Source organism: Carcharodon carcharias, chromosome 23 (assembly GCF_017639515.1).
Source record: "Carcharodon carcharias isolate sCarCar2 chromosome 23, sCarCar2.pri, whole genome shotgun sequence".
Taxonomy (NCBI): domain Eukaryota; kingdom Metazoa; phylum Chordata; class Chondrichthyes; order Lamniformes; family Lamnidae; genus Carcharodon; species Carcharodon carcharias.
In genome coordinates this window covers 10913391-11165197 of record NC_054489.1, presented here as the reverse complement: position 1 = coordinate 11165197, position 251807 = coordinate 10913391, and the positions used below count along the sequence as shown (strand labels likewise).

Sequence of the window (251807 nt, the reverse complement as noted above, 5' to 3'; positions counted from 1 at the left end):
CCTTCTTGAACCGCTGCAGTCCATGTGGTGTAGGTACACCCACAGTGCTGTTAGGAAGGGAGTTCCAGGATTTTGACCCAGCCACAGTGAAGGAACAGCGATATATTTCCAAGTCAGGGTGGTGAGTAACTTGGAGGGGAACTTCCAGGTGGTGGTGTTCCTATCCATCTGCTGCCCTTGTCCTTCTAGATGGTAGTGGTCATGGGTTTGGAAGGTGCTGTCTGAGGGAATTTGTGAATTCCTGCAGTGCAACTTGTAGATAGTACACACTGCTGCTACTCTGCATCGGTGTTGGAGGGAGTGAATGTTTGTGGATGTGGTGCCAATGGAGTGGCCTGCTTTGTCCTGGATGGTTTCAAGCTTCTTGAGTGTTGTGGTAATTGCACTCATCCAGGCAATTAGGGAGTATTCCATCACACTCCTGACCTGTGCCTTGTAGATGGTGGATAGGCTTTGGAGAGTCAGGAGGTGGGTTACTTGTTGCAGGATTCCTAGCCTCTGACCTGCTTGTGTACCACAATAGTTATATGGCTAGTTCAGTTCAGTTTCTGATCAATGGTAATCCCCAGGATGTTGAAAGTGGGGGATTCAGTGATGGCAATGCCAATGAACATCAAGAGGCAAAGGCTGTATTCTCTCTTGCTGGAGATGGTCATTGCCTGGCACTTGTGTGGTGTGAATGTTACTTGCCACTTGTCAGTCCAAGCCTAGATATTGTCCAGGTCTTGCTGCATTTGGAGATGGACTGCTTCAGTATCTGAGGAGTTGCGAATGGTGCTGAACATTGTGCAATCATCAGCGAACATCCTCGCTTCTGACCTTATGATGGAAGAGAGGTCACTGATGATGGACCTGAAGATGGTTGGGCCGAAAACACCAACCTGAGGAACTCATGCAATGTTGTCCTGGAGCAGAGGTGACTGACCTCCATCAACCACAACCATCTTCCTTTGTGCTAGGTATGACTCCAACCAGTGGAGAGTTTTCCCCCTGATTCCTATTGATTCCAGCTTTGCTAGGGCTCCTTGATGCGACACTTGATCAAATGCTGCCTTGATGTCAAGGGCAGTCACTCTCACCTCACCTCGGGAGTTCAGCTCTTTTGTCCATGTTTGAACCAAGGCTGTAATGAGGCAAGGAGCTGAGTGGCCCTGGCAGAACCCAAACTGGGCGTCAGTGATAAGCAAGCACCACTTGATAGCACTGTTGATGACTCCTTCCATTACTTTACTGATGGTGGAGAGTAGGCTGATGGGGTGGTAATTGGCCAGGTTGGATTTGTCTTGCTTTTTGTGTACAGGACATACTTGGACAATGTTCCACATAGTTGGGTAGATGCCAGTGTTGTAGCTGTACTCGAACAGCTTGGCTAGGGGTGTGGCAAGTTCTGGAGCACAGGTCTTCAGTACAATTGCAGGAATATTGTCAGGGCCCATAGCCTTTGCAGTATCCAGTGCTTCAGCCATTTCTTGATATCACGTGGAGTGAATCAAATTGGCTGAAGACTGGCAACTGCGGTACTGGAGACCTCCAGAGGAGGCCGAGATGGATCATCCACTTGGCACTTCTGGTTGAAGGTGCAAATGCTTCAGCCTTATCTTTTGCACTGATGTCCTGGGCTACTCCATCCATGAGGATGGGGGTTTTTGTGGAGCCTCCTCCTCCAGTGAGATGTTTAATTGTCCACCACCATTCATGACTGGATGTGGCAGGACTGTAGAGCTTAAATCTGATCCGTTGGTTGCTTAGCTCTGTCCATCACTTGCTGCTTATGCTGTTTGGCATGCAAGTAATCCTGTGTTAAAGCTTCACCAGATTGACACCTCATTTTTAGGTATGCCTGGTGCTGCTCCTGGCATGCCCTCCTGCACTCTTCATTGAACCAGGGTTGATCCCCTGGCTTGATGGTAATGGTAAAGTGGGGGATATACTGGGCCATGAGGTTACAGATTATGTTTGAGTGCAATTCTGCTGCTGCTGATGGCCCACAGCACCTCATGGATGCCTAGTCTTGAGCTGCTAGGTCTGCTTGAAATCTATCCCATTTAGCACAGTGATAGTGCCACACCACACGATGGAGGGTATCCTCAATGTGAAGGCCAGGCTTCGTCTTCACAACGACTGTGCAGTGGTTACTCCTACCGATACTGCCATGGTCAGATGCACCTGCTGCAGCCAGGTTGGTGAGTAAGTATCTTTTGACCTCCTATTGGCACCACCTGCTGCAGACCCTGACCATTTAGCACAGCCAGCTCGGTCAGTAGTGGTGCTATCAATCCACTCTTGGTGATGGATATTGAAGTTCCCCATCCAGAGTACATTCTGCATCCTTGCCATCCTCAGTGCTTCCTCCAAGTGGCGTTCAACCTGGAGGAGCACCAATTCATCAGCTGAGGCCAAAGCAAGTAAGAGCAACAGATTCCCTTCCTAAAGGGCATTAGTGAACCAGATGGGTTTTTACAACAATTGACAATGGTTTCATGGTCATCATTAAACTTTTAATTCCAGATTTTTATTGATTTCAAATTCCGTCACCTGCCATGGTGGGTTTCAAACCCCGGTCCCTAGAGCATTACCCTGGGTCTCTCGATTACTAGTCCAGATAATACCACTTCACCATCGCTTCCTCCCTTAGTTGCCCATAATTTGCTGGATTTACGCATTAGCTGGTCACTAAACTCACCACAGAAAGCTCGGGCTGGTAATTAGGGATCTCAGTACCCTTTTAACAATTGTTAATGTAATGTTAGTAACCCTCTCTGGTCCAGAAAAGGAACAATTTAAACTGTTCAATCTCATCTCTGCATGTAGTAAATTCTTCCTTGGAGATTTAAAAAATTTTACATTTTTTTTAACCTTGTTTCTTCCTTTTCCATTCTCTTTCCTCTCCCTCAAACTCCAATCTTTCTTTCCCTCACTTTGGCTGGGCCACACCCACCGACGGGATCTTCCGGTCCCGCCTAAAAGTCAATGGAGTTTTGGCTGGCCCACCCCATCCCCCACAGTAGGCCCCAACACAGTGGGGCTGGAAAATCCCTCACTTTATTTCTCTTTCTCTACCTGATTTAACTGGAATCATTCTATTTCCATCTCTGTCATTCCTCTGTTTCTTTCTCTGTCCTTAAAACTCATTGGTTTAGGAGATAGATGTTGACCCTGTCTATCACTAAGTTTCCAGGTGCCCCAATGCCATAATTCCGTTGGTTTATGGCTCTCACTTTCAGTAAGTTAGGGTGTGAAAATTTTTCAAGTTGAAGGATGTCGAATAAAGTCTAACAAATGGTGCATGTTGAGTGAGATGCATGCTTGCTTGAGAGTGGAACTTGCATTTATAAAGTGAGTGATCACATTGTCAGGTCCAGCAAAATTTGCCCCCATATTTTACCCATTTTCTGGAGATGATACTTGTGATGAAGATCCAGGAAGATTTATTTTCTAAGCCAGCCTAATTCTCTTATGCAAATTAGATCTACTTAACATAAATAATTAACCTGTCACTCTGATAATATAATAATATTACACTTAAAAGATCATAAAGACAAGGCTGTTTTGTATTCCAACAAGTGGTAGGAATTCACACTGTGGTTGTCAAAATGATGATTTCCTTATCTCACTCATTCCAGGGAGACATCTGAAACATAGGCTGGAATTTTCCGGCCTCACTGGTGTTGGGTGTCATGGTGGGTGGACGGTGGGGGGATGAGCGGATCAGGAGGACAATATGGCAAGAAGGTCAAAAATCGGTTTTATGCTGTTGTGAAACCAGATTACGATTGTCTGCTCCACCCATCAATGGCAGTGGTGAGTGGTGCCATGGACAGGATGAGGACACAATCTGCAGGGCAGATGAAGGTGTGTGTGAGAGAGTGAGTGGTGATGTCTCTTGAACTGGCAGTGACTGAGATCCCTGTGGATGTGTAATGGGATGGTGAGTGTGTCAGTTAAGAGTGATGAGGAGAGTGGCTTACCCTGGCGGAACAGAGAAGATCATTCATCCTCTTTCAGCACTGGGTGGGTGGCCGTCTCCTTTTGCAGAGCATTGGCGCTGACCATCGTTGCCACTGCCTGTTGTTGCCACCACCTCCCATACTGGATTTGTCACCTTGCTTGCTTGTCTTCGCCCAGAGCCGGGGGTACAGCATTTCACGACGGGCGTCTACTGCATCCAGTAGGCGCTCAAAGGAAGTGTCGCTAATTTTGGGGGCAGCATGTTTGCTCCCTTTGGCAGCCATGACTTTGCAGCATCCTCTGATCCCTTACAGAGTGCTAGCTCTGTGCAGGAGCACCCTTTAAATATGGCGCCCAGACTACTGACAGCGGGGCAGGCAAATCAGAGGTGATCCAGCCTGTTTCCCGGGAATGCATTATTAATGAGGTAGGGTGCACCGGGGATGGAGCGATACATCACAAAAACCCCCCATTGCAGCCAGCAGTTTGCGCAAATCTGGGACGATTCCGCCCATAATCACAGGGCACTATAAAAAGGCAACTTTGTCATTATCATGTACCCTTGCTCAGGGCTATGATTTGCATAGCACAATTATTCATAAAATATACTTGAACATTGCCACAAGGGAATTCACATCCCTAACACATGTTAAAGAGGTTGATAGTTGTGATATCTCTTTTAAAGCCTGTTCTGGATGCTCTCCCACATCTTTCAGCAAGTCCCAATCACCCATTGCCCCTGTGCTCCCAGTTAGGCCATATCTTGATTTTACAATTCTCAAACTTGTTTTCAAATCCTCCATGGCCTCGCCCTAACTCAGTGCTCTCCTCGAGCCCCACAACCCTCCGAGATCTCTGTGCTCCTCTAATTCTAGCCTCTTGAGCCACCATCAGTGGCTGTGCCTTCAGCTGCCAAGGCCCTCAGCTCTGGATATGTCTCCCTAAATCTCTCCTTCTCTCTTTCCTCCATTAAGATGCTCCTTAGAACTTACCACTTTGACTAAACCTTTGGACGTCTACCCTACTATCCCTCGTGCGACCTGGTGTTGAGTCTTGCTTTATGATGCTCCTGTGAAGCGCCTTGAGAAGATTTACTACATGAGAGGCATCAAATAAATATAAGTTGTTGTTGTTGTTGCTAGCTTTGCTCTATTACCTCACACTAGGGTGAGGGTGGGTGGAAACTGAGCATGGGGAAGATTAATATTTTTGATTATGTTCTATTTTGAGCTATTTGTGGGAAACCTCTTTAATTCACCTTTGTTTCTAAATTAGCACTTTATAAAATCTTCCTAAGGTATATTATCATTCATGGAGGACAGAAGATTGCAGAAACACACACCCAAATATATGATAAATATATGATTGCTGCCAAACAAATGCGATGTGGGGACTGTTTAAGACAAACTTTCAATATCTCTCAATAGGTACATGGCAAAAAATAAATTTAAACATTTTTTAAACGCACGAAGTGACCTACAAAGTGTGCTTGGCTCTCCATGTGCTCATCAACACGATGTACGTTCAGCACGCAGACACTGATTTTCAGCTCTAGTGCTGTTTCTTGGTAATCGACTTTGGATTAGCACACAATAAACCTGCAGTGATTACACCATAATCAATAATCCTTCAGTGTGGTCCTTTTCAGGCATCAACCTCACAGAGTTCTCAACAGCTCTTAGGAACTCCCATTGCACTGGCTCCTTGCAAAAATAAAAGGTCCAATGTGAGGTATAACCAGTTTAATTAATTGCACAGCGTATACCAGTCCTCCCCACTTATACTAGGCTTATTGTACGCAACTGGCTCTATCAGACAAATCACACTAACTGTTTGGCTTTACCATTGGAATCAATTACAAAAGTACCAGTTTTTAACATATTAAGTGTGATAACTATTTCCAGTCATTCAATAAGCTCTTCACACCTTTTAATCACCTGTACTTACTGATATAATAATACATTTCCTGTATTTCTTTGCACAACAGAGGGGGCTGTATAAAATGTTGAACTGCCCGGCTTGTGCAAATGGGTTCCTGCTAATGAACATACATAGCACATTGGGACTAACAGGGATGACTTTTGAACATCAATAACAGCACTGTAATCATCTATATTGGCAATGTTTCTGAATTATCACTTGGAAAGTAGCAACAGTGAATGTCCCCAGCTCAAAATCGACAGTTCAGCTCATGTTTCGCAACATGAAAGCGTTCGAGACATAAACTGCAACAAATGAAAAACAACAATTGCATTGTTCAAAGAAGGCAGGAACTGAGCCTACAAACTACTCTCATCAAAGGTGTGGATATTTCATTGCAGTAATCTATCATTGTTATACTGTCTATCCCATATAGCAGGCAAATCGTATTAATGCCAACATGCCTGCTATTTGCAATGGGAATTGTCCATGAAAGACGATAGGTACATTTTAAAAAAAGTATTTGTTCATGGATGTGAGTGTTGCTGGCAAGGCCAGCTTTTGTTGCACATCCCTAATTGCCCTTGAGAAGCTGGTGGTGAGCTACCTACTTGAACCGTTGCAGTCCACGTGGAGTAGGTACACCCACAGTGCTGTTAGGGAGGAAGTTCCAGGATTTTGACCCAGACACAATGAAGGAACTGATAGGTTTCCAAGACAGGATGGTTTGTGGCTTGGAGGGGAACTTCCAGGTGGTGCTGCTCCCATGCGTCTGCTGCCCTTATCACTCTAGGTGATAGAGGTCCAGGTTTAGAATGTACTGTTGAAGGAGCCTTGGTGAATTGCTGAAGCGCATCTTGTAGATGGTACCCACTGCTGCCACTGTGTGCTATTGGTTGAGGAGGTGAATGTTTAAGGCGGTGGATGGTACATGAGAATGAATAAGCAAGAAAGAACTTGCACTTATATCACAGCTTTCACAACCTCAGAACATTCCAAAGCACTTCACAGTCAGCAAGTTATTTTGAGGTATAGCCACTTTTGCAATGTAGGTAGCATAGCAGCCCTTTTGCGCATAGTCAAGTCCCACGAACAGCAATGGGATAGATGACTGAATAAACCGTTTAAGTGATGTTGATTGTGGGACAAATGTTGACAAATGTTCTTATTCGAATAGTGCAGCAGAGTCTTTTTCGTCCATCTGAGAGGGCTAACGGGACCTGGATTAAATACCTCACCTAGAAAACAGCACTTCCAACAGTATAGCAACTCCTCAACATTGTGCAGCGGCTGTTGAGAATGTGTGTTCAAGTCGTGGTGTTGGCCTTGAACCTACAACTTTTTGACTCAGGGGCAAGAGCACTACCAACTGAGCTAAAACAGTGAATTTACAAACAAAAATCTTTATCTTTTCCTCAGTTGACTCTCCTTGTACTATGACCACCATAGTTTAAAAGAACTTGGGTTAATCCTATTCCTTTGCTAATGCTGAATTTGGCTGTCAAGAGCTAACCCAAGCAGCTCAAGATTACTCTCACCTCTGATTTTTACTCCGCTCTGTGGGAAGCTGTACCTTCTATCTCTCCCTCAGCTCTGCAGCCAGAATATGGAGGAAAACATATGAAATCTTGTGTTCTCTGGCTCCCCAAGTCAATAATCTCCTCTGAGTTTTGGATAATGATTAATGAAGGCATTTGAGGTACCTGTTGAGGTTATTCTCTTGTATACTCTTCCCATTTTTAAAATTCTTTATGAAATGTTATGTAATTCTCTTGACAGTTGTGCAAACAAAAAGTTACTTTTATATATTTGGACTAGACAATCACACTAGGTCTAAAGATGGGGAAAGAAGTGTTTATGTTACAATATAATTCATGTATGGATGCACACTCCTACAACATGCTGCAAACTATTTTAAGTCTTTCAGGAGATCACCACATCATTGAATTTATATAGAAATTGATGTCAGACATATCAACATTGACAGAAATATAAATATATGTTGAATTTTATCACTTTAATTTACTCTAATTTCTGACATCTTTATCAAACACTGGGGGGGCTACAGTTTGCGTCTGAAATATCAGTCAGTTAGTACAGAAAAAGAGGCAAATCTGAAATAAACAACAGAAAATGCTGACATTTATTCAGCATGCCCACCAGCATTTATAAAAAGGAAAATACAAACTAATCTTTTGATAATAGCAAAATACTGCGGATGCTGGAAACCTGAAACAAAAACAAAAATTGCTGGAAAAACTCAGCAGGTCCGACAGCATCTGTGGAGAGAAAGAGTCCAGATGACTCTTCATCAGAATCTTTTGAGTCTAGCTCCCTATAACAGAATTTAGTCCTTCTCTATTTTCAGACACTGGGAGACATGTAGTGTGTTTCAAGCATTTGGGTTTTTGCACTGAGCAACAATTGTTTTCCTCTTTTCTCCATCTCCCACTGAAGGCACTGGTTCTTGTTGAGTTCCAGGATTACACCTCCCCCTCCTGTATCCCTCGGCCATATCCCACCCAAGTCATCATTCTTTTATGGTCGGTTTGGTCAGTGTTAGCAGCCTGGATCAGCGTGGAGTCAACTGATGCTTTCCTCAACCTATGTGCACCCGCAAACATCTTTCCTCTCTGAATAGAACAGGAGCAGGGCCCCTGATTTAGAAAGTCAGGAGACAATCAAACTATTCTGATCAAGGATTGCCCTGAAATATTAAGCTATCATCTGTGGAATTGCCTCTCACCAGCAGGCAGTGCTTGCAGGAAGAGGCAGTAGAAAGAAACAGCCAGGTTCAAATGGTGCACAAGTACTTCAATGCAATTTTGGCGACTCTGGACTGGGGTGGACAGGAGGAATGAATTCTTGCCCCCATGCCCTCCCCTGGGAGACCGAAGGTAAAACCCGCTCAGGGGACACCTGAGCGGACAGTGACTAAGGATTTCAATGTCAGTTTAGTGCATAAGACATGGCTTCAAGGCCAAAAAATGTTTAATGACTTTCATTAGAGTTATCAAAATAAAACTTAATTCCTCAATTCCCCCTGCTCACACCAACACCGCAGCCAAATCGTGATCATATTTCAAGGCAAAATAATAAATTACCTCGGAAGGCCATTAAAACAAAAGATAGAAGGAGGGTGTCAATGGTATAAAAGGCAATGAGCGATGTTTATAGAGATAAAGGGGGTGTTTATAAAGGATAATCAAGAATTAAGGCTTAACCATGGAGTTGGGATCAACCAGAAATGGGCAGTCTTGTTAAACTAAATCCACAGATTTTATGATTCTTTGAAGTTTAATTTAAAGGTGTGGTAAGCTTTGTCCCTGATTTGAAGATGCTGCATCGTGCTGGCATACCGTTCCATGTGGTCTGTTTGATGCGAAATTCCCTAATCCATCACAGCTAGTTTATTCAGTGCAGTGCTCACACAAGGCATCTTCCAGCGGGGGGCGGGGGTCAGTGATGGAAAACAGGAATGCACGGCCATTTCCTCCCTCCACATGGTGGTTCAGGGGGGCACCGAGCCTGTACTGACACTGACCCCGACTGCTGCTCTCCCCTCCGGAAAAAGCGCCAGTTAGCAAGACAGAAGCGGCCCCGGGAGCACAGAACACAACCAAGGGAACAGGACCAGGACAGCTGCCCCCAATCCCCCCGATTGGACCCGCCCATAGCCCGGCGTGGCCCCGCCTTTTCCCTGCCGCAGCCAATCACGGGCGCCTCTCCGGATGTCGCGTGGGGCCGAGGCGTATGCTAAATAGGCGGCAGGGGCCAATCAGCGTCGATGGGGCGTGGCCGGGAGGCTGGTTTGTTACATTGGGAAATGTAGCAAAGTTGGAGAGTGGGACGCGAGTTGATCGGAGCGAGAATACGCTCACCAGCCGCCTGTAGAAAACCCACTTGAGAGTAAACGGGGGATTTAAAGCCCACGCTCACCGGACCATGACAGAAAACAACGAGACAGAAAGCGACCCACAGAACACAGAACTCCAGAGGTCACCTGGTTCTGTGTGCAGCCACCAAGAAACGAAGGTGAGACAGCTGCAGGTTTATGGGGATCAAAAAGCTGAGACTTGAGTCTCAAATTGGACAGCTCTTTCAGAGAACTGACACTGGCACGACGGGCTGAATGGCCTCCTGCTGTGCAGTGTGATGCTAAGCCCTATACTGGATTTAAAGTGATTGTCACAGTGGCCCCGTGTGTTTAAAAAGCGGCGTCCTTATCTATAATTAAGACCTTTTAATTTTTGAACTTAAAACTGCCTCGTATTTTTTTTAAGCGATGACTTTGAATCACATGCAGCAGCAAATTGCAGAGCCAGTGTGTGGGAGATGTGTTGTTTTAAGTGACAAATTATCCAGCTGTAAGGGTAAGTGTTCTATTGACTTTTGCAGCGTTGGTGATCTGAAGCCGCAAGGTTAGGTGGAGAGACCATCCAAATAAGGTGTCCTCATCTTTTTCTCCCTCTCCTTGAATATTGCAATTTATAAAAGGAACCTAAAGAGAGTGTAGACATGAGAGGCAGCTTGCATGCCTCTCCCTCACCCCCCCCCCCCAACTCCTCATTTAGTTTGCAATATCTAGCACCGAAGCCAGCTACAGAAATTCGCACATGAGGTGTGTGATAAACTAAGGTACGTATTTTGCAAACGATGGATGACGACGATTGCATGACATAGACACTGCAGTTTCTTTTGCTAGTGGCTAACAGAGTGATTGAAAATGGGGACCGACTGTGGCACACTCGCCCTGCAGCCACTCACCCCAGCTTGTAAGCAATGTGTACGCTGGACCGTGTCAGACTGGGCATTTAAACCAGATTACCGACCCAGTCGGTCAGCACTGGTGTGCCCTTGCTCTTGACATCTTTCTCCGATTGCTGTGTTCAGTCACTGCACTCAGCTGGAAGTGTACTGAATTTCTCTCAATTCTTACACACTTACTGGAGGTGCACACTTCCAAGTAGTTGGTGGCAGAGACACATTTGCTTGGCAGAATTAACCTACTTCCGTGTATATCCATGGTTTTGGGATGTTTTAAGAGGGTCACATATTCAGGCTGATGCAAAGACCTATTTGCAATGTTGAGATAAAAACAGGAAATGCTGGAAAAACTCAGCAGGTCCGGCAGCATCTGTTGAGAGAGAAACAGTTAACGTCTCGAGTTGGTACGACTCTTACTCAGAGCATTTCCAGCATTTTCTGTTTTTATTTCAGATTTCCAACATCCGCGGTATTTTGCTTTTATTTGCAATGTTGAGCTTGGATATAATCCTGGTGCTGGAATGGCGGGCAAGACGTACAAGAAATGATTTTAGTTAAAAGTTATGTTTATGTAGGACACGAGCTGATCATGTGACATAAATTTCATTAAGTCATTATCATGTGCAATAAACCATTGATGCCCATTTTTAAAATCTGCATTGAACTTTCTAATATGCTTTTTAAAACGTGATTTTTTTTAATGTATGGTTTTACCCTACATCATCTCCGTTGAAACCCTACATTTGAAATAAATAAACAATTGTCTATTTTAACATGCCAGTGTTTATTTTTACGATCAGTTCTATTAAAAATGTGCAAGTGTTGAACTGTTGAGGACACTAGTGACTGAGTGTTATGTATTAAATTACTTGCAGAGCTAAATTAAGTTAAAGGTGATGTTACACTTTTTAAAGAGGTTCATAATCTTTGTGCTCAAATGCTGCTGTATTAGGGTCGCAAGTCTCCAGGATTGGCCTTGAGTTAGGGTCCTGCTGTGAGCAACCCATGAGAAGAATCATAAGGCCATTCAATTTCTGGTTTTCATAATTTTCTTTGACACTTTTGTTTATAATAACGGGGGCGGGGTAAAAAGGAGAGTGTGTAACTGGCAGTGTGTGGAAATGGGAGGTATGAAGTATTATGATGGGACCTCCAAATCCATGTCCAGCTGGAGCTGACAATCTGATGCAGTGTACTCTCCATTCTAATCTGCAAAGTTTAATGTGTTCACAATGAAACAGAAGGTCTCGCAATGCAAACACTTCAATATGGTGGTGGAACATTGAGACCAATAAACAAGATAAGAATAATTGCAAACTTACAAAGTGCTGATCATTATGCCTGATAAAATATTCATTATCATTTAAAATAGAATATATTTGTACATGCCACATGTTCAGTTGTGAGGATGTACATCTGTGTATCTGTAAATGTGTGTGTGATATATGTTATATATATTTTATATATATATATATATATAGTGTGTGTGTATGTATATACTTGTGTGTGGCAAATATCCTTCCTCCTCCTATAGGTGCTAACTCTTGTCAGATCACCTTTAACAGGACCAGAACCTCTCCAGTGACATTTTTCAAGTGAGCCTGGATGTGCAGGTCAGCAGATTGTCTATCAGCTATGGGGGGGGGGGGGGGGGGATCCTAGAACTGAGCTCAGCCCTGTTCTAATCTGATGCTCACACATCCACCTTCCAGTTGTAATGAGTGTAGCAGATCAGAAGTGAGAACCCTGATTTTGTTTTTCTTTCTTAACCCTGGAGCATTGAGACCAATTGTAGAAGCTTAACTAAGATGAGTTAATTCGGATGTTACCAGAAATGTGACCTGGAAGTGGTTTTATGCTCAGCTGTACCCACTCGAAGGAGCTACATTTGTCATTCTTAACTCATTGAAACATATGTTTACTTTTTCAATACAATCTTCAACTGTTACTCTGAGCCGTGCTCACCCAATTCACCAGGTTATAGTTTTTGGGTGCTGTAACTGGCCTGAGCAAGCATGGCGCAAAATCACTCAGTATTGCTGCTTTTGATCTCTATCGAATGATTCTGTTGGGAAACTGTATGCAAAGGTGTCACTGAGAACAGGTAATGTTGCTATCAGCATTGTTACCTCTGCACCATCACCTCTTTCCCCCCCCCTCACTCCCTCATATTTTCTTCAAGCTGACATATCTGCTTTACCTTCCACTTTTAAAAGATTCATGTTTTAACATGCTTCCTCCCCAGTCAGGGCACCATGAGAATACACAAATTCAAACATTCAGGATATGCTCACCCCCCCCCCCCCCCAAGCGGTTTGTGTTTTTCAATGCATAGGCCCATTGCACGAGAGACACTTGTGGCAAATGAGTTGCGCAGTGCGCATCAGATGGAACAACCATTTTTCTATAGCAAATGACCAGGACAAGTGCACTTTTTGTAATAGTTTTCCTGATTGTGATCACATGGGAAACATTAGAGAGAAGCCGTTCTGGGCCGATTGCTTGATGGAATATAACGTTTTCTGAGTTGCTGGGATTGTGAAATTGTCATTCCAAGGAAGATAGCTGCCCCATGAATGAAAGATATACCTTAATAAAATCATAAGAAATAGGAGCAGGAGTAGACCATTCAGCCCATTGTGCCTGCTCTGCCATTCAATAAAATCATAGTTGATCCGATTGTGTTTAATGCCACTTCCTTGGCTATCCCCCATAACTCTTGACTCCCATGTCATTCAAAAATCTGTTTAACTCAACCTTGAATACACTCAATGACTCGGCCTTCACTGCTCTCTTAAGAAGAGAATTACAAAGCCTAAGGACCCTTTGAAAGAAGGAAACCCTCCTTATCTCCATCTTAAGTGGGAGACCCCTTATTTTTAAACTGTGCCCCCTAGTTCTAGAATTCCTCACTAGAGCCCCTGTCAGTCTCCCTTAGAATCTTATGTTTCAGTAAGATCACCCTTCATTCTTCTAAACTCCAGTGAAACTAGGCCCAACTTGCTCAATCTTTCCTCATAAGCCAGTACTTATATAAATATTCTGGGGTTCACAATTTTTCTTCTGAGGGTTGGGGAACAAGGTCGTGGAAACTATCCAGGTTCTTTCCTCAGAAGATATAGGAATAGGAGTAGGCCATTCAGCCCCTTGAGCCCACTCGCTATGTCTGGTCTGGATTTCAATTCTAATTATCTGCCTTAGTTCCATGTCCCCTTTATACCCTTACCTAACAAAAAAAAAATCTATCAGTCTTGGCCTTGAAAGCTTCAATTGCCCCCACGTCCACAAACCTTTGGGGCCGATAATTCCAGGTTCCTACAACCCCTGTGTGGAAAAAGTCCATTCTGATTTTGCTGCTAAATGTCCTGGCCCCAAATTCAAGATGATGACCCCTAATTTATATAGATTGGGTGAATGATTGGTGGAAAGAACAGCATTGCTGGATTGAATGGTCTTAATTTATTTACAGAAAGGTGGAAGGTGATTTGGGCCTGGTTACTGACAATGAAGGATTGCTTTCAGAATCTGGCACATGTTCTACAGGAATTAATTGGGAATTAGAAAAACATTTCAAAACGAAAAATATCAGGAGCAAGAAAATAGGATTAAAGTAGAATGTTCCAAACAGGAGCATTGGCAGGAGTGTACTTTCCTCCTATGCTAAAATTTATATGATCCTGTAATAAGAAATGCAATCCTATCCATTTGTATTTTTTATACAGTGGCAATGCGATAACCAAACCTGAAAAAATATCATGTGCAAATGATATCATCATGGTGTAAAATCATTAGGCAAAGTAAAATTGAAGGGATTGAGTATGTTTGAGCAAAACTAGCTTTAAAAACACACAGAATTATAATTGTAGGTGATTTTATTCCACAGTAAGAATTAAACGCCACTCAGCTTAAAGGGGAGGTTTAGCCAGATTAACATAAGAACACAAGAAATAGGAGCCAATTGACCCCTCAAACCTGCTCTGCCATTCAATAAGATCATGGCTGATCTAATTGTGGCTTTAACTCCACTTTCCTGCCTGTCCCCCCCATAACCCTTGACTCCCTTGTAGATCAAAAATCTGCCTAACTCAGGAATGAATATATTCGATGACCCAGCCTCCACTGCTCTCTGGGGTACAGAATTCCAAAAATTAATGACCCTCCGAGAGAAGAAATTCCTCCTCATCTCCATCTTAAATGGGAGACACCTTGTTATAAAACTGTGCCCCCAGTTTCAAATTCCCCCAAGAGGAAAAAACATCCTCTGAACTAAAAACAAGGAGGTAGAAATGGGATGGGTGTTCTACTGTGGAAGAGCTGGGTCACCTGTCCCTGATCTTCTGTTTTTCTCCATCTCTTCCACAGTGTAAAATCACATTTCTACCTCTCTTCAGCTCGGAAGAAGAGTCATACGGACTCGAAACCTTAACTCTGTTTCTCTCTCCACAGATGCTGCCAGACTTGCTGAGTTTTTCCAGCATTTTCTGTTTTTATTCTCCTCAGAATCTTATATGTTTCAATAAGATCACTTCCCATTCTCCAATGAGCATAGGCCCAGACTGCTGAACCTTTCCCCATACGACAACTCCTTCATCCCAAGAATCAACCTAGTGCTGCCATGCTAGGCAGTTTCAAGCAGGAGTTTGTGCCTTTAAACTTATCGTAAAAGTTTCCAAAATTTCACTGTGGTTTTTGTGTTGGTCAATGTAACGCAGTAAAAAATATATCTGGTGAAATTTGTACCTTTCATATTTTCATCTTTTTAATGAGTGCATTTGCAATGACAGGCAGGATTGGTGATTTGATAGTACTGTTATGTCAATTGTGATTTCCACTGTGGCACAGTATATCTTGAGGTTAGGATGGTGAGACTGCCTTCAGTAGATCAGCTGTCCAACAAAATAGAACCATAGAACACTACAGCACAGAAAACAGGCCATTCGGCCCTTCTGGTCTGTACCGAAATATTCCGCTAATATCATTGACCACCCGGTCCATAACCCTCCAGATCTGTCCCATCCATGCATCTATCCAATTTATTCTTAAAACTTAAAAGTGATCCCGCATTTACTACCTCAGATGGCAGCTCATTCCACACTCTCACCACTCCCTGAGTGAAGAAGTTCCCCCTAATGTTCCCCCTAAACCTTTCCCTTTTCACCCTAAAGCCATGTCCTCTCGTGTTTATTTCTCCTAATCTAAGTGGAAAGAGCCTACTCGCATTTACTCTGTCTACACCCCTTATAATTTTGTAAACGTCTATCAAATCTCCCCTCATCCTTCTACGCTCCAAGGAATAAAGTCCTAACCTGTTTAATCTTTCCCTGTAACTCAACTCCTTAAGACCCGGCAACATCCTAGTAAATCTTCTCTGCACTCTCTCAATGTTACTGATATCCTTCCTGTAGTTAGGTGACCAGAACTGCACACAATACTCCAAAGTTGGCCTCACCAATGTCTTATACAACCTCACCATAACATCCCAACTCCTATACTCAATACTTTGATTTGTGAAGGTTGAAATTGGTTGAAACTTTGGTGTTTGAAGATCTGTCTTTAAAACTGAAAAATTAAAACTAGACTTTGCATGTGATTAACATTAGGATTTTATTAGCTCCAACAGTTTATTTCTTTTTTTGTTGTGATTTTTGTGCTCATTAAAGTAAGAGAGTGCAGGGGAATAGAGCGTTTTCCATTTCAGGCATCCAGTGTCAGCATCAAATGATGTCTGGTTGCATTTGGAAGACTAAATGCCGAGTATTGCTCCCTTCCCTCTGCTTCACCACTGTACTTCACCCCAGAGGAGCACCCCTATCTCCCATTCTTGCCACTGTGTGGCTGCTGAGTGAAATTGTCAATCAAAAGCAACCCTGTGTTCTGGGCTTGGGTTATGCACGCAACTGAACAGAGACAACCCAAACTAAAAGAATCTTGTAGCTAACAGGAGACTTTCACTCTTATCTGTCTTAAAAACCTGATTCTGAGCCAAAAAGTTAGTCTCTTCACCATTGGCTAATCTCTTTATCCATAAGTTATTTAAGATAGGAGATGGTCAGTGGTCCTGTGTGTTGATAGCTCATTGCCACTGTCAATATTGCCCAGTAACATGGGCTTTTGGAACACTGGGGGAAAGCAAGCAAATATCATTTTTACACCCCCTCAACCAGGACACTTTTTTATGTTGTAGAACCCCAAAGATTTGAGTGAAAAGGTTCTCAGATTTTGCTTCCCCTCCTTTAAAGTATATTTCTACCCTGCAATAACTTTTTGAGTTTGTGGCTAGGAACAAGGGCTGGCTTGAAATAAACTTTGAGTGGAGAAAGAAAAGAAATGATTGTCTCTCAGAAGTGGCCAGATTGGTGACATGTAGTTTATATATTAATTTATATATTGGGAGACTAAGACATTGGGTTAAATATAAGTCTGCACTATGTGGAGTGGACCAGATCCTGCTTAATAAAATAAGGGGATTGAGGGATCGGGCAATCTCAGCACCACTTGTAAATTTACACCGGTCACCTTTTTACAATCCAAGTAATGACTTTGAAAATTCAATTTAACAAAAAAATCTCACTCAAGGCACAATGACATGTGCAGTTAGCACGTGCCAGATTAGAATATAATCTTGGCTTGTTTTTGGCTTTTTAGGCTTGTTTGGCCCTACAACCACACCAACCCCCTCCACTTCTATCTCTCTCTCTCTCTCTCTCCCTCCCTCTCCACGCCCCCCCCCCCCGCCCCCGCCACCCACACACCTTAAACCAGCTTATATTTCAACTCTTTCTTGGACTCGAACTCAAGTTCTGTCGAAGGATCATGAGGACTCGAAACGTCAACTCTTTTCTTCTCCGCCGATGCTGCCAGACCTGCTGAGTTTTTCCAGGTAATTCTGTTTTTGTTTTGGACTTCCAGCATCCGCAGTTTTATTGTTTTTATTTTTTTATTTTTTTAGAATATAATCTTTTTTATTTCCACAAAGTTTTATGTGAGATTCACCGTCTGATGCTAAATGGGAACATATCTGTTCTGTAATTAAGGGGTGGTCAGTAAGATTGAATTCTTGGATATTGCCTGTTTCAAAACTGCACACTAAATCAGAAAGACATTAATAATGGAGATAAACAAGTATTTTCCTATTTTCCTTGTGAATTTTGATTCCTTAACTCCAATTCCAACTGGAATTCCCAGTGAATACAAATCAGAGCAGCATAGCTAATCAGGGTTAAACACAAATTAGATAATCTGACCCAAAGAAACTCTAAATTTGTTTGTGGCAAGGAAATAGAAATGTCCAAGTGATATGGTGAAAATGTTCTGAATTTAAAGCCACACTAAATTATTGGGGTGTGTTGAGCAGACTTTACATCACACATAACCCACAACCATACAGTATTTGATCAAAGTTTGAAGGATAGTGTAAAACAGATGTGTCATCCCATTAGAAAAGTAAAAAGAGAAAAAGCCCATTAAGCTCTCTTATTTGCAGTTGTTGGACTGAGAGAAACATAAATCCGAGAATCAAATTATAACACGTGAGGCAGGCTTTTGGATTGAGTAGGGATAAGGTGTTAATGGTATTCTGCGAGTCACTGTTTAATTTGCTTAACATCCAATGCATTTGAATACACAAGGAAGGAAGACTGGAGCTCGGGTCAAGATGAACGAAAATGACAATGATAGTGATTAAGGACTTGAGGGCTCACCTCAGGAAATGAGATTTTGGATCTTGCATTGCAGTTGCCCATTTGCAATCTGGCCAAATTCCTAAAGCAATTAACTCCTTAATTTTTAAAACCTGACATTGTGAAACCCTGCGTCAATCCGATCCCAGAGGAAATCCTTCCACTGAAATATTGACTGAAGTGCATTAAAAAATTCTCCACTCTTGTGCGTGCGCATTTGTCAAGAATCATCAGCTACTTCCAATGAGCCTTGGTAAAAGAAAGGAAAACTCGCATTTATATAACACCTTCCACAACATCAGGATGTCCCAAAGCACTTTACAGTCAGTGAAATGCTTTTGAAGGTTTTAACATGGGAAACATAGTAGCCAATATATGCGCAGCAAGGTTTCACAAACAGCAATGTGATGATAACCAGATTTTTTTAAGTGCTGTTGATTGAGGGATAAGTATTGGCCAGGACACTAAGGAGAATTCCCCTGCCCTTTAAAATAGTGCCATGAGATTTTTAACATCCATCTGGGCGAGCAGATGGTTTAATGTTTTATCCACTCCGGACAGTGCAGCAGTCCCTCAGTATTACGCTGGTGTGTTGGCTAGACTTATGCGCTCTAGTCTTCTGGAATGGAATTTGAGCCAACAACCTTTGGACTCTGAAGCAAGAATACTACCCATTGAGCTATGGCTGACAATAGGTAGCTGGAGTCAGAACTGGAATATGTTGAATGTGAACTGCCAGTGTGAATCTGCAAGCTAAATCATGACATGTGATGGGTCACAAGTAGTCCAGTTAAGGGAAGCTCCTATAGTCAGATCAATTCTTCTCTACATGAAGATTTTTTGTTCATGATTTCAAATTTTGCTCATTGGGATTCCAGAGGCAAGATTTACAGGCTTAATAATCCAAATGTAGAAACCCAAATAACTTGTTTCTATTAAATTACATTACATGTTACTAAACTGATAATCTGGATAATGTGTTCAATATCTTAGCATGGCAGTTTGATTATTTTAATTCCATTTATTAGTTGAAAACAGGAAAGAAAAATACTTGCCAGTCAGATTGTCGTAAAATCCCAACAGCTTCACTCACCTCATTTTGAGAGAAAGATCTGCTGTCCAGACCTGGATAAAAGCAAAATGCTGCGGATGCTGGAATTCTGAAATAAAAACAGAAAATGCTGGAAAAACTCAGCAGGTCTGACAGAATCTGTGGAGAGAGAAACAGAGTAAAACGGGCATCGGGTGTGATCGGTGGGGTGACCGGGCAATATGACGCAATCGGTTTTATGACGGGAAACCAGTTTGCAGTTTCCAGGCCGCATTTCCAGCCATCGATTGTTGGGAACCTCATTGTAATATATCAGCGTATTATTATCAGGCCAGCCCGCTGGAACCCCCCCCCCCCGGCAACAACCCCCCAACCCCCCAACTCCCACCCCCCTCCCCCGCCCCCTCCCCCCTCCCCGGCTGGATCGTCAACGCGTTTCACAACAGCACATTAAAGGCGTGCACTTGCCGGCCTGCACTTTGCGGACAACTCGGAGGTGAGTCCACGTTGTGCAATGCTAGCCAGGGTCACCTGTTGGACATCAAGCTTCAGAGGCGTTGCGGGGTTGGGCTTAAGGGTAGCCATGCCGCTGAGGTGACTGGTAGTGAGGGGGCGGGGTTAAGGGCAATCCTGCCATTGAGGGGACTGGTGGCGAGGGGGCGGGGTTAAGGGCAGCCCTGCCATTGAGGTGACTGGTGGCGAGGGGGCGGGGGGGTTAAGGGCAATCCTGCTGTTGAGGCGACCCGTGGCGGTCGGCGTGGGGGGTGGCAGCACAAGGGCGGCCCTCCCTTGAATACAGCACACAAGCATTTGGGGTTGGGGGGGGGGGGGTGGGTGGTGGTGGCAGGGGTGGTGGTGGGGGGGCGTAGGTGGGCGAGGGAAGTGGCCATGCTGTATAAAGTGACCATTCCTCTGCAGCTGAGACAGTTCAGGCGCAGCCACATTGATTTGTTTGGGGTCGGGCTCCTAGCCTATCTGCCCACTCAGGCAACGCAGAGGCATCAAACTGCCACCAAGTTTGGCAGAGCTCCTCTCCCCCCCCCACCCCCGGGCACAGGCTGCAAATTCATAAGCATTTTAATGGACAGCCGGACAGTTGGAGTTCCGCACACGTTGTACAACTTTCTCACTAAAGCTGGCCATGGAACAGTCCCTGCTGGAGGTGCTCACAGCCCCTTTGCAATGTCAGCATCCCAGTTGGGACCAGTCTCCCCCATGGCTCAAGCTAACAGGGCAGCCATACAGTGCACTAATCTCTGGCCATTCAAGTGGTGGCCAGCACTCTCTAGTCCTTAACCAGGACAGGTTCTTAGTACACCCATTGCTAACCACGTGTCTCCCACTTTCAGCCTGCAGGAGCAGTACATCAGGATCATGGAGCCTGGTGAACTAGCTGTATGCCTAATGGCCTAAATGGCACAAAGATGACAGAGGAGAGAGTGACTGAGGTTCCTGGCTCACAGAGGCAGGAGCAGCAACCTCAGGAGCAAGGGGCAGCTGGGGCTCCTGCACACGCCACACAAGAGCCACAGCGAGTCATTGCTGGTTGGCACCTAGCAACACCCAGGGTCTGTAGTATTGACCAAAGAGAGGGCATTGTATTAGTTAAAAGAAGTTTCAGCCCTGAGATGAATGCCTTGGTGGCAGAGTCCTTCAACTGTGCGGTGCTAGGTAGCAGATGTACGTCTACAGTCTGTAGAGAGTTTTGTGACAAGGAATAAAACTCTGTCTGAAGGAATCTGTCTTGGTTTCAGTCTTCATTCCTAAATGACTATTGGAACTTGACATATGGACGCTGCCTTTCATTCCTACAGATGACCAAGAACCAGTGTTGCCGAAGATTGTGCATGCCCAGGGAACTGGTTGGTCACATCTGCCAGTTACTGCAGGATTTGGTGCCATGGGGACATGGAGGGCATCCACTGCCAGTGGCTGTGAAAGTGGCCATGGCGCTCAATTTCTATTCCAGTGGCTCCTTTCAGGGCTCCACAGGTAACCTTTATGGGATCTCACAAGCCTCCACCCACATCCATGAGGTCACGGATGCCATCTTTGGGAAGGCACACAACTTTGTGCATTTTACCATTTTACCCGGGTCCAGGACAATCAGGATGCAAGAGTGATTGGATTCGCCCTGATCTCGGGATTCCCACAGGCTCAGGGTGCGATCGACTGCACTCATGTGGCGCTCAGATCTGTGTCGGAACACACGGTGAACTACATCAACCGCATGGGGTCCCATTCGCTGAATGTGCAACTGGTGTGCGACCACCAGAAACATGGTTTCCAGGGAGTGTGCACAACTCCTACATCCCCAGTCAGTCACAGATCCCTGGAGTCTTCCAGGCTCCACAGAGGCTGCAGGGTTGGCTCCTCGGGGTCAAGGGCTACCCCCAGGGGCCATGGCTGATGACACCCGTGTGGCAGCCTCAGACTGCAGCAGAGTGATGGTATAATGAGGCTCATGCAGCAGCTCACAACTTGGTGGAGCAGACCATTGGGAGGCTGAAGGTGAGGGTCCAGTGCCTGGACTGGCCTGGTGGAGCCCTGCAATACAGATCGCATCGTCATCGTCTGCTGTGCCCTTTACAACCTGGAACTCCAACAGGGAGTCGAGTTGGTTGAGGAGGAGATGGAGGAACTGTACGTCTTCTCTGATGAGGAAGATGCCAACAGGGATGAGGGTGAGGAGGTCCTCGGAAGTAATGGTGACAGAGATGAGGCCCTCGCACTGGCTAGACAAGGCAGGCGGGCTTGGGAGGCCCTCATAGCTGCTGATTTGTGGAGGAAGATGATGACATGCAGTGAGGTGACCCCATAGATCCTCATATCACATCTGTGAACATTTGACTTCAGTCTGGCTTATGGCTGTGCCAATGCCTTCTGTGATAATGCTCCTGTCATAGAGACATAATAGAGACCCTAATAATCGTTCGATTGCAGAAGGATGATGATGACATCCAGTGAGGACACTCCATAAATCTTCACACAGCCTCTGACAATCTCTGACTCCTGTCTGGCCTACGGCAGCTCTTTCATGCTCCATGATCAGGGTCATAATATATAAGCCATGATACTTTAGAAGCCTCTGATTCTTTGTCTGCCTTCAGCACCAGAGCCCTTCAGGAGCTGGTGTAGTGTCACAGGTCAGAGATGCTGAAGAGATTGGGGCCAGACCCTCCTTAAACGTGCTGAGAACACCCAGACAGAATGAGGGAGCTCTGTGACCCTGCCCACTACATTCTGACAGCAATGACCAACATTACTGAGGTGCAGGCATCAGTAATATTTCCAGGGAGTGAGAGGCTGGACCATCACTTTGGTCTGAAGGCTGCACAAAGCACAGGGAAGAGGCCCTGGATTGTGACACCTGCCTTTTTTGTGCAGAAAAGGTTTCCCATCTGAGTGACAAGAACACTGCTCATCAGAACAAGGAGCCACAGGCAGGGAGACATACCTGGGAGTTTATTGACAATAGTGAACAGTATGTATAAGTGATTAACACTCATGCCCAGGCTGTGCAACTAATTCTCCTTAACTTTCCTAACCCTGCCACTACATCTTGGTGCTCCCTGGGCATCCACAGCAGAGGTGGAGGCAGCCTGCTGACTGCGACGCCCTGTCTGTAATGACCTTGGCAGGCGTCCTCTGGAGGGCCGAGACTTGGTGGGCCCTGGCCTGCTTTCGGGGTCCTGCTGTGTGGCAGTGACACCCTCCTTGGCCTGTGAAGCTGGAGCTGTTGAGGTCACAGGTAGAGGGGGGTTGGATGGGCCGGACACTCCCGGAGTCACCTGGATGGATGGGCCTGGGGTGTGTATCTGCTGATTCTCCTCCCTATGGGTGGCCAGGGGCCCCAGGCTGACTCCTTGAGGAGCAGGAGTAGCTGGAGTGAGATTGAAGCGCACGGCACCCCTCTCACGTAAACTGTTGGAGACCGAATATGGCATCAGCGATGGAGTTGAGCCTGTGCAGCAGTACAGGAGCAAAGTCCTGGACCAAGGTCTCCATGGCAGCCGCCATCCTACCAGTGCTGATCTTGGTGCGTTGGCACTGCCGGCGCTATCACCTCAGCCTGAAGGGTGACAGACTCCGCCATCCTGCCTTGCAACCTGAGGAGTGCAGCGACCATCCCTTTCTGATGTTCCTGAGTTGGCCTTTGCAGCTCCAGCAACTGTGACATGACCGAGTCCAGAGGCTCCTCATCTGACTCGGACTCAGCAAATTTCTGGCCTCCAGCTGCCCTCCAAGAGCCAGAAACCTAGGAAGTGCCTGTCGTCATCTGCTGCAGATCAGATGGTGCAATATGCTCACCAGATTATGATCCCAGGACTACTCTAAAGCTAGGTCATATCGAGGTGTGTGTCTCTGCGCTGGTGGAGGGTGTGGGTGAGTGCTGTGATGGGACTTCAGGGAGGGTGCCTCCAGGTTCCTCTTCAGAGGTTTCTTCGGGACTTGATTGGAGGCCCTGGGTCCTGGACTCTGTCGGCTGTTTGGCAGATCTGCCTGCGGAAGCAAGGGGAGATAATTAGTGCAGTGGCCTGTGAAACAGGACACATCACTCACAGCATGGTTGTCTGATGGATGTTGCACTGCTGGATCCTCACTTGGTAGAGCAGCAACGACCTCACCGTCAGCCCAGGACTGGTCCTGGTCATCGCCGGCCAGCTGGACGGCTCTGTTTTCAAAGTCCATGAGGACCTTGATTTCGGGCATTCCCCCACCAGTCTGCGACCTCTCCCTCTTGTGTACCAGCTTGTCCTGCATGGATAGAGATGGAGAAAGTGTAAGCAGGACACCTGTCAGGCCAGATGATGAGTACGCCTGGCCTGTGTGGGTGGTGAGTGATCCCATGGATGGGATGAGGACAATGAAGGTGTGTGTGAGAGAGTGAATGGGGATGCCCCTTGAACCGGTAGTGAGTGAGATCACTGTGGATGTGTGATGGGTTTGTGAGTGTGCGAGTTGAGAGTGACGAGAAGAGTGATGATCCTGGTGGAACAGAGGAGTATCATTCATTCTCTTGTGGCACTGGATGGCTATGCTCCTTTGAAGGCCGAGGGCACTGACGTCTGCTGCCACCACCTCCCAAGTCGGGTTAGTGCTGTTGCTGCCCATCCTGTGGCCAGTGTGGGGGTAGAGGACATCCCGGTGGGCCTCCATAGCCTGCAAAAGTCGCTCGAGAGATGCGTCGCTGAACCTGGGGGCTGCAATCCTCTTCAGTTTCAGGGCCATGTCTTCCGTGCAGCAGCGGTGGCTTGGAAGCACTGGGACGTGTGCTTTGCAGCTGGACTTCAAATATGGCGCCTGGTGTGATGCAGCGGCAGGGAGATGGTGTGGCAGGCGAATGAGAGCCTGTCCGCCATGGGTATCCTGTGTTTCCCAGGAGGGCACTATTCAAGTGGCAGGTTTGGGACGACGATACAGCGTGAAAACCTGCTATCACGGCCAGCAGCAACCAAAACAAAATTAAAAATGCCAGAATCCTACAGTTAAAACTAACGTTTGACTGACTTCTCCTGAAATGAATCGTTTTAACGAAAAAAATAAACATTTGTATTACAGGAATGCACCAATACCACCTTTCTTGCCACCGGGTGATTTGAGACAATATTACAAATCGTCAGTGTGATTACATAATTGTAGCAGTTTTCCCAACCACCTGACAGGGGCCCCTTTAATTTTAGTTGCTTGAATTTTATTCTGAATATTTATTTGATTCTTGCAGCCAAATGATGAGTAAACAAGCAGCACAAACCGCAGGGGAGGTCCTGCCCCTGTTTCCCACATGTTCAACACAGAAGTTGCATGAATTCGCGGTCTGGTTATTTTTAATTGAGCCTGATTGATATCGAAGCCAACCCCCCTTCACATGAAGTCATGGTGGGGGAAGCTTTCCTCTGTGCAGCGTGCAAAGCAAAATCCTAAACCAATGTACAAGGAATGGGTTTACAATATTGTTCCACCTGCCAACATCGAACACCTGTAGCTTGTCCATGTCGGCATGACATAAGCTGAACAAGTAACCAGAGCTCTCCAGCAATCACTGGCAAAGAGTGTGATAAACTATTTAATTAGAGATGAAACCTAATCAGGGGGCAACTATAAAAATAGGAACATTTGCTTATGTTTCCTGTTTGTCTTGCCACATTTTTCAGACACGTTTAATTATAGGTCATTTTTTTTGCAACTGGTTGATGAAATGTGCATATGAATCAATTTTTTTTCAAAAAAGAAACAGCCAGTTGTTTGGGCTACTCGGGGGTACTCCCCTCCTCAACCAGCAGAAAATACCTCGGTATATCTCCAGTCTGCGATTTTAAACCTATTTTTAAGCATCACACTCTAGGGCAAGGAAGCTAATAGTTTCATCCTAGTTTCAGACTGGCAGCCAGAAAAGAGATTAAGCGCTGATTATCCCAATCCGCATAGTCCTCATACCAAATAATTAAACTTTTTGACATGGGGTTGTGCTTATTTCCAGCAGTTAGACTTTATGGTCTTGCTAAGACAAACCACCTTAACCAAAATTCCACCATAACAGCAGAATTGTGCATAAAATGATAATGCGTCACATGGCATTGTGCTACATAGCCCTGCCATTACAAAATGGCATATCATCCAGTTTGTAATAAACAATGCAGTAGATCCACTAGTAGCATATTAGAGAGATTGTACACACAGCGTGGAAGCCCTCATATTATTTTACAGATGGAAAACAATCTTACTGTGCTCAATGGGTCTGGATTGCAGCCTGAATCTGATGAGTATATTCCAGTCTGCAAATATCCCTCCGTGATTGCAAGCTGTTCTCATGTACTATAATTCAACTTTGTGGCCTTAGTAAGAGGCTAGTTTGAAAAGGCACACCACCTGAGTGACAGTGTAGCACATTTTGCACTACATTTTTTTTTTCAATGCTCCTGTCATTATACAGTCATGTATAATCAGATCGACTTTTTAAAAAATTTGTTCATGGGATGTGGGTATCACTGGCTAGGCCAGCATTTATTGCCCTTGTTCATGGGATGGCATTTAGAGTCAACCACATTGCTGTGGGTTTAGAGTCACATGTAGGCCAGACCAGACAGTTTTCCTTCCCTAAAGGTTATTAATGAACAGATGACAATTAAATCCAGATTTTTATTGAATTCAAATTTCACTATCTGATGTAGGATTTGAACCTGCGTTCCCAGAGCATTACCTTGGGTTTCTGGAATACTAGTCCACTGACAACACCACTACACCACTCCCCCTAAAACTGATTAAAGTTGGACTATAAGCAACCCAAGATGGTAGTATATTAAGAAGGGTACATTAAGCACATGTAAGTATTGTAGTCCAGGTATCAGTTTGTTCCAGATGGAGAACGATCTTAAAACACATACCTACTTGCAAATTTCCTAATCAATCAACAGTTAAATTGGGACTAATTTATGCTTGAGTTTAATTAGTGATATTTTGACTTTAGGGCTTCACCCAGGGTTGGAATAAGACATTACCTTATGTGGCATGACACACATGTCCAAGATGCTTCATAAAGCTGTAGACACTGAGCTAAAGAAGGCAGTGTAGGGTGGTGTTGACCAAGGGCTTGGCAAACTGCTGGGTTTTGAGGTGAAGAGTTGTAGGAAGGGAATTCAGGACCTTATGGCATGTAAGCTGAAGGCATGGTCACCAATTGTGGGGTGAAATGAGTGGGGGGGTGGTGATACTCAAGGACAGAGTTTTCTGGACCTTGTAGTGTCAGAAGAGGTTAAGGAAGGAAGGGGCAAGACCACAAAATGATTTCTAAACAGTGGATGAAGAATTTCAATTCGAAGGACCAAGGGACCGGAAGTGAATGTAAGTCAGCAAGAACATGAATATAATGGGTGAGTGGAACTTGATGCAGGGTAGAACATTGACACGGTTTCAGACGAGCTGAAGTTCATGGAGGATGGAAGGCTGACTGGGAAAGCATTGGAATAGCTGAGTCATGACAGAAACGTGGATGAGGGATTTAGCAGGAGATCAACAGATGCAGGGGCAGAAGTGGGTGATGCCACAGAGATGTAAGTGGAGGTGTGAGAAGGCATCTCACCACCACCTCTCAAGGGCAATTTGGAGTGGGCAACAAATGCTGGCCCAGCCAGTGACGCCCACATCCCATGAATGAATCAAAATAGTAAAACAGCCTTAGTGACGGAGAAGATATGGGGCAGGATTTTCCCCTCTCCGGGAGGAATGGCCGTGAGATGGACCGCCACCCGTGATCGGGCTCTGACCGCCGCTTCACGCCAGCCGGCCATTGAACAGCTGGACAGCATGAAATGCATGCTAAGAGCCTTAGCGCTGCCTGAGTGGGGGGGGGGGGCGGGGTGGGAGGAGTGTGAGTGCTGAAGTCTGCACATGAACTGAAAACTCCCTGCAGGCACAGAGCTGCTTCAGTGAGCTGAAGAGTTTTAAATACAGAAATAAACATTTTACAAATGATATAAACATGTCCCCCACATGTGACTCAGTCACATGAAGAGAGACATGTAAAAAATAACGTTCAAAAATTTTCATTTTTTTTTTTAGCAACCGTTGGAGATCTCATCCCACCTGTGGATGAGGTTTCGTAAAAAAATGCAGAGACCGCCTGGCCTGTTCACCCGTCAAACAGGCAGCAAAAAGTACAAATTCATTAATTGCTTAAGGGCCTTAATAGGCCTCTTAATTGTTGAGGAGCGTGCTGCTGCCTCTTGTGCGCGCCTGCTGATGTCATCGCTCACTATTTCACTCGCGTTCGGGTCGAGCACATGCCTGCCCGTGGGACAAAATGTTCTGCCCATGGGGTTGGAAACTCAGCTAGGGTCAGAAAGGCCAAGGTTGTGAACAATCTTATTCAGAGGCCAATGTACAAAAAAAAAATCACTTTACTGTAATTATAGTTTTCAGCCTTAAAGAGACGGCTCTGGGTAAATAGGCACCTTTTAGGAGCCAAATAATATTGTATATTACTAAATATACTATTCATGACGGTGTTACACTGTATCAACCACTGAGCAGCACAATGGGGGATTGACTTTATACGCTTTGGCTTGATCTGTTTGGGTAGACATTAATTTAATGTTCGCAGTTGTTGAATGTGATCGATTTAGACAACCAAGCGCAGTTACCTAATTATTTCCTGCATCCAATTGGAAATGGCTGCTTTGATATCCAGTTATTTGCTGTTATTATGGTTGTATCCCTGATGCCAATTAAAGGTCCTTTCTTTGAAAACAAAAATTTGGACAGTCAATCCTGACTCCAGTGGACACCAGCTCACGGTGTGGAACTCCCCTAATGATTAGCACTAATTGGCATTTAAGCACACATCTCTGTACAATTGCATCCCTCTGTTAACTGGGAAGATCTACCATTTATAAATGGTTAATCTGAATTACAATTAATCCTACTCTTTAATTTTGCAAAATATGCTGAATAATACTGAAAAGGCCATAGCTCTCCTCCAGAAATACTTTAGAAAAAAAATAACGTTATTTATGTTGTCATAGGTCCAGCATTGACAGTGTGAGAATGACATGCAATTCAGCCAGAAATGAGGACTTCCAAAGGCTTCAAATGACCTTCAAGACCACCTTCTCTAGTCCCAGTCACATTTCAGAAAAGATGCAATGTTGACGGTGAAAACCAGACAACATGAATCTCCCCTGTTAATTAATAGTAATTCTGGTGAAATCACCCCAAACATTGGTGGATCAACCATAATAGAAATGAGATGATGCTGCAGGCTCCAGACCTCACGATAGATTGAAAGACTCAAATTTATAGGGTCCCTCTCACAGCCTCGGGACTCCCCAAAGCACATCACAGCCAACAAGGAACCTTTGAAATTCAGCCAATGGTGTAATGAAGGAAACCTGACAGCTAAATTTGGGCACAGCAAAGTCCTAAAAACAGTAATGAACACAGAATCAGCTGTTAGCGATGTTGATTGAGAAATAAATTTTGGAATGTAGGAGTAGGAGTAGGCCATTCAGCCCATTGCCTGTTCTGCCATTCAATCAGATGGTGGATTTGTATCTTAGCACCACCTACCCATTTCAGTTCTGTAGCCAGCAATGCCCTTGCCTAATCAGATTCTTATCAATCTCAGTTTTGGCATTTTTAATTGTTCTAACTTCAACAGGTTTGACCAAGATACAGGAAGATTCCTCTGCTCTCTAAAATAGTGCCATAGGATAATTCCCATCCACCTATGAGGTCAAATGGGGCCTTGGTTTAACCTTTCATATGAAAGGTGGCCCTTCTGACAGTGTAGCTTTCCCATCATGTCAACCTACACTTACATCCTTAGAGTGGCATTTGAATCCACAACCTCTTAACTCAGATGAAATTGCTACCAAAAAGCCAAGGTAGATTTTTTCCCCCCCTCAGGCTTTCCCAGCTCCAGCAGTGCCATGGCAACAGACAGGAACAATTACTGGGGTGAGCAGAGCTCATAGACCAGCACTGCAATTTCCACATTCTCACCAGTGTTCAATTCTCCCCTCATCATCAGGGTAGATTCAACAGAATTCCAGTCAATTTTAGGGGGAGGTGGTGGTGTAGAGGTATTGTCACTGGACTAGTAATCCAGAGACCCAGGGTAATGCTGGGCTCAAATCCCACCACATCAAATTTCAGTTAATTAAAAGACTGATGATGACCATTACAGTCATAAAAACCCATCTGGTTCATTAATGCCCTTTAGGGAAGGAAATCTGTCACCCTTACTTGGTCTAGCCTACATGTTGTTTAATTGGTTGCATCTTAAATGCCCTCAAAACAAGGGCAATTAGGGATAGGCAATAAATGTTGGTATGGGATGCCCACATCCCATGAATGAATTTAAAAAGAACTGATGCTTAAACAAGCATGCATGCCAATTACTACTCCCCAGCTCTGATTCAGAAGGTAATAGGTTCAAATTGTACTCCAGAGACATGAACACAAAATCTCAGTTGACTAACTGAGGCCCTTCCTGACCTCCCCTCAGGTGGATGTAAAGGATCCCTTGGTGCATTTCATAAAAGAGAAGGGAGTTTTTGGCATGATAGAGAAAAAAAACAGCTTCTTGGAGGATGGATGGATAATGGGGTCAGCACTCAAGAAGATAGAATGGTGTAAGTGGCTCCTGAGAATTGATATGAAGGACTGGGCTGAACATAGTGGGCCAAGTGGCCTTTTCCTATTTCTAGGGGCTGGATTTTGCCGTCAGCGAGCAGGGGGCGGGGCCCGCTCGCCGACGGGTAAAATGGCGCAGGATGACGGGCGGAACCCCCAACATCATCCCTCCCCATTTAAATTTTCAGGAAGGCGGGGGCACAGCGAAATCAGCTGTCCACCTGCCGACCTGTCAATGGCCAATTGAGGCCATTGACAGGATCATTAAAACAATTAAAGGACCTGCCCGTCCAACATTAAGGTTGTCGGGCAGGCCAGGAGCCCCGGCGGGCTTCTGAAAAAAATATGAATCCTCATCCACCGGCGGGATAAGGTTTCATGTAGGGTTTATAAAAGTTTATTTAAGTGTTTGTGAAATTTATTAACATGTCCCATCTCGTGTGACGTTGTCACATGAGGGGGACATGTTAAGGATTTTATCATTTTTCTATTTTTAAAGTTTACACAGCTGTCAGCGATCTCCCTGAGGCTGCACTTAGCCTCAGGTGGATGTGCGCACTTCCGTGCGCATGCGTGAAAGTGCACACTCTCGCATTTGGGGAATCCCCCCACCCGCACAGGGAGTGCATAGTGCTTCTGGCCGGACGTCACACTGGCTGGGCCTTAATTGGCCCGCCCACTTAAACTGGTGGCAGGGCCTGCTTCTCCGGCAGGGATCGGCTCCTCGCCCACCGGAGATTGGGTCAGGCCCACCCGCCCGACAGACAGAGAATTCTGCCCCAGATGTTTATGGTTGCACTTTATTTCAGATCCTTCATAAACCTGCCTGGCTTATTAACTCTTCCAACCGCAGTTTAAAGGTGAATATGTAAAAATGAACGGTGTATTTTCTGTGAAAATGTGATAAAGTCTGAAGTTACGCCTCTGTTAATTATGTTAAAGGAACTGACTGTTACTCTGAACTCACACCCTGGGGCTGGGATTTGACTTTTGTCCGCTTTCCACATATTCCTGTCCTGTCTGCGCTGATGGCTCCCGTTGGCGGGAATGGAAAATCTTGGTTACTTCCACAGAACGTTAAAGTGTGCAACAAACCAGCCTTGACATTGATGTAGAAATTCACGTACATCCAAAAATTGGAAAACTGGGATTTTATTTCAATGACCCATTAACGGGCTTGTTAGTCAAAGTGACTTTTCCACTTTCTGGTGCAAATCTACTACTATCAGTTCTCATTGTATAAACAAAAATGCAAAAGGCAGAAAGAAAGGAATGTTAACTTCAAAACACGCCAACTCGCCTCATTTATACGGTCCGCCTCAGTGATTTTTCCTAGTAATGTATTCCACAACCTCTCTTTGCGTAAGAGTTCCAACTGGCTTCTCTTCACAGTCTTGCTCACTAATTTTTAACATGTGTCTCTGACATTTGATACCTTTGCTAAGGTCAACAATTTAGCCCAGCTAATTCTTTTCACCCTCCGTACTCATTCCTCATATGCAGAATTACATAAAATCCGTAAGACAGAAACTGTTCGTTTTTGGACATGAAGTGAATCTAGGGACATGGGGAGGTGATGGCAAAATGAAGTTTATTTTATCCTTTCACGGGATGTGGGCATCTAGGCCAGCGTTTGTTGCCCATCCCTAATTACCCTTGTGAAGGTTTGCGGTGAGCTGCCTTCTTGAACCTCTGCAGTCCATGTGGCGTAGGTACACCCACAGCGCTGTTAGGGAGGGAGTTCCAGGATATTGGCCCAGCGACAGTGAAGGAACAGAGATATATTCCCAAGTCAGGATGGTGTGTGGCTTAGAGGGGAACTTGCCGCTGGTGGTGTTCTCATGTGTCTGCTGCCCTTGTCCTTCTAGGTGGCAGAGGCCACAGGTTTGGAAGTTGAGGGGAAGTGATCAGCCATGATCTTATTGAATGGTGGAGAAGATTCCGGGGGCCTTGTGACCTATCACACTGCTATTTATTGTGTTCTTATAATTTTTTAATCCCCTTCATGACCTGGAAGTCTTCTCAAAGCCTCCTCACTTGGGAAAAAGAAGCACGCTCAGCTTCCTTAAATGTTCCTCATGCATTAATCCTGGACCCGTCACCTCCAGCACAATAAGCTCCATCCTTATATTGAAACAACTCAGGTGTACCTTTGAAAACTGGCATATTCTGTATCAAACCCACTTGAAAATTGGGACCACTGGCATAAACTGGCCTTGCTGGAAGGCCTCACCCCCCCCATGCATGCTCATCCCATATAAATATAACACAGAAATTTGGCCCAACTGGTTTATGCTCCATAGAAACCCCCCACCTTCCACCCTCATTTCCTCTCACCTTATCTGTGATTCCCTTCTCCCTTCATGTACTTTTCTAGCTGCCCCTGAATGCCATTTGTTGCAACTACTCCACATGGCAGCAAATTCCACTCTCATACATAGTTCACTGACCAAAATGCACTACATTGAGGCACATGCTTATGTTTAATGACCTCGTTGCTGCCTGAATGCAGTCTTACTGGGAGGAATTGAAAGTGAAAGCCTTGCCAATCCCAGCTGGACTGGAAGAAGTCGTGAGCTGTCTGCCTGAGTGCAGACAGGGTCTATAGATGTTGAACTGGGGTTCTTGAGCAACGGTGCTACATTTCACAAACATTGCCCTGTCACAAACAGTAACATTTGTTGAAAGCCAACCAGTGCCAGGCAGTGACCATCTCCAACAAGAAGCAATCTAACCATCTCCCCATGACATTCAATGGCATTACCATCATTGAATTCCGCGCCCCCCCCCCCCACCATCAACATCCTGGGTTACCATTGACCAGAAGCTGGTGAACCAGCCATATAAATACTGTGGCTACAAGCAAAGGTCGGAGGTTGGGGATTCTGCGGTGAGTAACTCACCTCCTGACTCCCCATAGCCTGTCCACCATCTACAGGGCACAAGTCAGGAATGTGATGGAGTTTTCTCCACTTGCCTGGCTGAGTACAGCTTCAACAACACTCAGGAAGCTCAACACCATCCAGAAACAAATCAGCTCACTTGATCAGCACCCCATCCTCCATCATAAACATTCTCTCCCTCCATCCGTACAGTGGCAGCGGTGTGCACTATATACAAGATGCACTGCAACAACTCACCAAGCTTGCTTCGACGGCAGTTTCCAAACCTGTGACCTCTACCACCTACAAGGACAAGGGCAACAGATGGATGGGAACACCACCGCCGGCTGTAAGTTTCCCCTCCAAGTCACTCACCGTCCTGACCTGGAAATTTATTGCCGTTCCTTCACGGTCGCCGAGTCAAAAACCTGGGGTGGAGTTTTCGTGTGTGCAGTTGCCCGCCATCGACCCCCAGCTACGATTTCATGCTGACCGGCCAATTAACGGCCAGCCCGTGTGAGAAGGCGCGCTGAAAGGCTCGGCGCTGCCGGGATGGGGGGGCGGGAGGAGGGCGAGCGCTGAAGTCAGCGCGGGAGGGAGCGCGGGAGGAGGGTTCCCTGAAGGCAGGGAGCGGCCTCAGGGAACTGACGAATTTAAAATCAATACAGACAGAATTTTAAAATCCGGAAAAAGATGTCCACACATCGGAACGAGTCACCTGAGTGTGGACTTTGGTTGCTTTGGTTGGTTTTTTTTTCATTTAATTATGGAAACCTCATCCCGCCCTTGGGTGAGGCTTCCTGAAAGATGCAAAGGCCCCTTGGCCGATTTACCCGCCCGCCAACCGCTAGGTTGTGTTAATTGACACTTCGATGGCCTTAACAGGCCTCTCGGTTGTCGGTGGACCCGCTGCCGATCCTCACGCGTGCCCACCGACTGAAAAGTTGTGCCGTTGTGCATCAGGACCCCCACTTGACATCATCGCGTGCTATTTCACGCTCGAGCGGGTTGTCCGCACGCCCACAGGCTGAGTGTAAAATTCTACCCCTGAACTCCCTCCCTAACAGCACGGTGGCTGTACCTACACCATGAGGACTGCAGCAGATCAAGAAGGCGGCTCAGCCCCACCTTCTCAAGGGCAGTTGGGGACGGGCGAGATAGACGTTGGCTTTGTCAGCAATGCTCTCAGACCAGGAGCAAGTTTAAAATAGAAATTTACTGGGCAGCTTTGCTATTGCTTGTTAAAGTTTGCAGCGATTTCTCCCAGATCCCTCAAAGTAGCACTGAGCTGTAACAGTCAGGGTGGATTGAACACCCACTTATGTTGAGATAGCTGATCAAAGGAAGGAGGCTATAACTGGCTTTAGCAAAAATCAAAATCAACCAGTATCACTGCTTCTCATTGCTTCCTGGTGTCACCTGCTAGAGTTTTGTGTGTGGATATTGGGTAAGGATTTACTGGGTTCGATTCTGAAGCAAATTTAGCAAATAGCTGATTGGCCCTCTCATCTCCACATGCATTGAAGATTAGTTTAGGACCTGAATGTGTATGCGGAACTGTACCCCAGTATGACCAGTGTCTAATTTGGCTCAGTTCATAGCTGGATTTTTGCCATGTTGGGATGTCTTGGGAGCCCTTTATAAGTGGCACCTGGGTCTCAATTCCAGGATTCCCAACCCTTTTCCTGGGGTTTCCGGTTTTCAGGAGTGCCTTTTAAGGATGTGGGTTGCTTCAGGTCGGCGGTCCCGTCCCCTGCACTCCCGAACCGGCTGGTCTCGTTGCAAAAATAGGCAAGTCCCAGTCTGCCGCTGTTTGAGTCAGGCTAGCTTTTCAAAGGGTAGTGGTTCATTGCACCTCAGAGGTGGGTAGGGGGTATGGATGGGCATGGGGAGTGTGTGGGGTGTGATGGATGAGGACTAGAGGGCCTTCCTGTTTTTATTTTAACTGGGACAAAGTCCCACAGCATCGAGGTGGGCCTTTGAAACAGCCTGAGTCATTGCGTATGGCTGCCTTTGAACTGTTCCCCAGGAGGCTGGGCTGAATCCAGCTTGCAACCCCTTCATCCCCTCCCCTAATAATGAAACCCCCTTTGCTTGTGGGCACCTTCTCCTGAGGCAGTTGGGTCAAGCCAGGAATTTTGCCAACTCCTGCTGCCTTCCTTGAGGAGGAGAATCCAGCCTAATGGGTTCAAGTCAAATGCACCCCAGAGACTTGAGCGCATAATCTATGCTGTCACTCCCAGTGCAGTACAGAGGAAGCACTGCACTGTTGGTGGTGCTGTTTATCGAATGAGCTAGTAAAACTTGTCCAGTCCCTTCCCACCTACATCCATGATTCCTCTGACACCTTACGTCACATCAACAATTTCCAGTTCCCTGGCCCCAACCGCTTCCTCTTCACCACGGACGTCCAATCCCTCTACACCTCCATCCCCCACCAGGATGGTCTGAGAGCCCTTAGCTTCTTCCTCGAACAGAGGCCCGAACAATCCCCATCCACCACTACTCTCCTCCGTCTGGCTGAACTTGTTCTCACACTGAACAATTTCTCCTTCAACTCCTCTCACTTCCTCCAAATAAAAGGTGTGGCTATGGGTACCCACATGGGTCCCAGCTGTGCTTGTCTCTTTATGGGATATGTGGAACATTCCTTGTTCCAGTCCTACTCCAGCCCCCTTCCACAACTCTTTCTCCGGTACATTGATGATTACTTCGGTGCCGCTTCATGCTCTCGTCGGGACTTGGAAAAATTTATTAATTTTGCTTCCAATCTCCACTCCTCCATCATTTTCACGTGGTCCATCTCTGACACTTCCCTTCCCTTCCTTGACCTCTCTGTCTCAATCTCTGGTGATAGACTGTCCACCAATATCCATTACAAACCCACCGACTCCCACAGCTACCTTGACTACAGCTCCTCACACCCCGCTTCCTGTAAGGACTCCATCCCATTCTCTCAGTTCCTTCGCCTCCGTCGCATCTGTTCCGATGATGCTACCTTCAAAAACAGTTCCTCTGACATGTCCTCCTTCTTCCTTAACTGAGGTTTTCCACCCACGGTCGTTGACAGGGCCCTCAACCGTGTCCGGCCCATCTCCCGCGCATCCGCCCTCACGCCTTCTCCTCCCTCCCAGAAACATGATAGGGTCCCCCTTGTCCTCACTTATCACCCCACCAGCCTCCGCATTCAAAGGATCATCCTCCGCCATTTCCGCCAACTCCAGTATGATGCCACCACCAAACACATCTTCCCTTCACCCCCCCTATCGGCATTCCGTAGGGATCGCTCCCTCCGGGACACCCTGGTCCACTCCTCCATCACCCCCTACTCCTCAACCCCCTCCTATGGCACCACCCCATGCCCACGCAAAAGATGCAACACCTGCCCCTTCACTTCCTCTCTCCTCACCGTCCAAGGGCCCAAACACTCCTTTCAAGTGAAGCAGCATTTCACTTGCATTTCCCCCAACTTAGTCTACTGCATTCGTTGCTCCCAATGTGGTCTCCTCTACATTGGAGAGACCAAACGTAAACTGGGCGACCGCTTTGCAGAACACCTGCGGTCTGTCCGCAAGAATGACCCAAACATCCCTGTCGCTTGCCATTTTAACACTCCACTCTGCTCTCTTGCCCACATGTCTGTCCTTGGCTTGTTGCATTGTTCCAGTGAAGCCCAACGCAAACTGGAGGAACAACACCTCATCTTCCGACTAGGCACTTTACAGCCTTCCGGACTGAATATTGAATTCAACAACTTTAGGTCATGAGCTCCCTCCCCCATCCCCACCCCCTTTCTGTTTCCCCCTCCCTTTTTTTTTCCAATAAATTATATAGATTTTTCTTTTCCCACCTATTTCCATTATTTTTAATATTTTAAAATCTTTTATGCTCTCCCCACCCCCACTAGAGCTATACCTTGAGTGCCCTACCATCCATTCTTAATTAGCACATTCGTTTAGATAATATCACCAACTTTAACACCTATGTGTTCTTTTGTTCTATTGTTGTTGACATCTTTTGATGATCTGCTTCTATCACTGCTTGTTTGTCCCTACAACCACAAACCCCCTCCACTTCTCTCTCTCTCTCTCTCTGCGCCCCCCCCCTCCACCCACACACCTTAAACCAGCTTATATTTCAACTCTTTCTTGGACTCGAACTCAAGTTCTGTCGAAGGGTCATGAGGACTCGAAACGTCAACTCTTTTCTTCTCCGCCGATGCTGCCAGACCTGCTGAGTTTTTCCAGGTAATTCTGTTTTTGTTTTGGATTTCCAGCATCCGCAGTTTTTTTGTTTTTATATTAGTAAAACAGAGGCCCAGTCTACCCCTTCAGGTGGATGTAAAAGACCTTGCGCTATTTTGAAGAAGAGCAGGGGAGTTCTCCCTGGTGTCCAGATGAATATTCATCCATCAGCCAACATCATTGGGACAGATTACCTGGTCATTATTATATTGCTGTCCCGGCCACATATTGGCTGCTGCATTCCCTGTATTCCAGCTGTGACTTCACTTCAAATATATTTCATGGGCTCCTTGGGACATCCTGAGATTGTGAGAGGTGCTATGTAAGTTCCTTTGTTTAAAACTCCAGAGGCAAGAGGAAAAAATTGAGTGTTTATTCATTTTACCACTATCAGGGCAGTAGCTTAGTGACTGTGAGATGGATGCTCGCTAAGCGTTTATTCATCAGGCTCCCAGAGCACTCCTGGGTGTGGTTTTCTATGTAAAATGCTCAGTATCATGGTAATCCAGCTGCTGACCAACCAGCTGTGTCTTTCCAGCATTCACTCTTTTTACTGCAGGAGGAGGAGCTGTTTCCTTTTTGTTTTTTTTTGGCAACTTTGGGCGTTCCTGGAGCATGGTGTGGTGCAGATAAGCTCTCTTCACAAGGCCTCAAGAGTGCAACTTCAAGCTAATCTCAGGAAATTTCTGCCACAAATTTGGATGAAAATGGTCGACCCCCAAGTGACAAATTGCAGTGTCAAGTATTGAACCTCCTATCGCTGGCGCTTCTCCCCAGTCTGTGAGTCGCAGGCTCCTTTTTCCTGGAAATAGAGAGGAAGACACGATGGCTCTGGGTTTCTGCTAATACACTCCACGGCACCTGATCTTCCGGCTGTTCATTTTAATGAGCAGAGAAATCACAGGCCATCGAATGCAATGGTTTAAATCTTACAGGCAGCGCCCCCTTTGAATCGCTAACTCCGTTTCTTAGAAACACCCTACTTATCAGAGAAAACCTGCTTCCATTAAATCCATTCTCTGGGTGTGGGAGCTGTTGGCAAGGCAGGCAACTTTTGTCCATCCCCTGCTGCCCTTGAGAAGGTGATTATGAACCTTTTTCTCTTGAACTGTGCGCAGGCATTTGACAAAATCGAGAAACACCTGCTGGCTTTTTTTTTTAGTGGAAACAACCCACATCGTAAACCCTGACAATATGGTGGGCGTGGCTCTAGCAGGATCGTTTTGTAGGTGGGTTGTTCTCCATGGAATAGAAAAGGATAAGAGGAGATTTAATCGAGGTGTTCAAAAGCCATGATCAGCTTTGATAGAGTTGATAGGGGGAAACTGTTTCTGGCGGCAGGAAATTCTAGAAGCAGAGGACACAGATTTAAGATGACTTGCAGAAGATCCAGAGGTTACATGAGGAAACTTTCGTTTTTCAACACAATGAGTTGCTTTGGTTTGGAATATGCTGCCCGAGAGGGTGGGGGAACAGATTCAATCATCATTTTGAGGAGGAAAAAATTTGCAGGGCTCCGAGGAAAGAGCAGGTAGGTGGAACGAATTGGATAGCTCTGCCAAAGGGCCAGCACCGGCACTGGGGCGGAGGTGGTGTAATGCTGTTGTCACTGGGCTGATATTCCACTGTAATGCTCTGGGGAGCTGGGTTTGCAATCCCACCATGGCAGGTGGTGAAATTTGAATTTAATAAAAGTCTGGAATTAAAAGACTGACGGTGGTTGTTTACTGATGTCCTTTAGGGAAGGAAATCTGCTGTCCTTACCTGGTCTGGCCTCCATGTGACTCCAGGCCCACAGCGATGTGGTTAACTTTAACTGCCCTCTGACCAAGGGCAGTTAGGGATGAGCAATAAATGCAGGCCTAGCCAGCGACACCCACATCCCATGAACAAATTTTTTTAAAAATGTTGGGAATGAGCTCCTTCCGTGCTGTATCATATTATGAACATGTTTAATGACATGGCGATGCATGATGAAGTATGTTGTTTAGAAACACCAGTTATTCAGAAATGTTTTGAGCAGATCCAAGCATTATTTATATAGTACTTTGGGAGCGGTAACATCGAAGGTACAAAAATAACTTTTATTGTTGCATTTTAATGCTTTATCACTTTTATGTTTCAGGTACATATTTATACCTTTGGTGTGTTCCGGTTCACACACTTGTGATTAGGAATTCTAGCATCATTCTATAATCCAGAAAATTCTGAAAACCAGAAATGACCTAGTTTCAAGAGCTTCAGACTAGAGAGGTTACCGTGTATTCTTAAACAGTCCAGTAAGGATCAGAAAGTATCAGAAATCCACATAAATTGGGAACAATAACTCATTATAAGTGATGCTTTGTTTATTGTATTCAAGCATTCTTCATATTCAAAGGTAAATTGGAACAGATTTATAGACACCAAAAATAGGAAATGGTGAAGTCCACTGTAGTTAAAGGGGTTATCTCGCCAAAGGAGAGTGAGTTGTGGAGAACAAGTAAGTTGGCCCTTTTAAAGCCAAATTTGAATGCAGCCCAGAGTGATGGGAGGCCTTGTCACTCTGGTGACCCTAAGGCCGGAATTTCCCCTCCCGGAGGCTGTGTGTGTGGTGAGGGGTGTGTTTTGAGGCGCGTATCCTGCTGGTCGGTGTAGCGGGAAATCGCACCCAATTTTGCACTCGTTGGCTCATTAATTATGCAAAGGAGAGTTCCTCTCCGAAATCAATCACGTGGCAGGTTGGGAACTGAGTCATCCGCCCCATCGTCACCTCATGGGCGCCACATTTGAACCCCACCCTCACTCTCTCCAGCCCAGTTTGGAGAAGAACACGTCTGGAAATGCCTTCGGCAAAGAAGAGGGTGGCTCCAAATTTCAGCAGCGACTGATGAGCGGTGCTCATTAATGGGGTGCAGCAACACAGGGATGCCCTCTACCCCAGGGATGGCTCCAGGAAGCCCAGCAACCTTACCTCACTGGGCTAGGAGGCCATTGCAAGGGCAGCCGGCGCATCGCACAACTGCCCTAGGAACACAATCCAGCGTAGGAACGGAATGAATGATCTCATCCTCTCTCCCAGGATAGGTCAACCTCCTCCTCACTCCCTCAATCTCACACTCTCATCACGGCATCATGCAGTCAAAGGGTTACAATGCTCAGGGGTGTCCTACACGTCACCACCGATTGTCTCGCGGGCACTTCCTAAGCTCTCCTCCATCTCCTCTCATCACGTTCCCTCCACTTGTCTTCATTCAGGCCAAGCCCGCGGTACAACAAGAGGGAGAGATCCCAGACCGTGGGAGGGGCGTAGGGGGGCAGATATAGTGGAGCTCGTTAAATTCAAGGAGGATGCCGCCAAGTTGGCAGGGGAGACAGAGATTGCGCCTGTGACGAAGGTGAGATTGGCATCTCCCAGCGCCTCTCCCAGCAACTCTCCAAGCACCTCTCCCAGCGCCTCTCCCAGCAACTCTCCCAGGAACTCTCCCAGGACCTCTCCCAGCGCCTCTCCCAGCAACTCTCGCAGCAACTCTCCCAGGAACTCTCCCAGCACCTCTCCCAGCGCCTCTCCCAGCGCCTCTCCCAGCGCCTGTCCCAGCACCTCTCCCAGCAACTCTCCCAGCAACTCTCCCAGCGCCTCTCCCAGCAACTCTCCCAGCACCTCTCCCAGCAACTCTCCCAGCAACTCTCCCAGCAACTCTCCCAGCGCCTCTCCCAGCACCTCTCCCAGCACCTCTCCCAACAACTCTCCCAGCGCCGCTCCCAGCGACTCTCCCAGCACCTCTCCCAGCAACTCTCCCAGCACCTCTCCCAGCAACTCTCCCAGCAACTCTCCCAGCACCTCTCCCAGCACCTCTCCCAGCACCTCTCCCAACAACTCTCCCAGCGCCTCTCCCAGCGACTCTCCCAGCACCTCTCCCAGGAACTCTCCCAGCACCTCTCCCAGCAACTCTCCCAGCGCCTCTCCCAGCGCCTCTCCCAGCGCCTCTCCCAGCGCCTCTCCCAGCGCCTCTCCCAGCAACTCTCCCAGCAACTCTCCCAGCACCTCTCCCAGCAACTCTCCCAGCACCTCTCCCAGCGCCTCTCCCAGCAACTCTCCCAGCAACTCTCCCAGTGCCTCTCCCATCATGCCGGTGCGGATGAGCCCTACCTAAGCTGATCGCATCCTGACATTCTCAGTGAGTGACTTGCAATATTATATTCATTCTGTTCATGAATTAAAATTATCTGCTCTCCCTTACGGTCACCTGCGAGTCCGGACAGGCGTTGAGACCCAGAATAAGCCCCGGCGCCCCCCAGGCCACCTCAGATGAGGGAGCTGAGGGTCCACTCCAAGAAGACCCTTCAATACATTCACCCTCGGCCAGCTCTGAGAGGCTCATTCACCCTCGGCCAGCTCCGAGAGGCACATTCACCCTCGGCCAGCTCAGAGAGGCTCATTCACCCTCGGCCAGCTCCGAGAGGCACATTCACCCTCGGCCAGCTCAGAGAGGCACATTCACCCTCGGCCAGCTCAGAGAGGCTCATTCACCCTCGGCCAGCTCAGAGAGGCTCAGCTCAGAGAGGCACATTCACCCTCGGCCAGCTAAGAGAGGCTCATTTACCCTCGGCCAGCTCCGAGAGGCACATTCACCCTCGGCCAGCTCAGAGAGGCTCATTCACCCTCGGCCAGCTCAGAGAGGCTCATTCACCCTCGGCCAGCTCAGAGAGGCTCATTCACCCTCGGCCAGCTCCGAGAGGCACATTCACCCTCGGCCAGCTCAGAGAGGCTCATTCACCCTCGGCCAGCTCAGAGAGGCTCATTCACCCTCAGCCAGCTCAGAGAGGCTCAGAGAGGCTCAGAGAGGCTCAGCTGAGAGAGGCTCAGCTCAGAGAGGCTCAGCTCAGAGAGGCACACTGCAGTGGGTCATGGATCTAGATTAGGCTCAAGGTCACATTCTGTGTACAGAATGCCAGAGCGTGTGTGTACAGAGTGCCAGAGCGTGTGTGTACAGAGTGCCAGACCGTGTGTGTAGAGAGTGCAAGTCCCTGTGTGTACAGAGTGCCAGACTGTGTGTGTACAAATTGCCAGACCGTGTGTGTACAGAGTGCCAGACCGTGTGTGTACAGAGTGCCAGGCCGTGTGTGTACAGAGTGCCAGACCGTGTGTGTAGAGAGTGCCAGACCGTGTGTGTAGAGAGTGCCAGACCGTGTGTGTAGAGAATGCCAGGCCGTGTGTGTACAGAGTGCCAGGCCATGTGTGTACAGAGTGCCAGGCCGTGTGTGTACAGAGTGCCAGACCGTGTGTGTACAAAGCGCCAGGCCGTGTGTGTACAAAGTGCCAGACCGTGTGTGTACAGAGTGCCAGGCCGTGTGTGTACAGAGTTCCAGGCCATGTGTGTAGAGAGTGCCAGAGCGTGTGCGTACAGAATGCCAGACCGCGTGTGTACAGAGTGCCAGGCCGTGTGTATAGAGAGCGCCAGACCATGTGTGTAGAGAATGCCAGACCGTGTGTGTAGAGAGTGCCAGACCGTGTGTGTAGAGAGTGCCAGACCATGTGTGTGGAGAATGCCAGACCGTGTGTGCAGAGAATGCCAGACCGTGTGTGTACAGAGTGCCTGACCGTGTGTGTAGAGAGTGCCAGACCGTGTGTGTACAGAGTGCCTGACCGTGTGTGTAGAGAGTGCCAGACCGTGTGTGTAGAGAGTGCCAGACCGTGTGTGTACAGAATGCCAGACCGTGTGTGTAGAGAGTGCCAGACCGTGTGTGTAGAGAGTGCCAGACCGTGTGTGTAGAGAGTGCCAGACCGTGTGTGTACAGAGTGCCAGACCGTGTGTGTACAGAGTGCCAGACCGTGTGTGTAGAGAGTGCCAGACCGTGTGTGTACAGAGTGCCAGACCGTGTGTGTACAGAGTGCCAGACGGTGTGTGTAGAGAGTGCCAGACCGTGTGCGTACAGAATGCCAGACCGCGTGCGTAGAGAGTGCCAGACTGCGTGGGTAGAGAGTGCCAGGCCGTGTGTGTAGAGAGTGCCAGACCGTGTGTGTAGAGAATGCCAGACCGTGTGTGTAGAGAGTGCCAGACCGTGTGTGTGGAGAATGCCAGACCGTGTGTGTAGAGAATGCCAGACCATGTGTGTCCAGAGGGCCAGACCGTGTGTGTAGAGAGTGCCAGACCGTGTGTGTAGAGAGTGCCAGACCGTGTGTGTAGAGAGTGCCAGACCGTGTGTGTAGAGAGTGCCAGACCTTGTGTGTAGAGAGTGCCAGACCGTGTGCGTACAGAATGCCAGAACATGTGTGTACAGAGTGCCAGACCGTGTGTGTACAGAGTGCCAGACCGTGTGTGTACAGTGTGCCAGACCGTGTGTGTACAGAGTGCCAGACCATGTGTGTACAGAGTGCCAGACCGTGTGTGTACAGAGTGCCAGACCGTGTGTGTAGAGAGCGCCAGACCGTGTGTGTACACAGTGCCAGACCGTGTGTGTACAGAGTGCCAGACTGTGTGTGTAGAGAGTGCCAGACTGTGTGTGTAGAGAGTGCCAGGCCGTGTGTGTACAGAGTGCCAGGCTGTGTGTGTACAGAGTGCCAGACCGTGTGTGTACAGAGTGCCAGACCGTGTGTGCACAGAGTGCCAGACCGTGTGTGTACAGAGTGCCAGACCGTGTGTGTACAGAGTGCCAGACCGTGTGTGTACAGAGTGCCAGACCGTGTGTGTACAGAGTGCCAGACCGTGTCTGTACAGAGTTCCAAGGCCGAGTGTGTACAGAATGCCAGACCGTGTGTTTAGAGAGTGCCAGACTGTGTGTGTAGAGAATGCCAGACTGTGTGTGTACAGAGTGCCAGACCCTGTGTGTGTAGAGAGTGCCAGACTGTGTGTGTAGAGATTGCCAGACCGTGTGTGTAGAGAGTGCCAGACCGTGTGTGTACAGAGAACCAGACCGTGTGTGTACAGAGTGCCAGACCGTGTGTGTACAAAGTGCCAGACCGTGTATGTACAAAGTGCCAGACCTTGTGTGTAGAGAGTGCCAGACCGTGTGTGTAGAGATTGCCAGACCGTGTGTGTAGAGCGTGCCAGACCGTGTGTGTACAGAGTGCCAGACCGTGTGCGTAGAGAATGCGAGGCCGTGTGTCTAGAGAGTGCCAGACCCTGTGTGTAAAGAGTGCCAGACCATGTGTGTACAGAGTGCCAGACCGTGTGCGTACAGAATGCCAGACCGTGTGTGTACAGAGTGCCAGACCCTGTGTGTAAAGAGTGCCAGGCCGGGTGTGTACAGAGTGCCAGACCGTGTGCGTACAGAATGCCAGACCGTGTGTGTAGAGAGTGCCAGGCCGTGTGTGTAGAGAGTGCCAGACCGTGTGTGTAGAGAGTGCCAGACCGTGTGTGTACAGAGTGCCAGACCGTGTGTGTACAGTGTGCCAGACCGTGTGTGTACAGAGTGCCAGACCGTGTGTGTACAGTTTGCCAGACCGTGTGTGTACAGAGTTCAAGGCCGTGTGTGTACAGAGTGCCAGACTGTGTGTGTAGAGAGTGCCAGACCGTGTGTGTAGAGAGTGCCAGACTGTGTGTGTAGAGAGTGCCAGACTGTGTGTGTAGAGAGTGCCAGACCGTGTGTGTAGAGAGTGCCAGACGGTGTGTGTACAGAGTGCCAGACGGTGTGTGTACAGAGTGCCAGACCGTGTGTGTAGAGAGTGCCAGGCCGTGTGTGTAGAGAGTGCCAGACCGTGTGTGTACAGAGTGCCAGACCTTGTGTGTACAGAGTGCCAGACCGTGTGTGTACAGAGTGCCAGACCGTGTGTGTACAGAGTGCCAGGCCGTGTGTGTACAGAGTGCCAGGCCGTGTGTGTAGAGAGTGCCAGGCCGTGTGTGTAGAGAGTGCCAGACCGTGTGTGTAGAGAATGCCAGACCGTGTGTGTAGAGAGTGCCAGACCGTGTGTGTGGAGAATGCCAGACCGTGTGTGTAGGGAATGCCAGACCGTGTGTGTAGTGAATTCCAGACCGTGTGTGTAGAGAATGCCAGACCGTGTGTGTAGAGAATGCCAGACCGTGTGTGTCGAGAGTGCCAGACCGTGTGTGTAGAGAATGCCAGACCGTGTGTGTAGAGAGTGCCAGACCGTGTGTGTAGAGAGTGCCAGACCATGTGTGTGGAGAATGCCAGACCATGTGTGTAGAGAATGCCAGACCGTGTGTGTAGAGAATGCCAGACCATGTGTGTCCAGAGCGCCAGACCGTGTGTGTACAGAGTGCCAGACCGTGTGTCTAGAGAGTGCCAGGCCGTGTGTGTAGAGAGTGCCAGACCGTGTGTGTAGACAGTGCCAGGCCGTGTGTGTACAGAGTGCCAGACCGTGTGTGTACAGAGTGCCAGGCCGTGTGTGTACAAAGCGCCAGGCCGTGTGTGTACAAAGTGCCAGACCGTGTGTGTAGAGAGTGCCAGACCTTGTGTGTAGAGAGTGCCAGACCGTGTGCGTACAGAGTGCCAGACCGTGTGTGTTGAGTGTGCCAGAGCGTGTGTGTAGCGAGTGTCAGACCGTGTGTGTACAGAGTGCCAGACCGTGTGTGTACAGAGTGCAAGACCGTGTTTGTAGAGCGTGCCAGACCGTGTGTGTACAGAGTGCCAGACCGTGTGCGTACAGAATGCCAGACCGTGTGTGTACAGAGTGCCAGACCCTGTGTGTAAAGAGTGCCAGGCCGGGTGTGTACAGAGTGCCAGACCGTGTGCGTACAGAATGCCAGACCGTGTGTGTAGAGAGTGCCAGGCCGTGTGTGTAGAGAGTGCCAGACCGTGTGTGTAGAGAGTGCCAGACCGTGTGTGTACAGAGTGCCAGACCGTGTGTGTACAGTGTGCCAGACCGTGTGTGTACAGAGTGCCAGACCGTGTGTGTACAGTTTGCCAGACCGTGTGTGTACAGAGTTCAAGGCCGTGTGTGTACAGAGTGCCAGACTGTGTGTGTAGAGAGTGCCAGACCGTGTGTGTAGAGAGTGCCAGACTGTGTGTGTACAGAGTGCCAGACTGTGTGTGTAGAGAGTGCCAGACCGTGTGTGTAGAGAGTGCCAGACGGTGTGTGTACAGAGTGCCAGACGGTGTGTGTACAGAGTGCCATACCGTGTGTGTAGAGAGTGCCAGGCCGTGTGTGTAGAGAGTGCCAGACCGTGTGTGTACAGAGTGTCAGACCTTGGGTGTACAGAGTGCCAGACCGTGTGTGTACAGAGTGCCAGACCGTGTGTGTACAGAGTGCCAGGCCGTGTGTGTAGAGAGTGCCAGGCCGTGTGTGTAGAGAGTGCCAGACCGTGTGTGTACAGAGTTCCAGGCCTTGTGTGTAGAGAGTGCCAGACCGTGTGTGTAGAGAATGCCAGACCGTGTGTGTAGAGAGTGCCAGACCGTGTGTGTTGAGAATGCCAGACCGTGTGTGTAGAGAGTGCCAGACCATGTGTGTGGAGAATGCCAGACCATGTGTGTAGAAAATGCCAGACCGTGTGTGTAGAGAATTCCAGACCGTGTGTGTAGAGAATGCCAGACCGTGTGTGTAGAGAATGCCAGACCGTGTGTGTCGAGAGTGCCAGACCGTGTGTGTAGAGAATGCCAGACCGTGTGTGTAGAGAGTGCCAGACCGTGTGTGTAGAGAGTGCCAGACCATGTGTGTGGAGAATGCCAGACCATGTGTGTAGAGAATGCCAGACCGTGTGTGTAGAGAATGCCAGACCATGTGTGTCCAGAGTGCCAGACCGTGTGTGTACAGAGTGCCAGACCGTGTGTGTAGAGAGTGCCAGGCCGTGTGTGTAGAGAGTGCCAGACCGTGTGTGTTGAGAATGCCAGGCCGTGTGTGTACAGAGTGCCAGACCGTGTGTGTACAGAGTGCCAGGCCGTGTGTGTACAAAGCGCCAGGCCGTGTGTGTACAAAGTGCCAGACCATGTGTGTAGAGAGTGCCAGACCTTGTGTGTAGAGAGTGCCAGACCGTGTGCGTACAGAGTGCCAGACCGTGTGTGTTGAGTGTGCCAGAGCGTGTGTGTAGCGAGTGTCAGACCGTGTGTGTACAGAGTGCCAGACCGTGTGTGTACAGAGTGCAAGACCGTGTTTGTAGAGCGTGCCAGACCGTGTGTGTACAGAGTGCCAGACCGTGTGTGTACAGAGTTCCAGGCCGTGTGTGTGCAGAGTGCCAGACCGTGTGTGTACAGAGTGCCAGACCGTGTGTGTACAGAGTGCCAGACCGTGTGTGTACAGAGTGCCAGACCGTGTGTGTACAGAGTGCCAGACCATGTGTGTAGAGAGTGCCAGACCGTGTGCGTACAGAGTGCCAGACCGTGTGTGTATATTGTGCCAGAGCGTGTGTGTACAGAGTGTCAGACCGTTTGTGTACAGAGTGCCAGACCGTGTGTGTACAGAGTGCAAGACCGTGTTTGTAGAGCATGCCAGACCGTGTGTGTACAGAGTGTCAGACCGTGTGTATACAGAGGGCCAGATCGTGTATGTACAGAGTGCGAGACTGTGTGTGTACAAAGTGCCAGACCGTGTGTGTAGAGAGTGCCAGACCGTGTGTGTAGAGAGTGCCAGACCGTGTGTGTTTTGAGTGCCAGACCGTGTGCGTACAGAGTGCCAGACCGTGTGCATACAGAGTGCCAGACCGTGTGCGTACAGAATGCCAGGCCGTGTGCGTACAGAGTGCCAGGCCGTGTGTGTACAGAGTGCCAGACCGTGTGTCTACAGAGTGCCAGACCGTTTGTGGACAGAGTGCCAGACCGTGTGTGTACAGAGTGCCAGACCGTGTGTGTACAGAGTGCAAGACCGTGTGTGTAGAGCGTGCCAGACCGTATGTGTACAGACTGCCAGACCGTGTGTGTACAGAGTGCCAGACCGTGTGTGTTCAGAATGCCAGACCGTGCGTGTAGAGAATGCCAGACCGTGTGTGCAGAGAGTGCCAGACCGTGTGTGTAGAGAGTGCCAGACCATGTGTGTGGAGAATGCCAGACCATGTGTGTAGAGAATGCCACACCGTGTGTGTAGAGAATCCCAGACCATGTGTGTCCAGAGCGCCAGACCGTGTGTGTACAGAGTGCCAGACCGTGTGTGTAGAGAGTGCCAGGCCGTGTGTGTAGAGAGTGCCAGACCGTGTGTGTACAGAGTGCCAGGCGGTGTGTGTACGGAGTGCCAGACCGTGTGTGTACAGAGTGCCAGACCGTGTGTGTACAAAGCGCCAGGCCGTGTGTGTACAAAGTGCCAGACCGTGTGTGTAGAGAGTGCCAGACCGTGTGTGTAGAGAGTGCCAGACCGTGTGCGTACAGAGTGCCAGACCGTGTGTGTAGAGTGTGCCAGAGCGTGTGTGTAGCGAGTGTCCGACCGTGTGTGTACAGAGTGCCAGACCGTGTGTGTACAGAGTGCAAGAACGTGTGAGTGGAGCGTGCCAGACCGTGTGTGAACAGAGTGCCTGACCGTGTGTGTGCAGATTGCCAGACCGTGTGTGTACAGAGTGCCAAGCCGTGTGTGTACAGAGTGCCAGACCGTGTGTGTACAGAGTGCCAGACCGTGTGTGTATAGAGTGCCAGACCTTGTGTGTAGAGAGTGCCAGACCTTGTGTGTACAGAGTGCCAGATCTTGTGTGTACAGAGTGCCAGAGCGTGTGTGTACAGAGTGCCAGACCGTGTGTGTAGAGAGGGCCAGACTGTGTGCTTACAGAGTGCCAGACCGTGTGTGTAGAGTGTGCCAGAGCGTGTGTGTAGCGAGTGTCAGACCGTGTGTGTACAGAGTTCCAGACCGTGTGTGTACAGAGTGCAAGACTGTGTGTGTAGAGCGTGCCAGACCGTGTGTGTACAGAGTGTCAGACCGTGTGTGTACAGAGGGCCTGACCGTGTATGTACAGAGTGCCAGAATGTGTGTGTACAAAGTGCCAGACCGTGTGTGTAGAGAGTGCCAGACCGTGTGTGTAGAGAGTGCCAGACCGTGTGTGTAGAGAGTGCCAGACGGTGTGTGTACAGAGTGCCAGACCGTGTGTGTACAGAGTGCCAGACCGTGTGTGTACAGAGTGCCAGACCGTGTGTGTACAGAGTGCCAGACCGTGTGTGTACAGAGTGCCAGGCCGTGTGTGTACAGAGTGCAAGACCGTGTGTGTAGAGCGTGCCTGATCGTATGTGTACAGAGTGCCAGACCGTGTGTGTTCAGAATGCCAGGCCGTGTGTGTAGAGAGTGCCAGGCCGTGTGTGTACAGAGTGCCAGGCCGTGTGTGTACAGAGTGCCAGACCGTGTGTGTACAGAGTGCCAGACCGTGTGTGTACAGAGTGCCAGACCGTGTGTGTACTGAGTGCCAGACCGTGTCTGTACAGAGTTCCAAGGCCGAGTGTGTACAGAATGCCAGACCGTGTGTGTAAAGAGTGCCAGACCGTGTGTGTACAGAGTGCCAGACCGTGTGTGTACAGAGTGCCAGGGCGTGTGCGTAGAGAGTGCCACACCGTGTGCGTACAGAGTGCCAGACCGTGCGAGTACAGAGTGCCTGACCGTGTGTGTACAGAGTGCCAGACCTTGTGTGTACAGAGTGTCAGACCCTGTGTGTAGAGAGTGCCAGACCCTGTGTGTAGAGTGCCAGACCCTGTGTGTGTAGAGAGTGCCAGACTGTGTGTGTAGAGAATGCCAGACCGTGTGTGTAGAGAGTGCCAGACCGTGTGTGTACAGAGAACCAGACCGTGTGTGTACAGAGAACCAGACTGTGTGTGTACAGAGAACCAGACTGTGTGTGTACAGAGTGCCAGACCGTGTGTGTACAAAGTGCCATGCCGTGTGTGTACAAACTGCCAGACCGTTTGTGTAGAGAGTTCCAGACCCTGTGTGTACAGAGTGCCAGGCCGTGTGTGTACAAAGTGCCAGACCGTGTGTGTAGAGTGCCAGACCGTGTGTGTTCAAAGTGCCAGACCGTGTGTGTAGAGAGTGCCAGACCGTGTGTGTACAGAGAACCGGACCGTGTGTGTACAGAGTGCCAGACCGTGTGTTTAGAGAAGGCCAGGCCGTGTGTGTACAGAGTGCCAGGCCGTGTGTGTACAGAGTGCCGGACAGTGTGTGTACAGAGTGCAAGACCGTGTGTGTAGAGCGTGCCAGACTGTGTGTGTACAGAGTGCCAGACCGTGTATGTACAGAGTGTCAGACCATGTCTGTACAGAGTGCCAGGCCGTGTGTGTACAGAGTGCCAGACCGTGTGTGTACAGAGTGCCAGACCGTGTGTGTACAGAGTGCCAGACCGTGTGTGTACAGAGTGCCAGACCATGTGCGTAGAGAGGGCCAGCCCGTGTGCGTACAGAGTGCCAGACCGTGTGCGTACAGAGTGCCAGACCGTGTGCGTACAGAGTGCAAGACCGTGTGTGTACAGAGTGCCAGGCCGTGTGTGTACAGAGTGCCAGGCCGTGTGTGTACAGAGTGCAAGACCGTGTGTGTAGAGCGTGCCAGACCGTAAGTGTACTGACTGCCAGACCGTGTGTGTACAGAGTGCCAGACCGTGTGTGTTCAGAATGCCAGACCGTGTGTGTAGAGAATGCCAGACTGTGTGTGTAGAGAATGCCAGACCGTGTGTGTACAGAGTGCCTGACCTTGTGTGTAGAGAATGCCAGACCGTGTTTGCAGAGAGTGCCAGACCGTGTGTTTAGAGAGTGCCAGACCATGTGTGTGGAGAATGCCAGACCATGTGTGTAGAGAATGCCAGACCGTGTCTGTAGAGAATGCCAGACCATGTGTGTCCAGAGCGCCAGACCGTGTGTGTACAGAGTGCCAGACCGTGTGTGTAGAGAGTGCCAGGCCGTGTGTGTAGAGAGAGCCAGACCGTGTGTGTAGACAGTGCCAGGCCGTGTGTGTACAGAGTGCCAGACCGTGTGTGTACAGAGTGCCAGGCCGTGTGTGTACAAAGCGCCAGGCCGTGTGTGTACAAAGTGCCAGACCGTGTGCGTACAGAGTGCCAGACCGTGTGTGTAGAGTGTGCCAGAGCGTGTGTGTAGCTAGTGTCCGACCGTGTGTGTACAGAGTGCCAGACCGTGTGTGTATAGAGTGCAAGACCGTGTGAGTGGAGCGTGCCAGACCGTTTGTGAACAGAGTGCCAGACCGTGTGTGTACCGAGTGCCAGACCGTGTGCTTACAGAGTGCCAGACCGTGTGTGTAGAGTGTGCCAGAGCGTGTGTGTAGCGAGTGCCAGACCGTGTGTGTACAGAGTGCCAGACCGTGTGTGTACAGAGTGCCAGACCGTGTGTGTACAGAGTGCCAGACCGTGTGTGTACAGAGTGCCAGACCGTGTGTGTACAGAGTGCCAGACCGTGTGTGTACAGAGTGCCAGACCGTGTGTGTAGAGAGTGCCAGACCGTGTGTGTACAGAGTGCCAGACCGTGTGTGTAGAGAGTGCCAGACCGTGTGTGTACAGAGTGCCAGACCGTGTGTGTACAGAGTGCCAGACCGTGTGTGTACAGAGTGCCAGACCGTGTGTGTAGAGAGTGCCAGACCGTGTGTGTACAGAGTGCCAGGCCGTGTGTGTACAGAGTGCCAGACCGTGTGTGTACAGAGTGCCAGGCCGTGTGTGTACAGAGTGCCAGGCCGTGTGTGTACAGAGTGCCAGACCGTGTGTGTACAGAGTGCCAGACCGTGTGTGTAGAGAGTGCCAGACCGTGTGTGTAGAGAGTGCCAGAGCGTGTGTGTAGCGAGTGTCAGACCGTGTGTGTACAGAGTGCAAGACCGTGTGTGTACAGAGTGCAAGACCGTGTGTGTAGAGCGTGCCAGACCATGTGTGTACAGAGTGCCAGACCGTGTGTGTTCAGAGTTCCAGGCCGTGTGTGTACAGAGTGCCAGACCGTGTGTGTACAGAGTGCCAGACCATGTGTGTACAGAGTACCAGACCGTGTGTGTACAGAGTGCCAGACCGTGTGTTTACAGAGTGCCAGACCGTGTGTGTACAGAGTGCCAGACCGTGTGTGTACAGAGTGCCAGACCGTGTGTGTACAGAGTGCCAGACCATGTGTGTAGAGAGGGCCAGACCGTGTGAGTACAGAGTGCCAGACCGTGTGTGTAGAGTGTGCCAGAGCGTGTGTGTACAGAGTGTCAGACCGTGTGTGTACAGAGTGTCAGACCGTGTGTGTACAGAGTGCCAGACCGTGTGTGTACAGAGAGCAAGACCGTGTGTGTAGAGCATGCCAGACCGTGTGTGTACAGAGTGTCAGACCGTGTATGTACAGAGGGCCAGATCGTGTATGTACAGAGTGCGAGACCGTGTGTGTACAATGTGCCAGACCGTGTGTGTAGAGAGTGCCAGACCGAGTGTGTAGAGAGTGCCAGACCGTGTGTGTAGAGAGTGCCAGATGGTGTGTGTACAGAGTGCCAGACCGTGTGCGTACAGAGTGCCAGACCGTGTGCGTACAGAGTGCCAGGCCGTGTGCGTACAGAGTGCCAGACCGTGTGTCTACAGATTGCCAGACCGTGTGTGTACAGAGTGCCAGACAGTGTGTGTACAGAGTGCCAGACCGTGTGTGTACAGAGTGCAAGACCGTGTGTGTAGAGCGTGCCAGACCGTGTGTGTACAGAGTGCCAGACAGTGTGTGTACAGAGTGCCAGACCGTGTGTGTACAGAGTGCAAGACCGTGTGTGTAGAGCGTGCCAGACCGTGTGCTTACAGAGTGCCAGACCGTGTGTGTAGAGTGTGCCAGAGCGTGTGTGTAGCGACTGTCAGACCGAGTGTGTACAGACTTCCAGACCGTGTGTGTACAGAGTGCAAGACCGTGTGTGTAGAGCGTGCCAGACCGTGTGTGTACAGAGTGCCAGGCTGTGTGTGTAGAGAGTGCCAGACCGTGTGTGTACAGAGTGCCAGACCGTGTGTGTAGAGCGCTAGACCGTGTGTGTACAGAGTGCCAGACCGTGTGTGTAGAGAGTGCCTGACCGTGTGTGTACAGAATGCCAGGCCGTGTGTGTAGAGAGTGCCAGACCGTGTGCGTACAGAATGCCAGACCGTGTGCGTACAGAGTGCCAGGCCGTGTGTGTAGAGAGTGCCAGACCGTGTGTGTAGAGAGTGCCAGAGAGTGTGTGTACAGAGTGCCAGATCGTGTGTGGAGAGAGCCAGACCGTGTGTGTACAGAGTTCCAGGCCGTGTGTGTAGAGAGTGCCAGACCGTGTGTGTTGAGAATGCCAGACCGTGTGTGTAGAGAGTGCCAGACCATGTGTGTGGAGAATGCCAGACCATGTGTGTAGAGAATGCCAGACCGTGTGTGTAGAGAATTCCAGACCGTGTGTGTACAGAGTGCCAGACTGTGTGCGTACGAGAGTGCCAGACCGTGTGTGTAGAGAGTGCCAGACCGTGTGTGTAGAGAGTGCCAGACCGTGTGTGTAGCAGAGTGCAGACCGTGTGTGTAGCAGAGTGCCAGACGTGTGTGTACAGAGTGCCAGACGGTGTGTGTAAGAGTGCCAGACCGGTGTGTGTACAGAGTGCCAGACCGTGTGTGTACAAGAGTGCAGACCGAGTGTGTAGAGAGTGCCAGACCGTGTGTGTAAAGAGTGCCAGACCGTGTGTGTACGAGAGTGCCCAGACCGTGTGTGTACAGAGTGCCAGACCATGTGTGTAGAGAGTGCCAGACCGTGTGTGTAGAGAGGGCCAGACCGTGTGTGTACAGAGTGCCAGACCGTGTGTGTACAGAGTGCCAGACCATGTGTGTAGAGAATGCCAGACCGTGTGTGTACAGAGTGCCAGACCATGTGTGTACAGAGTGCCAGACCGTGTGTGTACAGAGTGCCAGACCGTGTGTGTAGAGAGTGCCAGGCCGTGTGTGTAGAGAGTGCCATACCGTGTGTGTAGAGAGTGCCAGGCCGTGTGTGTACAGAGTGCCAGACCGTGTGTGTACAGAGTGCCAGGCCGTGTGTGTACAAAGCGCCAGGCCGTGTGTCTACAAAGTGCCAGACCATGTGTCTATAGAGTGCCAGACCTTGTGTGTAGAGAGTGCCAGACCGTGTGTGTAGAGTGTGCCAGAGCGTGTGTGTAGCGAGTGTCAGACCGTGTGTGTACAGAGTGCAAGACCGTGTGTGTACAGAGTGCAAGACCGTGTGTGTAGAGCGTGCCAGACCATGTGTGTACAGAGTGCCAGACCGTGTGTGTTCAGAGTTCCAGGCCGTGTGTGTACAGAGTGCCAGACCGTGTGTGTACAGAGTGCCAGACCATGTGTGTACAGAGTACCAGACCGTGTGTGTACAGAGTGCCAGACCGTGTGTTTACAGAGTGCCAGACCGTGTGTGTACAGAGTGCCAGACCGTGTGTGTACAGAGTGCCAGACCGTGTGTGTACAGAGTGCCAGACCATGTGTGTAGAGAGGGCCAGACCGTGTGAGTACAGAGTGCCAGACCGTGTGTGTAGAGTGTGCCAGAGCGTGTGTGTACAGAGTGTCAGACCGTGTGTGTACAGAGTGTCAGACCGTGTGTGTACAGAGTGCCAGACCGTGTGTGTACAGAGAGCAAGACCGTGTGTGTAGAGCATGCCAGACCGTGTGTGTACAGAGTGTCAGACCGTGTATGTACAGAGGGCCAGATCGTGTATGTACAGAGTGCGAGACCGTGTGTGTACAATGTGCCAGACCGTGTGTGTAGAGAGTGCCAGACCGAGTGTGTAGAGAGTGCCAGACCGTGTGTGTAGAGAGTGCCAGATGGTGTGTGTACAGAGTGCCAGACCGTGTGCGTACAGAGTGCCAGACCGTGTGCGTACAGAGTGCCAGGCCGTGTGCGTACAGAGTGCCAGACCGTGTGTCTACAGATTGCCAGACCGTGTGTGTACAGAGTGCCAGACAGTGTGTGTACAGGGTGCCAGACCGTGTGTGTACAGAGTGCAAGACCGTGTGTGTAGAGCGTGCCAGACCGTGTGAGTACAGAGTGCCAGGCCGTGTGTGTACAAAGCGCCAGGCCGTGTGTGTACAAAGTGCCAGACCGTGTGTTTAGAGAGTGCCAGACCGTGTGTGTAGAGAATGCCAGACCGTTTGCGTACAGAGTGCCAGACCGTGTGTGTAGAGTGTGCTAGAGCGTGTGTGTAGCGAGTGCCAGACCTTGTGTGTACAGAGTGCCAGACCTTGTGTGTACAGAGTGCCAGACCGTGTGTGTACAGAGTGCCTGACCGTGTGTGTAGAGAGGGCCAGACCGTGTGCTTACAGAGTGCCAGACCGTGTGTGTAGAGTGTGTCAGAGCGTGTGTGTAGCGACTGTCAGACCGAGTGTGTACAGACTTCCAGACCGTGTGTGTACAGAGTGCAAGACCGTGTGAGTAGAGCGTGCCAGACCGTGTGTGTAGAGAGTGCCAGACCGTGTGTGTACAGAGTGCCAGACCGTGTGTGTAGAGTGCTAGACCGTGTGTGTACAGAGTGCCAGACCGTGTGTGTACAGAGTGCCAGACCGTGTGTGTAGAGAGTGCCAGACCGTGTGTGTACAGAGTTCAAGGCCGTGTGTGTACAGAGTGCCAGACTGTGTGTGTAGAGAGTGCCAGACTGTGTGTGTAGAGAGTGCCAGACCGTGTGTGTAGAGAATGCCAGACCGTGTGTGTACAGAGTGCCAGAAGGTGTGTGTACAGAGTGCCAGACGGTGTGTGTACAGAGTGCCAGACTGTGTGTGTACAGAGTGCCAGACCGTGTGTGCAGAGAGTGCCAGGCCGTGTGTGTAGAGAGTGCCAGACCGTGTGTGTACAGAGTGCCAGACCGCGTGTGTACAGAGTGCCTGGCTGTGTGTGTACAGAGTGCCAGACCATGTGTGTAGAGAGTGCCAGGCCGTGTGTGTAGAGAGTGCCAGGCCGTGTGTGTAGAGAGTGCCAGGCCGTGTGTGTAGAGAGTGCCAGACCGTGTGTGTACAGAGTGCCAGGCCTTGTGTGTAGAGAGTGCCAGACCGTGTGTGTAGAGAATGCCAGACCGTGTGTGTAGAGAGTGCCAGACCGTGTGTGTTGAGAATGCCAGACCGTGTGTGTAGAGAGTGCCAGACCATGTGTGCAGAGAGTGCCAGGCCGTGTGTGTACAGAGTGCCAGACCGTGTGTGTACAGAGTGCCAGACCGTGTCGGCACAGAGTTCCAAGGCCGAGTGTGTACAGAATGCCAGACCGTGTGTTTAGAGAGTGCCAGACTGTGTGTGTACAGAGTGCCAGACCCTGTGTGTGTAGAGAGTGCCAGACTGTGTGTGTAAGAGATGCCAGACCAGTTGTGTAGAGAGTGCCAGACCGTGTGTGTACAGAGAGCCAGACCGTGTGTGTACAGAGTGCCAGACCGTGTGTGTAGAGAGTGCCAGACCGTGTGTGTAGAGATTGCCAGACCGTGTGTGTAGAACGTGCCAGGCCGTGTGTGTCCAGAGTGCCAGACCGTGTGTGTTGAGAATGCGAGTCCGTGTGTCCAGAGAGTGCCAGACCCTGTGTGTAAAGAGTGCCAGACCGTGTGTGTACAGAGTGCCAGACCGTGTGCGTACAGAATGCCAGACCGTGTGTGTACGGAGTGGCAGGCCGTGTGTGTACAGAGTGCCAGACCGTGTGTGTACAGAGTGCCAGACCTTGTGTGTACAGAGTGCCAGACCATGTGTGTACAGAGTGCCAGACCGTGTGTGTACTGAGTGCCAGACCGTGTCTGTACAGAGTTCCAAGGCCGAGTGTGTACAGAATGCCAGACCGTGTGTGTAAAGAGTGCCAGACCGTGTGTGTACAGAGTGCCAGACCGTGTGTCTACCGAGTGCCAGGGCGTGTGCGTAGAGACTGCCACACCGTGTGCGTACAGAGTGCCAGACCGTGCGAGTACAGAGTGCCTGACCGTGTGTGTACAGAGTGCCAGACCTTGTGTGTACAGAGTGCCAGACCCTGTGTGTACAGAGTGCCAGACCCTGTGTGTGTAGAGAGTGCCAGACTGTGTGTGTAGAGAATGCCAGACCGTGTGTGTAGAGAGTGCCAGACCGTGTGTGTACAGAGAACCAGACCGTGTGTGTACAGAGTGCCAGACCGTGTGTGTACAAAGTGCCATGCCGTGTGTGTACAAACTGCCAGACCGTTTGTGTAGAGAGTGCCAGACCCTGTGTGTACAGAGTGCCAGGCCGTGTGTGTACAAAGTGCCAGACCGTGTGTGTAGAGAGTGCCAGACCGTGTGTGTACAAAGTGCCAGACCGTGTGTGTAGAGAGTGACAGACAGTGTGTGTAGAGAGTGCTAGATCGTGTGTGTACAGAGTGCCAGACCATGTGTGTAGAGAATGTCAGACCATGTGTGTAGAGAATGTCAGACCGTGTGTGTAGAGAATGCCAGACCGTGTGTGTAGAGAATGCTAGATCGTGTGTGTCCAGAGTGCCAGACCGTGTGTGTACAGAGTGACAGACCGTGTGTGTACAGCGTGCCAGACGCTGTGTGTACTGATTGCCAGACTGTGTGCGTACAGAGTGCCAGGCCGTGTGTGTAGAGAGTGCCAGACCGTGTGAGTACAGAGTGCCAGACCGTGTGAGTACAGAGTGACAGACAGTGTGTTTACAGTGTGCCTGGCTGTGTGTGTACAGAGTGCCAGACCGTGTGTGTAGAGAGTGCCAAACCGTGTGTGTAGAGAATGCCAGACCGTGTGTGCAGAGAGTGCTAGACCGTGTGTGTACAGAGAACCAGACCGTGTGTGTACAGAGTGCCAGGCCGTGTGTGTACAAAATGCCAGACCGTGTGTGTAGAGAGTGCCAGACCCTGTGTGTACAGAGTGCCAGACCGTGTGTGTACAAAGTGCCAGGCCGAGTGTGTAGAGAGTGCCAGACCGTGTGTGTACAAAGTGCCAGGCCGTGTGTGTAGAGAGTGCCAGACCGTGTGTGTAGAGAGTGCCAGACCGTGTGTGTACAGAGTGCCAGACCGTGTGTGTATAGATTGCCAGGCCGTGTGTGTACAGAGTGCCAGGCCGTGTGTGTACAGAGTGCCAGACTGAGTGTGTAGAGCTTGCCAGACCGTGTGTGTACAGAGTGCCAGACCGTGTGTGTAGAGATTGCCGGACCGTGTGTGTACAGAGTGCCAGGCTGTGTGTGTACAGAGTGCCAGGCTGTGTGTGTACAGAGTGCCAGACCGTGTGTGTACAGAGTGCCAGGCCGTTTGTGTACAGAGTGCCAGACCGTGTGTGTACAGAGTTCCAGACCCTGTGTGTACAGAGTGCCAGGCCATGTGTGTACAGAGTGCCAAACCGTGTGTGCAGAGAATGCCAGACCGTGTGTGTACAGAGTGCCAGACCGTGTGAGTACAGAGGGCCAGACCGTGTGTTTACAGTGTGCCTGGCTCTGTGTGTACAGAGTGCCAGACCGTGTGTGTAGAGAGTGCCAAACCGTGTGTGTAGAGAATGCCAGACCGTGTTTGCAGAGAGTGCTTGACCGTGTGTGTACAGAGAACCACACCGTGTGTGTACAGAGTGCCAGGCCGTGTGTGTACAAAATGCCAGACCGTGTGTGTAGAGAGTGCCAGACCCTGTGTGTACAGAGTGCCAGACCGTGTGTGTACAAAGTGCCAGACCGAGTGTGTAGAGAGTGCCAGACCGTGTGTGTACAAAGTGCCAGGCCGTGTGTGTAGAGAGTGCCAGACCGTGTGTGTAGAGAGTGCCAGACCGTGTGTGTAGAGAGTGCCAGACCGTGTGTGTACGGACTGCCAGACCGTGTGTGCAGAGAGTGCCAGACCGTGTGTGTATAGAGTGCAAGGCCGTGTGTGTACAGCGTGCCAGACCGTGTGTGTACAGAGTGCCAGACCCTGTGTGTACAGAGTGCCAGGCCGTGTGTGTACAAAGTGCCAGACCGTGTGTGTAGAGAGTGCCAGACCGTGTGTGTACAAAGTGCCAGACCGTGTGTGTAGAGAGTGACAGACAGTGTGTGTAGAGAGTGCTAGATCGTGTGTGTACAGAGTGCCAGACCATGTGTGTAGAGAATGTCAGACCATGTGTGTAGAGAATGTCAGACCGTGTGTGTAGAGAATGCCAGACAGTGTGTGTAGAGAATGCTAGATCGTGTGTGTCCAGAGTGCCAGACCGTGTGTGTACAGAGTGACAGACCGTGTGTGTACAGCGTGCCAGACGCTGTGTGTAATGATTGCCAGACCGTGTGTGTACAGAGTGCCAGACCATGTGTGTAGAGAGTGCCAGACCGTGTGCGTACATAATGCCAGACCGTGTGTGTACAGAGTGACAGACCGTGTGTGTACAGTGTGCCTGGCTGTGTGTGTACAGAGTGCCAGACCGTGTGTGTAGAGAGTGCCAAACCGTGTGTGTAGAGAATGCCAGACCGTGTGTGCAGAGAGTGCTAGACCGTGTGTGTACAGAGAACCAGACCGTGTGTGTACAGAGTGCCAGGCCGTGTGTGTACAAATGCCAGACCGTGTGTGTAGAGAGTGCCAGACCCTGTGTGTACAGAGTGCCAGACCGTGTGTGTACAGAAGTGCCAGGCCGAGTGTGTAGAGAGTGCCAGACCGTGTGTGTACAGAGTGCCAGACCGTGTGTGTACAGAGTGCCAGACCGTGTGTGTAGAGAGTGCCTGACCGTGTGTGTAGAGAGTGCCAGACCGTGTGTGTAGAGAGTGCCAGGCCGTGTGTGTACAGAGTGCCAGACCGTGTGTGTACAGAGTGCCAGGCCGTGTGTGTACAAAGCGCCAGACTGTGTGTCTATAGAGTGCCAGACCGTGTGTCTATAGAGTGCCAGACCTTGTGTGTAGAGAGTGCCAGACCGTGTGTGTAGAGTGTGCCAGAGCGTGTGTGTAGCGAGTGTCAGACCGTGTGTGTACAGAGTGCAAGACCGTGTGTGTACAGAGTGCAAGACCGTGTGTGTAGAGCGTGCCAGACCGTGTGTGTACAGAGTGCCAGACCGTGTGTGTTCAGAGTTCCAGGCCGTGTGTGTACAGAGTGCCAGACCGTGTGTGTACAGAGTGCCAGACCGTGTGTGTACAGAGTACCAGACCGTGTGTGTACAGAGTGCCAGACCGTGTGTGTACAGAGTGCCAGACCGTGTGTGTACAGAGTGCCAGACCGTGTGTGTACAGAGTGCCAGACCGTGTGTGTACAGAGTGCCAGACCATGTGTGTAGAGAGGGCCAGACCGTGTGTGTACAGAGTGCCAGACCGTGTGTGTAGAGTGTGCCAGAGCGTGTGTGTACAGAGTGTCAGACCGTGTGTGTACAGAGTGTCAGACCGTGTGTGTACAGAGTGCCAGACCGTGTGTGTACAGAGAGCAAGACCGTGTGTATAGAGCATGCCAGACCGTGTGTGTACAGAGTGTCAGACCGTGTATGTACAGAGGGCCAGATCGTGTATGTACAGAGTGCGAGACCGTGTGTGTACAATGTGCCAGACCGTGTGTGTAGAGAGTGCCAGACCGAGTGTGTAGAGAGTGCCAGACCGTGTGTGTAGAGAGTGCCAGATGGTGTGTGTACAGAGTGCCAGACCGTGTGCGTACAGAGTGCCAGACCGTGTGCGTACAGAGTGCCAGGCCGTGTGCGTACAGAGTGCCAGACCGTGTGTCTACAGATTGCCAGACCGTGTGTGTACAGAGTGCCAGACAGTGTGTGTACAGGGTGCCAGACCGTGTGTGTACAGAGTGCAAGACCGTGTGTGTAGAGCGTGCCAGACCGTGTGAGTACAGAGTGCCAGGCCGTGTGTGTACAAAGCGCCAGGCCGTGTGTGTACAAAGTGCCAGACCGTGTGTTTAGAGAGTGCCAGACCGTGTGTGTAGAGAGTGCCAGACCGTGTGTGTAGAGAGTGCCAGACCGTGTGTGTAGAGAGTGCCAGACCGTGTGTGTACAGAGTGCCAGACCGTGTGTGTACAGAGTGCCAGACCGTGTGTGTACAGAGTGCCAGACCGTGTGTGTACAGAGTGCCAGACCGTGTGTGTAGAGAGTGCCAGACCGTGTGTGTACAGAGTGCCAGACCGTGTGTGTAGAGAGTGCCAGACCGTGTGTGTACAGAGTGCCAGACCGTGTGTGTACAGAGTGCCAGACCGTGTGTGTACAGAGTGCCAGACCGTGTGTGTAGAGAGTGCCAGACCGTGTGTGTAGAGAGTGCCAGACCGTGTGTGTACAGAGTGCCAGACCGTGTGTGTACAGAGTGCCAGACCGTGTGTGTACAGAGTGCCAGACCGTGTGTGTACAGAGTGCCAGACCGTGTGTGTACAGAGTGCCAGACCGTGTGTGTACAGAGTGCCAGACCGTGTGTGTACAGAGTGCCAGACTGTGTGTGTAGAGAGTGCCAGACTGTGTGTGTAGAGAGTGCCAGACCGTGTGTGTAGAGAATGCCAGACCGTGTGTGTACAGAGTGCCAGAAGGTGTGTGTACAGAGTGCCAGACGGTGTGTGTACAGAGTGCCAGACTGTGTGTGTACAGAGTGCCAGACCGTGTGTGCAGAGAGTGCCAGGCCGTGTGTGTAGAGAGTGCCAGACCGTGTGTGTACAGAGTGCCAGACCGCGTGTGTACAGAGTGCCTGGCTGTGTGTGTACAGAGTGCCAGACCATGTGTGTAGAGAGTGCCAGGCCGTGTGTGTAGAGAGTGCCAGGCCGTGTGTGTAGAGAGTGCCAGGCCGTGTGTGTAGAGAGTGCCAGACCGTGTGTGTACAGAGTGCCAGGCCTTGTGTGTAGAGAGTGCCAGACCATGTGTGTAGAGAATGCCAGACCGTGTGTGTAGAGAGTGCCAGACCGTGTGTGTTGAGAATGCCAGACCGTGTGTGTAGAGAGTGCCAGACCATGTGTGCAGAGAGTGCCAGGCCGTGTGTGTACAGAGTGCCAGACCGTGTGTGTACAGAGTGCCAGACCGTGTCGGCACAGAGTTCCAAGGCCGAGTGTGTACAGAATGCCAGACCGTGTGTTTAGAGAGTGCCAGACTGTGTGTGTACAGAGTGCCAGACCCTGTGTGTGTAGAGAGTGCCAGACTGTGTGTGTAGAGATTGCCAGACCATGTGTGTAGAGAGTGCCAGACCGTGTGTGTACAGAGAACCAGACCGTATGTGTACAGAGTGCCAGACCGTGTGTGTACAAAGTGCCAGACCGTGTGTGTAGAGAGTGCCAGACCGTGTGTGTAGAGAGTGCCAGGCCGTGTGTGTCCAGAGTGCCAGACCGTGTGTGTTGAGAATGCGAGTCCGTGTGTCCAGAGAGTGCCAGACCCTGTGTGTAAAGAGTGCCAGACCGTGTGTGTACAGAGTGCCAGACCGTGTGCGTACAGAATGCCAGACCGTGTGTGTACGGAGTGGCAGGCCGTGTGTGTACAGAGTGCCAGACCGTGTGTGTACAGAGTGCCAGACCTTGTGTGTACAGAGTGCCAGACCATGTGTGTACAGAGTGCCAGACCGTGTGTGTACTGAGTGCCAGACCGTGTCTGTACAGAGTTCCAAGGCCGAGTGTGTACAGAATGCCAGACCGTGTGTGTAAAGAGTGCCAGACCGTGTGTGTACAGAGTGCCAGACCGTGTGTCTACCGAGTGCCAGGGCGTGTGCGTAGAGACTGCCACACCGTGTGCGTACAGAGTGCCAGACCGTGCGAGTACAGAGTGCCTGACCGTGTGTGTACAGAGTGCCAGACCTTGTGTGTACAGAGTGCCAGACCCTGTGTGTACAGAGTGCCAGACCCTGTGTGTGTAGAGAGTGCCAGACTGTGTGTGTAGAGAATGCCAGACCGTGTGTGTAGAGAGTGCCAGACCGTGTGTGTACAGAGAACCAGACCGTGTGTGTACAGAGTGCCAGACCGTGTGTGTACAAAGTGCCATGCCGTGTGTGTACAAACTGCCAGACCGTTTGTGTAGAGAGTGCCAGACCCTGTGTGTACAGAGTGCCAGGCCGTGTGTGTACAAAGTGCCAGACCGTGTGTGTAGAGAGTGCCAGACCGTGTGTGTACAAAGTGCCAGACCGTGTGTGTAGAGAGTGACAGACAGTGTGTGTAGAGAGTGCTAGATCGTGTGTGTACAGAGTGCCAGACCATGTGTGTAGAGAATGTCAGACCATGTGTGTAGAGAATGTCAGACCGTGTGTGTAGAGAATGCCAGACCGTGTGTGTAGAGAATGCTAGATCGTGTGTGTCCAGAGTGCCAGACCGTGTGTGTACAGAGTGACAGACCGTGTGTGTACAGCGTGCCAGACGCTGTGTGTACTGATTGCCAGACTGTGTGCGTACAGAGTGCCAGGCCGTGTGTGTAGAGAGTGCCAGACCGTGTGAGTACAGAGTGCCAGACCGTGTGAGTACAGAGTGACAGACAGTGTGTTTACAGTGTGCCTGGCTGTGTGTGTACAGAGTGCCAGACCGTGTGTGTAGAGAGTGCCAAACCGTGTGTGTAGAGAATGCCAGACCGTGTGTGCAGAGAGTGCTAGACCGTGTGTGTACAGAGAACCAGACCGTGTGTGTACAGAGTGCCAGGCCGTGTGTGTACAAAATGCCAGACCGTGTGTGTAGAGAGTGCCAGACCCTGTGTGTACAGAGTGCCAGACCGTGTGTGTACAAAGTGCCAGGCCGAGTGTGTAGAGAGTGCCAGACCGTGTGTGTACAAAGTGCCAGGCCGTGTGTGTAGAGAGTGCCAGACCGTGTGTGTAGAGAGTGCCAGACCGTGTGTGTACAGAGTGCCAGACCGTGTGTGTATAGATTGCCAGGCCGTGTGTGTACAGAGTGCCAGGCCGTGTGTGTACAGAGTGCCAGACTGAGTGTGTAGAGCTTGCCAGACCGTGTGTGTACAGAGTGCCAGACCGTGTGTGTAGAGATTGCCGGACCGTGTGTGTACAGAGTGCCAGGCTGTGTGTGTACAGAGTGCCAGGCTGTGTGTGTACAGAGTGCCAGACCGTGTGTGTACAGAGTGCCAGGCCGTTTGTGTACAGAGTGCCAGACCGTGTGTGTACAGAGTTCCAGACCCTGTGTGTACAGAGTGCCAGGCCATGTGTGTACAGAGTGCCAAACCGTGTGTGCAGAGAATGCCAGACCGTGTGTGTACAGAGTGCCAGACCGTGTGAGTACAGAGGGCCAGACCGTGTGTTTACAGTGTGCCTGGCTCTGTGTGTACAGAGTGCCAGACCGTGTGTGTAGAGAGTGCCAAACCGTGTGTGTAGAGAATGCCAGACCGTGTTTGCAGAGAGTGCTTGACCGTGTGTGTACAGAGAACCACACCGTGTGTGTACAGAGTGCCAGGCCGTGTGTGTACAAAATGCCAGACCGTGTGTGTAGAGAGTGCCAGACCCTGTGTGTACAGAGTGCCAGACCGTGTGTGTACAAAGTGCCAGACCGAGTGTGTAGAGAGTGCCAGACCGTGTGTGTACAAAGTGCCAGGCCGTGTGTGTAGAGAGTGCCAGACCGTGTGTGTAGAGAGTGCCAGACCGTGTGTGTAGAGAGTGCCAGACCGTGTGTGTACGGACTGCCAGACCGTGTGTGCAGAGAGTGCCAGACCGTGTGTGTATAGAGTGCAAGGCCGTGTGTGTACAGCGTGCCAGACCGTGTGTGTACAGAGTGCCAGACCCTGTGTGTACAGAGTGCCAGGCCGTGTGTGTACAAAGTGCCAGACCGTGTGTGTAGAGAGTGCCAGACCGTGTGTGTACAAAGTGCCAGACCGTGTGTGTAGAGAGTGACAGACAGTGTGTGTAGAGAGTGCTAGATCGTGTGTGTACAGAGTGCCAGACCATGTGTGTAGAGAATGTCAGACCATGTGTGTAGAGAATGTCAGACCGTGTGTGTAGAGAATGCCAGACCGTGTGTGTAGAGAATGCTAGATCGTGTGTGTCCAGAGTGCCAGACCGTGTGTGTACAGAGTGACAGACCGTGTGTGTACAGCGTGCCAGACGCTGTGTGTACTGATTGCCAGACTGTGTGCGTACAGAGTGCCAGGCCGTGTGTGTAGAGAGTGCCAGACCGTGTGAGTACAGAGTGCCAGACCGTGTGAGTACAGAGTGACAGACAGTGTGTTTACAGTGTGCCTGGCTGTGTGTGTACAGAGTGCCAGACCGTGTGTGTAGAGAGTGCCAGACCGTGTGTGTAGAGAATGCCAGACCGTGTGTGCAGAGAGTGCAAGACCGTGTGTGTACAGAGAACCAGACTGTGTGTGTACAGAGTGCCAGGCCGTGTGTGTACAAAATGCCAGACCGTGTGTGTGGAGAGTGCCAGACCCTGTGTGCACAGAGTGCCAGACCGTGTGTGTACAAAGTGCCAGGCCGAGTGTGTAGAGAGTGCCAGACCGTGTGTGTACAAAGTGCCAGGCCGTGTGTGTAGAGAGTGCCAGACCGTGTGTGTAGAGAGTGCCAGACCGTGTGTGTACAGAGTGCCAGACCGTGTGTGTATAGATTGCCAGGCCGTGTGTGTACAGAGTGCCAGGCCGTGTGTGTACAGAGTGCCAGACTGAGTGTGTAGAGCTTGCCAGACCGTGTGTGTACAGAGTGCCAGACCGTGTGTGTAGAGATTGCCGGACCGTGTGTGTACAGAGTGCCAGGCTGTGTGTGTACAGAGTGCCAGGCTGTGTGTGTACAGAGTGCCAGACCGTGTGTGTACAGAGTGCCAGACCGTGTGTGTACAGAGTGCCAGGCCGTTTGTGTACAGAGTGCCAGACCGTGTGTGTACAGAGTTCCAGACCCTGTGTGTACAGAGTGCCAGGCCATGTGTGTACAGAGTGCCAAACCGTGTGTGCAGAGAATGCCAGACCGTGTGTGTACAGAGTGCCAGACCGTGTGAGTACAGAGGGCCAGACCGTGTGTTTACAGTGTGCCTGGCTCTGTGTGTACAGAGTGCCAGACCGTGTGTGTAGAGAGTGCCAAACCGTGTGTGTAGAGAATGCCAGACCGTGTTTGCAGAGAGTGCTTGACCGTGTGTGTACAGAGACCACACCGTGTGTGTACAGAGTGCCAGGCCGTGTGTGTACAAAATGCCAGACCGTGTGTGTAGAGAGTGCCAGACCCTGTGTGTACAGAGTGCCAGACCGTGTGTGTACAAAGTGCCAGACCGAGTGTGTAGAGAGTGCCAGACCGTGTGTGTACAAAGTGCCAGGCCGTGTGTGTAGAGAGTGCCAGACCGTGTGTGTAGAGAGTGCCAGACCGTGTGTGTAGAGAGTGCCAGACCGTGTGTGTATAGAGTGCCAGGCCCTGTGTGTACAGAGTGCCAGGCCGTGTGTGTACAGAGTGCCAGACTGAGTGTGTAGAGCGTGCCAGACCGTGTGTGTACAGAGTGCCAGACCGTGTGTGTAGAGAGTGCCAGACCGTGTGTGTACAGAGTGCCAGGCCGTGTGTGTACAGAGTGCCTGACCGTGTGTGTACAGAGTGCTAGACCCTGTGTGTACAGAGTGCCAGACCGTGTGTGTACAGAGTGCCTGAACGTGTGTGTTCAAAGTGCCAGACCGTGTGTGTACAGTGTGCCAGACCGTGTGTGTACAGAGTGCCAGACCGTGTGTGTACAGTGCCAGACCGTGTGTGTACAGAGTGCCAGAACTTGTGTGTTCAAAGTGCCAGACCGTGTGTGTACAGAGTGCCAGACCGTGTGTGTACAGAGTGCCAGACCGTGTGTGTACAGAGTTCCAGGCCGTGTGTGTAGAGAGTGCCAGACCGTGTGTGTACAGAGTGCCAGACCGTGTGTGTACAGAGTGCCAGACCGTGTGTGTACAGAGTGCCAGACCGTGTGTGTACAGAGTGCCATGCCGTGTGCGTAGAGAGTGCCAGACCGTGTGCGTACAGAATGCCAGACCGTGTGTGTACAGAGTGCCAGACCGTGTGTGTAGAGAGTGCCAGACCTTGTGTGTACAGAGTGCCAGGCCCTGTGTGCACAGAGTGCCAGACCGTGTGTGTACAGAGTGCTAGACCCTGTGTGTACAGAGTGCCAGACCGTGTGTGTACAGCGTGCCTGAACGTGTGTGTTCAAAGTGCCAGACCGTGTGTGTTCAGAGTGCCAGACCGTGTGTGTACAGAGTGCCAGACCGTGTGTGTACAGAGTGCCAGACCGTGTGTGTACACAGTGCCAGACCGTGTGTGTACAGAGTGCCAAAACTTGTGTGTTCAAAGTGCCGGACCGTGTGTGTACAGAGTGCCAGACCGTGTGTGTACAGAGTGCCAGACCGTGTGTGTACAGAGTTCCAGGCCGTGTGTGTAGAGAATGCCAGACCGTGTGTGTAGAGAGTGCTAGACCGTGTGTGTACAGAGTGCCAGACCGTGTGTGTACAGAGTGCCAGACCGTGTGTGTACAGAGTGCCATGCCGTGTGCGTAGAGAGTGCCAGACCGTGTGCGTACAGAATGCCAGACCGTGTGCATACAGAGTGCCAGGCCGTGTGTGTAGAGAGTGCCAGACCGTGTCTGTAGATATTGCCAGACTGTGTGTGTACAGAGTGCCAGACCATGTGTGTAGAGAATGCCAGACCATGTGTGTAGAGAATGCCAGATTGTGTGTGTCCAGAGTGCCAGACCATGTGTGTAGAGAATGCCAGACCATGTGTGTAGAGAATGCCAGATTGTGTGTGTCCAGAGTGCCAGGCCGTGTGTGTAGAGGGTTCCAGACCGTGTGTGTAGAGAGTGCCAGACCGTGTGTGTAGAGAGTGCCAGACCGTGTGTGTAGAGAGTGCCAGACCGTGTGTGTACAGAGTGCCAGACCGTGTGCGTACCGAATTCCAGACCGTGTGTGTACAGAGTGCCAGACCGTGTGTGTACAGAGTGCCAGGCCGTGTGTGCAGAGAGTGCCAGACCGTGTGTGTACAGAGTGCCAGACCGTGTGTGTACAGAGTGCCAGACCGTGTGTGTACAGAATGCCAGACCGTGTGCGTACAGAATGCCAGACCCTGTGTGTACAGAGTGCCAGGCCATGTGTGTAGAGAGTGCCATACCGTGTCTGTAGATATTGCCAGACTGTGTGTGTAGAGAATGCCAGATTGTGTGTGTCCAGAGTGCCAGACCGTGTGTGTAGAGAGTGCCACACCGTGTGTGTATAGAGTGCCAGACCGTGTGTGTAGAGAATGCCAGGCCGTGTGTGTAGAGAGTGCCAGACCGTGTGTGTTGAGAATGCCAGGCCATGTGTGCAGAGTGTGCCAGACCGTGTGTGTACAGAGTGACAGACCGTGTGTGTAGAGAGTGACAGACCGTGTGTGTAGAGAGTGCCAGACCGTGTGTGTAGAGAGTGCCAGACCGTGTGAGTACAGAGTGCCAGACCATGTTTGTAAAGAGTGCCAGACCGTGTTTGTACAGAGTGCCAGACCCTGTGTGTACAGAGTTCCAGAACGTGTGTGTACAGAGTGCCAGACCGTGTGTGTACAGAGTGCCAGACCGTGTGTGTACAGAGTGCCAGACCGTGTGTGTACAGAGTGCCAGACCGTGTGTGTACAGAGTGCCAGACCGTGTGTGTAGAGAGTGCCAGACCGTGTGTGTACAGAGTGCCAGACCGTGTGTGTACAGAGTGCCAGACCGTGTGTGTACAGAGTGCCAGACCGTGTGGGTACAGAGTGCCAGACCGTGTGTGTAGAGAGTGCCAGACCGTGTGTGTAGAGAGTGCAAGACCGTGTGTATAAAGAGTGCCAGACCGTGTGTGTACAGAGTGCCAGACCGTATGTGCAGAGAGTGTCCGACCGTGTGTGTACAGAGTGCTAGATCGTGTGTGTACAGAGATGCCCGACCGTGTGTGTACAGAGTTCCAGACCGTGTGTGTAGAGAGTGCAAGACCGTGTGTGTAGAGAGTGCCAGACCGTGTGTGTACAGAGTTCCAGACGGTGTGTGCAGAGAGTGCCAGACCGTGTGTGTAGAGAGTGCCAGACCGTGTGTGTAGAGAGTGCCAGACCGTGTGTGTACAGAGTGCCAGACCGTGTGTGTACAGAGTGCCAGACCGTGTGTGTACAGAGTGCCAGACCGTGTGTGCAGAGAGTGCCAGACCGTGTGTGCAGAGAGTGTCCGACCGTGTGTGTAGAGAGTGCCAGACCGTGTGTGTAGATAGTGCCAGACCGTGTGTGTACAGAGTGCCAGACCGTGTGTGTACAGAGTGCCAGACCGTGTGTGTACAGAGTGCCAGACCGTGTGTGTACAGAGTGCCAGACCGTGTGTGTAGAGAGTGCCAGACCGTGTGTGTACAGAGTGCCAGACCGTGTGTGTAGAGAGTGCCAGACCGTGTGTGTATAGAGTGCCAGACCGTGTGTGTAGAGAGTGCCAGACCGTGTGTGTACAGAGTGCCAGGACCGTGTGTGTACAGAGGTGCCAGACCGTGTGTGTACAGAGTGCCAGACCGTGTGTGTACAGAGTGACAGACCGTGTGTGTAGAGAGTGCCAGACCGTGTGTGTAGAGAGTGCCAGACCGTGTGAGTACAGAGTGCCAGACCATGTTTGTAAAGAGTGCCAGACCGTGTTTGTACAGAGTGCCAGACCCTGTGTTTACAGAGTTCCAGAACGTGTGTGTACAGAGTGCCAGACTGTGTGTGTACAGAGTGCCAGGCCGTGTGCGTAGAGAGTGCCAGACCGTGTGCGTACAGAATGCCAGACCGTGTGCGTACAGAGTGCCAGGCCGTGTGTGTAGAGAGTGTCTGAACAGTTGTGTAGAGAATGCCAGACCATGTGTGTAGAGAATGCCTCATTGTGTGTGTACAGAGTGCCAGACCGTGTGTGTAGAGAATTCCAGGCCGTGTGTGTAGAGAGTGCCAGACCGTGTGTGTTGAGAGTGCCAGACCGTGTGTGTACAGAGTGCCAGACCGTGTGTGTACAGAGTGCCAGGCCGTGTGTGTAGAGAGTGCCAGACCGTGTGCGTACAGAATGCCAGACCGTGTGCGTACAGAGTGCCAGGCCGTGTGTGTAGAGAGTGCCAGACCGTGTGTGTAGAGAGTGCCAGACCGTGTGTGTAGAGAGTGCCAGACCGTGTGTGTAGAGAGTGCCAGACCGTGTGTGTACAGAGTTCCAGGCCGTGTGTGTACATAGTGCCAGACCGTGTGTGTACAGATTGCCAGACCGTGTGTGTACAGAGTGCCAGACCGTGTGTGTAATGAGTGCCAGGCCGTGTGTGTAGAGAGTGGCAGACCGTGTGCGTACAGAATGCAAGACCGTGTGCGTACATAGTGCCAGGCCGTGTGTGTAGAGTGCCAGAGCGTGTGTGTACAGAGTGCCAGACCATGTGTGTAGAGAACGCCAGACCATGTGTGTAGAGAATGCCAGATCGTGTGTGTCCAGAGTGCCAGACCGTGTGTGTAGAGATTGCCAGACCGTGTGTGTAGAGAGTGCCAAACCGTGTGTGCAGAGAATGCCAGACCGTGTGTGTACAGAGTGCCAGACCGTGTGTGTACAGAGTGCCAGACCGTGTGTGTACAGAGTGCCAGACCGTGTGTGTACAGAGTGCCAGACCGTGTGTGTACAGAGTGCCAGACCGTGTGTGTACAGAGTGCCAGACCGTGTGTGTACAGAGTGCCAGACCGTGTGTGTACAGAGTGCCAGACCGTGTGTGTAGAGAGTGCCAGACCGTGTGTGTAGAGAGTGCCAGACCGTGTGTGTACAGAGTGCCAGACCGTGTGTGTACAGAGTGCCAGACCGTGTGTGTACAGAGTGCCAGACCGTGTGTGTAGAGAGTGCCAGACCGTGTGTGTAGAGAGTGCCAGACCGTGTGTGTACAGAGTGCCAGACCGTGTGTGTACAGAGTGCCAGACCGTGTGTGTACAGAGTGCCAGACCGTGTGTGTAGAGAGTGCCAGACCGTGTGTGTAGAGAGTGCCAGACAGTGTGTGTACAGAGTGCCAGACCGTGTGTGTAGAGAGTGCCAGATCGTGTGTGTACAGAGTGCCAGACCGTGTGTGTACAGAGTGCCAGACCGTGTGTGTACAGCGTGCCAGACACTGTGTGTACTGATTGCCAGACCGTGTGTGTACAGAGTGCCAGGCCGAGTGTGTAGAGAGTGCCAGACTGTGTGTGTACAGAGTGCCAGATCGTGTGAGTACAGAGTGCCAGACCGTGTATTTACAGTGTGCCTGGCTGTGTGTGTACAGAGTCCCAGACCGTGTGTGTAGAGAGTGCCAAACTGTGTGTGTAGAGAATGCCAGACCGTGTGTGTACAGAGTGCCAGGCCGTGTGTGTACAGAGAACCAGACCGTGTGTGTACAGAGTGCCAGGCCGTGTGTGTACAAAATGCCAGACCGTGTGTGTTGAGAGTGCCAGACCCTGTGTGTACAGAGTGCCAGACCGTGTGTGTACAAAGTGCCAGACCGAGTGTGTAGAGAGTGCCAGACCGTGTGTGTACAAAGTGCCAGGCCGTGTGTGTAGAGAGTGCCAGACCGTGTGTGTAGAGAGTGCCAGACCGTGTGTGTACAGAGTGCCAGGCCGTGTGTGTAGAGAGTGCCAGACCGTGTCTGTAGATATTGCCAGAGCGTGTGTGTACAGAGTGCCAGACATTGTGTGTAGAGAATGCCAGATTGTGTGTGTCCTGAGTGCCAGACCGTGTGTGTAGAGAGTGCCAGACCGTGTGCGTACTGAATGCCAGGCCGTGTGTGTACTGAGTGCCAGGCCATGTGTGTAGAGAGTGGCAGGCCATGTGCGTACAGAATGCCAGACCGTGTGCGTACATAGTGCCAGGCCGTGTGTGTACAGAGTGCCAGACCGTGTGCGTACAGAGTGCCAGGCTGTGTGTGTAGAGTGCCAGAGCGTGTGTGTACAGAGTGCCAGACCATGTGTGTAGAGAATGCCAGACCATGTGTGTAGAGAATGCCAGATCGTGTGTGTCCAGAGTGCCAGACCGTGTGTGTAGAGATTGCCAGACCGTGTGTGTAGAGAGTGCCAAACCGTGTGTGCAGAGAATGCCAGACCGTGTGTGTACAGAGTGCCAGACCGTGTGTGTACAGAGTGCCTGGCTGTGTGTGTACAGAGTGCCAGGCCGTGTGTGTACAGAGTGCCAGACCGTGTGTGTACAAAGTGCCAGACCGTGTGTGTAGAGAGTGCCATACCCTGTGTGTACAGAGTGCCAGACCGTGTGTGTACAAAGTGCCAGTCTGTGTGTGTAGAGAGTGCCAGAACTTGTGTGTAGAGTGTGCCAGACTGTGTGTGTACAGAGTGCCAGACCGTGTTTGTACAAAGTGCCAGACCGTGTGTGTAGAGAGTGCCAGAACGTGTGTGTACAGAGTGCCAGACCGTGTGTGTACAAAGTGCCAGACGGTGTGTGTAGAGAGTGCCAGACCTTGTGTGTAGAGAGTGCCAGACTGTGTGTGTACAGAGTGCCAGACCGTGTGTGTACAGTGTGCCAGGCCGTGTGAGTAGAGAGTGCCAGACCGTGTGCGTACAGAATGCCAGACTGTGTGCGTACACAGTGCCAGGCCGTGTGTGTAGAGAGTGCCAGACTGTGTCTGTACAGAGTGCCAGACCGTGTGTGTAGAGAGTGCCAGACCGTGCGCGTACAGAGTGCCAGACCGTGTGTGTACAGAGAGCCAGGCCGTGTGTGTACAGAGTGCCAGACCGTGTGCGTACAGAATGCCAGACCGTGCGTGTTCACAGTGCCAGACCGTGTGTGTTTAGAGTGCCAGACCGTGTCTGTAAAGATTGCCAGACCGTGTGTGTAGAGAGTGCCAGAGCGTGTGTGTACAGAGTGCCAGACCATGTTGTGTAGAGAATGTCAGACCATGTGTGTAGAGAATGTCAGACCATGTGTGTAGAGAATGCCAGGCCGTGTGTGTAGAGAGTGCCAGACCGTGTGTGCTGAGAGTGCCAGACCGTGTGTGTTGAAAGTGGCAGACCGTGTGTGTACAGAGTGGCAGACTGTGTGTGTAGAGAGTGCCAGGCCGTGTGTGTAGAGAGTGCCAGACCGTGTGTGTACAGAGTGCCAGACCGTGTGTGTACAGAGTGCCAGACCGTGTGTGTAGAGAGTGCCAGACCGTGTGTGTACAGAGTGCCAGACCGTGTGTGTACAGAGTGCCAGACCGTGTGTGTAGAGAGTGCCAGACCGTGTGTGTACAGAGTGCCAGACCGTGTGTGTACAGAGTGCCAGACCGTGTGTGTACAGAGTGCCAGACCGTGTGTGTACTGAGTGCCAGGCCGTGTGTGTAGAGAGTGCCAGACCGTGTGTGTACAGAATGCCAGACCGTGTGTGTACAGAGTGCCAGACCGTGTGTGTACAGAGTGCCAGACCGTGTGTGTACAGAGTGCCAGACCGTGTGTGTAGAGAGTGCCAGACCGTGTGTGTAGAGAGTGCCAGACCGTGTGTGTACAGAGTGCCAGACCGTGTGTGTAGAGAGTGCCAGACCGTGTGTGTAGAGAGTGCCAGACCGTGTGTGCAGAGAGTGCCAGACCGTGTGTGTACAGAGTGCCAGACCGTATGTGCAGAGAGTGTCCGACCGTGTGTGTACAGAGTGCTAGATCGTGTGTGTACAGAGTGCTAGATCGTGTGTGTACAGAGTGCCAGACCGCATGTGTAGAGAGTGCCAGACCGTGTGTGTACAGAGTGCCAGACCGTGTGTGTACAGAGTGCCAGACCGTGTGTGTAGAGAGTGCCAGACCGTGTGTGTAGAGAGTGCCAGACCGTGTGTGTACAGAGTGCCAGACCGTGTGTGTACAGAGTGCCAGACCGTGTGAGTAGAGAGTGCCAGACCGTGTGTGTACAGAGTGCCAGACCGTGTGTGTACAGAGTGCCAGACCGTGTGTGTAGAGAATGCCAGACCGTGTGTGTACAGAGTGCCAGACCGTGTGTGTACAGAGTGCCAGACCGTGTGTGTAGAGAGTGCCAGGCTGTGTGTGTACAGAGTGCCAGACCGTGTGTGTACAGAGTGCCAGACCGTGTGTGTACAGAGTGCCAGGCCGTGTGTGTAGAGAGTGCCAGGCCGTGTGTGTAGAGAGTGCCAGACCGTGTGTGTACAGAGTGCCAGACCGTGTGTGTACAGAGTGCCAGACCGTGTGTGTAGAGAGTGCCAGACCGTGTGTGTAGAGAGTGCCAGGCCGTGTGTGTAGAGAGTGCCAGACCGTGTGTGTACAGAGTGCCAGACCGTGTGTGTACAGAGTGCCAGACCGTGTGTGTACAGAGTGCCAGACCGTGTGTGTAGAGAGTGCCAGACCGTGTGTGTAGAGAGTGCCAGACCGTGTGTGTAGAGAGTGCCAGACCGTGTGTGTAGAGATGCCAGACCGTGTGTGTACAGAGTGCCAGACCTTGTGTGTACAGAGTGCCAGACCGTGTGTGTACAGAGTGCCAGACCGTGTGTGTACAGAGTGCCAGACCGTGTGTGTACAGAGTGCCAGGCCGTGTGTGTAGAGAGTGCCAGACCGTGTGTGTAGAGAGTGCCAGACCGTGTGTGTAGAGAGTGCCAGACCGTGTGTGTACAGAGTGCCAGACCGTGTGTGTACAGAGTGCCAGACCGTGTGTGTACAGAGTGCCAGACCGTGTGTGTACAGAGTGCCAGACCGTGTGTGTACAGAGTGCCAGACCGTGTGTGTACAGAGTGCCAGACCGTGTGTGTACAGAGTGCCAGACCGTGTGTGTACAGAGTGCCAGACCGTGTGTGTAGAGAGTGCCAGACCGTGTGTGTAGAGAGTGCCAGACCGTGTGTGTACAGAGTGCCAGACCGTGTGTGTACAGAGTGCCAGACCGTGTGTGTAGAGAGTGCCAGACCGTGTGTGTACAGAGTGCCAGACCGTGTGTGTACAGAGTGCCAGACCGTGTGTGTAGAGAGTGTCAGACCGTGTGTGTACAGAGTGCCAGGCCGTGTGTGTACAGAGTGCCAGGCCGTGTGTGTACAGAGTGCCAGACACCGTGTGTGTACAGTGTGCCTGACCGTGTGTGTACAGAGTGCCAGAACGTGTGTGTTCAAAGTGCCAGACCGTGTGTGTACAGAGTGCCAGACCGTGTGTGTACAGAGTGCCAGACCGTGTGTGTACAGAGTGCCAGACCGTGTGTGTACACAGTGCCAGAACTTGTGTGTTCAAAGTGCCAGACCGTGTGTGTACAGAGTGCCAGACCGTGTGTGTACAGAGTGCCAGGCCGTGTGTGTACAGAGTGCCAGACCGTGTGTGTACAAAGTGCCAGACCGTGTGTGTAGAGAGTGCCATACCCTGTGGGTACAGAGTGCCAGACCGTGTGTGTACAAAGTGCCAGTCTGTGTGTGTAGAGAGTGCCAGAACTTGTGTGTAGAGAGTGCCAGACCGTGTGTGTACAGAGTGCCAGACCGTGTTTGTACAAAGTGCCAGACCGTGTGTGTAGAGAGTGCCAGAATGTGTGTGTACAGAGTGCCAGACCGTGTGTGTACAAAGTGCCAGACGGTGTGTGTAGAGAGTGCCAGACCTTGTGTGTAGAGAGTGCCAGACCGTGTGTGTACAGAGTGCCAGACCGTGTGTGTACAGAGTGCCAGACCGTGTGTGTAGAGAGTGCCAGACCGTGTGTGTACAGAGTGCCAGACCGTGTGTGTACAGAGTGCCAGACCGTGTGTGTACAGAGTGCCAGACCGTGTGTGTAGCAGAGTGCCAGACCGTGTGTGTACAGAGTGCCAGGACCGTGTGTGTACAGAGTGCCAGACCGTGTGTGTACAGAGTGCCAGACCGTGTGTGTAGAGAGTGCCAGACCGTGTGTGTAGAGAGTGCCAGACCGTGTGTGTAGAGAGTGCCAGACCGTGTGTGTAGAGAGTGCCAGACCGTGTGTGTACAGAGTGCCAGACCGTGTGTGTACAGAGTGCCAGACCGTGTGTGTAGAGAGTGCCAGACCGTGTGTGTACAGAGTGCCAGACCGTGTGTGTACAGAGTGCCAGACCGTGTGTGTACAGAGTGCCAGACCGTGTGTGTACAGAGTGCCAGACCGTGTGTGTAGAGAGTGCCAGACCTTGTGTGTACAGAGTGCCAGACCGTGTGTGTACAGAGTGCCTGACCGTGTGTGTAGAGAGTGCCAGACCGTGTGTGTACAGAGTGCCAGACCGTGTGTGTAGAGAGTGCCAGACCGTGGTGTGTACAGAGTGCCAGACCGTGTGTGTACAGAGTGCCAGACCGTGTGTGTACAGAGTGCCAGACCGTGTGTGTACAGAGTGCCAGACCGTGTGTGCAGAGAGTGTCCGACCGTGTGTGTACAGAGTGCCAGACCGTGTGTGTACAGAGTGCCAGACCGCGTGTGTAGAGAGTGCCAGGCCGTGTGTGTACGGACTGCCAGACCGTGTGTGTACAGAGTGCCAGGCCGTGTGTGTAGAGAGTGCCAGACCGTGTGTGTAGAGAGTGCCAGACCGTGTGTGTAGACAGTGCCAGACCGTGTGTGTACAGAGTGCAAGACCGTGTGTGTACAGAGTGCCAGACCGTGTGTGTACAGAGTGCCAGACCGTGTGTGTAGAGAGTGCCAGACCGTGTGTGTAGAGAGTGCCAGACCGTGTGTGTACAGAGTGCCAGACCGTGTGTGTACAGAGTGCCAGACCGTGTGTGTACAGAGTGCCAGACCGTGTGTGTAGAGAGTGCCAGACCGTGTGTGTACAGAGTGCCAGGCCGTGTGTGTACAAAGTGCCAGACCGTGTGTGTAGAGAATGCCATACCCTGTGTGTACAGAGTGCCAGACCGTGTGTGTACAGAGTTCCAGACCTTGTGTGTAGAGAGTGCCAGGCTGTGTGTGTACAGAGTGCCAGACCGTGTGTGTACAGTGTGCCAGGCCGTGCGTGTAGAGAGTGCCAGGCCGTGCGTGTGGAGAGTGCCAGGCCGTGTGTGTAGACAGTGCTAGACCGTGTGTGTACAGAGTGCCAGACCTTGTGTGTATAGAGTGCCAGACCGTGTGTGTAGAGAGTGCCAGACCGTGTGTGTAGAGAGTGCCAGACAGTGTGTGTAGAGAGTGCCAGACCGTGTGTGTACAGAGTGCCAGACCGTGTGTGTACAGAGTGCCAGACCGTGTGTGTACAGAGTGCCAGACCGTGTGTGTAGAGAGTGCCAGACCGTGTGTGTAGAGAGTGCCAGACCGTGTGTGTACAGAGTGCCAGACCGTGTGTGTACAGAGTGCCAGACCGTGTGTGTACAGAGTGCCAGACCGTGTGTGTACAGAGTGCCAGACCGTGTGTGTAGAGAGTGCCAGACCGTGTGTGTACAGAGTGCCAGACCGTGTGTGTACAGAGTGCCAGACCGTGTGTGTACAGAGTGCCAGACCGTGTGTGTACAGAGTGCCAGACCGTGTGTGTACAGAGTGCCAGACCGTGTGTGTACAGAGTGCCAGACCGTGTGTGTACAGAGTGCCAGACCGTGTGTGTACAAAGTGCCAGACCGTGTGTGTAGAGAGTGCCAGACCGTGTGTGTACAGAGTGCCAGACCGTGTGTGTACAGAGTGCCAGACCGTGTGTGTACAGAGTGCCAGACTGTGTGTGTACAAAGTGCCAGACCGTGTGTGTACAGAGTGCCAGACCGTGTGTGTACAGAGTGCCAGACCGTGTGTGTACAGAGTGCCAGACCGTGTGTGTACAGAGTGCCAGACTGAGTGTGTAGAGCGTGCCAGACCGTGTGTGTACAGAGTGCCAGACCGTGTGTGTACAGAGTGCCAGACCGTGTGTGTACAGAGTGCCAGACCGTGTGTGTACAGAGTGCCAGACCGTGTGTGTACAGAGTGCCAGACCGTGTGTGTACAGAGTGCCAGGCCGTGTGTGTACAGAGTGCCAGACCGTGTGTGTACAGAGTGCCAGACCGTGTGTGTACAGAGTGCCAGAACGTGTGTGTACAGAGTGCCAGACCGTGTGTGTACAGAGTGCCAGACCGTGTGTGTACAGAGTGCCAGACCGTGTGTGTACAGAGTGCCAGACCGTGTGTGTACAGAGTGCCAGAACGTGTGTGTTCAAAGTGCCAGACCGTGTGTGTACAGAGTGCCAGACCGTGTGTGTACAGAGTGCCAGACCGTGTGTGTACAGAGTGCCAGACCGTGTGTGTACAGAGTGCCAGACCGTGTGTGTACAGAGTGCCAGACCGTGTGTGTAGAGAGTGCCAGACCGTGTGTGTACAGAGTGCCAGACCGTGTGTGTACAGAGTGCCAGACCGTGTGTGTACAGAGTGCCAGACCGTGTGTGTAGATAGTGCCAGACCTGTGTGTGTACAGAGTGCCAGACCGTGTGTGTACAGAAGTGCCAGACCGTGTGTGTAGAGAGTGCCAGACCGTGTGTGTACAGAGTGCCAGACCGTGTGTGTACAGAGTGCCAGACCGTGTGTGTACAGAGTGCCAGACCGTGTGTGTAGAGAGTGCCAGACCGTGTGTGTACAGAGTGCCAGACCGTGTGTGTACAGAGTGCCAGACCGTGTGTGTAGATCGTGCCAGACCGTGTGTGTACAGAGTGCCAGGCCGGGTGTGTACAGAGTGCCAGACCCTGTGTGTACAGAGTGCCAGGCCGTGTGTGTACAGAGTGCCAGGCCGTGTGTGTAGAGAGTGCCAGACCGTGTGTGTACAGAGTGCCAGACCGTGTGTGTAGAGAGTGCCAGACCGTGTGTGTACAGAGTGCCAGACCGTGTGTGTACAGAGTGCCAGGCCGTGTGTGTACAGAGTGCCAAGCCGTGTGTGTAGAGAGTGCCAGACCGTGTGTGTACAGAGTGCCAGACCGTGTGTGTACAGAGTGCCAGACCGTGTGTGTAGAGAGTGCCAGACCGTGTGTGTACAGAGTGCCAGACCGTGTGTGTAGAGAGTGCCAGACCGTGTGTGTAGAGAGTGCCAGACCGTGTGTGTACAGAGTGCCAGACCGTGTGTGTACAGAGTGCCAGACCGTGTGTGTACAGAGTGCCAGACCGTGTGTGTACAGAGTGCCAGACCGTGTGTGTACAGAGTGCCAGACCGTGTGTGTAGAGAGTGTCAGACCGTGTGTGTAGAGAGTGCCAGACCGTGTGTGTACAGAGTGCCAGACCGTGTGTGTACAGAGTGCCAGACCGTGTGTGTACAGAGTGCCAGACCGTGTGTGTACAGAGTGCCAGACCGTGTGTGTACAGAGTGCCAGACCGTGTGTGTACAGAGTGCCAGGACCGTGTGTGTACAGAGTGCCAGACCGTGTGTGTACAGAGTGCCAGACCGTGTGTGTACAGAGTGCCAGACCGTGTGTGTACAGAGTGCAAGACCGTGTGAGTGGAGCGTGCCAGACCGTGTGTGAACAGAGTGCCAGACCGTGTGTGTACAGAGTGCCAGACCGTGTGTACAGAGTGCCAGACCGTGTGTGTACAGAGTGCCAGACCTTGTGTGTACAGAGTGCCAGACCGTGTGTGTACAGAGTGCCAGACCGTGTGTGTACAGAGTGCCAAGACCGTGTGTGTACAGAGTGCCAGACCGTGTGTGTACTGTGTGCCAGACCGTGTGTGTACAGAATGACAGACCGTGTGTGTACAGAGTGCCAGACGTGTGTGTAGAGAGTGCATAACCGTGTGTGTACAGAGTGCCAGACCGTGTGTGTACAGAGAGTGCCAGACCGTGTGTGTAGAGAGTGCCAGACCGTGTGTGTACAGAGTGCCAGCCGTGTGTGTACAGAGTGCCAGACCGTGTGTGTACAGAGTGCCAGACCGTGTGTGTACAGAGTGCCAGAGACCGTGTGTGTACAGAGTGCCAGACCGTGTGTGTACAGAGTGCCAGACCGTGTGTGTACAGAGTGCCAGACCGTGTGTGTACAGAAGTGCCAGACCGTGTGTGTACAGAGTGCCAGACCGTGTGTGTACAGAGTGCCAGACCGTGTGTGTACAGAGTGCCAGACCGTGTGTGTACAGAGTGCCAGACCTGTGTGTGTACAGAGTGCCAGACCGTGTGTGTACAAGAGTGCCAGACCGTGTGTGTAGAGAGTGCCAGACCGTGTGTGTACAGAGTGCCAGGACCGTGTGTGTACAGAGTGCCAGACCCGTGTGTGTAGAGAGTGCCAGAACGTGTGTGTACAGAGTGCCAGACCGTGTGTGTACAGAGTGACAGGCCGTGTGTGTAAGAGTGCCAGACCGTGTGTGTAGAAGAGTGCCAGAACGTGTGTGTACAGAGTGCCAGACCGTGTGTGTAGCAGAGTGCCAGAGCCGTGTGTGTACAGAGTGCCAGACCGTGTGGCGTACAGAGTGCCAGACTGTGTGTGTAGATAGTGCCAGAACGTGTGTGTAGAGAGTGCCAGGCCGTGTGTGTACAGAGTGCCAGACCGTGTGTGTACAGAGTGCCAGACCGTGTGCGTACAGAGTGCCAGGCCGTGTGTGTAGAGAGTGCCAGACCGTGTGTGTACCGAAGTGCCAGACCGTGTGTGTAGAGAGTGGCCAGAACCGTGCGTGTACAGAGTGCCAGACCGTTGTGTGTAGAGAGTGCCAAACCGTGTGTGTAGAGATTGCCAGACCGCGTGTGTAGAGAGTGCCAGACCGTGTGTGTACAGAGTGCCAGACCGTGTGTGTACAGAGTGCCAGACCGTGTGTGCACAGGGTGCCAGGCCGCGTGTGTTGAGAGTGCCAGACCGTGTGTGTACAGAGTGCCAGACCGTGTGTGTAGAGAGTGCCAGACCGTGTGTGTACAGAGTGCCAAGACTGTGTGTGTACAGAGTGCCAGACCGTGTGTGTAGAGAGTGCCAGACCGTGTGTGTAGAGAGTGCCAGACCGTGTGTGTACAGAGTGCAGACCGTGTGTGTACAGAGTGCAGACCGTGTGTGTAGAGAGTGCCAGACCGTGTGTGTACAGAGTGCCAGACCGTGTGTGTACGAGAGTGCCAGACCGTGTGTGTAGCAGAGTGCCAGACCGTGTGTGTACAGAGTGCCAGACCGTGTGTGTACAGAGTGCCAGACCGTGTGTGTACGAGAGTGCCAGACCAGTGTGTGATACAGAGTGCCAGGACCGTGTGTGTACAGAGTGCCAGACCGTGTGTGTAGAGAGTGCCAGACCGTGTGTGTACAGAGTGCCAGACCGTGTGTGTACAGAGTGCCAGACCGTGTGTGTAGAGAGTGCCAGACCGTGTGTGTACAGAGTGCCAGACCGTGTGTGTACAGAGTGCCAGGCCGTGTGTGTACAGAGTGCCAGACCGTGTGTGTAGAGAGTGCCAGACCGTGTGTGTAGAGAGTGCCAGACCGTGTGTGTAGAGAGTGCCAGACCGTGTGTGTAGAGAGTGCCAGACCGTGTGTGTACAGAGTGCCAGACCGTGTGTGTACAGAGTGCCAGACCGTGTGTGTACAGAGTGCCAGACCGTGTGTGTACAGAGTGCCAGACCGTGTGTGTACAGAGTGCCAGACCGTGTGTGTAGAGAGTGCCAGACCGTGTGTGTACAGAGTGCCAGACCGTGTGTGTACAGAGTGCCAGACCGTGTGTGTACAGAGTGCCAGACCGTGTGTGTACAGAGTGCCAGACCGTGTGTGTACAGAGTGCCAGACCGTGTGTGTACAGAGTGCCAGACCGTGTGTGTACAGAGTGGCCAGGCTGTGTGTGTACAGAGTGCAGACCGTGTGTGTAGAGAGTGCCAGATCGTGTGTGTACAGAGTGCCAGACCGCTGTGTGTAGAGAGTGCCAGACCTGTGTGTACAGAGTGCCAGGACCGTGTGTGTACAGAGTGCCAGACCGTGTGTGTACGAGAGTGCCAGGACCTTGTGTGTAGAGAGTGCTCAGGACCGTGTGTGTACAGAGGGCCAGACGTGTTTGTACCGAGTGCCTAGACCGTGTGAGTAGAGAGTGCCAGACCGTGTGTGTACAGAGTGCCAGACCGTGTGTGTAGAGAGTGCCAGGACCGTGTGTGTAGAGAGTGCATACCTGGGTGTGTACAGAGATGGCAGACCGTGTGTGTACAGAGTTCCAGACCGTGTGTGTAGAGAGTGCCAGGCTGTGTGTGGTACAGAGTGCCAGACCGTGTGTGTACAGAGTGCCAGGACCGTGCTGTGTAGAGATTGCCAGACGGCGTGTGTAGAGAGTGCCAGACCGTGTGTGTACAGAGTGCCAGACCGTGTGTGTACAGAGTGCCAGACCGTGTGTGTACAGAGTGCCAGACCGTGTGTGTAGAGAGTGCCAGACCGTGTGTGTACAGAGTGCCAGACCGTGTGTGTACAGAGTGCCAGACCGTGTGTGTACAGAGTGCCAGACCATGTGTGTACAGAGTGCCAGACCGTGTGTGTACAGAGTGCCAGACCGTGTGTGTACAGAGTGCCAGACCGTGTGTGTACAGAGTGCCAGACCGTGTGTGTACAGAGTGCCAGACCGTGTGTGTACAGAGTGCCAGACCGTGTGTGTACAGAGTGCCAGACCGTGTGTGTACAGAGTGCCAGACCGTGTGTGTACAGAGTGCCAGACCGTGTGTGTAGAGAGTGCCAGACCGTGTGTGTACAGAGTGCCAGACCGTGTGTGTACAGAGTGCCAGACCGTGTGTGTACAGAGTGCCAGACCGTGTGTGTACAGAGTGCCAGACCGTGTGTGTAGCAGAGTGCCAGACCGTGTGTGTACAGAGTGCCAGACCGTGTGTGTAGAGAGTGCCAGACCCGTGTGTGTACAAGAGTGCCAGGCCGTGTGTGTAGAGAGATCCAGACCTTGTGTCTACAGAGTGCCAGACCGTGTGTGTAGAGCGTGCCAGACCGTGTGTGTACAGAGGTCCAGACCCTGTGTGTACAGAGTGCCAGACCGTGTGTGTACAAAGTGCCAGACCGAGTGTGTACAGAGTGCCAGACCGTGTGTGTAGAGAGTGCCAGACCGTGTGTGTAGAGAGTGCCAGACCGTGTGTGTACAGAGTGCCAGACCGTGTGTGTACAAGAGTGCCAGACCGTGTGTGTAGAAGTGCCAGACCGTGTGTGTAGAGAGTGCCAGACCGTGTGTGTACAGAGTGCCAGACCCGTGTGTGTACAGAGTGCCAGACCGTGTGTTGACAGAGTGCCAGACCGTGTGTGTACAGAGTGCCAGACCGTGTGTGTTCAAGTGCCAGACCGTGTGTGTACAGAGTGCCAGACCGTGTGTGTACAGAGTGCCAGACCGTGTGTGTACAGAGTGCCAGACCGTGTGTGTACAGAGTGCCAGACCGTGTGTGTAGAGAGTGCCAGACCGTGTGTGTACAGAGTGCCAGACCGTGTGTGTACAGAGTGCCAGACGTGTGTGTACAGAGTGCCAGGCCGTGTGTGTACAGAGTGCCAGACCGTGTGTGTAGAGAGTGCCAGACCGTGTGTGTACAGAGGTCCAGACCCTGTGTGTACAGAGTGCCAGACCGTGTGTGTACAAAGTGCCAGACCGTGTGTGTACAGAGTGCCAGACCGTGTGTGTAGAGAGTGCCAGACCGTGTGTGTAGAGAGTGCCAGACCGTGTGTGTACAGAGTGCCAGACCGTGTGTGTACAGAGTGCCAGACCGTGTGTGTACAGAGTGCCAGACCGTGTGTGTACAGAGTGCCAGACCGTGTGTGTACAGAGTGCCAGACTGTGTGTGTACAGAGTGCCAGACCGTGTGTGTACAAGAGTGCCAGACGTGTGTGTTCAGAGTGCCAGACCGTGTGTGTACAGAGTGCCAGACCGTGTGTGTACAGAGTGCCAGACCGTGTGTGTACAGAGAGCCAGACCGTGTGTGTAGAGAGTGCCAGACCGTGTGCGTACAGAATGCCAGACCGTGTGTGTACAGAGTGCCAGACCGTGTGTGTACAGAGTGCCAGACCGTGTGTGTACAGAGTGCCAGACCGTGTGTGTACAGAGTGCCAGACCGTGTGTGTAGAGAATGTCAGACCGTGTGCGTAGAGAGTGCAGACCGTGTGTGTAGAGAATGCCAGACCCGTGTGTGTACAGAGTGACAGACCGTGTGTGTACAAGAGTGCCAGACCGTGTGTGTACAGAGTGACAGACCGTGTGTGTACAGAGTGCCAGACCGTGTGTGTAGAGATTGCAGACCGTGTGTGTACAGAGTGCCAGGACCGTGTGTGTACAGAGTGCAAGACCGTGTGTGTACAGAGTGCCAGACCGTGTGTGTAGAGAGTGCCAGACCGTGTGTGTACAGAGTGCCAGACCGTGTGTGTACAGAGTGCCAGACCGTGTGTGTACAGAGTGCCAGACCGTGTGTGTACAGAGTGCCAGACCGTGTGTGTACAGAGTGCCAGACCGTGTGTGTACAGAGTGCCAGACCGTGTGTGTACAGAGTGCAAGACCGTGTGTGTACAGAGTGCCAGACCGTGTGTGTACAGAGTGCCAGACCGTGTGTGTACAGAGTGCCAGACCGTGTGTGTAGAGAGTGCCAGACCGTGTGTGTACAGAGTGCCAGGCCGTGTGTGTACAGAGTGCCAGACCGTGTGTGTACAGAGTGCCAGACCGTGTGTGTACAGAGTGCCAGACCGTGTGTGTAGAGATGCCAGACCGTGTGTGTAGAGAGTGCCAGACCGTGTGTGTAGAGAGTGCCAGAGCCGTGTGTGTAGAGAGTGCCAGACCGTGTGTGTACAGAGTGCCAGACCGCTGTGTGTACAGAGTGCCAGACCGTGTGTGTACAGAGTGCCAGACCGTGTGTGTAGGAGCAGTGCCAGACCGAGTTGTACAGAGTGCTAGACCGTGTGGTGTAACAGAGTGCCAGACCGTGTGTGTACGAGTGCCAGACCGTGTGTGTACAGAGTGCCAGAACCGTGTCGTTTCAGAAGTGACAGACCGTGTGTGTAGAGAGTGCCAGACCGTGTGTGTACAGAGTGCCAGACAGTGTGTGTACAGAGTGCAAGACCGGTGTGGGTACAGAGTGCCGAGCCGTGTGCGTACAGAGTGCCAGACGCGTGTGCGTACAGAAGTGCCAGACCGTGTGCTGTAAGATAGTGCCAGACCGTGTGTGTAGAGAGTGCCAGACTGTGTGTGTACAGAGTGCCAGAACGATGTGTGTAGAGATTGCCAGACCGTGTGTGTAGAGTGGCCAGACGCGTGTGTGTAGAGAGTGCCAGACCGTGGTGTAGAGAGTGCCAGACCGTGTGTGTAGAGTGCCAGACCGTGTGTGTAGCAGAGTGCCAGGACCGTGCGTGTAGAGAGTGCCAGACTGAGTGTGTAGAGCGTGCCAGACCGTGTGTGTAGAGAGTGCCAGACCGTGTGTGTAGAGAGTGCCAGACCTTGTGTGTACAGAGTGCCAGGCCGGGTGTGTACAGAGTGCCAGACCGTGTGTGTACAGAGTGCCAGACCGTGTGTGTAGCGAGTGCCAGACCGTGTGTGTACAGAGTGCCAGACCGTGTGTAGAGAATGCCAGACCGTGTGTGTACAGAAGTGCCAGACCGTGGTGTGCAGAGAGTGCCAGACCGTGTGTGTAGAGAGTGCCAGACCGTGTGTGTACAGAGTGCCAGACCGTGTGTGTAGAGAGTGCCAGACCGTGTGTGTACAGAGTGCCAGACCGTGTGTGTACAGAGTGCCAGACCGTGTGTGTAGAGAGTGCCAGACCGTGTGTGTAGAGAGTGCCAGACCGTGTGTGTAGAGAGTGCCAGACCGTGTGTGTAGAGAGTGCCAGACCGTGTGTGTAGAGAGTGCCAGACCGTGTGTGTAGAGAGTGCCAGACCTTGTGTGTAGAGAGTGCCAGGCCGGGTGTGTACAGAGTGCCAGACCGTGTGTGTAAAGAGTGCCAGACCGTGTGTGTAGAGAGTGCCAGACCGTGTGTGTACAGAGTGCCAGACCAGTGTTGTACAGAGTGCCAGACCGTGTGGTGTACAGAGTGCCAGACCGTGTGTGTACAGAGTGCCAGACCGTGTGTGTACAGAGTGCCAGACCGTGTGTGTACAGAGTTGCCAGGCCGTGTGTGTACAGAGTGCCAGAACCGTGTGTGTACAGAGTTCCAGACCGTGTGTGTACAGAGTGCCAGCCGTGTGTGTAGAGAGTGCCAGACGTGTGTGTACTGATGCAGGAACGTGTGTTTAGAGATTGCCAGACCGTGTGTGTACAGAATGCCAGACCGTGTTGTGTACAGAGTGCCAGAGACCGTGTGTGTACAGAGTGCCAGACCATGTGTGTACAGAGTGCCAGACCATGTTTGTAGAGAATGCCAGACCGTGTGTGTACAGAGTGCCAGACCGTGTGTGTACAGAGTGCCAGACCGTGTGTGTAGAGAGTGCCAGACCGTGTGTGTAGAGAGTGCCAGACCGTGTGTGTAGAGAATGCCAGACCGTGTGTGTAGAGAATGCCAGACCGTGTGTGTAGAGAGTGCCAGACCGTGTGTGTACAGAGTGCCAGACCGTGTGTGTACAGAGTGCCAGGACCGTGTGTGTACAGAGTGCCAGACCGTGTGTGTAGAGAGTGCCAGACCGTGTGTGTACAGAGTGCCAGACCGTGTGTGTACAGAGTGCCAGACCGTGTGTGTAGCAGAGTGCCAGACCGTGTGTGTAGAGAGTGGCCAGACCGTGTGTGTACAGAGTGCAAGACCGTGTGTGTACAGAGTGCCAGACCGTGTGTGTAGAGAGTGCCAGACCGTGTGTGTAGAGAGTGCCAGACCGTGTGTGTACAGAGTGCCAGACCGTGTGTGTAGAGAGTGCAGACCGTGTGTGTACAGAGTGCCAGACCTTGTGTGTAGAGAGTGCCAGAGCCGTGTGTGTAGAGAGTGCCAGACCGTGTGGGTACAGAGTGCCAGGACCCGTGTGTGTAGAGAGTGCCAGACCGTGTGTGTACAGAGTGCCAGGCCGTGTGTGTACAGAGTGCCAGGCCGTGTGTGTACAGAGATCCAGACCTTGTGTCTACAGAGTGCCAGACCGTGTGTGTACAGAGTGCCAGACCGTGTGTGTACCAGAGTGCCAGACCGTGTGTGTACAGAAGTGCCAGACAGTGTGTGTAGAGAGTGCCAGACCGTGTGTGTAGAGAGTGCCAGACCGTGTGTGAGAGAGTGCCAGACCGGTGTGTGTACAGAGAGTGCAGACCGTGTGTGTACAGAGTGCCAGACCGTGTGTGTACAGAGTGCCAGACCGTGTGTGTACAGAGTGCCAGACCGTGTGTGTACAGAGTGCCAGACCCGTGTGTGTCCAGAGTGCCAGACCGTGTGTGTACAGAGTGCCAGACCGTGTGTGTACAGAGTGCCAGACCGTGTGTGTACAGAGTGCCAGGCCGTGTGTGTAGAGATTGCCAGACCGTGTGTGTACAGAGTGCCAGACCGTGTGTGTAGAGCGTGCCAGACCGTGTGTGTCGAGAGTGCCAGACCGTGTGTGCAGAGAATGCCAGACCGTGTGTGTACAGAGTGCCAGACCGTGTGTGTAAGAGTGCCAGGCCGTGTGTGTAGAGAGTGCCAGACCGTGTGTGTACAGAGTGCCAGACCGTGTGTGTAAGAGTGCCAGGACCGTGTGTGTAGAGAGTGCCAGACCGTGTGTGTACAGAGTGCCAGACCGTGTGTGTACAGAGTGCCAGACCGTGTGTGTACAGAGTGCCAGACCGTGTGTGTAGAGAGTGCCAGACCGTGTGTGTACAGAGTGCCAGACCGTGTGTGTACAGAGTGCCAGACCGTGTGTGTAGAGAGTGCCAGACCGTGTGTGTACAGAGTGCCAGACCGTGTGTGTACAGAGTGCCAGACCGTGTGTGTAGAGAGTGCCAGACCGTGTGTGTAGAGAGTGCCAGACCGTGTGTGTACAGAGTGCCAGACCGTGTGTGTAGAGAGTGCCAGACCGTGTGTGTACAGAGTGCCAGACCGTGTGTGTACAGAGTGCCAGACCGTGTGTGTAGAGAGTGCCAGACCGTGTGTGTACAGAGTGCCAGACCGTGTGTGTACAGAGTGCCAGACCGTGTGTGTACAGAGTGCCAGACCGTGTGTGTACAGAGTGCCAGACCGTGTGTGTACAGAGTGCCAGGCCGTGTGTGTACAGAGTGCCAGGCCGTGTGTGTACAGAGTGCCAGACCGTGTTTTTACAGAGTGCCAGACCGTGTGTGTACAGAGTGCCAGACCGTGTGTGTACAGAGTGCCAGACCGTGTGTGTACAGAGTGCCAGACCGTGTGTGTAGAGAGTGCCAGACCGTGTGTGTACAGAGTGCCAGACCGTGTGTGTACAGAGTGCCAGACCGTGTGTGTACAGAGTGCCAGACCGTGTGTGTACAGAGTGCCAGACCGTGTGTGTACAGAGTGCCAGACCGTGTGTGTAGAGAGTGCCAGACCGTGTGTGTAGAGAGTGCCAGACCGTGTGTGTAGAGAGTGCCAGAACGTGTGTGTACAGAGTGCCAGACCGTGTGTGTACAGAGTGACAGGCCGTGTGTGTAGAGAGTGCCAGACCGTGTGTGTACAGAGTGCCAGACCGTGTGTGTACAGAGTGCCAGACCGTGTGTGTACAGAGTGCCAGACCGTGTGTGTACAGAGTGCCAGACCGTGTGTGTACAGAGTGCCAGACCGTGTGTGTAGAGAGTGCCAGACCGTGTGTGTACAGAGTGCCAGACCGTGTGTGTACAGAGTGCCAGACCGTGTGTGTAGAGAGTGCCAGACCGTGTGTGTAGAGAGTGCCAGACCGTGTGTGTAGAGAGTGCCAGACCGTGTGTGTACAAAGTGCCAGACCTGTGTGTTACAGAGTGCCAGACCGGTGTGAGAGAGTGCCTGCCGTGTGTGTACAGAGTGCCAGACCTTGTGTGTACAGAGTGCCCAGACCGTGTGTGTAGAGAGTGCCAGACCGTGTGTGTAGAGAGTGCCAGACCGTGTGTGTTGAGAGTGCCAGACCGTGTGTGTAGAGAGTGCCAGACCGTGTGTGTACAGAGTGCCAGACCGTGTGTGTAGAAGAGTGCCAGACCGTGGTGTGTACAGAGTGCCAGACCGGGTGTGCTGAGAAGTGCCAGCCGTGTGTGTAGAGAGTGCCAGACCGTGTGTGTACAGAGTGCCAGACCGTGTGTGTAAAGAGTGCCAGACCGTGTGTGTACAGAGTGCCAGACTTGTGTGTACAGGGTGCCAGTCCGTGTGTGTACAGAGTGCCAGACCGTGTGTGTAGAGAGTGCCCAGACCGTGTGGTGTACAGAGTTGCCAGACCGTGTGTGTACAGAGTGCCAGGCCGTGTGTGTACAGAGTGCCAGGCCGTGTGTGTAGAGAGTGCCAGACCGTGTGAGTACAGAGTGCCAGATCGTGTGTGTACAGAGTGCCAGACCGTGTGTGTACAAAGTGCCAGACCGTGTGTGTAGAGAGTGCCAGACCGTGTGTGTACAGAGAGCCAGACCGTGTGTGAACAGAGTGCCAGATCGTGTGTGTCAGAGTGCCAGACCGTGTGTGTAGAGAGTGCCAGACCGTGTGTGTAGAGAGTGCCAGACCGTGTGTGTCAGAGTGCCAGACCGTGTGTGTACAGAGTGCCAGACCGTGTGTGTACAGAGTGCCAGACCGTGTGTGTACAGAGTGCCAGACCGTGTTTGTACAGAGTGCCAGACCGTGTGTGTAGAGAGTGCCAGGCCATGTGTGTACAGAGTGCCAGACCGTGTGTGTCCAGAGTGCCAGACCGTGTGTGTAGAGAGTGCCAGACCGTGTGTGTACAGAGTGCCAGACCGTGTGTGTACAGAGTGCCAGACCGTGTGTGTACAGAGTGCCAGGCCGTGTGTGTACAGAGTGCCAGACCGTGTGTGTAGAGAGTGCCAGACCGTGTGTGTACAGAGTGCCAGACCGTGTGTGTACAGAGTGCCAGGCCGTGTGTGTACAGAGTGCCAGACCGTGTGTGTACAGAGTGCCAGACCGTGTGTGTAGAGAGTGCCAGACCGTGTGTGTAGAGAGTGCCAGACCGTGTGTGTACAGAGTGCCAGACCGTGTGTGTACAGAGTGCCAGACCGTGTGTGTAGAGAATGCCAGACCGTGTGTGTACAGAGTGCCAGACCGTGTGTGTACAGAGTGCCAGACCATGTGTGTACAGAGTGCCAGACCGTGTGTGTACAGAGTGCCAGACCGTGTGTGTACAGAGTGCCAGGCCGTGTGTGTAGAGTGCCAGAGCGTGTGTGTACAGAATGCAAGACCGTGTGTGTACATAGTGCCAGGCCGTGTGTACAGAGTGCCAGAACGTGTGTGTTCAAAGTGCCAGACCGTGTGTGTACAGAGTGCCAGACCGTGTGTGTGCACAGTGCCAGACCGTGTGTGTACAGAGTGCCAGAGCTTGTCTGTTCAAAGTGCCAGACCGTGTGTGTACAGAGTGCCAGGACCGTGTGTGTACAGAGTGCCAGACCGTGTGTGTACAGAGTGCCAGACCGTGTGTGTACAGAGTGCCAGACCGTGTGTGTACAGAGTGCCAGACCGTGTGTGTACAGAGTGCCAGACCGTGTGTGGTAGAGAGTGCCAGACCGTGTGTGTAGAGAGTGCCAGACCGTGTGTGTACAGAGTGCCAGACCAGTGTGTGTAGAGAGTGCCAGACCAGTGTGTGTAGAGAGTGCCAGACCGTGTGTGTAGAGAGTGCCAGACCGTGTGTGTAGAGAGTGCCAGACCGTGTGTGTACAGAGTGCCAGACCGTGTGTGTAGAGAGTGCCAGACCGTGTGTGTAGAGAAGTGCCAGACCGTGTGTGTACAGGAGTGCCAGACCGTGTGTGTACAGAGTGCCAGACGTGTGTGTACAGAGTGCCAGACCGTGTGTGTACAGAGTGCCAGACCGTGTGTGTAGAGAGTGCCAGACCGTGTGTGTAGAGAGTGCCAGCCGTGTGTGTACAGAGTGCCAGACCGTGTGTGTACAGAGTGCCAGACCGTGTGTGTACAGAGTGCCAGACCGTGTGTGTTACAGAGTGCCAGACCGTGTGTGTAGAGAGTGCCAGACCGTGTGTGTACAGAAGTGCCAGACCGTGTGTGTACAGAGTGCCAGACCGTGTGTGTACAGAGTGCCAGACCGTGTGTGTACAGAGTGCCAGACCGTGTGTGTACAGAGTGCCAGACCGTGTGTGTACAGAGTGCCAGGCCGTGTGTGTAGAGAGTGCCAGACCGTGTGTGTACAGAGTGCCAGACCGTGTGTGTACAGAGTGCCAGACCGTGTGTGTAGAGAGTGCCAGACCGTGTGTGTACAGAGTGCCAGACCGTGTGTGTAGAGAGTGCCAGACCGTGTGTGTACAGAGTGCCAGACCGTGTGTGTACAGAGTGCCAGACCGTGTGTGTACAGAGTGCCAGACCGTGTGTGTACAGAGTGCCAGACCGTGTGTGTACAGAGTGCCAGACCGTGTGTGTAGAGAGTGCCAGACCGTGTGTGTACAGAGTGCCAGACCTTGTGTGTACAGAGTGCCAGACCGTGTGTGTAGAGAGTGCCAGACCGTGTGTGTAGAGAATGTCAGACCGTGTGTGTAGAGAATGCCAGACAGTGTGTGTAGAGAATGCCAGACCGTGTGTGTACGAGAGTGCCAGACCGTGTGTGTAGAGAGTGCCAGGACCGTGTGTGTAGAGAGTGCCAGACCGTGTGTGTACAGATTGCAAGACCGTGTGTGTACAGAGTGCCAGACCGCGTGTGTAGAGAGTGCCAGACCTTGTGTGTAGAGAGTGCAAGACCGTGTGTGTACAGAGTGCCAGACCATGTGTGTACAGAGTGCCAGACCGTGTGTGCAGAGAGTGTCCGACCGTGTGTGCAGAGAGTGTCAGATCGTGTGTGTACAGAGTGCCAGACCTGTGTGTAGAGAGTGCCAGACCGTGTGTGTACAGAGTGCCAGACCGTGTGTGTAGAGAGTGCCAGACCGTGTGTGTACGAGAGTGCCAGGCGTGTGTGTAGAGAGTGCCAGACCGTGTGTGTAGAGAGTGCCAGACCGTGTGTGTACAGAGTGCCAGACCGTGTGTGTAGAGAGTGCCAGACCGTGTGTGTACAGAGTGCCAGACCGTGTGTGTACAGAGTGCCAGGCCGTGTGTGTACAGAGTGCCAGACCGTGTGTGTAGAGAGTGCCAGACCATGTGTGTAGCGAATGCCAGATTGTGTGTGTCCAGAGTGCCAGACCGTGTGTGTAGAGAGTGCCAGACCGTGTGTGTACAGAGTGCCAGACCGTGTGCGTACAGAGTGACAGACCGTGTGTGTACAGAGTGCCAGGCCGTGTGTGTACACAGTGCCAGACCGTGTGTGTAGAGAGTGCCAGACCGTGTGTGTGCAGAGTGCCAGACCGTGTGTGTACAGAGTGCCAGACCGTGTGTGTACAGAGTGCCAGACCGTGTGTGTACAGAGTGCCAGACCGTGTGTGTACAGAGTGCCAGACCGTGTGTGTAGAGAGTGCCAGACCGTGTGTGTAGAGAGTGACAGACCGAGTGTGTACAGAGTGCCAGACCGTGTGTGTACAGAGTGCCAGACCGTGTGTGTAGAGAGTGCCAGGACCGTGTGTGTAGAGAGTGCCAGACCGTGTGTGTACAGAGTGCCAGACCGTGTGTGTACAGAGTGCCAGACCGTGTGTGTAGCAGAGTGCCAGACCGTGTGTGTACGAGAGTGCCAGACCGTGTGTGTACAGAGTGCCAGGACCGTGTGTGTACAGAGTGCCAGACCGTGTGTGCTACAGAGTGCCAGGACCGTGTGTGTACAGAGTGCCAGACCGTGTGTGTACAGAGTGCCAGACCGTGTGTGTACAGAGTGCCAGGCCGTGTGTGTACAGAGTGCCAGACCGTGTGTGTACAGAGTGCCAGACCGTGTGTGTACAGAGTGCCAGACCGTGTGTGTAGAGAGTGCCAGACCGTGTGTGTAGAGAGTGCCAGACCGTGTGTGTACAGAGTGCCAGACCGTGTGTGTAGAGAGTGCCAGACCGTGTGTGTACAGAGTGCCAGACCATGTGTGTACAAAGTGGCAGGCCGTGTGTGTACTGAGTGCCAGACCGTGTGTGTAGAGAGTGCCAGACATGTGTGTAGAGAGTGCCAGGCCGTGTGTGTAGAGAGTGCCAGACCGTGTGTGTACAGAGTGCCAGACCGTGTGTGTACAGAGTGCCAGACCGTGTGTGTACAGAGTGCCAGACCGTGTGTGTACAGAGTGCCAGGACCGTGTGTGTAGAGCGTACCTGACCGTATGTGTACAGAGTGCCAGACCGTGTGTGTACAAGTGCCAGACCGTGTGTGTAGCAGAGTGCCAGACCGTGTGTGTACAGAGTGCCAGACCGTGTGTGTAGAGAGTGCCAGACCGTGTGTGTAGAGAGTGCCAGGGACCGTGTGTGTAGAGAAGTGCCAGACCGTTGTGTGTACAGAGTACCAGACCGTGTGTGTACGAGAGTGCCAGACCGTGTGTGTAGAGAGTGCCAGACGTGTGGTGTACGAGAGTGCCAGACCGTGTGTGTACAGAGTGCCAGACCGTGTGTGTACAGAGTGGCCAGACCGTGTGGTAGAGAGTGCCAGACCGTGTGTGTACAGAGTGCCAGACCGTGTGTGTAGCAGAGTGCCAGACCGTGTGTGTACAGAGTGCCAGACCGTGTGTGTACAGAGTGCCAGACCGTGTGTGTACAGAGTGCCAGACCGTGTGTGTACAGAGTGCCCAGACCGTGTGTGTACAGAGTGCCAGACCGTGTGTGTACAGAGTGCCAGAGGCCGTGTGTGTACAGAGTGCCAGACCGTGTGTGTACAGAGTGCCAGACCGATGTGTGTACAGAGTGCCAGACCGTGTGTGTAGAGAGTGCCAGACGGTGTGTGTACAGAGCTGCCAGACCGTGAGTGTACAGAGTGCCAGACCGTGTGTGTAGAGAGTGCCAGACCGTGTGTGTAGAGAGTGCCAGACCGTGTGTGTACAGAGTGCCAGACCGTGTGTGTAGCAGAGTGCCAGACCGTGTGTGTACGAGAGTGCCAGACCGTGTGTGTAGAGAGTGCCAGACCGTGTGTGTAGAGAGTGCCAGACCGTGTGTGTAGAGAGTGCCAGACCGTGTGTGTACAGAGTGCCAGACCGTGTGTGTACAGAGTGCCAGACCGTGTGTGTAGAGAGTGCCAGACCGTGTGTGTAGAGAGTGCCAGACCGTGTGTGTAGAGAGTGCCAGACCGTGTGTGTAGTTAGTGCCAGACCGTGTGTGTAGAGTAGTGCCAGACCGTGTGTGTACAGAGTGCAGACCGTGTGTGGTACAGAGTGCCAGACCGTGTGTGTACAGAAGATGCCAGACCGTGTGTGTACAGAGTGCCAGACCGTGTGTGTACGAGAGTGCCAGACCGTGTGTGTAGAGAGTGCCAGACCGTGTGTGTAGAGAGTGCCAGACCGTGTGTGTACAGAGTGCCAGACCGTGTGTGTAGAGAGTGCCAGACCGTGTGTGTAGAGAGTGCCAGACCGTGTGTATACAGAGTGCCAGACCGTGTGTGTACAGAGTGCCAGACCGTGTGTGTAGAGAGTGCCAGACCGTGTGTGTACAGAGTGCCAGACCGTGTGTGTACAGAGTGCCAGACCGTGTGTGTACAGAGTGCCAGACCGTGTGTGTACAGAGTGCCAGACCGTGTGTGTAGAGAGTGCCAGACCGTGTGTGTACAGAGTGCCAGACCGTGTGTGTACAGAGTGCCAGACCGTGTGTGTACAGAGTGCCAGACCGTGTGTGTACAGAGTGCCAGACCGTGTGTGTACAGAGTGCCAGACCGTGTGTGTACAGAGTGCCAGGCCGTGTGTGTAGAGAGTGCCAGACCGTGTGTGTACAGAGTGCCAGACCGTGTGTGTAGAGAGTGCCAGACCGTGTGTGTAGAGAGTGCCAGACCGTGTGTGTACAGAGTGCCAGACCGTGTGTGTACAGAGTGCCAGACCGTGTGTGTACAGAGTGGCCAGACCGGTGTGGGTACAGAGTGCCAGACCGTGTGTGTAGAGAGTGCCAGACCGTGTGTGTAAGAGTGCCAGACCGTGTGTGTAGAGAGTGCCAGACCGTGTGTGTACAGAGTGCCAGACCGTGTGTGTACAGAGTGCCAGACCGTGTGTGTACAGAGTGCCAGACCGTGTGTGTAGAGAGTGCCAGACCGTGTGTGTACAGAGTGCCAGACCGTGTGTGTACAGAGTGCCAGACCGTGTGTGTACAGAGTGCCAGACCGTGTGTGTAGAGAGTGCCAGACCGTGTGTGTAGAGAGTGCCAGACCGTGTGTGTAGAGAGTGCCAGACCGTGTGTGTACAAAGTGCCAGGCCCTGTGTGTAGAGAGTGCCAGACCGTGTGTGTAGAGAGTGCCAGACCGTGTGTGTACAGAGTGCCAGACCGTGTGTGTAGAGAGTGCCAGACCGTGTGTGTACAGAGTGCCAGACCGTGTGTGTACAGAGTGCCAGACCGTGTGTGTAGAGAGTGCCAGACCGTGTGTGTAGAGAGTGCCAGACCGTGTGTGTACAGAGTGCCAGGCCGGGTGTGTACAGAGTGCCAGACCGTGTGTGTAGATAGTGCCAGACCGTGTGTGTACAGAGTGCCAGGCCGTGTGTGTACAGAGTGCCAGACCGTGTGTGTACAGAGTGCCAGACCGTGTGTGTAGAGAGTGCCAGACCGTGTGTGTACAGAGTGCCAGACCGTGTGTGTACAGAGTGCCAGACCGTGTGTGTACAGAGTGCCAGACCGTGTGTGTACAGAGTGCCAGACCGTGTGTGTACAGAGTGCCAGACCGTGTGTGTACAGAGTGCCAGACCGTGTGTGTACAGAGTGCCAGACCGTGTGTGTAGAGAGTGCCAGACCGTGTGTGTACAGAGTGCCAGACCGTGTGTGTAGAGCGTGCCAGACCGTGTGTGTACAGAGTGCCAGACCGTGTGTGTACAGAGTGCCAGGCCGTGTGTGTACAAAATGCCAGACCTTGTTTGTAGAGAGTGCCAGACCCTGTGTTTACAGAGTGCCAGACCGTGTGTGTACAGAGTTCCAGACCGTGTGTGTACAGAGTGCCAGACCGTGTGTGTAGAGAGTTCCAGACCGTGTGTGTACAGAGTGCCAGACCATGTGTGTACAAAGTGGCAGGCCGTGTGTGTACCGAGTGCCAGACCGTGTGTGTACAGAGTGCCAGACCGTGTGTGTAGAGAGTGCCAGGCCGTGTGTGTAGAGAGTGCCAGGCCGTGTGTGTACAGAGTGCCAGACCGTGTGTTTTGAGAGTGCCAGACCGTGTGTGTAGAGAGTGCCAGAACGTGTGTGTACAGAGTGCCAGACCGTGTGTGTACAGAGTGACAGGCCGTGTGTGTAGAGAGTGCCAGACCGTGTGTGTAGAGATTGCCAGACCGTGTGTGTACAGAGTGCCAGACCGTGTGTGTAGAGAGTGCCAGACCGTGTGTGTACAGAGTGCCAGACCGTGTGTGTACAGAGTGCCAGACCGTGTGTGTACAGAGTGCCAGGCCGTGTGTGTAGAGAGTGCCAGACCGTGTGTGTACAGAGTGCCAGACCGTGTGTGTACAGAGTGCCAGACCGTGTGTGTACAGAGTGCCAGGCCGTGTGTGTACAGAGTGCCAGACCGTGTGTGTACAGAGTGCCAGACCGTGTGTGTAGAGAGTGCCAGACCGTGTGTGTAGAGAGTGCCAGACCGTGTGTGTACAGAGTGCCAGACCGTGTGTGTAGAGAGTGCCAGACCGTGTGTGTACAGAGTGCCAGACCGTGTGTGTAGAGAGTGCCAGACCGTGTGTGTAGAGAGTGCCAGACCGTGTGTGTACGAGAGTGCCAGACCGTGTGTGTACAGAGTGCAGACCGTGTTGTACAGAGTGCCAGACCGTGTGTGTAGAGAGTGCCAGACCGTGTGTGTACAGAGTGCCAGACCGTGTGTGTAGAGAGTGCCAGACCGTGTGTGTACAGAGTGCCAGACCGTGTGTGTAGAGAGTGCCAGACCGTGTGTGTAGAGAGTGCCAGACCGTGTGTGTACAGAGTGCCAGACCGTGTGTGTACAGAGTGCCAGACCGTGTGTGTAGAGAGTGCCAGACCGTGTGTGTACAGAGTGCCAGACCGTGTGTGTACAGAGTGCCAGACCGTGTGTGTACAGAGTGCCAGACCGTGTGTGTACAGAGTGCCAGACCGTGTGTGTACAGAGTGCCAGACCGTGTGTGTAGAGAGTGCCAGACCGTGTGTGTACAGAGTGCCAGACCGTGTGTGTAGAGAGTGCCAGACCGTGTGTGTACAGAGTGCCAGACCGTGTGTGTACAGAGTGCCAGACCGTGTGTGTACAGAGTGCCAGACCGTGTGTGTAGCAGAGTGCCAGACCGTGTGTGTACAGAGTGCCAGACCGTGTGTGTACAGAGTGCCAGACCGTGTGTGTAGAGAGTGCCAGACCGTGTGTGTACAGAGTGCCAGGCCATGTGTGTAGAGAGTGCCAGACCGTGTGTGTACAGAGTGCCAGACCGTGTGTGTACAGAGTGCCAGACCGTGTGAGTACAGAGTGCCAGACCGTGTGTGTAGAGAGTGCCAGACCGTGTGTGTAGAGAGTGCCAGACCGTGTGTGTAGAGATTGCCAGACCGTGTGTGTAGAGAGTGCCAGACCGTGTGTGTACAGAGTGCCAGACCGTGTGTGTACAGAGTGCCAGACCGTGTGTGTACAGAGTGCCAGACCGTGTGTGTAGAGAGTGTCCGACCGTGTGTGTACAGAGTGCTAGATCGTGTGTGTAGAGAGTGCCAGACCGTGTGGTTACAGAGTGCCAGACCGTGTGTGTAAGAGTGCACAGAGCCGTGTGGGTACAGAAGTGCCAGACCGTGTGTGTAGCAGAGTGCCAGACCGTGTGTGTAAAAAGTGCCAGACCGTGTGCGTACATAATGCCAGACCGTGTGTGTAGAGAGTGCCAGACCGTGTGTGTAGCAGAGTGCAGACCGTGTGTGTACAGAGTGCCAGACCGTGTGTGTACAGAGTGCCAGACCGTGTGTGTAGAGAGTGCCAGACCGTGTGTGTACAGAGTGCCAGACCGTGTGTGTAGAGAGTGCCAGACCGTGTGTGTACAGAGTGCCAGACCGTGTGTGTAGCAGAGTGCCAGACCGTGTGTGTAGAGAGGCCAGACCGGGTGTGTAGAGAGTGCCAGACCGTGTGTGTACAGAGTGCCAGAACGTGTGTGTAGAGAGTGCCAGACCGTGTGTGTACAAAGTGCCAGACCGTGTGTGTAGAGAGTGCCAGACCGTGTGTGTACAAAGTGCCAGACCGTGTGTGTAGAGAGTGCCAGACCGTGTGTGTAGAGAGTGCCAGACCGTGTGTGTACAGAGTGCCAGACCGTGTGTGTACAGTGTGCCAGACCGTGTGTGTAGAGAGTAGCCAGACCGTGTGTGTACAGAGTGCCAGACCGTGTGTGTACAGAGTGCCAGGACCGTGTGTGTACAGAGTGCCAGACCGTGTGTCTACAGAGTGCCAGACCGTGTGTGTACAGAGTGCCAGACAGTGTGTGTAGCAGAGTGCCAGACCGTGTGTGTAGAGAAGTGCCAGACCGTGTGTGTACAGAGTGCCAGACCGTGTGTGTACAGAGTGCCAGACCGTGTGTGTACAGAGTGCCAGACCGTGTGTGTAGCAGAGTGCCAGACCGTGTGTGTAGAGAGTGCCAGACCGTGTGTGTAGAGAATGCCAGGACCGTGTGTGTACAGAGTGCCAGACCGTGTGTGTACAGAGTGCCAGACCGTGTGTGTAAGAGTGCCAGACCGTGTGTGTAGAGAGTGCCAGACCGTGTGTGTACAGAGTGCCAGACCGTGTGTGTACAGAGTGCCAGACCGTGTGTGTAGAGAGTGCCAGACCGCTGTGTGTAGAGAGTGCCAGACCGTGTGTGTAGAGAGTGCGAGACCGTGTGTGTACAGAGTGCCAGACCGTGTGTGTAGAGAGTGCCAGACCGTGTGTGTACAGAGTGCCAGACCGTGTGTGTACAGAGTGCCAGACCGTGTGTGTACAGAGTGCCAGACCGTGTGTGTAGAGAGTGCCAGACCGTGTGTGTAGAGAGTGCCAGACCGTGTGTGTACAGAGTGCAGACCGTGTGTGTACAGAGTGCCAGGACCGTGTGTGTACAGAGTGCCAGACCATGTGTGTACAGAGTGCCAGACCGTGTGTGCAGAGAGTGCCAGACCGTGTATGCAGAGAGTGTCCGACCGTGTGTGTCCAGAGTGCCAGACCTGTGTGTACAGAGTGCCAGACCGTGTGTGTAGAGAGTGCCAGACCGTGTGTGTACAGAGTGCCAGACCGTGTGTGTACAGAGTGCCAGACTGTGTGTGTAGAGAGTGCCAGACCGTGTGTATACAGAGTGCCAGGACGTGTGTGTACAGAGTGCCAGGCCGTTTGTGTACAGAGTGCCAGACCATGTGTGTTGAGAGTGCCAGACCGTGTGTGTAGAGAGTGCCAGACCGTGTGTGTACAGAGTGCCAGGCCGTGTGTGTAGAGAGTGCCAGACCGTGTGCGTACAGAATGCCAGACCGTGTGTGTACAGAGTGCCAGACCGTGTGTGTACAGAGTGCCAGACCGTGTGTGTACAGAGTGCCAGACCGTGTGTGTAGAGAGTGCCAGACCGTGTGCGTACAGAGTGCCAGACCGTGTGTGTAGAGAGTGCCAGACCGTGTGTGTAGAGAGTGGCCAGGCCGTGTGTGTAAGAGTGCCAGACCGTGTGTGTACAGAGTGCCAGACCGTGTGTGTACAGAGTGCCAGACCGTGTGTGTACAGAGTGCCAGGACCGTGTGTGTACAGAGTGCCAGACCGTGTGAGTACAGAGTGCCAGAACGTGTGTGTACAGAGTGCCAGACCGTGTGTGTACAGAGTGCCAGACCGTGTGTGTAGAGAGTGCCAGACCGTGTGTGTACAGAGTGCCAGACCGTGTGTGTAGAGAGTGCCAGACCGTGTGTGTAGAGATGCCAGACCGTGTGTGTACAGAGTGCCAGACCGTGTGTGTACAGAGTGCCAGACCGTGTGTGTAGAGAGTGCCAGACCGTGTGTGTACAGAGTGCCAGACCGTGTGTGTACAGAGTGCCAGACCGTGTGTGTACAGAGTGCCAGACCGTGTGTGTACAGAGTGCCAGACCGTGTGTGTAGCAGAGTGCCAGACCGTGTGTGTACAGAGTGCCAGACCGTGTGTGTAGCAGAGTGCCAGACCGTGTGTGTAGAGAGTGCCAGACCGTGTGCGTACAGAGTGCCAGGCCGTGTGTGTAGAGAGTGCCAGACCGTGTGTGTACAGAATGCCAGACCGTGTGTGTACAGAGTGCCAGACCGTGTGTGTACAGAGTGCCAGACCGTGTGTGTACAGAGTGCCAGACCATGTGTGTACAGAGTGCCAGACCGTGTGTGTACAGAGTGCCAGACCGTGTGTGTACAGAGTGCCAGACCGTGTGTGTAGAGAGTGCCAGACCGTGTGTGTAGAGAGTGCCAGACCGTGTGTGTACAGAGTGCCAGACCGTGTGTGTACAGAGTGCCAGACCGTGTGTGTAGAGAGTGCCAGACCGTGTGTGTACAGAGTGCCAGACCGTGTGTGTACAGAGTGCCAGGACCGTGTGTGTACAGAGTGCCAGACCGTGTGTGTAAAGAGTGCCAGACCGTGTGTGTAGAGAGTGCCAGACCGTGTGTGTAGAGAGTGCCAGACCGTGTGTGTACAGAGTGCCAGACCGTGTGTGTACAGAGTGCCAGACCGTGTGTGTACAGAGTGCCAGACCGTGTGTGTAGAGAGTGCCAGACCGTGTGTGTAGAGAGTGCCAGACCGTGTGTGTAGAGAGTGCCAGACCGTGTGTGTAGAGAGTGCCAGACCGTGTGTGTACAGAGTGCCAGACCGTGTGTGTAGAGAGTGCCAGACCGTGTGTGTAGAGAGTGCCAGACCGTGTGTGTACAGAGTGCCAGACCGTGTGTGTACAGAGTGCTAGACCGTGTGTGTAGAGAGTGCCAGACCGTGTGTGTAGAGAGTGCCAGACCGTGTGTGTAGAGAGTGCCAGGCCGTGTGTGTAGAGAGTGCCAGACCGTGTGTGTAGAGAGTGCCAGACCGTGTGTGTACAGAGTGCCAGACCGTGTGTGTAGAGAGTGCCAGACCGTGTGTGTAGAGAGTGCCAGACCGTGTGTGTACAGAGTGCCAGACCGTGTGTGTACAGAGTGCCAGACCATGTGTGTAGAGAGTGCCAGACCGTGTGTGTACAGAGTGCCAGACCGTGTGTGTACAGAGTGCCAGACCGTGTGTGTACAGAGTGCCAGACCGTGTGTGTACAGAGTGCCAGACCGTGTGTGTAAGAGTGCCAGACCGTGTGTGTAGAGAGTGCCAGACCGTGTGTGTACAGAGTGCCAGACCGTGTGTGTAGAGAGTGCCAGACCGTGTGTGTACAGAGTGCCAGACCGTGTGTGTACAGAGTGCCAGACCGTGTGTGTACAGAGTGCCAGACCGTGTGTGTAGAGAGTGCCAGACCGTGTGTGTAGCAGAGTGCCAGACCGTGTGTGTAGAGAGTGCCAGACCGTGTGTGTACAGAGTGCCAGACCGTGTGTGTACAGAGTGCCAGACCGTGTGTGTACGAGAGTGCCAGACCGTGTGTGTACAGAGTGCCAGACCGTGTGTGTAGAGAGTGCCAGACCGTGTGTGTAGAGAGTGCCAGACCGTGTGTGTACAGAGTGCCAGACCGTGTGTGTACAGAGTGCCAGACCGTGTGTGTACAGAGTGCCAGACCGTGTGTGTACAGAGTGCCAGACCGTGTGTGTACAGAGTGCCAGACCGTGTGTGTAGAGAGTGCCAGACCGTGTGTGTAGAGAGTGCCAGACCGTGTGTGTAGAGAGTGCCAGACCGTGTGTGTACAGAGTGCCAGACCGTGTGTGTACAGAGTGCCAGACCGTGTGTGTAGAGAGTGCCAGGCCGTGTGTGTAGAGAGTGCCAGACCGTGTGTGTACAGAGTGCCAGACCGTGTGTGTACAGAGTGCCAGACCGTGTGTGTACAGAGTGCCAGGACGTGTGTGTACAGAGTGCCAGACCGTGTGTGTACAGAGTGCCAGACCGTGTGTGTACAGAGTGCCAGACCGTGTGTGTAGAGAGTGCCAGACCGTGTGTGTACAGAGTGCCAGACCGTGTGTGTAGAGAGTGCCAGACCGTGTGTGTAGAGAGTGCCAGACCGTGTGTGTAGAGAGTGCCAGACCGTGTGTGTACAGAGTGCCAGACCGTGTGTGTACAGAGTGCCAGACCGTGTGTGTACAGAGTGCCAGACCGGTGTGTACAGAGTGCCAGACCGTGTGTGTAGAGAGTGCCAGACCGTGTGTGTACAGAGTGCCAGACCGTGTGTGTACAGAGTGCCAGACCGTGTGTGTACAGAGTGCCAGACCGTGTGTGTACAGAGTGCCAGTCCGTGTGTGTACAGAGTGCCAGACCGTGTGTGTACAGATGCCAGACCTTGTGTGTAGAGATTGCCAGACCGTGTGTTACAGAGTGCCAGACCGTGTGTGTAGAGAGTGCCATGCGTGTGTGTAGAGAGTTGCCAGACCGTGTGTGTAAGAGTGCCAGACCGTGTGTGTACAGAGTTGCCAGACCGTGTGTAGTAGAGATGCCAGCCGTGTGTGTACAGAGTGCCAGACCGTGTGTGTGACAGAGTGCCAGCCGTGTGTGTACAAGATGCCAGCCGTGTGTTACAGAGTGCCAGACCGTGTGCTGTAAGAGTGCCAGGCCTGTGTGTGTAGAGAGTGCCAGACCGTGTGTGTAGAGTGTGCCAGACCGTGTGTGTAGCAGAGTGCCAGGCCGTGTGTGTACAGAGTGCCAGACCGTGTGTGTAGAGAGTGCAGACCGTGTGGTGTACGAGATGCCAGACCGTGTTGTTACAGAGTGCCAGACCGTGTGTGTACAGAGTGCCAGGACCGTGTGTGTAGAGAGTGCCAGACCGTGTGTGTACAGAGTGCCAGACCGTGTGTGCACAGGGTGCCAGACCGTGTGTGTAGAGAGTGCCAGACCGTGTGTGTACAGAGTGCCAGACCGTGTGTGTACAGAGTGCCAGACCGTGTGTGTACAGAGTGCCAGACCGTGTGTGTACAGAGTGCCAGACCGTGTGTGTAGAGAGTGCCAGACCGTGTGTGCAGAGAGTGTCGCCGTGTGTGTAGAGAGTGCCAGACCGTGTGTGTACGAGTGCCAGACCGTGTGTGTAAGAGTGCCAGACCGTGTGTGTACAGAGTGCCAGACCGTGTGTGTACAGAGTGCCAGACCGGTGTGTAAGAGTGCCAGACCGTGTGTGTACAGAGTGCCAGACCGTGTGTGTACAGAGTGCCAGACCGTGTGTGTAGAGAGTGCCAGACGGTGCGTGTACGGACTGCCAGACCGTGTGTGTACAGAGTGCCAGACCGTGTGTGTAGAGATTGCCAGACCATGTGTGTGCAGAGTGCCAGACCGTGTGTGTATAGAGTGCAAGGCCGTGTGTGTACAGCGTGCCAGACCGTGTGTGTACAGAGTGCCAGACCGTGTGTGTACAGATTGCCAGACCGTGTGTGTACAGAGTGCCAGGCCGTGTGTGTAGAGAGTGCCAGACCGTGTGTGTACAGAGTGCCAGACCGTGTGTGTACAGAGTGCCAGAACCGTGTGTGTAGAGAGTGCCAGACCGTGTGGGTAGCAGAGTGTCAGACCGTGTGTGTACAGAGTGCCAGACCTGTGTGTAGAGAGTGCAGACCGTGTGTGTACTAGTGCCTGACCGTGTGTGTAGAGAGGGCCAGACCGTGTGCGTACAGAGTGCCAGACCGTGTGTGTAGAGAGTGCCAGAGCCGTGTGTGTAGAGAAGTGCCAGACCGTGTGTGTAAAAGTGCCAGACCGTGGTGTACAGGAGTGCCATACCGTGTGTGTACGAGAGTGCCAGACCGTGTGTGTACAGAGTGCCAGGACCGTGTGTGTAGAGAGTGCCAGACCGGTGTGTACAGAGTGCCAGACCGTGTGTGTAGAGTGCCAGACCGTGTTGTACAGAGTGCCAGGCCGTGTGTGTAGAGAGAGCCAGACCGTGTGTGTAGAGAGTGCCAGACCGTGTGTGTAGAGAGTGCCAGACCGTGTGTGTACAGAGTGCCAGACCGTGTGTGTTGAGAGTGCCAGACCGTGTGTGTACAGAGTGCCAGACCGTGTGTGTAGAGAGTGCCAGACCGTGTGTGTAGATAGTGCCAGACCGTGTGTGTAGAGAGTGCCAGACCGTGTGTGTACAGAGTGCCAGACCGTGTGTGCAGCGAGTGCCAGACCGTGTGTGCAGAGAGTGTCCGACCGTGTGTGTAGAGAGTGCCAGACCGTGTGTGTAGAGAGTGCCAGGCCGTGTGTGTAGAGAGTGCCAGACCGTGTGTGTAGAGAGTGCCAGACCGTGTGTGTAGAGAGTGCCAGACCGTGTGTGTAGAGAGTGCCAGACCGTGTGTGTAGAGAGTGCCAGACCATGTGTGTACAGAGTGCCAGACCGTGTGTGTAGAGAGTGCCAGACCGTGTGTGTAGATAGTGCCAGACCGTGTGTGTAGAGAGTGCCAGACCGTGTGTGTAGAGAGTGCCAGACCGTGTGTGTAGAGAGTGCCAGACCGTGTGTGTACGAGTGCCAGACCGTGTGTGTAGAGATTGCCAGACCGTGTGTGTAGAGAGTGCCAGACCGTGTGTGTACGAGAGTGTCCAGACCGTGTGTGTACAGAGTGCCAGACCGTGTGTGTACAGAGTGCCAGACCGTGTGTGTAGAGTGCCAGACCGTGTGTGTAGAGAGTGCCAGACCGTGTGTGTAGAGAGTTCCAGACCGTGTGTGTACAGAGTGCCAGACCGTGTGTGTACAGAGTGCCAGGACCGTGTGTGTAGAGAGTGCCAGACCGTGTGTGTACAGAGTGCCAGACCGTGTGTGTACAGAGTGCCAGACCGTGTGTGTAGAGAGTGCCAGACCGTGTGTGTACAGAGTGCCAGACCGTGTGTGTACAGAGTGCCAGACCGTGTGTGTAGAGAGTGCCAGACCGTGTGTGTAGAGAGTGCCAGACCGTGTGTGTAGAGAGTGCCAGACCTTGTGTGTAGAGAGTGCAAGACCGTGTGTGTACAGAGTGCCAGACCATGTGTGTACAGAGTGCCAGACCGTGTGTGCAGAGAGTGTCCGACCGTGTGTGCAGAGAGTGTCAGATCGTGTGTGTACAGAGTGCCAGACCTGTGTGTAGAGAGTGCCAGACCGTGTGTTTAGAGAGTGCCAGACCGTGTGTGTACGGACTGCCAGACCGTGTGTGTACAGAGTGCCAGACCGTGTGTGTAGAGAGTGCCAGACCGTGTGAGTAGAGAGTGCCAGACCGTGTGTGTAGAGAGTGCCAGACCGTGTGTGTAGAGATAGCCAGACCGTGTGTGTAGACAGTGCCAGACCGTGTGTGTACAGAGTGCAAGACCGTGTGTGTACAGAGTGCCAGACCGTGTGTGTACTGAGTGCCAGGCCGTGTGTGTAGAGAGTGCCAGACCGTGTGCGTACAGAATGCCAGACCGTGTGTGTACAGAGTGCCAGACCGTGTGTGTACAGAGTGCCAGACCGTGTGTGTACAGAGTGCCAGACCGTGTGTGTACTGAGTGCCAGGCCGTGTGTGTAGAGAGTGCCAGACCGTGTGCGTACAGAGTGCAGACCTTGTGTGTAGAGAGTGCCAGCCGTGTGTGTAGAGGAGTGCCAGACGTGTGTGTAGAGAGTGCCAGAACCGTGTGTGTACAAGAGTGCAGACGTGTGTGTACAAAGTGCCAGGACCGTGTGTGTACAGAGTGCCAGACCGTGTGTGTAGAGTGCCAGACCGTGTGTGTAGAGTGCCAGACCGTGTGTGTACAGAGTGCCAGACCGTGTGTGTACAGAGTGCCAGACCGTGTGTGTACAAAGTGCCAGACCGTGTGTGTAGAGAGTGCCAGACCGTGTGTGTAGAGAGTGCCAGGCCGTGTGTGTACAGAGTGCCAGACCGTGTGTGTACAGAGTGCCAGGCCGTGTGTGTAGAGAGTGCCAGACCGTGTGTGTAGAGAGTGCCAGACCTTGTGTGTACAGAGTGCCAGACCGTGTGTGTACAGAGTGCCAGACCGTGTGTGTAGAGAGTGCCAGACCGTGTGTGTACAGAGTGCCAGACCATGTGTGTAGAGAATGCCAGACCGTGTGTGTACAGAGTGCCAGACAGTGTGTGTAGAGAGTGCCAGACCGTGTGTGTACAGAGTGCCTGGCTGTGTGTGTACAGAGTGCCAGGCCGTGTGTGTAGAGATTGCCAGACCGTGTGTGTACAGAGTGCCAGACCGTGTGTGTACAGATTGCAGACCGTGTGTGTAGAGAGTGCCAGACCGTGTGTGTAGAGAGTGCCAGCCGTGTGTGTAGAGAGTGCCAGACCGTGTGTGTACAGAGTGCCAGACCGTGTGTGTACAGAGTGCCAGACCGTGTGTGTACAGAGTGCCAGACCGTGTGTGTAGCAGAGTGCCAGACCGTGTGTGTAGAGAGTGCCAGACCGTGTGTGTAGAGAGTGCCAGACGTGTGTGTAGAGAGTGCCAGACCGTGTGTGTAGAGAGTGCCAGACCGTGTGTGTACAGAGTGCCAGACCGTGTGTGTACAGAGTGCCAGACCGTGTGTGTACTGAGTGCCAGACCGTGTGTGTAGAGAGTGCCAGACCGTGTGTGTAGAGAGTGCCAGACCGTGTGTGTACAGAGTGCCATACTTGTGTGTAGAGAGTGCCAGACCGTGTGTGTAGAGAGTGCCAGACCGTGTGTGTACAGAGTGCCAGACCGTGTGTGTACAGAGTGCCAGACCGTGTGTGTACAGAGTGCCAGACCGTGTGTGTACAGAGTGCCAGACCGTGTGTGTACAGAGTGCCAGACCGTGTGTGTACAGAGTGCAGACCGTGTGTGTAGAGAGTGCCAGACCGTGTGTGTAGAGAGTGCCAGACCGTGTGTGTACAGAGTGCCAGACCGTGTGTGTACAGAGTGCCAGACCGTGTGTGTACAGAGTGCCAGACCGTGTGTGTACAGAGTGCCAGGCCGGGTGTGTACAGAGTGCCAGACCGTGTGTGTAGAGAGTGCCAGACCGTGTGTGTACAGAGTGCCAGACCGTGTGTGTACAGAGTGCCAGACCGTGTGTGTAGAGAGTGCCAGACCGTGTGTGTACAGAGTGCCAGACCGTGTGTGTACAGAGTGCCAGACCGTGTGTGTACAGAGTGCCAGACCGTGTGTGTACAGAGTGCCAGACCGTGTGTGTAGAGAGTGCCAGGCCGGGTGTGTAGAGAGTGCCAGACCGTGTGTGTACAGAGTGCCAGACCGTGTGTGTAGCGAATGCCAGACCGTGTGTGTACAGAGTGCCAGACCGTGTGTGTAGAGAGTGCCAGACCGTGTGTGTACAGAGTGCCAGGCCGTGTGTGTACAGAGTGCCAGACCGTGTGTGTAGAGAGTGCCAGACCGTGTGTGTAGAGAGTGCCAGACCGTGTGTGTACAGAGTGCCAGACCGTGTGTGTACAGAGTGCCAGACCGTGTGTGTACAGAGTGCCAGACCGTGTGTGTACAGAGTGCCAGACCGTGTGTGTACAGAGTGCCAGACCGTGTGTGTACAGAGTGCCAGACCGTGTGTGTACAGAGTGCCAGGCCGTGTGTGTACAGAGTGCCAGGCCGTGTGTGTACAGAGTGCCAGACCGTGTGTGTAGAGAGTGCCAGACCGTGTGTGTACAGAGTGCCAGACCGTGTGTGTAGAGAGTGCCAGACCGTGTGTGTACAGAGTGCCAGACCGTGTGTGTACAGAGTGCCAGACCGTGTGTGTACAGAGTGCCAGACCGTGTGTGTACAGAGTGCCAGACCGTGTGTGTAGAGAGTGCCAGACCGTGTGTGTACAGAGTGCCAGACCGTGTGTGTACAGAGTGCCAGACCGTGTGTGTACAGAGTGCCAGACCGTGTGCGTACAGAGTGCCAGACCGTGTGCGTACAGAGTGCAAGGCCATGTGCGTAGAGAGTGCCAGACCGTGTGCGTACAGAGTGCAAGGGCGTGTGTGTAGAGAGTGCCAGACCGTGTGCGTACAGAATGCCAGACCGTGTGTGTACAGAGTGCCAGGCCGTGTGTGTAGAGAGTGCCAGACCGTGTGTGTAGAGAGTGCCAGACCGTGTGTGTACAGAGTGCCAGACCCTGTGTGTACAGAGTGCCAGACCGTGTGTGTACAAAGTGCCAGACCGTGTGTGTACAGAGTGCCAGACCGTGTGTGTAGAGAGTGCCAGACCGTGTGTGTACAGAGTGCCAGACCGTGTGTGTAGAGAGTGCCAGACCGTGTGTGTACAGAGTGCCAGACCGTGTGTGTAGAGAGTGCCAGACCGTGTGTGTACAGAGTGCCAGACCGTGTGTGTACAGAGTGCCAGACCGTGTGTGTACGAGAGTGCCAGACCGTGTGTGTAGCAGAGTGCCAGACCGTGTGTGTACAGAGTGCCAGACCGTGTGTGTAGCAGAGTGCCAGACCGTGTGTGTACAGAGTGCCAGACCGTGTGTGTAGAGAGTGCCAGACCGTGTGTGTACAGAGTGCCAGGACCGTGTGTGTAGAGAGTGCCAGAGCCGTGTGTGTAGAGAGTGCCAGACCGTGTGTGTAGAGAGTGCCAGACCGTGTGTGTACAGAGTGCCAGACCGTGTGTGTAGAGAGTGCCAGACCGTGTGTGTACAGAGTGCCAGACCGTGTGTGTAGAGAGTGCCAGACAGTGTGTGTACAGAGTGCCAGACCGTGTGTGTACAGAGTGCCAGACCGTGTGTGTAGAGAGTGCCAGACCGTGTGTGTAGAGAGTGCCAGACCGTGTGTATAAAGAGTGCCAGACCGTGTGTGTACAGAGTGCCAGACCGTGTGTGTAGAGAGTGCCAGACCGTGTGTGTAGAGATTGCGATTCCGTGTGTGTACAGAGTGCCAGACCGTGTGTGTACAGAGTGCCAGACCGTGTGTGTACTGAGTGCCAGACCGTGTGTGTAGAGAGTGCCAGACCGTGTGTGTACAGAGTGCCAGACCGTGTGTGTACAGAGTGCCAGACCGTGTGTGTACAGAGTGCCAGACCGTGTGTGTACAGAGTGCCAGACCGTGTGTGTACAGAGTGCCAGACCGTGTGTGCAGAGAGTGTCCGACCGTGTGTGTATAGAGTGCCAGACCGTGTGTGTACAGAGTGCCAGACCGTGTGTGTACAGAGTGCCAGGCCGTGTGTGTAGAGAGTGCCAGACCGCGTGTGTACAGAGTGCAAGACCGTGTGTGTACAGAGTTCCAGGCCGTGTGTGTACGAGAGTGCCAGACCGTGTGTGTAGAGAGTGCCAGACCGTGTGTGTACAGAGTGCCAGACCGTGTGTGTACAGAGTGCCAGACCGTGTGTGTACAGAGTGCCAGACCGTGTGTGTACAGAGTGCCAGGACCGTGTGTGTACAGAGTGCCAGACCGTGTGTGTAGAGTGCCAGGCCGTGTGTGTAAGAGAGTGCCAGACCGTGTGTGTAGAGAGTGCCAGACCGTGTGTGTACAGAGTGCCAGACCGTGTGTGTACAGAGTGCCAGACCGTGTGTGTACAGAGTGCCAGGACCGTGTGTGTACAGAGTGCCAGACCGTGTGTGTACAGAGTGCCAGACCGTGTGTGTACAGAGTGCCAGGACCGTGTGTGTACGAGAGTGCCAGACCGTGTGCGTACAGAGTGCCAGACCGTGTGTGTACAGAGTGCCAGGACCGTGTGTGTAGAGAGTGCCAGACCGTGTGTGTAGAGAGTGCCAGACCGTGTGTGTAGAGAGTGCCAGACCGTGTGTGTAGAGAGTGCCAGACCGTGTGTGTAGAGAGTGCCAGACCGTGTGTGTACAGAGTGCCAGACCGTGTGTGTACAGAGTGCCAGACCGTGTGTGTACAGAGTGCCAGACCGTGTGTGTAGAGAGTGCCAGACCGTGTGTGTAGAGAGTGCCAGACCGTGTGTGTAGAGATTGCCAGACCGTGTGTGTACAGAGTGCCAGACCGTGTGTGTACAGAGTGCCAGACCGTGTGTGTAGAGAGTGCCAGACCGTGTGTGTACAGAGTGCCAGACCGTGTGTGTATAGAGTGCAAGGCCGTGTGTGTACAGCGTGCCAGACCGTGTGTGTACAGAGTGCCAGACCGTGTGTGTACAGAGTGCCAGACCGTGTGTGTACAGAGTGCCAGACCGTGTGTGTACAGAGTGCCAGACCGTGTGTGTACAGAGTGCCAGACCGTGTGTGTACAGAGTGCCAGACCGTGTGTGTAGAGAATGCCAGACCGTGTGTGTACAGAGTGCCAGACCGTGTGTGTAGAGAGTGCCAGACCGTGTGTGTACAGAGTGCCAGACCGTGTGTGTACAGAGTGCCAGACCGTGTGTGTAGAGAGTGCCAGACCGTGTGTGTACAGAGTGCCAGACCGTGTGTGTAGAGAGTGCCAGACCGTGTGTGTACAGAGTGCCAGACCGTGTGTGTACAGAGTGCCAGACCGTGTGTGTAGAGTGTCAGACCGTGTGTGTACAGAGTGCCAGACCGTGTGTGTACAAAGTGCCAGCCGGGTGTGTACAGAGTGCCAGGCCGTGTGTGTAGAGAGTGCCAGACCGTGTGTGTAGATAGTGCCAGACCGTGTGTGTAGATAGTGCCAGGCCGTGTGTGTACAGAGTGCCAGACCGTGTGTGTACAGAGTGCCAGACCGTGTGTGTACAGAGTGCCAGGCCGTGTGTGTAGAGAGTGCCAGACCGTGTGTGTACAGAGTGCCAGACCGTGTGTGTACAGAGTGCCAGACCGTGTGTGTAGAGATTGCCAGACCAGTGTGTGTAGAGAGTGCCAGACCGTGTGTGTAGAGAGTGCCAGACCGTGTGTGTACAGAAGTGCCAGACCGTGTGTGTAGAGAGTGCCAGACCGGTGTGTAGCAGAGTGCCAGACCGTGTGGGTACAGAGGGCCAGGGCCATGTGTGTACGAGAGTGCCAGACCGTGTGTGTAGAAGAGTGCCAGACCGTGTGTGACAGAGTGTGCCAGTCCGTGTGTGTAGAGAGTGCCAGACCAGTGTGTGTAGAGAGGTGCCAGACCGTGTGTGTACAGAGTGCCAGACCGTGTGTGTACAGAGTGCCAGACCGTGTTTGCAGAGAGTGTCCGACCGTGTGTGTACAGAGTGCCAGACCGTGTGTGTACAGTGTGCCAGAGCCGTGTGTGTAGAGAGTGCCAGACCGTGTGTGTACAGAGTGCCAGACCGTGTGTGTAGAGAGTGCCAGACCGTGTGTGCACAAAGTGCCAGACCGTGTGTGTAGAGATTGCCAGACCGTGTGTGTAGAGAGTGCCAGGCCATGTGTATACAGAGTGCCAGACCGTGTGTGTAGAGAGTGCCAGACCGTGTGTGTACAGATTGCCAGACCGTGTGTGTAGAGAGTGCCAGACCGTGTGTGTACAGAGTGCCAGACCGTGTGTGTACAGAGTGCCAGACCGTGTGTGTACAGAGTGCCAGACCGTGTGTGTACAGAGTTCCAGGCAGTGTGTGTACAGAGTGCCAGGCCGTGTGTGTAGATAGTGCCATACCGTGTGTGTAGAGAGTGCCAGACCGTGTGTGTACAGAGTGCCAGTCCGTGTGTGTAGAGAGTGCCAGACCGTGTGTGTACAGAGTGCCAGACGTGTGTGTACAAAGTGCCAGACCATGTGTGTAGAGAGTTGCCAGACCGTGTGTGTACAGAGTGCCTGGCTGTGTGTGTACAGAGTGCCAGACCGTGTGTGTAGAGAGTGCCAGACCGTGTGTGTACAGAGTGCCAGACCGTGTGTGTACATAGTGCCAGACCGTGTGTGTAGAGAATGCCAGACCGTGTATGTAGAGAGTGCCAGACCGTGTGTGTACAGAATGCCAGACCGTGTGTGTACAGAGTGCCAGACCGTGTGTGTACAGAGTGCCAGACCGTGTGTGTAGAGAGTGCCAGGCCGTGTGTGTACAGAGTGCCAGACCGTGTGTGTAGAGAGTGCCAGACCGTGTGTGTACAGAGTGCCAGACCGTGTGTGTAGAGAGTGCCAGACCGTGTGTGTAGAGATTGCCAGACCGTGTGTGTACAGAGTGCCAGACCGTGTGTGTACAGAGTGCCAGACCGTGTGTGTACAGAGTGCCAGACCGTGTGTGTAGAGAGTGCCAGACCGTGTGTGTAGAGAGTGCCAGGCCGTGTGTGTAGAGAGTGCCAGACCGTGTGTGTACAGAGTGCCAGACCGTGTGTGTAGAGAGTGCCAGACCGTGTGTGTAGAGAGTGCCAGACCGTGTGTGTAGAGAGTGCCAGACCGTGTGTGTACAGAGTGCCAGACCGTGTGTGTACAGAGTGCCAGACCGTGTGTGTACAGAGTGACAGACCGTGTGTGTACAGATTGCCAGACCGTGTGTGTAGAGAGTGCCAGACCGTGTGTGTACAGAGTGCCAGGCCGTGTGTGTAGAGAGTGCCAGACCGGTGTGTAGAGAGTGCCAGACCGTGTGTGTACAGAGTGCCAGACCGTGTGTGTAGAGAGTGCCAGACCGTGTGTGTAGAGAGTGCCAGACCGTGTGTGTACAGAGTGCCAGACCGTGTGTGTACAGAGTGCCAGACCGTGTGTGTACAGAGTGCCAGACTGTGTGTGTACAGAGTGCCAGACCGTGTGTGTAGAGAGTGCCAGGCCGTGTGTGTAGAGAGTGCCAGACCGTGTGAGTAGAGAGTGCCAGACCGTGTGTGTACAGAGTGCCAGGCCGTGTGTGTAGAGAGTGCCAGACCGTGTGTGTACAGAGTGCCAGACCGTGTGTGTACAGAGTGCCAGACCGTGTGTGTACAGAGTGGCAGGCCGTGTGTGTACAGAGTGCCAGACCGTGTGTGTAGAGAGTGCCAGACCGTGTGTGTAGAGAGTGCCAGACCGTGTGCGTACAGAGTGCCAGGCCGTGTGTGTAGAGAGTGCCAGGCCGTGTGTGTAGAGAGTGCCAGACCGTGTGTGTAGAGATTGCCAGACCGTGTGTGTAGAGAGTGCCAGACCGTGTGTGTACAGTTTGCCAGACCATGTGTGTAGAGAATGCCAGAACGTGTGTGTACTGAGTGCCAGACCTTGTGTGTACAAAGTGCCAGACCGTGTGTGTATAGAGTGCCAGACCGTGTGTGTAGAGAGTGCCAGACCGTGTGTGTATATAGAGCCAGACCGTGTGTGTACAAAGTGCCAGACCGTGTGTGTAGAGAGTGCCAGACCGTGTGTGTAGAGAGTGCCAGCCGTGTGTATACAGAGTGCCAGACCTTGTCTGTAGAGTGTGCCAGGCCGTGTGTGTAGAGAGTGCCAGACCGTGTGAGTAGAGAGTGCCAGACCGTGTGTGTACAGAGTGCCAGACCGTGTGTGTACAGAGTGCCAGGCCGTGTGTGTAGAGAGTGCCAGACCGTGTGTGTACAGAGTGCCAGACCGTGTGTGTACAGAGTGCCAGACCGTGTGTGTACAGAGTGCCAGACCGTGTGTGTAGAGAGTGCCAGACCGTGTGTGTACAGAGTGCCAGACCGTGTGTGTACAGAGTGCCAGACCGTGTGTGTAGCAGAGTGCCAGACCGTGTGTGTAAGAGTGCCAGACCGTGTGTACAGAGTGCCAGACCGTGTGTGTACAGAGTGCCAGACCGTGTGTGTAGATAGTGCCAGACCGTGTGTGTAGAGAGTGCCAGACCGTGTGTGTACAGAGTGCCAGACCGTGTGTGTACAGATTGCCAGACCGTGTGTGTACAGAGTGCCAGGCCGTGTGTGTAGAGAGTGCCAGACCTTGTGTGTAGAGAGTGCCAGGACCGTGTGTGTACAGAGTGCCAGACCGTGTGTGTACAGAGGCCAGACCGTGTGTGTACAGAGTGCCAGACCGTGTGCTGTACAGAGTGCCAGGCCGTGTGTGTACAGAGTGCCAGACCGTGTGTGTAGAGAGTGCCAGACCGTGTGTGTAGAGAGTGCCAGACCGTGTGTGTACAGAGTGCCAGACCGTGTGTGTACAGAGTGCCAGACCGTGTGTGTACAGAGTGCCAGACCGTGTGTGTAGAGAGTGCCAGACCGTGTGTGTACAGAGTGCCAGACCGTGTGTGTACAGAGTGCCAGACCGTGTGTGTACAGAGTGCCAGACCGTGTGTGTAGAGAGTGCCAGACCGTGTGTGTACAGAGTGCCAGACCGTGTGTGTACAGAGTGCCAGACCGTGTGTGTACAGAGTGCCAGACCGTGTGTGTACAGAGTGCCAGACCGTGTGTGTACAGAGTGCCAGACCGTGTGTGTAGAGAGTGCCAGACCGTGTGTGTAGAGAGTGCCAGACCGTGTGTGTACAGAGTGCCAGACCGTGTGTGTAGAGAGTGCCAGACCGTGTGTGTACAGAGTGCCAGACCGTGTGTGTACAGAGTGCCAGACCGTGTGTGTAGAGAGTGCCAGACCGTGTGTGTACAGAGTGCCAGACCGTGTGTGTACAGAGTGCCAGGACCGTGTGTGTACAGAGTGCCAGGACCGTGTGTGTACAGAGTGCCAGACCGTGTGTGTACAGAGTGCCAGACCGTGTGTGTACAGAGTGCCAGACCGTGTGTGTACAGAGTGCCAGACCGTGTGTGTACAGAGTGCCAGACCGTGTGTGTACAGAGTGCCAGGCCGTGTGTGTACAGAGTGCCAGACCGTGTGTGTACAGAGTGCCAGACCGTGTGTGTACAGAGTGCCAGACCGTGTGTGTAGAGAGTGCCAGACCGTGTGTGTACAGAGTGCCAGACCGTGTGTGTAGCAGAGTGCCAGACCGTGTGTGTAGAGAGTGCCAGACCGTGTGTGTACAGAGTGCCAGACCGTGTGTGTACAGAGTGCCAGACCGTGTGTGTACAGAGTGCCAGACCGTGTGTGTAGAGAGTGCCAGACCGTGTGTGTAGAGAGTGCCAGACCGTGTGTGTACGAGAGTGCCAGACCGTGTGTGTAACAGAGTGCCAGACCGTGTGTGTACAGAGTGCCAGACCGTGTGTGTAGAGAGTGCCAGACCGTGTGTGTAGCAGAGTGCCAGACCGTGTGTGTAGCAGAGTGCCAGACCGTTGTGTGTACAGAGTGCCAGACCGTGTGTGTACAGAGTGCCAGACCGTGTGTGTACAGAGTGCCAGACCGTGTGTGTAGAGAGTGCCAGACCGTGTGTGTAGAGAGTGCCAGACCGTGTGTGTACAGAGTGCCAGACCGTGTGTGTACAGAGTGCCAGTCCGTGTGTGTAGAGAGTGCCAGACCGTGTGTGTACAGAGTGCCAGACCGTGTGTGTACAGAGTGCCAGACCGTGTGTGTACAAAGTGCCAGACCGTGTGTGTAGAGAGTGCCAGACCGTGTGTGTAGAGAGTGCCAGACCGTGTGTGTACAGAGTGCCAGACCGTGTGTGTAGAGAATGCCAGACCGTGTGTGTACAGAGTGCCAGACCGTGTGTGTAGAGAGTGCCAGACCGTGTGCGTACAGAATGCCAGACCGTGTGCGTACAGAGTGCCAGGCCGTGTGTGTAGAGAGTGCCAGACCGTGTGTGTAGAGAGTGCCAGACCGTGTGCGTACAGAATGCCAGACCGTGTGTGTACAGAGTGACAGACCGTGTGTGTACAGAGTGCCTGGCTGTGTGTGTACAGAGTGCCAGGCCGTGTGTGTACAGAGTGCCAGGCCGTGTGTGTAGAGAGTGCCAGACCGTGTGTGTACAGAGTGCCAGACCGTGTGTGTACAGAGTGCCAGACCGTGTGTGTACAGAGTGCCAGACCGTGTGTGTAGAGAGTGCCAGACCGTGTGTGTAGAGAGTGCCAGACCGTGTGTGTAGAGAGTGCCAGACCGTGTGTGTAGAGAGTGCCAGACCGTGTGTGTAGAGAGTGCCAGGCCGTGTGTGTAGAGAGTGCCAGACCGTGTGTGTAGAGAGTGCCAGACCGTGTGTGTAGAGAGTGCCATCCGTGTGTGTAGAGAGTGCCAGACCGTGTGTGATAGAGAGTGCCAGACCGTGTGTTGTAGAGAGTGCCAGACCGTGGTGTGTACAGAGTGCCAGGACCGTGTGTGTAAGAGTGCCAGACCGTGTGTGTAGCAGAGTGCCAGAACCGTGTGTGTACAGAGTGCCAGACCGTGTGTGTACAGAGTGCCAGGCCGTTGTGTGTAAGAGTGCCAGGACCGTGTGCGTACAGAGTGCCAGACCGTGTGTGTACAGAGTGGCCAGACCGTGTGTGTAGAGAGTGCCAGACCATGTGTGTACAGAGTGCCAGACCGTGTGTGTACAGAGTGCCAGACCGTGTGTGTACAGAGTGCCAGACCGTGTGAGTAGAGAGTGCCAGACCGTGTGTGTAGAGAGTGCCAGACCGTGTGTGTAGAGAGTGCCAGACCGTGTGTGTAGAGAGTGCCAGACCGAGTGTGTACAGAGTGCCAGACCGTGTGTAGTAGAAGTGCCAGACCGTGTGTGTAGAGAGTGCCAGACCGTGTGTGTACAGAGTGCCAGACCGTGTGTGTACAGAGTGCCAGACCGTGTGTGTAGAGAGTGCCAGACCGTGTGTGTAGAGAGTGCCAGACCGTGTGTGTAGAGAGTGCCAGACCGTGTGTGTAGAGAATGCCAGACCGTGTGTGTACAGAGTGCCAGACCGTGTGTGTACAGAGTGCCAGACCGTGTGTGTAGAGAGTGCCAGACCGTGTGTGTAGAGAGTGCCAGACCGTGTGTGTACAGAGTGCCAGACCGTGTGTGTACAGAGTGCCAGACCGTGTGTGTACAGAGTGCCAGACCGTGTGTGTACAGAGTGCCAGGCCGTGTGTGTACAGAGTGCCAGACCGTGTGTGTAGAGAGTGCCAGACCGTGTGTGTACAGAGTGCCAGACCGTGTGTGTACAGAGTGCCAGACCGTGTGTGTAGAGAGTGCCAGACCGTGTGTGTAGAGAGTGCCAGACCGTGTGTGTAGAGAGTGCCAGACCGTGTGTGTAGAGAGTGCCAGACCGTGTGTGTACAGAGTGCCAGACCGTGTGTGCAGAGAGTGTCCGACCGTGTGTGTACAGAGTGCTAGATCGTGTGTGTAGAGAGCGCCAGACCGCGTGTGTAGAGAGTGCCAGACCGTGTGTGTAGAGAGTGCCAGACCGTGTGAGTACAGAGTGCCAGAACGTGTGTGTAGAGAGTGCCAGACCGTGTGTGTACAAAGTGCCAGACCGTGTGTGTAGAGAGTGCCAGACCGTGTGTGCACAAAGTGCCAGACCGTGTGTGTACAGAGTGCCAGACCGTGTGTGTAGAGAGTGCCAGACCGTGTGTGTAGAGAGTGCCAGACCGTGTGTGTAGAGAGTGTCCGACCGTGTGTGTACAGAGTGCCAGACCGTGTGTGTAGAGAGTGCCAGACCGTGTGTGTAGAGAGTGCCAGGCCGTGTGTGTAGAGACTGCCAGACCGTGTGTGTAGAGTGCCAGACCGTGTGTGTACAGAGTGCCAGACCGTGTGTGTACAGAGTGCCAGACCGTGTGCTGTACAGAGTGCCAGACCGTGTGTGTAGAGAGTGCCAGACCGTGTGTGTAGAGAGTGCCAGACCGTGTGTGTACAGAGTGCCAGACCGTGTGTGTACAGAGTGCCAGACCGTGTGTGTAGAGAGTGCCAGACCGTGTGTGTAGAGAGTGCCAGACCGTGTGTGTACAGAGTGCCAGACCGTGTGTGTACAGAGTGCCAGACCGTGTGTGTAGAGAGTGCCAGACCGTGTGTGTACAGAGTTCCAGACCGTGTGTGTACAGAGTGCCAGACCGTGTGTGTAGAGAGTGCCAGACCGTGTGTGTAGAGAGTGCCAGACCGTGTGTGTACAGAGTGCCAGACCGTGTGTGTAGAGAGTGCCAGACCGTGTGTGTAGAGAGTGCCAGACCGTGTGTGTACAAAGTGCCAGACCATGTGTGTAGAGAGTGCCAGACCGTGTGTGTACAGAGTGCCAGACCGTGTGTGTACAGAGTGCCAGACCGTGTGTGTAGAGAGTGCCAGACCGTGTGTGTACAGAGTGCCAGACCGTGTGTGTACAGAGTGCCAGACCGTGTGTGTAGAGAGTGCCAGACCGTGTGTGTAGAGAGTGCCAGACCGTGTGTGTACAGAGTGCCAGACCGTGTGTGTACAGAGTGCCAGACCGTGTGTGTACAGAGTGCCAGGCCTTGTGTGTAGAGAGTGCCAGACCGTGTGTGTAGAGAGTGCCAGACCGTGTGTGTAGAGAGTGCCAGACCGTGTGTGTAGAGAGTGCCAGACCGTGTGTGTACAGAGTGCCAGACCGTGTGTGTAGAGAGTGCCAGACCGTGTGTGTACAGAGTGCCAGACCGTGTGTGTAGAGAGTGCCAGACCGTGTGTGTACAGAGTGCCAGACCGTGTGTGTAGAGAGTGCCAGGCCGTGTGTGTAGAGAGTGCCAGACCGTGTGTGTAGAGAGTGCCAGACCATGTGTGTAGAGAGTGCCAGACCGTGTGTGTACAGAGTGCCAGACCGTGTGTGTAGAGACTGCCAGACCATGTGTGTACAGAGTGCCAGACCGTGTGTGTACAGATTGCCAGACCGTGTGTGTAGAGAGTGCCAGACCGTGTGTGTACAGAGTGCCAGACCGTGTGTGTACAGAGTGCCAGACCGTGTGTGTAGAGAGTGCCAGACCGTGTGTGTAGAGAGTGCCAGACCGTGTGCGTACAGAGTGCCAGACCGTGTGCGTAGAGTGACAGACCGTGTGTGTACAGAGTGACAGACCGTGTGTGTACAGAGTGCCAGGCCGTGTGTGTACAGAGTGACAGGCCGTGTGTGTAGAGAGTGCCAGACCGTGTGTGTCCAGAGTGACAGACCGTGTGTGTACAGAGGGCCAGACCGTGTGCGTACAGAGTGCCAGGCCGTGTGTGTACAGAGTGACAGGCCGTGTGTGTAGAGAGTGCCAGACCGTGTGTGTACAGAGTGCCAGACCGTGTGTGTACAGAGTGCCAGACCGTGTGTGTAGAGAGTGCCAGACCGTGTGTGTAGAGAGTGCCAGACCGTGTGTGTACAGAGTGCCAGACCGTGTGTGTACAGAGTGCCAGACCGTGTGCGTACAGAGTGTCCGACCGTGTGTGTACAGAGTGCCAGGCAGTGTGTGTACAGAGTGCCAGACCGTGTGTGTAGAGAGTGCCAGACCGTGTGTGTAGAGAGTGCCAGACCGTGTGTGTACAGAGTGCCAGTCCGTGTGTGTAGAGAGTGCCAGACCGTGTGTGTACAGAGTGCCTGACCGTGTGTGTACAAAGTGCCAGACCAGTGTGTAGAGAGTGCCAGACCGTGTGTGTACAGAGTGCCAGACCGTGTGTGTACAGAGTGCCAGGCCGTGTGTGTAGAGAGTGCCAGACCGTGTGTGTACAGAGTGCCAGACCGTGTGTGTACAGAGTGCCAGGCCGTGTGTGTAGAGAGTGCCAGACCTTGTGTGTACAGAGTGCCAGACCGTGTGTGTACAGAGTGCCAGACCGTGTGTGTACAGAGTGCCAGACCGTGTGTGTACAGAGTGCCAGACCGTGTGTGTAGAGAGTGCCAGACCGTGTGTGTAAGAGTGCCAGACCGTGTGTGTAGAGAGTGCCAGACCGTGTGTGTACAGAGTGCCAGACCGTGTGTGTACAGAGTGCCAGACCGTGTGTGTAGAGAGTGCCAGACCGTGTGTGTACAGAGTGCCAGGACCGTGTGTGTACAGAGTGCCAGGACCGTGTGTGTAGAGAGTGCCAGACCGTGTGTGTAGAGAGTGCCAGACCGTGTGTGTAGAGAGTGCCAGACCGTGTGTGTAGAGAGTGCCAGACCGTGTGTGTACAGAGTGCCAGACCGTGTGTGTAGAGAGTGCCAGACCGTGTGTGTACAGAGTGCCAGACCGTGTGTGTAGAGAGTGCCAGACCGTGTGTGTACAGAGTGCCAGCCGTGTGTGTACAGAGTGCCAGACCGTGTGTGTACAGAGTGCCAGACCGTGTGTGTACAGAGTGCCAGACCGTGTGTGTACAGAGTGCCAGACCGTGTGTGTAGAGAGTGCCAGACCGTGTGTGTACAGAGTGCCAGACCGTGTGTGTACAGAGTGCCAGACCGTGTGTGTAGAGAGTTCCAAACCGTGTGTGCAGAGAATGCCAGACCGTGTGTGTACAGAGTGCCAGACCGTGTGTGTACAGAGTGCCAGACCGTGTGTGTACAGAGTGCCAGACCGTGTGTGTACAGAGTGCCAGACCGTGTGTGTAGAGAGTGCCAAACTGTGTGTGTAGAGAGTGCCAGACCGTGTGTGTACAGAGTGCCAGACCGTGTGTGTACAGAGTGCCAGACCGTGTGTGTAGAGAGTGCCAGACCGTGTGTGTACAGAGTGCCAGACCGTGTGTGTACAGAGTGCCAGACCGTGTGTGTACAGAGTGCCAGACCTTGTGTGTACAGAGTGCCAGACCGTGTGTGTACAGAGTGCCAGACCGTGTGTGTAGAGAGTGCCAGACCGTGTGTGTACAGAGTGCCAGACCGTGTGTGTACAGAGTGCCAGACCGTGTGTGTACAGAGTGCCAGACCGTGTGTGTAGAGAGTGCCAGACCGTGTGTGTACAGAGTGCCAGACCGTGTGTGTACAGAGTGCCAGACCGTGTGTGTACAGAGTGCCAGACCGTGTGTGTACAGAGTGCCAGACCGTGTGTGTAGAGAGTGCCAGACCGTGTGTGTACAGAGTGCCAGACCGTGTGTGTACAGAGTGCCAGACCGTGTGTGTACAGAGTGCCAGACCGTGTGTGTACAGAGTGCCAGACCGTGTGTGTACAGAGTGCCAGACCGTGTGTGTAGAGAGTGCCAGACCGTGTGTGTACAGAGTGCCAGACCGTGTGTGTACAGAGTGCCAGACCGTGTGTGTAGAGAGTGCCAGACCGTGTGTGTACAGAGTGCCAGACCGTGTGTGTAGAGAGTGCCAGACCGTGTGTGTACAGAGTGCCAGACCGTGTGTGTAGAGAGTGCCAGACCGTGTGTGTACAGAGTGCCAGACCGTGTGTGTAGAGAGTGCCAGACCGTGTGTGTACAGAGTGCCAGACCGTGTGTGTAGAGAGTGCCAGACCGTGTGTGTAGAGAGTGCCAGACCGTGTGTGTAGAGAGTGCCAGACCGTGTGTGTAGAGAGTGCCAGACCGTGTGTGTACAGAGTGCCAGACCGTGTGTGTACAGAGTGCCAGACCGTGTGTGTAGAGAGTGCCAGACCGTGTGTGTAGAGAGTGCCAGACCGTGTGTGTACAGAGTGCCAGACCGTGTGTGTACAGAGTGCCAGACCGTGTGTGTACAGAGTGCCAGACCGTGTGCGTACAGAGTGCCAGGCCGTGTGTGTACAGAGTGCCAGACCGTGTGTGTAGAGAGTGCCAGACCGTGTGTGTACAGAGTGCCAGACCGTGTGTGTACAGAGTGCCAGACCGTGTGTGTACAGAGTGCCAGACCGTGTGTGTACAGAGTGCCAGGCCGTGTGTGTAGAGAGTGCCAGACCGTGTGTGTACAGAGTGACAGACCGTGTGTGTACAGAGTGCCAGACCGTGTGTGTAGAGAGTGCCAGACCGTGTGTGTAGAGAGTGCCAGACCGTGTGTGTACAGAGTGCCAGACCGTGTGTGTACAAAGTGCCAGACCGTGTGTGTAGAGAGTGCCAGACCGTGTGTGTACAGAGTTCCAGGCAGTGTGTGTACAGAGTGCCAGGCCATGTGTGTAGATAGTGCCATACCGTGTGTGTAGAGAGTGCCAGACCCTGTGTGTACAGAGTGCCAGTCCGTGTGTGTAGAGAGTGCCAGACCGTGTGTGTACAGAGTGCCTGACCGTGTGTGTACAAAGTGCCAGACCATGTGTGTAGAGAGTTGCCAGACCGTGTGTGTACAGAGTGCCAGACCGTGTGTGTACAGAGTGCCAGGCCGTGTGTGTAGAGATTGCCAGACCGTGTGCGTACAGAGTGACAGACCGTGTGCGTACATAGTGCCAGGCCGTGTGTGTAGAGAATGCCAGACCATGTATGTAGAGAATGCCAGACCGTGTGTGTACAGAGTGCCAGACCGTGTGTGTACAGAGTGCCTGGCTGTGTGTGTACAGAGTGCCAGACCTTGTGTGTAGAGAGTGCCAGGCCGTGTGTGTAGAGAGTGCCAGACCTTGTGAGTAGAGAGTGCCAGACCGTGTGTGTCCAGAGTGCCAGACCGTGTGTATAGAGAGAGCCAAACCGTGTGTGTAGAGAATGCCAGACCGTGTGTGTACAGAGTGCCAGACCGTGTCTGTACAGAGTGCCTGGCTGTGTGTGTACAGAGTGCCAGACCTTGTGTGTAGAGAGTGCCAGGCCGTGTGTGTAGAGAGTGCCAGACCGTGTGAGTAGAGAGTGCCAGACCGTGAGTGTACAGAGTTCCAGACCGTGTGTGTAGAGAGTGCCAGACCGTGTGTGTAGAGAGTGCCAGGCCGTGTGTGTAGAGAGTGCCAGACAGTGTGAGTACAGAGTGCCAGAACGTGTGTGTACAGAGTGCCAGACCTTGTGTGTACAAAGTGCCAGACCGTGTGTGTATAGAGTGCCAGACCGTGTGTATATATAGTGCCAGACCGTGTGTGTACAAAGTGCCAGACCGTGTGTGTAGAGAGTGCCAGACCGTGTGTGTAGAGAGGGCCAGGCCGTGTGTATACAGAGTGCCAGACCGTGTGTGTACAGGGTGCCAGACCGTGTGTGTAGAGTGTACCCGGCCGTGTGCGTAGAGAGTGCCAGACCGTGTGCGTACAGAATGCCAGACCGTGTGCGTACAGAGTGCCAGGCCGTGTGTGTAGAGAGTGCCAGACCTTGTGTGTACAGAGTGCCAGACCACGTGTGTAGAGAATGCCAGACCGTGTGTGTCCAGAGTGCCAGACCGTGTGTGTAGAGAGTGCCAGACCGTGTGTGTAGAGAATGCCAGGCCGTTTGTGTAGAGAATGCCAGGCTGTGTGTGTAGAGAATGCCAGACCCTGTGTGTACAGAGTGCCAGACCATGTGTGTACAAATTGCCAGGCCGTGTGTGTAGAGAGTGCCAGACCGTGTGTGTAGAGCGTGCCAGACCGTGTGCGTACAGAATGCCAGACCGTGTGTGTCCAGAGTGACAGACCGTGTGTGTACAGAGGGACAGACCGTGTGCGTACAGAGTGCCAGGCCGTGTGTGTACAGAGTGACAGGCCGTGTGTGTAGAGAGTGCCAGACCGTGTGTGTACAGAGTGACAGACCGTGTGTGTACAGAGTGCCAGACCGTGTGTGTAGAGAGTGCCAGACCGTGTGTGTAGAGAGTGCCAGACCGTGTGTGTACAGAGTGCCAGACCGTGTGTGTACAAAGTGCCAGACCGTGTGTGTAGAGAGTGCCAGACTGTGTGTGTACAGAGTTCCAGGCAGTGTGTGTACAGAGTGCCAGGCCATGTGTGTAGATAGTGCCATACCGTGTGTGTAGAGAGTGCCAGACCGTGTGTGTACAGAGTGCCAGTCCGTGTGTGTAGAGAGTGCCAGACCGTGTGTGTACAGAGTGCCTGACCGTGTGTGTACAAAGTGCCAGACCATGTGTGTAGAGAGTTGCCAGACCGTGTGTGTACAGAGTGCCAGACCGTGTGTGTACAGAGTGCCAGGCCGTGTGTGTAGAGATTGCCAGACCGTGTGCGTACAGAGTGACAGACCGTGTGCGTACATCGTGCCAGGCCGTGTGTGTAGAGAATGCCAGACCATGTATGTAGATAATGCCAGACCGTGTGTGTACAGAGTGCGTGGCTGTGTGTGTACAGAGTGCCAGACCTTGTGTGTAGAGAGTGCCAGGCCGTGTGTGTAGAGAGTGCCAGACCATGTGAGTAGAGAGTGCCAGACCGTGTGTATAGAGAGAGCCAAACCGTGTGTGTAGAGAATGCCAGACCGTGTGTGTACAGAGTGCCAGACCGTGTGTGTACAGAGTGCCAGACCGTGTGTGTACAGAGTGCCAGACCGTGTGTGTACAGAGTGCCTGGCTGTGTGTGTGCAGAGTGCCAGACCTTGTGTGTAGAGAGTGCCAGGCCGTGTGTGTAGAGAGTGCCAGACCGTGTGAGTAGAGAGTGCCAGACCGTGTGTGTACAGAGTTCCAGACCGTGTGTGTAGAGAGTGCCAGACCGTGTGTGTAGAGAGTGCCAGGCCGTGTGTGTAGTGAGTGCCAGACAGTGTGAGTACAGAGTGCCAGAACGTGTGTGTACAGAGTGCCAGACCTTGTGTGTACAAAGTGCCAGACCGTGTGTGTATAGAGTGCCAGACCGTGTGTGTATATAGTGCCATACCGTGTGTGTACAAAGTGCCAGACCGTGTGTGTAGAGAGTGCCAGACCGTGTGTGTAGAGAGGGCCAGGCCGTGTGTATACAGAGTGCCAGACCGTGTGTGTACAGGGTGCCAGACCGTGTGTGTAGAGAGTACCCGGCCGTGTGCGTAGAGAGTGCCAGACCGTGTGCGTACAGAATGCCAGACTGTGTGCGTACAGAGTGCCAGGCCGTGTGTGTAGAGAGTGCCAGACCTTGTGTGTACAGAGTGCCAGACCACGTGTGTAGAGAATGCCAGACCGTGTGTGTCCAGAGTGCCAGACCGTGTGTGTAGAGAGTGCCAGACCGTGTGTGTAGAGAATGCCAGGCTGTTTGTGTAGAGAATGCCAGGCTGTGTGTGTAGAGAATGCCAGACCCTGTGTGTACAGAGTGCCAGACCGTGTGTGTACAAATTGCCAGGCCGTGTGTGTAGAGAGTGCCAGACCGTGTGTGTAGAGCGTGCCAGACCGTGTGCGTACAGAATGCCAGACCGTGTGTGTCCAGAGTGACAGACCGTGTGTGTACAGAGGGACAGACCGTGTGCGTACAGAGTGCCAGGCCGTGTGTGTACAGAGTGACAGGCCGTGTGTGTAGAGAGTGCCAGACCGTGTGTGTACAGAGTGACAGACCGTGTGTGTACAGAGTGCCAGACCGTGTGTGTAGAGAGTGCCAGACCGTGTGTGTAGAGAGTGCCAGACCGTGTGTGTACAGAGTGCCAGACCGTGTGTGTACAAAGTGCCAGACCGTGTGTGTAGAGAGTGCCAGACCGTGTGTGTACAGAGTTCCAGGCAGTGTGTGTACAGAGTGCCAGGCCATGTGTGTAGATAGTGCCATACCGTGTGTGTAGAGAGTGCCAGACCGTGTGTGTACAGAGTGCCAGTCCGTGTGTGTAGAGAGTGCCAGACCGTGTGTGTAGAGAGTGCCTGACCGTGTGTGTACAAAGTGCCAGACCATGTGTGTAGAGAGTTGCCAGACCGTGTGTGTACAGAGTGCCAGACCGTGTGTGTACAGAGTGCCAGGCCGTGTGTGTAGAGATTGCCAGACCGTGTGCGTACAGAGTGACAGACCGTGTGCGTACATAGTGCCAGGCCGTGTGTGTAGAGAATGCCAGACCATGTATGTAGAGAATGCCAGACCGTGTGTGTACAGAGTGCCAGACCGTGTGTGTACAGAGTGCCTGGCTGTGTGTGTACAGAGTGCCAGACCTTGTGTGTAGAGAGTGCCAGGCCGTGTGTGTAGAGAGTGCCAGACCGTGTGAGTAGAGAGTGCCAGACCGTGTGTGTCCAGAGTGCCAGACCGTGTGTATAGAGAGAGCCAAACCGTGTGTGTAGAGAATGCCAGACCCTGTGTGTACAGAGTGCCAGACCGTGTGTGTACAGAGTGCCTGGCTGTGTGTGTACAGAGTGCCAGACCTTGTGTGTAGAGAGTGCCAGGCCGTGTGTGTAGAGAGTGCCAGACCGTGTGAGTAGAGAGTGCCAGACCGTGTGTGTACAGAATGCCAGGCCGTGTGTCTACAGAGTGCCAGACCGTGTGTGTACAGAGTGCCAGACCGTGTGTGTACAGAATGCCAGACCGTGTGTGTACAGAGTGCTAGGCCGTGTGTGTACAGAGTGCCAGGCCAGTTGTGTACAGAGTGCCAGACCGTGTGAGTACAGAGTGCCAGACCGTGTGTGTACAAAGTGCCAGACCATGTGTGTAGAGAGTGCCAGACCGTGTGCGTACAGAATGCCAGACTGTGTGCGTACAGAGTGCCAGGACGTGTGTGTAGAGAGTGCCAGGCCGTGTGTGTAGAGAGTGCCAGACCGTGTGTGTAGAGATTGCCAGACCGTGTGTGTAGAGAGTGCCAGAGCGTGTGTGTACAGTTTGCCAGACCATGTGTGTAGAGAATGCCAGACCGTGGGTGTCCAGAGTGCCAGACCGTGTGTGTACAAAGTGCCAGACCGTGTGTGTAGAGAGTGCCATACCGTGTGTGTACAAAGTACCAGACCGTGTGTGTAGAGAGTGCCAGACCGTGTGTGTAGAGAGGGCCAGGCCGTGTGCATACAGAGTGCCAGACCGTGTTTGTACAGAGTGCCAGACCGTGTGTGTAGAGAGTACCCGGCCGTGTGCGTAGAGAGTGCCAGACCGTGTGCGTACAGAATGCCAGACCGTGTGCGTACAGAGTGCCAGGCCGTGTGTGTAGAGAGTGCCAGACCGTGTGTGTAGAGATTGCCAGGCCGTGTGTGTAGAGAATGCCAGGCTGTGTGTGTAGAGAATGCCAGACCCTGTGTGTACAGAGTGCCAGACCGTGTGTGTACAGATTGCCAGGCCGTGTGTGTAGCGAGTGCCAGACCGTGTGTGTAGACCGTGCCAGACCGTGTGCGTACAGAATGCCAGACCGTGTGTGTACAGAGTGACAGACCGTGTGTGTACAGAGGGCCAGACCGTGTGTGTACAGAGTGCCAGGCCGTATGTGTACAGAGTGACAGGCCGTGTGTGTAGAGAGTGCCAGACCGTGTGTGTACAGAGTGACAGACAGTGTGTGTACAGAGTGCCAGACCGTGTGTGTAGAGAGTGCCAGACCGTGTGTGTAGAGAGTGCCAGACCGTGTGCGTACAGAGTGCCAGACCGTGTGCGTACAGAGTGCCAGGCCGTGTGTGTAGAGAGTGCCTGACCGTGTGCGTAGAGATTGCCAGACCGTGTGTGTACAGAGTGCCAGACCGTGTGTGTACAGAGTTCCAGACCGTGTGTGTACAGAGTTCCAGACCGTGTGTGTACAAAGTGCCAGGCCGTGTGTGTAGAGAGTGCCAGACCGTGTGTGTACAGAGTGACAGACCGTGTGTGTACAGAGTGCCAGACCGTGTGTGTACAGAGTTCCAGACCGTGTGTGTACAGAGTGCCAAACCGTATGTGTAGAGAGTTCCAGACCGTGTGTGTACAGAGTGCCAGTCCGTGAGTGTACAAAGTACCAGACCGTGTCTGTGCAGAGTGCCAGGCCGTGTAAGTACAGAGTGCCAGACCGTGTGTGTACAGAGTGCAAGGCCGTGTGCGTAGAGAGTGCCAGACCGTGTGCGTACAGAATGCCAGACCATGTGCATACAGCGTTCCAGGCCGTGTGTGTACCGAGTGCCAGACCGTGTGTGTACAGAGTGCCAGACCGTGTGTGTACAGAGTGCCGGAACTTGTGTGTAGAGATTGCCAGACCGTGTGTGTAGAGAGTGCCAGACCGTGTGTGTACAGAGTGCTAGACCGTGTGTGTACAGAGTGCCAGGCCGTGTGTGTAGAGAGTGCCAGACCGTGTGCGTACAGAATCCCAGACCATGTGTGTACAGAGTGCCAGACCGTGTGTGTACAGAGTGCCAGACCGTGTGTGTACAAAGTGCCAGACCGTGTGTGTAGACCGTGCCAGACCGTGTGCGTACAGAATGCCAGACCGTGTGTGTACAGAGTGACAGACCGTGTGTGTACAGAGGGCCAGACCGTGTGTGTACAGAGTGCCAGGCCGTATGTGTACAGAGTGACAGGCCGTGTGTGTAGAGAGTGCCAGACCGTGTGTGTACAGAGTGACAGACAGTGTGTGTACAGAGTGCCAGACCGTGTGTGTAGAGAGTGCCAGACCGTGTGTGTAGAGAGTGCCAGACCGTGTGCGTACAGAGTGCCAGACCGTGTGCGTACAGAGTGCCAGGCCGTGTGTGTAGAGAGTGCCTGACCGTGTGCGTAGAGATTGCCAGACCATGTGTGTACAGAGTGCCAGACCGTGTGTGTACAGAGTTCCAGACCGTGTGTGTACAGAGTTCCAGACCGTGTGTGTACAAAGTGCCAGGCCGTGTGTGTAGAGAGTGCCAGACCGTGTGTGTACAGAGTGACAGACCGTGTGTGTACAGAGTGCCAGACCGTGTGTGTACAGAGTTCCAGACCGTGTGTGTACAGAGTGCCAAACCGTATGTGTAGAGAGTTCCAGACCGTGTGTGTACAGAGTGCCAGTCCGTGAGTGTACAAAGTGCCAGACCTTGTCTGTGCAGAGTGCCAGGCCGTGTAAGTACAGAGTGCCAGACCGTGTGTGTACAGAGTGCAAGGCCGTGTGCGTAGAGAGTGCCAGACCGTGTGCGTACAGAATGCCAGACCATGTGCATACAGCGTTCCAGGCCGTGTGTGTACCGAGTGCCAGACCGTGTGTGTACAGAGTGCCAGACCGTGTGTGTACAGAGTGCCGGACCTTGTGTGTAGAGATTGCCAGACCGTGTGTGTAGAGAGTGCCAGACCGTGTGTGTACAGAGTGCTAGACCGTGTGTGTACAGAGTGCCAGGCCGTGTGTGTAGAGAGTGCCAGACCGTGTGCGTACAGAATCCCAGACCATGTGTGTACAGAGTGCCAGACCGTGTGTGTACAGAGTGCCAGACCGTGTGTGTACAGAGTGCCAGACCGTGTGTGTACAGAGTGCCAGACCGTGTGTGTACAAAGTGCCAGACCGTGTGTGTACAGTGTGCCAGGCCGTGTGTGTAGACAGTGCCAGACCGTGTGTGTACAGAGTGCCAGACCGTGTGTGTACAGAGTGTCAGACCGTGTCTGTAGAGAGTGCCAGACCGTGTGTGTAGAGAATGCCAGACCATGTGTGTAGAGAGTGCCAGACCGTGTGTGTACAGAGTGCCAGGCCGTGTGGGTAGAGAGTGCCAGACCGTGTGTGTAGAGAATGCCAGACCGTGTGTGTACAGAGTGCCCGACCGTGTGTGTAGAGAATGCCAGACCGTGTGTGTACAGAGTGCCAGGCCGTGTGTGTACAGAGTGCCAGGCCGTGTGTGTACAGAGTGCCAGGCCGTGTGGGTAGAGAGTGCCAGGCCGTGTGGGTAGAGAGTGCCAGGCCGTGTGTGTACAGAGTGCCCGACCGTGTGTGTACAGAGTGCCAGACCATGTGCGTACAGAGTGCGAGTCCGTGTGTGTACAGCGTTCCAGGCCGTGTGTGTACAGAGTGCCAGACCGGGTGTGTATAGATTGCCAGACCATGTGTGTACAGAGTGCCAGACCGTGTGTGTAGAGAGTACCAAACCGTGTGTGTACAGAGTGCCAGACCTTGTGTGTAGAGATTGCCAGGCCATGTGTGTACAGAGTGCCAGACCGTGTCTGTACAGAGTGCCAGACCGTATGTGTACAGAGTGCCAGACCGTGTGTGTACAGATTGCCAGACCGTGTGTGTACAGAGTGCCAGACCGTGTGCGTACAGAGTGCCACACCGTGTGTGTAGAGAGTGTCAGACCGTGTGTGTTCAGAGTGCCAGACCGTGTGTGTCGAGAGTGCCAGACCGTGTGTGTACAGAGTGCCAGTCCGTGTGCGTAGAGAGTGCCAGACTGTGTGTGTACAGAGTGCCAGACTGTGTGTGTAGAGAGTGTCAGACCGTGTGTGTACAGAGTGCCAGACCGTGTGTGTACAGTGTGCCAGACCTTGTGTGTAGAGAGTGCCAGACCGTGTGTGTACAGAGTGCCAGACCGTGTGTGTAGAGAGTGCCAGAACGTGTATGTACAGAGTGCCAGACCGTGTGTGTAGAGAGTTTCAGTCCATGTGTGTACAGAGTGCCAGACCGTGTGTGTACAGAGTGCCAGACCGTGTGTTTACAGATTGCCAGAACGTGTGTGTACAGAGTGCCTGACCGTGTGTGTACCGAGTGCCAGGCCGTGTGTGTACAGGGTGCCAGACCGTGTGTGTACCGAGTGCCAGACCGTGTGTGTACAGAGTGCCAGACCGTGTGTGCAGAGAGTGTTCGACCTTGTATGTACAGAGTGCCAGACCGCGTGTGTAGAGAGTGCCAAACCGCGTGTGTAGCGAATGCCAGACCGTGTGTGTAGAGAGTGCCAGACCATGTGTGTACGGACTGCCAGACCGTGTGTGTACAGTGTGCCAGGCCGTGTGTGTAGAGAGTGCCAGACCGTTTGTGTAGATAGTGCCAGACCATGTGTGTAGATAGTGCCAGACCGTGTGTTTAGAGAGTACCCGGCCGTGTGCGTAGAGAGTGCCAGACCGTGTGTGTAGAGAGTGCCAGACCGTGTGTGTACAGCGTTCCAGGCCGTGTGTGTACAGAGTGCCAGACCGGGTGTGTATAGAGTGCCAGACCATGTGTGTACAGAGTGCCAGACCGTGTGTGTACAGAGTGCCAGACCGTGTGTGTACAGAGTGCCGGACCTTGTGTGTAGAGATTGCCAGGCCATGTGTGTACAGAGTGCCAGACCGTGTGTGTAGAGAGTACCAAACCGAGTGTGTACAGAGTGCCAGACCGTGTGTGTACAGAGTGCCAGACCTTGTGTGTAGAGATTGCCAGGCCATGTGTGTACAGAGTGCCAGACCGTGTGTGTACAGAGTGCCAGACCGTGTGTGTACAGAGTGCCAGTCCGTGTGCGTACAGAGTGCCAGACTGTGTGTGTACAGAGTGCCAGACTGTGTGTGTAGATAGTGTCAGACCGTGTGTGTACAGAGTGCCAGACCGTGTGTGTACAGAGTGCCAGACCTTGTGTGTAGAGAGTGCCAGACCGTGTGTGTACAAAGTGCCAGACCGTGTGTGTAGAGAGTGCCAGAACGTGTGTGTACAGAGTGCCAGACCATGTGTGTAGAGAGTTTCAGACCATGTGTGTACAGAGTGCCAGACCGTGTGTGTACAGAGTGCCAGACCGTGTGTGTACAGATTGCCAGAACGTGTGTGTACAGAGTGCCTGACCGTGTGTGTACCGAGTGCCAGGCCGTGTGTGTACAGGGTGCCAGACCGTGTGTGTACCGAGTGCCAGACCGTGTGTGTACAGAGTGCCAGACCGTGTGTGCAGAGATTGTCCGACCTTGTGTGTACAGAGTGCCAGACCGCGTGTGTAGAGAGTGCCAGACCGCGTGTGTAGCGAGTGCCAGACCGTGTGTGTAGACAGTGCCAGACCGTGTGTGTACGGACTGCCAGACCGTGTGTGTACAGAGTTCCAGGCCGTGTGTGTAGAGAGTGCCAGACCGTGTGTGTAGATAGTGCCAGACCGTGTGTGTAGAGAGTGCCAGACCGTGTGTGTACAAAGTGCCAGACCGTGTGTGTAGAGAGTGCCAGAACGTGTGTGTACAGAGTGCCAGACCATGTGTGTAGAGAGTTTCAGACCATGTGTGTACAGAGTGCCAGACCGTGTGTGTACAGAGTGCCAGACCGTGTGTGTACAGATTGCCAGAACGTGTGTGTACAGAGTGCCTGACCGTGTGTGTACCGAGTGCCAGGCCGTGTGTGTACAGGGTGCCAGACCGTGTGTGTACCGAGTGCCAGACCGTGTGTGTACAGAGTGCCAGACCGTGTGTGCAGAGATTGTCCGACCTTGTGTGTACAGAGTGCCAGACCGCGTGTGTAGAGAGTGCCAGACCGCGTGTGTAGCGAGTGCCAGACCGTGTGTGTAGACAGTGCCAGACCGTGTGTGTACGGACTGCCAGACCGTGTGTGTACAGAGTTCCAGGCCGTGTGTGTAGAGAGTGCCAGACCGTGTGTGTAGATAGTGCCAGACCGTGTGTGTAGAGAGTGCCAGACCGTGTGTGTACAGAGTGCCTGACCGTGTGTGTAGAGAGTGCCAGACCGTGTGTGTACAGAGTGCCAGGCCTTGTGTGTAGAGAGTGCCAGACCGTGTGTGTAGAGAGTGCCAGACCGTGTGTGTAGAGATTGCCAGACGGTGTGTGTAGAGAGTGCCAGACCGTGTGTGTAGAGATTGCCAGACCGTGTGTGTAGAGAGTGCCAGACAGTGTGTGTAGAGAGTGCCAGACCGTGTGTGTACGGTGTTCCAGACCGTGTGTGTAGAGAGTGCTAGACCGTGTGTGTACAGAGTGCCAGGCCGTGTGTGTAGAGAGTGCCAGACCATGTGCGTAGAGAGTGCCAGACCGTGTGTGTAGAGAGTGCCAGACCATGTGTGTACAGAGTGCAAGACCGTGTGTGTACAGAGTGCCAGGCCGTGTGTGTACAGAGTGCCAGGCCGTGTGTGTACAGAGTGCCAGACCGTGTGTGTACAGAGTGCCAGGCCGTGTGGGTAGAGAGTGCCAGGCCGTGTGTGTACAGAGTGCCCGACCGTGTGTGTACAGAGTGCCAGACCATGTGCGTACAGAGTGCGAGTCCGTGTGTGTACAGCGTTCCAGGCCGTGTGTGTACAGAGTGCCAGACCGGGTGTGTATAGATTGCCAGACCATGTGTGTACAGAGTGCCAGACCGTGTGTGTAGAGAGTACCAAACCGTGTGTGTACAGAGTGCCAGACCTTGTGTGTAGAGATTGCCAGGCCATGTGTGTACAGAGTGCCAGACCGTGTCTGTACAGAGTGCCAGACCGTATGTGTACAGAGTGCCAGACCGTGTGTGTACAGATTGCCAGACCGTGTGTGTACAGAGTGCCAGACCGTGTGCGTACAGAGTGCCACACCGTGTGTGTAGAGAGTGTCAGACCGTGTGTGTTCAGAGTGCCAGACCGTGTGTGTCGAGAGTGCCAGACCGTGTGTGTACAGAGTGCCAGTCCGTGTGCGTAGAGAGTGCCAGACTGTGTGTGTACAGAGTGCCAGACTGTGTGTGTAGAGAGTGTCAGACCGTGTGTGTACAGAGTGCCAGACCGTGTGTGTACAGTGTGCCAGACCTTGTGTGTAGAGAGTGCCAGACCGTGTGTGTACAGAGTGCCAGACCGTGTGTGTAGAGAGTGCCAGAACGTGTATGTACAGAGTGCCAGACCGTGTGTGTAGAGAGTTTCAGTCCATGTGTGTACAGAGTGCCAGACCGTGTGTGTACAGAGTGCCAGACCGTGTGTGTACAGAGTGCCAGACCGTGTGTGTACAGAGTGCCTGACCGTGTGTGTACCGAGTGCCAGGCCGTGTGTGTACAGGGTGCCAGACCGTGTGTGTACCGAGTGCCAGACCGTGTGTGTACAGAGTGCCAGACCGTGTGTGCAGAGAGTGTTCGACCTTGTATGTACAGAGTGCCAGACCGCGTGTGTAGAGAGTGCCAAACCGCGTGTGTAGCGAATGCCAGACCGTGTGTGTAGAGAGTGCCAGACCATGTGTGTACGGACTGCCAGACCGTGTGTGTACAGTGTGCCAGGCCGTGTGTGTAGAGAGTGCCAGACCGTTTGTGTAGATAGTGCCAGACCATGTGTGTAGATAGTGCCAGACCGTGTGTTTAGAGAGTACCCGGCCGTGTGCGTAGAGAGTGCCAGACCGTGTGTGTAGAGAGTGCCAGACCGTGTGTGTACAGCGTTCCAGGCCGTGTGTGTACAGAGTGCCAGACCGGGTGTGTATAGAGTGCCAGACCATGTGTGTACAGAGTGCCAGACCGTGTGTGTACAGAGTGCCAGACCGTGTGTGTACAGAGTGCCGGACCTTGTGTGTAGAGATTGCCAGGCCATGTGTGTACAGAGTGCCAGACCGTGTGTGTAGAGAGTACCAAACCGTGTGTGTACAGAGTGCCAGACCGTGTGTGTACAGAGTGCCAGACCTTGTGTGTAGAGATTGCCAGGCCATGTGTGTACAGAGTGCCAGACCGTGTGTGTACAGAGTGCCAGACCGTGTGTGTACAGAGTGCCAGTCCGTGTGCGTACAGAGTGCCAGACTGTGTGTGTACAGAGTGCCAGACTGTGTGTGTAGATAGTGTCAGACCGTGTGTGTACAGAGTGCCAGACCGTGTGTGTACAGAGTGCCAGACCTTGTGTGTAGAGAGTGCCAGACCGTGTGTGTACAAAGTGCCAGACCGTGTGTGTAGAGAGTGCCAGAACGTGTGTGTACAGAGTGCCAGACCATGTGTGTAGAGAGTTTCAGACCATGTGTGTACAGAGTGCCAGACCGTGTGTGTACAGAGTGCCAGACCGTGTGTGTACAGATTGCCAGAACGTGTGTGTACAGAGTGCCTGACCGTGTGTGTACCGAGTGCCAGGCCGTGTGTGTACAGGGTGCCAGACCGTGTGTGTACCGAGTGCCAGACCGTGTGTGTACAGAGTGCCAGACCGTGTGTGCAGAGATTGTCCGACCTTGTGTGTACAGAGTGCCAGACCGCGTGTGTAGAGAGTGCCAGACCGCGTGTGTAGCGAGTGCCAGACCGTGTGTGTAGACAGTGCCAGACCGTGTGTGTACGGACTGCCAGACCGTGTGTGTACAGAGTTCCAGGCCGTGTGTGTAGAGAGTGCCAGACCGTGTGTGTAGATAGTGCCAGACCGTGTGTGTAGAGAGTGCCAGACCGTGTGTGTACAGAGTGCCTGACCGTGTGTGTAGAGGGTGCCAGACCGTGTGTGTACAGAGTGCCAGGCCTTGTGTGTAGAGAGTGCCAGACCGTGTGTGTAGAGAGTGCCAGACCGTGTGTGTAGAGATTGCCAGACGGTGTGTGTAGAGAGTGCCAGACCGTGTGTGTAGAGATTGCCAGACCGTGTGTGTAGAGAGTGCCAGACAGTGTGTGTAGAGAGTGCCAGACCGTGTGTGTACGGTGTTCCAGACCGTGTGTGTAGAGAGTGCCAGACCGTGTGTGTACAGAGTGCCAGGCCGTGTGTGTAGAGAGTGCCAGACCATGTATGTAGAGATTGCCAGACCGTGTGTTTAGAGAGTGCCAGACCATGTGTGTACAGAGTGCAAGACCGTGTGTGTCCAGAGTGCCAGACCATGTGTGTACAGAGTGCAAGACCGTGCGTGTACAGAGTGCCAGACCATGTGTGTAGAGAGTGCCAGACCGTGTGTGTAGAGAGTGCCAGACCGTGTGTGTAGAGAGTGCCAGACCGTGTGTGTACAGAGTGCCAGACTGTGTGTGTACAGAGTGCCAGACCGTGTGTGTAGAGAGTGCCAGACCGTGTGTGTAGAGATTGCCAGACCGTGTGTGTACAGAGCGCCAGACCGTGTGTGTAGAGAGCGCCAGACCATGTGTGTACAGAGTGCCAGACCCTGTGTGTAGAGAGTGCCAGACCGTGTGTGTAGAGAGTGCCAGACCGTGTGTGTGCAGAGTGCCAGACCGTGTGTGTAGAGAGTGCCAGACCGTGTGTGGAGAGATTGCCAGACCGCGTGTGTAGAGAGTGCCAGACCATGTGTGTAGAGAGTGCCAGACCGTGTGTGTAGAGAGTGCCAGACTGTGTGTGTACAGAGAGCCAGACCGTGTGTGTACAAAGTGCCAGACCGTGTCTGTACAGAGTGCCAGACCGTGTGCGTACAGAGTGCCAGACCGTGTGTGTACAGAGTGCAAGGCCATGTGCGTAGAGAGTGCCAGACCGTGTGCGTACAGAGTGCCAGACCGTGTGTGTACAGAGTGCCAGGCCGTGTGCGTAGAGAGTGCCAGACCGTGTGCGTACAGAATGCCAGACCGTGTGTGTACAGAGTGCCAGACCGTGTGCGTACAGAGTGCCAGACCGTGTGCGTACAGAGTGCCAGACCGTGTGTGTATAGAGTGCCAGACCGTGTGTGTACAGAGTGCCAGACCTTGTGTGTAGAGAGTGCCAGACCGTGTGTGTAGAGAGTGCCAGACCGTGTGTGTACAGAGTGCTAGACCGTGTGTGTACAGAGTGCCAGGCCGTGTGTGTAGAGAGTGCCAGACCGTGTGCGTACAGAATCCCAGACCATGTGTGTACAGAGTGCCAGACCGTGTGTGTACAGAGTGCCAGACCGTGTGTGTACAGAGTGCCAGACCGTGTGTGTACAAAGTGCCAGACCGTGTGTGTACAGAGTGCCAGACCGTGTGTGTACAGCGTGCCAGGCCGTGTGTGTAGACAGTGCCAGACCGTGTGTGTACAGAGTGCCAGACCGTGTGTGTACAGACTGTCAGACCGTGTCTGTAGAGAGTGCCAGACCGTGTGTGTAGAGAATGCCAGACCATGTGTGTAGAGAGTGCCAGACCGTGTGTGTACAGAGTGCCAGGCCGTGTGGGTAGAGAGTGCCAGACCGTGTGTGTAGAGAATGCCAGACCGTGTGTGTTTAGAGTGCCCGACCGTGTGTGTAGAGAATGCCAGACCGTTTGTGTACAGAGTGCCAGGCCGTGTGTGTACAGAGTGCCAGGCCGTGTGTGTACAGAGTGCCAGACCGTGTGTGTACAGAGTGCCAGGCCGTGTGGGTAGAGAGTGCCAGGCCGTGTGTGTACAGAGTGCCCGACCGTGTGTGTACAGAGTGCCAGACCGTGTGCGTACAGAGTGCGAGTCCGTGTGTGTACAGCGTTCCAGGCCGTGTGTGTACAGAGTGCCAGACCGGGTGTGTATAGATTGCCAGACCATGTGTATACAGAGTGCCAGACCGTGTGTGTACAGAGTGCCAGACCGTGTGTGTACAGAGTGCCGAACCTTGTGTGTAGAGATTGCCAGGCCATGTGTGTACAGAGTGCCAGACCGTGTGTGTACAGAGTGCCAGACCGTGTGTGTACAGAGTGCCAGTCCGTGTGCGTACAGAGTGCCAGACTGTGTGTGTAGAGTGCCAGACTGTGTGTGTAGAGGGTGTCAAACCGTGTGTGTACAGAGTGCCAGACCGTGTGTGTACAGAGTGCCAGACCTTGTGTGTAGAGAGTGCCAGACCGTGTGTGTACAAAGTGCCAGACCGTGTGTGTAGAGAGTGCCAGAACGTGTGTGTACAGAGTGCCAGACCGTGTGTGTAGAGCGTTTCAGACCATGTGTGTACAGAGTGCCAGACCGTGTGTGTACAGAGTGCCAGACCGTGTGTGTACAGATTGCCAGAACGTGTGTGTACAGAGTGCCTGACCGTGTGTGTACCGAGTGCCAGGCCGTGTGTGTACAGGGTGCCAGACCGTGTGTGTACCGAGTGCCAGACCATGTGTGTACAGAGTGCCAGACCGTGTGTGCAGAGAGTGTCCGACCTTGTGTGTAGAGTGCCAGACCGCGTGTGTAGAGAGTGCCAGACCGCGTGTGTAGCGAGTGCCAGACCGTGTGTGTAGAGAGTGCCAGACCGTGCGTGTACGGACTGCCAGACCGTGTGTGTACAGAGTTCCAGGCCGTGTGTGTACAGAGTGCCAGACCGTTTGTGTAGATAGTGCCAGACCGTGTGTGTACAGAGTGCCAGACCGCGTGTGTAGCGAGTGCCAGACCGTGTGTGTAGAGAGTGCCAGACCGTGTGTGTACGGACTGCCAGACCGTGTGTGTACAGAGTTCCAGGCCGTGTGTGTAGAGAGTGCCAGACCGTTTGTGTAGATAGTGCCAGACCGTGTGTGTAGATAGTGCCAGACCGTGTGTGTAGAGAGTGCCAGACCGTGTGTGTACAGAGTGCCTTACCGTGTGTGTAGAGAGTGCCAGACCGTGTGTGTACAGAGTGCCAGGCCTTGTGTGTAGAGAGTGCCAGGCCTTGTGTGTAGAGAGTGCCAGACCGTGTGTGTAGAGAGTGCCAGACCGTGTGTGTAGAGATTGCCAGACGGTGTGTGTACAGAGTGCTAGACCGTGTGTGTAGAGATTGCCAGACCGCGTGTGTAGAGAGTGCCAGACAGTGTGTGTAGAGAGTGCCAGACGGTGTGTGTACGGTGTTCCAGACCGTGTGTGTAGAGAGTGCCAGACCGTGTGTGTAGAGAGTGCCAGACCGTGTGTGTACAAAGTGCCAGACCGTGTTTTTACAGAGTGCTAGACCGTGTGTGTACAGAGTGCCAGGCCGTGTGTGTAGAGAGTGCCAGACCGTGTGTGTAGAGCGTGCCAGACCGTGTGTGTACAGAGTGCCAGGCCGTGTGTGTAGAGAGTGCCAGACCATGTGCGTAGAGAGTGCCAGACCGTGTGTGTAGAGAGTTGCAGACCATGTGTGTACAGAGTGCAAGACCGTGTGTGTACAGAGTGCCAGACCATGTGTGTACAGAGTGCAAGACCGTGTGTGTAGAGATTGCCAGACCGTGTGTTTACAGAGCGCCAGACCGTGTGTGTAGAGAGCGCCAGACCATGTGTGTACAGAGTGCCAGACCCTGTGTGTAGAGAGTGCCAGACCGTGTGTGTACAGAGTGCCAGACCGTGTGTGTAGAGAGTGCCAAACCGTGTGTGTAGAGATTGCCAGACCATGTGTGTACAGAGCGATAGACCGTGTGTGTAGAGAGCGCCAGACCATGTGTGTACAGAGTGCCAGACCCTGTGTGTAGAGATTGCCAGACCGTGTGTGTAGAGAGTGCCAGACCGTGTGTGTGCAGAGTGCCAGACCGTGTGTGTAGAGAGTGCCAGACCGTGTGTGTAGAGATTGCCAGACCGCGTGTGTAGAGACTGCCAGACCGCGTGTGTACAGAGTGCCAGACCATGTTTGTAGAGAGTGCCAGACAGTGTGTGTAGAGAGTGCCAGACTGTGTGTGTACAGAGTGCCAGACCGTGTGTGTACAAAGTGCCAGACCGTGTGTGTACAGAGTGCCAGGCCGTGTGCGTAGAGAGTGCCAGACCGTGTGCGTACAGAATGCCAGACCGTGTGTGTACAGAGTGCCAGACCTTGTGCGTACAGAGTGCCAGACCGTGTGCGTACAGAGTGCCAGACCGTGTGTGTATAGAGTGCCAGACCGTGTGTGTACAGAGTGCCAGACCTTGTGTGTAGAGAGTGCCAGACCGTGTGTGTAGAGAGTGCCAGACCGTGTGTGTACAGAGTGCTAGACCGTGTGTGTACAGAGTGCCAGGCCGTGTGTGTAGAGAGTGCCAGACCGTGTGCGTACAGAATCCCAGACCATGTGTGTACAGAGTGCCAGACCGTGTGTGTACAGAGTGCCAGACCGTGTGTGTACAAAGTGCCAGACCGTGTGTGTACAGAGTGCCAGACCGTGTGTGTACAGAGTGCCAGACCGTGTGTGTACAGAGTGCCAGACCGTGTGTGTACAATGTGCCAGACCGTGTGTGTACAGAGTGCCAGACCGTGTGTGTACAGCGTGCCAGACCGTGTGTGTACAGAGTGCCAGACCGTGTGTGTACAGACTGTCAGACCGTGTCTGTAGAGAGTGCCAGACCGTGTGTGTAGAGAATGCCAGACCATGTGTGTAGAGAGTGCCAGACCGTGTGTGTACAGAGTGCCAGGCCGTGTGGGTAGAGAGTGCCAGACCGTGTGTGTAGAGAATGCCAGACCGTGTGTGTACAGAGTGCCCGACCGTGTGTGTAGAGAATGCCAGACCGTTTGTGTACAGAGTGCCAGGCCGTGTGTGTACAGAGTGCCAGGCCGTGTGTGTACAGAGTGCCAGACCGTGTGTGTACAGAGTGCCAGGCCGTGTGGGTAGAAAGTGCCAGGCCGTGTGTGTACAGAGTGCCAGACCGTGTGTGTACAGAGTGCCAGACCGTGTGTGTACAGAGTTCGAGTCCGTGTGTGTACAGAGTGCCAGACCGTGTGTGTACAGAGTGCCAGACCGTGTGTGTAGAGAGTGCCAGGCCATGTGTATACAGAGTGCCAGACCGTGTGTGTACAGAGTGCCAGACCGTGTGTGTACAGAGTGCCAGACCTTGTGTGTAGAGAGTGCCAGACCGTGTGTGTACAGAGTGCCAGACCGTGTGTGTACAGAGTGCCAGACCGTGTGTGTACAGAGTGCCAGTCCGTGTGCGTACAGAGTGCCAGACCGTGTGTGTACAGAGTGCCAGACTGTGTGTGTAGAGGGTGTCAAACCGTGTGTGTACAGAGTGCCAGACCGTGTGTGTACAGAGTGCCAGAACGTGTGTGTAGAGAGTGCCAGACCGTGTGTGTACAAAGTGCCAGACCGTGTGTGTAGAGAGTGCCAGACCGTGTGTGTACAGAGTGCCAGACCGTGTGTGTAGAGCGCTAGACCATGTGTGTACAGAGTGCCAGACCGTGTGTGTACAGAGTGCCAGACCGTGTGTGTACAGATTGCCAGAACGTGTGTGTACAGAGTGCCTGACCGTGTGTGTACCGAGTGCCAGGCCGTGCGTGTACAGGGTGCCAGCCGTGTGTGTACCGAGTGCCAGACCGTGTGTGTACAGAGTGCCAGACCGTGTGTGCAGAGAGTGTCCGACCGTGTGTGTATAGAGTGCCAGACCGTGTATGTACAGAGTGCCAGACCGCGTGTGTAGATAGTGCCAGACCGTGTGTGTAGAGAGTGCCAGACCGTGTGTGTACGGACTGCCAGACCGTGTGTGTACAGAGTGCCAGACCGTGTGTGTAGATAGTGCCAGACCGTGTGTGTAGATAGTGCCAGACCGTGTGTGTAGCGAGTGCCAGACCGTGTGTGTACAGAGTGCCAGACCGCGTGTGTAGAGAGTGCCAGACCGTGTGTGTAGATAGTGCCAGACCGTGTGTGTACGGACTGCCAGACCGTGTGTGTACAGAGTGCCAGGCCGTGTGTGTAGAGAGTGCCAGACCGTGTGTGTAGATAGTGCCAGACCGTGTGTGTAGATAGTGCCAGACCGTGTGTGTACAGGGTGCCAGACCGTGTGTGTACAGAGTGCCAGACCGTGTGTGTAGAGAGTGCCAGACCGTGTGTGTACAGAGTGCCAGGCCTTGTGTGTAGAGAGTGCCAGGCCTTGTGTGTAGAGAGTGCCAGACCATGTGCGTAGAGAGTGCCAGACCGTGTGTGTAGAGAGTTGCAGACCATGTGTGTACAGAGTGCAAGACCGTGTGTGTACAGAGTGCCAGACCATGTGTGTACAGAGTGCAAGACCGTGCGTGTACAGAGTGCCAGACCGTGTGTGTAGAGAGTGCCAGACCGTGTGTGTACAGAGTGCCAGACCGTGTGTGTAGAGATTGCCAGACCGCGTGTGTAGAGAGTGCCAGACCGTGTGTGTGCAGAGTGCCAGACCGTGTGTGTAGAGAGTGCCAGACCGTGTGTGGAGAGATTGCCAGACCGCGTGTGTAGAGAGTGCCAGACCATGTGTGTAGAGAGTGCCAGACCGTGTGTGTAGAGAGTGCCAGACTGTGTGTGTACAGAGTGCCAGACCGTGTGTGTACAAAGTGCCAGACCGTGTCTGTACAGAGTGCCAGACCGTGTGCGTACAGAGTGCCAGACCGTGTGTGTACAGAGTGCAAGGCCATGTGCGTAGAGAGTGCCAGACCTTGTGCGTACAGAGTGCCAGACCGTGTGTGTACAGAGTGCCAGGCCGTGTGCGTAGAGAGTGCCAGACCGTGTGCGTACAGAATGCCAGACCGTGTGTGTACAGAGTGCCAGACCGTGTGCGTACAGAGTGCCAGACCGTGTGCGTACAGAGTGCCAGACCGTGTGTGTATAGAGTGCCAGACCGTGTGTGTACAGAGTGCCAGACCTTGTGTGTACAGAGTGCCAGACCGTATGTGCAGAGAGTGTCCGACCGTGTGTGTACAGAGTGCTAGATCGTGTGTGTACAGAGTGCCAGGCCGTGTGTGTAGAGAGTGCCAGACCGTGTGCGTACAGAATCCCAGACCATGTGTGTACAGAGTGCCAGACCGTGTGTGTACAGAGTGCCAGACCGTGTGTGTACAGAGTGCCAGACCGTGTGTGTACAAAGTGCCAGACCGTGTGTGTACAGAGTGCCAGACCGTGTGTGTACAGCGTGCCAGGCCGTGTGTGTAGACAGTGCCAGACCGTGTGTGTACAGAGTGCCAGACCGTGTGTGTACAGACTGTCAGACCGTGTCTGTAGAGAGTGCCAGACCGTGTGTGTAGAGAATGCCAGACCATGTGTGTAGAGAGTGCCAGACCGTGTGTGTACAGAGTGCCAGGCCGTGTGGGTAGAGAGTGCCAGACCGTGTGTGTAGAGAATGCCAGACCGTGTGTGTTTAGAGTGCCCGACCGTGTGTGTAGAGAATGCCAGACCGTTTGTGTACAGAGTGCCAGGCCGTGTGTGTACAGAGTGCCAGGCCGTGTGTGTACAGAGTGCCAGACCGTGTGTGTACAGAGTGCCAGGCCGTGTGGGTAGAGAGTGCCAGGCCGTGTGTGTACAGAGTGCCCGACCGTGTGTGTACAGAGTGCCAGACCGTGTGCGTACAGAGTGCGAGTCCGTGTGTGTACAGCGTTCCAGGCCGTGTGTGTACAGAGTGCCAGACCGGGTGTGTATAGATTGCCAGACCATGTGTATACAGAGTGCCAGACCGTGTGTGTACAGAGTGCCAGACCGTGTGTGTACAGAGTGCCGAACCTTGTGTGTAGAGATTGCCAGGCCATGTGTGTACAGAGTGCCAGACCGTGTGTGTACAGAGTGCCAGACCGTGTGTGTACAGAGTGCCAGTCCGTGTGCGTACAGAGTGCCAGACTGTGTGTGTACAGAGTGCCAGACTGTGTGTGTAGAGGGTGTCAAACCGTGTGTGTACAGAGTGCCAGACCGTGTGTGTACAGAGTGCCAGACCTTGTGTGTAGAGAGTGCCAGACCGTGTGTGTACAAAGTGCCAGACCGTGTGTGTAGAGAGTGCCAGAACGTGTGTGTACAGAGTGCCAGACCGTGTGTGTAGAGCGTTTCAGACCATGTGTGTACAGAGTGCCAGACCGTGTGTGTACGAGTGCCAGACCGTGTGTGTACAGATTGCCAGAACGTGTGTGTACAGAGTGCCTGACCGTGTGTGTACCGAGTGCCAGGCCGTGTGTGTACAGGGTGCCAGACCGTGTGTGTACCGAGTGCCAGACCATGTGTGTACAGAGTGCCAGACCGTGTGTGCAGAGAGTGTCCGACCTTGTGTGTAGAGTGCCAGACCGCGTGTGTAGAGAGTGCCAGACCGCGTGTGTAGCGAGTGCCAGACCGTGTGTGTAGAGAGTGCCAGACCGTGTGTGTACGGACTGCCAGACCGTGTGTGTACAGAGTTCCAGGCCGTGTGTGTAGAGAGTGCCAGACCGTTTGTGTAGATAGTGCCAGACCGTGTGTGTACAGAGTGCCAGACCGCGTGTGTAGCGAGTGCCAGACCGTGTGTGTAGAGAGTGCCAGACCGTGTGTGTACGGACTGCCAGACCATGTGTGTACAGAGTTCCAGGCCGTGTGTGTAGAGAGTGCCAGACCGTTTGTGTAGATAGTGCCAGACCGTGTGTGTAGATAGTGCCAGACCGTGTGTGTAGAGAGTGCCAGACCGTGTGTGTACAGAGTGCCTTACCGTGTGTGTAGAGAGTGCCAGACCGTGTGTGTACAGAGTGCCAGGCCTTGTGTGTAGAGAGTGCCAGGCCTTGTGTGTAGAGAGTGCCAGACCGTGTGTGTAGAGAGTGCCAGACCGTGTGTGTAGAGATTGCCAGACGGTGTGTGTACAGAGTGCTAGACCGTGTGTGTAGAGATTGCCAGACCGCGTGTGTAGAGAGTGCCAGACAGTGTGTGTAGAGAGTGCCAGACGGTGTGTGTACGGTGTTCCAGACCGTGTGTGTAGAGAGTGCCAGACCGTGTGTGTAGAGAGTGCCAGACCGTGTGTGTACAAAGTGCCAGACCGTGTTTTTACAGAGTGCTAGACCGTGTGTGTACAGAGTGCCAGGCCGTGTGTGTAGAGAGTGCCAGACCGTGTGTGTAGAGCGTGCCAGACCGTGTGTGTACAGAGTGCCAGGCCGTGTGTGTAGAGAGTGCCAGACCATGTGCGTAGAGAGTGCCAGACCGTGTGTGTAGAGAGTTGCAGACCATGTGTGTACAGAGTGCAAGACCGTGTGTGTACAGAGTGCCAGACCATGTGTGTACAGAGTGCAAGACCGTGTGTGTAGAGATTGCCAGACCGTGTGTTTACAGAGCGCCAGACCGTGTGTGTAGAGAGCGCCAGACCATGTGTGTACAGAGTGCCAGACCCTGTGTGTAGAGAGTGCCAGACCGTGTGTGTACAGAGTGCCAGACCGTGTGTGTAGAGAGTGCCAGACCGTGTGTGTAGAGATTGCCAGACCGTGTGTTTACAGAGCGCCAGACCGTGTGTGTAGAGAGCGCCAGACCATGTGTGTACAGAGTGCCAGACCCTGTGTGTAGAGAGTGCCAGACCGTGTGTGTAGAGAGTGCCAGACCGTGTGTGTGCAGAGTGCCAGACCGTGTGTGTAGAGAGTGCCAGACCGTGTGTGTAGAGATTGCCAGACCGCGTGTGTAGAGACTGCCAGACCGCGTGTGTACAGAGTGCCAGACCATGTTTGTAGAGAGTGCCAGACAGTGTGTGTAGAGAGTGCCAGACTGTGTGTGTACAGAGTGCCAGACCGTGTGTGTACAAAGTGCCAGACCGTGTGTGTACAGAGTGCCAGGCCGTGTGCGTAGAGAGTGCCAGACCGTGTGCGTACAGAATGCCAGACCGTGTGTGTACAGAGTGCCAGACCTTGTGCGTACAGAGTGCCAGACCGTGTGCGTACAGAGTGCCAGACCATGTGTGTATAGAGTGCCAGACCGTGTGTGTACAGAGTGCCAGACCTTGTGTGTAGAGAGTGCCAGACCGTGTGTGTAGAGAGTGCCAGACCGTGTGTGTACAGAGTGCTAGACCGTGTGTGTACAGAGTGCCAGGCCGTGTGTGTAGAGAGTGCCAGACCGTGTGCGTACAGAATCCCAGACCATGTGTGTACAGAGTGCCAGACCGTGTGTGTACAGAGTGCCAGACCGTGTGTGTACAAAGTGCCAGACCGTGTGTGTACAGAGTGCCAGACCGTGTGTGTACAGAGTGCCAGACCGTGTGTGTACAGAGTGCCAGACCGTGTGTGTACAATGTGCCAGACCGTGTGTGTACAGAGTGCCAGACCGTGTGTGTACAGCGTGCCAGACCGTGTGTGTACAGAGTGCCAGACCGTGTGTGTACAGACTGTCAGACCGTGTCTGTAGAGAGTGCCAGACCGTGTGTGTAGAGAATGCCAGACCATGTGTGTAGAGAGTGCCAGACCGTGTGTGTACAGAGTGCCAGGCCGTGTGGGTAGAGAGTGCCAGACCGTGTGTGTAGAGAATGCCAGACCGTGTGTGTACAGAGTGCCCGACCGTGTGTGTAGAGAATGCCAGACCGTTTGTGTACAGAGTGCCAGGCCGTGTGTGTACAGAGTGCCAGGCCGTGTGTGTACAGAGTGCCAGACCGTGTGTGTACAGAGTGCCAGGCCGTGTGGGTAGAAAGTGCCAGGCCGTGTGTGTACAGAGTGCCCGACCGTGTGTGTACAGAGTGCCAGACCGTGTGCGTACAGAGTGCGAGTCCGTGTGTGTACAGCGTTCCAGGCCGTGTGTGTACAGAGTGCCAGACCGGGTGTGTATAGATTGCCAGACCATGTGTATACAGAGTGCCAGACCGTGTGTGTACAGAGTGCCAGACCGTGTGTGTACAGAGTGCCGAACCTTGTGTGTAGAGATTGCCAGGCCATGTGTGTACAGAGTGCCAGACCGTGTGTGTACAGAGTGCCAGACCGTGTGTGTACAGAGTGCCAGTCCGTGTGCGTACAGAGTGCCAGACTGTGTGTGTACAGAGTGCCAGACTGTGTGTGTAGAGGGTGTCAAACCGTGTGTGTACAGAGTGCCAGACCGTGTGTGTACAGAGTGCCAGACCTTGTGTGTAGAGAGTGCCAGACCGTGTGTGTACAAAGTGCCAGACCGTGTGTGTAGAGAGTGCCAGAACGTGTGTGTACAGAGTGCCAGACCGTGTGTGTAGAGCGTTTCAGACCATGTGTGTACAGAGTGCCAGACCGTGTGTGTACAGAGTGCCAGACCGTGTGTGTACAGATTGCCAGAACGTGTGTGTACAGAGTGCCTGACCGTGTGTGTACCGAGTGCCAGGCCGTGCGTGTACAGGGTGCCAGACTGTGTGTGTACCGAGTGCCAGACCGTGTGTGTACAGAGTGCCAGACCGTGTGTGCAGAGAGTGTCCGACCTTGTGTGTAGAGTGCCAGACCGCGTGTGTAGAGAGTGCCAGACCGCGTGTGTAGCGAGTGCCAGACCGTGTGTGTAGAGAGTGCCAGACCGTGTGTGTACGGACTGCCAGACCGTGTGTGTACAGAGTTCCAGGCCGTGTGTGTAGAGTGTGCCAGACCGTTTGTGTAGATAGTGCCAGACCGTGTGTTTAGATAGTGCCAGACCGTGTGTGTAGAGAGTGCCAGACCGCGTGTGTAGCGAGTGCCAGACCGTGTGTGTAGAGAGTGCCAGACCGTGTGTGTACGGACTGCCAGACCGTGTGTGTACAGAGTTCCAGGCCGTGTGTGTAGAGAGTGCCAGACCGTTTGTGTAGATAGTGCCAGACCGTGTGTGTAGATAGTGCCAGACCGTGTGTGTAGAGAGTGCCAGACCGTGTGTGTACAGAGTGCCTTACCGTGTGTGTAGAGAGTGCCAGACCGTGTGTGTACAGAGTGCCAGGCCTTGTGTGTAGAGAGTGCCAGGCCTTGTGTGTAGAGAGTGCCAGACCGTGTGTGTAGAGAGTGCCAGACCGTGTGTGTAGAGATTGCCAGACGGTGTGTGTACAGAGTGCCAGACCGTGTGTGTAGAGATTGCCAGACCGTGTGTGTAGAGAGTGCCAGACAGTGTGTGTAGAGAGTGCCAGACCGTGTGTGTACGGACTGCCAGACCGTGTGTGCAGAGAGTGCCAGACCGTGTGTAGAGAATGCCAGACCGTGTGTGTACAAAGTGGCAGACCGTGTGATTACAGAGTGCTAGACCGTGTGTGTACAGAGTGCCAGGCCATGTGTGTAGAGAGTGCCAGACCGTGTGTGTAGAGCGTGCCAGACCGTGTGTGTACAGAGTGCCAGGCCGTGTGTGTAGAGAGTGCCAGACCATGTGTGTAGAGAGTGCCAGACCGTGTGCTTTGAGAGTGCCAGACCATGTGTGTACAGAGTGCAAGACCGTGTGTGTACAGAGTGCCAGACCATGTGTGTACAGAGTGCAAGACCGTGCGTGTACAGAGTGCCAGACCGTGTGTGTAGAGAGTGCCAGACCGTGTGTGTACAGAGTGCCAGACCGTGTGTGTAGAGAGTGCCAGACCGTGTGTGTAGAGATTGCCAGACCGTGTGTTTACAGAGCGCCAGACCGTGTGTGTAGAGAGCGCCAGACCATGTGTGTACAGAGTGCCAGACCCTGTGTGTAGAGAGTGCCAGACCGTGTGTGTAGAGAGTGCCAGACCGTGTGTGTGCAGAGTGCCAGACCGTGTGTGTAGAGAGTGCCAGACCGTGTGTGTAGAGATTGCCAGAACGCGTGTGTAGAGACTGCCAGACCGCGTGTGTACAGAGTGCCAGACCATGTTTGTAGAGAGTGCCAGACAGTGTGTGTAGAGAGTGCCAGACTGTGTGTGTACAGAGTGCCAGACCGTGTGTGTACAAAGTGCCAGACCGTGTGTGCACAGGGTGCCAGACCGTGTGTGTACAGAGTGCCAGACCGTGCTCCAGGAGCAATTGGTGCTGTCAAAGATTTAGAAACAAACTTTTTTTTTTGCAATGAAAGCTCCCCCAGCAAATCTTGGAAAAACACAGCCTTTGTCATACAGCATCCAAACAAAGAAGGGTAAGGTAATATTTATCTCCCTATTCCTGTGACCTCAGTCCACCTCTGCATTCCTCTATTTCTGGTCTCTTGTGCTTCCTGATTTTCTTCACCCCGTCATTGGTGGTCATGCCTTCAGCTGGCTTGGCCCTAAGCTCTAGAGTTTGTCCACTAACCCTTTCTCCCTTGCTTTTAAGACCCTCTTTAAAATCTACCTCTTGGTTACCCGTTCTAATATCTCCTTATGTGTAGCTTGGTGTCAAGTTTCATTTGATCAGGCTCCCAATGTTAAAGCTGTTAAATAAATGCAAGTTGCTTCATGGGGTGACCCTTCATCAGAAGGGTCTAGTTCACTAATGTCCCTTAGGGAAGGAAATCTGCCGGCCTTAACTGATCTAACCTACATGTGGCTCCAGAACCCACAGCAATGGCGTTGACTCTTGCATGCCCCCTGAACAAAGTCACCTAGGGGTGAACAATAAATGCTGGCCTAGCCAGCAATGTCCAATGGGGAAAGGTCACGGTCTAAGACCTTTCAGCCATAGCGCACCGGAGTGGGGGGGGGTGGTGCTGGGAATTGGACCATAGGACTCACAATGAATGTATGCAGTGAATATTACACGTATCACAATTGTGCTGAAGCACCTCAGAGTACACCACGATCCGTGTAGACAACTTAAATGACACTGCACAGTCTGACTGTCTGTTATGACCATTATCAAATGCCTGTAATGTTCCCTGCTTGTGTCGAAGTACCTCAGGGTTCGAAAGCTATGTGGAAAACTTGAAGGTGATTGCACTTTTTGTGATGGCCATTTTGAAACGTTTCGTAATGTTCTTTCAGATGTTCTATGAATAAAGCAAAGAGAAAAACCAGCAACGCCCATATCCCATCAATGATTAACAGGCAGAATTTTACGCTGATCGGGTGGACGGGCGCCTGAACCGATTTGGCGTGAAATCGGGCGAGATGATGTCGGGCGAGCGACCTGATGTCCTCTTGCGCTCGTGCGGTATTTCGGTCGGCAGGCGCACACAAAAGTCGGAAGCGCGCCCGCCAACAATTAAGAGGCCGATTAAGCAGATTTGTCTGCAATTTTTCGTTGCCCGTCCTACCTTATGGTTAGCAGGTGGGCGAATCAGCCCGCGGGGGCCTTTGCATTTTTCATCGACCCTCATCCACAGGCGGGATGAAATAAAATATAAATAAGTTTCTGTGGACGGCATTTCCGGTCGCTAAATTTTCAGGTGATTCATTATGATGCATGGACACTTTCTTCCTTTCAGTTTCTGAAACCTTTATTTTTGATTTTTCAGGTCTTCAGCGACCTGAGGCAGCTCTCTGCCTTCAGGGAGCTTTCCCTCAGCGCTAGCCCACGCCCGCATTGACGTCAGCGCCCACCCCCCTCCTCCCCCCACCCCCCAACCCCGGCAGTGCTAAGCTTCTCAGCCGTCAATTGACCAGCCAGCGTGAAATCGTTCCCTGGCCGATCCCGGGCCCACCAATCATGCCTGTCCACTGACCTAAAAATTCAGGCCAATGAAAGAAAAGGGAAGCTTTGAACTCAAAGCCCAGTTCTGAGAACCCACCTTTGTCAAATGCTGAGGGTCCTGCTAGTCCCCAGCCGATTCTGCAGCACCTTATTATTTTTCACGAAATGAATTTGCGGGTTTGCGTTCATTCTGCTTTATGACACTTGAGGTTTCAAATCGAAATCCTGCAGCAACGCAGACACCTTTCATTTCGCATAAATTATATAAACTGCAAACCCAGCTTTCTTTTATTTTCAGGGAAACATTGAATACTTTGAATGATTTGGATGAGGGAACCAGATTTAATATTTCCAAGTTTACTGACAGCACAAAACCTGGTGGGAGTGTCAGTGGTGACGAGGATGTTAAGAGGCTCCAAGACAATTTAGACAAGTTGGACAAGTGGGCAAATATATGGCAGATGCAGTATAACGTGGATAAGCGTGAAGTTATCCACTTTGGTAGCAAAAACAGTTGGTAGGGTATTATTTAAATGGTGGTAGATGGGGAAATGTTGATGTACAAGGGGACCTGGGTGTCCTTGTACACCAAGCGTTGAAAGCCAGCATGCAGGTGCAGCAAGCAGTTAAGAAGGCCAATGGTACGTTGACCTTCATTGCGAGAGGATTTGAGTACAGGAGCGAGGATGTCTCACTGCGGCTGTACAGGGCCTTGGTGAGACCACACCTGGAGTATTGCGTGCAGTTTTGATCTCCTTACCTAAGAAAGGATATACTTGCCATAGAGGGAGTGCAGTGAAAGTTCACCAGACTGATTCCTGGGATGGCAGGATTGTCATATGAGGAGAGATTTGGACCGACTAGGCCTGTATTCACTGGAGTTTAGAAGAATGAGAGGGGATCTCATTGCAATGTTTAAAATTCTGACAGGGCTGGACAGACTGGACGTCTGGCTCTGACAACCTCACTACACGGAAAGTCCTTGGCTGTACGACCATCTTCTATCCTGTGGACGTGCCCGAGTCAAGGAAGCCACCTCTGTTTGATGAGCATGAACAAATTGGGGGCACTGCCTTTGAGAGGACTTCTACATTTGTGATTTGCCCTGCCAGGATATAACCTTAATGCATTGTAGACAACAAAGATGGAAATTGTTGCGCTTCCTTTCTTGATAGCAGTAAGTCACCCATGTTTCACAGCCATCACAAGGTGCTGAGAACACAGACCTTAGAAATCATCAGTTGATCCGAAGAGGTCGGTTTGGTGGTAGTTCATGAGCATTTCATAAGTTGGCCAAAGGTTGCTTTCCCTGTGCGTGTATCAAGTTCTACATCAAGGCACAGATTATCTGTCATTGTGGAATCGAGGTAGCCGAATTTGCTAACCACGTCCAGTGGGGTGTCATTTACTGTGATCTGAGGTGGTCATGCAACACCTTGTCCCATGACCATGGTTTCCTTGATGTTTATAGCCAGGGAGTTGCAGGTATGGGGGTGAAGGTCGATGAGTCTTTGTAGCTGAGTTGCCTTGTGGGTAACTGGCTCAGCTATGTCAGCATAGGGGAGTTCTCTGATCAGGAAACAATGTGTTTTTGTCTTTGCATTTAAGCTGGATAGATTGCAGAGCTTACTGCCTGACCTAGTGTTTAAGTAGACTCCCTCCATATCTGCAGAGAAGGCAAAGGTCAGGGTCATAGAGGAGAAGATGCCAAACAGAGTAGGGGTTGGGACGCAGCCCAGTTTCATTTCATTCTTCACTCTGAAACCGTCAAAAGTGGAGCTATCAAATGGTACAGTTCAGTACACATTGTCAAGGAACGATTGGATGAGACTGAGGAGCTTTAGTGGTTATCTAATTTTCCCAAAAGTCTCGTGGAATCCTGCTGTGCTGATGATGTAGAATGCTTCAGTGAGATCGACAAAAGTTAGGTAAAGAGGTATCACCTGTTCCCTGCACTTCTCTTATTGCTGGTGTATGGAGCAGATCAACAGAAACCGTTCCAGGTACACTCTGTCTGAAAGCAGATGGAGTCTTTTACACATGACCCGAACAAAGGCCTTCCCTGTGATGCTAAGGAGTGAGATGCTCCTGTTGTTGTTGCGCTCTCTTCTGTCACCTTTGCTTTTGTGAAGTGTGATGATTTTTGATTCGCTCATCTCCTGTGGTCAGAGTCTACTTTCCAGCAGAGAAGGAGAAGGCCATAACAGTGAGGCAATAGATGGGACTTTCTGTGCTTGAGCAGTTTGGCTGGGATTGCATCCTTGTCGGTTGCCTTTCTGTTTGCTGAGTGGTCTATGGCCTTTCAGGCTTGAGTGATGAGGGTTCTTCATCCAACTCATCTATGACAGGGAGCTGCAGGAGAGTGTCAGTCAAGCATGGACTGGGGCATGTCCATCTCACAAGGGTACATCTCAGCAGTGCTCAGCCTAGCAGGACATCTGTTTACATCTGTTGGTGAGTACTTCATCTGTTGACTTCAGGGGGGAAACTGAGGCGATGGTAGCACCAAGCACCCTCTTGATTCCTCCATATATAGATTTCCATTGTCGCAGGCAGTTTGGATTTCTTGACATAATTTGATACAGTGTTTATTTGCACAGTATCTCTCTATATTTTGTGTGGCTGTCTTGGCTACTTGCAGGTTGTTCAGCATTCCAGCTGTTGGGTATCAGGAAGATATAATAATTCTCATAATGCCATTGGAATTTATTGTAAAATAGAGTAACAGTGGGGTCTGTGTCTATGGGTCTATGTCTGTGTGTGGGTGTGTGTGATTTTAATTGAATTAAAGGCAGCTGGTCTGAAGGCTTTGATGTATTAGAAGATAAGCTAGGTTTGAAATTTTAAGGAGGCAGACATAGGTATAAAGAGAACATTTGCATTTTTAAATAAACCAGACTAGCTTGTTTCCAGAGGAGGGGTGAAATGTGTCACCTGGCCAGGTGACGTTCAGAAACAGGGGGCTGAATCTTCCAGTCAGCGTGTGGGGATGGGCTGAACACGCCGATATGTAAAACGACACGCAATGATGTCCGGTGAGCATCCCCACATCATCGTGCGCCATCGCGATATTTCGTTTGGCGGGCTCACCGGCTGAAATGTCAACGGCCAATAAAGGCCATTAAGAAATCAATTAAAGCAGTTAAGAACGCTGTCAGGAAGCCTCGTCCACGGGTGGGATGAGGTTTCCTGAAGCTTTCATAAAATAAATGAATTAATTTTCCCACCTTCACAAACACGTCCTAATTCATGTGACACTGTCACATGAGGGGACATGTTTAAATAAATTTTTACATCATTCATTGAAGTTTTTAATTGTCTATTCAATCTCCCTGAGGCAGCTCCGTGTCTCAGTGAGATTGCTGCGCCCTTTCACACACATGCGCAAAAGAGCACAGGCCCTGACTCTTCCTCCACCCCCCAACCCACACAGGTAGCATTGAGTGCTGCCGGCCGCGCATTACGCTGGCCGCGCCTTAATTGGCCCGCCTGCATAAAATGGCGTGCTCGCCCCCCCCCACCCCCGCCTGCTCTCGCCCAGCCTGCCCGCCATAGGAAAAATCCAGGCCAGTGTGTTTGTTTTTCCCAAAGATTACAGGTAACATTAGTACTATGATAGATTTTTATTATCAGGGAGGTAAAGTTCAAAGATATGGTGAAACAATGGAAATTTGCATTCAAAGGGGAAAGTATATATAAAGGAGTGAAGGTTGTGTGTAAGGGAGGCACAGCCTCAGAGTAAAGGGAAGACATTTTAGAACAGAGATGAGGAGAAACTTCTTTAGCCAGAGAGTAGTGAATCTATGGAATTCATTGCCACAGAAGGCTGTGGAGACCAGGTCATTGAGTGTATTTAAGACCGAGATAGATAGGTTCTTGATTGGTAAGGGGATCAAAGGTTATGCGGAGAAGGTGGGAGAATGGGGTTGAGAAACTTATCAGCCATGATTGAATGCAGAGCAGAGTCGATGGGCCGAATGGCCAATTTCTGCTCCTATGTCTTTTGGTCTTTTGGTATTTTAAGATCTAACAAGTGTGAAAAGCCTTCAGCATCTACGCCTCATGCTACTGTCTACAACGAACTGAAGTTAAGAAAACTCACTTTGAATTGGATTGTTCAGGGTATTGTGTGTTTCTTTGCCTGGGACTTTTAAAATCTGTGTTTAAAATCTTACTGTTGCTTCAACGAAAGCGTAACTGGCAGTTAGATTGATTAAGGGATTTGGAAGTTATAATAGTAGTAATTTCTAGATCCATGTATGTGTTTAAAATAATTTCTTCTATTAATAAAGATTTAATTTACTTTTATAAGAATCCTATAAGACTCGGTGGTCCTATTACTACTGAATTCAAGGCACGCATCTCGAAATTTATACTAATTGCAAAACAAGTTGTGGCAGCTATTTCAAGTTTCCCTTTGGGATTTGAGCAGCTCAACATCGGCTGTGCTGTAACATTAGGATTTATGTTGTATCTCATTTAGGTTTTGTTTTTTGCATCAATGACAGATGTCGTCTCAGCTGAATAGGTCTCAAACCAGTCTTTGTTGTGAGCTTTGCCTTTACTAAATGATGCTGGAGGACTGAGTGCAGTTTTGGTCCCCTTACCTCAGAAAGGATATTATTGCCAAAGAGGGAGTCCAATGAAGGTTCATCAGACTTGTTCTGGGGATGGCGGGACTGTCTTATGAAGAGAATTGGGGAAACTGGGCCTGTATTCTCTGGAGCTTTGAAGAATGAGAGGTGATCTCATTGAAACCTACAAAATACTTAATGGAATAGACAGTGTATGGAGGTAAGATGTTTCCCCTGGTTGGGGAGTCTAGAACCAGGGGACACAATTTCAAAAAAAGGGGGAAGCCACTTAGGACCAAGTTGAGGAGAAACTTCTTTACTCTGAGGGTTGTGAATCGTTGGAATTCTCTACCCCAGAGGGCCGTGGAAGCTCAAGGTTTAAGGTAGAGATTGATAGGTTTCTGATTAACAGTAACGTAAAGGGTTATGGGGATAGTGTGGGTAAAAGGCATTGAAGTGTTTGATCAGCCATGATCATATTGAATGGCAGAGTAGGCTCGACGGGCTGAATGGCCTTCTCCTGTACCTATGTTCCTACACATTATGAAGTGCATTTCTTCTAGTACATACTCTGTGAAAAATGTAGAACAATGATAATGTTCAACCAGCGTCATAATATTCTTCTTTTTCAATGCAACATAAATCTAAATACAGAATTTTTATTCTTTCATGGGATATGGGTGTTGCTGGCAAAGCCAGCGTTTGTTAACCATCCCTAATTGAACTGAACATTTCAGGGATAGTTAAGAATCAAACAAATTGCTGTGGATTGAGAGCCACATATCAGCCAGACTGGGTAAGGATGACAGGTTTCCTTCCCTAAAGGACATTAGTGAGCCAGATGGGACTTTACAACAATTGATGGTAGTTTCATGGTCACCACTACTGAGACTGGCTTTATATTCCAGATTTATTAATTGAATTCAAATTTCACCAGTTGCTGCAGTGGTGGGATTTGAACCCACATCCCTAAGTTATTAGCCTGGGCCTACTGGATTACTAGCTCTGTGACATTACCACTATGCCACCATCTCCCATTAGTATTCATACTAATGCACAATATTCATTTTCGAAAGTTAATTGTGGTGGGGGGGGCAAACACAAGGCTGAAGGTTCACCTAGGATGCCTGATACTGTTGCACCAGCCCTGCTTCTGCTGCTTCACAGATGATCGAGCTTAGTGACTTCCAAGTTTCATCAGTACTAGCATCGGTGCTTCCTGGTAAACCTTTGGTGAGTAGCAGTTGTTCTAGCGACAGTGTGAAGCGCTGGTATTTGACATCATTATTTATGCAAGGGATGTTGATGCGTGGTGGGCCGTTGTGTTTGAAACTGTGAAACTTCTGGGGATTTACCTTCACTCTGCTGCTGATAAGAGAGTCAGTGTCGGGCTGTGCAGATTTGGAGAGCACGGTGCAGATCGCACCTTCCCGTGACAACCAAGTTGATGCTAATGTCCTGATCTTAGGTGACGCCATGGTATCTTGTGGCGATGTCTGCCCTGAATAAAGGTGTTGGCGATGCTAAGTTCATCTGGGCCACAAAGCGCAGGAAGGTGCTGTCTGTTATTGTTGGTCTTGCCCACCCCATGATGGCCGAGGCACATTGGTCATGAATCACTGTCTGCCCCAACATGTGCATTGAAGTCACCCAGGATGAATAACCTCTTGCCTTTGGAATCTTCCTCAGAACGGCATCCAGGGAGTGGTGGAAATGTTCTTTGAGATGCTGGCACACAGAGTTGATGCCAAGGATCATAAGATGTCGACCACGCCTCCATCAGGTGTTGGCTGCAGGGAGACGAGGTGCTCCGATGTTGCCACTGGCAATTCAATTGATTGAGTCAGTCGGTAGCTCACTGCTAATCAGTGTCTTCAGTGCTCTTCCAATTAGCCTCATGAATAGAGCCTATGTCAGCTCATCTGGTTTCTTGCAGAGCAGCAATGTTGGCATCAAGTTTATGTGGCTTACGGTCAATCAGGGTCACCTTGCATACACTTGCTGTAGAATGTGGGTGATTGTTTATGCAGGAGACATAGTCCTCACATTCCAACTTCCGAGCCGTAAAGTTACCTTTCTTTCTTTGCTGCATATCCTAGGCATGGTTTTAGGAAGTTCAGACTTGTCCAGAGTCTGTACCCCCACACTCCCCCTCCCTCACCCCACTCCTTGACCTCATATGCTGGTATCCAGCGGAAAGACAAAAGCCTGCACATCTGGGGCCTAGTTGGTTGCAGGAGTTGCCAGAAAGTGTTAACTTGAGGGGAATGCCAACCACCTAATGGGAATCCATTCTGGATTTTGTTGGGTCTACTCCTTTAGTCATTAACTTGTTGTTGTTAATGTTGATGTTGAAAGGCACCGACAGGCAGAACCCAGATGGTCACATATGCAGATGTGATCATGTCCTCCAGGTGTGCCATTTCCTGGTCCCTCTCATGGCAACCAGTCCCTTATCTCTAGTGCCCACCAGCAAAGCAACTAATCCCTTTTGATAAAGACCCATCTTGGCAAATTGATTTAAGTTAAATCCCCTCAGTAGACTATCACTTCAGCAATTTAATTCCCTCAGTAAAACCCACACCTTGATAAAAACAGAATTACCTGGAAAAACTCAGCTGGTCTGGCAGCATCGGCGGAGAAGAAAAGAGTTGACGTTTCGAGTCCTCATGACCCTTCGATCTGTCGAAGGGTCATGAGGACTCGAAACGTCAACTCTTTTCTTCTCCGCCGATGCTGCCAGACCAGCTGAGTTTTTCCAGGTAATTCTGTTTTTGTTTTGGATTTCCAGCATCCACAGTTTTTTTGTTTTTATCCCACACCTTGATACCAAATTACCTCCATAAGCCCTGTCACAGCACTAAACCCCCCCAAAGGCCCCCCACCACAGTACTAACTCACTCCAGCAGCCCTTCCCCTAGCACTAAATCCCCCCTAATAAATCCCCTCACCACAGTTCTAAATCCGCCCAGTAGACCCCTACCACACCACAGCACTAAATACCACCAAAAGAACCCCTCACCACAGCAATCAATGCCCCACCCTGTAAAAATCCCTCACCGCAGGAAAAATCCTTCCAAAGTAATGTATTGATGTCCCTCCGCAAATTCCTGTATCTGATTGGTTAATCGTGTAGCTAGTGTGGTGTTTCAGATTGCAGCCAGCTTCTCCAATTCACCTGAAAAAAAAAAGCCAAGGGCCGAAATTTTCACCCGGCCGGCAGGCAAGCGGGCGCCTGACTCACTCGAGCGTGAAATGACGCGGGTTGACATCGGCCGAGCGTGCCAACGTCAACGTGCAGTCACGCGATTGTTCGGTTGGCGGGCACGCGCCGGAGTCAGCAGCGCGTCCGTGGACAATTAAAAGGCCTGTTGAGGTCAGTAAGTAATCAATTATCCTAAATTTTTTTGCTGTCTTTCCAAGCCAATGGTTGAGGAGCAGGCGAAAAGGCCAAACGGCCTTTGCATTTTTTTTTGGGAACCTCATCCATGGGCAGGATGAGGTTTCCAAAAGCAAATAAAAATAAAATAAAAGTTTTATAATTGGACTAATAACATGTTTCTACTCGTGCGTCAGAGTCACATGAGGGGACATGTCTCATGACTTCCTTGTTTGCTTGATTTCCTTTTCTTAAAAACGCTTCATCTTCGTGAGGCAGCTCTGTGCCTGAGGCAGATTATGAAGCGCTCACTCGCGCACGTGCGCAAAGTTCGCATTCAGGCTGCTACATCTCCTACACCCCCCACCACCCAATCCTCCCCCCACCCCGCCCGGGCTTGGCCTCAATTGACCCACCGGCGTGAACTCGCGGTCCGGTGTCCATTGCGGGAATCCACCTGCCCCTGCCCGCCAAGGGCAAAATTCTGCCCCAAGTTGGTTTTGCTTAAATTTTTCCACAGGGTATGAGCATCACCAGCAAAGCCAGCATTGGCTACCCATCCCTAAGTGTGCTTCATCCTGGCTCTGGTGTCACACGTTGACCAGACCAGGTAGGGATGGCAGGTTTCCTTTGCTAAAGGACATTAGTGCAGCAGGTGGGCTTTTACCACAATGGATGATAGCTTGTTCAATAATTCAGTGATTACTGAGACCAGCTCTCCTTTCTAAATTCCACCAGCCGCCCAGCAGGGATTTGAGCCCGAGCCCCAGAGGGTAAGCCTGGGCCTCTGGATTACTAGCCCAGTGACGTTACCATGACACCGCTGTCTCTCCCTGGTTAATCCAGTACCTTCTTTCATGTCATAAGCTATGCTAACCCACTGCTGCCGATAGCGTTAATGCATGGTGCCAAGGAGCAAGCACAGATGGTGGTTGTCCAAGGTGTGCCTTCCGTGCCATGCTGGCTTTGGAGGTGGCCCATGCTTAAGCACACAAGGCTAAGTTGGAAAAGCATGCTCAACTTTCTCAGCACTTTCCGAAGAACGGTAACCTTGCAATTGAGGGCTGTGTCAGTATTTATTGCCCTAGGAATAAAGTTGTGACGAGCTTGCAAATTTAAAAAAGAAAATCAATTGCCTCAAAACATCTGTTCAGTGTCATTGGCATTTTAAAATTCAAGGAAGCATATTCAACTTTTTAATATTCTAACAAGTACGGGTTTCATTAATGTTGTAGCTGCACTTTATAGCCACATTCCTGGGAGGACTGAATATCGGAGCTGCACAACAATTTTAATGCTGCTTGTGTCAATGTTTTATCAAAATCCTTGATATCCTGGGTGCTGACCAACCGAACTATTTGGCTTTTGACACCAATGGCTGAATTTTCGTAGAAGGCTGGGGGAGGGATCGGAGGGGTACAGGCAGGCCCACAAGCAGCGGGTGGCCAATTTAGATCAAATTATTGTAGTTAAGGGCACTGTTAAAGACCCATTCCGGTGCCACCTGGGATTTCTAGTCGACATGTGGGTAGCACACATCCAGATCAACGTGGTAGCCTTGGATTGGAAAAGGGGTGGAGGTGCCGCACTTGAACCTGTGAGGGAGCCCCATCTGCCACACCCATAATGGCCGCTGAATCACTGCCTCGGCCACCGGCCATCTCCGTCTCATAGCCCGCTTCTGGGGGGTGGGGGGGGGCATTAAATTCCACCCAATGGCTTTGATCTTCCCAATATCTTACTGGAAAGAATTGTGGCTCATTGGAGGCTGGATTTTGGACATGCACCTTGACTTGACAGAGCCCGTGGTGGAGAGAAGTGGAGCAAAGTTAAGCTGGATGTCAGCGTACGTGTGGAAGCTGACACCAAGCCTTTGGGTGAGGTTGGTGGTGAAGCTCGGTCAAAGGAGTAGATTCTAAAGAGCATCTGAAAGGAAAGGAGAGAGGAGCTACAGCATCATCAGTGGCAGGAGGTTGCAATTACAGTGTGACATTTACAGAATCATTTTCCAATATAAGTGTTCACATAGAGATTTACAATGCAAAAAATGCACACAAGTAACAGAAAAGGGACAATGGGAGGTAACATTTTATAGTCAGGAAATGTATTCAGGCTTATGATTCTTGATATAATTAGATAAAGTACTCTTTTAAAAAAATCAACACAATTGCTAACTCAGATGTAATTGCATTCCATGAAGGGAGCAATATCAGATCAACTGCCCATTTTCTCCCGATTCTTGTTTTGTTGCGCAGCTGGGGTCTCGATGGGGGTTTTGGGGATTGTCTATTCTCCCAAAGCATGCCGCTCGAGTCTTTAGTTCCTTGAAACCATTACTGTTTATTTACAGTAAGTATTTACACATTTGGATCTCTACATGAGGTTGGAGCTCCTCCTCCTTCCAGATCTTTCTTCTCAGCCATGTGATCTGACATCATCATCACATCAGCATCATGTCTGCTTCTGATGTTAACCTTTTACTCCACAATTCTTCTTCCCATTGACAATGGAAGAGGTGTACAGTGATTGGCCAATCAGATATTTTCATTTTACATCACGATCGAAAATTAAAGTGACCCTTTTTGCATCATTGCAAATTTTGTTGTTTTTAGACTTGACATTTCCAAACTTCAGTCAAAAGATCTGTGCAGTCACTTTATACAAAGCCAAGTATCCCTTTTTTAAAATTCGGTAGGCTGTGAGCTGTTTGTTTTATAACCCTACATTATAGCAAGGCGGGGTTACACACTTTACACATGTTTGTGTGGGAGTCTGTTATGACAGGTCTGATTTTCACAATAAAAATGTAGTTCTCTGTAAAATGTAGAAAGAATGATGTCAACAGCTATTAGCTTTTTGTCCTGTGGGCTGGCATAGGCTCTATTCAATTTTCTTGTTTTAAATTGTAAATTCTTTATATTGCACAGGGTGATACAATCTATACCTCAGAGCTGGCGTGGACAGAATTGTCCTACCTCAGGGAGCTAAATATTTCCAATATCTGAGGAGGCTTTTTCCACTTCAATTTTCTCCTCTCTTCTCCTCTCCTAAGTGGTCATTATTTAGATGTGAATTTTGGACATGAATTGTTAATATGCTAATCGCATGTAGTAGGCATCACAGCCAAGTCTTGCCCTAGAAAGTGTTCTACCATTAATCCATTGAGCATTCAACCATGAGATTAATTATAACTCTGTTCTGTTATGACTGTCTCATTTTATTTTAGTGTCCATTTATGCAATGTAATGTCAGCCACATAAGTAATATTTAATGTGATTGTTTTACAAAGATTTTGGTTTGTAAGAGGCCAAAGAAATCCAAGAATTGCTGTGTGTACACTTGTGACTGTTGTATTACCAGAAGATACTACTGGAGAAGGGAAGGTTATCTAACTTCATACTGAGAGCAGAAATTGTGCAGATTAAAAGGGACAGTGCCATTGACTCTTGCCTTGGGCTGAATGCTTGAGTGTTCTACAAGCCTGATGGCTCCTTTTTAGCATTTTAAAGGGTGCATTCTTTGATGTTACATTGAAAAGAGAGCTCTCATCTTACATGAGTGGTTTCAAATCAAACACTGCCGGATTTAACAGTGCAGCTATCCAGAGTGAGATCAGTGCTATGGAGTTCCAAGTGTTTGTTAGCCGCATACTGTGTGCTATCTTAAACTCAACCGAACCAAACTCGGAGCTAAATTGTTTGTTTTTAACCAGAATCAATACACAATATGGATTGTGTTGTCTAAACATCTGAGACCAGTGGTGAGAGTGAGAAAACAGCCCCTCCATTAACTAACGTTATCTAGCAGAGTGCTGCTGCACTCATGTCAGATGCACTGCACCACTGAGTGGATACCTGCCAAGCAGCATATTGTACAAGTTTGTGAAGCAACAATGTAAACCCTGCTCAGGGTGCAACGTGGTCTATGTGGAAAACTTGAATATTATGGCGCTTTTTGTCATGGCCATTTTGAATTATTGTCCCCCCAGATATTTTATGAATAAAGTATATTTTTGCAAAACGAAACATGGTGTAAGGCCAGGGTTTTCTGGTCATCGGGTGGGCTGAGTGGGGGCGGCCACAAATCGGACCTCAGTCTGCGATCAGGCCACGGCTGCCATTTCACACGGGCTGGCCAATTAAAGCCCAGCATGAATCACACACTGCAGCGCTACCCGTGGGGGGGGGGGGGATTTGTTTGGGGGGGTGTGTGGGGTGTGTGTGTGTGGGGTTTGTGGGGGGGGTGTGTGAGGGCTGCGTGGGGGTGTATGTTTGGGGGTGGCTGTGTGTGGGGGGGATGTGTGGGGGGGTGTGGGGGGGGTGTGTGTGGGAGTGTGTGGGGGGGAGTGTGGGGTGTGTGTGGGGGGGAGTGTGGGAGTGTGTGGGGGGGAGTGTGGGAGTGTGTGGGGGGGAGTGTGGGAGTGTGTGGGGGGGAGTGTGGGGGGGAGTGTGGGGGGTGTGTGGGGTGTGTGTGGGGGGGAGTGTGGGAGTGTGTGGGGGGGAGTGTGGGGGGGAGTGTGGGGGGGAGTGTGGGGGGTGTGTGGGGTGTGTGTGGGGGGGAGTGTGGGGGGTGTGTGGGGGGTGTGTGGGGTGTGTGTGTGGGAGTGTGTGGGGGGGGGAGTGTGGGGGGTGTGTGTGGGGGGTGTGTGTGGGGGGTGTGTGGGGTGTGTGTGGGGGGGAGTGTGGGGGGGTGTGTGGGGGGTGTGTGGGGTGTGTGTGTGGGAGTGTGTGGGGGGGGGAGTGTGGGGGGTGTGTGGGGGGGAGTGTGGGAGTGTGTGGGGGGGAGTGTGGGGGGGAGTGTGGGGGGTGTGTGGGGTGTGTGTGGGGGGGAGTGTGGGGGGTGTGTGGGGGGTGTGTGGGGGGGAGTGTGGGAGTGTGTGGGGGGGAGTGTGGGGGGGAGTGTGGGGGGTGTGTGGGGTGTGTGTGGGGGGGAGTGTGGGGGGTGTGTGGGGGGGAGTGTGGGGGGTGTGTGGGGTGTGTGTGTGGGAGTGTGTGGGGGGGAGTGTGGGGGGTGTGTGGGGGGGAGTGTGGGGGGGAGTGTGGGGGGAGTGTGGGGGGGAGTGTGGGGGGGAGTGTGGGGGGAGTGTGGGGGGGAGTGTGGGGGGGAGTGTGGGGGGTGTGTGGGAGTGTGTGTGGGGGGGAGTGTGGGGGGAGTGTGGGGGGGAGTGTGGGGGGGAGTGTGGGGGGAGTGTGGGGGGGAGTGTGGGGGGGAGTGTGGGGGGAGTGTGGGGGGTGTGTGGGAGTGTGTGTGGGGGGGAGTGTGGGGGGAGTGTGGGGGGTGTGTGGGAGTGTGTGTGGGGGGGAGTGTGGGGGGAGTGTGGGGGGTGTGTGGGTGTGTGTGTGGGAGTGTGTGTGGGGGGGAGTGTGGGGGGTGTGTGGGGTGTGTGTGGGGGGGAGTGTGGGAGTGTGTGGGGGGGGAGTGTGGGGGTGTGTGGGGGGGTGTGTTGGTGGGTGTGTGGGGGTGTGTGGGGGGGTGTGTGGGGGGGTGTGTTGGGGGGTGTGTGGGGGGTGTGTTGGGGGGTGTGTGGGGGGGTGTGTTGGGGGGTGTGTGTGTGTGTTAGGGTGTGTGGGGGTGTGTGGGGGGGTGTGTGTGTGGGGGGTGTGTGGGGGGGTGTGTTGGGGGATGTGTGTGGGGGGGTGTGTGGGGGGGTGTGTGGGGGTGTGTGGGGGTGTGTGGGGATGTGTGTGGGGGGTGTGTGGGGGGGTGTGTGGGGGTGTGTGTGTGGGGGGTGTGTGTGTGGGGGTGTGTGGGGGTGTGTGGGGGTGTGTGGGGGGTGTGTGGGGGTGTGTGTGTGGGGGGGTGTGTGGGGGTGTGTGGGGGTGTGTGGGGATGTGTGTGGGGGGTGTGTGGGGGGGTGTGTGGGGGTGTGTGTGTGGGGGGTGTGTGTGTGGGGGTGTGTTGGGGGATGTGTGTGGGGGGTGTGTGGGGGGTGTGTGGGGGTGTGTGTGGGGGGTGTGTGGGGGGTGTGTGGGGGTGTGTGGGGATGTGTGTGGGGGGTGTGTGGGGGGGTGTGGGGATGTGTGTGGGGGGTGTGTGGGGGGGTGTGTGGGGGTGTGTGTGTGGGGGGGTGTGTGGGGGTGTGTTGGGGGATGTGTGTGGGGGGGTGTGTGGGGGGTGTGTGGGGGGATGTGTGTGGGGGGTGTGTGGGGGGTGTGTGGGGGTGTGTGGGGGGTGTGTGGGGGTGTGTGTGTGGGGTATGTGTGTGGGGATGTGTGTGGGGGGTGTGTGGGGGGTGTGTGGGGGTGTGTGGGGATGTGTGTGGGGGGTGTGTGGGGGGGTGTGTGGGGGTGTGTGTGTGGGGGGGTGTGTGGGGGTGTGTGGGGGGTGTGTGGGGGGGTGTGTGGGGGGTGTGTGGGGGGATGTGTGTGGGGGGTGTGTGGGGGGTGTGTGTGTGGGGGTGTGTTGGGGGATGTGTGTGGGGGGTGTGTGGGGGGTGTGTGGGGGTGTGTGTGTGGGGTATGTGTGTGGGGATGTGTGTGGGGGGTGTGTGGGGGGTGTGTGGGGGGTGTGTGTGGGGTATGTGTGTGGGGGTGTGTGAGGGGATGTGTGTGGGGGGTGTGTGGGGGGTGTGTGGGGGTGTGTGTGGGGGGTGTGTGGGGGGTGTGTGTGGGGTATGTGTGTGGGGGTGTGTGGGGGGATGTGTGTGGGGGGTGTGTGGGGGGTGTGTGGGGGTGTGTGTGGGGGGTGTGTGGGGGGTGTGTGTGGGGTATGTGTGTGGGGGTGTGTGGGGGTGTGGTGGGCGATGTGGGTGAGGAGGTGTGGGGGTGTGTGGGGGGTATGTGGGGGGCTGTGTGGGAGTGTGTGGGGGGTGTGTGGGGGGTGTGTGTGGGGAGGGGTTGTGTGGGGGTGTGTTGGGGGATGTGTGGGTGTGTGTGGGGGGGTGTGTGGGGGTGTGTGGGGGTGTGTGTGGGGGGGGTTGTGTGGGGGTGTGTTGGGGGATGTGTGGGGGTGTGTGTGGGGGGGTGTGTGGGGGAGTGAGGGGGTGTGTGTGGGGGGGTGTGTGGGGGTGTGTGTGGGGGGGTGTGTGGGGGTGTGTGGGGGTGTGTGTGGGGGGGGTGTGTGGGGGTGTGTTGGGGGATGTGTGTGGGGGTGTGTTGGTGGATGTGTGTGGGGAGGTGTGTGGGGGTGTGTGGGGGGTGTGTGGGGGTGTGTGGGGGGTGTGTGGGGGGGCTGTGTGGGGATGTGTGTGGGGGGTGTGTGTGGGGGGAGTGTGGGGGGTGTGTGGGGGGTGGGTGGGGGTGTGTGTGTGTGTGTGTGTGGGGGTGTGTGTGGGGGGGTGTGTGTGGGGGGGGTGGGCGGGGTGGGTGGGGGGGTGTGTGGGGGTGTGTGTGGGCGGGGAGGGGGTGTGTGGGGGGGTGTGTGTGGGGGTGAGTGTGTGTGTGGGGGGGGGTGTGTGGGGGTGTGTGGGTGTGTGTGGGGGGGGTGTGTGTGGGGGTGTGTTGGGGGATGTGTGTGGGGGTGTGTTGGTGGATGTGTGTGGGGAGGTGTGTGGGGGGTGTGTGGGGGTGTGTGGGGGGTGTGTGGGGGGGCTGTGTGGGGATGTGTGTGGGGGGTGTGTGTGGGGGGAGTGTGGGGGGTGTGTGTGTGGGGGTGTGTTGGGGGATGTGTGTGGGGGTGTGTTGGGGGTGTGTGGGGGGTGTGTTGGGGGATGTGTGTGGGGAGGTGTGTGGGGAGGTGTATGGGGGTGTGTGTGGGGGTTGTGTGGGGATGTGTGTGGGGGGTGTGTGGGGGGTGTGTGTGGGGGGGCGTGTGGGGGGTGTGTGGGGAGGTGTGTGTGGGGGTGTGTGTGGGTGTGTGGGGGGGGGTGTGTGGGGGTGTGTGTGGGGGGGGGTTTGTGGGGGGGTGTGTGAGGGTGTGTGTGGGGTGTGTGGGGTGTGTGTGTGGGGGGGTGTGTGGAGGTGTGTGGGTGTGTGTGGGAGGGTGTGTGGAGGTGTGTGGGTGTGTGTGGGATGGTGTGTGTGGGGGTCTGTGGGGGTGTGTGTGGGGGTGTGTGTGGGGGTTGCTGGCGGTGTGTGTGGGGGGTGTTTGGGGGCGTTAGTGGGGGGTGTGTGTGGGGGGTGTGTGGGGAGGTATGGGGGGGATGTGTGGGGGTGTGTGGGGGTGTGTGTGGGGGTGTGTGGGGGGGTTATTGGGGGTTGTGTGTGGGGGGTGTGTGGGGATGTGTGGGGGGTTATTGGGGTGTGTGTGTGGGGTGTGTGTGGGGGGTGTGTGGGGTGGGGTGTGTGGGGGGTGTGTGTGGGGGGGCGTGTGTGGGGGGTGTGGGTGGGGGGGGCGTGTGTGTGGGGTATGTGGGGTGTGTGTGTGGGGGGGTGTGTGGAGGTGTGTGGGTGTGTGTGCGGGGTGTGTGCGGGGGTGTGTGGGGTGTGTGTGGGGTGTGTGGGGGTGTGTGTGGGATGTGGGGGGGGTGTGTGTGGGGGTGTGTGTGGAGGTGTGTGGGTGTGTGTGCGGGGTGTGTGCGGGGGTGTGTGGGGTGTGTGTGGGGTGTGTGGGGGTGTGTGTGGGATGTGGGGGGGGTGTGTGTGGGGGTGTGTGTGGGGGTGTGTGTGGGGGTGTGGGGGGGGGGTTTGTGTGGGGGGTGTGTGGGGCTGTGTGTGGGGGTGTGTGGCGGTGTGTGTGGAGGTGTGTGGGGGTGTGTGTGGGGGTGTGTGGCGGTGTGTGTGGGGGTGTGTGGGGGTGTGTGGGGGGGTGTGTGGCGGTGTGTGTGGGGGTGTGTGGGGGTGTGTGTGGGGGTGTGTGTGGGGGTGTGGGGGGGGGGTTTGTGTGGGGGGTGTGTGGGGCTGTGTGTGGGGGTGTGTGGCGGTGTGTGTGGAGGTGTGTGGGGGTGTGTGTGGGGGTGTGTGGCGGTGTGTGTGGGGGTGTGTGGGGGTGTGTGGCGATGTGTGTGGGGTTGTGTGTGGGGTGTGTGGGGGTGTTTGGGGGCGTTAGTGGGGGGTGTGTGGGGGGGTGTGGGGGGTGTGTGTGGGGGTGTGTGGGGGTGTGTGTGGGGGTGTGTGGGGGGTTAGTGGGGGGTGTGTGTGGGGGGTGTGTGGGGGGGGTGTGGGGGTGTGTGTGTGGGGGTGTGTGGGAGTGTGTGTGGGGGTGTGTGGGGGGGTTAGTGGGGGGTGTGTGGGGGTGTGTGGGGGTGTGTGGGGGGTTAGTGGGGTTGTGTGTGGGGTGTGTGTGGGGGGTGTGTGGGGGGTGTGTGGGGGGTTAGTGGGGGGTGTGTGTGGGGGGTGTGTGGGGGGGGTGTGGGGGTGTGTGTGTGGGGGTGTGTGGGAGTGTGTGTGGGGGTGTGTGGGGGGGTTAGTGGGGGGTGTGTGGGGGTGTGTGGGGGTGTGTGGGGGGTTAGTGGGGTTGTGTGTGGGGTGTGTGTGGGGGGTGTGTGGGGGTGTGGGTGTGTGTGTGTGGGGGTGTGTGTGGGGGGGTTTGTGTGGGGGTGTGTGGGGGTGTGTGTGTGGTGGGTGTGTGTGGGGGGGTGTGTGTGTGTGAGGGGTGTGTGTGTGGGGCTGTGTGGGGGTGTGTGGGGGGGTGTGTGTGGGGGGTTAGTGGGGGGTGTGTGGGGGTGTGTGGGGGTGTGTGGGGGGGTGTGTGTGGGGGGTTAGTGGGGGGTGTGTGGGGGTGTGTGGGGGTGTGTGGGGGGTTAGTGGGGGGTGTGTGGGGGTGTGTGGGGCTGTGTGGGGGTGTGTGGGGGGGTGTGTGTGGGGGGTTAGTGGGGGGTGTGTGGGGGTGTGTGGGGCTGTGTGGGGGTGTGTGGGGGGGTGTGTGTGGGGGGTTAGTGGGGGGTGTGTGGGGGTGTGTGGGGGTGTGTGGGGGGTTAGTGGGGGGTGTGTGTGGGGTGTGTGTGTGGGGGTGTGTGGGGGGGCGTGTGGGGGTGTGTGTGGGGGTGTGTGTGGGGGGGGTGGTGTGTGAGGGGTGGAGGGCGAGCACGGAGCTTTGTGCATGTGTGTGGGTGGGCACAGTAACAGCTCCTTGAGATACAGAAGCTGCCTCAGAGAACTGAAGCTTTTTGAAAATAAAAAAAATAAAGAATTTAGAAATGTCAATAACATGTGACTCTGTCACACGAGCAGGGGCATGTTACAAATTAGTTTGAAAGGTTTTTCTTATTTTTAAATCACTGATTGAAACCTCTTCCCGCCTGTGGATGAGGTTTCGCAAAAAATCCAACAGCCGCCCGGCCTTTTCGCCTGCCTGACAACTGTAAAGCTGTGCGGGCAGCGAAAAATTTCATTTAATTAGATCCTTCATGGCCTTAATAGGCCTGTTATTGCCGGCTGGCGCTCTGCCAACCCCCACGCGTGCCCGATGACCGAAATATCGCACAATGGCATCAGGACACTCGCCCGACGCCATCGTGCGTCCTTTTACGCCCGTTCGGGTAGGCAGCACAATATTCTGCCCGAGGTCTTGCGTGCCTGCCTAGATCATGCTCCTGTGCAAATACCTCCAGGCTTTGCTTCTCTGAGGTAGTGAAGGCATCAATTTTACTTCGATACACTGTTGATGTACCAACGTGGGTAAAGAGTGAACAGTCAATTTGCTCCTCTTGCTTGTTCCCCTACAAATAAAAAAAAGGAAGAATAAATTCACATTCCTGTCGCACTTTCCCTTGCCTTACGACATCGCAAAGCGCTTTGCAGCCAATGAAGTATGTTTGAAGTGCAGTCGCTGTTGTTATGTAGGAACTGATTTGGACCCAGAAAATCCTACAAATAACAATGTGATAATGACCAGATAATCTGTTCTGTTGATTTTAGCTGAGGAATAAATATTGCTCAGGATACCGGGGATAACTCCCCTGCTCTTCTGAAAAAGCAATACCCCGGGATCTCTTACACTCACCTGAAAGGTTAGGAGAAGCATCGGCTTAATATCTTATCCAAAAGATAGCACCCCTGACAGAGCAGCACTCCCTTACTCCTGCAGTGGAGTGTCTGTCTGGGTCAAGTGCCTGGTGTGGGACATGAAACCTACAACCGTCTGACAGAGGTGCGACAGTGCTACCAATCCGAGCCTTGGATGACTCCCAAGCGTATTTGCATTGGGGTGTGCTATGCTGGCTGCAGCCCAGGTTTCATGGCAGTGTTGTAAGGTAAATGAGATTCTGCTGTTGTCTCCTGTACCTGCTGATGGGATAGCATGCTAAGAGGGAGCTCTGCCATGCCTGAGACTCCAGTCAGCATTATTCATTGCCACAGTCAGTTCCTCTATTGGTAATTGTTTCTGTTTGGCCAGAGGCACAACGAATCAACTAACTCAGTCTGCCTGGCCTGTGTAACCAACTACCACTTAATAGTTATACAGGGCATTGTTGAGACCGCACCTCGAATACTGGGTGCAGTTTTGGTCTCTTTATTTTAAGGAAGGATGTAAATGCTTGGAGGTGGTTCAAAGGAGGTTTTACTAGATTGATACCTGGAATGAGTGGGTTGTCTTATGAGGAAAGGCTGGACAGACTGGGCTTGTTTCCACTGGAGTTTAGAAGAGTGAGGGGTGATTTGATTGAAGTGTACAAGATCCTGAACAGCCTTGGCAAGGTGGATGTGGAAAGGATGTTTCCTCTTGTGGGTGAGTCCAGAACTAGGGGGCACTGTTTTAAAATTAGGGGTCGCCCTTTTAGGAGAGAGATGAGGAGAAATTTTTTCTCTCAGAGGGCTGTGTAACTTTGGAACTCTCTGCCTCAGAAGGTGGTGGAGGCGGGGTCATTGAATATTTTTGAGGTAGAGGTAGATAGATTCTTGTTAGGCAAGGGAATCAAAGGTTATTGGGGTTAGATGGGAATGTGGAAATCGAAACACAAGAAGATCAGCCATGATCTTATTGAATGGCAGAGCAGGCTCGATGGGCTGAATGGTCTAATCCTCTTCCTATTTCTTATGTTCTTATGTTCTATTAATGAACAGTAAGATGTAACCTAATTAGAAACCTGAATAATAAATATAGAGCTACACTCTGAATTTTTTTAAACCACATAATTTCAAAGGGTACCAACCTGTGAAAGATAATTTTATTGCAACTAATGTTATGGATGTGTTTTACCATCACTTTGAATAGCAGGGATCTGAGATTTAAATTCCTCTGCATTAGAATTAGCCATTCCACTAATTCTTTAATATTAGAACTAAGCCTAAATATTCATTCATAAATATTCAAACCCATGATCGTACATATTCATGTTGTAAGTTTATTTTTGTTGCAGCTGGGTAGTAGTGCAATAGAGTGAGCTTTATGCCAGATGCAAACTCAACCCTGTTTGCCACTGATTCAAACAGGGTCAAAATTGAGCTCAGATACTTTTTCAGAAAAACAAAGGGAAAACAAAGCCAGTAGAAAGGGACAAACTTGAATTTAGAAAGCACATTTCGGGTCCTCAGTTCACGACCAATTAATTACTTTTTCAAATGTTGTCACTGTTGAAATGCAGGCAGAGCGGTGCACAGCAAGATCCCACAAACAGTGAGATAAATAACTGGAAATACTCATCAGCCTAGGCAGCAGCCGTGAAGCTGTTTCTTGTGTGTGCGTGGTGGTGGTAAGTGAGCAATGAATATCAGCCAAGGCACCAGGAGAATTCCTTGCTGTCCTAATTAGTTATCCTGGGATCTGCAGGTTGAATTGAATCCCCTTCTGCCCGTTAAACAGAGGCTGTTAAATCTCAGGGAAACGTAAATGACTCAATTGGTGTGGTTGAGGACAGGATTCTTCACCAGAAGAGGATTGGTTAGATTGGCTAGAACTTGGGGACACTGTTTAAAGATAAGGGCCAGACTCTTCACATCGGTGAGCAGAGGCCCCCACACGCCGACGCGTAAAATGACACGCGGTGATGTTGGGCGTGAGTCCCCGATGTCACCGCGCATCATTCAGATCTTTCGTTCGGCGGGCGCACTGTCAAAGGCCTGTTAAGGCCATTAATAAACCAATTAAAGTAATTCTCCATGCTGCCCGTCCAACCTCAAGGTCGGTGGGCAGGCAAAGAGCCCAAGTGGCCTTCGCGTTTCTTAGGAAACCTCATCCACGGGCGGGGTGAGGTTTCCTGAAGGTTTTATTAAATGAATAACTATTTTTTTTACAATTCATAGACATGTCCCAGCTCATGTGACACTGTCACATGAGGGGACATGTCTGAATAATTTTACTCTTTCTTTATTTCAAACTTTCAATATGAACACAATCTCCTAGAGGAGATTATGAACATAATCTCCGTGCCTCAGGGAGATTTCTGCGCTCTTTCGCACCCATGCACGATAAAGCACAGGCCCCTTCCTCTCCCTGCCCACACAGGTAGTGCTGTACTGGGTGTGCGTCACACTGGGCGGGTCTTAATTGGCCTGCCCACGTAGAATGGTGGCACGTAGCTGATTGCAGGCGGTGACTGGCTCCGTGCCTACCCACACCTGCTCCCGACTGGCTTGCCCAACAGGCATACAAATCTGCCCAAGAGGTCTCCCATTTAAGTTGGAGATGAGGAGAAGGTTTTTTCTCTCAGAGGGTTGTGAATCTTCGGAACCCTCTTCCCTGGAGAGCAGTGAAACAGAGTCATTGATTATTTTTAAGGCAGAAGTAGATAGATTCTTGACTAACAAGGGAGTGAAAGGTTATCGGGGTGGGCGGAATGTGGAGTTAAGGCCACAGTAAGATCGGCCATGATCTTACTGATGGCAGAGCATGTTCGAGGGACCATATGGCCTACTCCTGCTCCTAAATTGTATATTCGTATGTCTACAAGAGTCAATCAAGACAACGTAAGGGAGAGCCAAATGGATCGCGAGTTCAGATTTGCCAACCACTTTCACAGTTCAAGGATTGACACTTCTATTGTTTTATTATGGATCCATTCTTGTGAGTGAAGGAAGACTGCACATAAAATATAAATATATCCCGAATGTTTGCACTACATTTGGTGCCTTTTGAGCGTGAATGAAATAAATGGAGCAGGTTCTTGCAATTTGGGCTCATGTTTGCTGCACCATTTTTGTATAATGCAATCACACCATTGGCCTTTACTTGTAATTATCATTAAATATTGATTTCCCGAACTAGACAGATCAAATTTAAAATCATTTAACTTGATGAATAACATTAACCTGCAGGTCTCTTAACAAAATTTTAAATGGCATACTGTTAAGTAATAAAACTGAGAAACAAGTATTAGGGTTTTTAAAAAATAAAAAAAATACAACACATATATGTATTAACCATGCTGAACCTCTTCTACCACGAACAATGGCAACTTGCATTTCTATTGCACTTTTTAACACGGTAAAGCACCTCGAGGCATTTTACAGGAGGGATTATCAGATCAAGTTCAACACTGAGTCAAATAAGGAGATGTCAGAACTGGTGACCAAAAGCTTGGTCAAAGCTGTAGGTTTTAAGCAGCATCTTAAGAGAAGAGAGGGAGAGAGGGAGGAGTGGAGAGGTTAATGGAGGGGATTCCAGAGCTTGGGGCCTAGGCAGCTTGAAGACAGAACTGCCAATGACGGAGTGAAGAAAATTGGGAATGTACACAAGACAGGCACACCAACCTCTCGCCACCATTTAAAAACGCTCTCACATCACACTACAAGTCACTTTGAACTCACACTGCCATTGACAGGCAAAAGACATTCACTGGACTTTCAAAGAGAGTCACTTTAATAACTTTGTACTGATATTTTTGTATGTTTTGCTGAATTATATAGTGATTGCTCACTACAGTTGATTTGGCTACTGGTTAATCCCCTTTGCACTGTATAAATGCAGTTGCGCTCTCTCGTGCTCTCCCATGTTTGGGTGCCACCAAAGTCACAGAAGTGTCAGAATTTGTATTATATGTGGTATTAAATTGAATTTCGAGTGGCTCAAAGGATTTGGAGAGTCGTGCATCTGGAAATGACATAAAAGCCAGTGTGGAGTTGTGATTAAATATACTAGAATTTACAGTATTTAATCCTTATATGTGCGCTCAGTTTGTGTCTTGCTGGAATGTGAAACAGAATTATTCCTTTCTGCTGGTGACAGTTCCAAGTGGTTGAGATGGAATTACAGCTGAGATCTTGGCCCATGTACTCAAGGTACTGGACAACACATCAGGCCATTGACTTAGTAATTGAAAGGTTAATGGAGAAGACAGCTGCTCCTAGCAGTCCTGGTGCTAACACTTACTCTGATTGCTTAGTTGAGTTTCATTCCAATATTTTTTCACTCAATCAGATTCAGCTCAGTCTGCCAATTCAAACTACTGGGTTCTGATTGTTAATCCTGATCTACTCTAGTTAATGGGACTGATTCCTGTTATGATCCCTTGTGGTGAACTCCATATGCTTCCTGACATTCTATATTGCGTACTGCATAGCTTATTTATGTTGGCCAAGTATATTACAGAAAAAGAATGAAGGGTAGAAATATGTGCAGACTCTAAACTCAAACAGTACATCTGTGTTCCTTCATATGGGAGAGGCATTGTCAGATCCAGTTATGAGTAAGGAGAGAGTTCAGGTAGATTCAGTTCCACTGAATCCCCCACTATCAACATCCTGGGAGTTACCATTGACCAGAAACTGAACTGGATTAGCCATATAAATTCTGTGGCTACAAGAGCAGGTCAGAGTCTAGAAATCCTTTGGCAATTAACTCACCTCACTCCCCAAATCCTGTCCGCCATCTACAAGACACAAATCAGGAGTGTGATGGAATACTCCCCACTTGCCTGGATGAGTGCAGCTCCCATAACACTCAAAAAGCTCGACACAATCCAGGACAAAGCAGCCGCTTGATTGGTACCACATCCACAAACATTCACTCCCTCCACCACCGACACACAGTAGCAGCAGTGTGTACCGTCTACAAGGTGCACTGCAGAAACTCACCAAGGCTCCTTAGGCAGCACCTTCTGAACCTACGACCACTACCATCTAGAAGGACAAGGGCAGCAGATAAATGGGAACATCACCACCTGGAAGTCCTCCTCCAAGTCACTCACCATCCTGATTTGGAAATATATTGCCATTCCTTCACTGTCACTGGGTCAAAATCCTGGAAATCCCTCCCTAACAGCACAGTGGGTGTACCTACACCACATGGACTGCAGTGGTTCAAGAAAGCAGCTCACCACCACCTTCTCAAGGGCAACTAGGGATGGGCAATAAATGCTGGCCCAGCCAGCGACGCTCACATCCCGTGAATGAATAAAACAAAAAGCTCTGGGTGATGACCTTGGAAGTTGTGAGCTTTAACCTTGAAATAGAAAGGGGAAATGTTAACACAAAAACTGAGAGCAATAGATTAAATAGGCAGATTTTAGAAAGATAAAGTCCAGAATCTTCTGCCTCGTAAGAGGTGAGGAAGGAAGCAGGCAGCCCTGAGAATCTGGCGAGTTGACACCTGAACAGATACCCAATGCCTTCCCGCCTCCACTGGAAGTAAGTTCTGGGCAGGGAGGTCCCTGCTCAACCTTCTCACCCATCTCCATTTGAGTCCCTTAAGTGGCCAGTTCATGACCACTTAGGGGCCTCTTCCCACCTCCGCTGTAACCTTCCCGGCTCCAGGTGGTCCTGCCAACATGTGGCCTGCACGCCTGGTAAAACTGTGCAGGCTGCATACCAACTGGAGGGAGGGTCTGCACTAACCTGTGCACGGACATGGGGGAGGGGCTGGCCACTGACAGCTACCAACCTCCCCCCCCCACCCCCCACCAAAAAAAAGTACTTATCTTTCTCCTGGGTTGCTATGCGATCCTGGGATTCCAGGGGGCGTTGTTTCAGCAGCGCCTGTGGCCTGCTCTGTGGCGCAGCCACGTGCAAGAGCTGCCGGCCCCTGATTGGCCAGCAGCTCTTGGCACGTGGGAGGCGTCCTCCCGCGGTCCCCAATCAGAGGGAGGCCCGCCGCTGTCCACTTAACTCCTCCTGGGCAGAAGATACAACAGGCTTTCCCCCTTCGAGTCAAGCACGGGTGTCTCGCCTCGTTTTCAGGCACCAAGTGAGACACTTGCCCCGAACGGAAGCTTCCTCCTAAGGAGCGAGGTGGAAAGAAAGATTGGGCCACGGGACAGTAAATTGATTATCCGATTTTTTAACAAAGAGATTGCAAAGTTATAGGAGAAATAAGCACCAATGAAAAAACAAATAAACAAATTTGAGAACGGCATAAACAAATAAAGAGGTTAGCAACAAAGTGAAATTGGAAGAAGGGAACACAGGACCTATGGATAAGAGACAATACAAGAAAATAAGGAAAAAGATTAAGAAAGTGAGGAAGGACCAGTTCAGAGAGAGAATCACAAATATGTTAAAAAGAATAGTAAAATATTCTACAAATACATCAGTACAAAGACGACAGAAGTCTTTACGATTATGAGAGGGGTTTGATGAGATAGTCATAGAGAAGATGTTCACACTTGCACAGTGAGACCAGAACTAGGGGCCACAAATGTAAGATTGTCGCTAATAAATCGAATAAGAACTTCAGGGGAAGAGAGGATCTCATTGAAATGTGTAAAATTCTGACAGGGTTGGACAGACTGGATGCAGGGATGATGTTTCCCCTGGCTGGGGCAGGTCTAGAAGAAGGGGTCACAGTCTGAAGATATGGGGTAGACCATTCAGGACTTAGATGAGCAGAAATTTCTTCACTCAGAGGGTGGTGAACCTGTGGAATTCTCTACTACAGAAGCCGTGGAGACCAATATATTTAAGAAGGAAATTCTTTAGATTTCTAGACGCTAAAGGCATCAAGGGGTATGGGGAGAGAGTGGGAGTATGGCGTTGAGATAGAGGATCAGCCACGATCATACTGAATGTTGGAGCAGGCTTGAAGGGACAAATGACCTACTCCTGCTCCTATTTTTTATGTTTCTAGGAGAAACATCTTTACCCAGAGAGTGGTTAGAATGTGGGACTTGCTACCTCAGGGAGTGGTTGAGGTGAATAGTGTAGATGCAAGTAAGGTGAAGATAGATAAACATATGAGGGAGAAAAAAATAGAAGGATATGATAAAAGGGAAAAGAGGGACTTGTGTTTATATAGCCCTGTTCATGACCAATGGATGCCTCAAAGTGCTTTGCAGCCAATGAGGTTTTATTTTGAAATGTAGTTACTGTAGAAAACACCACAGTCAATTTGCACACAGAAAACTCACTCAAACGGAAATGACAAGATAATCTGAATTAGTGATTTTGGTTGAGGGATAAATATTGGCCTTGGGGTCTTTTGCGTCCGCCTGAGCAGGCAGATGGTGCTTCAATTTGACATCTCATCCAAAAGATGGCACCTCCAACAGTGCAGCACTTCCACAGTACTGCACTAGAATGCCAACCTTGATTTTCCTGCTCAAGGCCTGGAGGGGGACTTGAACTCAGAACCTGGGGTTCGGAGGCGAGAGTGTTACCGACTGATGGGGTTAGATAAAGAAGGGCGGGAGTAGGCTCTTGTGGAACATTAAGACCAGCATGGTTCTTGTGGCCTGAATAACTTGCTTCAGTGCTGTTAATTTTGCGGACTCAATGAAATAGATCTGTTGATATCTTTATTGGTTCAACTGAAGAATGGCCACATGATAAGAAAGCTATAGATACCTGTGGAATTGTATCCAAGCAACTGGCACATCAGGAAAGGAAAGTAGAAAATTATGGCAAATAAAATGAGCATAATACACACTGTATAATTTAAAATAGTAAATGTTATAAACTGTGACATATTGACATGCAGTGAAGATTCTTGAGTGCATAACCTAGGTTGACAATTCAATGCGCAGAATTATTATTGCCAATATGGAATGCTTGAGTTAAGTGATAATCTGCTTATTTCAGTTACTTAAGTGGATATTAAAGATCCAACTGTTCTGTTCAAAGGAAGGCAGAAAGTTCTCCCAGTGTCTTTACCCCAGGGATCTCTCCCAGTGTCTTTACCACAGGCAGGGGTCTCTCCCAGTGTCTTTACCCCAGGCAGGGATCTCTCCCAGTGTCCTTATCCCAGGCAGGGATCTCTCCCAGTGTCTTTACCCCAGGCAGGGATCTCTCCTAGTGTCTTTACCACAGGCAGGGATCTCTCCCAGTGTCTTTACCCCAGGCAGGGATCTCTCCCAGTGTCTTTACCACAGGCAGGGATCTCTCCCAGTGTCCTTATCCCAGGCAGGGATCTCTCCCAGTGTCTTTACCACAGGCAGGGATCTCTCCCAGTGTCCTTATCCCAGGCAGGGATCTCTCCCAGTGTCTTTACCACAGGCAGGGATCTCTCCCAGTGTCTTTACCACAGGCAGGGATCTCTCCCAGTGTCTTTACCACAGGCAGGGATCTCTCCCAGTGTCCTTATCCCAGGCAGGGATCTCTCCCAGTGTCTTTACCCCAGGCAAGGATCTCTCCCAATGTCCTTACCACAGGGGTCTCTCCCAGTGTCCTTGCCCCAGGCAGGGGTCTCTCCCAGTGTCTTTACCTCAGGCAAGGATCTCTCCCAATGTCCTTACCACAGGGATCTCTCCCAGTGTCCTTCTCCCAGGCAGGGAGCTCTCCCAGTGTCTTTACCACAGGCAGGGATCTCTCCCAGTGTCTTTACCCCAGGCAAGGATCTCTCCCAATGTCCTTACCACAGGGGTCTCTCCCAGTGTCCTTGCCCCAGGCAGGGGTCTCTCCCAGTGTCTTTACCTCAGGCAAGGATCTCTCCCAATGTCCTTACCACAGGGATCTCTCCCAGTGTCCTTCTCCCAGGCAGGGAGCTCTCCCAGTGTCCTTCTCCCAGGCAGGGAGCTCTCCCAGCCCCCAACATTGTTATTCATCTTTTCTTCTATTAAAGTCAAGTGAAGGAGACTGAGAAGAAGGAGATTTTGACAGGGGCTTCTAGGTAGTAAATTTAGTTCTGTCAAAGTGCCTGAGCTTTGATCTCTTACTTTATAATTAATTAGAACTACCCTTTTGAATGGCTACCTTGTCCATTTTTGCCAGGCCCCTGAGATCTGATCTGAACTTCTCTTTACACATGACCTTCAAGCATTGTCCCCATGTAAAATTTCCTGTGTCATACCAGCTGATGAAGGAGATCTGAAATCGCTCTTGCCAACATCACTCCAAGTGGCTGATTAAGAAGGGAGTGCATGTGAAGGATGGTAATTCATATTAGCTGCAGTCATTCCTAAGACAACTTGGTTTAGCTGGCTTGGCTCCATTCTGAACCAGGACCTGGACCAAGACCTGGACAATATCCAGGCTTGGGCTGACAAATGGAAAACATACATGCCAGTCAATGACCATCTCCCAACAAGAGAGAATCTAACCATCATCCCTTGACACTCAATGGCATTACCATCACTGAATCCCCTGCTATCAACATCCTGGGGGTTACCATTGACCAGAAACTGAACTGGACTAGCCATATAAATACTGTGGCTACAAGAGTAGGTCAAAGGCTTAGAATCCTGTGATGAGTAGATCACTCCTGACTCCTTGCAAAGCTTGTCCACCATCCATAAGGCACAAGTTAGGAGTGTGTTGGAATATTGCCCACTTGCCTGGATGAGTGCAGCTCCAACAACACTCAAGAAGCTTAACTTCATCCAGGACAAAGCAGCTTTCCACAAACATTCGCTCCCTTCACTTCCAATGGCCAGTGGCAGCAATGTATACTCCCTACAAGATGCACTGCAGGAATTCACCAAGGCTCCTTAGGCAACACGTACCAAATCCATGACTGCTACCATCTAGAAGGATGAGGGAATACCACCACCTGAAAGTTCCCCTTCAAGCCACTCACCATCCTGCCTTGGAAATATATCATCATTACTTCACTGTCGCAGAGTCAAAGTCCTGGAATTCTCTCTCTAACAGCACTGTGGGTATAGCTACACCACATGGACTGCAGTGGTTCAAGAAGGCTGGTCCTCACTACCTTCTCAAGGGCAATTAGGGATGGGTGATAAATGCTGGCCCGGCCAGCAATGCCCATATCCCATGAATGAATTTTTAAAAATCTGTCTCTCTAGACACCAATGGATGATGCTATAACCCTGAGCCTAATATACAGCTTGATGGAAGGTCTGCAGACTACATATATACCACTTCTGAATTTCATAGAACTGCACCTCAGTCAGGATAATCTGGTACAAAGCGTGTGTGAATTAAAATGATGAAGAAGCTAGGCAAATGGATTAAAGGGCTTTCTACTATCCTTCAAAATGTATAAATCAGGCTGTATAATATGCAATCTTAAAAATGACTGTTCTTTTGAAAGTGCATTCCTATTAAATATAGACACTACGAGAATTTCATGTATACCTCTAGTCCATGAATTTCACCCCTTTCATATTTATCTACTTTTACAGTCCAAAGCAGCTGAAGGGAACACGTCCATCAGTCCAGTGTTTCCTCCCCTTGCCCTCTCCCAGCTACAATAAGCCTGGGTGAAAGTTCCAGGCACCTAACTGTACATTACCCAAAGGGCCCTTCATTATGTGTGATCTTTAACCATGAATACCTTCAGTCTGTTCCATGCTGAGAGGGATTGTTACTTTGCTTCACACCCACACAACTGGATTTGCAGCTGGGGTTTGGGAGTAGGAACCATGGCCAACTTTCCCTCTTCGTTGACTGGAGTTACATACAAAAATAGGAAAAAAATAAAGGAATAGACTATCCAGTCCATCGAGCTTTCCCCATCCAGACATGGTGCAGCCTGCCAACATTTAGTTACCCCTACCCCTCCCTTCAATCATGCAACCTCCTAAGAGAGGCAAAAAATTTGAGGGCAATTCAAGAAAAACTCTGGGGAATTATTCCCTTGACCCTGTAAGGTAGTAAAACCTCAGGCCGCCACAACTGAACACAATTCCTCCTAATATCAGCTAACTTACAATTTATCCTCTGTAACTTGTAGTAACCTCTGAAGAATTTGTCCAGCTTTCTGTTGAAAAGCTGAAGTGAGGCTTTACTCATCTCATCCTCTGGGAATCTGCTTTCGAGAGCAGTAGTTCTTCAGAAGAAATTCTTCACAACATCTAATCTAACTCTTTGCCTGATAACTTTACGTGCACCCTCTTGTTTGATAAAAAGCTATGGACCGGGTAGACTTACCCAGCCATTGTGGTCTCGAGCCTCAAGTTCACCACTACCCCCTCAACCCCTTTTCACTGCCTCCCATTTGTCACGTTGCTTGCCCAATATCTAATATCAAATGACCAGGAATGCCCTCCAATTAAAAATTGGGAAGACTGAAGCCATTGTTTTTGGTCCTCGTCACACAATGAGGATCAAGGAAAAAGAAACAAATTTGCGCCATGTTTAGGGCTGTTTGGTGCTGTAGAGATGCACAAAGGTTGAAAGTGTGAGAGTAGAAATTCCAGGTGCTACAGTTCAAATTCGGGCATTTACCAGACTTACCAGCCCCAGGGTAAGTTTTCTGTATGTACACTGCTGTGCCCTGTGATTTTTTTTTATTCATTCATGGGATGTGGGTGTCGCTGGCTAGACCAGCATTTATTGCTCATCCTTAATTGTCCTTGAGCTGCCATCTTGAACTGCTGCAGTCCATGTGGTGTAGGTATACCCACAGTGCTGTTAGGAAGGGAGTTCGAGGATTTTGACCCAGCGACAGTGAAGGAACAGCCATATATTTCCAAGTCAGGATGATGAGTGGCTTGGAGGGGAACTTCCAGGGGGTGATGTTCCCATCTGCCTGCTGCCCTTGCCCTTCTAGATGGTAGTGGTCATGGGTTTGGAAGGTGATGTCTAAGGAGCCTTGGTGAGTTCCTCCGGTTCATCTTGTAGATGGTGCACACTGCTGCTACTGTGCGTCAGTGGTGGAGGGATTGAATGCTTTTGCCAGTGGAGCCAGATTCTCCCTGTTTTCCCTATCAAAACCCTTCATAATTATGAACACATGGGGCATAATAGGAACTTGCATACATATCCCATGATTGTGTTAAAATCTATGGATGGATGTGAGATTACCACATGGGATTTTCCAATAGATAGTCCTGAAGAGTGATGCCCTAAGACAGAGAAGTGACATCTGAAACTTTACAATAAAGGCAAAATACTGCGGATGCTGGAAATCTGAAACAAAAACAAAAACTGCTGGAAAAACTCAGCAGGTCCAACAGCATCTGTGGAGAGAGAAACAGAGTTAACGTTTCAAATCCATGTGACTCTTTCATTTTTTTTCTCTCCACAGATGCTGTTAGACCTGCTAAGTCTTTCCAGCATTTTCTGTTTTTTGTTTAAAACTTTACCCTTTATCTTATCCTAACTTGCACCAAAAATGCACTTTGAAAGCAGTGCAACACTGTTTAAATGCTCAGCTTTCTCTTCAATAGTGTCAAAATTCCGCTGATTGACAGGTAACAATATCCTGGGCAACACTTATTCTTTGATCGCTATCAATAAAATAGATGGTCATTTATCTAAATACTGTTTGTGGCAACTGTGCTTAGTATGACTCAGTTATTTCCCTGCATAACAGCAACTACACTTTAAAAATGGGAAGTCTTGTGGCTCAATGGGTTGCCTCCCCCACCTTGCCTCTTAAGCTAGAGGCTCTGGGTTCAAGTCCCACTCCAGGGTTTTTTGGCCATGGAAAATGCATTCAAGACACAGTCAAACAGGTTAGTAGCCAACCTGCTAATCCTTCCAACATGCCTGTCCCTCGTGGGCCATGGCTTAATTACAGACATTTCAAAAGTACTTTCTTGGCCTGCAGCTGTATTGTGAACGATGCTGTGTAAATGCAAGTTTTCACAGGCAGAGACTTTCGGGTATCGCAGACAGCACTGAAATTCCCGTGGAAATTGGTTCATCTTTGCTTTGCAAATGGGCAACTGCGAGCACCACCCTGGGTTGGTCCTCTCACACTGAGGTGAGCATTCCAACTTGAGAGCGATAAGCTGCATGCTGTCGGGAAAGGGAAGTAATTTCTGGTGGAAATTAAGCATGAATAATCAGCTGCGAGACATCTATTTATAAGTTTGCAGAATGGCACCACAGTGTCAATGTTTCCATTCCATTTTTTTCCCCCAAACCTTTGGCAGGACACAAGAAGATATTTAAAGCTACGCAAACAAGATTGATCAAGAAATGAGCCTTTTGAATTTTGCAGTGTTTATTCTATTGTTACGAGGGCACAAGAAAGAAGCTTAATAAATACAGGAAGGATCCGTGGTTTACCCATGATGTGCCTATGTTGGAATTGTCTTGTACATAAGTGGCTAAATACTATCAGCAACTCCTAAGGCTGATCCAGATGGAAACAGTTCATTCAGGTTCTGATCTGTTATTAAATCAAATTGGTATCAAGTGGTTAAGTCTCAGCTAAGCTCATTATTACTAATGAATCAGCCCAAGAGGATCAAACTTGCAATGAGTATATGATGATTACTAATCCTTCAGTGAAACCATCATGTGTCAAACTGCATGGAATGTCCTTGCCACCAGTGTGCACATTGATTGACAACAGCAAAGATAAAGAAATGGGTTTAAAACTGCTCTCACTGACTGAAGAGGACAGTCATGCCTCAGTAGCACATTTGCCTCTGAGAGACTCCAGAAACTTGAGCCATCATCCAGGCCAGTGTTCATGGGAATAATCCAGCGCTTGGTGAATTCTGCTTCACAACGATAGGAAGAGCTAACACTGAAGGATCAAAAAGCGACGTTGCTATGAGCGCTTGGCCGTCACAAGCCAGTTATCCCTGTGGTAACTTTTCTGGACCCAAAAGGTCAGAAGAGTCATGAGGCCCCACTTTCCCGGTCTGTGTTCGTGCTGAAAATCAAGATCAAGCGAGCTTTTGCCCTTCGGCTCCACAGAAGGTTTCTGTCCTCCCTGAGCTCACCTTAGGACCTGCGTTACGGTGTGATAGGTATACCACCCTAGTCAAACTCCCCACCTGCTATTATTCCTGGAGCAGATTGTGCCTGCTACCGAGGCGCTTCTGACTGGAAGCGAGGGTCCCTTGGGGCTCACCTCCCCGCCTCACCAGGTAAATGAAAAAAACTATAAGAAAGACGATAATCCAGGTCAACACACCTGATGCAGCTCTGAGGAAGTGCAGCATTGTCAGAAGTGCCATCTTTTGGATGAGAGGTTAAACCGAGGCCCCACTTGCCCTCTCAGAGCGGGGGGTGAAAGGTCCCATATGATACAATTCAAAGAAGTGGTGGTAAGTCCTGTCTTGGCCAATATTTATCCTTTAACCAACATCACTAAATCAGATTGTTTGGTCATTATTACACTATTGTTTGTGGGATCTTGCTGTGTAAATCTTCTGCCTCATTTTCCCTGACTACAATTCAAGATTAGCTGTAAAGCGCTTTGGGCTGTCATGAGGTGATGGCAAACACAAAATAATTTCAGCTTTTCCTTTGGAAATCCACCATGCGTATTAGAAATAATGAAGGACATGCATCACTGAGATGATTAGATTTCTATATATATGGGGTGACTTTGCAAACAAATGTGAGATGGCACCCACAGGCTAGCTTTGCAGTAGAAATAACATTCAGAAGAAAGAGTGCCCGCAAGTGAGGAGAGGAAATTATCCCCATGTGCTTTGAGGAGAAATATCTCTATGGGTGAGACTGGTGAGGGAGTACAGGTGAGAACGCTAATTTCTCCCTGCAGGTGAGGAGAAGAAATCTTGCTATAGGTGTGACAAGTGAGGAAGCGAGAGGTAAGAAGAGGAAATCATCCCCTCAGGTAAGAGGATTGGTGTCGGTTCTAATTTGACCGCCTACCCCGCGCCCCCACCCGCACAGCCCTAGCGCCAAAAGATCAAAGTCGCTTTCAACATTCATCATCTGGGTTCATGAGTTAAGAATAGGCACTTGAGGATACACCATCGGTCAATTGAAAGCCCCCCATATCCCAAGTAATTCACACTTATCAAGAGAGAAATGGTTGGAGATTTTTTTCTTATCAAAAAGTGCAATTTCCCACCATGGTTGTGGCTCCGTTTTTAGTGGGGCATAATGCAGACTGAATGATATTGAACACTGTGGACATATTCATTTGTAGGCTAGGAAGGCACTTTAATGGAGAAAACAACATTCAACTGGAGGCAACTTTATTCCCAATACTGCAAATCCTATTTTGATCGAGATTTTACCACCAGCCAATTAATTCTCACCTGAAGGATCCCTTTAACACTGCATGATTGGGACCACTTTGCCAATTAGAACCCTGAGTCACCTTAATGGTAAATATTGTGAACAGGGGCCGCAAGATTGACTCTTGCAGTATTCCACAATTCATAGTTGTCCGATTACAGCTATTTTCATGGATCATTGCCCTTGTTTCCAATTATGTACCCAATTGATATCTAATTTAGCATTTCATCCTTTACCTCAAGAGCTTTTATTCTAAACCAATGATTCACTCAACTCGGTTTTCATCAGATTTAGATACAATAGATGTATACTTGTAACAGATATTGCCACAATCCAATAATAAATCTGTGGCCCACAACATATGCTCGTGCTGGTTTAATTGGACAGTTAGTGCTCTTTGTGCGCAGCTACCTTTGGTTTAGGATCGAGGGTCAGCACAATTAACATTAAATTGTCAGTCCCGATATACTGTATACTAGAAGAATCAGCTACGCGCCATGCTACATTTGCTTCCCTGTCATCTTTTTTACCGCTGTCTCCCCACAGAGAATTTTTGTCTTTCTTAAGAGAGCTGGGGAGTTCTCCCCAGTGCCCTGGCCGATTATCCCCCAAACAACATCATGAAGAACAGGTTGTCCGCTTATTATCACGTTGCTCTATATGGCTGCTTGCTGTGTGAACCTGACTGCCGGATTTCCTACATTACAATGACTTTACTCAAAATTGGTAATTGGCTATACAGTGCTTCGGGATGTCCTTAGGCCGTAAATAGTGCTACATAACTTTAAGGAATTCCACTACAATCATTTGTTATCCCAGCTCCAGCAACATCCCAGATCTGTCAATTGCAAGCCCAAAGACACAAGGTAGGGCAGGTGCATTCAGTTACAGGTGGGGTATTTGGACAGCCAAGGCATTATTGTCTACCAGTGCAAGCAGCACATCTGATTTTCAGAAAGGCGTCTTGGCTTGGAGTTGGGACCTTTTCACCTTTAAGGCTCTCTCAGTTTTGGGCAAATACAATAACTTGTCCTTCTAAACATATGAAACTGGTGGGCAGGAAAAGACCAGCTGATCCATCGAGCTTGAGCTGTCTCGTGATAGCTGGAACATCATAACTAAACACCTTCCTCCCCTCCCCCCATGCATGCAGGCTTAAAGCCAGCTTTTATCAGTCACCACCTCCTTCATTTATCAATGCTAACGGACATGTCGTTGAGTTATTGTGTTTGAAGTGACACTGTTACATCCTGGTTTAATTGTACATGCACAAGATCAGTGAGCAAGGTACAAACAGTCTACCACAGCACTTCTCTGTAGCCTTGGCATCGATACAATGAGGTGTCAGGTCTAACTGAGCACTGAAGAAAGGCCCAAAATATACACTGTTGTAGGTGGAGTTCAGGTCTCTTGGTTAGGCCCACAGATCAACGAGCTCAGAAGTATTGCTGAATAAACAGACATGTCGAAGCTTTTTGTCTTGCACTCATCAGGACACTTTGCAAGAATACCAATATAAGGGAAAAACAACAATTTATACTGTATGTGAATAGAGTGCTGACTGGCTGGAAAGTGACAATGCCTCTGCCAGTCGGAGTCCAAAGAAATGCACAAAGTTCAGACCTGCTCTTACCAGATGCACACTTTGGGTTTCACACTCCTGGGTTACCAAAATCCGACTTGAGAGGAGGCAACCGATGACTTAAATGGCCTCTGTGACTGGGCATGTGTGAAACGCGATCCGTCCCAATTCCCACCCCTGCGAAAATGGGAAGCGCCATGTTTGGGGGCAGAAGTTGTGATTTCTGAGCTTGCCTGCCATTTTTACCACAACAGAGAGGTGAAATTCCAATACATTCAATTCTGGGTTAAAATCTAGAGAAATAGCAAGATGTGCCTCTCCATAAGAATGCTGTGTTATGATGAATTTCTGCAAGCTCATGAGAACCTCATATCGGGCCTCCAGGGGTGAGACCTGTGGGATTTTGTGGCTTAAACTAAGACTGAATAGTGGTTCACCTACTGCACTCAGCACTTGTAGTAATTCATGTTAATTCAAGTAATTCAAGCCCTTGAGACATTCAACATGATAAATTACTATATAAATGCATACATTGTTATTTTTATGTTATACTTCCATTCTCATTACTCTGTCTTGTGTGGCATGCCAGAGGGAAAGGAAACTGCTAAGCAATGACTACCTCCAATAAGAAACAGTCTAACCACCTCCTCTTCAAACTCAACAGGATCACCATTGTTGGATTTTCTCACCATCCATGTTATGGGGATCACCACTGACCAGAAACCTAACTGGACCAGCCACATATAAGAGCAGGTCAGAGTCTGGGAATTCTGCAGCGAGTAGCTCACTACCTGACTCCCCCAAAGCCTGTCCACCATCTACAAGGCGCAAGTCAGGAATACTTTCCACTTGACTAGATGAGTGCAGCTCAAGAAGCTCAACACCAAACAGCACAAAGCAGCCTGCTTGATTGGCGCCTCATCCATCCCCTTAAACATTCACTTCTTCCACAACTGGTGCACAGTGGCAGCAGTGAGTATCATCTATAAGATGTACTGCAGCAGCTCACCAAGGCTCCTTCAACAGCACCTTCCAAACCTGCAACCTCTACCACCTAGAAGAGTTAAAGCAGCAGGCATATGGGAACACCACCACCTGCAAGTTCCGCTCCGATTCAACTTGGAACTATATCACCATTCCTTCACTGTCACTGGGTCAGAATCCTGGAACTCTCTCGCTGACAGCACTGTGGGTGTACCAACATCATGTAACGGAAGTGGTTCAAGAAGGTTGCTGGTCATCACATTCCGAGAGCAGTTAGGGTTGGACGAGAAATACTGCCCTTGTCTTTGTCCACATCCAATAACCAAATAAAGAAAACTAATTTGCAATTGTTGCTTCTTGCCTATTATCCTTGTACAATCCATCTAAAGTTAAGATTATTAAGTCCGTCTGTCATGAAGCTATTAATGTACATAATATTTTGGAAAATATTTTTCTTTTAAAATAGAGGTTTAGTCTGCGGGTGTGTCTTAATTGGATTAAAGCCAGCTAGTCTGGGTACTTTGGTGTGTACTAGTTTTGATATGTAAGAGAGCTAGAGTGCATTTGCATTTTTTGAACAGAGCATTCAAGAAGTGGGATGAAAACTGATGCCTTTCTAGCAGCTACCAAGCAATATGTTTATATTACTAACAAAATTGGTACTATGAAATGTATTTTATTGTTAGAAAGATTTAGTTCAAAGATTGTTGATACAATGAGAATTAACATTCACTGTGGCTGGTAAGTATAACTTCAGCAGTTTTCGGGTGTGCTGAGCAGAGGCAATGTGAGAGCAAAAGGCAGCTGTAAGCCTCCAACTGTCTCCACAGGAACCAAGTGAAAGAACCTCATTTTGAATTCATAAGGTGAAAATGCTTTGCCTGGTTTGGTTAAGTCTATGGGTTGCTGTTGCTTTAATGGAGATTAGTTTGGAAATTTATTAAAAGTTATGATAGTAGTAATTTGTAGCCATGTATATATATATATATTTTAACCTGTGTAAATTAATAAAATGCTTCCTTTAGTTTAATGTAAAACCTCGAGAAATGATGGTCTGATTCCTGAAATCAGAGTCGCATCTCAACCATGACACTTAAAATTTTAGGTTATGACAGTCATTTAAAGTTTCCCCCTGGGATTTTTAAATAACTCCTCTTTACCAACTGAATCAGTCATAACACCTCCATTGAACTATATACAGCCCATTCAAATCCCTCACTTCCAGTTAGTACCTTGTGATTAGTATTGGTGATCTGTCATTCTCTCCTCTGCTCAAAGTATTTTGTCCATGCCACTCTGTCCAGTACTTCACAGAATTTATTCATCCATGTGACCTAGCAGTGAATGTCAGCAGGCAATTTGACAGCAAAGGCATCATTATGAAGCCTGTTGTCTTGACACTGAGCTGGGGTAACTGAAAAGCCGACAGGAACAGAATCCTTCTCCAATTCTTTTGTCTCCCTCCCCCAGGGTTACTGAGATCCATTGTCTTCTCCCAGCTAAAATTAGCTAACTCACCACAGACCAGAGATTGAATCTAGAACCTCCTTATCTATGTGGCTCAGCTACTGATCCTTCAATCTACCAGAAGGTTTGGAAATTATGCAGGGTGTTGATAGGGTAAATAGGGAGGAACTGTTTCCATTGGCAGGAGTGTCAGTAGCCAAAAGGACACAGATTTAAGGTAATTGGCAAAAGGATGGTGAGAACTTTTTTTTTTACACAGTGTGTTATCTAGAAGGTACTGACTGAAAGGGTGATTGGAGCAGATTTAATATAACTTTCATATTGGATAAAAATTTGAAGATGGAAAAAAGTTTGCAGAGCTAAGGGTGAGGGGCTAATTGGATAACTCTTTTAAAGTACAGGCATAGATATGAAGGGCTGAATGGTCCCCTCCAGTGCTGAATGATTCTCCTCACTATAATCCTTTTGAGCTGGAATCTTTATTGTCTGCATTAATCAGTGCTAGCAACAGCGGGAATAAAAGATATTTTCTCGATCTTGCTTGTCCTTATATATATTGATAAAGAGAATTAACCTCACTTGTATGATCAATTTGATTGTTAACCCATGTGTTGTGGTTATATTTATTGCCATTAAATAAGTCCTCAAAGGTCTAATTCAGTAAAAATAATGCCCGTTCTGTTTCCATTCTGTAGCTTCAACGGTTGAAGAGATCTCTGTCCTTCAAGACGATCCTCAGAAGCAAAAGCGTGGAGAATTTCTTTCAGCGGTCGAACAGTGAGGTGAAATTCCCAGCAGAGATCCTGCCTCCTCCACCTACTCCACCACCAACTCCACCCACTGCTTTCCTGCCAGAGGGTCCACCCATCAATGAACCACCGACAAGGAAGTCCCACCAAGCCTCTTTACCTCTCAAACCAGTAAGGACGCACAACTTTCAAGAATTTGTCTTCAAAAAGCCTACATTTTGTGACATCTGCCATCACATGATTGTAGGTATGTTTTTCATGTTAGTTGGGACATGCATCACCTCAGTGGTGCTCACTAACTGATAGCTGGACTTTTGAGATTCCATGCAACATTTCTGGTCCACCAGTGAACCATCATTGCATCTACAATTCATCATTAACATTAATAATTATGCAGTAGTTATTCAATAGCTACTCTCTCCCTTACGTTTGGGGACTAAGTTTTGACTTTGGGTCCAGGTTTGCTTTACCATCCAGGCTTAGCTTGCAGGACAAGTCTTGTTGTAATGATGTAATGTTGCAATCTTAAATATACAAATTTGCATGGTGCACCCATTATTTATATTCTTGGTATATGTCTGGTAAATGGATGCTACTTTTCTATTCAGTTTTCCCATACTCCTGGACTTTTCTAGGAAACGTATTACTGGTCATTGTATTTGGATAGAAATTACAGCACAAAAACAGGCCATTTATTCTCAACGGGTCTTTGCCAATGGTTATACTCCAGACAAACCTTTCCCCACCTCACTTCATCTAACCCTAACAGCACAAGCTTCTATTCCTTTCCTTCTCATGGGATTATCATAGCTGATTCACATCAGTTTTTTTATCATAGCAAGTTCCACATTCTAACCACACTCTGGGTAAAGAAGTTCCTCTTGAAACCTTTATTGGATTTATTACAGACTATCCTATATTTATGACATTTCGTTTAAAATCCTCCACAGGTGGAAATTACCTCTCTACTTTTACATTATCAAAATGGTATTAGATCACCCACCAACCTATTTTTTTCCAAGAGAACAGAACTCCAACTTGTTGAGTCTTTCCTGATAGTTGTAACCTCCCGGTTCTGGTTTTGTCCTTGCAGATGACCTTTGCACCTTTTCCAGTGCCTCTATATCCTTTTTGCCAAATGGAGGCAAAACTTGTGTACTGTATTCCAAATGTGGCCTAATCAAGATTCTGTATAATTCTAACAAACATTTCTTACTGCAAACTTGCAGATATTCTCCAAAGCCCACGTTGGATGCAAATACATCACTTTAGTGTTAGATATGAACGTACAAAACAGGAGCAGAAATAGGCCAATTGGCCCATTGACCCCTGCTCCGCCATTCAATAAGATTATGGCTGATATGTTTTTGTTTCAAATTCCACATCCCATCTGCCCCCGATAACCTTTGATTCCCTTACCTGACAAGAATCTGTCTACCTCCACCTCAAAATATTCAATGACCCCACCTCCACCGCCTTCTGAGGCAGAGTTCCAAAGTCACACAACCCTCTGAGAGAAAAAAATTCTCCTCATCTCTGTCCTAACAGGGCAACCCCTAATTTTAAAACAGTGCCCCCTAGCTCTGGACTCACCCATAAGAGAAAACATCCTTTCTACATCCACCTTGTCAGTACCGTTCAGGATCTTATATACTTTGATCAAGTGACCCCTCACTCTTCTTAACTCCAGTTGAAACAACCTAAACTATCTAACCTTTCCTTATAAGACAGCTCATTTCAGGTATCAGTCTAATAAACCTCCTCTGAACTGTCTCCAATGCATTTATATCCTTCCTTAAATAAGGAGACCAAAACTGCGCTTAGTGTTAACTCTCTTCCAATTGCAAAGAGCAGAAATGCTGGCGTAACACTTCTAAAATGGTGACACGCAGAGAGAAATAATAGAGATTGATGAACTGTCCAACTTGGTGTGGAGGGAATGGACCCTTAAAAGCGTCATTCAAATTCAAAACACTTGATCCTGTCCACAAATCAGACTTTTGCCTAATTAAATACAAATTGCTCCAATTAGGTTTGATTGGAATTCCAGTTATATGTGTGATTAGTCAAGGGTATTTCATTATTAATCTTCAAAGAAAATTAGGAAGCTATAAGCATCTTCACCTTTTCACAAGGATCCCGGACAGAGTAGTTTATCCTGATATTGCAGAATAAATTTTCCTGACGCAAATTTTTTTGATAGCACTGCGGGCATTTAAAGCAATAGTTGCTGATGCTAACTCACATACTGCAGCTGCTGGAAGAATGGTGAAAAGGGAGCAAAGTCAACAAGACAAGGACGTGTCTTAAGGACAAGTTTGCTTTATTAGCTCACTAATATTTTTTGATAACCATAGATGCCCTTCCTTTCCAGAGTAGAAAGGCAGAGCAGCTGCTCTTCTTCAAGAAGGCATGAGCTGTCAGATCTAGAAAGTCCCTCCCCTAAGCCTCTCTACCTCCTCTCCTCCTTTTAAAACACTTCTTAAGTCTGAACTCAGAGCCAAGTTTTAGGTCACCTGTCCTGGTATCTCCTTTCATGGGGTTTTGTCAGATAATGCTGCTGTGAAAGCTCCTTGGGACATTTTACTGTGTTAAAGGTATAGCAGCAGTTTTCTTTTTCACTTTCATTCAGAGTAACAGATTCGTTCTGGAATTCCTTTTGAGCTTCTGTGTCCAATGTTTGACTCAGGAGGTTATAATAAACCTCTCAAAGCGATGAAAGGATGATGTTCTTCCTCGGGACATGCTTAATTATGTTTTTCTAAAGATGATGTGATGCGAGAATACATGGAGTGAGGAAACAAACAAGTAGCAGAGGCTTGTGTGAGGGAATACAGACTGGAGCGCTGGGAATCAGCCACATCAACCTGTGCACTCGATTCTCCACCCTACCTTCCTGTTGAATGACACTGTGCCTCAGTAATGTATTTTCTTTAAAGTATTTACTACTAGTGCTACCGCAGCAGCACTGCATCAGCCTTTCCACCACCAATTTTATTTCTTCTTCAGAAAATGTAAGAAGTCATTTTGACTTCAGATAAAATGGGCAACATCCACTCAGTTGCCCTAGCAGCTTATTAACACTAAGCCCCCTTTAGAGGCAAACAGTGGACTCCCAAGCATCCAATATGATGGGCAGTGAGCACACGCACACACCGTGGCAGAAGTGTGCCACCCACCCTATTGATGAAACTTGCGTATCAACACCCAGGCAATGTACCTGAGAACAGTATTAACCTTCTGCATATACAATAAGGACCCTCACCCATGTTTGAGGCCATGCTTGAATTCCGGCTGCCTTGAACATACGTGGCACTGAACCAGCTGTCCTCAGGATAATCTTTACTGCCTGTGGCCCTTAAAGAGGCTTCAAGAGGGTTGCCAAAATAGTTGCCTGAATGTAAAGCTGGGAGGAGCACTCACCCTGCAGTTTCTATACATAAATTAAACTCACCCTGGGCCTCAAAATCACAGGGGATTTTTGTGATAAGAATGGAGAGCTGACTAATTGCCTCCCCCTGCCACCACCCCATCCCCCTCTCCTCAGCACCTAGCATTCCTACAGGGAGGTTGCAAATCAAGTCTAGAAAGGGACAGAGACAGACCCTTCATTGCCTCATGTTCCCAACAGTATTGATAGAAGCCTGTGAACACACCAACATGCACAATCTGGCCAGAGACAGTCCATAATGAGCAGTGATGATTAGGAAGGGAGAAAATTCCTCAATGGGAGAGGAGGCAAGTCTCATCCATCATCAATACTTCATGTCAAAATATGGCTTAATGTGAGTATTCATGACTCTATCTGTAACTCTCATTGTCAAAAATACAGCATGTGTGTGGTGAGACTTGGTGTGAGGGATACAGAAGTACAAGGACATTCAAAGCTAAGTAAATACATAAATAAGTAATTGTTCTAAAAGCCACACTAGTTCTATCTTTCTAAAGGGGGTTTGTGATTAATGAAGTCCCAACCTGCTGAAGGCACAGCTCTTTAACTCGGCTGACAGATCAGTAGAATCGAAGAAGAAATTTCACTTTAAGAAATGACTGACCTGAATAATAGCTCCTTTTGATTCCAGAGCTCCTTGATATTAAATGCTGCCATCGCTGAAATCTATCAGTTGATGTTAGGTTCCTACGATGGAGTGTGGAGATTATTGTGGTAGCCTGAAGTTTCCCTAGGTAACTGCCTTGCTCATTCCCATTGGTTATATTTCCCAGGCCCATGATTCCTCAGCATTACTATCATGTCGGATGAGTGGGAAAGCTGTTCAGACCCACAAAACAACGACTAGATAGCTATACCACGGCTTGAGAATCAGCTGCGAGTTTGGTACTGCGACATCACTTCCTGAAAAATTCCAATAAATATTGTTGCTGCATCTAAATTATCATCTTCAATTAAAAGAAAACACGTTTTTGTTTGGGCTTGGAGACCTAGCAGAATTGTTCACCATTTAAGGTTTCTCCTAATCTGCTTTTGGGCTAGATAGTTCAGTATTCAGCTGCAATGCCTGGAAATTTTTCATGTGTTACTGGGTGACACAAGTCGCTGGCTTAATGATCAATAAAGAAAAGAGCCCAATGTACTTCTCATATTGAACAAGCGCAATGGAAGCATAACTGCTTTCATTGGTGGAGGCATTAGTGGAGTACAGACAGTGCAGGGTGGAGCTTAAGAAAGCAATTAGGAGAGCAAAGAGGGCATATGAGAAAGCTCTGGCTGGTAAAAGTAGGGAAAATCCCAAGATATTCTATAAGTATATCAATGGGAAGAGGATAACCAGGGAGAGAGTAGGGCCCATAGGGACCAAGGGGGCAATCTATGGGTGGAGCCAGAGGACATCGCTAGAGTGTTGAATGAATACTTCACATCCATCTTCACCCAAGAAAATGAGGATGAAGGTATTGGACTCGGGGAGAGAGACTGTGAAATTCTTAAGCAAATTGATATCGAGAGTGACAAGATATTGGAGGTGCTGGCAGGCTTAAAAGTGGACAAATCTCCAGGTCTGGATGATTTGTGCCCCAGACTGCTGAGGGAGGCAAGTGAAGAGATTGCAGGGGCTCTGACCGAAATTTTTAATTCCTCTCTGGCCATGGGGGAGGTGCCAGAGGACTGGAGAACAGCTAATGTGGTTCGGCTATTTAAGAAGGGTTGTAGAGATAAGCCAGGGAACTACAGGCCAGTGAGTCTCAGTCAGTGGTAGGGAAACTATTGGAGAAATTTCTGAAGGAGAGTATCTATCTCCACTTGGAGAGGCAAGGTTTGATCAGGGATAGTCAGTATGGCTTTGTCAGAGGGAGGTCATGCTTAACAAATTTGATTGAATTTTTTGAGGAGGTGATCAGGTGTGTAGATGAGGGTTGTGCACTTGATATAGTTGATATGGAGTTCAGCAAAGCCATTGACAAGGGAGACTTATAAAGAAGGCAAAGGCACATGGTAATTTGATAAGGTGGATTCAAAATTGGCTTAGTTGTAGGAGACAGAGGGCAATGACAGAAGGATGCTTTAGAGACTGGAAGCCAGTGTCCAGTGGTGTACCACAGGGATCTATACTGGATCCCCTATTATTTGTCATTTATATAAACAATATAGATGACTATGTGGAGGGTAGGATTAGTAAGTTTGCAGATGACACAAAGATTGGCCGGGTGGTTAACAGTGAGGTTGAGTGTCTTGGGCTACAGGAAGATATAGACGGGATGGTCAAATGGGCAGATAAGTGGCAGATGGAATGTAACCCTGAAAAGTGTGAAAAAATACAATGAAAAATACACTTTGGAAGGAGTAATTGGACAAGGAAGTATTAATGAATGGCATGGCACTAGGAAATTCTTAGAAACAAAGGGACCTTGGCGTGTGTGCCCATAGATCTCTGAAGGCAGAGGGGCATGTTAGTGGGGTGGTGAAAAAGGCATATGGGACACTTGCCTTTATCAATCGAGGCATAGATTACAAAAGTAGGGAGGTTATGTTGGAGTTGTATAGAACCTTGGTGAGGCCACAGCTGGAGTACTATGTGCAATTCTGGTCGCCACATTATAGGAAGGATGTGAATGCACTGGAGGGGGTGCAGAGGAGATTCGCCAGGATGTTGCCTGGGATGAAACATTAAAGTTATGAAGAGAGGTTGGGTAGACGTGGATTGTTTTCGTTGGGGCAGAGAAGACTGAGGGGCGACCTGATCGAGGTGTACAAGATTATGAGGGGCATGGACAGGGTGGATAGGGAGCAGCTGTTCTCCTTAGTTGAAGGGTCAGTCATGAGGGGACATAAGTTCAAGGTGAGGGACAGGAGGTTTAGGGGGAATGTGAGGAAAAACTTTTTTACCCAGAGGGTGGTGACGGTCTGGAATGCACTGCCTGGGAGGGTGGTGGAGGCGGGTTGCCTCACATCCTTTAAAAAGTACCTTGGCACGTCATAGGCTATGGGCCAAGTGCTGGTAAATGGGATTAGGTAGGTAGGTCAGGTGTTTCTCACGTGTCGGTGCAGACTCGATGGGCCGAAGGGCCTCTTCTGCACTCTGATTCTGTGATTCCACACACATTAGTATTACCTCAATGATCAGGGAGCCAAGATAAGCAAATTAAAATGGAATAGTATCCATATGAAAACTTAATAAATAACGACCAGTCGGTCAAACATCATGGGCGGGATTTTGCGTCCCACAGGCGGGCACGCAACCGACCCAATCGGGCATAAAATAGTGCGTGATCACATCGGGCGAGCGTCCCAATGTCATCGTGCACTCACGTGATGTTTCAGTCAGAGTGTACACAGAAAGTTGGCAGCGCCCCAGTGGACATTTAAGAGGCCTAATAAGCCCATTAATTAATTAATTAAGTAGTATTTTCCACTGCCCGTCCAACCTCACAGTTGGCGTTTGGATTTTTTAGGAAATCCCATCCACAAGCGGGATGAGGTTTCCAACAGTCATTTGAAAAAAAAATTAAACATCATTTTTAATATCTCTCTGTTCATGTGACTGAGCCACATGTGGGAACATATTTCCCTTATTTTTAACATCTTTATTTTTGATTGTAAAATTCATCAGCTCCCTGAGGCAGCTCTGCGTCTCCGGGGGGCTCTCAGTGCGCGCTCCCTCACCCCCACCCTGACAGCGCGCCTGTCACACCGGCGAGCCGTTAATTGGCCAGACAGCGTGAAATCGTGGTCGGGGCCCAATCGCAGGCGGCGGCCCGTTTTGTGGCCACTCCCATGTGGCCTGCCACGCCCAACCTTGGAAAGAAAATTCCTGCCCCATGGGTATTTCACTCCCAAACTCGTAGGTGGTGAGCTCACATTGTACTTAGACGTCCAAAATGCCCTTTGAGAAAGAATTGGGTAAGAGGACTAGCTGAGATCGGTGGGTATTGAGGGTAAGACCTAACTGGCTGAAAGGTAGGAAACAGAGGGTTGTTGTAAGGGAGCTTGACTGCAATGGAAGGTTGTGTTGAATGGGATGCCCTGGGGGGGCTTGAGGACGGTATCCCTCTTCCTCAACATTATGAATTTGAGTCGTTACACCACAGAAACAGGCTATTCAGCCCAATAGATTTATGCCATGTTTACATACTCTATGCAAGCTTCCTCCCACTCATTATCTAACCCTGCCAACACATCCATTCCTTTCCCGCTCATGGGACTTATCAACATTTCCCTCAAGTGCATCTATACAACTGCTCCTCGAGGCAGTGACTTCCACATCCAAACCACTCTTTGGTTAAAAGAAGTTTCTCCCGAAATGCTTGCTAGATTAATTAGTGACTATCTTATATTTATGGTGCCACGTTCTGGTCTAGCATGCAAGTAGACATATCTCTCCGTTGACCCTATCGAGCCCTTTCCTAATTTTAAATACCTCTCAGGCCATTTACCAAACTTCTTATTTCCACGCAAGTTGTTCAGAAAAATAGCCTAAATGCCTCAGGCTTTTCATGCGCAGATGATGCCAAGATAATACACACTCTAGACTTAAAACACTGCAGCCAAGATCTTGCACAGCTCAACTAGGTTTTCACTTGAGACAATCAATAACAAATGACCTTCAGTCCAAACAACGCGGTATAAGAAGCAAGTGCGCTGGATGGGAGTTGGCAAGGGCCGTATTGAAAGATGCCAAAGAGCTGATTTTAAGTCCGGAAGGAAGCCAACAGGAGTGGACAGCAGCCCCATGTGACCCATGCAAAGCCGTTGGAGGTGTGACAGATTTTAACTGCTTATGTGAATGTGTTAGCTTCATCCACCCCCAAAATTGCCTGCATTAAAATGGGGGAACCCAAGGGAACAGAGCGGAAAATGGAGGAGCTCCGATTTAATAGCTCCTTCACTGCTTTCCCACTGATCGGGGAATAATTTAAAAATTTCCCCCCCTGATGGCAGTTAATCCATTCAACTGTATCCAAACACTGGCTTAGCCTCAGCTGGAGTGTTGTGTCTAGTTCTGGGCATTGCACTTTAGGAAGGATGTGAAGGCATTACAGAGGGTGCAGAAAAGCTTCACGAGAGTGACTCCAAGTCATGAGAAACATCAGTTATGTAAAAAGATTGGAGAAGCCAGGCCTGTTTCGCTTGGAGAAGAGAAGGTTGAGAAGAAATTTGATAGAGGTATTCAAAATCATAAGGGGTCTGGACAGATTAGGTAGGCGGCAACTGTTCCCAATTTTCAATGACCTATGTACATGTAGACTGAGGTCCCTCTGTTCCTGCACCTCCTTTAGAGGCTCTCCCTTTATTTTATACTATCTCACCATATTGCTCCTGCCAAAATGAATCACCTCACACTTCTCTGCATTAAACTTCATCTGCCACATGTCTGCCCGATCCATCAACATGTCTATGTCCTTTTGAAGTTCAAGACTATCCCCATCACAGTTGACAACATTTCCAATCTTCGTATCATCTACAAATTTTGAAATCACGCCCCACACACCACAGTCTAGGTCATTAGTATATATCAGGAAGGGCAACCTCTCAAATTGTCCTGATATAGCAACATTAAAACAGCATAAGATGTCCCAAAATGATTCAGAAAGTTAGGACGGCATCAGAGCCAAGCAGCAGGAGGAAGGTGAGTTAGACTTCATGACCAAAGAATAAGATTTAAATTAAGCTTTTGACTCTGGGGAGAGTGGCAGGGAGTAGAAAGATCAGGGAGAGTATTTGCAAGTGAATGATTGACACATGGTGATGGAGATGGTCAGGAATGGGGAATAGGAGTATAGAAAGTCAACCAGAGATTGAAAAATGGAAGGAACAGGTAGATATTGCAAGGCAGCCAGTTAGTTGCAGGGTTAGATTGTGGAGGGAGACCACACAAGGCTCATCATACAAAATTGTTTATTTTTCTGTTTTGTGTTTTCAGGGTATTCTAAACGAGGATGGCGATGCAAACTCTGTAAAATCAATGCTCACCCACAATGCGGAGAGGATGCCTCTCAACAGCATTGCATCGGAAAATTGGTGAGTGGTGTTCAAGAGCTCAGTTATGTTGCTGCTGAATCATATGACTAACCCAATGGACAGTTGCTGCAAATTTAGTGTGTCAAAACTTCAGGACCTAGCGGAGGAAATTTTTCAGTCTTCTGAACTGGACTAGCAATATAAATACTGTGCCTACAAGAGCAGGTTAAAGGCTAGGAATCCTGTGTTGGGTAACTTACCTCCTGACTCCCCAAACCTGTCCACCATCTACAAGGCACAAGTCAGGAGTGTGATGGAATTCTCTCCACTTGTTTGGATGAGTGCACACTCCAACAACACAAGAAGCTTGACACCATCCAGGACAAAGCAGCGCACTTGATTGGCACCCCTTCCACAAACATTCACTCCCTCCACCACTGAGGCACAGTGGCAGCAGTGTGTATCACCTACAAGATGCACTGCAGGAATTCACCAAGGCTCCTTCACCAGCACCTTCCAAACCCACAACCACTACCATCTAGAAGGACAAGGGCACTAGATAGATGGGAACACCTCCACCTGGAAGTTCCCCTCCAAGCCACTCACCATCCTGACTTGGAAATATATCGCTGTTCCTTCACTGTCGCTGGGTCAAAATTCTGGAATTCCCTCCCTAACAGCACTGTGGGTGTACCTACACCACATGGATTGCAGCGGTTCAAGAAGACAGCTCACCACCACCTTCTCAAGGGCAATTAGGGATGGGCAATAAATGCTAGTGACAGCCAGTGACAGCCTGCATCCTGTAAATGAATAAAAAATATTTGTAGTGCTGCTTTTTATTGTCATATCCTTAAAGGATTTTCATGACAAATAAAACCCCACTGGATTGTGGAATCCGCCAGCGAGAACGAGAAAACAAAACAAACTTGGATATTTATAAAGCACCTTTCATGAGCTCAGGACATCCCCAAATGTAGTCACTGTTGTAATGTAGGATATGCAGCAGCTATTTTGTGCACAGCAAGCTCCCACAAACAGTAAGGTGATAATGAGTAGATATGTCTTATTTAGTGAATGCTGGTTCAGAAATTTATTCTGTACCTTGACCTAGGAGGGCTTTGTGTCTAAAACAAGAGTGTGTTTTACTCTCCAGTGCCACCTTTCTTTGCTTTCATGAGCCACATTAACACTTTGATGAAGAATAAAAAGTAAAGTCAGGACACTCTGATTAGGACACAGCCTGTTGTTCTCAAAACTGGAAAGTATTTGAGTCAAATGACTTGAGATGCTAAAAGAATCTTTATTGAGTTTATTGAGGTATCTCTTCATAAGATATTGCTGTCACTACCTGCAGTAAATATTCATCCAAATAACCAACCTTTCTGCCAGCCTAAGTATGAAATATGAACAAACAACCTTGTAAATCAGGGGATTAATTACATCTATCACAAACTGTTGCACAAGCAGTAGCAGAAATATGTCACCGAATAGTCAATCAAGTACTAAGACGTCAAATTCAAGTCAACAGATCTACTCGTGCGTTGGAGATGGATTAGTTCAGATTCAGTGAAAAACAGAAGGGATTACAGTCAGCTGACTTGGTCTCTGCCAAGACCTGATGTTGCCTGTTGGTATTTCATTTAATATATGAGCTGGCCGCTTCTCCCCACGCTGTCATAATCATTATACTACCCAGGGACATTTATAAATCATGCCGCTTCTAATCATTATGTAAGCCTTTTTATTATGGGCTTCTTTCTTTTTACTTAAAGTGACAGAACATCAGTTTTGACCTTTTTGTAGGGTGTATTCATTTTCTCAGCAATTCTGCCTTTGGCAGAAGAGATTTATGTGACTGGTGTGAAGGATGAGAAAGAACTGTTACAAACTGACATGCTCTTTTAAGGTGGGTCAACCTTGTTTAAGAAAGCAAAACAAATGTATCCAGTGGCAGTGCCTCCAACCAAGTCGATAGGAAATGCAAACACCATTCATCAAGGAATGTGAACCTGAAAGGATAAATTGGATCATAACAATTTGTGTTAGTCCAGCCAGCTAAGTGCAAGTGTACCTACAAGTGGCATAATGCATGTATCCGTAAGTGGATATGTATAAGTGATGTTTAGACGTCTACCTGTTTCCACCTCTACAACATCATTCGAATTCACCCCATTCCAGCTCATCCGCTGCTGAAACCCTCATTCATACCTTCATTACCTCTAGACTTGACCATTCCGATGCACCCCTGGCTGCTCTCTCATATTCTACCCTCCGGAAACTTGAGGCTGTGTAAAACTCTGCTACCTGTGTTGTAAGTCGCACCAAGTCCCAGTATCCCTGTATTTGCTGACCTAGCATTGGCTCCTGGCCAAGCTGCATCTTGATCTTACATTTTCATCCTTGTCTTCAAATCCCTCCAAGGCCTCGCTCCTCCCTATCTCTGTAATCTCCTCCAGCCCTACAACCCCCTGAGGTGTCTGAGCTGCTCTAATTCTGGCCTCTTGTGTGTCCCCGATTTTAATCACTCCACCATTGGTACTCGTGGCTTCAGTTACCTGGGTCTAAGCTCTGGAACACTCTCCCATTCACCTCTCCGCCTCTCTACCTCACTTCCCTCCTTTAAGACACTCCGTAAAACCTGCCTATTTGACCAAGCTTTTGGTCATAATGACCTAATATTTCCTAATGTGGTTGGTATCATATTTTGTTTTATAATGCTCTTGTGAAGCACCTTGGGACATTTTATTATAATAACTGTTCTATATATATTTAGATTGTTGCTGTATATATTTTAACTTATTAAATTTCCACACCCTATATTGGCTGCCTGTGGACAAAGCTGTATATCAGCTGCTCGAGCCTATGTGCCTATGCACTACTAATGTTTAAACTTTCTTATTCCTAAATTCAGCATCTGAAAGGCACTGCATACAAAATAAAATATAAGACCTACTTCAGGCATTTCTAGCTTAAAGGATTGCTTCCCCTTGCCATTCCCAAACAACTCTAACTGTGGTGTTTTACCACTTGCAAGATGCTGTGTGGAAACCTGAATCAAAAATGGCCACCCTGGCAGGGTCACACATGAGTCAAATCAATACAATTATATATTTTTTCAAACGCTAAGTGACAATTTTTGCCACAATTGTTAAAAATTAATTTGGACATTAGATTGAGGTCGCATTGTAATTTTTGTACCTTTGTTCAAAGCTAGTATCAAAATGATGTTGCTTACCACTTCTCTACTGATCTGTCCCACTGATCAAGTTCAACTGTGAACACATAACTGAAATGATTACTAGAAAGGGATCAGGTTTTCTCTCACTGTTTTCGTTCCATTATGTAAGTCAACATTATTTTGAACTTTGAGTGACTGATCAGTATAGTGAGAGAAAATCCCAATAGATCTCAACATACAGGAGGTGAAATTCAACTTTAGTGCAAAGTGGGTGGTGTTGAATCATCGCCTGTTATACATGATTTTCCTTTCTATATGGCTGAATCGGGTGGGATGTATCATGAATTTCGCTTCCTCATTTTGCTTCCCTTACCCCATCCTCCCCACCAAAGTAGACTTTTAATTTCAATGGAGAGAGTGATGAAATTGGGCTGTGATCAGCTTATAAAGTCATCAGTTCACAAAGATAATGGAAGTGACAAATATGATGGTACATGGCAAGGTGATTAAACTTGATGGTTTTCATGCAGAGTTCTCTTAGTTTTATATACATGCTTCACATTGTTTGAGTCAATTGATCATTTGACTTCAAGATCCTAAGAAGATGCCAATAATCACCTTAACTATCATGCCCTTCCTTATTTCATGTCACGATTGAAAGCCAATGGGATTCCGTCGGAATTTCAGCTCCCCACTTCTCATCCATGAACAGTATGGATTTGTTAAGGAAGCCATGCCGATTGGTGAGTAAATAGACACATGTTAAATGCATCCAAACTATTCTATGTCGCATGATCTTTCGCAGCCTATCTTGGGATCTTAAGAAATTGATAAATGCTGTAAGGAGAAAATGATTGATATTATGGAAGGAATATTCTAGAAATATCTTGTAACATCTTCTTCATATTTCCTATTCACCCTCTTTACATTCTGATTTTTATTTGGTCTAAGATGAAAGGTGCACCAATGTCAATATTGCTGCTCATATTATTGCTAATAATCTGTTTCTTTCCATTTTTTTTCTCTTTTTGTATCTCTCCCCAAACAAACTACTCTTTCCTGACAACAAGATTTGCAATTGACCCCTATACAGGACTTGGCCAATCCTAATCTTTAACCAGTGGGGCCCATTGCTTTATAGGGGGAGGTGCAGAGCCAATGGGGCTAATTTTGACTTTGGCTAATAGTGTAAAATAAGCACTATTGACTTCAGTGGGAACATAAATCAGGAGATATGTGTAATGGGCACCTGCTCTGATTTTGCACTATCTCCCAACTTACTTCTGTATCTTCTTCCATCCAATTTGCTCCTTCCTGATTAACTCTTTGCTGGTAAACAATTCTATGGTCACCAATGATGCTTCAGTGCTCCACTTGCTTCTGGAGAAACCTCATGATTCAATCATAATCCTGTCCAAATCCTAGCAATGGTGTTAATGTTTAAACTCTACATTTTTTAGACAACGTTTTTTGTTGACCAAATTGAGAGATGTCCGTGTTGGGGAACAGAAGGCTTTTGTCATTCCTTGCCAGTATTAAGTCTCCCCAAATTATTTACAATGTGGTTTAGATGTGGAGCAAAGCACCAGACTATGATGTTGGAAGAGCACTCCCACATTTCCTTCCCTTGCCTGGCGTATGCCTTTGTGTTTAGTGTCAAATCAACAGCCGCCTGGTATAATAGTCACACTCAAGTGATGGAAAAACTCATCAGGCCTGACAGCACCTGTGAAGAGAAAAACAGAGCTAATGTTTCGAGTGCAATCCGACTCTTCTTCAGAACTGGGAAGCTCTTCTTGTTACTTATAGTAAAAAATTTTGATTGAACATAACAAACAGAGAGTTGTGCATTGCTGAACAAGCCACACACTTACATGTACTTTTGTCAACCTGTGTTCAAATATGACTTTGCACCTTATTTTTTGGCAACACATAAACACAAGCTGTTTTGTTTGGGAGGTCCTATCCAATGGACCGGGGTTGAAACTTCTGCAAAGGCAAAGCACTGAGGACCCAAACAATTGCCAGGTTCTGCTGTATCTATTCCAGCGAATATCTTTGAGTCCCAGCTGGGCTCCAGTTCAGATTCCTGAAGTGAAAGGTCAGTCTTTAACCCACCCAATCCATGAAATCACAAGAATTTCTAATAAAAGAGCACCTGTAAAAGTCCACAAATTTAGTGTGTTAAAAAGAACTGCTGGGTGTGATAGTAGGTGGCATCAATACCTTAGCAATAGTGATACAAGGCTAGGTTTGTTAGTGGGGTAATTATTATATAAATGGGGCATATTGGCTTTAGATTATGCTTTCACCTGACCCCTTTCCAGATTGAGATCAGTGACCTCCATGTGTCACACTCTTTCCAATTTACATTTGTTGTTCAGTTGTAGCTTCAGCATCTTTCTGGGCTCCACTGGGAAATAGGGAGTGTCAACTGTCAAGTGTGTGGGATCAGCTCTAAGCATTTAACTCCCTAAAATTAATCTTATAGTAAATTTGCAGATTTAGGCCAAGTGGGTCATTTTCTACTTTCAAGAGCAGATATCAAAGGAGATACAGGTATTTGCAGTCAGTTTCCCACTTCTAATGTAAATGTGATGAGCTGGAGGCTGGTCTCTCCACAGTGAACAGGAGCTGCAGAAATGATGGGGGTGGGAGAGGCAATTGGCACTGCTGGGATTGAACACGGACTACTCCCTGGACTGAAAGCTTATCAAATATAAATGAACTTCAGATCACAAGCTACAAAGAAGCTTTTACGAGAATGACATCAAAGGCAATATCAGAACACAGGATTTTCATAAACATAACTTCTGGGAAAATTCATAGTTTTTTTTGGCAAAATCAAATAGTTGCAGTTTAATTTTGAAGTGTTGCTTTTCTGGTCTGTCAGATCGTCCTCGTCATTGAGGGATTAGAAAAACATTCAACAGTTTTAAATGGCAGAAAAAAGAGGGAGAAACTATTTTCATTGGCAGGAGGGTCAGTACCCAGAGGACATAGATTCAAGATAATTGGCAGAAGAACCAAAAGTGGTGGGGCTGGGGTGGGTGGCAGAGTGAGAAATACTTTTTTTTACACAGTGAGTTATGATCTGGAATGCACTGAAAGGATGGCGGAAGCAGATTCCATAGTAACTCTCAAAAGGGAATTGGATAAATTCTTTCGAAAGATAAAACAATGCAGGACAATGGGGAAGGAGCAGGATAGTGGGATTGATCGGATTGCTCTTCCAAAGAGCTGGCACAGGAGTGATGTGCCGAATAGCCTCTTTCTGTGCTGTGTGATTTCACAAACCAGGGCTGTATTCCCTGGAATTTCGAAAATAAAAGGGTGATTTGCACAAAGTTTTCAAGATTTTAAGGAGAACAGAAAGGGCAGATTGGGAGAAATGATTTATGCTGGTTGTGCAGTCTAGGACTATGGGGCATAATCCAAAAATTAGAGCCAGACCTTTCAGAAATGAAATTAGGAAACACTTCCACACACAGAGTGGTGGAAGTTTGGAACTCTCTTCCGCAATCAGCAATTGACATTGGATCAATTATTAATTTGAAACCTACGATTGATAGATTTTTATTAGCCAAAGGTATTAAGGGATATGGGGAAAAGGCAAGCATATGGAATGAGTTAGATCAGCCATGATCTCATTGAATGGCAGAGCAGGTTCAAGGGGCTGAATGGCCTCCTCCTGTTCCTATGATACTAACAAAGGTCTGAGTAAAAGGAGTAAAAAGTGACTGATTGTCAATCATATGAGGAAAAGTGCAGAGATTTCCCATGTCTCTGATATATTCTGATTTCCATCATCTCCCCCTCTCTGTTTAAGCCACAAGCAGTAAAGTGGACCCAGTGTATGAAGCGCTGCGATTTGGGACATCTCTCGCCCAGATGAGCCGGTCGAGTTTTGGCAGTTTCTCCGATTCCCCAACAAAGCATATGGTAAATATGAAAGCTCACACAAGGTATATGGGCATCACCTAGAATCACTGTGAAGGGCAGTGCTCCAAAATATCCACCCGCTTCACATCCAAGATCTTTGAACCTCCAAAGGAGGTACCATACCAGAATGAGGATTGCTGTCTACCACCATCAGTTATTGTATTGTGCCAGGTGGATTGAGCTGACGGTGTCAACTGGAGGGCTGATACCAGAAAGAGGATCTCAACATGGTGTTTGATACTCTGGCTCCCAAGTTCCACAATTGGATTTAAAATCTGAATGGGGGACTAGCCCATGTACTGAGTTTGCAAACAAGTCTCTGGTTCAAGTTCTATCCAGGATGAATGAGTGCGTCCTCTAGTGGCTATAGCTGTCCCTCTGTCTTGATGTAAACTGTGTCACATATTTTGAATCTGCATTGGAGTTTCTCTTGGGTTCTGCTTCATCATCAGTGGAGTCCGTGTCCCCATGATCTGGAGTTTGTCTTTACTGCCAAACATCTGGTTGTATCTGAGCTGCATGGGATAGCTGCCCACAGTGTTGTGATTGGAATCCAGCTCGGTGGCATGGGATTGTACACATGGATCTGCATTCCACTGCTCCTCAGTCCAGCACTCTGACTTCAGACCTTAGGCAAAGAGTAAATGCCTCGTACTGTGTGTGGTCAATGACTGTTGCCTGCTTTTGTTCGATGCAGGGTGAAAATGGAGACATTGCCGAGGAGCCAGATCTTAGTACAAACAGTTCCGAAAAGAGTGAGAGCCAGAAAGACACCAGTGAGTTAACAACAATGAAGCACTTTTGTAGTGTAACCATTACCATAATGTAGGAAAGACGGCAGCCAATTTGTGCACAGCAAGCTCCCACAAACAGCAATGTAATAATGGCCAGATAATCACCTTTTATTGATGTTGGTTGAGCGATCTATATTGACCAGGGAGAATTCTCGTGCTCTTTTTCAAAATACTGTCACAGAACCTTTTAAGTTCACCTAAGAAGACAGATGGGACCTTGGTTTAATCTATCATCTGAAAGATGGCACCTCCAAGGTGCACTACTGCACTGGAGTGTCAACCCAGTGCTCTGGTGTGGGACTTTAATCTCACAATTATCTGAGTCAAAGTGCTACTCAGTGAGGCATGGCTGACACACAGTGGTGTGTGAGATATCAAATATCCCAGTAGTATAACTGGCCATGCATTTACCTACTGATCAAAGGTAAGATAGGTTAAAGATTAAGCTGCTTGAAATGGATCGCTTTGATCATAGCTTCTCTCTCGCTCTATTATATCCTTGTACCTGGCATTCATTTCCTTTTTACATGCTTTTTCTCCTCAAGCACCTTTGGAGAATGGAACAGTTGTGACAGAGGCGAAGAAGGACAGTGCCATCTCCATTCAGGTAAATTAGGGGAGAAGGTGGCGAAATGGGAATTTGCTTTTGCTCTGGGGTCATGAGTTCAAATCCCACCATAGCGCCTGGTGAAATTTGAATTCAACTAATGAATCTGAAATTGAAAGCTAGTCACAATTATCAGTAGTGGTGACCATGACAACTATCATTGACTGTTGTAAAAACCCATCTCGTTCACTAATGTCTCTTTAGGGGAGGAAATCTGCCATTCTTACCCGGTCTGGCCTACATCTGACTCCAGGTCCACAGCAAAGTGGTTGATTCTTAACTTCCCTCTGAAATGGCCTAGCATGTCACTCAGTTAAAGGGCAATTAGAGATGGGCAACAAATGGTGGCCCTGCCAGTGGCACCCACATCCGATTAAAGAAAAAAAATCCAATTGACGTTTGAAACTGGAAGGACCTATTAACATGCGGATGCTGGGTGACCTGTCCACGGAAACCAGATTGACAGGGGAAGGTAATCATCCAACAAGCATAATCCCAACAGAGAAGTGAGGAACCGAGGGCACAGCCCAGATTCTCATGGGGGTAGGGGTGCGCGGCGGGGAATCAGCTCTGCTTCTATGACTCTCCTGTGTGCGTAATTGTGACGGCAGGGCACATGGCTCATCACACTGTAATGGGTAGAGAGGTCATGACCAAGCCTGTATAATGGGGCCATCCTTCAAACCGAGGGCGCTCCTCCAACAAAACCCCTGCAAACAGCAAAAACACAAAGGAGATTATTACCCATTAATATAAAAACAAAAAAACTGCGGATGCTGGCAATCCAAAACAAAAACAGAATTACCTGGAAAATCTCAGCAGGTCTGGCAGCATCGGCGGAGAAGAAAAGAGTTGACGTTTCGAGTCCTCATGACCCTTCGACAGAACTTGAGTTCGAGTAGAAAGCAAGGAAGGTGTGTGGGGGGGGCAGAGAGAGAGAGAGAGAGAAGTGGAGACTTCTCTCTCTCTCTCCGTGCCCCCCCCCCTCCCCCCCAACACACACCTTAAACCAGCTTATATTTCAACTCTTTCTTGGACTCGAACTCAAGTTCTGTTAAAGGGTCATGAGGACTCAAAACGTCAACTCTTTTCTTCTCCGCCGATGCTGCCAGACCTGCTGAGTTTTTCCAGGTAATTCTGTTTTTGTTTTGGATTTCCAGCATCCGCAGTTTTTTTGTTTTTATCTCTGTGTTTAATTGACTGCCACTGCTCTTCAAGAAATGCCTACCTCCTTGAAGAAGTTCTGTTCCTCTCTGCGACAAGATTTCCGTATCTCTCTGTTGCCTCGCTCACCTTCCTTGCTTTCTACTCGAACTCAAGTTCTGTCGAAGGGTCATGAGGACTCAAAACGTCAACTCTTTTCTTCTCCGCCGATGCTGCCAGACCTGCTGAGTTTTTCCAGGTAATTCTGTTTTTATTACCCATTATACTGTTCAGCTTGTCAGGTTCTCATGTCAGCAGATACCTATTTGTCTTGCTGCTAATTAGAGCTTCTCACTGCAAACACAGAGATTTGTTATGGTCTGTCCAAGGAACAATTTGCTTATAACCAAATTTATGGTTGGTGACTGACAAATCCTTCCTTTGCTTCCTCAGGAGTCTATAACATTGAAGCAGAATTTTGCTGGAGTGGGGGATCTTGCAGCATTGCCCCTGAGTTCAGCTTTGTTTTCTTCATCTTAAATTTGCAATGTTTTGCGCCAGAAATCGTTGGAATTTCGAGCCGATAGCGGTGCGATGAGGGCAGTAGGGCATCTGGGACTTTGCTCAATGATGGGACCAACCATCTTCCTCCTTAATCAAGGAGATGTAAGAATAGAAAAAGAAAGTGAGGAGCAATGGAGACGGAATCTGAGAGGATTAGAAGCAAATTAGATACAGAAGGAGAGAACAGTTAAGAGAGAGAGAGAGAGAGAAAATAGATAGTAAGGAAGAGAAAGACAGTGGGATGTGGACAGTTGTGGTGATCTCAGTTCTCCGGTGGGGACATTCCGTGCAATCCGGACCTCAGCTGGATTTTCGGAATGACCAGAACCTCAGGTGGAGCCACTGAGTAGAGACTTTGACATCATTCCCAGGGGGTGGTGGCTTAGTGGTATTATCACTGCATTAGTAATCTGGAGAAACCACAAGGTAATATTCTGGGGAATCTGAGTTTGAATCTCATTATGGCAGATGTTGGAATTTGAATTAAATTAAATTAAAAAATCTGGGATTAAAAGTCCAATGATGACCGAGAAATGATTGTCGTAAAAACCCATTCAGTTTATGAGTGGAAACTTGCCATCCTTACCTGACTCTTAAATGCCCTCTGAAATGGCCTGGCCCACCATGTGGACTGCAGCAGTTTAAGAAGGCAGCTTACTACCACTTTCTCAAGGGCAATTAGGTATGGGCAATAAATGCTGGCCCAGCCAGTGATATCCCCATGAAATAAAAACAAAATGTCCTGGCAGGCTGGCTGGGGTGGGGGAAATAAGCAGGTGGGAGCTCAGTGCCTAGGAGGTCTCCCATTAGTGGGCTACAGAGGCCTCAGCTGCACTTATCCAGCCAGTGAAGTACAAAGTAAATAGTACCCAAGTGTTGGGTGATAGTAATTGTGGAGGGGGAGGTGGGGATATGATGCTGTGCAACTGTTTTATGCACGTGTCAAAGCTGCTGCTGGGAAGTTGTACATGTGCAACTTTGGAATGGTCGTATTGTGGTTATGATACTAGACTGGTAATGTAGGGGCCTGGATTAATAGTAATGTGAGTTCAAACTCCTCCTTCACAGCAGCTGGGGAATCGAAATTAAATTAACTAAGTAAATAAAACCAATCTGGTTTTATTTATCTAACAAATAGCTAACATCCATGATGGTGACCATGAAACTACCGTATTGTCATAAAAACCCATCTGCTTCACTAAGGTTCTTTAGGGAAGGAAACCTTATCTGATCTGGCCCAATGGGACCAGATTCACATCAATGTGACTGACTTCTGATTTCTCTCTCAGTTGGCCTAGCAAGCAACTCAGTTGCAGGAGAGATGGGAAATAAATGTTGCCCTTACCAGTGATGCTCAGATGAATAAAAAAAAACAATCTGGTGATGTAAAAGGTTGACTATGGAAAAGGACAATTATGGAAAAGGGAGCAGGCGATGGTGTAGTGTTGTATTGTCACTGGCCCAGTAAATCAGAGACCGAGGGTTATGCTCTGGGACTCTTGTAAAAAAGGTCTACATGGTTTGGCCTACATGTGACTCCAGACTTGTTGCGGTTGACTCGACTCTTAAATAGCCTAGCAAGCCACTCAGTCCCAAAAAAGCGAATGAAACCAGACAGACCACCTGGCATTGAGCTAGGCACCAGGACACGACTTGGAGGAAGCACTGAGAGGTGCAGAACGTACTCTGGGTGGGGAACTTCAATGTCTGTCACCAGTAGCACCATTACTGGCTCAGTTCTAAATGTCATAGCTGCTAAACTGGGACTGTGGCAGTAAGGGTCCCAAAAAGAGGGAAAAACGTTCCTGACCTCGCCCTCACCAACCTGCCTGCTGCAGATCCATCTGTCCATCACAGTATCAATAGGAGTGACCACCACACAGAGAGATGAAAACCCACCTTCACATTGAGGCTACTCTCCATTGTACTAAATGGGATAGATTTCAAACAGATCTAGCAACTCAATACATGAGGTGCTGTGGGCCATCAGCAGCAGAATTGTACTCGAACACAATCTGTAACCTCATGGCCCAGCATATCCCCCACTCTACCATTACCATCAAGCCAGAGGATCAACTTTGTTTTAATGAAGAGTGCAGGAGGGCAGCACCAGGCATACCTAAAAATGAGGTGTCAACCTGGTGAAGCTATAACACAGGACTACTTGCATGCCAAACAGTATAAGCAGCAAGTGATAGACAGAGCTAAGCAATCCCGCAACCAACGGATCAGATCTAAGCTCTGCAGTCCTGCCACATCCAGTCGTGAATGGTGGTGGACAACTAAACAACTCGCTGGAGGAGGAGGCTCCACAAATATCCCATCCTCAATGATGGAGGAGCCCAGCACATCAGTGCAAAAGATAAGGCTGAAGCATTTGCTACAACCTTCAGCCAAAAGTGCCGAGTGGATGATCCATCTCGGCCTCCTCCAGATGTCCCCAGCATCACAGATGCCAGTCTTCAGCCAATTTGATTCACTCCACATGATATCAAGAAACGGCTGAAGGCGCTGGATACTGCAAAGGCTATGGGCCCTGACAATATTCTGGCAATAGTACTGAAGACTTGTGCTCCAGAACTTGTCACGTCCCTAGCCAAGCTGTTCCAGTACAGCTGCAACATTGGCATCTACCCGGCTATATGGAAAATTGCCCAGGTATGTCCTGTACACAAAAAGCAGAATAAATCCAACCCGGCCAAGTACCATCCCATCAGTCTACTCTTGATCATCATTAAAGTAATGAAAGGGGTCATCAACAGTGCTATCAAGAGGCACTTGCTTAGCAATAACCTGCTGACTCACACCTAGCTTGGGCTCCGCCAGGGCCACTCAGTTCCTGACCTCATTACAGCCTTGGTTTAAACATGGACAAAAGAACTGAACTCCCAAGGTGAGGTGAGGGTAACTGCCCTTGACATCAAGGTCACATTTGACCGAGTGTGGCATCAGGGAGCCCTAGCAAAACTGGAGTCAATGAGAATCAGGGAAAACTCTCCACTGGTTGGAGTCATACCTAGCACAAAGGAAGATGGTTGTGGTTGTTGGACGTCAGTCATCTCAGCTCCAGGACATCACTGCAAGAGTTCCTCAGGTTAGTGTCCTTGGCCCAACCATCTTCAGCTGCTTCAACAATGACCTTCCTTCCATCATAAGGTCAGAAGTGGGGATGTTCACTGATGATTGCACAATGTTCAGCACCATTCTCGACTCCTTGGATACTGAAGCAGCCCATGTCCAAATGCAGTAAGACCTGGACAACATCCAGGCTTGGGCTGACAAGTGGCAAGTAACATTCGTGCCACATAAGTGCCAGACAATGACCATCTCCAGCAAAAAAGAATCTAACCATTAACCCTTGACACTCAATGGCAATACCATTACTGAATCCCTACCACTATTGACATCCTGGGGTTACCATTGACCAGCAATTGAACTGTCCTAGCCACATAAATACTGTGGCTACAAGAGCAGCTCAGAGGCTAGGAATCCTGCGAAGATTAATTCATCTCCTGACTCCCAAAAGCCTGTCCACCATCTTCAAGGCACAGGTTAGGAGTTTGATGGAATACTCCCCACTTGCCTGGATGAGTGCAGCTCTCACAACACTCAAGAAGCTAGACATCATCCAGGACAAAGCAGTCCGCTTGATTGGCACCACATCCACAAACATTCACTCCCTGCAACACCGACGCACAGTGGCAAAAGTGTGTACCATCTGCAAGATGTGCTGCAGGAAATCACCAAGGCTCCTTAGACAGCACCTTCCAAACTCACGACCACTATCATCTAGAAGGACAAGGGCAGCAAATAGATGGGAACACCACCACCTGGAAGCTTCCCTCCAAGTCACTCATCCTCCTGACTTGGAAATATATCACCGTTCCTTCACTGTCGCTGGGTCAAAATCCTGGAACTCCCTCCCTAACAGCACTGTGGGTGTACCTACATCACATGGACTGCAGTGGTTCAAGAAGGCAACTCACCACCACCTTCTCAAGGGCAACTAGTGATGGGCAACAAATGCTGGCCCAGCCAGCGATGCCCACATCCCATGAATGAATAAAAAAAAAATCTGGGGCAGGATAATTAACTGGGGGAAAACCAACTTCAATGGAGTGTGAATAGATCTGGGCTGAACAAATCGGAATCAAATGTTGGTGGGAGAAAAGGTAACTGAACAATGGGCCACCTTCAAAGAAGACGTAGTTTGGGCTCAGTCAAGATATATTTCTGTGAAAGGGAAAGATAAGGGTAAACAAATCTAGAGCTCCCTGGATGCCAAAAGAAATAGAGATCAAGATGAAAAAGAAAAAGTGTGCTTATGACAGATGTCAGGTGGATAATACAATGGAGAACCAATCTGAATATAGATGGGAAGTAAGAGAGCAAATATAAGAAATAAACAGGGAGTATGAAAAGAGACTGCCAGCTCACATAAAAGGGAATCCCAAAGTATTGTGTAGGAGTGGGGCTGATTCAAAAATGAGATTTACGTGTGAAGGCAGGGGGAATAGCTGAGGTATTAAATTAATACTTTGCATCTATATTTGCCAAGAAAGAAGATACTGCCCAGGCCATGGTGAAAGAGGAGGCAATTAATACACAAGAAAGATTTAACATTGATAAGGATGAGGTATTAGATAGGCTGACTATACTTAAAGCACGAGGGTCAGATGAGATGCGTTCAATGGTACTGAGAGAAGTGAGAGTGGAAATTGTGGAAACACTGGCCATAATTTTCCAGTGTTCCATAGACCCAGGGTGGTTCTGGAAGACTGGAGAATTGCCCGAAGCAAGGTAGGCAAACAAACCTCAAAATCCCCAGAGAAGTGCAGCTCGCCAGGTGCACATTGCTTATGTACAGTTGTGAAACCACACTGACATGCCCAGATGATCCTGCATGGGTGGGGGAGGGGAGATGGGGGATGATTCCAGTGAGCAGGGCTTATGGTGAGATGCTAAAGTATTGAAATTAGGTTCCCGATGTGCAACGGTGGGAAACGCAGCCCGCCATTGACTTGCGGTGCAGATGATTGAAAAATGGTTTCACGACGGTATAAAATTGATTTTTGGCCTTCTCGCCATATTGTCCACTCACACTTGCCATGGCCCTCAGTACCAATGGGAGCAGAAAATTCCAGCCAATATAAAATTAAGGGTGCAGCTCTAAAAGGGGCGCAAGAGTGGAGGGACCTGGGTGCACCTGTGCATTAGTCATTTAAGATGGCAGGACAGGTTGAGACAGCGGTTAATAAAGCATACAGTATCCTAGGCTTTATTAATAGGGGCATAAAGTACAAGAGCAAAGGGGTTATGTTGAACTTGTCTAAGACACTCATTTGGCCTCAGCTGGAGTATTGCGTTCAGTTCTGGGTGTCACACTTTAGGAAGGAGGTGAAGACATTGGAGATAGTGCAGAAAAAATTCATGAGAATGGCTGTTCTATGAAGTTAAGGAAGCCACGATGACCTGTGAGATTACAATGTGCCTTTTAGTAATGAAAGAGGTGTCAAAAGGAGCTACCCTCTATGTACATTCCCAAGTTCCAGTGCAGGGAAGACTATTTAGATTCATTCTTGTAATTCCCCAGATCTACATTAAAACACAACAGCATAGAAAAAGAAAGTCTTGCAAATATATAGCACCTTTAATGCCCACCAGATATCCCAAAGCACTCTACAGCCAATGAAGTATGATTTTGACATGTGGTTGCTGTTGTAATTAAGGATGCATGGCAGCCAATTTGTGAAGAGCAAGGTCTGACAAACAGCAAAGTGATAATGACCAGATTTTGGTTTTATTGATGTTGATTTGAGGGATAAACATTGCCCAGGACAGAGGAGATAACATTCCTGCTCTCCTTCAAAATCGTGCCATGAGATCTTTTCTATCCACTTGGGTAGATGAGGCCTTGGTTTTACATCCCGGCACCTCCAACTGCGCAGCACTCCCTCACTATTTTGTCAACCATGACTGTTGGGCTCAAGTCCTGGAGTGGAACTTGAACTCCACAGTCTCCTGATTCAATTACTACCCACTGCACCTCAGCAGAACCTAAAGATTTGAGCTCAGCAAAGTGGCAGCAAACCAAATCATCAGCCGGAGCTTTAGATGGTTTGAACATGAGATTAAAGTGAGTGATTGTTATTGAAAGCTGTTATGCACTTTTCTGTACAGAGGAACAAGGAAGAGCCTGACACTCTGTATCCTTGGTTATCTAACCCAGTGCCTCAACCCACACAACACACTTGAGATCTGGTCAGACCTCTCAGCCTCTATGTGTGCTATTCGTTAATTGGTTGATTTGAACATTGTAGGCCTGCTGTAGATTGCTAAAAGGTTGTCGTTGGCTCATTATTGGATAATTCTTAAATCAGACATTAGCATCATTTACGATCAGCTCCTTGAGATCCAGGCTAATTAGTGAGTTTGGGTTTAAACTTTGTGTGATCCCTGAGGCATCATGGTGCATAAATAATCGACTCATATGAACAAAAGCTTAAACACATAATGTGATGCAGGTACAGCAAATAATTGTAGTTTTATTTATTCCTGATGCAGCTATTCATTTGAAAATAAAGATCATTTCCCTTTTTTAAACTGAAGACACGGAGTATGGTTATAACACGGTATTGAGAATGAACCAGAGCAGCACAAACACCTGTGAAGTTAATGGGGCTGAATGTTAGGCAGGGTGTATTTTCCACTTATGTACAAGACCAATTTCTAACTCCCTGTGCCTCGGGAGAAATATCCTTACATTCTTTATTGAAACAACAGGGAGCCAAACATTTTGATTTTTTATCTTTTAACGCAAAGCTCACATTCTGAAACCCTATCTTGTCTTGCAGGTTAGGAAGTCTTCAGTGCGTAAGGACATGCTGCAGATGCACACGTACGTAGCACTCTACAAGTTTATGCCACAGGAACATAATGACCTTGGGCTACAGTAAGTACATCTTTAGCTGTATCATGTGGTGTCCTGCTCAATAATACATTGAAAACTACTGTCTCCTCACAGCAGGAAAAGCTAATGACTTTGTGACACTATCCATCCAATTATCTCACCTCCCCAGGCTCTGGAAGGCCCTGATTTCTCTCCGTCATACCATACGTAGTACAGGTACCATCATTCGAATGGCTCTCTGTATTGTTAGATAGGGAGTGGCTGTATTTTGACCCAGCAACATTGGAGAAACAGTGAAATATGCCTAAGTCAGGATGGTATGTGGGTGGGAGGGGAAGTTGAATGCGGTGCTGTTTCCATATGCCTGCTGCACTTGTTATTCTAGGAGATAGAGGTCACTAGTTTGGGAGGTGCTGTTGAGGAAGTTGGCAAGTTGTTGCAATGCATCCTATGAATAGGACACACAGCAGCCATGGTGTGCCGATGGTGGAAGGAGTAGATGTTTAAGGTGTTAAGATGATGGGCTACCGAACAAGGGTTGGTGTGATCTCCAATCACGATTCTCTACAGCAGCATAGCTGAAACAAGGAGCACAGTATTAGCGCATCCAAACCACTGTGACTCTATTGCATTGCGATGCTCATGGCCGGACCCCTTCTTTTAACTAACTCCCAATTAGATATGAGAGGGAAAATGAGACTTGTCTGTAAGTTCAGCGAAAAAGAAAACATGAAGATAAAATGGATTTCCTGTTCAACCTTGCTGGAAATAAGTGGTCTGGAAATTCTGAGTGTCATGTTCAACTTTGAGAGCATGCTACCATTGTCTTCATGCTAACTCTGGAACACTTGGAGCTACACCTACCCATAAAGGGTTGAGGGGGGAACATAAAGCGCCTTTCTGGGTTTTGGAATCAGTCGGTGTTAGGAGTAGCAGAACAGTTGTGTCAACATTGGTTATAAAGGGTATTAACCCTGCAAATGAATGTTCTCAGGACTAAGCATGCAACAACAAACTTGTATTTATAGAGTACCCCAAGTACAAGCAGGAAGCAAATGAGAAGGAAAGGGATGGAATTGAAACTAAGCAATGGGGAAGGAGGAAGAAATGGAGAGGATTGGTTCTGAATCCAAAAACATGGTCAAAGAGAAGAGTTTAAAGTGAAAAGGAAGGTGACTGGCAAAAAGAACAGTTGGCAGGAGCATAATAAGCAACAATTGCTGGTGGAGTGGAGGGAGCAAGAGCTGAGGAGAATCTGGTGTTAGAGGAACAGAATGGCTTCAGATCTCAGGACAAGATAACCTTTATCAGTGGACAATGTCAGGCACATTACTTTTATTGATGAAGGTTCACAATTGCCTCATGTCCAAATAACTTGTTGGAACACCAAAATACTGTGGCATGGAGTGATGGGGTGGTGACTCCATGTGTGCCCTGCCACACAGTAAGCTCCTGATCTCGGCTACTTAGTTCAATAACTAGACTGTCAGACCCAAAGACGGGTGGCAACGGTAACCTGGCAACGAGAAATAGCAGGTTTGCTCAGAAAATCTTCGGAAGTGTTTTCAACTGTAAACGGAGTTAAAGCAATTATAGATAGTGAGCAACAGGACCTCCTCCTGTAATGAGCTGTCGGTTTTAGTGATTGCACCTTTGCTGTCACAGCCCACTGTTGTCAGGCATATTCGTGTGTGAAGTGCCCTCCCTAAATTGTTTTTTTAAATCTATCTTCTCATAAAGGTGTCTGCTTTCGAAACCACTGACGTGTTAACACCTAAATTACGAATGAAGACTCTGATTCCTTGCTCAATTACTTTAACGGGCCTGCAAGCGTGAATCATTTCTCAAGACAAGCTTGGAATAAGCTAAAACCACACAGTGTGCTAATAATCTCATTATTATTTTACTAGGCAAGGAGACAGAATCGTGGTCACAGATGACTCCAATGAAGATTGGTGGAAGGTAAATGTCAGTCTTGTCAATCGTATCGTTAAAGTGTCAGCAGCTTATACAGAAACAAGCTTGCAAATAAGATCAGCGGGAGAATAAGGTGAACTGCATCGACCTCTTCGATTGTAAGCCCGATTCTGGACCACTTTATTACAAGTACTAACTTCCTTTGCAGACTTTACATCACAGTGGTTAAAATTAGAAAGACTTTGTTAACCCTTAGTCTGTTGAAGGTGTCTATAAGTTTGCAAACTCCAAGCGCAGTAAAATTGTCGCTGTTCTAATAGCAGGACAGAAATATACACAATAGATTTGGATCATATAGCACAGGAGGAGACCACTTGGCCCATCACACCTGTGCTGGCTCTCTGAAAAAGCTACTACTTAGTCCCATTCCCATGTTTTCACCACTACTTTGCAAACCTTTTCCTTTTTAAGTACACTATACATTCAATTCCCTTTTGAAAGTTCCTACTGAGTCTGCTTCCACCAACCTTTCAGGCAGTGCATTCCAGATCATCATAACTTGTTGCGTAAATTTAAAAATTCTCATCTCTCCTCTGGTTTTACTCATCATCACCTTAAATCTGTGTCCCCTGGTTACTGACCCTTCCACAAGTTGAAACAGTTTCTCTCTATCTGCTCCATCAAAACCCCTTATGATTTTGAACACCACTATTAAATCTTCTCGTGACCTTCCCTGCTTGAATGAGAACACTCCAGTTTCTGTAGCTTCTCCACAAAACTGAAAACACCTTATTCCCGTTATGTTATAAAAGTTTTTAGATTTAAAAAGAAAAACACATTTGGTTGTCTTCATTGTTCTAATATATCTTATTCAGTATTTGCAATGCTATCACTTGGTTGATTCGTTGTATTTGTGACAAAAGTCTCTAAGACGATTATGTATAAAGCAAGGGAATGCTTTTACGATGCCCTTCATTCATCCCCTCAAATAGCTCCCACTGCCCTCACCACCAGTGACAGACCTGTAACCACCAATGATTCACCTCTCTCCAAACGCAATCAAGTTTGGAAAACCCAATTCTGTAATTACACCCTTTATGTATAGTGAATGCATGAATAATCCTCTGTTTTATTTTTTTCCCCATTGACTTGAGCATCATGGTCTGTGATTCCATTTGTTTTCGATCAGGTTTATAGTAACTGAATGGGTCATTCTATTTTTGCTATTCATGGGACTGCAGTGTTTTTACCTCTTTCGATGATCAATTATTGTCCCCCTTTTTTTTCCAAGAAACCTGTAAATTACTACGCATAGCTATAAAACAGTCTGAAAATTTATTCGCTTTCATAGCCACACTTACTTCCTCAGTGACTGTTTCCTGCTTTGACTTACCCCACATGGATTCCAACTGAAATTCCATCCCTCATGTTTCAAATCCACCCAGGAGTACAGGTATCTCTGAGATATACAACGTTCCTCGGACTCCTATTCTTGGCACATCCTGAGATCCACACTCAGTGCCGTGTGCTGCCACATGTACACACTTGACCTCCTCGCTCCAGCAGCATTGACTCACCCAATCTCAAAGTTGTCCTTGTCCCAGTTCCATTTCATTCTTCAGCTCAGGCGATGCTTAATAAGAAACTTTCTCTCTTCCTTTCAGCTGTTAAGGAAGCAAGCTTCAACAACTTATTAGTACCAACGCCCCTGCAGATCCTTCCTCCCCTTCCCGTCCCTCTGACCACATTCCCCCCTCTAATTCCAGCTCATGTGTTCACTATACCCTCTGATCTTCCCCTCTCTCACACTGAATGTTCTGTGCTCAGCAAAGGACTCAGTTTTACGTTCATACGCCCTCACCTAAATGAATTTTGGGCTGGGCATGATGTCGAACTCTTCTTCCGTGCTCACTCCTTTGGGCAGGAGTCCCCCACCCACCCCCTCCCAAGCTCAAGAGACTCTTTCACCTCCCTCCAGTATTCTCCCTCTATGTGGGCACACCCCCCCCACCCCCCCCACCCTCTGGCCTCTTGCCCGCTCTTTATCTTTTCATTGAGAATTGTCGGTGTGACATCGGTCATCTTCATTTCTCTGCCTCTCTCACTCACACTAATCTGTTTCTTTCTGAATTTGCTGCACTCTGTTCTCTCAGGGTCCAACCCTGTCTTTGTTATCAAACCTGCTAACAAGGGTGGTGCTGTTGTTGTCTGGCATACCAACCTCTACCTTGCAGAGGCTGAGTGCTAACTCTCAGACACTTCCACCTCCCTCCCCCTGGACCAAGACCCCAGCCCCAAACATCAAGCTGTTGTTTTCATGGTTTTCATTGACCTCATCTCCTCTAACCTCATAGTCCACCAACCCCCAAACAGCTCACTTCTACCTCCTTCCCAAAATCCAAAACAGTACTATCCTGGTCCACCCATTGTTTCAGCCTGTTCCTGCCCCACTGAACTTATTTATTCCTATCTTGACTCTATTTTTCTCCCCTTGTCCAGCCTCTTCCCATTCGTGATTCTTCTGATGCCCTATATCAATAAGTTCCAGATTCCTGGTCCTAACCACCTCCTCTTCACTAAGGATGTCCAATCCCTCTACACCTCCAATCTCTACCACGATGGTCCGAGTACTCTCTATTTCTTCCTTGAACAGAGGCCCGAACAATCCCTATCCAACATTAATCTCTCCGCCTGGCTGAACTTGTCCTCTCACTGAACAATTTCTCCTTTAACTTGTCTCACCTCCTCCAAATAAAAGGTGTGGCTATAGGCACTAGTTATGCCAGAGTTTTTGTGGGGTATGTGGAACATTTCTTGTTCCAGTCCTACTCAGGCCCCCTCCCTCAAATCTTTCTCTGGTACGTCAGTGACTGTATCGGTGCCATTTCTTGCTCTTGTCTAGAAAAATTTGTTGATCTTGCTTCCAGTTTCCACTCCTTCTCACCTTCACATGGTCCATCTCCAACACTTCCTTTCCTTTCCTTGACCTCTCTGTCTTCATTTCTGGAGACTGTCTATTAATATTCATTACAAGCCCACCGATTCCCACAGCTACCTTGGCTACACCTCCTCACACCCTGCTTCCTGTAAGGACTCCATTCCATTCTCCCAGTTTCTCTGTCTCCGTCTCCGATGATGCTACCTTCCACAACAGTGCTTCTGGCATGTCTTCCTTTTCCTTCAGCTGAGGATTCCTTCCCCACCCCGACTGTGGTTACCAGGGCCTTCAACTGTGTCCTACCCATTTCCCACACTTCTGTCTTCACCCCTTCCCTCCCTCCCTCCCAGAACCATGATAGGGTTCCCCTTTCCACCCCACCAGCCTCCAGGTTCAAAGGATCATCCTCCGCCACTTCCGCCAACTCAAGCATGATGCCACCACCAAACACATCTTCCCCTTACCTCCCCTATCAGCATTCCAAAGGGACTGTCCCCTCCGGGACACCCTGGTCCACCCTTCTATCACCCCCAACAGCTCATCCACTTCCCATGGCACCTTCCCATGCAATCGCAGGAAGTGTAACACCTGCCCCTTTACCTCCTCCGTCTTCACTGTCCAAGGCCACAACACGTCTTCCAGGTGAAGCAACAATTTATTTGCACTTCATTCAATTTAATCTAGTGTATTTGCTGCTCAAAATGCAGTCTCCTCTACACTGGGGAGTCCAAACACAGACTGGTGACCACTTTGCGGAACACCTTCGCTCAATCATAATCATGTCCCAGACCTTCCTGTCACTTGTCATTATAATTCACCATCTTGCTCTCACGCTCACATTTCTGACCTCAGCCTGCTACAATGGTCTAGTGAAGCACCTCATCTTCCAATTAAGCACTTTACAGCCTCTGGACTGAACATTGAATTCAACAACTTCAAACCATGAACACTGTCCTCCAAGTGCCAGTCTATATCTTGTTCTCATGTTTTTGCTTTCAGACAGCACTGACCTTTATTCTGCTATTAACATATCCTGCTATTTTGCTTTCAGACAGCGGTGACCTTTATTCTGCTATTAACACCTACTCTGGACCAAAGCTTTAGTCTTTAGTACTGTCATCACTCTCTTTGCCTTGTGTTCCATGACATCTTTTTCATTTAGTCTCTCCTGCCCTCTAACCTATCCCTGACCTTCTATTTCACTCCACCTGCCTCTCCCTCATTTATCAACAGCATAAAACTCACCATATTTCTACCTCTCTCCAGTTCTGAAGAATCATATTAGACTCGAAATGTTGACTCGATTTCTCTCTCCACAGAAGCACCTGCTGGGTTTTTCCAGCATTTTCTGTTTTTATTACTGAAAATTTTATCCACCTGATTTTGTCTGGGGTAGATAGATTTTTGGCCTCTCAGGAAAACAAGGGATATGGGGAACAGGCAGGAAAGTGGAGGTGAAACCCAAGATCAGCCATGATTGTATTGACTGGTGGTGCAGGTTGGATGGGCCACATATGGTCAACTCCTCTCCCTACTTCTTGTGTTCCTTGAAGTTGGGCAGGTACTTGAGGGTGAGGAACTAACAGGGTTACAGGAAGAAAACATCAAAGTTGTGGGACTACTGCTCTTCCATAGAGCCAACACAGGTACGATGGGTTGAATGGCCTCCTTCTATGAGTCCATTTCTATGATTATATGATCATTATAGGGAGAATTTTCCCTCCGTCGGGGGGCGGGGGGGGGGGGGTGGTGGGGGGTTGGGTGGGGGGTGGGCGTGAAGCCGATCGGCACCCCCGATCGAGTCCGCTCCGCCATTTTACGTGGGCGGGCCAATTAAGGCCTGCCCAACATGACACACGCCCGGAGGCGTTGAGCACTCCTTGTTTGTGTGTGGGTGTGGGGGTGGGGGGGGATTCCCTGAGGCGGGGTCTGCGCTCCTTCACGCATGCGCACGAAAGAGCGCAGAAATCTCCCTGAGGCACAGAGGTCTTAATAGGCCTTTGACAGTCCGGCGGGCGCGCAGCAGAGTTGGCTACTTGCCCACCGAACTGAAAATCTAATGGTGTGCCGTGATGCCGGAACACCCGCCTGACATCACCGCGCGTCAATTTACGCCTCAGCGAGCGGGCCCCGCCCCCACTCACTGAGCCAAAAATTCAGGCCTATGTTTTACTGAAATCCCAGTGGCAGCTACTAATTCAATATGTTATGCTTTGCATAGAAGTATAAAACAGAACATAGTTCCTCTTGTGAACCAGTGCAGTAGATATTCACTGATTTTCCAGTATGCGTCGTAACATAGAACATTTTTCAAACATTATGGGCGTGTTCACCATGATTTTCTGTTCTTTATGGTACGTGCTCCCAATGGGTGAGGCTCTGTGCTGGGACTGAACATTCAGGACATCATCTCTCTGTCTTCACCATAGTGACACCTCTCAGTGTCCGACCCTCTGAAGCTTCTACACCTTCCTGAACCAAAAATCCTCCCAACCTCCTCATGACAGACAGTCCCTCCAGGCCTCTCACCTCATGTGCACTGGTCTAATGGTCTCATTTTTAACAGCTGATTCACAGTTGGAAAGCAGAGGAAAATAAAGAAAATGAACAATCCTGTTCAGACTTGGAACTATAAATACAGCAAATATTCACAGAATCAAAATGCTCTTGGTGCCACTAACTTTTATAAGTCTCTCCTGTGCAGTGCTGAGGGAGGGCTCCACTGTTGAAGGTGGGGCCTTTCAAATGAGATGTTAAACCCAAGGCCCCTTCTGTCCTCTTGGTAAAGGGTCCCATGACACTATTTCGAAGAAGACCATCTCCGGTATCCTGGCCAATATTCACCCCTCAATCAACGTCACAAAAGCACCTGGTTATTATCACATTGCTGTTTGTGGGAGCTTCCTGTGCACAAAATGGCTGGCAGTTTTCCTATATTACAAAAGTGACTACAGTGCCAAGATACTTCTTTGGCTGTAAAGTGTTTCAAGGCGTCCAGTGGTCATGTAAAGCACATTGTAAGTGCAAGTCTTTTTTCTCTACATAAACATCTGCTAAGTACTCACTTTGACCACGGCCACTGCAGTGGATCTGGCTGCCACGTCCTGATTTTTACTCTTTTTTATTTTGAGCAGGCAAGCGGGTCACTCACAGGAATGCAGCAAAGCCCTGATCTAAATATACAGGTCAGATTTGATCGGGTGAATCTCCAGAGGCAGCACAGCCGCCTCTGGAGCCAATGTGCTATGTTAGCTGGAGCCGTGAACAGGGGAGCAATGATTACCCCTCACTAGCACCCCACCCCACCCCACCCCACCCCACCCCACCCACTAAGAGTGGCTGGTCCTCCCAATCCTCACTTTTCCAGGGAGTCTCGCCTGCTTTGTGGGCTGCACCTTCTTCCCTCGAGTTGTGGGCCCTCCAGGAATTAAGGATTAATCTCAGGCCCTGCTGCAAGCAAACCCAGTAGAAAAATCACAGGGTCGTTAGGTGTTTTTTTCTTTGTTTTCTTTGAACACTTTCATTTATTCACTCTAAAAACTAAAGGAAATTAAGGGAGAAAAGATGTCGTGAGGCAGTCAAGACTCTTCTAACTCAATCAAGTGTCTGCTTTCCAATTGGTGGGAAAAGGGATTAAACCATGAGGATGGACGTTTTAAATAATCTAAGGTAGAGATTCGAGGGCGGATTGTTGGAGATACGAAGTCATGTGATGAATCCTGTAGGAAATATGTCCAATCAGAGTTGACAACCCTACCCATCACTACCACATCCTCCTCCTCCACTTTATAATGGCTTCTAACTTGTCTTTTGTCCTGCTTCTTTTTAGAATTCCAGGGAGCTATTAGTTGGGATGATAACAGTGACTGATTATTAGAGTCTGATGCCTAATTAATCCTCCAGGAACCATGACGCAGTGTGAATTTGGCCTGACATTTATTTCAAATTATTCGCAGAGGGAGATGTGCAAGCAGGTCGAGACATGTACCACCAGCGTGAATAAGCGCTGCTCTGGTTTACAGGGAGCCCATTAGTTCAGATGACAACACAAAAATAAACAGGCAGGACTTTTTTTTAGTCTTCTCTTGTGCTCCACTCTATGTATGTTACATTGCTTTGCTTTTGGGTTTCCTAGTAATTCAGTGTTGCTGAATTCATCGCCATTCATAACAACTCTGCATGCTGCACACTTACCACTAGGTTACATAAGCTTTATTCTGCTGGACTACCTCATTGTTCTTGTCTGCATCTAACTGGTTACTTCAGTCAAACATTGACTGGAGTTAAGAGAACGTCTCTAAATTTTTGTACCTTGGCTGATGTTGCACAACATCCATCGGCTGCTTATGCATGGAAGCTTTTCTTTGGGAGCAGTCTTAGGAAATTAGGACTGGGAGTGTTCCTCCAGATCTTGGAAGAAATTCCTAAATTCCTCCTTCCCCAGTTCTCTGTACACCAGCATTTTTTTGAGAATCCTCTTTCCATACCCCCGCCAAGCCGTTATTTTATGCTGGACACTATTTCATTGGGTCCCTAACAGGGACCAACTCAAGCCCTGATTCCCAACTGCCATCTTTAACCTTATTCCCCCGAGCTTTGGACAGGGAGACCGCTGTCAGATATTAAAACTGGCCCTGCGGGAGTTCAGAATTCCGAGCGTGGTGCCTGTTTTGGAACCCGCCAATGTATAAATTCTGCCCAGAATTAAAATTGAGCCAGAGGTGGGCATGCTGCATTGTGAGATTCACCTGAAAACCTAGGGCAGAAACTTCTGCTTGGTGAGCCTGCTTGCTGACACGTAAAATGGCGAGCGTCCCAACATCACCCCACGTCATTTAGATTTTCAGTTCAGCGGGCTGATTCAGCTGCGTGCCCACTGAACTGTCAAAGGCCTATTAAGGCCATTGAAAAAGTCACTAACATGATTAATGGACCTGCCCGTCCAAGCTTAAGGTTGGCAGGCAGGCTGGGAGCCCTGGCGGGCTTCAGAAAAAGCATGAAACCTCATCCACGGGCAGGATGAGGTTTCATGAGGGTATTAAAATTTTTGTAAAAGTTTAAATTAAAGAAATTGACATGTCCCAGCTCATGTGAGTGGAACATGAGGGGACATGCCAGTAAATTTTTTTCCCCTTCTTTATTGAAATTTTCAAATCTGAGCTGATCTCCCCGAGGCAGCACTTAGCCTCAGGGGGATCTGTGCAATCGTTCACGCGCATGTGTGCCCGGCTCAGGAAATCCCCCACTCCCCCCCCGCCCGCAGAGAGAGCACTCCCTGGCGGACGTCATGCTGGGGGGGCCGATCGGAAACCCGCCCGTGCCCGCACATCCCCCACCCCCACCCAACAGGGGGAAAATGTTGCCCCTAGATTTTTCCAGGTACTTTCAGAGGGAGCAAAGTATTGGCGGTAACGACATGAGAATGTGGCTAAATGTCCAGCATCCTTTCCTGGATCATTCCTTCCTTACCCTTTATTAAAAACAGATTTGAAAAGATTGGGGTAATATTTCTAGCTATTAAATTCAGTTGTTATGACCCCCATACAGATGCAGCACGTGGGCCAGAATCTTTGGGTTGGCGAGTAGGGGTGGGCCCCCTTGCTGATGTATGAAATGATGCGCTGTGACATTAGGTGTGTGTCCCAACATCGTCACGCGTTATTCCGATCTTCAGTTCGGTGGGCACACAGTGCAGTCGGCTATGCGCCCGCCGAACTGTCAAAGGCTTATTAATCCCACTTAAATTCCAATTAAGATAATTAACTGAGCTGCCCATCCAACCTTAAGGTTGACAGGGCAGGCGAAGAGACCAGGCAGCCTTCGTCTTTATCATGAAACCTCATTTACGGGCGGGGTGAGGTTTCATGAAGGGCTAATAAATTAAATAAGTTTTTTAATTAAAATTCATTGATATGTCCCAGCTCATGCGACTATGGCACACGAGGGGACATGTCTTAAAAATTTTTTTGTCTTTATTAAAATTTTTTAAAAGTCAAACCAATCTCCCTGAGGCAGCTCTGTGCGCACGCATGAAAGAGTCCAGCCCTCAACTCAGCCTACACCCCCCCGCCCGCACAGGGAGCGCTCAGCACTTCGGGTGCGCGTCACGCTGGGTGGACCTTAATTGGCAAAATGGCTGCGCGCCTGATCTCCCCCCCCGCCCCCCCTGATGGGGAGAAAATTCTCCCCATGGAGCTTCTCAAGAGCCAAGAGTGCTGCTCATCCGTAGCCTGTTCATAATTACCTCACCATGAAGATAGTCATGACTGAGTGAAGTTCTGACTTAGTGAAGTTTTTATCTCTTTCTAATACCATTTTCTTTTAATCTTTAGTTCATGTGGAGTTCAACATTTTATTAGTTCTTCATGACCCTTAAATCATGGAACAAATTGTTGGACAATAATGAGTGATCTTTTGTCCAGTTATGCTGTACCTTTGCTTCCTATCTTTGCTCTTCTGAAATATATACTTTGTTGTACAAGTGTTTAATGTCTCTCTCTCTCTTGCAATCCCTATATTAAGAGGAATCTATTCCTTTATCTAGACAACAGTAATTTCTTCCTTTCATATTCACCCCATGGTGATAAGAAGCCTTTCAGATGTAGCTGGGTCTTTTAACCTAATAACCATTTTAGCTCTATATTATATTAATTCCAACCAGCTTATTTAATCATCTGTAACTGCCTAGACACAATCACTGGCCTAGACACTTAGGAAAGAATGAAATATATACTTGCCTTTATATGGTGCCTTTCACAACCTCAAAACATCCCAAAAGAAGTACCTTATGAAATGTAGTTGCATTTGCAAAATAGGAAATGGAGCAGCTAGTTTCCACACAGCAAGATCCCACAAACAGCAATGTGATAATGACCAGATAACCTGTTTGAGTGACTTTGGCTGAGGAATGAGTATCGGCCTAGGTCTGAGGGTAATTCCCCTGCTCTCCTTCGAGATAATGCCACGAAATCTTTTGCGTGCCACCTAAGAGGGCAGTTGGGGCGTCTGTTTAATGCCTCAGTCAAAAGATGGCACCTCTGACTGTGCAGCATTCTCTCTGAACTGCACTTGACCATCAGCCTAAATTATAGGCTCAAGCCTTTAGAGTGAGGCTTGAACCTATGAGCTTCTGAATCAGAGGCAAGCATGCTACCCACTGAGCCAAAGCTGGCTGAATTAAAAGTGCTAACTATGTTGTTTAAGCAGTTGTTCCATTTCAGTTATTCTTCTGTTGCCATGGGTTCTGTGGAATCTGCCCCACAGGATAAATGTGCTGAATTCCATGGCAAAAAGAACCTGAGGTACAAAGAGCTGCTCCAACTTCAGACAGTTTTATAATGTAAAGGAAATGGCAGAAGGCTTTGGACATCACTGTTGCAAAGGGATTTTTCACCTAATTACCTACACTTCAGATGATGCAGTGATGTGTCATGTGGGGGCTCTGTAATGGAATCATCTCTTGCTCTGATGGTGTATTGGACATTAGAAGAGAAACCCACATGTAGCACCCAGCCTGTAATATGTTGCCTGTTGTTTAATGCTTCACTTTCATCAAGGACAGGTTAGAAAACAAAGGATCAACATTGTTTGAGATCTGCCCAATGTGCCTTTGGCAGAGAATGTCGGAGTTCTCACGCAACTCTCTTCTGCCTTGTTCCAGGGTAAAATTGGGGACAGAGTTGGCTTCTTCCCTGCAAATTTTGTTCAGCGTGTCCGACCTGGAGAAAGAGTTTGGCAATGCAACAGAACGTTCCAGGGCAGCAAAGAGCAGGGACAGTTGCCCCTAAAAGAATTACAGGTCAGTAAAAGTATTAAAAAGATAATGGAACTGGAATACCCTGACTGGAAGAGTGGGCAGATGTCCCTCCCTAGTGTGCTACTGCACTGGGCAGCCCACAAGTGTCACTGTTGAACTCCTGGCAAATGGAATTGTCCTGGCTTAGTTGATCTCAGACGAGGGATGGTGACAGCACTGCAATTTCATTCAGCAGGCTGGGGGAGGAGAGGGGGTTGTGGGGATCAGTTAGATGCCCTACTCCTGGTTGGGATCTATGGACTTCTATTGCCAGCTATGATTGTGTTGATATTACATGAATACAAGAGAGGGCGGTGCTATCATGTCCCACATTGTCAAACAACTGTGCTACTCAAATTATTGACTTGCAGTGGTTCCTATGACCCCTGCACCAGTGGATGGCACATTCCAGCACATGTCAACTACCCTCTAGTGCTTGTGGAATGCATTCTATATGCATCTCTTAATTCAAAGAAAAACTTGAAATGAAAAGCAATGTAATCACAAATGTATTCACTCATTCACTACTGAAATCTTCATTGTCTGCAATTCCTGATTCTGGAGAGATGAAATGATGCTATTAATGCTATTCACAATAGAATAACACAAAGAGAATGATTACACTTCAGTTTTATTTACCCAAACACTCCTACTTATGTAAATAGTTGAAATGAAATGCTGCTGGACTTCTGTGAACAGGCTAAAACCACAGACCAGATTTATTGACAAGTAAAAGTATAATGGCAGGAAAAAATATAGGTAAATTATTATATTGTATAATAATCAGATTTATACGAATACACATACAGTTTTTTGTAAATGGAGTTTTCCTTATAGCTTCCCTCAGCAAACCACTGAAAAGTTAGAATGCATCGCAGCATATAAACCTCTCTTTACCTATGGAGCCTTTTCTGGTCCTTCCCCAAGTAGCGGGATAGTGGATAGAAAACTGAAGAGTAGCTATATAGTCAAACATCTATACAATGGAATAGAAGCAGCATCGTTGAAGATTATCTGTGTTTAACCAGTATGTTCTGAGCACACTAACATCATAGTAAACAATATACCTTTTCTCAGTAGTGGTCACATCTTTTCAAAAGGCAAAACTAGGTAGAAAGGACATCTTTCTAGGGTATCATCCCATTAATAATTCACATTGAGTAGTTTTGTGGGAGATCCCATCATTATGCATGCTTGTCTGATAGGCCAGACTACTATTTTAATACGAGAACACCTGTGTCCCAGGGGAAACATTGTTTAATTGTCATCTCAGGCTCTCTGATTTCTGCGGTCAATTTCATAATGTTTGTTTACACAAGTAAAGTGGATTTGCAACTTCAAAGGGCCTGGATGATTGACACTTTTATTAGCTTGCAGTCCAGATTATTTTCAAGCATAGGGGAAAATTATCAATGGATTTTTTTTTACAAAGCTTTTTTTATACATCCTGTTATACATTATGGGGTTCATTGGTTCTAGAAACTGTACAGTGGGTCAGTGAGCATGGAAGTGCCATACCTTGGTATAGGGGGGCATGAGGTCCCATCGGGGATGGGTAGAGGGACATTGGGGACATGAGGGGCCTGAGGGGGTGGATGGAAGGGCAGAGCTAGGCATAGGGGACATGAGGGGACTTAGGGGATGGATGGGGGCATGAAGTGGCATGAAAGGGACATGGGGAGTTTTTGAAGGATAAAGGGGTGTGAGGGCTTGAGGCCTTTATGTTTTTTCTCTCTCACTGGGACAAAGTCCCGAGGCCAGCCTTTTAAACAGCCTGCCTTTGCACCCAGCAGCCCCTTTGACTGCCTCTCCATTTCCGCCCAGGTTGGCTGGCTTGATTCCAGCTCACTCGCAGCCCCCAGCATTGAAGATCCCGCCTTTGTGAGCACTTTCTCCCAAAGCCGGCAGGCCGAGCGGGGAGTTTTCCCGGCTCCCCGAGCCCGCCTCGCAGATGAAAATCCAGGCCACAGGGTCCACACAGCAGGAGGCCATTTGGCCCATCTAGTCCACACTGGCTCCCTTTGGAACAACCCATTCAGCCCCATTCCCCCACTCATTCCCCCTAGCCCTGCAAATTTCCTTCCCTCAAGTGCTCACCCAATTTTCTTTTAAAATTATTGATCACCTCTGCTCCCACTACCCTCGGAGGCAGCGAGTTCCATGGTCATTATCACTCGCTGTGTAACAGGTTATTCCTCAAGCTGTATTTCTTGCTCAAAGCCTTAAATCTGTGCCCCACGCCCCCACCTCCCCTCTACCCCTCCCCCAACTAACCCTTGTACCATCAGCTAATGGGAACAACTTCGATTTGCCAAACTCATCTGAAACCTCAAAATCCATCTCTCTGTGAAGGGTAGGGGCAGTTAAAAACCAAAAATAATCCTCTAGCTTTCTTTAGACAACCTCATCAGCAGGGGATGGCCCCAGATATTACAAGCAATATAATTTAGAAAATAGGAGGCTTTTCTGCAAAGATTAAATTTCCATTTGATGTTTTGATTAATATTAGCAGAAAGAGCTCAACACTTTTTCTGAAGCCAAAGGTTTGCCTTAAACTTCCAAAAAATAATCAGAATTACTGTCAAGTTAAAAATTTGAGAATGTAAAGGTCAACCATGGCTTCAAGGCCACATGGAGGAGATTGATTGAAATTTCCATTTCCATTTTCTTAAAGCAAATGCAACAATAAGTATTCAAATGAATTAATTTTGCAATTTGTGTAAGATGAGTAATGGTGGATCAAAGGGAAGGGGTTGTCACAATCCATAGTCTATTAATAAGCAGACTGAGGTTGAGCCATATTGTAAGGTCGTCACTGCAACACACAGATTACAATTGTAATTTATATGCCTCACCAGTGACTTTGGACAAGAAGCTGTGTTTAACAGGACACTGCAGCAGATGGTCCATTGCTGTTTTATGCAAATGGTTCTGGTTCCCTGCCAGTTTCAGCTACAGGGTGATGTCAGAGTCAAACACAGATACTGACCCCAGGTCCCTCTCTGAACACGACTGGATCCGTGGTGTAAAAGCTCGGGACATAAAATATATCTCCTGCTCTCAGCTTTTAGTCCAATGGAATTGCAGCAGAAATACTGCTGATCTTCACTGGTATAAAGATTATAAAGTAACCATTTAGAATGTTAAATGAAAAGAATACAGTGTCAGGACAGATGCGTGCACTGGGCTTTGGTTTTATCCTTGTGAACTCCTGCCGAGCAGCATTCGTTGAATAGAAACCCTCCCTACATGGGTACCGGTCACAACTGTTCACATTGAGGGTTGCCAGCCCTCCAGGAAACACACCGCTGTGGGAAAGCCAGGGGAACTTCCGTGAGATGTTAAAGAAGTGTTATTTCACTTTCTTCACACTTTGTTATTATTATTGGAGATGGGTGGGGCAGGGTGGGGGTGTGGGGAAAGGCTGTTTGGATGATTCTTGACTTATCAAAAATGGGCAACGCTGGGATGAATGTGTTGGCGAACTAGTCAATCAATGGGAAGAGCGTGGAATTGGGGAGGTTATAGGGGGGGAACCTCAGTGATTAGAGCTCCAGGTATACATCCAACCATAGCCAACATCATTAACCACATCGCTGAAGCTTTATTCCAGTTCCAATATCCCACATCTTGCACCTTTATTTCTATGTTTAGAATGATACATATCCCGGGGGGGTGGTGACAAATAACACATCATTGTGTTGGTAAGGATTTGCTGGGTAAGGAAGAAATCAATTGGTGTAAACCGTGATCTGATTCCCTGTAGAGATCAAACCTACAATTTCAGCACTATCTGCTTGACTTGTTTGTGCAAGATCCAGAACAGCAAAACAGATGTAAAACCACAGGATAAGAGCCTGAAGAGACTTGTATTTCAGATTCTGTACGCTAAAGCTTAGTTCCTCCATAAAACCTATTTATAGATCCAATCTGTCTATGTCCCTCTGAAGTCTGTTACTATCATTCTCATTGTTTACCACATTTCTGAATTTTGTACCATTTGCAAACTTTGAAACAATATCCTCTGTACCCAAGTATAGGTCATTAAAGTATATTAAAAAGAGCAGTGGACCAATCATGACCCCTGGGGAACACAATTCTAAACTTTCATCCAGTCTAAAAAATGACCACCCACTATTTGCTCTCTGCCCCTTAACCAATCTATCACCGTTCCTTTGAATCCAATGGACTTTCGTTTTGCTAACAAGTCTACTATGTGGTACTTAATGAACCACCTTTTGAAAGTCCATATGCATCGTACTAATCACACTACCCTCATCAAGTTAGTCAAATATTATTCGCCTTTAACAAATTTGTGCTGACTTCCATTTATTTGCACATATTTTTCCAAGTGCCAGTTAATTTTGTCAAGTATTATTATTATTAATAAAGTTATTACTAAAATTTCTCCACCACCAGTGTTAAGTTTAATGGCCTGTAACTGCTATATTTATTCCGCTTCTCATTTTTTGGAATGAGGGTGTAACATTTGCAATCATCTGGTCCTCTGGCACCACCCCCACATCTAATGAGAATTACAAGATTGTAGTCAGAGGCTCTGCAATTTCTCTTTCTTCAGCGACCTAGGATGCAACCAATCTGGACCAGGTGGCTTTTCTATTTGCTGGCAACCTCTTAAGTACCTCCACGTAATCTATTTTCATCCCAATCCAATGTGACCACTATCTGCTCCTTTACTGTTACATTGGCAGCAGCCTCTTTGCAAAGTCCTCATTTATACCTCAGCCTTGCCGACTGCCTCAGTGCTTAATTGGCCCCATCTGAAGAGTCACCTCGGTGAAGGCCCCCCGATTGTTCAGTTGTCTTGCCTACCAACTTTTGATTACAACCCAACTCCAAAGCATTTTTGGAACACTCGTTACACTAAAGGATGCTGAATAAATGTCCTGTGTTTTCCCGTTTTCAGATTTGTGTCGGGCGAGGGGAGGAAACCAATGGCTTTGTCAAAGTGTGCAGTGGGAAGAAGAGAGGAATCGTGCCAGCGGACATTCTCAAGGAAATTTGACTTTTTTTTTTACTTCCAAGCCGAGGCACGGCCGTGATCTCATCTTCTGAACGGAAAATATGCAGAGGGTTATACACTGAACACTTAGCTCGTTTATAGCACCCATGTCCCACGCTGTCTCTTCACTACTGTGCCACTTTGAAATGCTGGACATTGATGGGTCCAGAATAGTATGAAATGTGGCCCTGTCCATGTAACACACACCCTTCACTCTTTGTCATCATATTGACAAACTCATAGCACAGAGCTGAACACTCTCCTTGGATTACAGTTAAGCGATGATCAGAAGACATTTCGCAGCATCTTTCACTGTGTTGTCCACTATGTCCTTCTTGGAAACATTGTATTTTTGAAAAGCACAAATATAGTCCCCAAGCCCACTTGCTATTTGCTCACTGTTTATTGTTAGTACACTTTGGGAGCCAAAACAAACTGAACCATTTCTTCTTACCCCAGGTGACAGCTATCTAGTTGACAATGGGTCAATTTTTCTGAAACTTTGCTATACTAAAACTTGGTTATTTTGGCCTTGCACGATCATGTAAAATGGGTGATAAGGAATCAGCTGCCTGGCTTCTATTATTACCCATTTTACACTATCGCACATACCCCATGGTTATTTTAACTTTGTTAAATTTAAATGTCATTGGTCCACTTAACACGCAGAACAGGTGCGAAGAGAATACAGAGTAGGCAACTGCCAGCTTCCAAGTAAGTGTTAGGGAGAGATTCCCCAAAGGCCTAAGCATCAGCTGTCGTTCAGTAGGTAGCACTCTCACCTCTGATCCAAGGAGTTGTGAGGTACAAGTCCCGCTCCAGGACTTTAAAACACAAATCAAGGCTGGCAGTATTAAGAGAGTGCCACAGTGTCAGAGGTGCCATCTCTCAAATGGGATGTTAAAGGCCGCGTCTTCCCTTTCAGGTAGATGTAAAAGATCCCATTACATTATTTGGAAAGAACAGCAAGTGAGTTACCCCAGGTGTTCTTGTCAATAATTATCCCGTCATTACCACATTGCTGTTTATGGGAGCTTGCTATGCACAAATTGGCTGCAGCATTTCCTAGATTACAATAGTGACTACACTTCAAAAGTACCTCATTGATTGTAAAGTGCTTTGGGACATCTGATAGTTGTGAAAGGCACGAGATAAATGCAAGGCTTTGGGGTCTCCCTGTATGGAGTTTGCAGAGGAGGGTGTGGAGGTCGGTGGTGTGGGGGGGGGCGGTGTGTGTGTGTGTGTGTGTCTATGACTTATTCTTGGGGCACCTACAGCCTCCTACCCAGTGTGGTAGTCATCACAGCCTCGCCACTTAGGCCCCTGTTGCATCAGTATCCTGTTGACATGAATTTATATATTGTTACCAGGCTTCTATCTTCCTTTACACAGGCATCCCATCCACCTGAAAAGCCCCGCAGGTTAAAATTGCAAATGGCTGGGAAATGAATGATTGTGTAAACTACTCCTCCCCACCTGATCGATTTCTGTCAGACACGTAGAGTTAAAATCAGTCCCAGAGTCAGGGTCTGTCTCCTAAAGCCAGGCAGCTGGAAGGAAGGTTTCTTCTTCTCTGCTGGATAAGACCTCTGGCAACTGAGTCTATTTCTCATTCAATGGAGTTCATTGTCTTTGAGCTAACTGGCATCCATTTGGCAGCTGAAATGTAACAAAGTTGGAAGAATGGAGACAGTAAAATCAAGTATTGGAGAGCTGTTTCGAGTAGTCTGGTTGGATGATGCAATCCTTCTGTGGTGTTGCTGAAAACCATGGTCAGAATGTTCAGGTTATCCAGTACAGTTTTTAAAAAAAAATTCAGTTCTAACTGTGATGGGCTCAAATACAACACAAGGTTTGCATATCATGCCCCAAGTCTCGGTTCCAAATTTAAAATTACTGTGACACCATTGAAATAGTTTATTTTTCCAGGCTTATGGCTTATTTGAGAAAGATTGTCAAATGAGCAGCAACCATGAGCAACTGGATAAGGATTTCCCCAGATTTGTTTCATTTATGCCCCTCAGTACTTTCAAATCCAGGTCGTGGCTCTGAAATAATGTTGTTGTAGCTGACATGGTCATTGGTTGTTCGCTCCCTCTGAAATAGAGCTTATGCAGGGAATCAGGGGCATAGCTGAGGTATTAAAAGCACTGGGGTGGGCTGCCTGAGAGTGCGGCGGCGGGGGGGGGTCAGGTTCAATCGAACCATTCAGAAGGGAATTAGACTCTTATCTGAAAAGGGTTACAGGGGGGAAGGCAAGGAATGGCACTAGATGAGTTGCTCGTTCGGCGACCCAGTGCAGACTTGATGGGCCAAATGCACTCATTCTCCACAATTCAGGGGATTCTGTGAAATGCCTAATCATTTAAATTAATGCAAAAAAACATGGGCCAGACTTGTTTTGCTTCTCAGAATGGCAACTTGCCTCTAGAATCTCAGGCAAATCTTAAAGGCTATAAGTTCCCTTTATTTTTAATCCAGGTACCAAAGTCCCAATTAATGCAATTGACTCGTGAGTAATGTTACAGTCCATAGAGTCATTGTGAACACTTAACACACACTCACCTCTCTGCTACTTTAACAGTGGCATTAACACAATTCAAATGAAACCTTGTTGGAGAATTTGATGCCATCTTGTTAAGTTTCAATATACTAGCACTGCTCACATTAAATTCCAGACTTCAGATGCTTAATGAGAGAGTTACCAGCTGAGAAAGAAAATGGCCTGCTTGTTGAACTATGGCAAATTTCATTACACATTAGAAAGCAGTTTCAACAATTTAAAGCAGAAGATTGTAAATATCATTGCCTTTTCCTGATTAACATTTCATTTTTCTGACGGAATGAAGATTAGTGCTTTCAAACTTCTCTGCATCTGTAACACAGGCTATTTAGCTGGGAGGTTGTAGTTAGCAGTGAATGCCAAGCCCTGAGATCATTTTTCACTAACTCCCTTCTGCCAAAGAATCTCATACACTTCACCTTGTACTTTACGTTTTATATAAAAAAAAATCTTGCGCCAGTCCCTGTGCAGTTTTTGTATAAAGAAATGGTTACGATCAGGCAGTTTCTATAAGCTCAACAATGACAAAGAAACTTTGAAGTTCAAACATGTTGTGATTGCGCTGGTTTTGGCCATTGTTTACAGGAGCAAAGAGAACCAACTTATTTCACTCCAAACAGTGCAAACCCCTCCCAAAAAAGGCATTTGATGGTTGGGCCATAAAGCTGGAGCATCTAATCAATGGCCTCTAGCCTCTGAACTTCAGTAATCATTATGGACTGGGGAGGTTTTGCTACAGCATTCTTAATGCAGGGTATGAGAACGTGGACAGTAGGTAACCAATTGACTGGCTGCCTAGGAAGTGGATAGTAGTAAGATTGCAACAAAACTTCACTACTTGGAAGCTTTCAAAAACAACGAATGGGCTCCAAATCTCAGCCATGGATTGAAGAGAGGCTTGAAATTTTGCTCCGATAATGGTGATGAAAAGCCCTAATATATTAGCATGAAAACCCCCTTTCTGCTAAACTGATAAGGGCATCAAAAGAAATAGGTTAAAACTCTTGTTACAGTTGTGGCCCGACAAACGTCCGAGGGATGTGCGAACTTGTTCATTGTTAATATTTCCCAACTTAATTTCTATCGGGAAGAATTGGAAGAATCACAAATAGGAGCGATCACGTCCAGTAGAACTGTGAGCCCACAAGACAGCTTGAATTTATATAGCGATCTTAATGGGGAGCAACTTCCCAGGGCCCTTCACAGAGGTGAGGAATTTATAATGGCTGACAAGGGAGATGTTAGCAAGGGTACTGCACTTGATCATGACCAAAAGCTTAGTCAAAGTCATGGATTGTAGTGGAAGTCTTAAAAGAAGAGAGGGAATTTGAGAAGAGGTGGGATTTAAGGAGGGAATATTCCAGCGTGGGGTCTCTGTCTGTCCAAGTGCAGACTCTGAAAAGTGTTGTAAAAACAATTGGATTTTAAATAGTTAAAGCAGGTTCTGACCATTTCAAAGTCACAGTCATTGATAATGTAGCCTGGTCACATACACGTGTTTTTTTTTGAAGTTGGACAGACAATTCCCGAGTTACCTCAAAAACTCTATTGCTGACCTAACGTTTATGCCTCAATGAAAAACTTTATATTGAATATAAACAGATATTACCCAGCATTTTATCTTTCTCCCATCTATTCTTCAGTGAAGTTAAGGTTAATTGTTCCTTTGGCAGAGTTGCTAGTAAAAATTAATTTGCAAGTTGCTATTTCAATGTCACGCTTGTTAGAAAATCATTAAGCCTGGTGCCTTACTGTTTCCTGTAACAATCTTCTCTATTAGTACGGAAAGATCACTTTTGGCTGCCCCCTATCTATCTCTTTGAACGTTGGAAGATGTTAACACAGTTGTTCCAAGCATTGATCAAATGCAAAGATAGGAGAAGGTGGGATAGAAAGCCGTGTGATGTCTGCGAGTGGAAAAGCTACAATTAACAACAGCGAAGAGAAGGGATTTGAACCATGGCTACATCGGCATGATGCCCGGAAGTTACAGAAATGCACGCATGTTCGGTGTCTGTACTTAAATTTCAAGGTTGCACAGTCCGGGCGAAAGATGGCATGTGTAGGAAGGATCTGGGCAAATGTCTAAATGATAGTTAGGCCCTTGGCTTCACAGAGGAAGCTGAAAGTGTTTTTGAGAATAGGTACAAAAGATTACAGGGAATAACGAAAAACATGGCCCTTTGCAAATTAACGTAAGTTGTGAGATCCCACACTGTAGACCTGTGCAGAATGCAATTCTTATAACTCTGCTGCCTACAAGGATTGCTCTGACTGTTGTTGTTACAGAACCTAATTACGCCACAGGGAAGCATAGGTGGCAAATGTAGAGACAACACAGAGTCAAGACTGACCAGCCCTCCCAGGAAGAGGGCCTGTGGTGAGGAAAGGTCAGCAAGAAGGGAAAAAGGAGGAGAAATAAAATGTTTTCATTTCACAATCACCACCCCAGAACAAAAATACACATGATATAGGGGTTCTTTTCTGTATAGTTATAACTACTGATCTAACAAGAGCAATAAAAGCAAAGAAAACTGAGAATGGCCTAGAAATACTGTTGTAAATAGATAATTAAATGTTGCATGCTATGAAGAGTATTTAGTACATATTTATTTTATGGAATCATTTAAATGTTTTAAAAATGTAAAGTGCTTTCTAAATATTGCTGTTGAATATGATCACAACCCATATTGAGTTCATGTGCCTTAGCTATTTCCAACAAAGACATATGATGTTCACAACCTGCATAGCTCCTTACCCCAGCTTTAGAATAAATGACAGGATGAAAGGCTATGGACTGTTAGGAACATGGAAAGAGAAGGCCATTCAGCCCCTCCAGCCTGATCCATTAGGATCATCTTGAAAATTCCTTCTTTGTCCCTTTAATCCCCCCCCCACCCTTGCTTTCTCCTGTTGTTATGCCATGAATTGAGTGAACCCAATAGTTTGAGCCCACCAATCTCAGTTCAATTTTCAATCCTTGCCTGACACGTTGTGCCTAATCCATACAGCACTTGCAGCTGCTTCCAGAGTAGAATTTCAGAAGCTGTTTCCCACTGACCTTCCTATTTTCTTTTATATAAAGAGCTCTACATAACAGATCTAATTTCTTAAGAACAATGACCTGAATGTTTTTGGACCTAAGTTGTCCATGTCAAATAATGCACCCCAATCACTGGAGAATATGTAAGATGATCAATACCTCTCTTGTCAACTAAGGGGACAGAAATCATGATCATTGCTAAACCACTTCGTACAGGCTAAAGTACTGACTGGTTTATTTACAAATGACATTTGACAGGAACAAAAACATAGGCAGGACAGTACATGTGAACATGCGAAATAGGAGTGGAAGTAGGCCCTTGAGCCTGCTTCAACATTCAATAAGATTAGTGCCGATCTGTTTATATTTCAAGTTCCATATTCCCATTTACCTCCAATAACCTTTGATTCCCTTGCCTAACAGGAATCTACCTCCACCTTAAAAAATATTCAGTGACCCCACTTCCACTGCTTTCTGAGGCAGAGAGTTCCAAAGTCGCAGAACCTTGTGAGCGGAAAAAAATTCTCATCTCTGTTCTACAAGGACAACCCTTAATTTTAAAACAGTGCCCCCCTAGTTCTGGACTCACCCACAAGAAGAAGCATCCTTTCCACATCCACCTTGTCAAGGCCGTTCAGTACCTTAATACACAATATAATCTGTAATTTACAATACTTCCATTTCTGCCATTTGCTTAAAATGTATTTTGCTCACCAAGCTCTTTCTAGTAAGCTATGTAAAAGATGCCATCTTCGGTGGTATATTTAAGTTCTGCATCCAGAACTCCAGGGGGCAAAACGATGGTAGATGGAGATCAAGGTGTAAAAGCGTCAGGTTATCCACTTTGGACCAGGAATGTCAAAACAGAATGGTCATAGATTAGGGCCTGGATTTTTGCAGAATTGGATGGACTCCAGAGTCATTTAAAAATGGTGGGCAGAACCCGATTCTGTGATTTCCATTCCGTCTATTCCCAACGCTCCCAATTTTCGTCAGCGAAGGACAAGAATGTGGGTAGCAAACCCGTGCCCCCCACTCCCAGCCTGGCTGGCTCCGTTGTGAGGGTAAGCATCTCCTCACCTCCCACAATGTTTGTGGAGTTAGGCCAGCTTCTCCATGGCTTGTGGTTCATGGATCTCAGAGGAGTCGTGAGGCATGGTTTGGATTTGGGAACCTTTCAAAAGATAAGCTCAAAAAGTCTTACCAATGCCGCCATGCTAACACATGCCGACTCAATGCCAGCTCATGCCCCCCATTCACCCCTAATGTCCCCTCATATCCTCCATAGCAACAGATGGCCCTTCCATGCCCACTGGCCTAGTTTATGCAATGTACAGAACCAATGAACTCTATAGTAATAATGGCGTGTGTGGAATCACTTAGGGAAAAATAAGTCTTGAAAGAAAACTGGCATTCCTACTACCCTATAAAAGTATCAAAAATACCATTAAATTATCGATAACAGAAGATTTATGGACATCTTCCCTCTTAATATTGTGCAAATAAATCAGAATGTTCCATCCCACGGGTGCGCGCGTGCCCAACCTGAATGGGCATGAAATCACGCACGATGACATCGGGCGAGTGTCCCAACGTCATCCTGCACTTGTGTGATATTTCACTCGGCGGAGTACGTACAAAAGTTGGAGGAGCACGTGCCGACAACTAAGCGGCCAATTAAGCCCATTAACAGCCCAACTGTTAGTGATTTTTCGTGTCCAACCTTACAGTTGACGGACAGGCCAATCAGCCAGGCGGTCTTTACGTTTTTGATGAAACCTCGTCCAAAGGCAGAATGAAATCTCCATTAGGATTTTAAATAAGAATAAATATCTGGTGACTTTTTTTTTATGAGGTCTGCTTTCAGGTGCTTGATTGTGCTGCATGGACATTTTTTGCAGCATTTTTGGGCATTTCTTTATTAATTGGAGGTCTGCAGCTCCCTGAGGTATCTGTCTGCCTTCAGGGAGCTCTCTCGAAGCGCTCACCAGCACCCGCGGAGATGTCGGTGCCCACATTCTTCCTGCCCCCCCCCCATTGGCAGTGCTGAGCCTTCCCCTGGGCACGTTTCACACTGACTGGCTGTTAATTGGCCCAACCAGCACAAGATCGTGGTCAGGGGCCGATCGCAGGCAGAAGTGCACCTCGCATCCCCTTCTGGGCATGTCAGCCTCACGCACCCGACGAGGGAAAAGTTCAGACCATTGAGACACTGACACAAAAGATCACAGAAAAATAACTTGTTATAACCTCCTAAAGGCATCAATCAAGCAAAGTCTACAGTTCTCTTCGTCTGTGTGAGCAGAATTCCCACAGAGTAATCCATTTATGAGTCTGGGCTGTCAGTCTAGCATGCATAATGGATTAAGTCAAATGGATTAACTCCTGTTGCATGATCAACGTTCCAAGGTATGTAATGAAGATGAGAAAAAGCTAGTGAGTATTAGGCAATCCTTTGGTTATGGTGATATTTTTCCATCTGAAGTTCAAATTCTTTGTAGAAGCAAAGCAACTAAAATGTTAACCGTGGTAAAATTTGCATATGTAGTGAGGTAATAGCCTGTAATAACTCCTTTCCTTATTTCTACTTAACTGTATTAACGTAGAATAAAAAAATCCAGTTTAATTTTGCTGAAAAAAGAGACATGCTATCTAAGCTTTTCGTCTTGCACTCAAATGGATAGCTCGCAAGAAATTATCAACAGAATGAACCAGGGCAATGCCTTGACCAATCAGAGACGACATGCTTGAATTGAATTTGAACAAAGCTGGGCAGTTAACTGTTCCATGCTGCATTGTCCATGGCAACGGCTCCACCAATCAGAGTCCACTTGCCAATCAATCAGCACTGTCTTCTCATGCAGTATAAATTGTTCTTCCCCCTTTACTGTTGGTAAGTTCTTGCGAGCTATCTTGACGAGACCAAAACACGTTATCGAGAGTTCTTCCATGTTGCGGAACCGACAGGAGAAAGGAAAAGAGAAGAGAAAATGATTGAGTGAATAAAAGTCACTCCCAGGGGATCTTCAGCCATATTGGAACTGGACCTCCCGGGTGCAAGACGAAAAGCTTCGATAGCATTGGCCGGATTTTTACATCCCATGGACGGGCGAGCGACCAACCTGAACAGGTGTTAAATCGGGCGAGATGATGTTGGGCGAGCGCCCCGACGTCATCGGGCAGTTGTGCGATATTTCACTCAGCAGGCGCACGCAAAAGTGGGAAGAGTGCCCACCGACAATTAATTGGGCAATTAATGGCCCAAATGTCAGCAATTTCTCCTGGCCCATCCAACCTTCCGTTTGGTGGATGGGCCAGTCGGCCAGGTGGGCTTTACATTTTTGATGAAACCTCATCCAAGGGCAGGATGAAATCTCCGTTAGGATTTAAGATAAAGATAAATATCTGGGGGCTGTTTTTCTAATGAGGTCTGCTTTCAGGTGCTTGATTGTGCTGCACGAACATTTTATTTGCAGCATTTTTTGTTGTTTCGTTTATTCTGCGGCTCCCTGAGGTATCCGTCTGCCTTCAGGGAGCTCAGTAGAAGCGCTCACCAGCACCCGCAGCGATGTCAGCGCCCGCCCTCTCCCCACCCCCATCGGCAGCGCTGAGCCTTTCTCCGCGCGTGTTTCACACAGGCTGGTCGTTAGTTGGCTGCCCAGCGTAAGATCGTGGTCGGGAGCTGATCGCAGACGGAAGCGCACCTCGCGTCTGCTTCCAGGTGTGTTGATCGCACCTGCCCAACCAGGGGAAAGATTCAGGCCTGTGTTTTTTTTTTCAGCAATACTCAAGTTCTATACTACCAAACGACCATTTTTGTTTGTTCCACTACGTTAGTAATAGAGGTCAGTGATCTTGTGAATGAAAGATAACGCTATAGCTGAGAATCAGATGCACTGTCATATTATTTTCCAGTAAAGCAATAGGAGAGTTTTTGAAACAGGTTACTACCACTTTTAAAAGACAATCCATTCAACATATTGCTGCCAAACAGGATGAAAATCTATTTTCATCACAATCTCATTAAAAGCCAAAGTTGTAAATGAAAGATTTGTAATAATTAGACCTTCACACCCCTGTCACTGATCTTTACTTGACACAAGGGCAAATTATTGCCAAATCTCCACATCATTCTTCTCACAAAGGAGAACTGCAAGCGAACTCTATCCAGCCGCCAATGACATGCTGCATGTCTCAAAACAAATGCAGTATTGAGGGTCTGCTGGAACAATCCACTCACCAAGTGTGTGAGGGAGAGGGAGAGATGGGCAATCACTCCAATTCTGTTGACATTTCAAATTCCCTCTCAGTAACAAGAGCTGAGAACGAATCTACTGAACGTTCGTCCAACGATAACAATTTTGAGTAAATTAAATTCGGTTTGTGCAACCTTTCCACTTTCTTGTGTTTGCTGTGATACCCTGCAAGCTCTACACATCAGCAACAAGCTCCTAGTATAGAGCTGACAGTGCCAGAGACTCAGACAATTCATAGTTTCGGCAGAGCTGAGCTGGAAAGATAACTTCAAAGGGTTCAGCAATGAGATAACGTACAATTTTTTAAAATACACCTGAAAGAAGTATTTTATTAACAACAGCTTGCATTTGTGTAGTTTCTTCAATGAAGTAAATCATCCTAAGGTACTTCAGAGGAGCATTATCAAACAAAACTTGACACCGAGCCACATAAGGAGATAAGTGAGCAAAAGCTAGAAAAATAAAATTGACCTTGAGGAGAATTATGAATATCAGAGTGAGGTAGAGAAGCAGAGAGATTTAGGAAGGGAATTCCGGAGCTTAGGGCTTAGGCAGCTGAAGGTACTGTTCATGGTGGAGTGAAGGGAGTCAGAGATGCACAAGATTTGACACTGAGCCACTTAAGGAGCTAGTAGGGCAGATGGCCAAAAATTTGGTCAAAGAGATAGGTTTTAAGGAGCATCTTAAAGTGAGAGTACAGAGGTGGAGTGGTATAAGGAGGGAATCCCAGGGCTTATGGCCTAGGCAGCTAAAGACATGGTCACCAATGGTGGGGTGAAAGAAATCAGGCAAAAGAGGCAAAAAGGTGCATTTATACAGTTCCTTTCATGACCACGAGGTGTCTCAAAGCAATTTACAGCCAATGTAGTGCAGTCTCTATTGCAATGTAGAAAATATGACAACCAATTCGCACACAAAAAGCTCCCACAAGCTGCAATGCGCTAATGATCAGATAATTTGCTTTTGCCATGTTGATTGAGGGGTCATAATTGGCCAGGCCACTGGGGATAACTCCAAAATTTTGAAATAGTGAGGCGGGCTCTTTCACATCCATCTGAGATGGCAGATAGGGCCTCGGTTTAACATCTCATCCGAAAAACAACACCTTTGACAGTGTATCATTCCTTCAGTACTGCACTGGAGTCTCAGCCTTGATTTTGTGCTCAAGTCCTGGAGTGGTGCTTGAACCCTTAACCTTCTGATTAAGGGGCAAGAGGCTACGAACCGAGCAACAGCTGACTCAAAGATTGTCAAGGGATGCATAAGAGGCCAAAACTGGAAGAACAGAAGCCTCAGGGCTTTCAGTCCGGATGAGGCTATAGATATAGGAATTCTTCTATATGTGGCCTGCATGTGTGCAGATGACATAAATTACTCCTGTAATTCAGTCTCTCACTATCTCCAAACTCATTTTTAGCAAAACCCTCATAGCAATTGATGGAATTAGTGATACTCGGTTGACCTAAAATACAAAGTGAGGAACAGGTAATGTCCATAGGAAATGTCAGGCGTTGATTAACTCTTTATTTATCTACTATAACCTAATGGGGCCTTATCAGGAACATGTGTGTGACCAACCCAGCACTCATAAACCCAAACCTGATAAATCATGTAACCCTGATGACTGGGATATCAACTGGGTTAAAAATGCAAGAAGCACGCACTCAGGAAGCTTCAGAATGCAACATGATTTTTCTGAAAGACACCATTGTAGGTCTTGCAAGCATTTAGTGGATAATTTTACACAAAACAAACTTTTCCTCAATTTTTAGGGTAGAGTAGGGGGAGCTTCAAGGCATGTCCTCACTGGAAAAGAGGAGATTGAGAGATGATATTCTTGCTTTTATGAATTCTAAAGTGATCAGATAATGGAGAGCCTTGTCCAGAACAGTTGAGGGGACCACAGTCTGCACAAAAAGGGAAAGGGTAACTGAAACCTAATCTGCGGAAGCAATGGGTGGAATTTAATGCCCTTTTTCAAGGTGGGTTTGGTGGTGGGTGTGGCATTTAATTGGTTGGGAGGATGGGGGGTTGGGACCCCACCATCTTCCTGCCTCTGTCCTGATTAAACCCAGGGCAAGGAGGCTTGTGGTCAGCCATCCCGCCCTGCCACCAGTTGAGGCCCTAAAGTGGCCAATCAATTCCCACCTAAGGGCCTTATCTCACCACCAATGGTATTCAGCGGCTGCAGGTAGGGGACTCGCCATGTGAGAAACCCAAAAAAGCAAATCCCGTCAGGATCGCTTGCGGGTCTCCAGGATCAAAGGCACTCAGTGTCTGGTTGAGGGACCCAGCATCGAGAAGGGGAGGGGGGGACACTGAGACCCACCCCCTGCCAACTAACCTCCCCGAAGCCCCCAATGCTGTGACTTCCATTTCCCCCCCCACCACACCTGTGACTTCCATCCCACCATCACTCACCTGTGACCTTGGTCCTTTAGCAATCCTGAACCTTGGGTGGGCACATTTCTGGCAGCAGCCATCACCTCCCCTGTGGCACCGCCTGCAATGCACAGCTGCCAGCTTCTGATTGACTGGCAGCTCTTGGTGTGCGGGATTTTTGCCCCGAGAGACATTTCATTTGGCAGGCCTTCCCGAAAGGAGGAGGGCTCTCCAGCCAGCAGGCAAGACCCCCTTCACCTTCATTAAACACCGCTGAGTACAATAGTGATCAGTCTATTTAACAGACTCCCTAGAAAAACAACAAAAGCAAATAATATTGATCCGTTCAAATGGAAACTAGATCTCTTCTAGGAAATATCTTTTTGAAATGAGCATATGACTAATTTGAAAGATGACATGTTACATGAAGCATGCTTTGGAAGAAAAAGATGACTTTGGATCAATGGTTTCCAAATTCCTTCACCACTGGGGTTTTCCTTAAGTTATGTCTGGATCTGTTCTGGACTAAATGAGAGAGATTAATTGAAATGTCTCACCAGTAACTCCAATATCATTGCATCATGCGAAGGCCAGGATGGTGTCAAATGAACTAGATGGGCTTTGATGTTTTCTGTCTAACAATCTCTATGTTCCTAAAGCCTGTAGCTCACCTGACCTGGACCTTCATTGCATTTTTGCCAAGACTCACCACATCTTGATAAACAACATGAATTTTTAATCATAAGTATGCTGGAAAATATCCTTAAAATGTTCCCTTAAGTTGCAGTAAATTAAAGTTTATGTTGAGTAATTAATTATGTTTGAAAAAAACTGGGTACCATCCTTGTTGGTGTTACACAGTGTACTGACAGAAAGGGGTAAAAGGTTTGACTGTAAGAAATGAAAGCAATTGTGTTAATGCGGTAAATTAATTGATAGATCTTGTCAAGGGGAAAAGGAAGCTAGGTATACATTGAAATCACTGGAAGCAGCAACACAGATCAACAAGACCTTAACAAAAACAAAGCACTGGGTTTCGTTTCTATTAGAATATAAGTGGAAAGTAGAGAGGTTACTTTAAACTTATCTAGAACCTTAGTTAGATCATGCTTAGACTACAATCTGGTTTCCAAATTATGAAAAAGATGTGTAAGCATTGTAGAAGGGGCAAAAACTTTACAAGTGGACTGAGAGCTTATACCTTATACCTCAGGAAAGATTGAACAGGCCGGGGCTCTTATCTAAAGAAAAGAGATGCCTATGGGGGAGCCTAATAAAGGTCTTTAAAACTATGAAGGGTTGATGGGGTTGGTGCAAAGGAGTCTTCTCCACTTGTGGGGAAGTCCAAAACCTGGGTTCATAAATGTAAGATATTCACCAATAACTCCAACAGAGAATGCAGGTGCAATCCCAGAGACTGACAGGATGTGCTGTTTGCTACCACATGGAGTAGTTGAGGTGCATAGCACAGATACATTGAAAGGGAATTTAGATAACTAATTGTGGGAGAAAGGTATAGAAGGAGATGCACATAGCATTGGTGGAGTAGAGTGGGAAGAGGTTTGTGAGAAGCATAAATACCTGCACAGTCTTGTTGGTTTGAATGGCCTATCTCTGTGCTGTAAATGCTGTGCAAAGTGAACTCACAAACTCTTCACATTTCATAAACAAAAGTTCGGATAGAACTTTTTTTTAGGGGCAACTTTGAAAAACAAATGTATTTCAGCTCCCTCAAAACCTTAGGGTCTTTTGTAGATGTTGCGGTACTGAGTATTGCAGCTCCAGAAAGTCTTAGAGATTTAATCACTGCTCTGTGCTGATTTTAGTTTACATTGTTGACCCTAAGATCAAAGAGGAAGTTGGCAGAATGCTCACTCAGCTTATTAACCTCCCCTTACCAACTTCTCATACTCCTTTATTTTCCCTTTATTTCCAAAAAAAAAGTCTGTTTGCACTAGAGTTATAATCAGCAGTGCCATTTAAGTCTAAAGTTTTCCATTTCACCCCCTTATCCTCACCATTACAAACACTGATCTGTTTGTTTATCTCCTGGAGTTCGGCCAGTGGAAATATCATGTGTTAAGCTCTTCAAGCTGTCCCACAACTTAAATACAAAACAGCAACTTTCTAAATAAATTCAAGGTTACACTAAAGCATGTTGCGGAAAATCAATTACACCCTAAATAGAAAGAAGAACTAAAGAACTTGCATTTCTATAGCGCCTTTCATCACTTCAAGTTGTTCCAAAGTGTTCTGCTGTCAATTAAATGCTTTTGAAGTGTAGTGACTGTTATGATGTAGGAAATCTAATTAGTGCACAGCAAGATCCAACCAGCTGCAATGAGATAAATAGCCAGATAATCTGTTTTGGTGATGTTGGTTGAGGGATTTAAAAAAAAATTCATTTACAGGGCGTGGACGTCTCTGGCTAGGCCAGCAATTATTGCCCATCCCTAATTTCCCTTGAGAAAACCAGGACACCCGTGAGAACGCCCCTGCTCTTCTTCGAATAATACCATTTTCTGTCCATCTGAGAGGACGGTGGATATCACTGCACATAAAAAGAATCCCTCCAATTTTGTTCTTCCTGAGCTTGTTGTAATGCAAAATGTGCCCTCTTTATTTGCTTTTTGGAACCGACAGTCAGCCTAATGGGTCTGGTTAGGATAATAAGATCCAATCTGAATTGTGTTGTAGACCAAAAGCACTGAAGGAAGAGAACAAATGTCACAAACTTGCTAACGGGTGGAATAATTCAGGGGGACAGGGGGAAGAAGGCATGACCCCCCTCCCCCACCCACCCAACTCCCATCCCACGACCCCCCCGCCCCCTACCTGCCTCACGTCCCCGCACTCCCACCCCTCCCCACCTGCCCCCACAACCCCAACCACCGCCCCACAACCCCCACCTACCCCACCCCGCACCTACCCCACCCCGCTCCCCCCCCCCCCCCCCCCCCCCCCCCGCCCCACCCCCACAACCGGAAACCACGCTGGCATGAAGCCAACAGACTCCACAGCCCAGCCCCGCAGCCATAAAGCTGCCCGACCAGCCCTTTAACCATCTGAGGTTAAAAACCGTGCTTCCTGCTGCTACCCTGCTTATCACACCAAACGCATTATGGCATGGGCAGAACATTATTAGGGCCAATAGGCTTGGTAACGAGCCTAATTGACCCTTAATTGGTCATTTTAATATGGAGGGCAGGCTGCCAATTTCAGTGCCTGCTCCCCCCCCCCCCCAACCCCCTTATTATGTGGTTGAGCCCGGGGGTGGGTGGGATGATAGTGGCGTGGTCACCCACCCCACTCTATATGCCCCGCCCCCCACCGTGGGAAACACGCCCTCCGTGGGCACATAAATTTCAGCCTATTGACTGAGGAGCCGCAGAGGTTTGTTGATCAAATCCAATTTAGAATAATAGAATCTATAATTATATAGAAAAGCATTAAATGTACAGCATAGAAACAGACCATTTGATACAACTGGTCCATGACGACATTAGCCTCTTCCCACCCTATTTCATGTAACCCCTGCAACATATCTTACTATTCTTTCTCCCTCATGTGTTCATCTACCTTCCTCTTAAGTGCAATTATGCTATTGGCTTCAACTACTCCATGTGCCAGCAAGTACCACATTCTAACAACTCTCTAGGTTGTTCCTGAAGTCTTTATTGGTGTGATTCATGACGATCTTACATTTATGGCCCCTCATTTTTGCCTCCCTCAGAAGTGGAAACATCAGGTACAATTTTCCTGTCCCACTCGTCATATGAATCAGGAATCATTGCAGGCTGGACAGAAAATTTGAGGGACCAGCAAAAGTCCATTGACTTCGGGCTGGAATTCCCGGTCCCACAGCCAGAAAATCCCACCCACCATCTCTGCGTCTACTGATCAAACTGCTTAATAATTGTGAAGACCTCTAGCAACTCACTTCTGAGTCCCCTCTGTATCAATCTTCCCTGTTATAACATCTCACTGCTGTTACCATCCTGTCAATCTACTTTTGACCTCTTCCAGTGCCTCCATATCATTTTTATCATGGTTCCATTGTAGATACACACCCTGGGGGGCTTCTCAGTCAAATAAAATGAACTTCATTTACATGACAGCTCCCGGGGCTGTTTGTATCCAGCCAGCCCTTCATACAATCATCTTTTTTAATAGGAAAACCCTCCCTGGAATCTATTCCACCGGGCTAGCCACATATTGGTTAAACAAATCACATCAGCCCTACTCAGTTAAACTGATCTTAAAGTAACAATCATTACACCTACATAGTGTGCACATAGTTCTCCAGGTATAAATTATAACAGGGAAAGAGGTGTCGGCTTTCCAACTAGAGTGCTCTACCTGAATCTCTCACATCAGATTTAGTCTGTCTGGCTAGCAGACTGCCATGTAGGCACTTGTGGTGTCAAGGGGTCGTGTTTTCAGAGAAGAGGAGGAAAACAAACATAAGCTCCCTCGCTTCCCAGGAACAAGTTAAGGAACAGTATCAATTTTGTCAGAAGCCCTTAACTCCTGTGGTTTCCTAAGATTCCAAATGGGATCTTTGCAAGAAGGAGACAGGATACAATATAAATGCTCACACTTATGGACTAACATAATTTTCCAGTTAATTTTGTGTTTTTTTGGGATTAAAAAATGTTAGTGTTGGGAAATGGAAGCACTTTCCCATTTTAGTCTCCAAGTGCCAGATTCAAATAGGTCCAGCTTCATTATATCAAATAGCTTGCTGCTTTGTAAAGCTCCCTTTGCTCTGGCCCTTTCACTACACGAAGGGAACATACTTTTATTTACACATCAACCTTCCCGTGACCTCTCCAAATGAAATTTCCAATTTAATGTCAGGGCAGTTTTGTGCTGCCATCATAATTATTGTTAAGATGAGCTTTATTACCAGTTCACACAATTTTAGCTTTAAAATCATGTCATGGTTGGTGGAGTGGGCGTTAAAGTGGCAGATGGATTTTAACATAGAGAGGTGTGAGGTCATACATTTAGGGAGGTCAAACAGTTACAGGGTTTACACAATAAATGGGAATATACTAATAGGGGTAGATGAAGTGAGAGGTCTTGGTGTACAAGTACACAGGTCCCTGAAGGCAGAAGTTCAAGTAGACAAGGTTGTAAAGAAAGCATATGGAATGCTCTCCTTCATTGGTAGAGGTATAGTATATAAAAGTAAGGATATAATGTTGGAATTGTATAAAACACTGGTGAGGCCACAACTGGAGTATTGTGTGTAGTTCTGGTCACCACATTACAGGAAGGACATAATAGCTCTGGAGAGAGTGCAAAGGAGGTTTACAAGAATGTTGCCAGGGTTAGAAAAGTGTAGCTACGAGGAGAGATTGGATAGGTTGGGGTTATTTTCCTTGGAACAAAGAAGGCTGAGAGATGACTTGATTGAGGTGTACAAAATTATGAGGGGAATAGATAGAGTGGACAGGATAAAATTGTTTCCCTTGATGGAGAATTCCAGAACCAGGGGACATAGATTCAAGATAAGTGGCAGAAGATGTAGGGGGAACATGAGGAAGAACTTTTTTACGCAGAGGGTAGTGGGTCTCTGGAATTCACTGCCCTAGTTGGTGGTAAAGGCAGAAACTCTAAACCCTTTTAAAAAGTTCCTGGATATGCACCTAAAGTGCTGTAAGCTGCAGGGCTATGGGCCGGGTGCAGGAAGGTGGGATTAGAAAGGGCACCTGGGAGTCCTCAGGCTGGCATGGACAAGATGGGCCGAATGGCCTCCTTCTGTGCTTTTACTTTTCTATGGTTCTATGATTCTATGGAATTGAGAGTTGATTCTGTTAGTGTCATCAACCAGCTATCTCACAATTTGAACTAAGCACCATGTGCAATGCAACTCCAGTGAAGTGCAAATCAGGATGTGTTGTGTGATGGAACTACAATGGGAAAAGGCCGACAGACCCTTGCACACTCACCACATTTTTATCATTTTCAATACTCTTTCCCTGACTGCGCCTCCACCACCTTCCCTTCTACTCGGAGAGCCAAAGGAAAGAGAATTGTAGCCAGTTCAGGAATCCCGTGTCTAGGGTTCCACCCTTAGCCTGAAATCAGGTAAGCCTGAGGAAGCTGCGCACCCATTATTTATTCCCTGGGATAAACTGACTTGCTTTCCAAAATGCTCAGAGGGTTCTGTTGGAGCTTCAGCCGTTTATTAAACCGACTGCTGTCTTCTTGTGGGGAAAGAGGGGCAGGACTTAGCCATTCAGCCTCTTGAGTGGCTCTGCTTTCAATTAGATCATAGCTGATCTGTACCTCAGCTCCATCTATCCATATTCCTTATTCCTTAGTGCCCAGGACTAACAACGTTCTATCAATCCCAGTTTTGAAATTTTCAATTGACCCAGCATCCATAGCTTTTTGAGAGAGAGAGAGAGAGGGAGTTCCAGATTTTGACCACTTCTTTACATGAAGAAATTTAAGAGGAGATCTGACAGGAGTGTTCAAAATCAGGGCTGGTTTTAATAAGCATAAATATGGAGAAACTGTTTCCAGTGGCAGAAGGGTCATTAGGCAGGGAGCACTTATGTTGACTGGCAAAGGAACCAGAGGTGGCATGAGGAAACATTTTTTAACCAGCGAGTTATGGTGGCCTGGGATGCAGTGCCTAAAAGGATGGTGGAAGCAGGTTCAATGGTAACTTTCAACAGGGAGGGAGGAAATTTACAGGGCAATGGGGGAAAGAGCAGAGGAGTGAGATCCACTGAATAGCTCCACCAAAGAGACAGCATAGGCATGATGGGCCAAATGGCCTCTTTCTGAGCTGCATTGTTCTACGATTCCAAGGGCAGAATTTTGCCCTCGGAAGGCGGGCGGGCCCCACCGGCTCGACAGCGGGTGGACAGCTGACCCCCGCCATCATTTTGAGTGGGTGGGCCAATTAAGGCCCCGCCCAGCGGCCTGCCCAACAGGAGGCGCTATGTACTTCCTGTGCTGGGGGGCGGGGAGGGAATCCCCAACCGTCAAAGTGTGTTCTTTCGTGCATGCTCCCTGAGACTAAGTGCTGTCTCGGGGAGATTAGCGACAGGTTAAAAAACTCTAAAAATAGAAAAATAAAAACATTATTAACATGTTCCTCTCATGTGACAATGTCACACGGGATGGGACGTGTTAATAAAAGGAACATAAAACTTTATGAAACTTTTTAAAAACGGACATGAAACCTCGTCCTGCCAGTGGATGAGGTTTGATGTTTTATCAGGAGCTCGCCAGCCTTAAGGTTGGACAGGGAGGTCTTTAACAATATTCATTAGCCTGTTAAAGGCCGCAATTGGCCATTGACAGGTCGGCGGGCGGGCGGACAGCTGATTCGCTGTCCACCCGCCTTCCTAAAAATTTAAATGGACCGGGATGACGTCGGGGGTTCCTCCTGACATCATCCCGCGTCATTTTCCCATTGGCAAGCGGGCCCCGCCCCCAAATCGCCGACGGGAAAATTCTGGACTAAGTGTTTCCTTAAACCACCTCTAGCTTTAGTTTAAACATTACGGCCCCTTGTTTAAAACCAACCATCAGAAGAAATAGTTTCTCTCAATCCATCCTGTCAAATCTTTTAGACATCTTAAACATCTCCATTAGATTACCTATAAAACTTCGAAATGCATTAAAATATCTGCCTAATCTATGCAAAGTGACATTGAAAATTAAACCTTTTAGCTCCGTTGCCGTTTGCTGTGCTATAGGAAAACTTACACCCCCCTAATCACAAAAAAATATATCTGACAGCGTGTGAGGGAGCACTGCCCTCGGGCAGGAATTATCAACTCGCAGCCCAGTGTAACAATGCTCTTGCTCCC

The 251807-nt window shown here is 49.9% G+C and overlaps 1 protein-coding gene across 2 annotated transcripts; it reads left to right on the top strand.

Moving 5' to 3' along the window:
• The first annotated feature begins 9718 nt into the window (after window positions 1-9718).
• LOC121269122 (SH3 and cysteine-rich domain-containing protein 2-like) lies at window positions 9719-232113 on the top strand. Of its 2 annotated transcripts, XM_041173594.1 has the most exons (11): window positions 9719-9903; window positions 187446-187746; window positions 196874-196971; window positions 200754-200835; window positions 203922-204034; window positions 204732-204810; window positions 205374-205435; window positions 213997-214094; window positions 215963-216014; window positions 226568-226705; window positions 231630-232113. In XM_041173594.1, the coding sequence occupies exons 1-11, from the start codon at window positions 9814-9816 to the stop codon at window positions 231726-231728; spliced, it is 1212 nt and encodes a 403-aa protein (XP_041029528.1). In that variant the 5' UTR covers window positions 9719-9813; the 3' UTR covers window positions 231729-232113. The 2 variants fall into 2 exon arrangements, with proteins under 2 accessions (XP_041029528.1, XP_041029529.1); XM_041173595.1 differs by lacking the exons at window positions 203922-204034; window positions 204732-204810.
• The last annotated feature ends 19694 nt before the right edge of the window (window positions 232114-251807 follow it).

Bases quoted from the DNA above. Each gene is read 5' to 3' on its own strand.
- LOC121269122 (XM_041173594.1), top strand. From the start codon at position 9,814: ATGACAGAAAACAACGAGACAGAAAGCGACCCACAGAACACAGAACTC. The intron at 9,904-187,445 runs GTGAGACAGCTG...TCCATTCTGTAG, and splicing joins GCAGCCACCAAGAAACGAAG to CTTCAACGGTTGAAGAGATC. The intron at 204,811-205,373 runs GTGAGTTAACAA...TTTCTCCTCAAG, and splicing joins TGAGAGCCAGAAAGACACCA to CACCTTTGGAGAATGGAACA.